Source organism: Elephas maximus, chromosome 21 (assembly GCF_024166365.1).
Source record: "Elephas maximus indicus isolate mEleMax1 chromosome 21, mEleMax1 primary haplotype, whole genome shotgun sequence".
In the NCBI taxonomy this organism is placed as follows: Eukaryota; Metazoa; Chordata; class Mammalia; order Proboscidea; family Elephantidae; genus Elephas; species Elephas maximus.
In genome coordinates, this window is record NC_064839.1 from 16634033 (window position 1) to 16922390 (window position 288358).

Below are 288358 nucleotides of genomic sequence, written 5' to 3' on the forward strand. Positions count from 1 at the left end.
TCAAGAATGGTATATCCCCCACCAGATCTGATATCCCTCTTTAGAGAAAATGTCCTCTCCTGATCCCTTGGCTAGCTCCTTTTGTCTGGGAGGGGACTTCTAACACTCATATCCTAAATGAACAGTTCTGGCTCCAGAATGCCACCATTGGATTAACCATGTTTGCCATAAAAAAAATGTGTGGACTTTCTGAAGCTGCTCCTCGAGACCGCAGAGGGCACGTCATGGTGGAGCACAGAGTGAACTGCTGCGTCTTTGCTGACCAGCCTGATGTCATTCCCCAAGTCCTCCTCCCAGAAGGAAGGTGGATGATCATTTTTGAGGTCTGGGACTATGCTGGCTGGCAAGACTCCTCTATGCTCCACCTGGAGGTGATCAACAATTTCTCTGAGCAGCACTTCCTCCAGGAGGAGGATTACCTATTGTGCGCTGATGGGAACCTGAAGTTCAATGACCACGTGGGTGTGGAGATTCTCCTTGTTCACCACCCTGCATGCTGGCTTCTACAGGCTCAGTTGACATGCTTCACCTAGCAATGATGGCCTCAGTCACAAGTCTATATTTCTGAGGATGAGGGGGACTTTTATTACACAGGGACCCTTTTGGGGGGGGTTGGTGTCAGGTTTACAGGCTCACCAAGGCCTGTCATCAGGTGATGATGGTCGACCAAGCCAATGACATCGAGGCCGTGTGGCATGAGGAGAGCCACTTAAGCAAGTACTTACTTTACCACAAACCTACCAAGAGCCTTTCCCCAGAGTACGTGTGGGATAATCAGCTGCTCGGCTGGTCCACCATGATGAAGAGAATGAGAAACGTGGATCCGTTGCCTTGTAGGAGAATCATCAGGCAATCTGTAACTGGTGAGGAAGGCTTCCAGAAAGGGCTCAAAGAGAGGTGATGGCCAGCCCCTAGCCTTCCTCCTGGTATGCTGTCATAAGTTAAAACCAGTTTTAGCAGAAAGGGAATAACTGCACTTTCTTTTCTGTCCGATTGAGAAAAAATGGTGGAGACCTAGTACCATCCTCACAGCCCAAATCTGAGCAGAGCTAGCACTTCCATATTGCCCCAAAAAACACTTTAGACAGGCCTAATCCTTTGGTTGGAAGCCCTGGTGGAGCGGTGGTTAAGAGCTTGGCTGCTAACCAAAAGGCTGGCAGTTTGAATCCACTAGCCATTCCTTGGAGACCCTATGGAGCTGTTCTACTCTGTCCTATAGGGTGGCTAAGAGTAAGAATTGACTCCACCGCAAGGGGTTTTGGTTTAATCCCTTGGTTCAGGCACAAGTGCCTTGAGTTGCCACTGCCTTTAGCTTCTCATGGTGCGGTCCTAACACACTTTCAGGATGGATGAGGCAGGTTGTCTCAGCCTATCCTGACAAATAAGGGATCAGAGATGAAATCTCTTCCAGAGCAAGAAAGGAGGATTCTGGGCACACACTCTCCTACCTTCTGTGACACACAGTTGCACTTGGCCAAGAAGATGCACACATATCTTAAGCTTTAAGTCAGATTACTTTCTTTTTTCAGATTTCCTCTAAAAGTTGGGAGGTCCCTTTAGTATGCAGTCAGGGGAAGAACTGATGCCAAATCAAGACCCTCCTTTCTGGAACTTGGCTTCTTGTTCCACACAGAGCATTTCCTGTGCCCCAAAAGCAATGACGCCCCCCTCTACCCTTCCCATTGCTGTTTGCTTCCAGTCCAATTTTCAATTTATTTGTTATTTGCCAGTTCCCTGTTATTTCTAGATGATGATAGGAAGGTCTTAATTGTCTTGAAAGCTTCTTACTTAAAAATGATTTGTGTCCTTCAGCAAGGCCGTCAGGTAGTCTGAAATCCTGCATTTTCTTGGCCAGGCTTTTTCTCCACTCTCCTAAGTGGACAAGAGAGAGGGAAGTCACGCTCTATTTCTCTTTCTGTAGTTGGTGAATTTTCATACTATCAGGGGCACTTTCCAGAAGTAAGCAAAAAGGCTCTAACTCTAACTTGCATATATTCTGAGTCAATTCTGAGCAACCATTTTCACACAAGAATAATTCAGGAAAAATGTTTTCTCCCTAATTCAAAATGAAAATAGCCTTGAGGGATCTCAGAGAGGACCAATCCCCAGCCAAGGTAGCAGAACGAGCCCTGGAGTTCAGTTCAGGTCATCCTGTCCCAATTTGGGCTCTTCCTGTGGCCATGGCTTCAGGGTTAAGGGATGTCCCAGGGTTGGCCTCCAAACCACCTGGCCTCCTGTCCTGTCAGCAGCCTCAGGGCCATGTCCTGACCCCTCAACTCAGCTGCAAAGGAATATGGATGCCATCTGTGTCATTTCTGGCCTCTCATTTATTTTTTAAAGGTGACATTTCTGCATTGTTATTGTAAGTGTGGCTCACTTAGCTTAGTCTGGGTTCCTGTCCCACTGAGAATCCTCATGCGTGCACTGATGTGTACGAACGTGTGGACTGCATCCGGAACCATTTGCCTTCGCTGCGTTTCTCATGGGTTTTTGTTTTGTTTTTTCTCATGGGGGCGTTTTTGCTTTGTTTGTTTTAATATTTTACGATGTTTTTGGTGGACGTTTACACAGCAAATTTGGCTCCCGTCTGACAATTTCTATACAAGTTGTTCAGTGACATTAGTTACATTTTTCACAATGTGTCAACATTCTCGTTAATCTTGTTCTGCTTGTTCCATTTCCAGTACTTTAGTTTCCTGGCCCTCCTTGTCGTCTCGTCTTTGTTTAGAGTAGTTGTTGACCTTTAGCTCTCGTATAGATGTTTTTTTTTTTTTTCATAATTTTTATTGTGCTTTAAGTGGAAGTTTACATATCAAGTCAGTCTCTCACACAAAAACTTATATACACCTTGCTACATACTCCCAGTTACTCTCCACCTAATGAGACAGCCCGCTCTCTCCCTCCACTCCCTCTTTTCGTGTCCATTTCGCCAGCTTCTAACCCCCTCTACCCTTTCTTCTCCCCGCCTTGCAGGAGATGCCAACATAGTCTCAAGTGTCCACCTGATCCAAGAAGCTCACTCCTCACCAGCATCCCTCTCCAACCCATTGTTAAGTCCAATCCATGTCTGAAGAGTTTGCTTCGGGAATGGTTCCTGTCCTGGCCCAACAGAAGGTCTGGGGGCCATGACCACTGGGGTCCTTCTAGTCTCAGTCAGACCATTAAGTCTGGTCTTTTTATGAGAATTTGGGGTCTGCATCCAAATGCTTTTTTGCTCCCTCAGGGGTTCTCTGTTGTGTTCCCTGTCAGGGCAGTCATAGGTTGTAGCCAGGCACCATCTAGTTCTTCTGGTCTCAGGATGATGTAGTCTCTGGTTCATGTGGCCCTTTCGTATAGATGGTTTTTTAATGGAGCCCTGTACTCACAGGTAGTATCCTTTATTTGCATGCCGATCTGTTATTTCACTAAAAGGTGACCTCACGGGATAGCTTTGGTTCAAGGTTTAGAGAATATCTCAGGGTGATGGTCTCAGGGAGTCCTCCAGTCTCACTGCTTCGGTAAGTCTGGACTTTTTAAGAACTTGAGTGCTGTTCTGCATTTTTTCCCATTCTATCTGGGTCCATCTATTGTGGCCCTGATCAGAACAGTTGGTAGTGGTAGCTGGGCACCATCTAGTTCTTCTGGTCTCAGGGTAGGGAGTGAGCAAAGTTTTGGATGTACTACTGGGGTGATAGGGAACCCTGCCTTGGGCTAAGGCAACTTCATCCCTCCTTCCCTTACTCTTTCCCAGGGCATCAACACTACCAGCAAGGATATCATCTTCCAAGCAAGGAGCATACTGAAACTGCGTGTTAAGAAAGCCCTTTTGAAGCTAAACTCTTTCGGGGGGGGGGGGGAGGTGAATCTTTGTCACCGATGCAGTTGCTCCTGATCTGAGCTCTGCCTTCCTGCTTTGTTGTCCTTCCCACCTGAAGCTGGAATCCAGACACCTGACCACATGTGATTCGGTTCGTAGCCAGCCGACTGATTCTGATAAAACAACTGCAGCTCAGATCTGCGTGCTCAGGGTCTGTGCGCTGTGCTGGGAGTGTGTGAGGAATTGGCAGGAGTTCATGAGGGATGGGAGGAGAACTGGCGTGTGTAGTCACTGGAAGCAGGAAGCATAAGGGCTCGAGTCAGGCAGAACTGGGATAAATCCGGTTCCTGCCACTAACTGGTCAAGCCACTTTATCTTGCTGAGACTGTTTTCTCTTCCATAAAATGGAAGATGCCTGAGAATTAAACTTAATAACGTATGTAATCCCAGGATTCTCCAGGCCAGGATGTTAACAATGGTGTTGACAGCTGCAGGCATTTCTATTGGTGCTGGCCTTTTTCACAGTTGCAGGGCCTGTGGCCGCTGAAAGGCCACTGCAGTGACCCTGGAGTGGCTCTGGATGACCTGGGCAGTTCCATACCAAACTTTCATGGTGTCCCAGTGGAATTCACCATTTTCTGTAATTTTCACAGGGAGGCCAACCTTTCTGTATGGAGCTGAGTATGGGTGCCCAGGCTGCTCCTATGACTGCCACTGGGACCAGGTGACACATTCTTGGTCTTGGAGGAAGAAAGATAGGAAGTGGATGGCAGAAGCTCACTGTTATGGATCGAACTGTGTCCCCACAAAATGTGTGTCAACTTGGCTAGGCCATAATTCCCAGTATTGTGTGATCGTCCACCATTTCGTCATCTGATATGATTTTCCTATGTGTTGTAAATCCTATCTCTATGATATTCACGAGGTGGGATTAGGGGTAGTTATGTTAACGAGGCAGGACTCAAGCTGTAAGACTGGATTCTGCCTTGAGCCAATCTCTTTTGAGATATAAAAGAGAGAAGCGAGCAGAGAGACAGGGGGACCTCATACCACCAAGAAAGCAGAGCCTGAAGCTCATGTCCTTTGGACCTGGGGTCCTTGCACTGAGAAGCTCCTAGACCAGGGGAAGACTGATGACAAGGACCTTCCTCCACAGCCAGCAGAGAGAGAAAGTCTTCCCTGGAAGCTAACCTGAATTTGGACTTCTAGCTTACTAGGTTGTGAGAGAATGAATTTCTCTTTGTTAAAGTCATCCATTTGTGGTATTTCTGTTACAGCAGCACTAGATGACTAAGACACTCAGGTTGAGAGGATGTTGATGTCGTGGAAACGGCTCAGACCCTGAAATCATACTGGCAGGTGTGCTATTTTACAGGCTAAATGACCTCTCTGAACCTACTTCCAAATGCATCAAATGGAATAATTGTATCTACCAGTAGGCCAGTTGTAAGGTCAAAAGGCAGGCTCTAGGTTAGGCTACTCGTGAGGCTAAAAGGCACGACTTAGATTTTATTTTTGTTTTTGTGGTTTAGGGCAACACCAGGCTTCAGTGAGCATGACCTACAAAAACATGGGAGAACCAGCAACATCTCTGTTCTTCTGGGCCAGTCTGGCACCGGGGGCTTGGGATTTGGAAATCAGAGGCCTGGGGCTTTGGTTCTGGCCCGCCTCGACATGCTAGGCAAACTCACCCATGTTCTTCACTGGTTTCTCATTGTAAACTTTCTTCTTACATCTACCAAATGCTGGAAACTCTGCTAGACTTAACCGTAAATATGTGGGTCATACGAAATTGTGTACTTCTTTTTTGATAAGTACAACATAAAATGTGAACAGGTAAAGGGCTAACTTGTGCTCATATGAGGTGAGCTGACATTGCAGAAGTATCATCTGTTCCCAAATATCTTTGTTCCAATGAAAATCAATCTAAAATTCATCTAAAAGAATAAATACTTGAAATAAGCCAAGAAAATTTAGTACCTGTTATTTACATCAGGAAGAAGTGAAGGGTTCTGTGGATCAGAAGGGGAGGTAGTCAGAAGCATGAGGAAGTCAGGAGCGGACAATATAAACACATTTTGCACTACTGCTAATAACAATTTTAATAAATAGTAAAGAAACAAGTGATATAATTTTCATACGTCAACTTGGGAAAAATATTTAAATATTATGAGTACAAAATTTTGCAAACAAGAGTACAGGTAGCCTCATACTCTTATGTTGATTGTTGCAGAGATGAAAATAGGTATAACCAGTCTTGAAAGAAACACATGTCCAAGGCTTTAAGAAAGTGTTTACTCTAGGACCAAGTAATTCTTTCATAAATACATAATTTCAAAAAGTATTTAATAAATAAATCCTAAGAAAATCATCAAATAGAAAAAAAGGAACTCACTTAAAAATGAACAAGGAGAATAGTGGAATGTATTTGTAGCGATTGAAAATAATATTTTAGAAGAGCATTTAAAGATGTTAAATTTTCTTTGGTAAAATAAAATGTAAAACAAAAAAAAGTATTAGACTTTTTCATTGTAATTTAAAAAATAGAACGCATTTGTATAGTGAAAGTAAAAGACAACATAAAGAAACAAGTTATCACTGTAATGGAATTGTGGGTAATTTTTCCCCCTCTTCACTTTTCTGTACTTTCTTAGTTTTCCAAATGAACATGTGTTACTTTTAAGTTCTAAAAAGAGCCTCTAGGCATGACAGCAGGCAGGAAAAAATTTTAGTAATCCATTCTTATTCAGATTTTGGGTATTTTCTGTTTGAGATTGTCAGGTTTACTTAACTAAGAGACTCTCATTTGAATCAAATGCTAATCTGTTTAAAAATTCCCTGGTTATATTTCCCTCTGTCTGTAAGTTTGAATTTTTTTTTTTCTGGTGCCATATCACAGTTTAACAAATAAATGGCAGGTATTGAACAAAGAAAGAACAAAAAAGACAGTCCTTAGTTTTGGGGTTTAAGTGCAAGGGACTAAGAAAGAACAAAAAAGACAGTCCTTAGTTTTGGGGTTTAAGTGCAAGGGACAGTTAATAACTGAGTTATTTTAAAATCAAGTCGCTTTAATAGACTTTTGACCTTCCTCTAGTTTCCATACAACTGTGACATAGGATCTTGAAGAATGCTACCTCATAGGCCCTGAACAATCAAGACCTTTGGAAAGACAGACAATCTGGCAAGTGTTCTAGAGAGAACATGTCTTTTTTTTTTTTCCCTCTGAGGTCTATGCAGACTTGCCAGAATATTCATGCTTTCTTTTCTCCATTTTCTAGTTAGTTTTCCTCCTAAGTAGTTGCAGGAAAAAGTTCATTTAAATTTCTGGAGACTTCTTTATCAGCAAGGTTTTCCTTTTTGCTAAGTAACAATTTGATCTTTGGGGTTCTCAGGGATTAAAGAGCATATATGTAAAAATAAAAATAAAATGCAAATTACTATTTGTTTTCACCCTTGTTAAAAACAATAGGACTTTGACAATTAAAGAGATTATTTATTGAGAGTGAGAAAGGGACGTTTGCAAACAGGCCGCTACTATCACAAAGTGGTTTTTTTGCTTATCTGCCATTTACAATCTTGTGATAAAAGAATGTATCATTGTTTCTTTGAAGATTACAGGCCAGTGGGAAAGAATGAGTCCTATGGAATACACAAAATTGTCGAGATACAGTTTCTAAGAAAAAGAAACTTTTAGGTTAAACATTACCATCTGTTACTTCAAAGTGAGCAAGGTCCTTGGGAAAACAAGGAACATTCTTGAGAGATGAATGAGGCTGGTTTGCGGGGGTATATTTAATGATAAGACACCCAGAAGTCTCAGAGCATTGTCCAGGCTTCGGGGGAGTCGTTTAACATCCTTAAAGCCAATGAAAGAGACTCAGATATTCAGATACTAATAAACGCTATTTTGTATTAATCTGAATATATATTAAGTGTTTGTGTGTGTATGCGTATATCTCAATTTACCGTAGCACTCTAGTTTTGTTTTGCTTTTTCAATTCAAACCCCCTTTCCCATGAAAACAATGTTATTTTTTGAGTTTCCATACAAGCGTATTTACAGCTGTACTGCATCTTACTGTGTAAATAATGTTCCTTTTTGGTTAAATATAGTGTATATACAAAAGTGGAAACCCTGGTGGCTTAGTGGTTAAGAGCTACGGCCGCTAACCAAAAGGTTGGCAGTTTGAATCCACCAGGTGCTGCTTGGAAACTCTATGGGACAGTTCTACCCTGTCCAATAGGGTCTCTATGAGTTAGAATTGACTCGATGGCAATGGGTTCGTTTGTTTTATATACAAAAGAAAGACAGTGTATTATAGATATAAGCAGTTTAAAGAATAAAAGATAAATGAATGCCCGCGAATCCACCAGGCAGTTTAAGGATACAGAGCTCCCTGGACCCTCTTCATTTATGTTCCCTCCTAGTCTACCCTCACGCCAGTGTCGTGCATGTTCTGTTAATCACCTTGCTTTTTAAAATGGTTTGGTCAAGACTGACTGCACGTGCAAATACTTTATTATTGAGTTTTATGTGCTTTTTCACATTTATAAAAAGAGCCATACTAAATATGTAATTACCTGCAAATTTCTTTCTTTGCTCTTACAATGCAATCAAATCAGTGTGTGAACTTGTAGTTTGTTTATTCATTTTCACTTCTGTGTAGTTTTTTTTTTTTGTATTTTACGTGAAAGTTTACAACGCAAACTAATTTCTCATTCAAAAATGTATACACAAATTTTTTGTGACATTGGCTGCAATCCCCACAACGTCTCAACACTCTCCCCCTTTCCCTTTCCACCCCAGGTTCTCCGTGTCCATTCTTTCAGCTTTCCTGTCCCTTCCTGTCTTCCCATCTTTGCTTTGGAGCAGTTTTTGCCCGTTTGGTCTCACATACTTGATTGAACTAAGAAGTACGTTCCTCACGTGAGCTGTTGTTTGTTTTATCAGGCTTTCTAATCTTTGGTTGAAAGGTAGACTTCAGGAGTGGTTTCAATTCTAAGTTAACAGGGTATCTGGGGGCCCTAGTCTCGGGGTTTCTCTAGTCTGTCCGACCAGTAAGTCTGGCCTTTTTTTTTGTGAATTTAAATTTTGTTCTAAATTTTTCTGTGCAGTATTTTGTTCATGGCAGGGTTCCCAAGTTTTTAATATTAGAAACAAAGCTGCCTGCTGGACACACTCAGTTTGTCTAGAGTATACATTTATAAGAATTAAATTGTGAGGTCATATGATATGTGCATACTCAGCTTTGTTAATTCAACGTTAAAATTTTTGGCAATCTAGTGGATATGAACCAACAGCTCATTATGGTTTTAATTTGCATGTCTGGGATTAATAATTAGGTTAGACATATTTTTATGTTTATTGGATATTTGAGTTTCCTTTTCTGTGAAATGCCTAACCTTCTGAAGTATTTCTGTTTTGTCCATATATACCTATCGGGTTATGTATCTTTTTCTTATGGATTCATTAGTGTCTTTTACATAAATACTTTGCAGTTATATATGATGCCAATATCTTCTTCTTCTAGTTGGAGGAGAGCTTTTCACTCTCTTTGCCATGTCTTTAATGAACAGAGTCCTTGAATTTATCTGTATATTCCTTTATAGTTTATGCCTCCCGTCTTTTACTTTTAAGAAATTCTTCCTTGAGTTCATACAATATTTTTTGATATTTTCTTCTAAAAGTTTTGAGGTTTTACGTTTCATAATTAAGTCCTTGGCTTATTTGAACTGACCTTTGAGTATGATCTGAAGTAGGAGCTCTTTTTTTTTTTTTTTTTTTTTTAATGTGGCAACCAATGATTCAAACATATTATTTCATCTTTTCTCAACTGCTTTGACCTGTCTGTCCCCTCATATATCAGATTTCCATACGGTCATATGTTATCACTCCCTCCTCTCTCAATTAGCTCCTTTTGGAGTATACCAGATGTATGTGGAAATTTCTCTGTTTATCCTATGTATCTCTTAATCTCTTCAATTCAAAACTCTAGTAATAGTAGAACATCTTATTTTTGTATGACATCCAATAATTCAGGTATCTTCAGTCTTAGTTTCTCAGATTGTGTGTGTGTGTTTTGTACGTGTGTGTTTTGTGTGAGTGTGTGTGTTTTGTGTATGTGTGTGTGTGTTGGCTGCATTTCAGTCATGATACACTATTTCTTCATGTGTTTAGTGGGTTTTTTTTTTATTGTGAGATCATAGTCTTTGGAACTTTATTTGTGGCAATTATTTGAGGCTTTAGTTTAAAGTGGATTCTCCCATCGAAAAATGAGTTTTGCATTTACCAGGGACCCGGTCATACTTCCTCTTAAAATCTGTAATGGCTGGGAAGAGTACAAAAGAGGGGCCACATGACGTATGTTTAAACCTTTAAAAGTAATAAGTTAACCTAAAACACTGTTAAATGCAATATGTTCTATCTTCCTACCTTGATAAACATACCTTTGTATTGACAAAATTGAAAAATATTTGAAAACCTAGGGGTTTTATTGGACTCAAAGTCATCAAATTACCAAGGATGGATAACTTTCATTATTATTTTGCGTGTCTAGGTGTTCTCTTGATGGACTGGAAAAGTTTGGATTAATTATAAAATACACATTTTATTAGTTTATATTTACTTTAAATTTTGTTTTCTTACCTTCATTTCAACAAATGCACCAATATGTTATAATCACAAATATGTTAATAGGACATACTTTGTGCTATTAACAGTAACAATCTAAAAGATTAAAATAAAATGTATTTATATTAAAAGTATCAAAGTTAATAAATTCTCATCAAAAGATTTTAAAAAATAATATTTTATTGTATTTTCCGTGAAGGTTCACACTGCAGTTTAAGTTCCCATTCAACAATTTCTACATAAGTTGTTCAGTGACATTGGTTACTATTTTCAATATGTGTGAATATTCTCATTATTTCCATTCTGGTTGTTCTGTTTCCATGAACATAGTTTCCCTGTCCCCTTACATTCTCATCTTTGTTTTGAAGTAATTATTGACTGGTCACATATAGGTGATTTTTTAAAGGAGCACAGTACTTACAGGTGATATTCATTATTTTTTGAGCCAATTTGTTATTTAGCTACAAGATGACTTCAGGGGTTACTTTTGGTTCCAGGTCTGAAGAGTATCTCAGTGCAGTAGTCTTGGGGAGTCCTCCAGTCTCAACCAGTCAAGTAGGACTTTTTTTTCTTTTTTTTTAGGATTCTGAGGTTCTGTTCCACACTTTCCCCCTATTCTATCAGGGTCCATCTATTGAGGACCTGATTAGAGTTGTTAGTAGTGGTAGCGGGGCACCATCTGCTTTTTCTGGTCTCAGGGTAGATGAGGCTGTGACTCATGTAGACTGTTTGTCCCTAGACTAGTTTCTTCTTTTAGTCTTTGGTTTACTTCCTTCTCTTTTGCTCGAGACAAGTAGAGGCCAATAGTTGTATTTTAGACAGCTGTTTGTAGGCTTTTAAAACCCCAGACACTACTCACCAAACTAGGATGCAGAACACAACTTTATAAACTGTATTATACCAACTGACTGAGATGTCCCATGAGAGTATGGTCCTAATCCTTCAAACCCAGAATTCAATCCCACGAGGTGTTTGGTTATGTCTAAGAAGTATCCATAATGGTGCCCCCTATGTGCCTTACTATATATATGAATATTTGTACATAGTCACATAGATGCATACACACACACACACACACACACACACACCTATACTTATATATGGAAACCCTAGTGGCGTACTGGCTAAGAGCTACAGCTGCTAACCAAAAGGTTGGCACTTCAAATCCACCAGCCACTCCTTGGAAACCCTATGGGGCAGTTCTACTCTGTCCTATAGGGTCGCTCTGAGTAGGAGTCAACTCAACGGCGACAGGTTTAGTCTTTTTTTTTAGTAATGTTTTTAGATGGGGGTACAGGAAACCCTGGTGGCATAGTGGTTAAGAGTTCAGCTGATAATCAAGAGGCTGGCAGTTCAAATCCACCAGGCACTCCTTGGAAACCCTATGGGGTAGCTCTACTCTGTCCTATAGGTCACTATGAGTCGGAATCAACTCGATGGGTATGGTTTTTTTTTTTTTTTTCTTTTTTGGTACAGGTATTTTTGGTTGTGAATTGGTCCTTGAGCACAATCCTCAGTGGCAGAGGCACTCATATGTTCTTTAATAATGGCTTTGTGTGTGTATCTGTGATATATGGGGACACCTCCTACCCATGACCACTCTATAAAAAATGATTGGCTTGTAGGTTTTTTTTTTTGGATAGTGTATATCCAATTTCTAATTTATGGTGATGAGGGCATTGTTTAGAAATTCTCAAGGAAGAGGTGTCTTTCCTATGTCCTTCCTACTCAGAGCCACGGCCTCCCCAGGCATGCATCTTCATATCATTCTTCTCAGGCAGTATTTTTTTTTTTAATTTCTGATTTAGTCCATAAACGTGGCATCTTTGGAAAATCTTTGCTTTGTGTAAAACTTTTCAAGCCAACTGAGCCTTGTCTTCTGCAGCACACACGACCTTTTAAAACTGAGGCTCTGAGCCAGTAGGGATGAGCAGACACTCAAGGGAAAACTACGTATTTCTGTCAGTTAGCCCAGTGGCTTTCTTACCATTTCTGGACTTTGAGGAATCCCTTTATCTTATCACCAGCTCAGTCACGCATTAAGAAGTTTTAAAAACACGTTGTCCAGCATTTTCAGGTATGTCACAATCAGAGGAGTTTCTAGCCTACCACATTGCTAGAATTCCCAGGCATCTGTCAGTGTGTCATCCTGTGGGGGCTGGCACAGAACTCCAGAAGGATGTTAGCCTGTGTTTTATGGACTACGCAAAGGCATTTGGCTGTGTGGATCATAACCAATTATGGATAACATTGAGAAAAGTGGGAATTCCAGAACACTTAATTGTACTCATGAGGAACCTGTACATAGATCAAGGGGGCAGCCGTTCGAACAGAACAAGGGGGTACTGCTTGGTTTAAAGTCAGGAAAAGTGTGCATGAGGGTTGTATCTTTTCACCGTACTCCTTCAGTCTGTATGCTGAGCAAATAATCCAAGAAGCTGGATTATATGAAGAACGGGGCATCAGGATTGGAGGAAGACTCATTAACAACCTGCGTTACGCAGATGACACAACCTTGTTTGCTGAAAGTGAAGAGGACTTGAAGCACTTACTGATGAAGATCAAAGATCACAGACTTCAATATGGATTGCACCTCAGCATAAAGAAAACAAGAATCCCAATAGCTGGACCAATAAGTAACATCATGATAGATGGAGAAAAGACTGAAATCGTCAAGGATTTCATTGTACTTGATCCACAATCAATACCCATGGAAGCAGCAGTCAAGAAATCAAAGGATGCATTGCATTAGACAAATCTGCTGCAAAAGACCTCTTTAAAGTGTTAAAAAGCAAAAATGTACGGAAATATGTACCATTCTCAAGGACTGAAGAAGTTGATAATGGCAAGTTGCCAGTTTCAGCCAGGACCCTGAAAGCAGGTCTACGGAATTATTGCAGGAGATTTTGGTGGCCTTGGGACATAGGCTTTCAAGCCAGGGTGGGTCCTGCACCCACCTACCGTGCATCTCACGTCCTTGTACCTGGGAGAAGATCATTCACAAGCAGCTGTGTGGTTTGCCGCGAGGCTCACATGATGGGGATATGTTGACAACCGGTGGCCCCTGTCTTATATCTCCTGAGGTGACTGGAAGCCCATGTGTCCAAGGGTTTACTTATGAGTTGAACCGAATTAGATCACCTAGTAGGCAGTGTGTGTGCTCATGATTGGTATGCTATAGTGCTAAGCACCCTAAAACAAACAAACAAAAAACCCAGTTGCCCTTGAGCTCATTCTGACTCACGGTGGCCCCATGCGTGTCAGAGTAAAACTATGCCCCACAGGGTTTTTGATGGCTGATTTTCACAAGTATCACCAGGCCTTATTTCCAAGTCACCTCTAGGTGAACTCCAGCTGCCAACCTTTCAGTTAGCAGCCAAGCATATAACCCTTTTGCACCACCCAGGGACGTCACTAAATGCCCTGAAAAAAAAAAAAAAAACCTGTTGCTGTCGAGTCGATTCTGACTCGTAGAGACCCTGTAGGACAGAGCAGAACTGCCCCATAGAGTTTCCAAGGAACGCCTGGTGGATTCGAACTGCCGACCTTTTGGTTAGCGGCCATAGCACTTAACCACTATGCCACCAGGGTTTCCTACTAAATGTCCTAAGGACTATAAATATGTATATTGATGAAGAGATACCACAGTCCGGTGGTTAAATGTATGATATCTGGAATCAGACAGCCTGGGTTCAAATCCTGGCTTGACCACTACCACATGGGTGACCCAAGGAAGGTTTCAAGGCTGAAATGCTGTTTTACCAAATTTGTAAAAAGAAATGGAGATAACCTGCCTGCCATGAAGGGATGCTCTGGGGTGCAGCAACTGAGCAGGCTAGGGTGCCTGGTTCCCACTTCAGAAAGCTCCACATGACACTCAGGAGGACTCGCGCCTTTCAGAGCACCCATGGGGAGGGATCACCTGGATCCAGGACTTGGAGAGATGCTAGAGAGATTCTTGGTGCAGAAGGTGTCCCCAAACTTGGCCTACCAGCATGGATGGGGGTAGGGTGTGGGGGTAAAGTGGTATGATCTGTGGTGGCTTCCTGGAAGGAAGAGAGTAGGGTAAACCTCACCCCATAGTGCTTATTCTTTCTCCACACTTTAGCACATGTCCTCCTGTAGCCACCCCTGGGCTCCTGGGTGCCCCAGTAATCCCGAGAGACGGGGCCCACTTCTGACCCCAGCCCCCGTCTTTTCTACCTTGACCACGCTCACCCTAGCAGGATCTGGCTTTGATCAGGCTCAGCTCTCAGGTGAGCCAGAATGGAAGGACTGTCTGACTTGTAGGCACTGGTTACTGAAGCTCCTGCCCACAGAACAGGTGCGGAAGAGCTGAAGAGCAGGAGCCCTGGTGGGCCGGTTCTGCTGGCACTGAGTGTCTTCAGTCCTGACCGGTCCCCACAAAGTGTGGGAGCCCAGCTGGTGCCAAATTCCTGCAACTGGTAGTGGGGAGACTAGAAGAGCTATGAAGTCCTGCTGGGGCTAGATGCTGGGTCCTGCCCTTTGCCACCTCTCTTAGATATCTAGTGCTGCTCTAACAGAAATACCACAAGTGAATGGCTTTAACAAACAGAAATGTATTCTCTCACAATTTAGAGGCTAGAACTGACATGACTTTACTCTTCAGATCTCCCCAGGCTCCCGTGTGAGCTCCCTCATGTTTGACCAGACCCAGGCCCAATGTGGAGCAGATATCCCTTGCCAAGGCCCATTCCACAACAGTCTATCTGCATTTATGGTCAGCAGCCTTGCCCCAAATTTCAATCTTTCCATCCTCAACCCACATTTGGGGCCCCTAACAGGGATCACTCTCTCAATTCCCCTTTCATCTACCTATCACTGCTTCTTCAGTTACCCCCACCCACTCCAGTAGCCGGCACCTCTTCAGATTCAGCACCCAAGCCTGCCTTTGATGAAATTGGTATGGGATCTGTACCACACCTTGTTCCCAGGCTGTCACCTTCCAGTTTCTTCCTGTATCCCTGAAAGCTTTTTCCTTTGGGAAACCTGGCAGCCCCAACACAAGCTCCAGACATAACTTACACTGCAGGCGAGGCACCCGATGGCAGAACAACTCAATCAGCTTTTGCAGGCTTGAAACCCCCATGTTCTGCCTTTGGCAACCTGTCAGCCCCTAGCCAGCCTTTGGTGGAACCTCAGGTGTTTCCAGACTTGCACAGACACTATTTCTTGGCTTGGGTGTGCCCCACAGGGGACAGTAGCTGACCTTTTGCTAACGTCACTCAAGACACTTTTGCATTTATAGGTTCTGCAGCCACTATGCATAGTGGCGACTTTGGGGTCATTGTGTCTGCTCCAGGCCCCAGCTCCCTGTCTGAAACATTTAGCTTTGTAGTAGGGCCGAGGGGGACATTCAGCACCACATCTCAGGTTAGGGGAGGTTTAGACCTGGGCACCAGTGTCCTGCCAGCCTATAGCACACCTTTTGCAACTGAAGAGGCCAGCTTACTGAGAGCAGATCCTTGGTGAGAGACACGTTCCTCCCTGAATGAAGTCAGACCACCTTGGGCCTGCCTAGCCAAAGCACAACCATCACTACTGGGGAGAAAGCATCGCTGAGAAGATATAGATACCAGAAGACAGTTTTGTTCCTGCTTGTATTCAGATGCCAGGAAGCCACCCAACCAGGGACCATCAGTTGTAGCTGAGGGTGGGGTGGGGTGGGGTGGGGTGGGGTGGGGGGGCGGGGGGGGGAGTGCTTCCTGTAGGAGTCCATAGGGAAAAATAAGTGAACTCCGGTAAAAGACTGCCTCTGATGGCACCCTCACCGGCCCGCCACGCTCTTTCGTTAGCACGTCATTCATTTATTTACTGAGCTGGTGCTGCGTTCCCAGCCCTGTGATGGGACGGTGCTGTGGGGCACAGGGGTGATTGGTCAGCCCCAACCCTCTCAGGAGGTCCGAGCCCTACAAAAGGGACAGGGGCTACAAAAGGGAAGAGGGTCTGGAGGACAGGGGGCGGGGCGTCTGAACATGTGAAAGGGCCAAGGTTGGCGGCCAGCGCTGCTGAGGGACCCTTGCGGGCCCTCTCCCTGCTTAGGGAGAGCCTGCCAGACCGGCCTCAAGGTCCCCTCGTCTGAGAAATCCCCTTCCCTGCTGGTCCATGTGTGGGAAAACAGCGCCCTCTGCTGGCCCCTCCTGATAACACGCCTAAGTACGATCCCCACCCATCCTGTGGCCAATTAAGACCTCGGTTGCCTCTCCCCACATCTCCAGATAGCCAGATAATGGAGAATAAAGTGAGAAGAAGGAACTCTGATGGTGCAGTGGTTAAGTGCTTGGCTGCTAACCAAAAGGTTAGCGGTTTGAACCCACCAGTGGCTCCTCGGGAGACAGATGTGGCAGTCTGCTTCGGTAAAGATGGATAGTCTTGGACACCCCATGGGGCAGTTCTACTCTGTCCTATAGGGTCGCTATGAGTCCGAATGGACTCACGGCAGTGAGTGGGTTACAGTGACAGGTGCTTCCTCTGCTCTCAGCTGCAGTCTCCGGATTAGTGCATCAGGCTGTTCGTAGTCTCCTTTACTCTGAGCCATAGCCCCTCCCTGCCCACTGTCCCGCGGGATAGAAGTGCGCAAGCTAGTTACTGTGCCTTATGAGGCCGTGGGTGGCCTGGCTTTACCTCGCAGGCTTTACCTCTTGTTGCTTCCCTTTAAACTTCAGATCAGTGGTTCTTTCGTTCTGGGGTATGGGAGAGGGTGTCAAATGTCGCTTTAACTAAACCAAACCCACTGCAGGGGAGTCGATTAGACTCACAGAGAGAGACCCTATAGGACAGAGTAGGGCTGCCCCAAAGAGTTTCCAGGGAGCACCTGGTGGATTCGAACTGCCAACCTTTTGGTTAGTAGCTATGGCACTTAACCACTATGCCACCAGGGTTTCCAAATATCCCTTTAGGTATCTATAAAAGCTGTCAACCTCTACCTCGGCCTCCCAGGAAAATCCTTTGGCCATAGTGAAGTCCTCGCGGCTCCCAGACTATCCATGCCTGCCATCCCCTCTAGGTCTTCGCCTGGTCCATCCACTGCCCGAGACCCTTCCTTATCTCCTGCCCTTTTACTCTAACTTCTGCTCATCCTTCAAGTCTCAGCTCCGAGGTCTCCTCCTTCAAGAAATAAGCGTTCTGACACCGCCCTCCCCCAGGCCTGGGGGACTCCTATCCAACCCGTAGGGATAATTAGGACCACGGTTGCCTTCCTCCATATCTAAAGATCTCCTCCAAGTCCTAGGACCATAAAGTGGGAAGTTCTACTTCTTACCGCACCACCCATCTCACGCCAGCGAAGGGACTGGTGTGATGACAGAAGTAGGAGTTGAGGCTTAGTAAATATTCCCTGAGGTGGTGAAGAATGAAGTGGACAGACCAGCGTCTACGCCAGAGCACAGACCCTCCGTACGGCAGCCCCAGACCCTGGAGGGCACTCGTGTAGCCGTTCATCATCCGCACCAAAATGAGGCAGGCTGGGCTATTCCGCTCCCAGGCCTCTGCTGGGCGCCACAGCACTGAGCAACATGAACAATGGTCCAGATCCCTCCTGATGTTCCAGTTTCGTAGCAGTTCGGATCGAAGAGGCTGAGGGGCCTCCCTGACTCCGGCGCCCTTTTCCTGCCTAGCTGCAGGGGTTGAGGGAGGTACGCACGTGCACAGAGAGGCCCACCTTCGACCCGGAACCTTAGTGCCCTGGCGCAGCGGACCGCACGGTCCCGGGAGCGTGCGCAGCCGGAAGTGGCTGCTGAGGGCTTGGGGCTTGGATTGGCGCGCGGAACCTGCCGCGGCGGATGAGAAATCGCAGAGAATCAGGATGGAGGCCGTGGCGACTGCGGAACCCGATGAGGGTGAGGCCCCGGCCGCGCGGAGGCGGAAGAAGGGCGTGGCTGCAGTGTCCCTGAGAAATGATTCCCCGGGAACGTAAAGGAGGACTCTTCGTAGGGGACACCTGTCCTCAGCCTTACCTGTCACCTTCCCAGTTGTCCAGGTTAACTTCTCTTGTCACAGACCGACTTCCTAGCCACCCCACCTCCAAAATTAACCTCTTCCGAGTTCCAGACCAGCCCTTTCCACGTCCCAAACAGGAAACAAACCCAAACCCGTTGCCGTCGAGTCGATTCAAAGCGACCCTATAGGGACAGAGTAGGACTGCTCCATAGGGTTTCCGAGGGGCGGCTGGTGGATTGGAATTGCCGACCTTTTGGTTAGCGGCTGTAATGTCGCAGGCTAACCTAGTTCCTTACCAGGCTAATTCTCAGGTTAACTTAAACTTTTTCCCTGTCTTGGGCTAAGTCTCCCACCTTCTCACATTACCTACATATAATCCAGGATAACTTCCTCGTATCAGGATCCTTAGTGTAATGACATCTACAAAGATCCTTTTTTTGGCTATATAAGGTAACATCCACAGGTTCTAGGGATTAGAAAGTGGATCTCTTTTGGGGGTCTTTTTTTTTTTTCTTAGCCTATCACAGCCTCCTTCACCAGTATGTCTTCTCCCCATCTGTTCAATGGGCCTTCTTCTCTTACCATCCTGCACTGCTTACACACCCTGCCCCCCTTCATTTCCTCAACAGTCTCTTGGACACCTCCCCTGGATGTCCCTGGGGTCATTACACCTTCCATACCTGAAACCGGCCTCAGCATCTTCCCCCAGGAAAAAAAAAAAATTTTTTTTCCCCTTTATTCCATGTCCCAGCCTCAGTGACACTCTGTGCCCCAGCCAGAGCCCTGGACTTTGTCCTGGATGCTTCCCTCCCCACCCAGAACTTCATTCCCATGGCTTGTCCACTCGGCCTCCTGAGTGTCTTTCTAAGCCCCACTGCTGTCCACACACACCCCCCGCCACCCTGGTCCAGCTCAGTCTTCTCTTGCCTCAGTGATTGAAACTATCCCATCACCCTTTCTCACTTCCTTTCTCCACCAAGCCACCTAAAGGAGTTGTGTATACTTTTCTGTCTTCACTTATTTCCTGGCTTGCTGCAGTCTTAATCCAGTTCCCGCCACTTTCAGAAAACAGCCATTCCCAAGAGTTGCCCGGTACTCAGCTCTCCTGTTATCTTGGCCTGTATTGTCTTTGATCTTGCTTGTCGCCCCCATCATACTGGATGCTCCCTGAGAGCAGGGCATGGATTGGATTCATCTCTTGGGTTCTCACCTCAGAGCCTTGCACAGCGTTGAGTCACAGAAGAGTGGCTGGGTCAGTGTGTGAATGAGTGAGTGAGGGAACAAGTTAATGAAGGCATTCATGAGTTTGTGAACAAGTGAAAAGGCAAACGCTGGAGTGTTCAATGAGTGAGGTGGCAAGCAACCAAGGAGACACACCAGGCACAGTCTGCCTCACGCTGCGCTTGCTGTTCCCTCTGCCTGGAACACTCTTCCCCTACAAGTCCCAAGGCTCAGTCCCTCGCCACCTTCAGTTCTCTACTCAGATACCACGTCTGGGGACGGCCTTATCTGATCATTTCATTTAGAATTGCAGCCTTTCCTCTATTCCCTTCCCCATCACTCTTTATTTCTCTACATATTTCTTGAAACGACCTTTCACACTCTAAGTTTTCAACAATTATAATTACTTATGTAATTATGTTGTTAATTGTGTGTGTGCCCCGCTAAAGGTCAGCCTTTTAAGGGCAGGAGGTTTTATCTGTCTTGTTCCCTGTGGTATCTCTAGGGCCTAAAACAGTGCCCAGAATACAGTAAATCCCCAAACCAAACCCATTGCTGTTGAGTTGATTCCAACTCATAATGATGCCATAGGGCAGAGTAGAACCGCCCCATAGGGTTTCTACGGAGCTGCTGGTGGGTTCAAACGACCGACCTTTTTGGTTAGCAGCCAAGCTCTTAACCACTATGCCACCAGGGCTCCTAGAATATAGTAGGTGCTCAATAAATGTGAAAGGAGGGAGGGATTTAGCACCAGTCTCTCCCTCTTTCCCCACTGCCACCCCTGGACTGACAAATCTCCCCCTCCAACAGGCTGCATGGAGCACAGTCCTGGCCACTGTGCTCTTGATATTAGGCAAAGTGGGTGTGTGTATTTCAGTGTTTAACAGAGACTGCAAAATTGTCCTTTAGCCAGCCTGTGATGCAGAAGGGATGGGAGGAGGGGACTGAAGAAAATTTGCTGGACTTCATTGAACTGGTAAATATTTGAGACAAGACACAAAGTAGCAGAGGGAATGTCACTTTTTGCTCTTTAATTGTCACGATGTAAGAAGTGTCTTGGGTGGGCCATACAGACCCTGCCCAATGCCAGTGTGCTGGCTGTCGACCTGGAAATATGTTTTAAAAAATTCTGAATTAGGTTAGTGATGTGAAGATGATGAACAAATAATGATAACCAGAATAATTGTATCAAAACAAGAAATGTCAAGAGAAAATTTAATTTGATACATTCTATATTTTCTTTGGTGTGGTCCTTCTGTAATGGGTGTTAGAAACTTTAGGTTGTATATTTAATGATTTTTATTGTATGTCTGGAAACCCTGGTGGTGTAGCGGCTAAGAGCTATGGCTGCTAACCAAAGGGTCGGCAGTTCGAATCTGCCAGGTGCTTCTTGGAAACTCTATGGGGTTTCTATGTCCTACAGGGTTGCTATGAGTCAGAATCGACTTGACAGCAATGGGTTTGGTTTTTGGTTTGAGTATTGTATGTTTGATCAACTTGCCTATAAAATAACACAAAAATGCCAAGAATTTCAAAGAACCCCATTTGAAGCATTCACTTTTTTTTTGGTAATTTCTATCAACATGAAAGGCGTTAATGCTTTCCATTGTTTACATTTTGCATAGTCCTTTTCATGTATTTATATAGTCTATATAAAAAAAAATTATATATATATATATATATTTTTTTTTTTTTGGTAAGTCTGTTTTCCTGTATGAAACACTAAGGTTTACTTAAGCATTCCCCCCTGCCCACCCCATTATTGGATATCTAAGTTGCTTTTTATTTTCTGTTATAAATAAAGGGCTAGAATCATAAACAAAGTGTTGTTTACTTTTCGGCTATATCTTGATCTGTGTTCTTCAAAATAAAATTGCTGGGCTTCTTATTAGGTGTCACCAGAAATGTTGTGAGTATTTGACAGGAATGCGTGAAATCGTCACTTCTTCCCTTCCCCCCCTGCCCCGTCCCCCAAGAGGATTGGGTTTTATCATTTTAGTTTTTCATCTTGGTTTAGTAGTTGTAAGATTTTTGCTTCACTGGTTTGTTGGTATGTGTGTGTGTTTTGAGCTCAAGAGGGCAATATTTGCCCAAAAGCAAAGACAAGAAACCAGGAAGGGATAGGAAATCAGGACCAAAGGAAACAGGGAACCCAGGGTGGAAGAGAGGAGAGTGGGACATGTGAGGGGGGAATCCAAGGCTGTGAAACACTGTATGTACAAACTGTTGAATAGGAATCTAATTTACTCTGTAAACTTTCTCCTAATACACAGTAGGAGAAAACAAACAAACAAAAAATCTCTTAGAGAACGATGGACCTGGAGCTGGGTCTACAGACTCGGTTTGAGACACATTCCTCAATGTTTGAAAAGCATTGCTTTATTTCATATGCTTCTCATGAATTTAATTTTTGCTGTCAAGTTTAAACAATTAAGATAGAGATGCTGACATTATAGTTCTCCCACGCGTCTGTCAGTTTATCATACTTTGGGGGCTTGCGTGCTGCTGTGATGCTGGAAGCTATGCCATCGGCATTTAAATACCAGCAGGGTCACCCATGGTGGACAGACTAAGACAGACTTGGAAGAAGGACCTGGTGGTCTACTTCTGAAGAGAATTAGCCGGTGAAAACCTTATGAATAGCAGCAGGACATTGTCTGATATAGTGCCGGAATATGAGCCTCTCAGGTTGGAAGGCACTCAAAATACTACTGGGGAAGGGCTGCCTCCACAAAGTAGAGTCAAGCTTAATGATGTGAATGGAGTCCAGCTTTCAGGACCTTCATTTGCTGATGTGGCATGACTCAAAATGAAAAGCAACAGCTGCATTCCACTAATAATGGGAACATGGAATGTATGAAGTACGAATCTAGGAAAATTGGAAATCCTCAAAAATGAAATGGAATGCATAAACATCAATATCCCAGGCATTGGTGAGCTGAAGTGGATTGGTATTGGCCATTTTGAATTGGACAATCATATGGCCTGTGCCAAGAATAAAAACTTGAAGAGGAATAGCATTGCATTCATTGTCAGAAAGAACACTGCAAGACCTATTCTGAAGTACAATGCTGTCAGTGATAAGATGATATCCATACACCTACAAGGAAGACTGGTTAATACAACTATTATTCAGATTTACCCACCAACCACTAAGGCCAAAGATGAAGAAACTGAAGATTTTTTACCAACTTCTGCAGTCTGAAATTGATCAAACATGCAATCAGGATGCATTGATAATTACTGGTGATTGGAATACAAAAGTTGGAAACAGAGAAGAAGGATTGGTGGTTGGAAAATATGGCCTTCATGATAGAAATGACACCAAAGATCCTGTGATAAAATTTTGCAAGACCAATGACTTATTCCTTGCAAATATCTTTTTTCAAGAACATAAATGGTGACTATACATGTGGATCTCGCCAGATGGAATACACAGGAATCGAGTCGACTATGTTTCTGGAAAGACATGATGAAAAAGCTCAATATCATCAATCCAAACAAGGCCAGGGGCCAACTGTGGAACAGACCATCACTGCTCATACAAAGTTCAAGTTGAAACTGAAGAAAATTAGAACAAGCCCACGAGAGCCAAAGTATGACCTTGAGTATATCCCACCTGAATTTAGACACCAACTCAAGAATAGATTTGATGTGTTGAGCACTAATGGCCAAAGACCAGATGAGTTGTAGAATGACATCATGGACATGATACATAAAGAAAGCAAGATGTCATTAAAAAGACAGGAAAGAAAGAAAAGGCCAAAACGGATGTCAGAAGAGACTCTGAAACTTGCTCTTGAACGTCAAGTAGCTAAAGCAAAAGTAAGAAATGATGAAGTAGAAGACCTGAACAGAAGATTTCAAAGGGTGGCTCGAGAAGACAAAGTAAAGTATTATAAGGACATGTGCAGAGGGAGCTAGAGCTAGAAAACCAAAAGGGAAGAACATTCTTGGCATTTCTCAAGTAGAAAGAACTGAAGAAAAAATTCAAGCCTCAAGTGTCAGTATTGAAGGATCTATGGGGAAAATATTAGATGACACAGGAAGCATCAAAAGAAGATGAAAGGAATATACAAAGTCACTATACAAAGAATTGGTCGACGTCCAACCATTTCAGGAGGTGACATATGATCAGGAACCGATGGTACTGAAGGAAGAGGCCCAAGCTGCAGTGAAGGCATGGGCGAAAATCAGGGCTCCAGGAATTGACGGAATACCAGTTTAGATGTTTCAACAAACAGATGCAGCGCTGGAAGTGCTCACTTGTCTATGCCAAGAAATTTGGAAGACAGCTACCTGGCCAGGTGACTGGAAGAGATCCATATTTATGCCTATTCCAAAGAAAGGTGATCAAACTGAATGCAGAAATTATCAAACAATATCATTAATATCACATGTAAGCAAAATTTTGCTGAAGATCATTCAAAAGTGGCAGCAGCAGCATATCCACAGGGAACTGCCAGAAATTCAAGCCGGATACAGAAGAGGACATGGAACGAGGAATATCATTGCTGATGTCAGATGGATCCTGGCTGAAAGCAGAGAATATCAGAAGGATGTTTGCCCGTGTTTTATTGACTATGCGAAGGCATTCAACTGTGTGGATCATAACGAATTATGGATAACATTGCAAAGAATGGGAATTCCAGAACACTTAATTGTGCTCCTGAAGAACCTGTTCACAGACCAAGAGGCAGTTGTTCGAACAGAACACGGGAACACTCTGTGGTTTAAAGTCAGGAAATCTGTACATCAGGGTTGTGTGCTTTCCCTATACTTATTCAATCTGTATGCTGAGCAAATAATTTGAGAAGCTGGACTATATGAAGAAGAACGGGGCATCAGGATGGGCGGAAGACTCATTAACAACCTGCTTTATACAGATGACACAACCTTGCTTGCTGAAAGTGAAGAGGACTTGAAGCCCTTACTGATGAAGATCAAAGACCACAGCCTTCAGTATGGATTACACCTCAACATAAAGAAAACAAAAACCCTCACAACTGGACCAATGAGCAACATCATGATAAATGGAGAAAAGATTGACGTTGTCAAGGATTTCATTTTACTTGGATCCACAATCAACAGCCATGGAAGAAGCAGTCAAGAAATCAAAAGATGCATTGCATTGGGGCAAATCTGCTGCAAAAGACCTCTTTGAAGTGTTGAAAAGCAAAGGTGTCACCTTGAAGACTAAGGTGCGCCTGACCCAAGCCATGGTATTTTCAATCACATCATATGCATGCGAAAGCTGGACAGTGAATAAAGAAGACCAAAGAAGAGTTGACGCCTTTCAATTATGGCGTTGGCGAAGAATATTGAATATACCATGGACTGCCAAAAGAACAAACAGATCTGTCTTAGACGAAGTACAACCAGAACGCTCCTTCGAAGCAAGGATGACGAGACTTCATCTCACATACTTCGACATGTTGTCAGGAGGGATCAGTCCCTAGAGAAGGACATTATGCTTGGTAACATAGAGGGTCAGCAAAAAAGAGGGAGACCCTCGACAAGATGAGTTAACACCGTGGCTGCAACAATGGACTCAAGCAGAACAATGATTGTGAGGATGGTACAGGACTGGGTAGTATTTGGTTCTGTTGTACACAGGGTCGCTAGGAGTTGGAACCGACTTGAGGGGACCCAATAACAATAACGACATTATAGTTTAGCAGCAAGAACTTGTTTGTGCCCTTTTTTCTTTCTCTTTTTCTGTAGTAGCCATTTAGAAAGTAGTTCACCGTTGCCTGTTTTCTATATTGCCTCTGCTTTCCTGGATGATGTTAGTTAGTATCCCATAGCTCATGGGCCGTTTCTTTTGTTTCCTCACTGCTTTTTCCATGGGATACAACCAAAATAAAAGGTTATCTTATTCATCTTGTTGCTGTTAGTTGCCGTTGAGTCGGTTCCCACTAGTGGCGAACCTGTGTGCGCAGTGTAGAACTGCACTCGATAGGGTTTTCAAGGCTGTGACCTTTCAGGAGCAGATCACCAGACCTGTTTTCTGAGGTGCCTCTGGGTGGGTTCAAACCACCAAGCTTTCCGCTAAGTAGTCCAGAGCTTAACCATTTGCACCACAAAAACTTGCATTCCATAGCTAATCCCTACTCCTAATCGTCATGGCATGTTATTTAAAAAGGATTTTACTGCCAAAAATCTGTCAAGTTGGCTTTTGCTGTGTTAGTTTTGTTTTGTGAGGTTTACATGACCCTGGTGTACTTTGTTTTCTCACTGTTAAATTCTCAACTGAGTTGTCCCTATTTAAAGTGTGAGACTATACCAATATGATTTTTTGTTTTGTTTTGTTTAATTTTATTGTGCTGTCGGTGAAAGTTTATAGGGCAGATTTGTTTCTCACTCAAAAATTTATACACAACTTGTTTTGTGACACATTGGCAGTGATCCCCACAACGTGTCAGCCCTCTTCCCCTTTCCCTTTCCACATTTCAAGGGAGGCGATCTGTTTTTCAGATTTGATTCTGCAGTTGATTTTCTTTGTGATCTTGGGGAAATCAATTATCCATTTAAGAAACTATTTTAATTAGAAAGTAACTTCTGCCTGACCTGCCTCACAGAATTGTTGTGGATGTTTGAATTAGGGAGTAGTAAGAGCTCTTTAAAAAATATGAAGTACTGTACAGAAGTTGGATGCTTTGTCAAGGTGAGGCATCGTAGAAATTGTATCAGAAAGCAGTCTCCCCCTAAAGAAGGTCCCCTTGTCACATCACTGTAATTCTCGAAGCCTAGCACCCAAACTGTGAGCTTGATTCTTTTGGAGGAACTCTTAGGCTCTCAGAGAGTTTCCTTTCCTTTAATGCTTGTGTTAAGCTGAATAGAAACTGAAAAGAAGGGGAGAAGTCAGGATGACACTAAGAACGAGCTGATAACAGACGAAAACCTAACCAAACCTGTTGCTGTTGAGACAGCAGAGCCCAAATTCAGACCCCAAGGTGGTCCGAATGATACTGGACAGTTGTAGGTGTGCATGACAATGGCCCTGAGTTATAAAAACAAAAGGAGGGCTTTAAATTATGTCTGGCTGGGACTATAGCATGCTCTTATCATTGTTAAAGGCTTAGGGTATGGAGAAGAAAGTTTGGCAGTACTTACGTATTTTATTTTCTGGTACCAAAGGCTAAATGAGCATTGTTTTAGCATCATTAAGGGACCCTCTGTAAGATCATTAAAGGGTTGACAGTGGTTTGAAAACTTTTTTTTTTTTTTAATTTGGTAGACTATCTCATAGGTGTCTGATTTTGTCCATGGGTGTTAAGGACCTTATATTATTTTCCGGGATAAGGGTAAATTTAGTGGGAGTCTTTACAAGGTTGCTAAGTAAGCATTATTTTGATTAAATGATGTTTTGCCCAATATCGACATGTTAGAAATACTCTTGAAATAGCTATTATCCCAGGCCTTACTTCAGAGAAGAAGAAATAGTATCGAAGAACTTCATACTATACCATACACAGAGGTGCTTGCTAATAACTTCTACAGAGAGCAGATTTGAAGAGAGGTCAAGTAGTGAATGAGACATATATGCTTAAAATAAATTCAATTTGAAAGATTTAACAAAATGAAACACAGTGTAGGGCCCAGAGAATGTTTTTATAATCACAGAATTATAGCATATTTTCAATACTTTAAATTTTATGCATATCCAGAAAATATCTTTTTCTGTGATCTGGGTGGCTGCTCAAAATAAGCGTCAAGTGTATCGTTTCTATTTTTGCTTTGTTTGCTGTTTATTGGGTTAAGAAAGTTACCTAGTCAGAAATACGGAAAGAAGAAAGTTGATTTATTAGGATAGTGGGTTTCTGCCTGACTTTAAACATATTTTTGTTGTTGCTACAATATTATTGGCTTGTTTGTGAAATTTGTTTGGGGGAAGCCACATACTTAGAGTTGTAGCTTTTAGTTTAATAATAATTATCATTTCATCATGTTGCTTTATTCTGACAAAAAGTATAACAGATGCTAGTAAAAAATGACTTTCTTGAGCGAAGCCTTAAATGAAATTTTTCTGTTAAAGAGAAAAGAGTACAGTTTTAGTAAACGAGGAATATTATATAGATATCGTAACCTGATAAAGAGTGGTACTTTAAAACCAAAGTACAACATCATGTGAAACAGCAAAGACAATTCCTATTAAGTTAGGAACAGACAAGGATGCCTGCCCTCACCAGTATTATTTGGCCTTATGTTAGTAATGCTAGCCAATGCTGTAGGGCAAGAAAGCTGTCTGGCTGGCTATAAAATAAGCAAACGAAAGTCAATAGCTTTTCTATACAAGTCAGAAAATGTAATTCAAAACAAAAAAAGGTTTCACTCACCAGAGCACTAAAAACCCCCAAATAATTTAGAAGCAAAGGCAGAAATGTGAAGAAAATGGAAAAACTTGGCATAAAAGACTTGAAGATGTCAATGCAACTCATTACTTTGTTAATTAATGTAATTCACATAAAAATTTCACTGAATTTTGTTTGGGGGGGAAGGTGGGAGAGTGACTTACTAAGATGTTTCTAAAGAGCACCTGGAGGAATAAATAGGCAAGTATAGCCAAGGACATTCTGGAAATGAAAGACAAGTTTGGGGGAGGATTCGTTTTATACCACTGTCATGGATTGAATTGTGTTCCCACCAAAAATATGTGTCACCATGGTTAGGCCATGATTCCCAGTATTGTGTGGTTATCCTCCATTTTGTGATTGTAATTTTATGTTAAGAGAATTAGGGTGGGATTTTAACACCAGCCTTACTCAGGTCACCTCCCTGATCCAAGGTAAAGGGAGTTTCCCTGGGGTGTGGCCTGCACCACCTTTTATCTCTCACGAGATAAAAGGGAAGCAAGCAGAGAGTTGGGGACCTTACACCACCAAGAAAGCAGCACCAGAAGCAGAGTGTGTCCTTTGGACACAAGGTCCCTGCGCCCGATAAGCTCCTTGACCAGGGGAAGATTGAAGACAAGGACCTTCCTCCAGAGGCGACGAGAGAGAAAACCTTCCCCTGGAGCTGACGCCTTGAATTTGGACTTTTAACCTACTAGGCTGTGAGAAAATAAATTTCTCTTTGTGAAAGCCATCTGCTTGTGGTATTTCTGTTACGGCAGCACTAGATGACTAAGACAACTACCAACTATTTATAGATTTACAAAAGAATTTGAAAGGTAGCTTGAGCCCAAGAATGGACAAAACTAGCAGTAGATGTGAAAAGAAAGCCAAAGACCTGACCCAACTATGCATAAGTGTTTAATTAATAGATAATCAAAGAGTTTGTGTGTACCAGGATTCTTTCAAGTAGAAATGAAAGAAAGCCATACTGGCTTAAGCAAAAAACAAAGTCCTTTTTTTTTTCCTCACGTACCTGGGGTGTCCAGGGGGTGCTACTCGCTTCAGTGGCTAGTCTAGGGAAGGCTCAAATGCCATATCTCTCCCTGACTTGATTCGTTCTTGGAGTTGGCTCCATTCTCTCTGTGCAGCCAGAGAAAAGGGAGGTGTGGTTGTCGATACTCCCAGGCTTCTGTTTTTGCAGCTTGAGGTCCAGGAAGAGAATGACCTTCCATCATGGATTGAATTGTGTGTCCCCCAAAATGTCTGTCAACTTGGCTAGGTCATGATTCCCTTGTATGATTGTCTACCATTTTATCATCTGATGTGATTTCCCTGTGTGTGGTAAATCCTATCACTACGATGTAATGAGATGGATTAGCGGCAGTTATATTGATGAGGTCTGCAAGATTAGGTAGTGTCTTAAGCCAGTCTCTTTCGAGATATAAAAGAGAGAATCGAGCAGAGAGACAGGGGGACTTCATACCTCTTAAGAAAGCAGTGCCGGGAGTAGAGCACGTCCTTTGGACCTGAGGTTCCTGTGCTGAGAAGCCCCCAGACTAAAGGAAGATTGATGACAAGGACCTTCCTCCAGAGCTGGCAGAGAGAGAAAGCCTTCCCCTGGAGCTGATGCCCTGAATTTGGACTTGTAGCCTACTAGATAGTGAGAGAATAAATTTCTCTTTGTTAAAGGCATCCACTTGTGGTATTTCTGTTATAGCAGCACTGCATGACTAAGACACCTTCTACACTGTCAGTATGTAAAGTCCTAGGGAAAGACACCATGTAGGCCATGACCATGGGACACTGCACTATCTGGGGGGCACCCATACCTGCCTTTATCTAGCCAGGACTTCTAACTGGCTGTGTTGTGCAACCTCACAGAATCACATGCAACACTGGGGGCAGGGACTGTTCCCTGAGGAAAGGGGTGGGCCGGTAGAATTACTGGGGAGAGCAGGACCAGCAAGTGTATACTCAGTGGTTGAGAAAAGGATGGCATATTCAGTAAACGGTGCTGGACATGTGATTAACTATTGGAGAAAAATAAAAGATCCCTACTTTTCACCAAAATCAGTTAAATTCCAAATGAATAAGTAATAGTTAAAATTGGAAGAAGGAAAAAAAATTAAATAACTAGAAGAAAATGTAGCCAGATATTTTTCTCGTCTCAACCTAAAAAAGCCTTTCAAAACATATAGTAAATTGTCCCTAAAAGCAGAGACTGCAGACTGACAGCCAAGTGGCTGGATCAGACCTGTGGGTCTTGCCTTGTCTTATTTATCTTTTAAAAATTGTGCTAGAATTTTAAAATCAAGATTTTCCCTACAAGTCTAGATTTCTGGCTTATCCTGGCAGATGGGAGGCACTGGCAATGCTGGGCTCACATCCCTCCATGGTAGCAGTTGGCCAGCACTAAGAGGCAGCCCCTTCCTTGAGATGGGTCATGGAGTCTCCAGGTTGTCACTTCTCCACCACTCTCTAATGACCTCAGCATTGAAGGTGCCTGTGAGTTGCCCTTTCTTGTTGTAGTTACATTCAATTACCTTAGCTCTCTGTTCCTTTTAGGCAAAGATTCATAGATGTAGCTCCATCGTCATAATAAAAGAACTTATGCTTACTGAAAAAACTTAAGACCAACTGGGGAAAGATGCTGGACGTGTGATTGACGATTGCCGCCTATGGCAAAAGGTTAATAGCCACAATATATAAAAAATGCTGATGAACCAGTAAGAAAATATGTCAAATATCACCCGTAAATACTATGCTCATTAAAAAAAATCACCTATATGAGACCAAATGATCAACAATTACTTTTAAAACAAAGATGAGAATGTAAGGAGGCAGGGAAACTAGATTAACAGAAATGGAACAACCAGAATGGAGATAATGAAAATGTTCACACGTTGTGAAGAATGTAACCAAGGCTGTAAACGTAGAATTTCTGTACACAGAGCAATCTGCGTAGAAATTGTTGAATGGGAATCTATATTGCTGTGTAAACCTTCACTGAAAACAAAATAAAATATTATTAAAAGAAAAAATACTCAAACCCAAAAATTAAGAATAAAAAGATGAAAACGGTCAATTTTCAGTAGGCTATAAACTATGTGATGTCAGAGATCATGCCTGTCTTTTCAGTCCAGTGACTTAGTGCCAGGCACTAAGTAGGATAAAAAAAAAAAAAGTAGGATAGCTGTTATTTATTAAGGATTTACTACGTGCTGAGTAAACAGCAGGGCCGTGGTGGCACAGAGGTTAAGAACTATGGTGAGCTATGGCTGCTAACCAAAAGTTGGCAGTTCAAATCCACCAGGCTCTCTTTGGAAACCCTGTGGGGCAGTTCTACTCTGTCCTATAGGGTCACTGTGAGTCGGAATCTACTTGATGGCAATGGGTTTGACTTTGGGGTTTAAGTAAACAGTAGGAGCCCTGGTGGCACAGTGGTTAAGCGTTCAGCTGCTAACCGAAAGAAAGGTCAGCCGTGCAAATCCACCAGCTGCTCCTTGGAAGCCCTATGGGGCAGTTCTGCTCTGTCCTATAGGATCATTATGAGTTGGAATCGACTTGACAGCAACAGGTCTAAGTAAACTGTATGAGCCCTGGTGATACAGTGGTTAAAGCACTCTGCTGCTAACAGAAAGGCTGGCAGTTCAAACCTACCAGTTGCTCTGCAGGAGAAAGATGCAGCAGCCTGCTTCCGTAAAGATTACAGTCTTGGAAACCCTGTGGGGCAGCTCTCCTCTGTCCTATAGGGTTGCTATGAGTCAGAATTTGACTTGAAGGCAATGAGTAAGTAAACAGTATGCCCTGTGCTGAGTCCCTTCCATGAGCTTGTTTAATCTCTGCAGAAACCCTCCGAAATGGGTACTACTGTGGTCCTCCTTCTACAGATGGTGCAGCTGAGGTTGGGGTACAGCACCTATGAAGGCACACCCCGTAAGTAAGTGGTGATTCCAGCTCATGCTGTTTAAGCTACTACCTGAGAGTCCATCATACAGTTATCAAAATGAACTGAAAAAGAAGGGGTACAAATATCCAATAAACATGGAGAAAACTCCCAGCCTTATGAGGAATCAAAGAATAAAAGCAAAGCACTCTAGTATGGAGGTCGGGGAAGGAACCTCATGCTTTTCTGTGGGAGAACCTATCAGTGCCCACTGGGGTGCAGGGCATTTTGGAAATGTTTTTCCAAAGTTTTAAATGTTCCTACCCTTTCACCCAGGGATTTCACTTCTCAGAATTTATTCTAAGAGAAAAATTAGAGTTGGTTACAGATTCGTGTGCAAAGCAGCCATTATGATGTTAACTATAATAGTGAAGAATCAGAAACAACCAAAAAGCTCAACAATAATGGATTGGTGGGAGAAATTATGGTCTATTCATATACTCGAATACTATTCAATATTAAAAATTCATTTTTATATGCCAGGCAGAGTGACCTTGATGTGGCCCCTGTGTTTCCCCTGGCTCCACAGTGGTGTATGTGGCAAGGTACTTTGCGTCAGGTATTTGCTGGGTATGTGTGTCTGGCCCATCGTCAGCACCAGCTATGTTTGCTGCTGTTAAGGGGAGTGGGGATATAGGTGATTTTTAGGGTTTTTTTTTTTCTGTGTGCTTTTCCAAACAGCTGTAAAATTATACTTTTCCTTCAGAGTTTACTTTTTGTTAACTTTGAAAACTTATGGGATCTCGTAAAATAAACCTACATACATCATGTTTTTGGTGTAGGTGTAAATGGGATCTTTCCGAGTCCATTTTTTCCCTTAAGCTTTTAAAAATTATGTAAATAATGCCAACCCTTACCCCAAAAATCTCATTAGCACAGAATAAAACTAAATTGTGAAAGCCTTTCTCCAAGTTAGCCTTGTCCCCAGTTCCATTACCCAAGGTAATCACTATTAATAGTTACATTATTTAAAATATAAATTGGAAGCTTGCCCTATTTAATGTAAGTTAGTAAGAGAATCGACTCGACAGCACTGGGCCTGGGCTGGGCAGTAAGCAAATAATCACCCCCAGTGTGTTTTGGATATCTGGATTTTTGTATGTCGATGTCCCTGAAAGTGAGCTACCCCTGGTATCTTAGTCATCTACTGCTGCTATAACAAAAATACAAGTGGATGATTTTAACAAAGAGAAATTTACTGTCCAAATTCAGGGTGCCAGCCCCTGCGGAAGGCTTTCTTTCTCTGTCAGGTCTGCAGGAAGGTCCTTGTCATCAATCTTCCCTGGTCAAGGAGCTTCTTAGCCCAGGGACTCCAGGTCCAAAGGGCACACTCTTCTCCTAGCTCTTGTTCCTTGGTGGTATGAGGTTCCCAAGTCTCCTGCTCACTTCCCTCTTTTATATCTGAAAAGAGACTGATTTAAGACACAACCTAATCTTGTAGACTGAGTCCTGCCTCATTAACATAACTGCCACTAATCCCACCTCATTAACATCATAGAGGTAGGATTTACAACACACAGGAAAATCGCATCAGATGACAAAATGGTGAACAATCACACAACACTGGGAATCATGGATTAGCCAAGTTGACACACATTTTTGGGGGACACAGTTTAATCCATAACACCTGGGTTAGTCTGTGCTGCTTTTAACAGTACTCAAACACAGGAAAAGCTGTTACAAGTGGTTGTGTATTTAAGAGCAGTGCCTCTTTGCTCTTAAACACCAGCCCTTCCACCAAAAATAAACTAATAATTAATTAATTGTTTTGGTATTAGACTTGTATGAGTTCAACACCTCCATATTCCATTTTTGTATTTGAGAATATAACAAATTTCTGTAGGAAGAACAATTCTTATTGGCATTCGGCCCTGGTAGATAAAGAAGAGAGTCACTGTGTAATGCAAACCTCAACTACCAGCCAAAACGTTGGCAGTTCAAACCCACCCAGAGGTGCCTCAGAAGACAGGCCTGGCAATCTGCTTCCAAAAGGTCACTGCCTTGGAAACCCTATGGAGCAGCTCTACTTTGCACACATGGGGTCAGTTTGGGTCAGACCCTACTCCACAGCAACCAATAACAACGACAGATATTTGGGAAGTAAATTCACTAACTAAGCTTCTGGTTTGGGCTATTTGATCCCAGTTGGGGACTACTACCAGCCATTCCTCTTTAGGCTTCCCAACTTCACCCAGATTTGGGTAGATCTACTGAGTGGTGGGGAAGTAGAGAATTTTTGGTGGATGCAGAAAGAATTAGGGACTACAGTTAGATAAAGCAGCCCTTCGGTAATAGTCTTCTTCCTTTTTTCTCTCATTTCCTTTACCTTATAATTGTTTGAACGTAGTGGCGGGGTTGGGTGGCAAAAGTTAGAGGCTTGAGGGGAGAAGTCAGGTGGTTTTCATCCTCTGTTTTCCCAGCAGTAAAAGAGGGAAGTGGCAAAGAGGAAATCAAATGAAAAACTATCCTTCTGAAACACTGGCCTGATAAAACTCTAGTCCAGAAACTGAACAGCAGCAGGTGATGGGATTTAAAAAGAATGCTCTAGTTTCTAGGAAAGCAAGTTTGAGCACGGTTTAAAAGAAGAAGAAAATGGAAATGTCGTAATCTAGGACACATACACGTTCCCACCCTCTGTACCTTCACTCCCAGTGTCTCGGCCGTGGAGGTAGCACGGCGAATAGACAGGCGTTCCTTCCTGTGAGCAGCCACCTCAAATCCTGCAACGTTTGCCAAAGTAAGCTGTGTGGGCTCTTTCTTCTTCCTTTTAAATAATTGTACATCTTGGTCTGTATTTTCTCTTGCTCTTGTTTTCTTTTTTATCTTAACTATAGTAAGAATTATTATTTGGGGTGTGAATGAGTTTCCCTGTCTATGGACAAACAGAGGTAGGAGAGGGCCTTTTCCTTTCAGCTCTGGTGCTGGGGATCTTCCTACTTTTCAAGTGATCTCACTGAACCCTTATCAGTGAGGTAGGAAGTTAGACACACGGTGCTGACTTTAAATATAAAGAAGCTGATAGGGTATTTGATTCATGAAATACTTATAAACCTTGGCCTTTAAAGAAGTTTCATATTTATTGTAGGTATTTTCTTACAGCCATGTCTTTACGCCCAGGCTGACTTGTTTCCTTAGGCTGCTATCTGAGAACTGGAATTGCCTGGTCACAGGGCATCTCCAGCCCACAGTTCTTGGGCCCGGTTGCCCTCCTTTCTGTTCTGTCAGCTCTCAGGCACCATGTGTGAGAGTCCGTTTCCTTGGATCCTGGTGCAGAGCTCAGGTTAAGGAAGGCAATCTCCTTTTATGACCCTGTGGGCTTGGAGGTGGGTAGATGTACTCCTGTGAACGGAGGGTCCCTTCCTAAAGAAGGGTTCTCTGTGCTGAGTACCGGGCCTGAGGTAGGAGTCTGGGGGTCCCAAGCTGAGTCAGACAGGCTTCTTCCTGCTGGAGAGTCCGTGCTGAGGGGGAAGGCCTGCACGCAGGTGCTTCCCTATGTCTACCTGCTCTGCAAGAGGTAGGACAGGAGTGGTCCAGGAGCACTGAGGAGGTCTGAAGTGATTCGGCTTGGGAACCTTACAGAGGAGGTGATATTGAGCTCTTGAAGCCTGAGTCAGGCTCGCATGTGCAAGGGCATGATTTCTGAAAAGGGGTGGCATGTTTGGGCAGCGGTTCTGTGGGAGAAGAGGATCAGAAGTGAGACAGGAAAGGTTGGTAGGGCTCTCATGAGGAGTTTGGAAGTGACACTAACAGGTGGAGGAAGGGGACCCTGGTGACATGTAAAATGGCCCAGGAAGGGAGAGCTGCCTGCAGCAGGCCAGTCTGGAGATAACTGCAGCGTCCTACTGAGAGGTCAAAGGCCTTGCACTATGAGGCAAGGCAGGGTGTGGTTCGGAAGACACGTACAGAAAGAGTGGACAGGATTTGGAGACCCATTAGCCAGGGGGCACTCTGAAGATTCCTTTTGGGGAAGCAGTAACTCAGGGTGGAAAATACAAGGAAGAGATTTGGGAGGAAAGTGAAGGAGTTTCATTTTGGCCTGGCTTGTTGAGTTCAAGGTGATATCTAGGTAGGGGTGTCTAGCTGGCAGTTGAACTAATACAGGAACATGGATGCGTGTGATGGTTTCTTAGTGAAACCTGAATTCTGGAGGCTCCTGAAGATGTCACTCAAATGCACTGTGACCGCCCCAGGGCTTGCTTGTACTCATGGCTCTTGTTATCTACGTGCATTTGGAAAAAAGCAAGCTGTACGAGAGGGTATAAATCCCTGCCACCCCCAGCATCAGTCTTACTCTCCAGAGTAAACCACTGCCAACAGGATCTTATGTATTCTTCCAGAAATTTGTCTGGCAAATGTACTCACATCCAAGTATATAAATTCTTAGGAAGGATGAGTCAGATGCTAACAGAAACTCACTACGCACATTGCTTCGGGCATGCACTCACTTTCCAAAACATTGTGTCGTGTGTATGGGCCTGGGTTTGGGGGCTCTCTGGTTCTCAAATGTCAATGCTGCCCACAGCTCGAGCACCAAGTTCTTTTTTTAGAATTGCCCAGGTTCTCAGCTCAGAATTGTAAGCTGTGTAACCTTTTGGTTTGCAAGACAAGACTATTAGAGTAATTTGAGTCTTTCTTCTTTTAAGTGTGAATTTTAATGAATATTTTTCCTTGTCGTAAAAATATACAATGGTAATTAACATATATATATACATGTATCTACACACACACACAAGGTAGACTACATAGATGTATTTGTTGTTGTTGTTAGGTGCCGTAGGGTTGGTTCTGACTCATAGCAACCCTAGCTACAACGGAAGGAAGCATTGCCTGGTCCTGCACCATCCTCACGATCATTGCTATGTTTGACCCCGTTGTTGCAGCCACTGTGTCAATCCATCTCATTGAGGGTCTTCCTCTTTTTCGCTGACCCTATGTACAACAGAATGAAACACTGCTCAGTCCTTAGCCATCCTCATAATCATTGCCATGTTTGAGCCCATAGTTCCAGCCACTGTGTCAGTCATTTTTGCTGAGGGGCTTCCTCTTTTTCACTGACACTCTACCAAGTGTGATGTCCTTCTCCAGGGACCGGTCCCTCCTGATAACGTGTCCAAAGTTGTGCAACCATTCTCACCCTCCTTTTCTGAGTTGTTTCTTCCTCATTAACATAAACTCACTGCCCCCTAAGGTTCCTATCTAATCTTTTGAGTTGCTGTTGTCGATTTGATCCCATATAAGACACAGCTTGTCAGGCTGTGTGGCCTAACCTGTGCATGTGTGTATGTGTGTGCGCGCATGTCATTTCTGAAGCCTGTTCCTTTCCTGCACCATCCTTGTCTAGGTCTTTATCTAGTCCCTCTATAAGGCAGTCATTATGAGCTGTTCTCCCTGCATCCAGTCTTGTCTCCTTGCCGATCCATTGTTTACACAGGTGCCAGATTAAGCTTCTAAAAATGCTGCATTTTCTAAGCCAGGCTTTCCCTAGTCCCTCTCAGAAACATTTAAACAGCTCCCTGTTTTCACAGGTGAAGTCTGAACTTCTCAGCCTGTCCTTCGAAGCCTGGCCACTGGTGCTCGCCTTCCTCTCCGATGCTTCTCCTTCCTCCTCTGCCAGAGATGTGCAAGTCGCTGGCTGTTCCTGTGTGCCTTCGACCTCATGGTCTCCTGGAAGCCTCCACCTCCTTCACGGAGCTTTGTCTGCCAGCCATTCTTTCCAAGACTGCTGATGTTCACTGGCTGACGTGTTCACTAGACACTTAATTCACGGAAGAAACATTTCGAAAGACTGTTTTGCTCACTGTAAGGAATGGATCGCAGACACTGATAAACACTGCCAAGGCTCCTAATATGCCTCCAGTAAGTCACCTTAGAATTTCTTATTTGATTTAATTATTTCTGCTTTTTGATTCATTCTGTATGTTCTCATTTTAGATTAGCATGAGTTGTGACATTAAAATTAGGGTAACAGTCTATGACTATAAAGTCATCAGCCGAGTTACAAGACAATTAAATTAGGTTATTTAAGATGGTGATTTCTCATTACATCAGTCCTGCTTATGTTAGTAACTTGTCCTCCTTTTTCTTCAGCCTGCATGAAGAATCAGTGATTTTTATGAGTACGTGTCTCCGAGACCGAGGAGGAGAAGGTGCGAATGGAGGTGATGAACAGGACGGAGAGTGTGATCAAGGAGCTCCGGCCCAGTGTTGTCGTGAGTACCTGCCTGGGAGCTGGCTGCTCAGTCACACTCTGTCCACGGGGTGGGAGAGGAGCCCCAACGTCTTGTTCAGAGTCTTCACATGCAGGTGGACGTGCATCTGGAGACTCACGGTTAGTTAACTTTCAAAGATGAACAGTTTTCTGCAGCCTTTGGAATTTGGGCTCTCTAATCATTTTCATTGACTCGAATAACAAACTTTTTTTTTTTGCAGTGCTAAAAAGCAACTCCTAAAAATGAACTATACTGAGAAAATACAGAACGGAATTTGAAATTCTCATGAACTCTGGACTTTCTGGAGCCACAAAGGGTGGATGAACCCTTGAAACTATTGCCCCGAATTAATCTTTAAACCTTAAACCAAAAAGACCCCTGAAATCTTCTTGAAACTGAACAATAATATAGCTTAACTAGTAAAAAATGTCTGCCTTGAGTACTATGCTCTTTTAAGAATTATCTAAAACCAAAATCCATCTTTTTGGGATCAAATTGACAACAGCAACTCGAAAGATTAGATAGAAACCTTAGGGGGCAGTGAGTTTATGTTGATGAGGGAGGAACAACTCAGAAGAGGAGGGTGGGAACGGTTGCACAACTTGAAGAATGTAATCAGTGTCACTAAATGGTACATGGAGAAACGTGAATTGCTGTGTGTTTTGCTGTGCATATTCTCCACAACAACAACAAAATAAATAAAATTTAGAAAAAAAATAACTGTACTTAGGAATCATTAGTATTAAAGAAGGCAAATCAAACTTCGTTGTAGTAGTTCTTTTATGAGATGTGATATATCAAAACCTCATTACAGTTTTGTTCCAATCTGTTAGTCTAAACAAATATCGATTTCTTATAGTGGAATGAAAATGCCAAGTGGGAATTTCCTTCATCCCGTGATGTTTATTTTCTTGGGTGAGTGCAGGCGTTAGTCTTTTCTGCCCCTGTCGTGAAACCACTGCTTCTCTCTCTCTGACCATTCCTTGTTGCCCAGTATAGCTCCCACCCGGTAAACAAAATGTCTGCCCCAAATTAACAACTCTTTGCTTATTTGTGGTCCTTGTTGTCGGTAGTAAGTTAATACTTCACTTTTCAGGGCTTCTTTGAGGGTATGTTCTAAAATTTAGTGCCTTCAGAGAAGTACTTATTAGAATCCTTTACTTTACGTTATGTAGCATTTCTTTAGGCTCTGTCATGGGGTGGCGAAGCGAAGCCAGGAAGTGTTTTTGTCCATTTGGTAAAACAAAGAAGTTTTAAGTAAGGTATTATACGAGGGGAGGACACTAGTGTTTTATTGAGCAGCTACCATATGTCACATTGCCTCTCTTATGTGACCCAAGTCAGTGGCTCTCAACTGGCAGTGATTTTGCCACCCAGGGCACATTTGGCCCTGGTGGCACAGTGGTTAAGTGCTGTGTTGATGGTCCGAACCCGCCAGCCGCTCTGTGGCAGAAAAGGCCTGTTGATCTGCTGCTGTAAAGGTTTATAGCCTTGGAAACCCTGTGGGGCAGTTCTACTGTGTCCTGTAGGGTTGCTATGAGTCGGAACTGACTTGACGACAGTGGGTTTGGTGTTTTGGTTTTTTTGGAGACTTTTTTGGTTGTCATGACTGGGGAGGTGCTCCTGGCATCTAGTGGATAAAGGCCAGGGATCCTGCTAAGCATGCACAGGGCAGCTGGCATAACGAAAAATTATCTGGCCCCAATGTCAGTAGTGCTGAAGTTGAGAAACCCAGATCTAAATAATCCGCATCTTTCTGACGTGGAGCATTTTATCCTCATGTTTTTAGAGATGAGGAACACGAGGCTGTGATTCAGTCCCTGGTCCATCTCGCGCCGAGGCTGAGCTTTTTCCATTGCTCCTGTTATTGCGAAATTCCCAGTCCTGGTCTGTTGTCTATCTGCACGCATGCCTGCCCAGCCTTCTCCTGTCCTCCACGGCAGAGATTGGATGTGTCCAGGTTTTATGCCACAGCATGATGGTAGAATGACAGTACCCGGTGTCCTCTGTGGACTCAGCCTATAGGCCAGCGGTTGCCCCCTAGTTGGGGTTACCATACTGGTGGTGCAGAGGTTAAAGCACTCGGATGCGAACCAAAAGGTCAGTGGTTCAAACCCACCAGCTGCTTCGCAGGAGAAAGATGTGGCAGTCTGCTTCGGTAAAGGTTACAGCCTTGGAAATCCTGTGGGGCAGTTCTGTTCTCTTCTACAGGGTTGCTGTAAGTTGGAATCGACTGGGCGGCAGTGGGTTTGGTTTGGTTTAACCTTAACTTAGTAACCTGTGAGAAGGCTCCTGCTTAGAGAACAAAGGTTAAGGATTTGTGATTGTAATGTGGCAAAAGCACAGTTTCATTTTATTTTATGAGTGAGGGTTTTAGACGGCAGATGTATGATAAAATCAGTTCCAAAGGAATGTCTCTGGATTATAAAGGAACATTAGTGAACTCGATATTACTTTTGAAAGTTTTCTATTTTAGTCTATATGTTTCATATTTGAACCTGAAAGTTTAAACTCTGTTGTGTCTGCCTATGAGACACAGAATTCCCACTCTGAAAGCATGATGTCAGACAAAAAAGGCTCTTGTGGTACTGAGAATTACCACTAAAAAAAAAAAAAAAAAAAAATTTTTTTTTTTTTTTTTACCACTAGAGGGTAGCAAAACCCATATTTCTCCCTTGTTCAGCGGCTTTCATCTGCTACCTTGATATAACTTCTTTTCTTTTTCAGGTCCAGGTATTTGGAAGTTTTAAAACCGTCCTATATCTGCCTGCCAGATTGGTACAATTGTGAAGCTTTCAAGGGATTGTATATTTTCTGTTGAATGTGTAAAAGTAGAAACAATCAGGCTTATGAAACAAAAATTCGTTCACCTGTATTTTATTTGAATTACCTTGAGGCAGACTATAGCTTCGGACCATCTTGCCAAGACTTGGATGATACAGATGGATGTAAAAGGGAGTGTGCAGCTGTGGAAACTGTTAGTCACTAATCTTAACAACTGGCTACCCTGCAGAGAACTGCTCGGCTCCATAACTTACCCCTTAGCATGGATGGTGATATAGTACCTTGGTAAGATACCTGCCTATACTGTAGACCTGGTATACTCTGTGATGTGAGGTCTCATTTTTTATAAACAACACACACTACCCTCGAAACAATGGCCCATGGACGCTCTGTTAACCCAGAACTGAGAGGCGGAGGGTGCTGTCACATTGTGGGGATTGCAACTGATGCCACAAAACCATATGTGTATGAATTTTTGTATGAGAAATTAACTTGAGCTGTAAGCTTTCACCTAAAGGACAATTAAAAAAAAAAAAAAAAGAACTCATACTACTAGATGCTATCCCATCATCCTGATCCAGAGATTCGGGTTACAAAACGCTCCTCTGAGGAAGGTCTTCATCTTTTAAGGATGGGAGCCCTGGTGGCACAATGGTTATGTGCTTGGCTGCTAACTGAAAGTTTGGCGATTTGAACCCACCAGCTGCTCTGCAGGAGAAAGATGTGGCATTCTGCCCTCATGAAGATTTACAGCCTTGGAAACCCTGTGGGCAGTTGTCCTCTGTCCTGTAGGGTCGCTATGAGTCAGAATTGACTCGAGGCAATGGATCTGAGTCTTCTCAAATGAGGGCTTCCTTGACTCATATCCTGGGAGAATCCCCTTGTAGGAATGGTGACATTTCCCTGAGAGGTGAACACCTGGTCTTTGCTTTAAGAAGGAAAAACCATTCCGTCACGTGACTTGATTTACTTTCCTTCACTCTAACCTATACTTTTTTTTTTTTTTTTAAGTGTTTCGAAGTGGCTAGATCCTTGCAATTTCCATTTTTCCCACTGCTGGCCTTGGCCCCCAAAGCCATAAAATGTTCAACTTGGATTCTGTTAGTATTTTTCTTTGTTTAGGTTCTGAGTTTCAGCAAAACCCTAAGAGTCACTCTTCTTAAAAAAATTTAATTAAATTTTATGAATAGGTAGTACATTCACATAGTTCAGGTTTATAAAAGCACAAAAATAATTACAGTGAAAAAATTTCATCATCCCACCTATGTATCCCCCTCCCCCCCCATCTTGTCATCAAGTCAATTCTGACTCATAGTGACCCTATAGGACAAAGTAGAGTTGCCCTATAGGGTTTCCAAGGAGTGGCTAGTGGATTTGAACTGCTGACCTTTTGGTTAGCAGCTGAGCTCTCAACCACTACACCACCAGGGCTCCCTCTGTCCCCCAGTTGCTCTCTTTAGAGGAAGCCACTGTTAACAGTTTTTCAAATATCCTTCCAGCGAGATTCTGTGCGTGTAAAAGGCAGTGTGTGTGTGTGTTCTTCCTTTTTTACACAAATGGTAGCATACTAGAAATGCTGCATCTTGCTTTTCAGACAACAATATTTTTAAGTCACAGTCTCACTCAGAGAGGAAGATCTTAAATTTAGTCTCAGAACCCTTGATGAAAAGGAAACATGAACTAGTACTTTCTGGAGTTTTACTCTTATTTATTCCCTGAGGCCTGAATTCTGAGAACTGCCTGGGAGAAAGAGGCAGTTACCATCGACATCTCCCACATCCCCCCTGGAAAACCAGTTATTACCAACACATGTAGTCTTCACTGGGCAGGCTGGGATATAGGTTTTAATTCACTAATTTGCAGCCTATAAGCCTGAACATAAGCTCAGACAAGTACGCGCTCTTCTTTAAACAACTTTCACGTCTTCTGCGTTCAGTGACATCGATCTTGTGGTATTTGGGACGTGGGAGAACCTGCCCCTCTGGACCTTGGAAGAAGCTCTTTGGAAACATAAAGTTGCAGATGAGGGTTCTGTGAAAGTTCTGGACAGAGCAACTGTAAATTCTGCAACGTTTCAGCTTCAAGTCGCTAGTTCTTTACCCAGGAAGCTTATAAAAAAAAATTTTGGTTTTGTGAGCAGAGTTGGATTCTGAGTGAATGATTCTTTCATTTTTGTTGATTTCACAGCACTTGTATGTAAGTTTTGTTTGCGTAACAAATTAACTTGTTCTGGTAATGCATTTCTTTAAAAACGAATATTTGATTTTATCATACACAACACTCATTGCAGAGATTTTTAAAAATGTAAAGCAGTATAAATAAAAATGTATTTCTATTAAACAGTTTATAGTAACACAGAAGATGCTGTTATTCTATTTTGTGTTGGTGAAAATTTATGTGTAATTGAGATTCTGAAAAGAAAGCCAGGTTTTAACCATACCTGGAATGACCATTGATGAACCTTCATGGAAAATCATTATAGAAATAAAATAGATCTGTTTCAGAGGTTTGGGGTTTTGCATATTAGGTTTTCTTATAGCAAAACACCAATATTGTTTATTATAAAAAAGCTGTTAATTTGGAGACTCAGTTCTTAACACAGATTTTGCTGACCTGAGTTTTCTAATGCACGTTGCAAATAGAGCATTTTTTTAAAAAAGAATTCCTACTATCTCATAGAATTCATGCTATCGTTTTTTGTTTCAAGCTAATTCTTGCACTTTATCTGCTCTTGTGAGATTGCTTTTTTTTGGCTGTTTGGAAAACTGACCAGTAATGCAGATAGATGATGGTGCGTGACTTAGATTCGGGCAGTTTGGTGACATGAACTATTTAGTGCCTTAGACTGAGTGAGAAACAGTGTTTTCCAAAGTACACAGTGTTGAGAAAGGTTTTTGTTACCTGATTTTAAAATCTTCAACTAATAGGAATGAAAGGACACTGTTGGTGAGGTTAAATGCTGACATAAATGGGTTCTGGGTGGGTAAAGTGTAAGAGGCCGGGTTTACTGGGGTGTGAAGTGTTCAGAGCGCTCAAGATTTCTCGGCCCTCAAGAGAAGGCCTAGACCTCAAGTCTAGTAACTTTTTATCCCAGTTTTTGTCATTTAATTTAGTTAAAGTGTTTCAATTTTACCATTCTTCTCTTTCTAGGTACCTATTAAGTACACAGATTCTTTTCCTGAAGTGAAAGTTGATACCAGCTTTAACGTATAGGACGGTGAAGACCTGCTGGCCTCATCAAAGGCTTTCCCAAGGACCAAGGTCTGGGAACTTGTAGCGTTTATATGGTGGAGCCATTAGAAATGTGATTTTGTTCTGACATTCTGTGGTGGTGGTGTTCTAGTACAGTTTACTAAAGGATTTTTATTTGCATACTGCCGACAAAGGCTTCTAACTTTCCCATGCAATAGTTTATTTTCCTTGAATCTGCTTGTCATAATTGGTAATTAATATATAATGTGATCTCCAGTGAGAATGAAGGGTTGATAAAGCTTTTTAAGACATCTTCTGGTCTAAATCCTTCCTCTTAAGGAGATATTGGCTGAAATCATGCCACACAGTTGGTTCCTGTCCATTTTTAATCTCCAAGAATTCAGGTTTAAGAACCTCCCTTGGGAGCCTTTTCTAGATTTTAATCCCTAAATCACCTACCTGTAAAGTGGCTCCTGCAGTCTTCCTTACTTTTATCTTGATGCAATTTAAATCTATTTATACTTGTTCTGTTTTCTTCCTAGACAGGGAAGAATTTACCAACATCATCTTAAGAACACTCCACATACTTAAAGACAGCTGTCAACCTTTTCCCTCTAAACTAAAATCGTTACCTGCTCTTGCTTGTGTATAATATCTTTTCTACCAATTCATCATCTTTTTTCTTCAGCAGTAGCTATAGTTTCTCTCTCGCTCCTCTTTTTTTTTGGTAAGAAAAAATTTTAACTGCTTTATCAAGTTGTAAACTTTATATTCTCATTGTTAAAATGAACAAAGTATAGAAAACCAGGAAAAGAAAAGAAATATTATACATAATTCCACTCTTTTGGTGGTGGTGGTGTGTGTGTATAGATTTTCTTTTTCCCAGGAAAGCAGCATTTTTTAATTGAAAATAATAGGCTTGATAAGAAACATAACAATAAAAAGGGGTATTGAAAAGCTCATCACTCCCACACTTCAGATGCTTAAATCAGCTTTCTAGAATTTACCACCATCAATTTTCTTTTTTTTTTAATTTTTGGCTTGCCTATCCATGTTTTGAAATTTTTAAGCACAAAAAGAATAGCACATTATACACGCATTGTTTTGTTGTTAGCTATGACTCATGGTAACCACAGGTGTGCAGAGCAGAACTGCGCTTCATAGGGCTTTCAAGGCTGTGACCTTTCCGAAGCAGATCACTGGGCTTGTCTTCCGACGTGCTTTTGGGTAGGTTGGTAGTTTGAACCTTTTGGCTACAGTCGAGCACTTAACTGCCTGTGCCACCCAGGGACTCCTGCACATGGTAACCCTCAGTTACGTATAGCTTACTTTTCTATAGCTTTCTCTTAAAATAGAAAATTAGATACATGGCCTATCTCCACCAAATTTATTTTGTAATGCACCTAAAACCTAGCCTAGTGCAGTCGAGTCGATTCCAACTCATAGTGACCCTATAGGACAGAGTAGAACTATGCAAGGACCAGTTTATGCCCCTGTTAATGCTGAGAGCTATTACTAATACGGGAATTCATCAAAAATACAATTTTATTTCTTTTTCAGAAATATCCTGTATTACTATACTTGGTTTTAGTATTGAAATAATTCTTATTACCAAACGAAATCCATTGCCTTTGAGTCAATTCCACCTCATAGCTACCCTAGAGGACACAGTAGAACTGCCCCATAGGATTTCCAAGGAGTGGCTGGTGGAATTGAACTGCCAACCTTTTGGTTAGTAGCCGAGCTCTTAACCATTGCACCACCAGGGCTCCAATTCTTAATACAGAGGGACCTTAATGAAGTACTTATGGGAGGAGATGGTTCTTATAGTCTCTTTTTAATGGCAGTCAATTTCCTTCGGGTAAGTCATATTAGTATACTATGCTAGGTAGACTAACAGAGAGTACACCAGAAAAAAAATTAATTGGGAAATCATTTTGGGAAAAGTTTAAATCAAGCTTTAATTGGAGTGTTTTCTTGATTACTTATGGCTTTTCCCTTTAAGTAATTTTTTTTTTTATAATTTAGCAAATAAGCATTTTAAAACTCTTAAAAATATTTTGTTTTTAATCCTATGTGTTCTAATGCTGTTGAAACTTTTCACTGCAAATTTTAACATGCCAAGACATGGCTTGCTTTCCGTAAATGTGAAGAGTGGTATATATGCCAAAAATAAGATTATCTTCTAAGCAACTAACCTTATAAGTTCAACTGGAATTGAGACTTGCCATCTGAACTGGAAGTCTTAGTGTGGTAAGCGAGTGTGGCACAGGGTTGCCAAGAACCTGATTCTACCCATGAGTCAGAATGACTTCCCTGATGTGTTGGGACAAGAGCCACATCAGCGTCCTGGGGCAGCTGTAAAATCTATCCCTAGAAACTGTCCTCACCAGTTTCACACCCATGGGGCTTTAGTGTTTTCTTCAACTGCAGAATAGCTGCTGTTACTCTGTTAACTACTCTCTGCTTAGAACATATCATTCCCTTTTGGCTGCTAGGCTATGCTAAGCTAACATGATAATAAATAATATTATTTACATGAGTTAGAATGTCATATTTCCTTCCATTCTGATAGTTTAGAGAAAATCCAATGTGATTTCTTCCTTTTTTCTATTTTTATTACATCCTAGGGAAGATGTGTACATCTCCAGCACAGACTATGGTGTTCTCTTCATAGAATTCTTTGAATTATCTGGACAACACTTCAGTCATTTAAAGACTGGCTTCCAGGTAAAGGATGGTGGTTCACATGTGGCCAAAGATGAAGGGAGAAAAATATGTGATGGCTCCAGGCCGTCAGTGCTTTATACAGAAGATCCTTTACAACCAGGTGTTGAAATTAGGCAAATTGGTGAGCATGCAGAGAGAGGGCGTGTCATTCATCTTATTGTATTTTGAACTCTTTGGATGAATAATGAAGGAATAACTTCAAGAAGTCCAAGCTGCACTGAAGACATTGGTAAAAAACAAGGCTCCAAGAATTGGTGGAATACCAGTTGAGATGTTTCAACAAACAGATGCAGCGCTGGAAGTACTCACTCATCTATGCCAAGAAATTTGGAGGACAGCTATGTGGCCAACCAACTGGAAGAGATCCATATTTATGCCTATTCCAAAAATAGATGATCCAGCCGAATGCGGAAATTATTGAACAATATCATTAATATCACATCCAAGCAAAATTTTGCTGAAGATCATTTAAAAGCAGCTATAGCAGTACATCAACAGAGAACCGCTATTAATTCAAGCTGGATTCAAAAGAGGACGTAGAATGAGGAATATCACTGCTGATGTCAGATGGATCCTGGCTGAAAGCAGAGAATACCAGAAGGATGTTTCCCTGTGTTTTATTGACTATGCAAAGGCATTCGACTGTGTGGATCATAACGAATTATGGATAACATTGTGAAGAACGGGAATTCCAGAACACTTAATTGTGCTCAGGATGAACCTGTTCATAGACCAAGAGGCAGTCATTTGAATGGAACAAGGGAATGCTGTGTGGTTTAAAGTCAGGAAATGTGTGTGTCGGGGTTGTATGCTTTCCCTATACTTATTCAATCTGTATGCTGAGCAAATAATCTGAGATGGTGGACTGTATGAAGAAGTACAGGGCATTGGGATTGGAGGAAGACTCATTAACAACCTGCGTTATGCAGATGACACAACATTGCTTGCTGAACGTGAAGAGGCCTTGAAGCACTTACTAATGAAGATCAAAGACTACAGCCTTCGGTATGGATTACATCTCAGCATAAAGAAAACAAAAATCTTCACAATTGGACCAATAAGCAACATCATGATAAACGGAGCAAAGATTGACGTTGTCAAGGATTTCAGTTTACTTGGATCCACAATCAACACCCATGAAAGCAGCAGTCAAGAAATCAAACGACACATTGCATTGGACAAATTTGCTGCAAAAGACCTCTTTAAAGTGTTAAAAAAGCAAAGATGTCACTTTAAGGACTAAGGTGCATCTGATTCAAGCCATGGTATTTTCAGTTGTTTCATATGCATGCAAAAGCTGGACAATGAATAAGGAAGATCGAAGAAGAACTGATGGCTTTAAATTGTGGTGTTGGCGAAGAATGTTGAATATACCATGAACTGCCAAAAGAACAAACAAATCTACCTTGGAAGAAGTACAGCCCGAATGCTCCTTAGAGGGCAGAGCCAAGATGGCGGAATAGACAGAATGTTCCCTAGAAGTGAGGATAATGAGACTTCATCTCACATACTTAGGACATGTTATCAGGAGGGACCAGTCCCTGGAGAAGGACTTCATGCCTGGTAGAGTAGAGGGTCAGTGAAAAAGAGGAAGACCCTCAACAAGATGAAAATGACATAGTGGCTGCAACAATGGACTCAAGAATAACAAAGATAGTGAGGATGGTGCAGGACCGGGCAGTGTTTCATTCTGTTGTACACAGGGTGGCTATTAGTCGGAACTGACTTGGCGGCACCTAACAACAACAAGTTCAAATTGTCATACTTTTTCCATCAAAATCTGTCATAAACAAACAAATACACATACCAGAAAAAACACCTTACGCACATCCCACTGGGAGTACAATCCACTTGACTTTCAAAAGCAAAGGAGACCAGGTCGTGGATAGGTTTGTGTGCCTCTCCAGTATGAGGGCTTCTTTCCTTCTTTCTGTGTTCTCATTGCCTGCTATTCACACCAGTTGTCAGCTAGGGCTTCAGTGTGATGAGTTTGAAGTCCTTGGAGGCAGTGAGCACAGTGACATATTTCTGGATTCATGAGCAAAATGGTTCAAGGAGACTATTGTTCTTTTGAACTACTTTTTGGCTCTTATTTTGCGTGGTCTCCCTGTGCCTTTCTAACTTGATGTTGGCATGAAAGTGAGCAGAGAAGGAAAAGCAGTTCCTCCCATACTTTCACGAAGCTGTTTGCTTGCTTGTATCCTAGTTTTTCTGGACATTTTTTATCCTGACATAATTGTAAACTATTTAGACTCTGCATTATCAGACTTCAATGGAAATGCTTTTAGTCACTTCCTTTAGAGCGTAAACTCTAAAAGTGAGTCAGAAAAGGGAGTTAAGAGGAATGCCAGTTGTCTGGGAGCCCTGTTCTGGCTTATTGAGCTGTCTGAGCACGTGAACAGTGCTGTGTGTTTATTCATTCAGGAAATATTCACTGGGAGCCTACTTTGTGCAGAGGCATTGTGCAAAGGACACTAGGATTTTTCAGATAGGACACGGCCTTGCTTTTTAAAAAAAGCTTTTTTTTTTTTTTTTTTTTTTTAGGAGCTCATAATTGAGCAGGGGAAATAGCTATACAGGTAACAGAAACACAAAACCCAGATAGTTCTAATTTACATTGCTTTCACTCCTTTAGGAGAGAAGAGACAGCTTTGCATAACTGTTTATTTATAGGATAGCCCTTGTTGGGCCAGAATGCATTGAGGGCAACTTATACTCCACACCAAAGTACTGACTGCAGCTAGACAGGTTCAGAGAGCAAGGAGCCCTGGGACAGCTGGCAGCTCAGCCTCTGGATGCAGCTCTCGCAGAGACCGCTATCACCCCTCTTGGAGGCTGGAATTTCGTTTTATAAATGAAGACGTCCATGCATATTTAGTTTAAATTAAGCAATGGTCAAGCTTACTATTTTTTTTTCAATTAATAGTTTTTATTTTTTAGAAAGCTAACTGTTTTATGGGTACATTTCTTTTAAGGTATTGATGCTGGAAGGGATTCCTATGGGGCCATGTCATTGAAACAGGCCTTTGATTTTGACTATGGTGTTCTGAGTCATGCTGTATGGCCAATAGCAAAGGACCATCCCAACAATGAAACGGAGAGGTAAACCTTTAAGTAAAATCAGCCCATTGTGTCAGGATTGGTTGTGGCTTCTGATCTTCAAATTAATGTGATAACCTCCCTCCCACCACCAGCCCTGTCCTTTTTTTTTTAAACACATACAGTGTACTAGGTAGAATACAGCCATGGGTGAAAATTTGCCACATGGAGAGATTGGGTATCAGACAACTGGAGCTTGCAGGATAGGCTGGAGCCTTTGTGCAATGGTAAGATTGTTTCAGTTCATCGACTGACCGAGTATTAGAGGCTTTCTATGTTGTGTTGTGTATTTAAGGGAAAGAAATGTTTTCCAATCTTTTGCCACTCTTTTGGGAAAAGGTGTTACCTTGATAGCAGACGCTCAGCAGTTCGATAAATGTAATAATATCTATCTGAAGAAAACGAAGCCCTTGGGAAATGTAGAAGTAAAACTTCGGAATTGCTCAGTGAATGCTCTTCAAACTCTTCATCAGGTCCAGCGTCTTCCTCTTCTGCCACGCAGTCCAGCTCGAGTGATGTAGTATTAAAAACACGGCTTTTCTAAGCCTGTAAGTTCAGGAGTTCTGTTGCTAGGTTACTCTGTCTAGAGGTAAAAGGAGCTCATTTTCTTTTTTGTTTCTGGGCAGTTTGAATAGTGTTCACGATTGTACTTTTTCCCAATGTTTTATTAGGAAAATTTTAAACATACAGCAAAGGCAAAAGAATTTTAGTGAACATCTATACGCCCACCGCCTAATTCCACCATTACTGTTTTACTTGCTTATCATGTACCTGTCTATCCATCTCCTTACTCATTAATTCATTTTATTCTTTGGTAGATTTTAAAGTAATTTGCACACATCAGTACACGTCCTCCAAAACACTGCAGCTTGTATATCATTAGGCATAGTTCAGTAACTGTTTATAGTTTTTTTTTTTTTATATATAAAATTGACATGTAAGGAAATGGTGGCACAGTGCAGTTCAAATCCACCAGCCGCTCCTTGAAAACTTTATGGGGCAGTTCTACTTTGTCCTATAGGGTCTTTATGAGTTAGAATCAACTTGAAGGCAATGGATTTGGTTTTTTGGTTTTGGAAATGGGCAAATCTTTACATTCACTGATTTTCATCGTGTAAATATACACGTGCAATCCAAAGCCTTAACAAGATACAGAATATGACTATCACCCCAGAGAGCTCCCTCACGATCCTTCCCAGTCACGCCCCACTCCCACCGTCAGGGACATCCACCGTTCATATTTTCTAGCACTGCAGATGAGTTTTTTCTGTTCCAGAATTTTATGTAAATGGAGCCATACAGTACGTCTGCTTTTGTGGACGGCTTCTTGCACTCAGAATAATGAGCTTCCTGATTGAACTTTTAAAAACTGAGATATAATTTACATAATATAAAATTCACTGTTTTAGTTGAAGTGTACAATTTAGTGGCTTTCGTTAGGTTCAAAATGTTGTACAACCACCACCACTATCGAATTCCAGAACATTTCCATCACTCCCCAAAAAACTCTGTACCTGCTAGCAGTCCCTTGCACACTTCCCCTCCCTCCCGTCCCCTGCTATCCACTCTTCTACTTTCTGTCTCTGTCCTGATGGAATTTTAAGTGTCAATTACATCTAAGTTACTTTCCTTTATCAAGGCCAATTTTCAGTTGACTTAACTGAGATCTAAAATGGGCTTACCCATTATTTGAATTTTGACTTCATTAAGTGTATGACAAAAAGTAATTCAAATATATAAGGGACAGAATTTTATGTTGTTAATGATGACCGTGTATCATCATGGAGTAATAAATCCTCAGATGCGGGGTCTCCCTGTGTGCCTTTTTGGTTCCCAGAGCAGTGTTGTGAAGGCTACAACACTGAGCTCGATGGCACAGACACAGTGGCAGAAGCAAAGCTGGCCTCAAGACAGGAAGGAATAGCAACTGAGCGCGTGTGACTCAGAGACGCTGGTAGAGTGTGAGGGCGAAGGGTGGGGACCTGAGAAGTAGCACAGTGACAGCCGGGAGCAGCCCAGAGCAGGTGGGGCTCAGCCTATTATCTCTGGGATGCCCATGGCCGCATGCCGTTTGGTTGGAGGGACCACTGATTTGTGAGCACAGACTCTCAGAGATCGAGCCTCTTAAACCAATCGTTTTGTGTTCAGCTGAAGGCATTGAGCCAGGGCCTGGGACCTAGGTTCCCTACCCTTTAGCATGCTCTTTCCAATATACCATGGTTCATTTTCTGGAACCCAAAATGCAAATAAACTTGGACCTCTGTGAGCTCCTTCAGGACTGATGAACAAGCTCAGACGTGGACAGTGGACTTGACGATGGACAGATGCCTCTGACAAAATAAGTCACTTTAAATGTTTGGAGGAAAATTTTTCTTAAGCAATTAATTTTGTGAATATCTCCATGTGCTTTCTTTAACTTCCAGATGTTTAAGTTGAGTCCAGAGAGTACTTAACTGAAATGGTTTTCCTTTCTTCATTGAATATCTAGAGTATTAATATGTCATTTTATAACTCATGTAACTTGTGTTAGGATTTCAATGTGACACCACGCAAAACCCTGAAACAGCTGCTCTGCCGTCAGTCCACTGGGAACCGGGTGGGCTCCCAAGATGTGGCCTCGGAGTCCTCTCAGGCTGTCGGGAAGATGCAGAGCACCCAAGCCAAGCCACTAACCCACCCAACAGCACCAACAGTGGAATTTGTGTTTTTAATTGTTAGCACGTAATATTTAGAATTCTTATATGTGACTAACATACATGATGGGTTTGAAGAAAACTCTAGGTTAAACGGCAAGCCTGTTTTGCCCTGAGAGGTTCCAAAGCATGACAGTGCTTCTGGTAAAAGGATGTCTTGAGGGTGTTTAAGGGACACTATTGTAACATAAGCCTCGGTGGGACTCTAGAGGCCAGTCCTTATGTGATGCCCCAGCCAACCCGCCTTGTTACAGATTCAGCATCAAAAATCATGTCAATGGTCTTATACACAGAAAACCCTAAGGAATCCTCAAGAACACTACTGAAACTAATAGAAGAGTTCAGCAGAGCATCAGGTTACAAGATAAACATACAGAAATCAGTTGGATTCCTCTACACCAACAAAAAGAACATCAAAGAGGAAATCACCAAATCAATACCATTTACAGTAGCCCCCAAAAAGATCAAATACTTGGGAATAAATCTTAGCAGAGATGGAAAAGACTTATACAAAGAAAACTACAAAACACTTCTGTAAGAAAGCAAAAAAGACCTACATAAGTGGAAAAACATACCTTGCTCATGGATAGGAAGACTTAACATTATAAAAATGTCTATTCTACCAAAAGCGATCTATAGATTTAATGCAATTCTGATCCAAATTCCAATGACATTTTTTAATGAGATGGAGAAACAAATCACCAACTTCATATGGAAGGGAAAGAGGCCCCAGATAAATAAAGCATTACTGAAAAAGAAGAACAAAGTGGGAGGTCTTACTCTACCTGATTTTAGAAGCCATTATACAGCCTGGTGTTGGTACAACAACAGATACATAGACCAATGGAACAGAATTGAGAATCCAGACATAAATCCAGCCACGTATGAGCAGTTGATATTTGACAAAGGTCCCAAAACAGTTAAATGGGAGAAAAGGCAGTCTTTTTAACAAATGATGCTGGCATAACTGGATATCCATCTGCAAAAAAATGAAACAAGACCCATACCTCGCACTATGCACCAAAACTAACTCAAAATGGATCAGAGACCTAAATATAAAATCTAAAACAATAAAAGTCATGGAAGAAAAAATAGAGACAATGTTAGGAGCCCTAATACATGGCATAAACAGTATACAAAACACTACTAACAATGCAGAACAAAAACTAGATAACTGGGAGCTCCTAAAAATCAAACACCTATGCTCATCCAAAGACTTCAGCAAAAGAGTAAAAAGATTACCTACAGACTGGGAAAAAGTTCTTAGCTTTGATATTTCTGATCAGCACCTGATCTCTAAAATCTACATGATGCTGCAAAAACTCAACTGTAAAAAGACAAATAACCCAATTAAAAAATGGGCAAAAGATATGAACAAACATTTTACTAAAGAAGACATTCAGGTAGCTAACAGATACATGAGGAAATGCTCATGATCATTAACCATTAGAGAAACGCAAATCGAAACTACAGTGAGATACCATCTCACTCCAACAAGGCTGGCATTAATCCAAAAACCACAAAACAATAAATGTTGAAGAGGCTGTGGAGAGATTGGAACACTCAGACACTGCTGGTGGGAATGTAAAATGGTACAACCACTTTGGAAATCGATTTGGTGCTTCCTTAAAAAGCTAGAAATAGAACTACCATATGATCCAGCAATCCCACTCCTTGGAATATATCCTAGAGAAATAAGAGCCATCACATAAACAGATGTATGCACACCCGTGTTCATTGCAGCAGTGTTTACAATAGCAAAAAGATGGAAGCAACCAAGGTGCCCATCAACGGATGAATGGATAAATAAATTACGGTATATTCACACAACGGAATACTACTCATCGATAAAGAACAATGAGGAATCTGTGCAACATTTCATAACATGGAGGAACCTAGAAGGCATTATGCTGAGTGAAATTAGTCAGTTGCAAAGGGGCAAATATTGTATAAGACCACTATTATAAGAACTCAAGAAATAGTTTAAACAGAGAAGAAAATATTCTTTGATGGTTATGAGAGGGGGGAGGGAGGAAGGGTGGCAGAGGGGTATTCACTAATTAGATAGTAGATAAGAACTACTTTAGGTGACGGGAAAAACAACACACAGTATGGGTGAGGTCAGCACAACTGGACTAAACCAAAAGCAAAGAAGTTTCCTGAATAAACTGAATGCTTCAAAGGCCAGCGTAGCAGGGGCAGGGGCTTGGGGACCATGGTTTCAGGGGACATCTAAGTCAACTGGCATAATAAAATCTATTAAGAAAACATTCTGCATCCCACTTTGGAGAGTGGCATCTGGGGTCTTAAACCCTAACAAGTGGCCATCTAAGATGCGTCAACTGGTCTCAACCCACCTGGATCAAAGGAGAATGAAGAACACCAAGGACACAAGGTAATTATGAGCCCAAGAGACAGAAAGGGCCACATGAACCAGAGACTACATCATCCTGAGACCAGAAGAACTAGATGGTGCCCGGCTACAACCTATGACTGCCCGGCAGGGAACGCAACAGAGAACCCCTGAGGGAGCAGGAGAACAGTGGGATGCAGACCCCAAATTCTCATAAAAAGACCAGACTTAATGGTCTGACTGAGACTAGAAGGACCCTGGTGGTCATGGCCTCCAGACCTTCTGTTGGCCCGGGACAGGAACCATTCCCAAACCAACTCTTCAGACAGGGTTTGGACTGGACAATGGGTTGGAGAGGGTTACTGGTGAGGAGTGAGCTTCTTGGATCAGGTGGTCACTTGAGACTATGTTGGCATCTCCTGCCTGGAGGGGAGATGAGAGGGTGGAGGGGCTTAGAAGCTGGTGAAATGGACATGGAAAGAGAGAATGGAGGGAGGGAGTGGGCTGTCTCATTAGGGGGAGAGCAATTGGGTGTATGGAGCAAGGTGTATATAAGTTTTTGTGTGAGAGACTGACTTGACTTGTAAACTTTCACTTAAAGCACAATAAAAAATAAAAAATAATCATGTCAAGGTATATAAAGGCCTCAACTGTACTTGAAATAGATGCAAATGAGGTTTTTGCATGACTTCATGGCAGCTTTGTGCATCTCTGGGGATAACTGTCCTTTTTTCTATTTTGATATTCAGTACCTAGCTGCATTGACTTGATCAATCAGCTGTCAGTCATGGTCACTTAATTAGCATTAACTTTGACTTAAAAGGCTACAGAGATCATGTATTTTAAGTTTCTTAGCTGCCCAAGATTATTATGTAACCAGGAGTAATGAGAGGAAGAAGCCAGTTGATACAGGGCTCTGCCTAAGGCCGTCTCACCTCCCTGAGTCCAGTGGGGTCTATGGGCAAAGGCCTCTGAGCAGGAGAGATAAGTCAGTCACTTCGGTTCTGACTTGACTTTCAGAAGCCACTTTATATATACAGCCTTAGTCATTTAGAAAAATAGCAATTAAAGTGACAGGGCTAACAAGAGACTGGTGTCAGAGAAAGCTCAAGGAGCCTCCAGCTGTGACGACCATGAGCTGATGGTGCACATTCATGCCCTAGCAGCACCTTCAGAAGGGCGGTTTATTGTGGGCATATTGTTTGATAGGTTCTGTCTTAGTCATCTAGTGCTGCTGTAACAGAAATACCACAAAAGGATAGCTTTAACAAAGAGAAATTTATTTTCTCGCAGTCTAGTAGGCTACAAGTTCAAATTCAGGGCATCAGCTTCAGGGGAAGGCTTTCTCTCCCTGTCAGCTCTGAAGGAAGGTCCTTCTCATCAATCTTCCCCTGGGCCTAGGAGCTTCTCTGCACAGGAACCTCAGGTCCAAAGGATAGACTCTGCTCCTGGTGCTGCTTTCTTGGTGGTATGAGGTCCACAACTCTCTGCTCACTCTCTTTCCTTTTATTTCTTTTAAGATAAAAGGTGATGCAGACCACACCCCAGGGAAACTCCCTTTACATCAGATCAGGGATGTGACCTAAGTAAGGGTGTTACATCCTGTCCTAATCCTCTTTAACATAACCCAATCTTGCCTCATTAGCCACAGGCAGAGATTAGAGTTTACAACACATAGGAAAGTTACATCAATCATGAAATGGAGGACAACCACACAATACGGGGATTCATGGCCTAGCCAAGTCGACACATATTTTTTGTGGACACAACAATCCACAACAGGTTCCTTGAGAAAAGGTTCACATAATATAGTCTGTAAGAATGCGAGATAGTGGCTTATGTTTTCAAGATTACCATGAAAAAATAATGTGAAAGTGTTAAGCTCCAAGAGGGTGAAGCTCATTTATCCCAGAAGTTGTGTTTGCGTGTAACATCGTTGTGTGCCTGCTGGTAAATCAGTGCTCAGTACAGTAGCTTCCTGCCAGCATATTCCTAGTTCTGAAAATATAAAATAAAGTTCTGAAAGCATCCCCAAATTCAGCTCTTAGAACAGTACCTGGTTTCATCTGCTGCCCTGATGTCTTTTTGGCCACTTTCCTTTTTTGCAGCATGCATCAGCAAGGCTCTTTTGTTCTTCCAGCAAAGGCTTCCAAGGTACAACTCAAACAAGCCTTGGTTCCTTGATGACAAACAAACAGCATCAAGGCAAATCAAATAACCAGTATCTCCACAGCAAAAAGAGGAAACACCGGCGGGATGCCCCTCTCAGGCCTTTGCAAATAGTAGGCGTTGTCCAGTGGACGATCTTCTGTGTGCAGTGATCTCATGCTCAGGACAGTTGGATAGGGACTCCTGGAAGACATCCAGGAGCCTTACGCTGTTCAGACATTGATTTAGCAAGTGCGTTTTTTCCCAGCTCACCACAGAATGAATCATGAAGACCCACAATTGCAAAAGCAAAAAACCAAAAACCCCACTGCCATCGAGTGGACTCCGACTCGTGGAGACCCTATAGGACAGAGTAGAACTGCTCCGTAGGGTTTCCAAGACTGTAAATCTTTATGGATGCAGACTGCGTATCTTTCTCCTGGGTAGCCACTGGTGGGTTCAAACCACCGATCTTTTGATTAGCAGCCAAGTGCTTTAGCCACTGTGCTACCAGGGCTCATTCACAAAAGCAAAAAGCAAGCAAAAAGGGGGAAAAAGGCTGCTCATTTGATAAGTCATATGAAACCCTAGTGGCGTAGTGGTTAAGTGCTATGGCTGCGCACGAAAGGTTTGGCGGTTCAAATCCTCCAGGCGCTCCTTGGAAACTCTACGGGGCAGTTCTACTCTGCCCTATAGGGTCGCTATGAGTCGGAATTGACTCGATGGCACTGGGTTTGTTTTTTTTGGTTTTTATGCTACAACAGGGTCATTTTAAGATTTAAAGCTTGAATGTAAAATAAATAAATTTCTCGTTGGCTTTATGCTGTCACCAGGAACAGTGTTCAGTGTGGGTAAAAAAAAAAAACAGAAACAGAAAACAGTTTCAGAGGACGGGGTGAGGAAGGAAAACAAAGGTCCCTTATAGGAAATCCCGAGGCCAAAGGGGCAAACGATCTGTCCGTGTTTTGGTTTTGTTTTAATTTTGCATGTATTTCCCATCTTTTTTTTTATAGAAGACCATATAGGAAACTGACATTAGTGGTAAGAGTGAATTTGTTAAGGCTTTTTACATAACATTCCTGTTTAAATTGTGAACAGGTTTTTCTGAGGATTAGTTTGAAAAATAATCTGAATTGTCATCTTCACATCCATATATAAGGAAGTGATTAGTTCTATGACTCAATTTGTTTTCCTCAGCTTTGGAATGACTTAATAGAACCTTGTGACCTGATGCAAAATTTTTTCCTCTCTAAAGAAAAGGTTTATGGTGGCAAATGATGTTTATTTTATTTTGTGAAAAAAAAAATATATCCTATGTGCTTTGTGCAAACACCGAAAACCCTCTGTCATCCCTGAGAATTAACTTGCAGCTGTGGTCTATGGTGCTGTCGTCTTGGGCAGTGGGCAGTCATGTGGCTTTCTATTTGTTTCCTTTGCAGTCTTTTTTTCTTTCTTCCTAATATGAAAAAAAAAAAAAAAAAGCTGAGTCTTGTCCCCTTCCTGTTACAGTGATAGCTCAGCGCCCCCAGACGTTCACCTGCTGGCTCCTCTGGCCTGTGTGCTGCCTCTGTGTGTTTGCCTCATTGTTCAAAACACATGGCCATTGAGTCAATTCTGACTCCAAGCGACCCTATAGGACAGAGTAGAACTGCCCAATAGGGTTTCCAAGAAGTGCCTGGGGATTCGAACTGCTGGCCTTTTGGTTTGCCTCATCTTTTGGTCTTTCTTAAATTCACGCTTAACCACTGTGGGAGAGAATAACTGCAAACAGCTTTAATTAAATCATACCCATAAAAAATGATTTTCTTATACTGTGCTTTATGTTTTTGGTATTTGTAATGGATTGAATAGTGGCCCCCAGAAATATGTGTCAGCTTGGCTCAGCCATGCTTCCCGGCATTATGTGGTGGTCCTCCATTTCGTGATCTGATGTAATTGTCCTATGTGTTGTAAATCCTAATCTCTGTCTGTGGTTAGTGAGGCAAGAATAGGTTATGTTAAAGAGGATTAGGGTGGGATGTAACATCGTTGCTCAGGTTACAGCCTTGATCTAAGGGGAGTTTTCCTGCGGAGTGGCCTGCATCATCGTTTATCTTACAAAAGATAAAAGGAGAGAGAATCAAGCAGAGAGATAAGCACTCGTTACCACCAAGCAAGAAGAGCCAGGGGTGTGTCCTTTGGATTTGGGGTCCCTGTGCTGAGGAGCTCCTAGACCAGGGGAAGATTGATGACAATGACCTTCCCCTAGAGCTGACAGAGAGAGACAGCCTTCCCCTGGAGCTGACGCCCTGAATTTGGAGTTCTAGCCTCTGAAACTGTGAGAAAATAAATTTCTGTTTGTTAAAGCCATCCATTTGTGGTACTTCTGTTATAGCAGCACTAGATAACTAGTATTGTTTATCTTTAAAAATTAAATGGTCTTTGATAATAGATCTATTTTGTATTGCCTTATTAAGACCAAATACTTCTTGTCATCCCATTCTTTATCCTCTCCTTCCATGGAATTTTTATCTTCAATTAAAACTTTTTTAAAACACTGACTTGTTTCAAGCATACTGTAAATTTTGGTCATGGCCAGCTTTGAGTGCAAATGAGATGTGTAATTCTGTTATTCATCACTTATCGAGTTTGAAACTCAGTTGGGAATCTTTTACAGAATTTAAGAGATATTTCTGAAAAATGCTTTCTTTTCAAGGTGAAAGCTCTTATGTGTGTGGCTCTGTTGAATATAGCCATTTCTGAGATGAAATTATATATTTATATACACATGCACATACATTTTTTATTATTGGTTTTTAGAAATTTCTTTCGTATACATTTATGAAATAATAAGACCAATCAGACCATTTGCAGACACTTAGTGCAACTTTTTATGAAGAAAATAATGCTAAAGTAAGACAAAAACTGATGTCATCACGGAAATGAACATTTTCAATATGTTCGTATTTTAATTCATGAAAAATGTGTTCCGAAACTGGAAACTCATAATACTCGTGTGAATTGCAGGTTTTTAAATGTGATGTTATTTTGACGGTGTTTTAAATTTCAGAGTCACATTTTATTCTGATCCGAATTTTTATCCAGATGTTGAGCTTTTTTGTTGTTTGAAGCTAGTTTGTTATAATATATTGTGCATCATCACGGTATTTATTTTCTAGGACGATTGTGAATGTGTAGACTTGTGTTAACTGCTAAGGGAACAGTTGTTTATAAAATAATATTAGATCCAGTATTAGCTGCCTATTTATTTTCAGACACTTAATACTTGCAGAGATCCATGTTACATTGACCACACTGAAGGCTTTTTGTAAGAATCCCCCTCATGGTTGAAAGTAGATGTACTCTTACGACGTGGGCATTAGTGTTTCAATAAGCATGTGATTATATTAAGGTGTTGGTAACGGGAAGATCATCTTGATTCCGTTGGGAATCTTAGGTTTTCATAAATGTATTGGGAAAACAGTTTTTCCTGTACTGTCCAAGCTTCTTTTTGGTAAACAGTGTCTTTCTGAAACAAAAAGCATGAAGGAGAAATGGAGGTGTGTACATTTCCTCAAATGACCAGCGCTGCGTTGGTGAATACTGTGTGTCTTGCGATGAACGGTGTGGACGCTGTTCACTTTTCAACCTGAAGTAAAATACTTTCAAGAACTTTTAGTTTGCCCGCTGATTTGTTTTGCACGTTCCATCTGTGTTTGACTCCTGCCTTATTTCTTTTTTGAGTTTCAGTACTTTTTATAAAGCTCTTGTGACTATACCAGAAGCGTGTCAGGTAGCTATTATAGCCCACCCACATCGATGAATCCTAGCCGTCCTTTGCTGGTACCTGTTAGACACGATTTACAAATTCTGCCTCACTGTGGTGACATTGCTTTGGTGGTCACGTATGTGTACCTGGTCAGTGTGCAAGCACTTTAAAAAGTAACTAAAAAAAAGAGTTACATCCTAGTTTTTAGAGGTGCTGATGGAGCAAAGAGGTGTCAGCACAAAACCTGAACGGTTATACTTTGATGATAAAGGTAAATAAATGCATTTTTCCGCTCCAATTTTAAGACGTTGATGAAGGTGCCCAGTTTTTAATGTCCTTGTTTTCTTGGGAGATGTAGCGTTTGGTTTTCAAATCTAGGTCTGGTCTATGGGATCTATGGTTTTTATATGTAGTTGCCCACCCCCTGTCCAACAGTTGATCATATTATATTTTTTTTGTCCTATTTTGAGTGTGTTTCCTCTTTGCTGGCATTTTGAGCCTCTCATTAATATTTGGTTATTTGCTCTGGCTCCAGGTGCTCCTGAATAAAGTCTTCACAGAGTAAAACAAGGGCACTGGGGAGAACGTTGCTTGTTTTTCCCTGTGGGATCTCATATCTCCAGGCGTTTTCTTCTTGTTCCCTCCCCCATGTACTAGTAAGTGTGAGTTGTGTTTGCCTTAACCTAGGGACCGGTGTTTGGGGTTTCCAGAAATGCAGGCGGGTCAGAAGAGAGCGTGGCTGCTGTGAACTGCAGGACCCTGTAGATATAACGTGTTCATCACAGAAACCTCCCTAGTGACTAGGATGCAGTTGTCGAGGTCGCTCTTTAGAAGTCACGTTATCAGGTATTTTGTTCTACAGGGTCGCTATGAGTCGGAATCGACTTGACAGCACTGGGTTTGGGTTTTATCAGGTATCACTGACGTTCCACTGATTTTTTTTTTTGTTCACGATATATCTCAATTTTAATATTGACCTATAATTTGAAACCGATCAGTTCCTTCAATTATAACATGCTGTTGATTTATTTTTTAGTTTCAGACACTAACTAGGAATGTGTATAGGGAATTTGTTTGCTTCTCAGTTAACTTCTCAAAATTCAGTGGTAAACTATTAAAAAAAAAAAAGACATTCCCAATTTTGCTGTGATTACAAATACTGAGATGTTAAAATTAATGATCAAAAGATTTGTTCTTATCCATCAGCTCTTACTCTCCCAGGTCATTAAGTTGTTTTAACTAGTGAAAAGCAACATCTCATAAAGTATTTTGTGAGCAGAGTATTATATAAATGGCTCTATTAAATTTGAGTAAAAAGTTATATTTAATAGTCATGTGTTATAGTAATTTTCACCAGTGACACAGTTGGTCTTCATATTAGAAAATGATACAGCATTCAAGCGGGGGCAAAGATTTGTGTCAGTCATTCCTTGGAGGTATTGTCTTCACCTTGCCTCAGCGTCTCAATCTCTAGACTTTAGCTAGCCTGCATTTTGTCAAAACATGTATGGATGGAATAAATGCTAGGAAACAAATTTTAATATGCTACCTGATATTTAACATAACTAGGAAACAAGCCAGATGTTACTGTGGAAGTTACTGTCATGACTTCAGACCTGACATAACCAAGAAGCCTTTTTCTTGACCACCTTCTTGTGAGTTATCTTGACTTCATACCTTAAGCAACAATTTTTTTTCATCAAAGAGACGGAGCTAAACATCTCTATCAATTGCTATTGATAAGATTATTTCTCAGGAAGATTGTTTATAAAGTCTGCTGATTTATTTGATATCTGGAATTAAACATTTATTTAAGGACAGCTTTTAGTTAATAAACTGGTGTTTATTTTACTCTCAGGTTTTTTTTTTTTAAGTATCTGCCTTTTATATGGCACTGGGTTTTGGGTATCTGCCTTTTATATTTTCTACTGAAGTGTGTGCTTTACTAAGTTTAATCTAGTTTATGGTCTACTAGCCTGAAGGAGATGAACCAGGGAGAGGAGACAGAACACCTCCTTGGGTTATTATTAGCTTGGGCTATTGCCTGAATTTACGGAGAGACACTTTAGCCATATCAATAAGAATAGAGGGTAGTGTAGAAATCAGGTATTCTCTTAATTTGTGTATTTCGGTGAAAGTTTTTCTTGATATTTGTACATCACCTTTACTTTTACATTTTAACTCAAGTTCTTTTAGTTCCAACGGCCTGGGTAATTTTCATTGCACCAGATGTCACAGGGCCTGATAATAGGGCAGGTCTCCAGAGAGGACACAGTTTAATTGAATTACTTAAGAGTGTTGTAAGACTGCCCTCTGATTTTATAAAAGTCTTCTGAAAGTCCTGTAATCCTTATATAAACCGAAGACTTGTTGTTACAAGTATCAGAGTCTTCACACTTTTCTGGAAAAACTGAAAAGCACTGTCTTAATGCCCCTTGTGAAAGGTGAAAAGTGAGGTGCAGAGAGTGTGGTTTCTTTCTGGATATAAAATGTGAAGGACTATTGACATTAACATTTTTAGTGGAATATACTATAGATACACATGTTTAGAAAGTTTGATGAAACAAGTGCTCGATTTTTAATGTTTTCATTTATTTTCCTCTTTGATTGGCATTGCCTTCTGTGTTAAAGAAATGCAGACTCCTGTGAGGGGCTGGAGGTTGAAGTCATCCTGAAAGCTTTCCCATGTTATCTAGTTACTGCTTCAGAGGCACTACGTAATTTATCAGAAAAAGAGATTTCATACAAACGATTTATGAGATCTCGATAGTTCCTGAAGTCCTGTAACTAGGCACCAGTTACGAATATCATGAATGAATTGCATGCCTGGAAGCTTTTTGAAGTTAACAATTTCTTTAAAGGTGTCAGTTGTTTGCCTTGAAATTTTTATAAACTGCATTTTTACGCAACCTGCCCCCAGTGCTTACCACTGGCTTTATCATTCATGACTTGCTTTTCAGGGCAGGCTTTGTGCTTTCGTTTATCTTCAAAACCCCAGTATGAGCCTTCCTGCAAGACTTGAATGGCTAGTTCCTTTTTTTTTTTTTTTAAATTTATCCTCCAATTCTAAAGACAGCTCTGGTTAGACCAGTGGGAGATTTTCTTGAGCATAGCCAACATTTCTGTGAACTGGGTCCCCCCCCCACCCCGGTTTTCATGCCAGCATGCTTTAGCATAGTGGTTTTCTCTTACTTGGGTCCTAGCCAGTGATATTGGTTTGCCTCCTCACAGCCATTCCAAGACTCATGGAAACCGACTCCTTAGAATTTGGTTATTTGCAAATGCTGGCCCAGTTGTATCCTTCACTTTAACGTGAGGGGCTCTACTCACTGCACTAAGAAGTTGAAATACTTGACCACAGGTGAGGTGGACTGACAGGTTACGCAAACCATTACAATAGAATAATGAAAGTTTGCTTCTGCAAAGAAGAGGGAAGCAGGATTAATAAGCAAAGGATGTTTTCACAACTCTGCTCCCTCCTCTGGGTGCATTGGGGCTGCCTGCGTGGACCTGAGTGGTGGACAGGAGAACGCCGCCTAGTTTGCATCTATATAATCACTGGATTTAGGGTGAAGAGTTGCTCAGCCGCGCAGACAACTGGCTAGTATAACCAGACTGCCCGCTCCAGCCTGATTTCTTTCTGAAACGTGTATTGGAAGTACAATCCTTTTAAATGGCACCCCCGAAGTTTCTCAAATGGTGAATCAGAGAATCAGCTGAGTATACAGAACAACTTTGTCCATCTACCCAGTGAATTTACTTAATTTCACAATAGACAGGTATGTTTACTGGGAGGAAATGTCAATGTAAAGTATCTAAAAGGATACCGTAGCCCTTCATACCTAATCCCACTGAGCTCCCAGAGCTACAAAGTACCCTTCTACGTTTCATTCTATGCATTTACATACATAAGTATACACACATAGGTAGTTTCAGGGGTCTTTTGCCCTTTAATATAAATGGGATCAGGCTGCAGTATTCTGCAACTCACCCACCACAGAGATCTTCCCATATCCCTACACAGAGGTCTCCTGTATTTCATTCCTTTTTATTATGCTGAGTTTTGCTTGCAAATTGCTGATAGTAAATTAACATGTCAGGTACTCCAAGGCCCTTCTAAACTAATACAAACCAAAAACAACCCAAACCGTCGCATTAATTCTGACTCATAGCAATTCTACAGGACAGAGTAGAACTGCCCCATAGGGTTTCCAAGAAGCAGCTGGTGGATTCAAACTGCTGACCTTTTGATTAGCAGCCAAGCTCTTAACCACTGCGCCACCAGGGCTCCATAAACTAACAAGCTCTTAGAAAATGCGGAGTATTTTTCCGTTTACTTTGAGCAGGGGTTCTGTGAAGTATTGCTATTTGATTGCACTTTTCTCCTGAACTGAGTTTAGTGGGAAAGTTTCCCCTAGTTTTGTACTCTTTCAGGTGGATTTTCATGAGTTGCTTTGATACATGTTTCATCTTTTGCTATTTTTGCTAGCTTACTTTAAATGTTATATTTAACAACATGGTCCTCTGAAAATTAGCGCCCCACTACTTTTCCTATATTTTACTTCCACTTATAACATGTTTTTGCCCTTAGCAAAACTGATGGAAAAAAAATCAGTTATATTGATCATTCACCACCTGCCCCCACAGCTCAGTCTTTTTAAGGCCCTTCAGTGACCACAGCGTCAGCAAGTAAAACTCCCTCTAGAAAGAAGCTGTCTTAGAGTGGAGTGAGTCATGTGGTGGGCAAAGGGTGGGTACTCTGCTGAGAAAATCCAATTATTTGGGGCAGAGAAGGCAGAGTTGCCTCAGATTTTGTTGGGGCGGGGGGGGGGAACAGAGAATGAAAGGTAGCTAGGGAGATTCCAGGTGGTGGTCCCCCTTATTCTAGGAGCCTAGCGATGTTTTTTAGGTGATATTTTCCTTGAAATATCTTAAGCTTTCTTAGGCTCTCGTTACGTGATGGTAGAATTTCTGCTGTAATTTCTAATCACTGGTGTTCAGAAAAGTCTGTTATGAGATGCCCTGTATTTACCAGTTTAGCTCAAAAATGCACCTTCTTTGATTTTTAGCTTGGGAATATTTCCACCTTCTATTATAGGAATTGTCTCGACGGCACTGGGTATGCTGCGTATTATACTTCTTACTGGTCTAAAAAAACACCATTAAATGACCCAAAGGAAGTAATACTCTGAAATAATCCATTTGGGAAATAGCATAAGAGCTTGTGTCTGAGTGTGTGTTTTAAAGCAAGTCACTAAATCTTTTTTAAGAACATGGGATTAAAATTTTTCTGTTATTATTAAAGAGGAACCTATCCAAAGCACAGATGAGAATAGATATAAAAATATGGTCAGGCTGACATTAAAAGGAAAAGTCAAAGAGAGGGTTATTAAAAGTATCAAATGGCCTGTTTAAATGGTGTATCAATTCTTAATTTCATTTGCAAACCACTTTTGTACTTAAATCATGCCAGCAGGTTACTTCAGAAATGTAGCTTTGCACGAGCAATCCTTAAAATAGTTGTAGGGTGGATGATACCATGCATCTTGGCTTTTTAAAATCCAATCAAGGTTCCACGTGTCAGGCGTGGTAAGTACTCAAGACATCTCTAACGGGGACAGAAGGTAAGCTACAAAAACAGCAGAGGAAAAGCCTGTCTGGAGAGAGGGGTGTGAGTCAGCCGGGCAGGATAGGCAGGACACAGCGGAGGCTGGAGGCAGGACACAGGGGAGGCTGGAGGGGTGCTGGAAGCGGTCCGCCAAGAAAGTGAGAAGCAGGTGGGCGGGGCAGGGCATGAGTTCTGTTATAAATTAAAGCCAAAGAGTTGTAAAAGCTTGTCCACCACCCCCTTTCTCCACGTTCCCCCTCTCCCGAGGTAGCCACTTTTGGTGGGGAGTGTTTACCTCTATGTCTCTAAATAATATGCTTCTGTTGCCACCTCTTGATTTTCAATTCTTGAAATTATCTGTTGACTTCCCACCACTCCTGAAGAATCCCTTCTCTGCCCCAGCCTCCAAACAGTTATACTGAATTCTGTTTAGCTCCAAGTCAGTGTTTATGTTGAATGAGTGTGTCCATAGTACTGTCAGGGGTGGGTAATAAAATGGTTCTTTTTCTTTTTCTGCACTTTTTGTTTTTCCTGGAGTTTTTTTGTTGGCTTGTTTTTTGTTCTTCAAATTGTCCATGTACTTCACGAATTCACTTGAAATTCTGCCAATTTTCTGAGCCTCTGCCAATGCTCAGGTGCATCAGATAGCTTCTCAGCAGCGAGTTCTGCAGTTATGACTGGCTGTGTCTGATGCACGGATGACCTCTTGGTCTCTCCCTCACCTCCACCCCACCTATGCTGCAGCTCCTGTTCTCTGTAGTGCATGTTGCCTTTTCTCTTGATAAACTCCCTCTTTTCATTGGTGCACTTCCCCTGGTAGCTTCCTGAAAGAGTGCACAGGCAGTAAATACCTAAAAATGCCTTTTCTCTTTGTGCTTAATTGACAGTTTGGCTGGATATAGAATTCTAGGCTAGAAAACATTTTTCCTTCGGAATTTGAAAGTATTGCTTCCAATGTTATAAGAAGTCTGCAGACACCGTGACTTTTTTTTTTTTTCTTTTTGAAAGTTACTTAGGATCTTCTCTTTGTTCCCAGTGTTTTTGAAATGTCACCATTTTATAGGAAATAGGTGGGTCTGTTTTTATCCATTGTACTGGGCACTTGATGGGATGGGCTCTTTCCATCTGGCACTGCCCATCCTTACAGGACTGGAAAATCTTGAATTCTTATTTTTATTTTCCTTCCTTCTGTTTTCTCTGGAACTCCACAGTTGCTCAGATATCCTGATCTTCTAATTTTCTTATCTTTTCTTCCCTATTTCCCATCTCTGGCTTTTTTGTTCAACTGTATCCTCCAGCCCTTCTGCTGATTTTTCATATCCGCTGTCATGTTTTTCATTTCTAAAGTCTTCTTTTGTCCTCAGAAGTTCCTATTTTTAAATAGTATCCTATTTTGTTTCATGGTTGCAGTATAGTTTTTTGGAATCTAAGAATATTAATAACAGTTAATTTTGTCTCTGTACTGTCTCTTAACTCTGTGTGTGGCTTTTTTTGTTTGTTTGTTTGGAGTTTTTTTTGGGGTTAGATGCTCTCTTCAGGCTTCTGGTTGCCTGCACATGTTTAAAAACCTGGTGGCAAGTGCTGTGTCAATCAGTGTGGTTTGTCAGCTCTGTGCTGCCCTGGGTGAGCAGGCTTGGTCAGGGGTGAGGAGAGGATCTTTAGGACCTGGCTGGTGGGGTTTCCCAGAGAGTTCCTCCATCTCTAGCCTGGGGGTAGGGCCTGGCTTCCTTTGTCCTGGGAGCTGAGTGGGAGAGAGGACTGGCAGGAAGGGGTGTGTGTGTTTGGTGTTCCTCAGTCTGGAGACTCTTACTTTTTTCAGAGAAAAAAACTCCAGGATCCTGTTGGTCTGGGGAGGAGTAGTTACTTGCCTGGATGGTAGTCGTGGTGGTTGGGATGGGGGAGATTGGTACTCTTTTTTTGTTTTTTGGTTTTAACAAACAGAGATTTATTTTCTCACGGTTTAGGATATAAGCACCTACTCTAGTCTGCAGAATAAGAAAGGCCCTGTCCTTAAAAAAAAAATGTATATCTATATGTATTTCTTATATCTGTTGAGCACCTATTATATTTCAGATAGTAGCACCAATTACATATCACATAGATGTACATATACAAAGTCAAATAAAGACGTTGTTGTTGTTGTTGTTAGCTGCCATCTAGTCAGCCCCTGAATCCTGGTGACCCCATGCACAAGGGATTAGACCATTGTGACCCATACAGTTTTCAATATGAGTCAAAACTGACTCCAAAGCTACGGGTTTGGTTTTTTGGTTTTAATTTTTCAGAAGTAGATCACTGGGCCTTTCTTCCTAGGCTGCCTTAGTCTGGAAGCTCTACTGAAACCTGTTCAACATCATAGCAACATGCAACCCTCCAGTGACAGACAACCAGTGGCTGCACTTGAGGTACATTGGCCAGAAATTAAAGCCAGGTCTCCCACATGGAAGGTGAGAATTCTACCACTGGACCACCACTGCCGCCAAATAAAGACATAGAATTACATTAATATGTACAGTGCAATGTCAAGGGTCCGCACAAGAGCATTTCATAAGAACTAGAAGTCAGAGAAGACTTCCTGGAAAGCACTTTAGCCACAGTTTGAAGGATGAGTAAGAATTACCAAAGAAAGGGTACATTCCAGTCAAAGGGAAGATCATATGCAAAGCTCCGAGGAGGACATATCATAACACATGTGGAGAACTGCTGCAGAGAGTTCACTATGGTAAAGCAGAGAGCTTCTGTAGAGGAAGGGATGATTTTTTTTTTTTTTTAATTAACTTTTATGGAGCTTCAAGTGAACGTTTACAAATCAAGTCAGACTGTCACATATAAATTTATATACACCTTACTCTGTACTCCCACTTGCTCTCCCCCTAATGAGTCAGCCCTTCCAGTCTCTCCTTTCGTGACAATTTTGCCAGCTTCCACCTCTCTCTATCCTCCCATCCCCCCTCCAGACAGGAGATGCTAACACAGTCTCAAGTGTCCACCTGATATAATTAGCTCACTCTTCATCAGCATCTCTCTCCTACCCACTGTCCAGGCCCTTTCATGTCTGATGAGTTGTCTTCGGGAATGGTTCCTGTCCTGTGCCAACAGGAGGTTTGGGGACCATAACCGCCGGGCTTCCTCTAGTCACAGTCAGACCATTAAGTATGGTCTTTTTGTGAGAATTTGGGGTCTGCATCCCACTGATCTCCTGCTCCCTCAGGGGTTCTCTGTTGTGCTCCCTGTCAGGGCAGTCATCGATTGTGGCCGCGCACCAACCAGTTCTTCTGATCTCAGGATGATGTAGGTCTCTGGTTCATGTGGCCCTTTCTGTCTCTTGGGCTCTTAGTTATCGTGTGACCTTGGTGTTCTTCATTCTCCTTTGATCCAGGTGGGTTGAGACCAATTGACGCATCTTAGATGGCCGCTTGTTAGCATTTAAGACCCCAGACGCCACATTTCAAAGTGGGATGCAGACTGTTTTCATAATAGAATTATTTTGCCAATTGACTTAGAAGTCCCCTTAAACCATGGTCCCCAAACCCCCGCCCTTGCTCCACTGACCTTTGAAGCATTCAGTTTATCCCGGAAACTTCTTTGCTTTTGGTCCAGTCCAGTTGAGCTGACCTTCCATGTATTGAGTATTATCCTTCCCTTCACCTAAAGCAGTTCTTATCTACTAGTTAATCAGTAAAAAACCCTCTCCCACCCTCCTTCCCTCCCCCCTCGTAACCATAAAAGTATGTGTTCTTCTCAGTTTATACTATTTCTCAAGATCTTATAATAGTGATCTTATACAATATTTGTCCTTTTGCCTCTGACTAATTTCGCTCAGCATAATGCCTTCCAGGTTCCTCCATGTTATGAAATGTTTCACAGATTCGTCACTGTTCTTTATCGATGCGTAGTATTCCATTGTGTGAATATACCACAATTTATTTACCCATTCATCCGTTGATGGACACCTTGGTTGCTTCTAGCTTTTTGCTATTGTAAACAGAGCTGCAATAAACATGGGTGTGCATATATCTGTTTGTGTGAAGGCTCTTATTTCTCTAGGGTATATTCCGAGGAGTGGGATTTCTGGGTTGTATTTTTTATGGTAGTTCTATCTCTAACTGTTCAAGATAATGCCAGATAGATTTCCAAAGTGGTTGTACCATTTTACATTCCCACCAGCAGTGTATAAGAGTTGAGACTGGTACTCTTAACTGCTTCTTAGATTTTCAACTTACCTTCTTTACTGTATTGGAGCCTTGGTGGTATAGTGGTTAAGAGCTCAGCTGCTAACCAAAAAGTCAGCAGTTCAAATCTACCAGCTGCTCCTTGGGAACCCTAGGGGGCAGTTCTACTCTGTCCTATAGGGTCACTATGAGTCAGGATCGACTCGACAGCAACAGGTTTGGTGTCTGGTTTTCTTTATTGTAGTGCCACCCTACCCCCACTTCCTGAGGCACCTGTTACTTAAAAACCTGTTGCCCGACAAATCAATACTGACTCACAGCGACCCTACAGACAGAGTAGAACTGCCTCATAGGGTTTCCAAGATGTGGCTGGTGGATTCAAACTGCCTCTTAACCACTGTGCCACCAGGGCCCCTGGCACTTCCAACTTCTGTGTTTCTGGAGCTTACCCAGAATAATTGGGATTGATTCTAGTTTTCCCAGCTGCCAGTTCAGGATTCTCTTTCTTGTGTCTGCTTTTCACTTTCCAGTATTACTCTTCTCTCATTTTCTCCATTCTCGTGGGCCTTAAATTCCTTCACTGCCCTTTTATGTGGGATTCAGAAGGCAGTAAGTGTAGATCATGAGTTTAGCTCACCATCTTTTCTGATCAGTTTTCTCCTGTAAAATCAGATTGCCAGAGAAGAAGGGTGTAAAAAGAATACACCCCAAGTTTAGACTCAGTCACCTCAGTGAGTGGCATGAAGGAGAAGGTAGGACAGTTCTAATTCTCTTCATCTTTGGGTTGTTTCATTTTCCACTGAGAGTACATATCCCTTTCTGATTAAAACTCATAAAAGCTGTACTGCCCGTCTATGGTAGTCTCTGAGCTGCTGTCCTGTGCCAGGCAGTACTGGAGGAAGTGAGGGACTGGAGGAAGTGAGGGATAGAAGGAAGCTCCTGAGGAAGGGGGGATAGCAAAGACCATCTGGTTGGACTAGCACTGCCCCACATAGTGACGAGTGAAGAAGCTGTACCAGGACTAATGACAAGTACCAAGCTCGGGACACTTGCGTGGTGCTCCGCTTGGCTATAGTTCCTGTAGCTGGTAAAGAGAAGGGCCGAGTATGTTCAAATAAGTGCGTCTTAGCTTCTCTTGTCCCTGGGTGGTGCTAACGTTTTGCACTCGACTACTACTAATCTAAAGGTTGGTGGTTCAAGCCCACCCAGCAGTACTGAGGAAGAAAGGCCTGGCAATCTGCTTCTGTAAAGATTACACCCAAGAAAGTCCTATGGAACAGCTCTACTCTGCAACACACGGGGTCACTCTGAGTCGGACTTCATGGCCATGGGCTTATTTATTATTTTTTGGCTTAGCTTCTGTTGTAGTCAGAATGGTAACTTTTATGTTATATATATATTTACCACATGCACATGGAAGATTCTCAGTACCCACCCCAGACCTGCTGAACCAGAAACTCAGAGTGGGACCCAGTATCTGGGTTTCGACCAGGCCTCTAGGTGATTCTCATGCTGACTGACGTTTGAGGACCGCTGATCTGAGGACTGAGTTGGCAATGAGGCTGAAATGCCCACAGCAGAGATAGCGATGAGGGGAGCCCTGATGGTGGTCATGAATGCTGAGCGCTGATGCAGGCATCATGTTTCACTTTCTCCATCTCTGTCAAGAGTGCTGGTCACAGGCTTATGTAAGGATGACACCCAACGACAAGGTGGGAAGCTATAGCATTGCCCCCCACCCCCACACACTGTAAAGGGCTGAGGGCTTCTAACACTCAGCTTTGACAGGCCAGAGCACTGAGGACAAGCACCAGCAGGGCCACCCCATGCCTTTAGCTCCACTCTATTCTGGCCAGGGCTGACCTTGGTGGGGAGGACACCCACCTCACGGCTGAGGCACCCGATGATCTACAGGCCTTGGGGCACGCAGGTGGGTTCCCTCACTGCCTGGGTTCTGTTGAGGGGGTAGGGCTTCAGGAGTGGGCGTGGCATGGTTCAGAAGTTGGGGTTGGATGAGGATCAAGTGTGCCCACCGGTGTGCCCACAGTTTCACTCGCTGCCGTGGTTCCTGTTTCCCCGGGCAGGGAAGTCCCTGAGGCTCAGATCTTCCCTGTGAGCCTACGGATGCAGACTGACCACACCTGGCCCTGAGCCTTGAAGGGAGGGCCAGATGTAGTGGTGGAGCAGCTCCAGCCCAGAGGGTCAAGGCCATCATGCGGGGAGCTGAGAGGCTGCGGGATTCCAGAGGAAGGCTTGCTGAGGAAAAGGATGTAGGTCTCAGCTGGGAGCGTCCCACCTGGAAAGGAAATCGGATTTTCACCAACTGAGTTCCCAACAGGTGGTCTCTGGGCCGGGGTTCCAGGCCCGCACATGAGGGCAAGGTCAGGATACCCCTAAGGTCTCTTCCCTCTAGGGTCTCTTCCCTGCAGGGTAAGCTGGGGGTGCCTGGCTCCAGGATCCCTACCATAGTGTTCCAAGTAACCAGGTGTTCCCATCCTATCTGTCATACGGATTACCTGGGTGATGGTTAAACTAAACTCCCAGGTAATGGGGGAGCCCCTGGATTCCACTACAGAAATGAGGGAGCTGTGGAGACAGGAACAGAGTCGTGAGTCGGAAGCAGAGGGTTAAAGGCGCACTGGCACTTGAGTACCTTCTCTCCAGGCGGTGACTCAGAGCAGCGCGTTCTAGCTCACCCAGCCAGGGTGCCTCGGAAACAGGACAGCTTTACTGCCGGCTCTGGGGCCCCACCCTGGGTTGCAGGCGGAGTGGGGTCACGACGAGGTTGCGACACCTACTCTATGAGGCGGGCTTTGTCTTCTGGCGCCAGCAAACCACAACGGGCAACGAAGCCCCCACGCGCAGAGTGCACGGCGCGGCTCCCACCTCTGCACCCTCCCCGGAGCTCTTGGCCTGAGTGAGAGCAGGGCGGCCGACTGAAGCTTCCCGCGTCCCGCAGCAGGGCACTAGCCGGTAGTCTGTGGATCCTTCCAGAAACGGGGCTTCAGGGGGGAGGAAGACCTGGAGCTGAAACGGCTGAGAGAGTTTGCTGGAAAGTATTTCCTTCTGGGGGTGGGGCCGGGCCTGGCGCTTCCAAACACGTGCGTGAGTTACTCGGATAAAAACTGTTTTTGAAAGGCTTTGTTTCCGGCTGGCGTTGGAAGCTGCCCGGCCCTCCCTCCCACACCGACCTGGGACGGCGGCGGCTCGGGCAGTGTGCGCTTTTCCGCAGCTCCGGCCGAGCGCCGCGCGGGGATGGGGCCGGGCGTCGGGCCCCCGCGCCCAGCTCGCCGCGCCGGGCCCGGGTCTCCCGGGCGGCCAGCGGGGGGCGCTGCGGCCGCCCCGCCACCCCCGCCCGCCGTGCCGGGCCCGCCTGCGGCCAGTCGGGCGGCGGCGGCCGGAGCGGGAGCCAGCGGCAGGTGAGCGCGGCGGCGGCGGGGCCCCGCGGGGAGCGCGCCCAGGCCGAGGCGCGGCCGCCCGGGGCCGGAGCCGGCGGTCAGGGTGTCAGCGCGCGGCGCTGCGGGCCGCGCGAGGCTCCCGCCGGCCGGGCCCTGGGCCTCCGCGTTTAGGGGCGTCCGAGCGGGGGTGTCTGTGGGGTCCTCGCCTCGCGCCCGCCCGGCCCTACCCAGACGGCGGTGTGGGTGCGGGGCCGGGCGGCTTCAGCCGCGGCCCCTCTCGGCCTGCGCTTCCCCGGCCTCAGGGTGCAGGCTCGGCCCTCACAGGGGCGGTGTTTGAGGGCGATGGCGTGCCCAGTGGTCCCCCAGACCCGCGGGATCGCGGGTGCGCCCGCCCGGCGCCGCACCCACCCCAGCCCCGGGGGCGTTCGTCCCCTTACATCTTTGCTTTTTCTCCCCGCGGAGGTTTGGGTCTGGTCTTCTCAGATGCCCCCTCCCTCGCCCTCTGCCATCCCTACCCACCCCGGTAGACACTGCGGGTACAGGCTTCCCAGACAGTTCCCAGCTGCCAGGAACTCATGACCAACCTCACTTTCCGGATGACAAGACTGAGACCTGAGAGAGGGACCCGGCTCTGCTTCCCTCCCTTGGACCCCTCCCTTGGGAAAGCCCGTTCGATGGCAGAGGCGGCTGGTTTGTCAGGTTTCCCAGTCTTGGACAAGGCAGGGCCTAGCATGAGCCCCTGGGGCCGACACAGTCTCCTGCTTAAAGTAAAAATAGCATAAGGGGAGAGGGGGCTGCGGGGCTGGGGGCTTGGGTTGAAAGCAAACACAAGAGCCAACAGTGCGTGGACCCCTCTCCAGTTAAGGGAGGAGCTAGGTGGAGGGTGAGCAAGGTGCGGGCCCCTGCCTTGGGTCCTCACTGGGGAAGACCAGAAGCCTTCGGTGGACAAAGGTGGTAAGGGACCAGATGCTGGCTGGGGGAGAGATGCTGGAGCCCTTCTCACTGTGGCTCCCGTGAAAGGCCAAGCACTCATGCTGAGTCCCACGCCCGGCTGGAGACCAGAGCTTGGGCCCCATTTATGGAAGCAGAACCTTCAGAATAAGGAAGCCTGGGCCCGGAGGGGTTAAACTGTACCTAGACCGGCCAGATTTGGGGCCTGAGTACTGCTTGCCCCTCCGCACTCCACAGTGATGCTCAACAGAGGAATGAATGAATGGATAACAGGACTGCAGTGGGCTGGTGGTTGGCTGAAGAGACTTGGTGGGTAGGGGCTTTGGGCCCTGAGACAAGGAGGCCCTGGGAATTGAGCTTGTCTGCTATGGGCCTGGTGGTGGTGGTGTGGGGAAAGGAGGGGACAGACCCCAGGTCCAGTGAAGAGGCCTCACAGGAGTGGCTCACTCAGCCTGGGGAGACCAGGTGGGCAACCCCCAAGCATGGCAGAATGTCTATTTAGATAGGGTGTCCTTCAGAGCACCCTCCTTCAGCACTGAGGGTTTGGGATCCTCTTATGAAGGATATTCGTCCCTTGGCAGCTGTCCTCAAGACTCTTGGGATCTGGAGAATGGGTGCGCTTGGCCCTTTTGAGGGAGGATAGTGGGGCAGCCCCTGTTGAGTCCTCCAGTTTCCAAGGCCCTCCACGGTTCACAAAGCTCTGACAGTTGCTTACATGATCTGATCTTTCAATTTAGGCAGGGCTGGATTATCCACCCCACTTACAGATGAGAAAACTGAGGTCATCAAAGCTTTTGTAGCAAGTTAGGCATGGAGTTGGGATTAGGCTCTGGCCACCTGGTCTTCCTACCCTGTTCTGTTGTGGTTCTGGTGGAATGGAGGTTTGAGGAGACATCATGGAGCCTGAGGACCCCCCAGGGGCCAGCATCTTAAGGGGTAAGACACTTCTTACATATGGGAGACACCCCAGAGTTGTTCTCTGGGGTTTTGGTCCCTTTACTCTGTAGCTGGACATAAAGGGGTTGCTGATGGGGGATAGTGGTTTATGAGGACCCCGGCCCCTAAATCCAGCAGGGGAGCCTCCATTGGGCCTGCCTGTGCCTGGGCAGGGGGTAGATAGACAAGGTAGGTGTGGCTCCTGTTCCTGTAAGCCCACTGGCCAAGAGGGGACATAGAGTGGCCCCAACTCAGACCCAAGCACCTCTCCTAGAGGGAGGCAGGTATGGCAGTGTGGGTCAGTCTGTATACTGTCCATTGGAGGAGGACCCCAAGGGGGACTGTCACTGAGGCGTCTTTGGGGGAGCCCGTTGACAGACCATTGTAACCTTTTTTCATACTTTCTGTATTTTCAGTGTTGTCTGCAATGAGGAGGAAAAGTAAAACTTGATTCCTTTTCGTTTTTTTTGGTCCTTTTTCAAGAGCAGATACCCAGTTCTGCTGTATCTGAGATTTGGGATTGGATTTGAGGGTGATGTCTGGAGGCTGGTGTAAGCCCCTGAGTTTAATAGGGTGTCAAACGATGAGGTCCTAGATTTTGAGATATCTAAGTACAAATTAGCTTCATAACCTAACAGAACTGCCTGGCACTCAGGCAGAAGGAGGAATCCTAACTGGTCTGTCCTGAAGTATCTTGGTGGTGGTGTCACTTTTTCCAGTGCGTGTCTGCTTTTATCTGTGGCTCATGACGGTTGGCGAGTATCTGATCATCTGGGGTGGGAGCAGCCCCTCTCGTGAGGAGCGCCAGGCCAGGGGCCATGGTGGCAAGGTGGTCAGCAGACTCCAGAGCTGCCCACTTAGGAGTCAAAGAGAGTGGTTTTCAGGCTGATGCTGACAGGCCTGGATTGGAATTGTGGAGGCTCTGGGTCCAGAAAGGAGTGGCAGCTCCATGTCCCTGTAGGCTGGACTCTGGGCAGTGGCCTTAGGACCCTCACTGAGGAGGGTGAGCTTATGGGGCCAGCCCACAAGCCCCTCCTCGTCGTCCTCCTCCTCCCAGATAATCTGCCCACTCCGCGTGACCCCTTGAGTCCTTGTTGCTCTCTGCAGTGAAAACTTGCATTGTTCCGACTTCCCAGCCTTAGGTCTTGCTTTTCTCCTGTAAGCCCTTCCCTCCTCTGTATCCATATTGTGCCCCTCTTGGACAGCTGATTGCAGGGCTGCTTTCAGCTCTGGTGGTCTGGGGGCCAGTACTGTGACCTGGGGGCTCTTATGACTTCAGGCTCTAGGACAATTACCTTCCTTACCTTTTGGACACCTGGGCATTTGGACCTGGACTGTCACTTTAAGAGGAAGAAAGGAAAGGCAGAGTTGCTGGCCCCTAGCCCTCCACAGCTTTCTGTCCCCTTGTGGAGGGGGAGACTCCTCCATACCAGAGCACATTCTTCATCTGAAACTGGCTAAATGTGGGGCCTCCGAGGGTGGGGTGGTGAGCCTCAGGCTGGGCCAATGCCAGGTGTGGTGAGCTGGCAGGAGGAGGGTCCACAGGTGTGTGCACAGGAGGCTCCCTCTTCAGCTGACGACCACCTGGCGAGTGAGCAGCTTTGTGCAGAGGGAGCCCCTGTTTTCAGTTAACAAGGTCCATTATTTGCAAGCTCATAGGCCTGAAGGACAAGAGCACTGACTCTAGAGGGAATTGCTGGGCTAGAGTCCCAGCTTCAACATGTCCTAGCTGTGTGACTTTAGGCAAGTGCTTCAACCCTCTGATCCTCAGTTTTCTTATCCATAAAATGGGGGCAATAAGAATGCTTATCTTAAAGACAAAGCAAGGCCAAGGTTCCAGATTAAAGGAGCCAGAGAGACATATCTAAATGCCATGTGTGAGCCTAGATTGAAAAAAATTTTATGAAGGACATTATTGGGACAATTGAGGAAATTGCAATATGGGCTGTAGCTTAAGTACTATATCAATATTAAATGTCCTGATAACTGTTTTTCTACACACTATTAAGGGATAAAAGGACACAGTAAGCAACCAACTCTCAAATATTATGGATAAAAACACGTAAAAGGAGAATGATAAAGAAAACTTAGCAAAATGTTAAAAATTGGCAAATCTGGATAAAGGATATCTGAGAGTTCTTTGTACTTGTCTCGCAACTTTACTGATATGAATGAAGTGACATTAATTTGCATAAAACACTTAGAACAGTGCCTGGCCCTCAGGGAACACTAGCTGTTATTGTTACTGGTGCTTTTTATTATTGTTCTATGAGCAAGGTGTTTCTTCTCATTGTCATGGTAACCCTGAGAGGCAGGTCCTGCATCTCTACTGTTCAGATGACAGAATTGAAGCCTAAAGAGAATGAATGGTTTGCCTAGGGCCACACACAGCCTGGCAGGTCGCTGATAGGGGGACTGTAGGGGTGCTTAACATCTATTTGGGATTAATCATCAACATTTGAAAACTGTGAGATTTTACAGAAAAACTCAGAAGGCAGTGTCTCGCACACAGGGCTCGGGCTTCCAGTGTGCCCTACTCCCCACCCGGCCAGGCAGCCTCACTTACTGATGTCCCCGCCCGGCCTCTGGGGAAGTGGCATTGCACATCTGATCCCAGGGTGCCAGGTCCCCAGGCTCGGGTTCCTCCCCGCCCTCACAATGCCCCCTTGTGTTTCTCCTCTCCCCCCACCAGCTCCTCCATCTAGAGGGTGCTGCTTTGCCCTTAACCTCTACTTGGAACATCTACCCTGGGTGTGGGGAGGGACCTGGGGGCTGCAGTGGAGGAGGAGACTTTGAGGCTCCCATCTGCTGTGTCCCCCAATTCCCACTCTTCCTCTATCCCTGCCTGCAGTCATGAGCAGTGCACCTGGCTCCACAGAAGGGTGCAAGGTGGTTTGCTGACCACCCCATGAGGAGAGTGCCAGAGGAACCCCAACTAGTCTTCACCTTGGCCTGGTGTGTATAGGCAGGCAGTCATTTCTCCTCTTGGGGTCTCTGACTCTCCTTCTTTAAAATGGTGATCTCTTGCCTTCCTCAGAGGCTGCTTGGAAGAATTGAAGGAGCTGAGGCAGGTCAGCCTCCAGCAGGGTCTGTGTGGCCATGGTGGTTGTTTCGTCACTGCTTGGCCTCTGATGCCCCTGGTTCCCACCAGCCAGGTGCAGGGCCCCTTGCTCAGGAGGCGCCGTGAGCCAGAGGAACAGCTGAGCAAAAGCTGGAATGGGGACGGGGGGTGGGCAGTGGCTGGGCTGGGCAGGTGTTGCTTACGTGACCCTGTAGATGTGCCTTATGGTCTCCATCTCTCTGCCTTGGTGAGGATGGCAGGAGGACCTCAGCTTGGGGAGTTTGGTGAGTGACAGATGGGGAAACTGAGGCTCAGAGAGGCGATGTGACCCCCAGAGGTCCCACAGTCAGGTAGGTAGTAGCAATGCTGGGACTGGAAGCCAGGCCTTCTGCCGCCTGGGCCAAAGCTCTCTAAGCTACGTTCCCGGGAGGAGGAGAAAGTCAGTCCATTTCGTACTTTTGTTGTTTTTTGCTGCTGCTGAGTCAACTCAGACTCATGGCGACCTTATGGTCCTGTGCCATCCTCGCAGTGATCGGCATGTTCAGGTCTATTTGTGTGGCTCTTGTGCCAGTCCATCTCACAGAGGGTCTCCCATGCCGTCATTGGCCCTCTGCTTCACCAAGCGTGATGCCCTTCTCTAGCGACTGATCCTTCCTGATGACATGTCCACAGTAAGTGAGTCAGACAGTCTTCTGCTGTGATCCATAAGGCTTTCCTTGGCCGATTTTCAGAAATAGATTGCCAGGCCTATCTCCCTAGTCTTGTCTTAGTCTGAAAGCTCTGCTGAAACCTGTCCACCACGAATGGTCCTGCTGACGGTTGAGATACTGATGGCGTAGCTTCCAGCATTGTAGCAACACACAAGCCACCATACAATACGACAGACGAGTGGTGGTGTGTACTTTTAAATGACTTTAATTTTTTGCTAATCACAGAAGTAATTCACGTTTATTATTGAAAAATTAGGAAATGTAAGCAGTAAGGTGGGGGAGAAAACCTAGAATCTGTACTCTTTGGAGTCACCGTTAACATTTTGGTATATGTCCTTGCTAACTTCTTTTAAATACATGACAAGAAAACAAAATCGAGCATTTGCAACTTTCCGTCCTGTCCTTTAAGGAGAGTTCTGTCTGTCCTGCTTGCTGTCAGGCTTCGGGTGTGGAATTGTTGGGGGCGCAACTCAAAGATATTCTCAGACAGGCGTCAGGGCCACCCAGGACTTGACCCAGTAGCGGGCCTGGTTGATTTCTCCATCCCCTATTGCTGGACATGTAGGTTATTTCCAGTAGGTTTGCAGGTAGAGCACCGCAGTAAATGCCCACATGGCTAAGTCTTTGTATCTCTGGGGGATTCCTTCTTTAGGGTCCATTACAATGGGTCCATTTGTCAATTTTGTGGGCACTGTGGATTGTATGCAGGGTTGCAGTAGAGCTGCCTGGGGTGTGGGGGGCCTAGGTGCTGAGAGTTTCTGTCTCTCTGTAAATTCCTTTGTGGTCAGAGGAGGAGACGGGGAGGGGCTCCCAGGAGAGGTGTTAGATGCCAGCACCCAGGCTGGGGCTTGAAGTCTTTAAGCCCCTGTGGGTGAGAGGGCTGATGGGGGAGGCAACTCTTCTTCTCTGTGCTATAGGTCATGGCGGAGACTTGACCCCTGAAGCCCCTGCTCCTCCTCCTGAGGGGTCCTGGAGGGCATGCAGCAAGGCCTGGGGTCCTCTTTGCTCGCTGCCTCGGAACATGCCCTGGGTGATTTGGGAGTGTGGAGTGAGGAGTCCTCTGTCTGGATCCAGAGAATCAGGTTGAGGCTGGGTTTGTGTTACAGTCTCTGAGACCCTGAATGAGTGGCCTCACCCCTCAGGGTCTCATGTTCCTCATCTGTAGGAAGGGGCCAAAGAGACCCCTCACTGTGTGAGACTCCAGTGAAGCAGCAGATGCCAGAGCTCTTAGGGTGATAATGTTTCAGCATGAAAAAATTAAACCTGTACAAGGGAAGACCTAATGACACAGCCACTCCCACCTCCCAGGCCCTCAGCGTAGGCAGTTTTTAATTCTTGGCCAATCTCCAGTCATCTCTACTCCCCCACGCTTCCCCCTCGAGCAGAATATCATTTCAGCAGTAACAACGTTAGTATATATTGCTAAAAGGTAAGGGTGCTTTAAAAAAGTTACCCTACACCTGAGTATTAGCAATAATTCTTTGACATCATTATCCATTCAGTGTTCAAATTTTCAATTGTTTCATAAACGTCAACATATTTTTTTTTTTATTGTTTTGGAAGCATGTACCACATGAGAGTCATGTAACGGGATCTGTTGACATTCATTCCTTCTTTCTCTTTTCTCTCCGTCCTCCTGCCCTTTCCCATTCTTTCTCTATACTCCACTCCTTCCTCTGTCTCTCTCTCCTCCTGCCTCTCTTTTTCTTCTTTTCCCCCCTCTCACGTCCCCCAGCTTCTCCCCCGCCAGGTCCCCACCTTCTCTGTCCCTCCTCTTCCACCTGTCCCCTCTCTCCTCCTCTTCCCCTCTCTCCCTCCCTCCTTGAATCTCCTATAATTGTATTTGTATCTAGAGGCTTGATTAAGGTGTGATTTTTTTTTTTTTTTGAGATGAAAATACTTGGGAGACAGAGGTAGACCCTGACTTAAGGGGGGGGGTTCCATTCGTAAGTTGGTTCTGACATAAGTTGCATACCTTTTTTTTTTAGTTTTCATAATTATTGCCTTTTATTATCAGTATCTTTATAAATCTGATCTTTGAACATCTGCGAGTGACCATCTGAGAATCATACCATCAGCAAATGACGCACTGCGACATTTTATGTAGTATATACTACTAACAATAAGAAGTACACACACACAAAAAAAAGACGGTCATAAGTGTGGTTTGTCCGAATTCAAATATGGCGAATACGCCGTAAGTCGGCGACGACCTGCAGCACTGCACGCTTCTGCCTGGAGGCATGTGTGTCTGGTCAGATCTCTTTTTCCTGCCAGTGTTGGCAGCCACTTGTGCTCAATGGCTTTAAGGCAGTATTTTTTTTATGAATATTTTTATGTTTTTAAATTTTGTTGGTGAGAATATAAACATAGCAGTTCAACGGTTTCTGCACGTACCGTTTAGTGGCATCGATTACATTCTCCGAGTTGTATAACCATTCTTACTGTTCTTTTCTGAGTTGTTTGCTCTCATTAACATAAATTCACTGATCCCTAAGGTTCCTTAAACGTCTGGGAGTGAACATCTGAGAAAGATAACGTCAGTAAATTACACACTGCAACGTTGTATGTGGTAAATATTACTAACAATAAGATATACCAAAAAAAAAAGGGCATAAGGGGGCTTTTTTAGGAGTTACAGTTATCAGTCTGATCCCATATAGGTAGTTCTTAAAAGAGCATAATGCTCAAGGCAGACATCCTTTACTAGTTAAGCTAAACTATTGTTTGTTTTTGGTTTTAGGAAGACTTCAGGGGACATTTTTGGTTTAAGGTTTAAAGATCTCAGGGCAATATTTTCAGGGGTTCATTCATCCAACCTTCATGGCTCCAGGAAGTCTGGAGCCCATGAGATTTTGAAACTCTGTTCTACATGTTTCCCCTTTTGATCAGGATTAATCCTGATCAAAATGTTCAGTAATGGTAGCCAGGCACTATCTGGTTCTCTTGGTCTATGGCAAAGGAGGCAATTGTTCAAGAAGGCAATTAGCCACACGGTCTGTAGCCGCCTCCTATTCCTGACTCTCTTCCTTCCTGTTGTTCCAGGCCATTGTTGTACCTCGAATGGCCACTTGCAAACTTATAAGACCCCAGGCACTACTCATCCAACTAGGAGGTAGAACAGAAGTACTAAACATGTTATTAAGCCAATTAACTGGGGTGTTCCATAAAACCATGACCCTAAACCTCCAGACGAAGAAACCAAATCCCGTAAGGTGTTTGGTTGTACTTAAGCAGCCTCAGCAGCTATTCTTTTTTTTTTTTTAAGTCGATGTAAATATATCTGTCACATAACTTTTGCCAGTTCAGCTTTTTTACAGGTTTACCACTTATTGACAGCAATTATAGTAATCGGCGGTGCGACCCTACCCTTAATCAGCGTGATGTTCCTGTCACCATGAACCTCCTTTTCCCCCTCACTCCCACCCCTGGTAGCCACTGAGCCACTAATAAACTTTGTTTTCTATACATTTGCCTTCTCTTGTCTTTTTGTGTAAGTGAGGTCATACAATATTTATCCTTTGAGATTGATTTATTTTGCTCAGCATAGTGTCTTCCAGCTTTATCCATATTGTAGAGCGTATCCAGACTTCGTTCTGCTTGCCGAGTAGTATTCCATTGTATGTCTGTACCACATTTTGTTTATCCATTCATCTGCTGACGGGCATTTAGATGGTTTCCACCTTTTGGCTGTTGTGAATAGTGTTGCAGTAAAATTGGTGTACAAGTCTCTGACACTCTCCTTTCACTTCTTTTGGGTATATACCTAGGAGTGGAAATGCTGGATCATATGGTAGTTCTATTTTTAGTTTTTTGAGGAAGCGCCATACTGTTTTCTGCAACGGCTGTACCATTTTGCATTTCCACCCGCAATGGTAAAGGTTCCAATTTCCCCACGTCCTCTCCAATACTTATTTTCTGTTTTCTTATCTTAGCCATCCTGCCAAACACCAAACCCGTTGCCATCGAGTTGATTCTGACTCATAGTGACTCTGTAGGACAGAGTAAAACTGCCTCATAGGGTTTCTAAGGAGTGGCTGGTGGATTTGAACTGCCGACCTTTTTGGTTAGCAGCCTGAGCACTTAACCACTATGCCACCAGGGTTCCTAGCCATCCTACTGGGAGTGAAATGATATCTCATTATGGTTTTGATTTACATCTCTCTCATGACTAATGATGCTGAGCACATTTTCATGTGTTTGATGGCCATTTGAATGTCCTCTTTAGTGAAATGTCTGTTCAAGGTCCTTTGCCCATTTTATGATTGGGTTATTTGTCTTTTTGTTGAGCTGTTGCAGTTTTGTATATATTTTGGTTATTAGATTCTTGTTGGATATATGGTTTCCGAAGATACTCTTCCAATCGGTACCTTGTCTTCTCACTTTTTTGGTAAAGTCTTTTAATGAATAAAGGTTTTAATTTTTGTGTGGTTCCATTTATTTATTTTGTCTTTTGCGTTTGTGCTTTTATAGTTATATTAGATAATCCATTGCCAAAAGCTAGGAGGTAGTATTTTTAATGATCATAAAAGCCTCCAATTTTTGCCTGTAACAGGTGGTGCTGAGTTTGGCCTTGAGTGGGAAAGTTCTGCTTTTGGCCTGCTGCTTTTCCTTATTGCTGTCCTCGTAGTAGCTGCTTGTCCTTCCTTTATCTTTTAATTACATGGCTAGTGTATTTTTCTTAAAGAAAATTGGAAAACAGATACACGCCAAGCCGAAAGACAAACATTAAGTTAAAAGTGTGCTAATTCCACCTAGCGATAGCCCCTAAGGTTTACAGTATATTCTTCCAGATGTTCTCCAGTGCAGAAAACCAAAGGCACATCTGCCGTATCGTTGAAGGAAAAAGGGATCACACTGCCCCATGAGCTCTTCCTCTCTGTCAACCTCTGTCCCAGGATGGGGGGTGTGGTCTTCCTCCCTGCCCCTCACGCCTGTGGGGGAAGGAGGGCCACTAGCACAGCCCAGCTGCCAGGTTTTTCAAAGGAAACAAGGACTTTTGGTTGGCAGAGCCGTTGCTTCCACATCTGTTCCTGCAGGATTTGCTGCTGTTGCTCAACACCCGTGACCCTGGCTGCCCTCTTCCCTCTCCAGAACCCTTGTTACATAGGGCTGGGCTGGCAGGGGCTGGGTCCTCGGGGGTCACGGGGCCAGCCCCCTGCCTTCATGCTGGCTTCCCACCCACAGGGTTGTTCATCATCCCTTATTCTGGCTTTATATCTGGGACAGGCAGCAGCTGTTGGGTTTGTACGTAGCAGGGGCAGTGGCTCAGGGAAGCTGTTTGGCGGCAAGGATGCTGTTTACTTAGAACGCGTATTTATTGAGAGTGGCTTTGGGGATCCCTTCAGGGCACCCTTAGGATCACCGCAGATTAGGCATCAGAAGGTCCTAGTTCTGTCTTGTGCCTTGTACCCAGTTGCATGATCCCAGTAAACCCCTTCCCTTCTGGTAACCCCAATTTCCTGCCTGTTGAATGAGGGGGTGAACCGTGGCATCTTCATATGTTCCCAGTCCGGGAAAGGATGGATCGCCAGCACATCAGCTGGGGAAAGATGAAGGCAGACAGCCGGAGGTGAGTCGGTGCATTGGAATGTCCCCTGCCCTCCCCCAGTGTGAAAAATCCATCTGGGAGGAGGATGAGTGACGGGGCCACAAGGCTGTGCCTGCTCAGTGAGGCGCTCTGCACGGGGATCATCCTAGCCCAGAGCAAGAAAGAGCTGAGGGCCTGCTCTGTCCTCCAAGAGGGGTGAGGCCACCCCTGGGGAGCTGAACTGGGAGGGGGGCTCACACTGCTGGCTGTACTGAGTGGGTTCTGTGTTTCTGCTCTGTGTTCTCCTTGGGAGAATTTGAGTTCAGATCAGTTTGGTGAAAATGTCAGGAGAGCTTCTTGAGTGCCTGGTGTCCTTGCCCTCGGTGAGGTGGATCTGATGGAGAAGATGTAAATCCTCAGTCACTCCTGGCAGGCAGGGGTGCTACGGAAGAGTTAGTCCAGACTCTCTCAGCTGTAAGTGCCAGAAACCCTACTCAGACCAAAATGTGAGGAGGGTTTAATGGTTTCTCTAAGTAAAAGTCTGGAGGGCAATTTGGTGTGGATTCAGGCGTGGCTGGATCTAGGGGCTCAGGTAGTATCAGGAAGACTCTGCTCTCTCCCTCTCTGTCTGGGCTTCATTTTCAGGCAGGTTCTCCCATGCAGTGGTTGTGTTAGTTATCTATTGCTGCGTAACAAATTACTCCAAAACTTACTGGTTTAAAACAACAGACAGTATTTCACAGTTTGGAGGCCAGGACTTCAGGAGTGGTTTAGCTGGGTGGGCCTGGCTCAGAGTTTCTCATGAGATTGAAGTCAAGCCGTCAGTCAATGCATAGTCATCTGAAGGCCTGCCTGGGGCCGGAGGATCTGTTCCCAGGATGGCTCCCATACATGGCTTTGGGCAAGAGGCCTCTTCCTCACCACATGGACTTCTCCATAGGGCTGCTTGAGTGTCTTTACAACATGACAGCTGGCTTTGCCCAGAATGAGTGGTCTGACAAAGAGCAAGGCCACAATGTCTTTCTTGGCCTCAGAAGTCATAGTAATTTCTGCCATATTTTGTTGGTCATACTGATCAGCCCTATTAAATGTGGAGGAGACTATACAAGGTGGTGAATACCAGGAGGCAAGACTCATTAGAGGCCATCTTGGAGGCCATCAAAGTGTTCAGTAGTGGTAGCCAGGCTACATCTTGAAGGCTGGCTACCACGGTGGCAAAAGGCCCTAGTGGTTCAGAGCTCCTATCTCTCCAGCCTAGTGAAATGACAACCCCTTTTTTCTATATGGCTTTAACAGAAGTCCCGGAATTGAATCTCATTGGCCCACCTTGAGTCTCATGCCTGTTCTTCAACACACACGTGTTGTGAGCCCACCTCTGGAGGGCTAGTTCCCCATAGCAACGGGGAGCTGTTACCAGAGGGGCACAGGTGCTTCAGGAGGGGGATAAGTCTACATCCTCTATGGAGAGGCCCCATGGCACTGTGGCCCAGAGGAGGTGAGTGGGACATTGGGGAAGGCTTCCTGGAAGAAGCAGTATCTGTTTTGGCTGGATGAGTAGGATTTTGAGCAGAGGGTAAGTTCCAGGTGGCAGAAAGGTCGGAGCACAAGCATGGAAGAGTGAGGCAGCTGGAAGATATGGATGGAAAGGTGAGTTGATATGAGGGAGCCTGAAGGCTAGGAGGCCGGAGGGAGGTGTGGAAGATCTTTGACTGGGGCAGGCGTGTAGTAGAGCCCGGTTCTTGGTTTGGGAAATGAGAGAGCATGTGATTGGCCTCCCTTGCCTGCTGGCTTTAATTGAGCACTTAGCTGTGTGCCTGACACACCTTTCTCACTTAAGCCTTGTGGCCACTCAGGGTGTTAGTGGAGATTGTCCTGACTTTACAGATGGGCTACCTGAGCTGTCATCACACAGACAGCCTGAGCTGTCAGCACTTCATCCTCCTGGGAGAGGGCTTGAGTAGGGGTGGGTCACCCACCTGACTGCTCGACCCCTCCCTGGACTCCTCTGGGGTGTTTTGAGCCCCGACTTTAGGGAGAAAGAGTGAGGGGAGGTGACGGTTGTGTCTCTTCTCACACCTCCAAGCTTCTCCCAAAATGTGCTGTAGAGCTGTGGGCTTTCTTCCCCTGGAGAAAGAGCTCGACATCTGGGTTTGTTGAATGGGGCCAGGCTGTTTGCTCAGTGCTCAGTGTTATTTGTCCCTTGGCCAACTGACAACCACTGGCCGCCTTGTTTTTGCTAGATTTATTCCTTTCTACCTGCTATTGCACGGCCTTGCCACTCTCTGACAACAGCTGTGCCTTGGCCTGAAACACCCCATCTTGGGGCCTCTCCTCCACGGTCCTCTCCTCCCAGCCTCCCCCAGGTGGATGTGGTCTCTCTCCCCTGGGCTCTGGACCCCACATTTTCCCTTCATGGGCACTTCTTCCCTGCATTTTGGTGCCAAGTCATTGTTGGTCACCAATGGCGTCACTAGGGTTGGTGTCACCCAGTGCAGTAACTCGTGGTGTCACCCCCCTCCCATGGACCGCCTCCTGTACCAGAGCATACAGAATCCTTGATAATAATGTTTTTTATATTGTTACTTGTAAATTGTAATTCTCATGTATCACCCCTTTTCCTTTGATTACTACTTCACTCTCACAAAGTTACTGATAATAGGTTCACAAATACTAATTACCACAATATTGTAGCTAAAACACCAGGGAATTTGACAAAATCAGTGACTATAAAAACACCGGCAGCTACGAAAACAACAGCATGTGCTTGTAACGTGTGCAGACGAAACCACGTGATTGGAAGTGTCAGTGTGATTGGGTAATAACGACAGCTCTGACCAGAGCACGTTAGAAGGTTCAAAAAGTAAATTAGTGCAGAGTTTTAGCCTGGTAGGTATATTGATATATGTAAGCTGGGCTTATGAAAATATTTTTTGGTGTAACCACAGGAATATTTTTTTGGAAAATGATAATCTGCTGAAATGCACAAAAATTTTTATAGACAGTCATTTCTGTGTCATCCCCTCTGACAGTGTCGCCCAGTGCTGTCTGCATCCCCCTAGTGACATCACTGGTGGGCACTTCTTATCCATCGAACTCTGCTCTCAACCTAGGAGTTTGCACAGCAGGGACTGTGTCCAAGTCACTTGTGTGTCCCGAGCACCAGGGAACAGTCTGGCCCGCAGGGAGGTGGGTGGGAGTTTGCTGAGTGGGACAGAGAAGTGTCGGGGCTGTGCTTTGTGCCCCAGCACCTTGAGCCAGCAGAGGCCAGGCTTCCCTGTCATGCTGCAAAAGCCTGAGGTCACCCTCTCCTTTGGGGGAGTTGAGGGAGAGAGGGGAGATTGTTCAGCAGGCTTGGAAACACTGCGTGCCAGGGCTTGAGGCTCTTGGGGCGCGGACACCCAGCCAAGGGGCGTGTAATGGGATTTGGAGCAGCTCCTTGTTCCCAGGGAGAGTCCTGGGGTGAGTGGTTAAGAACATAGGCCGTGAGCCAGCCAGACCTAAGTCTGAATTCCACTTTGCCTTTTCCTAGCTGTATATGCTTGGTAGGGGTGGATGACCCAGTAGGCAAGGTGAGCAGGGGAAGTGAGCACAAGTAAGCCCATGTTTACCTTGCCTGCTGAGTCACTCGCCCCTGTCAGGGATTATAAACTTGAAAAGAGGCCTTGATTCTCTAGGAAGGTGCTGTGGGGTCTGGGAGAGAGACAGATATCAGCCATATCTAGGAGCAGAATCTTTGACGGAGTGAAAAAATGTGCAGTTGTTCACTACAGATGATCTGGTAAGCAAAGTTAACGCCGTGCTTACCCTGCCTATTGGATAGTCCACCACTGGCGCTTGGGCAAGTGATATGGCCTCCCTGAGCCTCGGTTTCCATTTCTGTTAATAAAAAAGCCATCCAGTAGGTTCCAACTCATGGCGACCCCGTGTATGTCAGGGTAGAATTGCGCTCCACTGGGTTTTTACTGACTTGACTTTTTGGAAGTGGACCATCAGGCCTTTCTTCTGCGGCACCTTTGGGTGAAGTCGAACCACCAACCTTTCTGTTAGCAGCTTAGTGTATCTCTTAATGCCGGTGGTTGGGTCATACAGGTCCTGCCTGCAGGGACCTCGTGGTCAGCACAAGGGTAGGGGTATCAAGGTCCAGGTGGCCAGTGTTGGGGAGGGGATTACCGCTGGTGCTGGGCAGAGCTGTGGCTGTAGCAGAAGGCAGGGAGGGACCTGACCGCTGTGTCCTCTGAAGAAAGAGCTGGAAGGGAGGCCTGGGGAGGGCGGGAGGTATTAGCCAGGGAAACCAGCCGCGTGTCCCTTTGTGACCAAACAGCAGGGTTTATTGAGTCTCTGGGGGTGCAAATGGTTAAGTGCTTGCCTACTAACCAGAAAAGTAGTTGGCAGTTCAAATCTACCCTGAGGCACCTCGAAAGAAAGAATGTCCTGATGATCTGCTTTCGAAAAATCACAGCCTTTGAAAACCCTGTGGAGCTCAGTTCTATTCTAACGCACATGGGGTCAGCATGAGTTGGAATCGACTTGATGGTATCTTTTTTTTTTTTGCTATATGACCAGTTCGGGGTTGGTCCACACTTTTCACTGGCTGATCCAGGCCTCGTTAGCTCTTGTGGATAAAGGGGAGCCTCCCAACCCATCTTCTGGCTTCTACATGTGGCGTCTCCTAGCTGTCCTCCGCACTGCAGCTGAGGTTGCCTTTCAGGTCACTTCCTGCCCAGCTGCAGCGGCTTCCCAGCCCACCTGGATGGTCCCTGACCCTTGAGGCCTGCGTGACCCACCCTACAGACCTCTCAGCCCTACCTAGTGCTGCTTCCGTCTGCTCAGTGCTGACCGCCCACAGGCTCCACCTCCACCCACTTCCCTTACATACTGGGTATGGCCTGCCTCTTGCCCACTACATTAAATCAGGTCTTAATGTTTCCCAAAGTAGACCGAGCACCTAGCACCAGGCCCTTGATCAGTGTTTGTTGACTGAAAGAACAGAAGAGTAGTAGTCAACTTTTCCCCCTATTTAAATACAATGAAGTGCACAAATTTTAAGTGTACAGAGTGAATTTTACTTACGCATATACCTGTGTTGCCAGCACCCAGATCAAGTCTTTGACCTCCAGGGTCAACTTGTGCCCCTTCTCTGTCAGTAGCCCCCCAGACACAACCACTGTCTTGTTTTCTATTACTATAGATTTTTCTAGAGTTTCATATAAATGGAATCAAATGGATTGGACTCGTGTCTGGTTCTTCCGCCCAGGTTACTGTTGGTGAGAGTCATCAGTGTTGCATATTATCGTCTGTTCCTATTTATTGCTAAGTAATAGTCTGTTGTATGAATATATGAGAGCTTGTGTATCCACACACCTCTTGATGATGTTTGGGTTGTTTCCAGTTTGACTGTTAAGAATAAAGCTGCCATGAACATTTGCTGTTGTTGTTAGATGCTTTCGAGTTGGTTCCGACTTAGCAACCACATGTACAACAGAATAAAACACTGCCTGGTCCTGCACCATCCTCACAATCATTGCTATGTTTGAACCCATTGTTGTAGCCACTGTATCAGTCCATCTTGTTGAGGGCCTTCCCTTTTTCACTGACCTTCTACTTTATCAAGCATGATGTCCTTCTCCGGGCGGGCCTGGTCCTTCCTGATAACATGTCCAAAGTACATGAGATGAAGTTTTGCCATTGTCTTAGTCATCTAGTGCTGCTGTAACAAATACCGCAAAAATACCGCAAGTGGATGGCTTTAACAAAGAGAAATTTATTCTCTCACAGTAGGAGGCTAGGTCCGAATTCAGAGTGTCGGCTCCAGGGGAAGGCTTTCTCTCTGTCGGCACTGGGCTGGGTCCTTGTCATCAATCTTCCCCAGTCGAGGAGCTTCTCAGCACAGGGACCCCGGGCCCGAAAGACATGGGATTTCCCCGGCTCTTGTTTCTTGGTGGTATGAGGTCCCCATGTCTCTGCTTGCTTCTCTCTTTTATATTTCAGAAGAGATTGGCTTAAAACACAATCTAATTCTGTAGGTTGTATCTCATCAACATAACTGCCACTAATCCCATCTCATTAACATCATAGAGATAGGATTTACAACACATAGGAAAATCACATCAGATCACAAAATGGTGGACAGTCACACAGTGCTGGGAATCACGGCCTAGCAAAGTTGACAGCAATTTTTGGGGGACACAATTCAATCCATGACAGCCATCCTCGCTTCCAAGGAGCACTCTGGCTGTACTTCTTCCAAGACAGATTTGTTCATTCTTCTGGTATGGTATATTCAATATTCTTCACCAACACCATAATTCAAAGGCGTCAATCCTTCTTCCGTCTTATTCATTGTCCAGCTTTCATGTGCATATGAGGTGATTGAGAATACCATGGCTTGGGTCAGGTAGACCTTAGTCCTCAAAGTGACAGCTTTGCTTTTTAACACCTTAAAGAGGTCTTTTGCAGCATATTTGCCCAATGGAATACATAGTTTGGTTTTTTGACTGCTGCTTCCATGTGCATTGATTGTGGATCCAAGTAAAATGAAACCTTTACAACTTCAGTCTTTTCTCCATTTATCATGATGTTGCGTGTAAGTATTTTGTGAACATACAGACTTATTTCTCTTAGGTAAATAGGAAGATATTGCTGAGTCATAGGAGAGGCATATGTTTAGTTTTAACCAATATTGCCAACCAGTTTTCCAACGTGGCTACACCATTTTACATTCCCACCAGCAGTATATAAGTTGTTAGAGCTGGTCCATGTCCTTGTCAACACTTGGTATTTTCTGTCTTTTTAATTTTAGACATTCTAGTGGTGTCGTGGTTAAGAGATATGGCTGATAACCAAAAGGTTGGCAGTTCAAATCCACCAGGCGCTCCTTGGAAACCTATGGGGCAGTTCTACTCATCTTTTAGGGTTGCTATGAGTCGGAATTGACTCGACGACAATGGGTTTGGTTTTTTTTTTTTTTTGGTTAGTGGTATAGTGCTGTCTCGATGTGGTTTTAATTTGCCAATGACTAATGATGTTGAGTACCTTTTCATATGCTTTTTGGCCATTTTAGTATCCTCTTTGTTGAACTTAAAACCAAACCTGTTGCTGTCGAGTTGGTTCTGACTCACAGCGACCCTACAGGACAGAGTAGAACTGCCCCTTAGAGTTTCCAAAGAGCAGCTGGTAGATTCAAATTGTTGACCTTTTGTTAGCAGCTACGCTCTTTACCACTGCACCGCCAGGGCTCCTCTTTGTTGGAATACCTGTTTAAGTTCTTTGCCTATCTTTTAGTTGGACCGTTTCTTTTTCTTTTTGAAATTTTTATCGTGCTTTAAGTGAAAATTTACAAATCAAGTCAGTCTATCATAAAAAATTTTTATATACTCCTAGTTGCTCTCCCCCTGATGAGATAGCACACTCCTTCTCTCCACCCTGTATTTCCATGTCCATTCAGCCAGCCTCTGTCCTCCTCTGCTCTCTCATCGCCCCTCCAGATGGGAGCTGCCCAGATAATCTCATGTGTCTACTTGATCCAAGAAGCTCACTCCTCACCAGTATCATTTTCTATCCTATGGTCCAGTCCAATACCTGTCTGAAGAGTTGGTTTTGGGAATACTTCCTGTCTTGGGCTAACAAGATCTGGGGACCGTGACCTCCGGGATCCTTCTAGTCTCAGACCATTAAGTCTGGTCTTTTTATGAGAATTTGAGGTCTGTGTCCCACCGCTTTCCTGCTCTCTCTCAGGGGTTCTCTGTTGTGTTCCCTGTCAGGGCAGTCATCGGTTGTAGCTGGGCACCATCTAGTTCTTCTGGTCTCAGGCTGATGTAGTCTCTGATTTATGTGGCCCTTTCTGTCTTTGGGGCTCATAATTACCTTGTGTCTTTGGTGTTCATTCTTCTTTGCTCCAGGTGGGCTGACACCAACTGATGCACCTTAGATGGCGGCTTGCTAGCATTTAAGACCCCAGACACCACTTTCCGAAGTGGGAGGCAGAATGTTTTCTTAATAGACTTTATTATGCCAATTGACCTAGATGTCCCCTGAAACCATGGTCCCCAAACCCCTGCCCCTGCTACGCTGATCTTCAAAGCGTTCAGTTTATTCAGGAAACTGCTTTTGGTTTAGTCCAGTTGTGCTGACCTCTCCTGTATTGTGTGTTCTTTCCCTTCACCTAAAATTGTTCTTGTCTACTATCTAATTAGGCCTTTTTCTTATTGTTTTGTGCCAGATCCGTATATATCTGGAGAGGAGTCTTGTCAGTCATACGTAGTGTGAATATCTTCCCCCAGCTGGGGTCTCTGGCTGTGTGGAATGGGCCTTGGTGGCATGCCCTGACCTGGCAGCAGGTGTGAACTGTTGATGAACGGGGCTGAGCTGGAACACCTTTGATCTCCTAGGCCATCCCAAGGTTCTGCTGGGCCCCTACTCTGAGCCTCTCAGAGATAGATGAGGAAACTGAGCCCCAGGGAGGCAAAGGGGCCCGTCTGTGGCTGGCAGAGCCAGTCTGGGGCTCCTGAGCCCAGCTGTCTGCCTCTAATTGCTTATTAAGGATGCATTTACTCCCTCGCCTTGGAACAGTCATCTTGGGACTTCTAATGGAGGTTTTTGGTACTTGCGTTTTTTTTTTTTTTTTTCGAAATTGTTTCAGCTCAAAGCTTCAAGTTTCCGTGAAGTCATTGGAGCGGGAGCCTGGCCTGGCGGCTCCCCCACTCCTGTTGAGATCTCCGCTATGGCTGGGGGAGGGGGGCAGGACGCCCCGGGAGGCAGGCGCTGAACGGAGGGTTCACTGTTAGTCTTTCTGCTGCTGCCACAGTCGGGGCAGGAAGTTGTGGGTCCCTGAAGTGACTCACTCATTGGGTAGCCAGTGGAGGGAGCTTTCACATGTGTGAGCCTGGACCCTGCCTGAGGAGGACCAGGTGGAGGGCCGGGCCACCTTCCTGTGGGTGCAGATGCTGGCCCGGTTGTTGACGCACCCTGGAGGAGAGCCAGGTAAAGTAGGGTGTGGGGTTGGGGCATCGGTCTGAGGGGCTTAGGCTGGCCAGGCCCCTACCTCCAGGGGATGGACCAAGAGCTCACCCAGGTGGGCCTGGCTGTGGGCTGGACAGGGTTGGGCTGGGGCTGGGTTGGGAGAAGGCTCTCGGAGCCTCCTGGGCAGACAGCTGGATGGGGCAGCTCCTCATCTAGGGACCAGAGACAGCTTGTCACTGGTGTTCCCCAGACTGACATGAAAGTGCATGATATTACTGCTGTGGTGTTCATTTGGCTCCGTCCACCTAGAATTCAACAGACCACAACACTCTCAAACTCCACATTTCTTTCCAAGGTTGTAATTTTGCATTTGCAAGCACACCTCACTTTTCTCACTGAAAGTAAAAATTAGCGAGGGAAGAAGGGCAATTGAACCTACTAGAGTAAAAAAATCAAAAAAAGCTCCAAAAGTGATATGTGTCCAAGAGACAGAATAAAGACGCCTCAAGAAAATGGAACAATCTCCTTCCAGCCCCACCTCGTCTGTGGACCCTGGGACCGATGTGGACCGTCTGGAGTGGGTTCTTCTGGATCTTTCTGTGCATTCACCCAAACACATGTCCACGTACACAGGATAAAGCAGGTGCCTCTTTTCTGTGTCGCCATATCAGGTTCAGGGGCAGGACAGCAGGGGCTGGGGGCTTCCTTCCTGGCCATCCTTGGCGGGTGGAGGGAAGGTGAAAGGAAGCAGAGGGCCTGGATGTGGGGCCAGGCTGGGCCTCCGATAGAGAGAGCCCCTGCCTCTAGGTCTTGGATGAGCAGCTGAGTCTGGGTGTTCTACCTCAAATGTCCATGTGACTGTGGGCTGGTACCTGCTCTCCTGACAGCTGTGAACTATGCATGGGGCTGGGCTGGACTCTGTGTTTCTCAAACTGTGGTCTGGGGCCCTCAGGTGGTTTTAGCCTGTATACGGATGAACATGGAACTTGATGGGACTGCCTTGTGTTTCTGGGTCTCGCAAGTTTTCTGCCTTTGACAGGGTGCAGTCTTACCACTTTTCTCCCACTCTCTGTTAGTGGAAAATATTTGAGCCTTCCTTCTCTGGCAGTTTTCCACCTTGTACAGGTTCTGGCTTTTGCAAGTTTTACTGTATTTGTTTTAATGTGTTTTTGAGAAGACAAATCTGTGAATAGGACATTGAATCTGTGACTTGGTGGGCGTATCATTTACTGCCTCAGACAATGCCGAAGAAGACATTTAGGTGAAAAGTGAGTGGATTTAAGGGGAGGCCTAGGGTGATGGGCAGCACAGGATGCAGGGAGGCTGATGCTTGGGAAGCCTTTCTGAGCACCCTTCACCTCTGACTGGGTCGTGTCTTCCCACCTGGGCCCTGGGCTTCCTGGGTTTTTCCTGTGGCTCCCGGGTTGGGTGTGGAGGCTGGCTGTGTTCCGGGCCCTGTGGCCTTCAGAAGGAAGGTGTGAACTTTGTGGGGGAAGACTCTCCTGGTGGCACCTTATTAGAAGTGGTCATTTACTAGTGGCCAGTTTCTGGAGCTGGCGGGTATGGGATGGTCTTGCAGGACTTATTTGCCAGGAGCTGGTCTGGGGAGTGGGAATTTTTGTTGTAAGAGCTCCGGAAGTGGGGGTTGGTACTACAGGCTTTGGCAGTACGAGGTGGGACAGGACAGGAAGGACTTCTCAAGAGGAAGCAAAGGTCTGACTTGATGTCAAGGGATGTGCACCTTCCTTTACAGTTTGTAACTGCTGACTTAGCCACTGCCCTAGGTGGTAGGTGCCATTCACCCCCGGTTTACAGAGGAGAAAGCTGAGGCCCAGAGGGGCAGCGTTCTGTCCTAGGTCACACAGCAGGTTGGTCCCCAGAGTGTCTACCTCTCGTGTTGGAGGTCTGGAGTTGGGCTCAGGACAGTGGACCTTGTCTTTGGTGAGGCCCAAAGCTGAGTATAGGGGCCCTGGGTGGGGCTGGAGGGTTAATGGGGATGGGTCTCACTGGTGGGGTGAGGAACTCAGGTTCCTCTGAAGGAAGGTGGCTCCCCCTGTGCCTGGATCCTTTCTCTGTGCTCACTGCGGGGTGGGGTGGGGTGGGGATGAAGCCTTCGGCATGATTGGAACAAGTCAGGGCTTTCATGTCCCTGTGAGCTGTGTATTCTCAGAGTGTGTGGCTGAGCCCTGCCTCGGCTGGGAGGTAGATTTCCAGGCTTTGCCATTCCACCATTACCGGGAATGATGGAGCGATGCTGGGTGGCAGGTCCTTCGGCACTGCCCCTCACCACCCTCCTGTCCTGGAGGAAGGGGACATGGGCACATTCACACTGAGGTGGTGGCAGCTTCCCACATCCCATTGCCCAGGTGGAGGGCGGTACTTAACCTGGCTGGGAAATGTCTGGGGCCTCTGAGGGGGCAGGCAGAGTGGGTTATGCTAGAGACCATATCACAGCAGCCAATTCTAGCCATTCACGGGGCTGGGCTCCGGGGCAGGGAGGTGAACCTTTGGGTGTTTACTCTGCTTAAAATGGATGGTGCTAATGGTTAACGAGTTCCGCTGCTAGCTGAAGGGCTGGCGGGTTGACTCCACCCAGAGGCACCTGAGAAGAAAGCCCTGGTGATCTGCTTCTGGAAAAGCGGCCGTTGCAAACCCTGTGGAGCAGAGTTTTACTGACACACGTGGGGTTGCCATGAGTCAGAGTCAACTTGACGGCAACTGCCTTTTTTTTTTTTAACGTAGCTAAGAACTGGGGGAACTGGGGGTGAGTTTGGCCCAGTGAGCGAGACCGCCATATCTGAACACCAGCCAGAGAAGCAGGGTCTTCTGGAAGTCATCAGGTCCAGCCCCCTGTCTCAGGGCAGAGCTGGATAGCGTCCTGGTCTGGTGGCCTTTGTTCAAGCCACACTCTGCCTCCTAGCATCGTGTGAGACTGAGCCTCTGTTTCTAGATCTGTAAAATGGGGTTGCTTATGGTACCCAATGCATCAGGTAGTCGTAAGGATGACGTGATGCTCGTACTGTGCCTGGCACAGAGGAGCTGTTCCCTAAGCAGGTGCGTTTGTCATCATCGGTGTCATGTATCTGCGTTTGGGCTCCCCTCTGCCCCGTCCTGCTTTGACTGGGAGGGTGGACTACTTGGGAGGTGAGGATGGGTGGGGCTGGGCTAGGGCCCTCCCTGGTAGCCTGAATTCCTTAAGCTAATTATATTTCTGTCCTTCAGTTTTCTTACCTGCAGAATGGCACTGATGGCAGTGTCCAGGGCCTATAGGTGGCTGGGAGGGTTAAATGCATGCAAAACACTTCCTTTGGCCTCTGAGGCTAATAAGCTCAGGCCAGGAGGTTCCCCGGCAGTGTCCAGAGCCCCACCAGCCGCCGCCTCAGCCCAGTGGCCCCCCAGCTCTGCCGGCCCTTCCTGCCACTCGCCCCCTATGGGTCGTCTGTCCCTGCTCTCCCAGGAGTCTGGCATGGCCCCCACTGCCAGCCATGGGCATCCGGTTCTACTTGTCGCTGCCCATGGATTTCACAACCTGGCATGTCACGGGCGTTGCCCAACCCGAGATGCAGACCTGCTCAGCTGAAGCACCCTCCATTCCCTGCTCTCTTTCACTGTGAAAGCCTTTCTAGAAGGGTCTAGGTCTGGGGATGCAGTTGGACCAGAGGTGGGCTCATTTCCTCTTTGGTGGCCTCTTTTCCCTGTGATATCCTGGGATTGTACTTTTCTCCCCCATCTGCTGTTCTTATTAACAGAGCAGTTTCACGGGCATTTTCCCAGTGCTGACTAACAGCTGAGCTGGGGAGGTAACCTGAGTGGACCCTGTGGTCAGGATGGCTCACCTGAGGTATGGGAGAAGAGGCCTGTAGGCTGCCCTGGTTTCTCTAACACACGTCTGATCTGGTGCCATTTTGTAACCCCTGCCCCAGGTTCTGCGGCCCTCGTGGACTGGGTCTCATCCTCCCGCTCCAGTCCCATGTCTTGTCCCCCTCATCCACTCTGGGCCAGTCCCCCTGAATTGTTTATCAGGCTGGCTTTGCACTCTTTGCTCCCTCCCCACTCATCCCTCTGCCTGGAGCGTTCTCCTCACCTCTCAGCGCCCTCTTGGCTTGTAGCCCCAAGTGAAGGCTCCCCCTTCAGGGGTCCATGAGGTCACTCAGGGAGGGGAGGGGGCTTGACTTCTCTGCTGCAGAGTCAGTTCACTTGGCAGTGCCTTGACTTCCCCTTTTGCTGGTGCCTGGGGGACACCCAGAATGCCCAGCTCTCTCCACCTGCCCTCTGTGCTCCCGCTCTTCCTGTAGTTGACCACTGGAGGGAATTACCCTACAGCTGGGCCTGAGTGAAAAGGGAAGCAAATAGAGGCCCTTGTCATGGGATCCCCAGTTCTGTCGCGTTTCCTGGCCCTCAGGGCCCACCCTCTCTTGTTTTCTCCCTGGGTGCCAGGACCAGCCTGGGGGTGACAGGGGCAGAAGGGAGCAGTCATGACATCAGACACGGGCCATGGCCTGTCCTGGAGAGGAGTTCATGCCCCACGTGTGGGTTGGAGCTTGGAGCATGGCAGGCCTGGCTTTTGGGGAGCGTGAGGCCCCGGGAGGCAGGGGTGCACACAGTGGGTACTGTTGACCTCTCAGGGCTCAGAGCCCTGGATGGTCATCAGAACCCAGAGTACCCTCACGTTCCAGGGTCCAGGCCTTTCCCACCTCTCAGCTCCCCGGCTCTAGGTGGCTCAGTCTGCATTCCCAGGTGCAGTTGACTTGGGTTGGTGGTTCCTGGAGTCACTGGCTGGGCAGGGAAAAGCCCAGCATCCTGGGGCCCAGCTGCTGTCTGCACAGATGGGAAACAGGCTCAGAGCACCCCTCAGCCTCAGGGCGAGTGCGAGCATTCCTGGTCAGACAGGGGAGCCTGAGCTGTTTTGGAGGTGCCGATCCACCCACACTCATGAGCATTTGCCCTGTCCTCACTCTGTGGGAGGTGCATGAGATGTGGGGGGAGTCTTGGGAGGCTCATCCTGGCCCTGCTGCCCCTCTCTAGGGGCCACCCCTCCTTTTCCAGGCCTCAGTTTCCTCAGCTCTGTAGTAGGCAGGCTGTGTATCCCCTCTGGGGGGCCAGGACCTCCGTGATTGCCTGTCCCTGTTCCCAGCCTTCCACACCCTTCCTGGGGCCCATCTGGCTGTGGAAGGAGGAACCCTTTGAAGCCAGCTGGAGGCAGGTGCTGCTTTATTGGGGGACCTGCGCTATGAAGAAGTGCCCTCTTTTGAAACACCAGGCTCCCTGGAGCCACTGCTCGGGTCCCACTTGGCCTGGCTGAGCCCCCTGGGGAGGGGGTGTCTTAGAGCCAGGCAAGCTGGTGGCAGACCCAGCGCTTAAGCACCCCTTCGTCAGGCCCAGCTGCAGGGCAGTGGGGGCGAGGGGAGAGGTGTGTTTATTTTGGGGAGGGGCGATAGGAAGTGAGACAGAGACCCCTGGAACTTCGTGTGTGTCCCCAGCACCAGTTTATATGGCAGTTTCTCAGGCTGCCAGCTCCTCATGTTTGGAGCCAGCTGGGGTGACTGACTGTGTGCCATCCTGTGTCAGGCCCTGTGAATTAGATCCTATTTCCCTCATTCTGTGGGTGAAGAAACTGGGCCCAGAGAGGTTAATTTACATGTCTGAAGGTCACACAGCTTTTCTGAGGTGGAGTTGGGATTCAAAACCCATTCTGTTTGGGCTCAGAGCCTGTGGTCCTAACCATTAGACTTTCCTGCCTTCCTGACTGCCCATCTGAGACTGTGCCCTGGCCCCGCCCTGGCATCTCTTTTCCTTATTTAGCTGATTTATTGGGCATCTCCCCCCTCCCCACAATGTGAGCTCCACAAGGGGGACCCTGCATTTGTCTTGCACGTTGTAGTCTCTGCTCCTTGCATGTACCTGCTGTGTGGCAGTGTCCCAGTGAGCACTTGGTGAGCAGATGGCTGTGACTGGGGTTGGTACCTCCTCTCCTGGCCACGGCTGTGCAGCTGGATGACACACAGGGCTGGGCTGGATCCATGGGGAGCCTTAGGTGGTTTTAGCCTGTACGCCTCGGGTGGACTTGAACCTCCAACCTTTAGGTCAGTAGCTGAGTACATTAATTGCTTGCACTACTAGGGACTTTTTCACATTTAAAGTATTTGAATGTGTTTTGGGAAAAAGTAGTCTGTACATGGGGTGTGTGTGGAATCTGTGACTTCATGGATCTAGTATTGCCCCTGACAAGGCTAAAGAATTTTAGTGTAAAGTGAGTGGATTTAAGAGGAAACACTGGGCACCAAGCTGGGGTCTTTTTCTGCGTGGTAGAAACAGAACTTTACACCATGTATAAAGTGTCCTGGGTTATAAGGAGGTTTTATAGCCATGAGCTCATTTCACTGCCAGAACAGGACTGGGGAGGCCGGGGTGGGGGCGGGGGTTTCATTCTCGCTGCACAGGTGAGAAGGCAGCCCTGAGAGCCAGGTGAGCTGCCAAGCTTGCTTGAGCAGCACCAGGGACAGCAGGGTGGGGCCAGCCCCCGACTGCTAGTTCAGTGCTTGCCATAGCGAGGCATCTGTCGAGTAGGGGTTGAGTGTCTCCTGTGTGCCAGGCAGGGTGTCAGATCTGGAAGCTCGGTGGTGAGTGGTCAGATGCTCAGCCCTTGGGGGGAGGGGGTGGGAGGTGTCACGCAGCCGGGCAGCTAGGGGCCAGGGCGCCCTGAGGGGGATGTGCAGGCGCTGTGGAAGCCCAGGTGGGCACCGCAGCCAGAGTGGGAGGGGACCGGGCAGCTCTCCTGGGAGGCGGCAGCTGAGTTTTGGTCTGAAGGGCAGCAGGTGAGGGGTCTTGTGGGGGGGGGGCGGGCGGCATTTTTAGGCTGCGAGAGGCTGCAGATGAGAGGGTGGGGCTTGTTTGGGGAACCAAAATAAGTCAAATCACGCAGCCAGGAAGAAGCCACGGGAGCCACGGAGTTGTTCCGCCAGGGGGTGAGCAAAGACTGGTCTTGGTGTCCTCGGTGTCCTGGGCAGTTGCAGGGGCCCCTGGTGGGTGGACCATCCCAAGGGGAGGCCTGGGTTGTGGGGGCATCGGTCTGCTGTGGACCACGACTCCATCACAGCGACCTCCCGGCGACCGGCCCAGAGACTGGCCCCTGAAGACAAAGGTTTGTGGGAGGAGTGAGTGAGAAGGAGTGGGGGGCTTGGGCTCCAGGGACAGCTGTGGTGAGGGCCCCTTGAGCCCCTGTGTGGGCGCAGCTCCGGAAACCGGGACTGTGGTTTGGTTGGGGGGAGGTCGGGTGGGGCTGCCTCCCCTGCAGAGAAGGGCTCTTCCGGGCTCTCAGCCCAGCCTCGTGAGGCAGCCCCATCCTGTTCGACCCTTTGGCCTGCTCAGGTTCTCAGGCAGCCTGGGGGAGGTGGGTCTCAGTCCTTGGGATTAGGGCCGGGCACTCTGGCAGCTGGCATGGTAGGGGCTGAAATGGGGGCCTAATGGCCACGTGGTAGCTTTTGGCTGCGGTGGTGACAGGGGAACTAGTCAGGCCCAGAAAGGGTGAGGAGTTGCCCAAGTCACACGCTGGTGAGAGGCAGAGTTGGGACTGTACCTTTGGTCCCCTGACATTCAGCCCGGAGCCCTGCCCCTGTACTGCTTTGCCTGTGGTGGATGGGGAAACTAAGGCAGGGGGTCCATGTGTCTCCCTTGGCAGGAGAGGGGTGAGGATGCTGATCCCATGTGCATAGTGGAGCCCAGGTCTGTTCACTCCGGCCTCTCCTCTGCCCCTGTCGCCAGGGGAGGCCAAGCTCAAGGCTGGTCTGCTGGCCCCTGAGTAGGTAAATGAGCTGACCTCCCCCTTTTCCCCAAGTGTGTAGTGTACAACTGTCCAGCCTGATCCCGGGTCAGGTGGAGGTGGGAGAGTGGGACCCAGAGCCTGAGGGAGCTCATCAGGCAGCCTGGACTGTCAGGAAAGGAAAGAGCGGCCGCTCTGGGCCACAGCTGTGCTGGGAGTCTTCTTGGGGAGGAGTTCTGAGCTGGGTCTTGGAGACATCAAAGTCAGTATTTCCCAAAGAGGGTTCATTAGGGATTGAATGCAAAAAGAGTTCCATGAACCAGAAAGCCTGGGACATGTTTAAGTGTGTTTGATCTAGCAGGTTTCTTTTCTGCAGGACTTCTCAGAGCCTTTAATTTGCTAAGTGCTCTGGGAACCTTTAAGGGGGAGGAGGAGGACGTCAGGTGCAGCAGTGCCTGGGACCTCAGACCCGTGTGATGCTGTGTGTGTGCAGCGTTTCAAAGCCCCCTGTTGGGCAGAATGTGCCTCAGGAATACAGGTAGAGGGGTTAAGAAAGAACTTGGGCCTTGCAGTGGGGCAGGCCTGGTTGAAATCCCAGCGCTACTGCTCCCCACCTAGGCGGCTTTGGAAATGTAGATTAGGCTCCTTGGAGCTGGTTCCCCTGTCAAAAAGTGGAGTGAGAGCACCCCCACGCCTACCCCTGGGGGTGGGGGTCAGGAATGGAAGGGCCTGGTTCTCAGCAGGTGCTCACTGGGCAAGGACTGGTTCTCTCCCAATGCGCCTGTGCCTGTAGTGCCGTTGTCAGAGGAGGGAGGCCAGAAGCAGTGGTCTCAGGGACGCCGGCCCGGTGTTTTTCTGCCCTCTGTCACCCCAGCTGGGTTCAGAGGTTGAGGCCACATCTTGAGGGCTGGGCATTGTGCTTTCTCTCCTGCCATCAAGCCAGGATGGCCTGGGGTCCAACCCCACAGCCTGCAGCTCCCTCTCACGTGGGCCAACATCCCCACTTCCTCCTGACCCTGGGTCTCACTAAACTGCTGTCCCTTGAGGCCCAACTAGGTACCACTGGGCGTGTCAGCCCACATGACTGCTCAGGCTGTGGAAAGCCATCCCAAGGTGCTGACAACTGCTCTGTCCACCCCAGAGGCCAGGGAGAGTAGGAGCTGGGCTTCGGTGCTGTGGGCTCGTGACGGGGTGGCATGGAGGGGAAGGGCCAGGCTCTCACTCACTCACTTCCGCCCCTCACGGCCCTTCCTGCCAACTTGGTAGTGCATGTCATAATGCTTGCCAACTAGATGTGGTGCTTGGTGCCAGGGGCAGGAAGATGGCATTCTTGCCTGTATTACCCCTCGAAGCCCCTTAGGGCCCTGTGTGGTCGGGCTGATATTCTCCACTTTGTTCAGATCAGGAAAAGGAAGCACCAAGAGTGAAACTTGCTCAGTGTCACTCAACTTTGACACGATGGGCCCAGGCTTTGCATTTTCTATAATTTTTTAAAATACCAATTGCAGAAACTACATTGTGACAACAGAAACGAAGTGAAAAGTGAGAAGTAAGATTTGTTCACTCTCTCAAAGCAAGATTTGGTTTTTCCACGTCGTGGTTCAATCCGTATGCCTTCTCACCATGAAGATTTCTCCCAGAATCCTCCCATGATAAGCTATCCACCCTTTTTGACAGCTGCATAGTATTCCATTGTAAAAGTCTTGTTGTTGTTGGGTGTCCAGTTGATTCTGACTCATGGCAACCCCATATGACAGAGTAGAACTGCCCCACAGGGTTTTCTTGGCTGTAATCTTTACGGAAGCAGATCGCCAGGTCTTTTCTCCTGCAGAGCTGCTGGATGGGTTTGAACTGCCAGCCTCTCGCTTTGCAGCCGAGTGCTTAACCACTGCAATGCCAGGGCTCCTTTGAAAGTGTATATTGTAATTTATTTCACCATCCCCTGATAGACACATAGGTTGTTTTCAGCCTTGTGCTATTACAAACAGCGCTGTAACAAATAATCTTGTCTGCACGTCGTTTCACACAGGGGGGAGTGTCTGCGGGATGATCACGTGAAGTAGATTGGCTAGGTCAGGAGGTGTGTGCGCTCCTTAGGAACTTGGTTAGAGATTGCTAAATTGCCTTCTGCGGGGCTGTACTGAGTCAGACTCCTGCCACGCAGTGAATGGGAATGCCTATTTCCCCACAACCTGGCCAGCACAAACTTATAAGATGCTTTGGGTTTTTTTTTGCCAATCTGATAGTAAAAACGGTTGTTTGTGGTAGTTTTAATTTGCATTTCCCTTATTGTGGGTGAGGTTAGCTTTTTTCCAAATGTTTAGAGCCATTTGTAGTGCCTCTTCTGTGAACTCTTTGTTCACGTGTCTTCCATTTTTTTCTTGGGTGGTTGTTGTTGTTGTTTTTTTTTTAATTTGTAGAAGCTCTTTACATGTGAGGGAGATTAGCTTCTTGCCATATGAACTGCAAATATGTTTTTTCTTAATCTGTCACTTATCTTTTGATTTTGCTTTTGATGGTTTTTAATCATGTAGTAAATTTTCTTTTTATGTAATTCAATCGATTATTTTTTTCTTTGTGGCCATTGGGTTTTGTGTCAGGTTAGAAAGGCCTTATCACTACAAAAGTATGTGAGAATTCTCCCATGGGTTCTTCTCTCTTCAGAAATCATTGTGGTATAAGTTATGAATCCAGTTTGCTCTCTCTTCTCTTTATACAAGTAACTGATGGTTCGGGAGTTAGATTCAATGTATATCTTTCTGCCCCCCAACAGGACAGGGGCTGCTGGTGGGTCTGTGAAACAGTCTCTTCTCCCACCTCCCATCCCCATTATGCCTCATTGTCATCTTTGCACCCACTGTCTGGGTGGGGAGACTGAGGCTGTGAGGGGCAGGAGCTGTCCTGACTGGGCCCTGGGCATAGTGTGAGGTCAGTAGACACCTGTCATGCCATCCTGGGCAGAGCTAGCACCATGTGAGGTCCCAAAGGCCAGCCTGACTTCCCCTTCCTGTTCCTCCTTATTGGGGGAAAGGATCAGATATGTGTTAAGCGTGGGCGTGAAAGTATTTCCATTCTGAAGAGGGAGCCTAGTGAGGCCGTGCTTAAAGAAATGAGTCACTAATGGTGAATTTATAGGTATGAGTCAGGGAAATACTGATATTTCTTCCAACAGGGAAGCCCGGTGGTTGATTGGTGACTCATGTACCCAAGCATTGTTGCCTGAGCACCCACTGTATACAGAGCCTCTGCAGACACCCTGAGGGGCGCTGAGGGCCTGAGCTGTGGTTTCTGCCTTCCGGAAGCTTGTGCACTAAGCAGAGTTTCGTCTTGGCCCCTGGCCTGAGTCTCCAGCCTCGCTTGTGTTCCCGCCTCTTAGGCTTCCTAGCTGTGTGACCTTGGGCACAACTGCCATACTTCTCTCTCAGAGCCTCGCATCCTTGCCTGGAGGGGGGTTGTTGAGAAGGGTAAAGTGCCTGGAACAGTGTCTGGCACAGAGTTGGTGCTCCAGTGACTGAAACTCATCCGAATGTCGCCCCAGTGCTCACAGCTGGGCCAAGCTGCTGGGAAGCCTGGAGTGGGGTGGGGGGCCGGGTTGAAGTGTGCCTGGGGACTGATGCCATTGAGGAACTTTGGCTTTTGCCTTGGGAGATGGGCAGAGGAGTGGAGGATCCTGGGGGAGTCCTTCCTGCTCTGTGCCTGTTTCCCCTGTTGAGACCCCACAGTTGAGCCGTGATCTTGTGTGGCTTCCTCGTTCTGGGACTGGGCCTTCTTTCTGGGCTTGTTTGTGGGTTTTCTCTTCCACCAGCCTGGTCTGTCACAGACGATTTGGTTATCAGCACCCCAGCTTCCTGATGAAAATACCGAGAACCCGAGTGTGAGGTATGAGGTGACGCTGCCGCCCACACAGCTGGTGGGTAGCGGAACCCAGTCTCCCAGGCCCGGGTGTGAGGCCGGCAGGTGCGAGGCCAGCAGGTGTTTCCCGTGCTGAGGGAGGCTCTGCTGATCCATTTCCTCTCCTTCTGCCTGAGGCCTTGCTCCCCTTCCTCACCAAGGCTCTCCTGCTTGCTTCCCACCTTTCTGCCTGGGTCAGGGTTCCAGCTGGTTGGCTGGCTCGTTCATTCATCCACTCCATCCATCCATTCATTCATCCATTCCACAGCTGTTGGCCGGGCCCGGCCTCAGGACCAGACAGACACAGAGATCCTACATCAGTTTGGTGAGGCAGTTGCTGGATGTGTGACCCTGGAACACTGAGCAGGGGTCTGGGAAGGCCTCCTGAGTGGGTGAAATTTGAAGGGGCCTTGAAGAGTGAATCAGACTGTGCCTGGGGGAGAGTGCCTGGGGAGGAGGTCTGACAGCAGCCTGAGCAAAGGTGCAGAGGTCCCAGGCTACCGGACTCTGGGGGGCCTGGAGGCTGGTGGAGCAGATTTGGGGTGGCAGAGGTGAGGCCAGGGAGGCCTTGCCTGCCAGCCAGGCTGGAAGCCCTTTGCCCATCCCCTGGTTTCCTGGGTGCCCCTTTGTGCCAGACCTGTGCTGGGCAGAGAAGCTGCTGTGCCACCTTCATGGAGCTCAGGGCCTCCCGAGGGAGATGGCATGAACATGAGACCCTCCCCAGCAAACAAAACCTTCACCTGTGACGGAGCCTAGCGATGACGCCTGTAGCCGCTGGCCTGGGAGGCACGGTTGTATGCTTGTGGGTTTTTGGCTGCAGCAGTGCGGTTGCCCCAGCGGGCGTGGGTGCAGAGACCCGCCCAGGGGCCTGACTGGGTCTCTCTTCTCCTCAGGCCTGACTGCCCCCGCATACCCAAGGCCTCCACTTCCCCTTTCTGAGGCTACCAGGGCCCCAGGCCCTGCTCAGCTCTGGGGCCTGCCGAGGCTGGGCTGGAGGAAACCAGGCTGGGGTTCCTGCCAGCACCTGCTGGGTGAGGAAGTGGGTCCCCTGTATGTGCTGTCTGTGCTCTCTGGGAACGCTGGTGGGGGGGATCTAGAATATTCTCCCCCTAGCAGTTGTGGTAGGCCTGGGGACACTGCCAGTTCTCCAGGGAAGAGTTTCCTGAGCACCCCTGAGGGCCCAGTCCTGTAGTCACAACATGGGATCCCAACCCCCCACCTCTAGCACCTCTGCCTAACACCTCTGGCGGCACCTTTTCTGCTTGGGAACCTGGCTGCTGCCAGTCAGCGATAGGCAGAGACTACGGTCCTGCCTTTGTCGCAGGGACTGGAGAGGAAGGTGTGTGTGTTTGTGTGGGAGGGGTAGCTCAGAGGGCTTCCTGGAAGAGGAGGCCCTCCTGGATTTCACTGGCTGACAGAAGGCTCCCTGGCTTGGCTCCTGACCTTGCCCATCAAAGGCAAAAGGAGGCACCTTGATGGGGTCTACTTTGCCCCCCACCCTCTTGGCCATAGCTCTGACCTGGGGCTTGTAAGGGGGTGGGAAGGGCAAGGAGGTGTTGGCATTGAGATGTAATGGCCTCTGGATGCCAGCATTGTGAGGGCGATGGTCAGGATGAAGGGCGGAGCCTGGACAGTCTGCGTTCAAATTCCGGTTTTCTCTCTAGCAGTGTGGCCTCTCTGTGCCTCAGTTTATGCATACATACAATGGAGCAATAGTAACAGACACCTACAGGGCAGGTGTGAAGATTTAAAGAGATCATAGCACCTGGCACCAGCAAGTGCTCAACAGATTTTGTTCAAAGCCTCCCCGCCCTGCTGTCTCACAGGGCTGGAACGCAGGGAGCTCGGAGCTGGCTGAGATCTCTTGGGGAGTGGTGAGCTGGATTCCCCTGATGTCCATTTCTGTGTAAGTGTGCCTGTGAGCTCCCTAATTCTCCTGCGAGGGAGGCTGCTCTGGAGGCCACAGAAGAGGATGCTGGGTTCCCCCAGCCTCCTCCAGCCCCAGGTGGGGCGCCTCCTTCCCAGCTTCCCCAGGTCCTCTGCAGCCTGGCTGGGCCTGGGCTGTGGAGTCTGAGACACAGGTGATAGAGGTCTTAGCAGGGGGTGTTCCTTCCCTGGCCCAGTCCCCTGCCAGAGGAGATCGTAGCCAGGACTGGCAGTGTTTGCAGGGCCCCGCTTACTTCCAAGCTCATTAGGACCCTCCTCCCAGCTCTGGACCTAACGAGGGGCCCTGGGGCTTTCATGGACACAAGCTGGGGCAAGAGGCCCCACATGGAACTTGGAATTTTTGGTTGCAGGTGACGGAAACTCAAACTGGCTTAAGCTGAAAGGGGCTTTGATGACCCCATGTGATTAAAGCACCTGGGGTTGCTTGAATTTCAGGCAGAGCTGGATCCAGGGGCTCAGGGAGTCTTGTCAGGGAGGGGACATTGCCCAGTGGAAGTAGGAAACACCCTCCTCCCAACTTGAACCCTTGCCAGGACCTCAGGCACCTGTAAGATGGGGCTGCTTGGGCTGCTGGTCCTGCTTGGCTGCAAGGGTGTGAAAGACAGTGAGGGATCCCAGGGACTACAGTCCCTCCAGGGAAAGGGGCCTTGACACTACCAAGTTCACATCTCTGCTCTCGGTGGCTTTGGAGTTCAGATAGGCCCAGTAGGGGAGGCGGGGTAGAACTTTCTCACAGCCAGAGGTGCTGGCGATGGTCAAGTCTGCCCTGAGAGGTGGTGAGCTCCCCATCACGAAGATAATGTGAGCTGAGGCTGCAAGGCCATTCGCTGGAAATGGGGCAGAGGGGTTTCTTCATCTGGTGCTCTCTGAGGGGCCCTCCCAATGGCAAGCCAAATCAGCGACCATCAGAAGAACAGGCGATTAGACAGAGGGGTCTTGAAACCCTCCCTGGCTGAGGGAGGCCTCTGGATCTGGCTTTGGGGGTTGCTGCTAGAGAGGAGCTGGTCTGTGGAGATGCTCACAGGCGGTGGGTCCCCTGGCTGTCTCTCCAGGCCTGATAGGTGAAGCCTTTCCTCCCAGCCTCCGGCTCTGCCAGGCACGACCCAGCTTGTTCTAGTAGCTGAAAGGGGTCCAGAGATGGGCCAGGTGCTGCCCATTGTCCACCCGCTCTGCCTGCTGTTGCCCAGGAAGCGGCCTAATTAGATTCCTGAGATGAGTGTTTACCAGGCCTGGGTCTCCACAGGCCCTCGGAAACCTCTCAACAGCTTCCTCTCTTTCCCTGCCTGCCTCTGCAGGATCCATGTGCCTGGAAAGGCAGGTCGGGCACCTGGGGGATGGACGGTGGCATGTGGGGTAATGTGTGTGTGTACACACTTGGGCTTCTCTGAGCTCTGCCTGTTTGGGCTGCCTGGCCAGCTTTGCCCAGAGGATGGAGCAGCTGCTGGTAGCCCCCTCAGGCTCCTGGTGTTTGGCATTTCTCCCTGGCACTCAGTGCACCAGCATCTTGCATCAGACCAGAGGGACAGGCACTGTTATTCATGGCATCTGGTTCAGTCCCCCGGGAGCTGTGGCTGGAAGGGGCTCAGTGGGGCAGCCTCTTCTCTGTTCAGAGTGACAGCGAGGCCCGGCTGAGGATCACTAGTTTGGGAGCCAGGCAGACAGGGGATTGAATCCCAGTCCTTCCAGCAACCAGCCTCACCTGTGTGATTGTAGACAAGCCACTTCACCTCTCCGAGTCTCAGTTGCATATCCTGTCTAATGGTCCTAATAGCATGGCCCTGGAGGCGTTACGGAGATGGTGGGGGTTGTATGTGCGGGTGTCTGGCTCAGGCTGCTCCCCAGGAGCTGCTGCTGTGATCACTGAAAAGAGCTGCTTTAAGGGGCTTCCCAGGACAGGGAGCTTGTCTTGTTTTGTGAACCCCGCAGCATAGGGCTGGTCACATATGGTGGTTGTTGGTTGCCATTGAGTTGATTCTGACTGCTGGTGACCCCATGTACAAGAGAATGCACATTGCTCCATCCTGTGCCATCTTCACAACTCTCCATATGCTTGAGTCCGTTGTTGCAGCCACCGTGTCTTTTGACTGCCTTCCTATATCAGATAATATTCTGTTGTGATTCATAAGGTTTTCATTGGCTAATTTTCAGAAGTAGATTGTCAGGCCTTTCTTATCTTAGTCTGGAAGCTGTGTTGAAACCTGTCCACTGTGGGTGACCCTGCTGGTATTTGAAATACCAGTGGCATAGCTCGCAGCATCATAGCAACACACAAGCCACCACAATACAACGAACTGACAGGTGGGTGATGGCATATATGGTTATGCTCAGTAAATGCCTCTCGTTTCTCTGGTTAGGTTAGATTTAGAAGTTGCAAACTAGTGGGCTGTACCATTCAAAAAATTTTAAATTATCTGCCAGTGTTTGAAAGTCAGGGCATTTCATGTAGAAATCAGATTTGTAGTTTGTCTAAGCTCTTTGGACACTCTGGCAGCCCTGGTGCCAACCCCACAGAGCTGCCCATGGTTAAACAGGTTCCAAGCGTGTGGACCCCTGCCCTAGCCTGGCGGGTGGAGAGAAGCCAGAACCCTGGCAAAGGCCCCTCCTTCCACCCTGAAATGCATGGTTTTTCCATTTTGTTTTGGGGGCTGTAGCAAGGGAACGGGGTGCCCCCGGGACCTCACCGTAGCCCACATTCACTAGGTGGCTTTACTTGGGCTCAGAGACCCTGAGCATCCTTGGGCTCCCGTCCCTTTTCTGGATCCTTTGTAGCTTCTGCCAGCGGCAGTTAGTGCCCCTGGGGACTGCTCAGCCCCCACGGCTTACAGCCTCGCTGCCCTCTGCCCCTGCATTCTCTTGCTTGTCCTGATTCCAGTCCCTGAGGCAGTCCTGGAGGGTGTCAGGCGTCAAGGCTTCTGGTCCAGGGCCGTTCCCTTAGCACACGGTTCCTCCTGGGAGCACGGCAGCCTCCCCCAAGCCCCAGTGCTGTGTCTAAGGATTGCACATTTTTTGTATAACTTATGGACCTACTTCCGAGCGCCAGGGAGAGAGAGCCAGCCTGGCATACAGGAGGTATAGGGGGCCGGCATGCAGTAGGTGGTGATTAGCAAGTCTTCTTGGAATAAACAAATGAGCAAATGAGTGAATGGTGCTGGGGAAACAGGGAGCCCAACCAGGCTGAGCGTCGAAAGCCTGGGGCTGCTCCCAACTTTGTCACAAGGCGGGGCAAGGTCTCGGGTCCACCATGTTTCCTCTCCGAAGCTCAGGTTCCTCTTATGTGAAGTGGGGCTTGCAAACTTCTTAAACTTTTGTCAGTGAGCTTTTTAAGAAAAATGCAGTCTTACATGGAAGCATGACATAAAATAGATGCAAGGAGGATGCTCAGGCTGCAGTGGGTGTGGGCGCCTGAGCCTACCCCCCTTGGCCTCCCCATCCCATCTGGGCCCCAAGCATCTCCCCAAATCTCAGGGCTTCCAATATCACAGTTTCTGGACCTGGAGGCGTAAGACCAAAAAGCAACAGTAATTGAGTGAGTGTGATATTTGCACTTGGGCCAGCGGAACAGAACGTTCTAGAAACAGACTCCATGTTAACAGTGGTCTGATGTATGACAGAGGTGGGGCAACAGAAGGGTGGTCTCTGCTGGGATAATTAGATATCCATATGGAAAAAAGAAAGGAAGTTTGATCCCTCACTCACCACACATAGAAGTTAACCGAGGTGGATCAGAGGTATAAATGTGAAAGTGAAACAGCCAGACATCTACAGCGGTGCTGTCTGGTAGAGCTTTCTGCGATGAGAGAAATATTCTGCCTCTGTGTGTCTAGCCCAGATGCCACTGGCTAGCATGGCTCTTGAGCCCTTGAAATGTGACTAGTGCAGCTGAGACACTAAATTTTTTTTTCATTTTGTTTTTTTAAATTTTTATTGTGCTTTAAGTGAAAGTTTACAAGTCAAGTCAGACTCTCATACAAAAATTTATAAACACGTTGCTATATACTCCTAGTTGCTCTCCCCCTGAGACAGCACATCCCTTCCCTCCACGCTATTTTCGTGTCCATTCAGCTAGCTTCTGACCCCCTCTACCCTCTCATCTCCCCTTCAGACAGGAGATGGCAATATAGTCTCGTGTGCCTACTTGATCCAAGAAGCTCACCCTTCACCAGTATCACTGTCTGTCCCATAGTCCGGTCCAATCCCTGTCAGAAGAGTTGGCTTTGGGAATGGTTCCTGTCTTGGGCTAACAGAAGATCTGGGGACCATGACCTCCGGGGTCCTTCTAGTCTCAGTCAGATCATTAAGTCTGGTCTTTTTACTAGAATTTGGGGTCTGCATCCCACTGCTTTCCTGCTCACTCAGGAGTTCTCTGTTGTGTTCCCTATCAGGGCAGTCATCGGTTGTAACCGGGTACCATGTAGTTCTTCTGGTCTCAGGCTGATGTAGTCTCTGGTTCATGTGGCCCTTTCTGTCTCTTGGGCTCATAATTACCTTGTGTCTTTGGTGTTCTTCATTTTCCTTTGATCCAGGTGGGTTGGGACCGATTGATGCATCTTAGATGGCTGCTTGCTAGTGTTTAAGACCCCAGACGTCATTCTCCAAAGTGGGATGCAGAATGTTTTAATAAATCTTATTATGGCAATTGACTTAGATGTCCACTGAAACCATGGTCCCCAAGCCCCCGCCCCTGCTATGCTGGCCTTCAAAGCGTTCAGTTTATTCAGGAAACTTCTTTGCTTTTGGTTTAGTCCAGTTGTGCTGACCTCTCCTGTATTGTGTGTTATCTTTCCCTTCACCTATAATAGTTCTTATCTGCTACCTAATTGAGACACTGAATTTTTAACTTTATTTTTAATAATTTTAAATAACCACATATGGTTAGTGGCTACTGTATTAGAAAGGGCCATTCTAGAAGAAAACACAGAGGGCTAGCTTTGTGACCTCGGAGTGGGCAAGGCTATAAACAGGACGTGATTCTCGGCCAATGCACCTCAAGCTCTGGAGGTGAGGTGGCAGGCTGGAGATGTCTGTTGGCTCATGGGATCGCAGCGGCTGGCGAATCCAAAATCGGCTGGCCAGAGACTGACTTCTGCAGGCTTACCCGCCAGGAAGCTGTCAGCGGAGTATCGAGTGTTGGCTATGATGCTGAACAAGTTTCAGTGGAGCTTCCAGACTAAGATAGACTAGGAAGAAAGGCCTGGTGATCTGCTTCCAAAAGTCAGCCAGTGAAATCCCTGTGGATCACAACGATGCGCTCCACAGTTGGATCGGGGATGGTGCAGGACTGGGCAGTGTTCCGTTCCATGGCGCGTGGGGTTCTTACGAGTCTGGGGCTGATTCCGTAACAGCTAACAACAAAAGTTAAGTTAGGATTAAATTGATAAATTGGACCCCGTAGCCCTGTTCTCCCTTCCCCTGATGCTACCCTGTCGTGGCTTAGCCTGTTGAGGTAAAATCCTGGGTCTCCCTTGTGTCTCTGCAGATCTGAGGACCCCATGTGTCTGATCAGCCTGGCCTGGATGCAAACCAAGATTATGGCATTGTGGTGAGAAGCCCTGGCGGCTGGAGCGGCAGGCACCGTGGAGCCCTTGGTGCTGCAGACCCTGGGGGCTGCTCCCCAGCCCAACCTGTCAGGCTTGGAGAGGCCCGAGGCCTAGGCCCACAGGGGAGGGTGTCGGCAGACAGATGCCCCCTAGGCCGTGGGGTCTCCCGAGTGGGCGTGAGAAGGGTAGAGGATGCCAGCCAAGGGGCGCTATTTCCTCAACGAGGGTGAGGAGGGCCCAGACCAGGATGCGCTGTATGAGAGGTATAGCCTCACCAGCCAGCGCGGGCCGCTGCTGCTCACATTCCTGCTGGTGGCTATTGCGGCCTGCACTGCCCTCATCGTCATCGAGTTCATCAACTGGGTGAGTAAGGGTGCCGGGCGGGCAGCGGGGGCTGGGCAGGGGCCTACTTTGGGGCTCCAATCTCAGCTCTGACACTTCGTACTTGTGAGGGCTTGGGCAAGTCCTTATCCTCTCTAAGCCTCAGTTTCCTCACCTGAAAAATATTATAGAGGATATTTAGGCTGGTGGAAGGCTGGATTTTTATTTTAATTTTGAAGTCTGAGGTGGCTTTAGATATTACATTACTTTGGTCAGATAAGTTACCCTCACTTTTCCTCACAATGAAATTAGGTTTTATTGAAGACCTAGGTTAGGGTTGGCCTGGGAATGCCCGCTCCCCATTGCTGCACTATGGCAGACATCATTAATCAATCCCAGCACTTGTTCTGAGCACAGCTATCCAGGCAGCCGCCACCACCATCAGCTCTGACCTAGACTGGCCTTGCGACAGCCACTAGCTACCGGTGGCTACCGAGCACTTGAAATGTGGCTACTATGACTGAGGAACTGAATTTTAAAATTTTATTTTTAATGAATGTAAATTTAAATAGCAAAACAGTGGCATGTGGCTTGTGGCTGCTGTATCAGACAGCAGAGTTCTAGAAGAAGACACAGGAGACTGTAGGGTATTTTGAGAAAGGTGGTATTTGTGTAGTAGCTGGTATACTGTAGGCGCTCTATAAGTGCTGCCAGTTTCAAACCAGTTGCCACTGAGTCGATTCTGACTCATGGCAACCCCGTGTGTGTCAGAGTAGAGTTGTGCCCCATAGGGTTTTCAACAGCTAATTTTTTTAGAATTAGAAAGCCAGGGCTTTCTTCCAAGGCACCTCTGGGTGGACTTGAACCTCCAACCTTTTGGTTAGCAGCTGAGCATGTTACCGTTTACACCACTTGAAGACTCAAAAAACTAGTTGCTGTCAAAGTGATTGTGACCCATGGCGGCCCTGTGTGTGTCAGAGTAGAACTGTGCTCTATAGGGTTTTCGGCGGCTGATTGTTCAGAATTAGGTGGCCAGAGCTTTTTTCTGCGATGCCTCTGGATGGACTCAAACCACCAACCTTTTGGTTAGCAGCCAAGTGCATTAATGCCTGCACCACCAGGGACACCTGTGTCTGTAAACCGCATGACATTCGTTTCATCTCTCAACAAATAGCTACTGAGTATCTACTGTGTGCCAGGCCCCCAGATCAGGCTCTGCCCTCATGCAGCTGCTTGAGGAAACAGAAACTTCAGCATCCAGGACGTGCTGGGTGCTGCCCCCAACCTGTCACACCCCTGTACCTTTGCTCAAGCTCCTCCCTGTCTGGGATGCCTTTTCTCGTCATTCTCTCACAAACCGCAGTTCGTTCTTTGAGACAGGCATAATGTCCCCTCCTCCAGGCAGTTTTCCAGGGCTTCTCTGCCTGTGGATAAGCCCTTCCCTGTGCTCCTGTAGCCTTGTCAGACCTGTCACCTGTAGGTATGCATAGAGCACCGTGGGAACCCAGAGGCAGGAGGGGACTGGCTTTGCCTGAAGTGGGGAGGGCGGGTGGGGAGAGCTAGTGTCATAGTGCTGGGCCATGAAGGAGGCTTACCTGTTATTGTATATACTCTGTAGGACAGAGTAGAACTGCCCCACAGTGTTTCCAAGGCTGTAATCTTTACAAAAGCAGACTGCCACATCTTTCTCCCACAGAGAGGCTGATGGGTTCGAACTGCTGACCTTTCTGTTAGCAGCCAAGCACTTAACCACTGCACTACTAGGGCGCCTTGAAGGAGGCTTAGGTTCCCATGCAGGAGACTAGTAAGGTGGTGGCTAAGGCCGACGCTGAGCCCAAACAAAGGCCCGGAGGCCAGAAAGAACCTGGTTTTGTCAGGGGCACAACTTCTGCCACGTGGAGGGTGCCCTGCAGTGGCACTGGCCAGGGCAGCTCTCTGGCAGGAGTGATGCCCGCTGGGGAAGCTGAGGCATTCCTGTGTCTTTGTGCCCCGCCCAGGACCCCTCCAAACTCAAGACTCTCCTGGGGACGGCGGTCGTGGTGCTTGTCGTGTTTGTTGCCCTCTACCTGCTGGTGTATGTCGACTGCCTTGTGCGGCGGGGGCTCAGGGCCCTGGCGCTGCTCACCTGGGCCTGCCTCATGACGCTGGGTTACGTGCTGCTGTACGACTCACGGATGAAGGGGGCCTGCTCCTGGGAGCAGGTAACGGGGTGGGGCCCTGAGTGTCCCCTGGCCCTCTGTCTCGGGGCTGAGTGCACCAGGGCAGCTCCTGCTCTCGCTGGGTATCAGGTCCCCTCTGGAGAAGGGGCCTGCTTTGGGTGTGCTGGGCAGGGCTCTGCCCATTCCTCATTGCCATGGTTTGAGACTTAGGACAGGGCCGGGCTGATTCTGTCCACAGTGATCTGCCCTGATGGCTATGGTGTTTCTGGGTGGACCTTCATTTGGTTGGAAATGACAGAACCCCAACTCAGCCAAAAAGTCACGAATTGGCACACGTACCAGGGAAGGCCAAGGGACTCCAACTACATGGCCAGACCTGTTCTCTCGGCCCTGCTTTCCTCTGGTGTTTGATTCCCATGCATGCTGTCCCCAGGTGGGGGCGGAGATGGCAGTAAGCAGCCCCAGGCTGCCTGCCCACCAGCTTAGTCACCCCTGCTGAAAGAGAGAGCCTTCACCCAACCAGCAACAGGCCCCAGCTTGAGTTTCATGGGCCTGGCCTGGTCAAGGGCCCTGCCTGGACACTGTTGGCGAGGGGTGGTCCACTCTACCCGGTGTGCCTGGGCCATGTGACCTGCTCCTTCTCTGGGGTGGGGTCAGGCTCATTTAAACCATGCAGACTGACAGCTTAGAGGGAGAGGCCCTATTCCCAGGGGCGGGGGCAAAGCAGGCAGAGTAGCGCCTGGCTGGCCAGCTCCCAGTGTGGCCGGGTGGGTGGGGCTGCACTGCCAGAGGGGCAGGTGAGCACCCCACCCTGCAATCTTCTCTGTAATTACCGCCCTGCCAGGAGGGCTGCCTGGCGTGGGCATCAGTGGGGCTCCCTGGTTACGAGGGGCATGGAGCCTCCCTCCTGGGAGGCTCAACCTTGGCTGCAGAACCAAACCGGCGCAAAGGAAACAATGGATAATGCCGGCTGGGCCAGACCCAGAAGCACACTTTGACTTTTTCTTGATCCACTGCGTTTCCATCGCTGGTACTGGCTGGGTCTCACCCTGAGGGGGTGGGGGAGGGCTGAGGACAGAGGGCACTGGTGGGCAGGGCTCAGCATTCAGGTTTCTGGGGGCCGTCCCCACAGGACCCCGCTCTCAGCTCAGTGTTGGGGCTGTGTCCCAGGCTGTGGACAGCTTGGCCAGGTGTCCCCCTGCATAGAGGGCCGGCAGCAGGCTGAACCTGACAGTGGCCTGTCCCCAGGTGCCCTTCTTCCTGTTTGTCATCTTCGTGGTGTACACGCTGCTGCCCTTCAGCATGTGGGGGGCCGTCGCAGTGGGGGTCGTCTCCACTGTCTCCCACCTCCTCGTGCTCGGCATCCTCCTGGGGGCCCACAAGATGCCTAGTGACCACATAGTGCTGAAGGTGAGGGGCAGGGCAGGGGACTCTGGGCCAGGGGATGTGGTTTGAAGCTGAGGGCACCAAGCCTCCATGGGGTGAGTTGGGCCCCGAAGGCCTCCGAGAAGGATTTGGAGGCAGGTCACAGCACCCCAAGGTCAGGTTCCCCGAATCTGCTGCTGGAGTAGCTGGCCCCCTCCACCTTCTTTGCTGGCTGGGGCCCCCAGAAGCCCAGCCCTTGCCTGAGTCCTGACCCTACCCTGCTTCCCAGGTCAGGTGCCCTGCTGTGAGGTGAGGTCCCCGGGGTTTCACCCCTCCTGACAGGGCTGGGGTGCTCCCTGGGGCTTGCATTCTGTGAGTTATGTTAAATGCGATGAGCCTTTTGTTAGTAACTGGTGGTAACTCTTGGTCTTCCCCTGACGGGCCTGGGTGCCCATTCTGGCCCTGGGTGCTACTTCAGGCCCTGGGCCCTCTGAGGTGGGTGCCACTTCTGCCTCTCCGGTCTCTGGTGTCCCAGCCCTTCTGGGCCAGGAAGTGCCTGGTGGATTCGGAGAAGGGGCCTGCATGCCAGTCCTGTGGCTCTGGTGCCTCATGAGAAGGCAGCCTCTGCCAGGCCTCTTCCCTGCTTGCCCCATGAAGGGGTGCCAGCCCGAGTGGGCTGGGGGTCAGGAGCCTGGATGCCCACCAAGGGGGCTGGTGTGAGATGGGGTGGGGCATGGCCAGGCTGAGTGCTGAGCCCCACCCACCCACTCCAGCTGCTGGCCAATGCCATCATCTTCTTGTGCGGGAACCTGACTGGCGCCTTCCACAAGCACCGGATGCAGGATGCCTCCAGAGACCTGTTCACCTACACTGTGAAGTGCATCCAGGTCCGGAGCAAGCTGCGCATCGAGAAGCGGCAGCAGGTGGGCCCCTCCCCTGGAGCCACTGCCTGGACCCTCTTGGTCCCCCCATGGTCCTGCCCCCCTGCGCCCCTGTCCCTCTTCTTACGTCCCCCTACCCTTCAGTCCCACACCCCATTCCCTACCCTCTTCCCCTTACCTCCACCTCCCCAACCCAGCAGCCTTCCATTCCCCACGACCTCCCCTCCCCCCATGTTCTTCTGTCCCCCACCTCCACATTTCCACATATCACTCTGTCTCCCCACCCCCATGCCCCCACCCCCTACTCACACATCTGTCCCCTCTCTCCCTCCTGCCCTGGTCCTATCCCTTCCCATCCCCCTCCGTCTCCCCCTCCTGTGCTTCCTGTTCCCCCCACTCCTCTCCACCCTCTTTCTTTCTCTGTGGGACAGTCAGACCCTGTGGATCAGCCATGGGCACCGGTTGCATTGCTAGACACCCAGGGGATCCCACTCCAGGGGGCTCCTGGCGATATGGCAGGGAGCTGGTGGCAAGACATAGGCCAGCAGAGATGGCAGCGCTGTGGGTAGAGAGAATAGGGGCCTGATGCCCCCCTCACGTCCCGCCTGCCCAGGAGAACCTGCTGCTCTCGGTGCTGCCAGCCCACATCTCCATGGGCATGAAGCTGGCCATCATTGAGCGCCTCAAGGAGCACAGGGACCGCCGCTACATGCCCGACAACAACTTCCACAGCCTGTATGTCAAGCGGCACCAGAACGTCAGGTGCGTCCATGACCCCCTGCTCTGGCAGGCAGCCACGCCCATGACCCCTCCCCTCTCCCCAGTCCTGGCAGGCAGCCTCATCCGTGGCCCTCTGCCCTGGCAGGTGGCCTCCCTGATGTGTCTGGAGGCTATGACCCTAGCCCACCTAGGGATTGGGGGGTGGGCAGAGACACTGCTCACTATGGCTTCCCCCAGGCCCTTCCTGGGCCTCAGTTTCCTGTTTGTTTCCTGAGGAGGTAGGATTAGATGAGGGCTCTTACATCAGTGTGCTCAGATTGGGTTGGGGGAGATCCAAGAGCCCCCAGAAATTGTAAAGCTATGTGAGCAAGCATGACTGCCAGGAGGAAAGGGGTCTCTAGCTCTCAGATGAGTCTCAAAGGGGCACCAGTAAAAACCCATTACTGTTGACTCTGCCTCATGGCGACCTCGTGTGTCACAGTAAAACTGCCGCAGAGGGTTTTTAGTGACTGAGTTTTCAGACGTAGATCTCCAGGACTTTTTTTCTGAGGCATGTCTGGGTGGACTCAAACCTCCAACTTTTCCGTTGGCAGCTGAGTGTGTTAACGAATGACACCACCCAGGGACTTCTCATGTATCAGGCACGGAAAAGATTCTTAGCCTCAGCAAGCCTCTCGGCCAGCCCTGCCCTCGCGTCACTTTAATCTCTTTCAGTAACCAGCTTCTGTCCAGTCAGCTCCAACTCATGACCACTCCATGTGTGTCAGAGTAGAGCTGTGCTCCGTAGGGTTTTCAATAGCTGATTTTTTAGAAGTAGATTGCCAGGGCTTTCTTCCAAGCTGCCTCTAGGTGGACACTAACCTCCAATGTTTCAGTTAGCAGTTGGGTACATTAAATGTTTGCACTACCTAGTGACTCTCCAGAGGGGCACAGGCCCTCAAAAAGGAGATGAAGGCCCCCCAGTCCTGTTACCTGGTTCCGGCTGATTTGAAGGGCTGCAGATTCTTTGTTAAGTGTGGCCGTGGGTGCTGTGAGCCTGGTGGCTCAGTGTTCTACCCGAGCGCTGGCCTCGCTGCCTTCTGTCTGGGCTCTGGGCAGTCCAGGAATTCACGGCCTTTGGAGCTGGGAGAGCTGCCACAGATCGCAGCAGGTTGCTCGACCTTCCGGAGCCTGCTTGCTCATCTGTAGAAGGGGAACCCTACAAGGGGTGTGTGAGGACCAGATGTGTGTAAAGTGCTGGGATGCAGAGCTGGCTTGAGGGCGTGTGGAGTTGCATCTTACAGGGGGGTGGTTCTGAAGTCTGTGCCGAAAGCGAAAACGCAGGTCTAGGAAATGGAGAAAAGAATTTCTGTGGGCCAAAACTCTCTGCCTGTAAGAGCGCCTTTCAATTGTCTGCTGTGGCTGAGGGCCTGATGGGGCGGGGTCTCTAAAGGGCCCCTGCAGTCTCTGGGGTTTGCGCCATTTTGCTTTAACCTTAAACCTCTGGAACTTTGATTCAGCTCCATGGCCGGGAGCTTCCATCCCTTCACTGTGGAAGCTGACGAGGCTGGGGCTAGTTGGGGCCCCAGTGGTGAGGGAGCCCTTGCCTCAGGGTTGGCGGGTACTCCCCAGATTGCCCATCTTCCAAGGATCTGCTCTGACCTTCTTTGCCGCCCACCCCTCAGCATCCTCTACGCAGACATTGTGGGCTTCACGCAGCTGGCCAGTGACTGCTCCCCCAAGGAGCTGGTGGTGATGCTTAACGAGCTCTTTGGAAAGTTCGACCAGATTGCCAAGGTGAGTCCGCTGGCCAGTGCTGCCCCTTGTGGCTGCCACGCGGCCCCTGGAAGGCCGCACCTTTCCCTCTGCTGACCGTAAAGTCAGGATCGCCTCTCACTACATCCATGGGTGCTGGGGAGTGCCCAGCACTGTGCAGGGATCCAGACAGGGAAGCCTCTGCTGAATTCTAGCATTCAGTCAGCAAACGCTTCCCAGTGTCTGCTGTGTGCCAGCCTGAGATAGAGAGGAAGGTAGAGGCTGGCAAGGCAACCAGAGCCCTCCCCAGGAATGCGAGGTTGGTGGGGAGACTAATGGTGCCCACTGGGGAATGCACGGGGGCTGTGGAGGCTCAGAGGAAGCCTGGGAAGGCTGCCTGGAGGAGGAGACAGCTCATCCGCACTATGCAAGGCCAGAGCCTCGGCCTCTCCTGGGAGCCTGGGGGGACCACGGAAGGCCAGGCTGCGCACAGGTCAAATGTGTGCACGTTGAAGTTCGAGAAAGCCAAAAAGAGACACAAAGGATCCAGAAGAAAGGGAACAGTGTTTGGGCAGGGGGAACAGTATGTGTAAAAGCCCAGAGTAGAGAGAAATGAACAAGGCTCAGTGTAAGTGGGACACAGAGCGAGGGGACAGGGTGGCCAGGGCCAGATGTGCAGGGGCTTGAGGGCTGAGGTGAGGAGTGGGATTTGACTTAAGGACACTGGGGAGCAAGAAAGGTTCCAAGCAGGGGAGGGGTACTGGGCAGGGAGGGCTCCAGGGTGCAGCCAACTGGGAGGGTTGGGAGAGCAGCCAGGGCTTGGCTGAGGTCTCACTCAACTGTCGTCGTGAACAACACCCAGCCAGGGAGTGTGTGCACATGTGCAAGTGTGTGGATGTTCATGCATGTGTGTGAGCGTGTGCACGTGTGCACATGTGGCTGGAAGGAATATTCAGGTATTCATTAATTCACCCAGTGGTCCTGAGACCTGCTGAGTCCCAGGCCCCGAGGTAGTGTGGGCTGTTGGGCCAGCCCTCAAGTTGCTCATGGTGTACATGCTTTGTGCTTTGAAGAGGGGTGCCGGGGCTGAAGGAACCTGGGGAAAACCTAGCCTGGCATGAGGTGGTCAAGATAGGCTTCTTGGAAGAGGTGGCAGCCAAGTAGAGACTGAAGCATAGATCTGAGGAGTGCCCCCCTGCCTTGGTTGCACAATTCGAGTCATGTGGGAAGCTCAAGTAGAATACCACCCCCATCAGCGTTTTTAAAGAGCCCCCAGGTGATTCTGTGCGTGGAGGGCCAGTGGTCTAGAGCTTGATGAGAGGTAGGTTCTGGTCCCACTGGAGAGCTTTTCATGGTCAGAGCTCCTCAATCCTAGGAGGGGCTGCTGCATCAGGGGGTGGGCTCCCCATCACTGGGAGTAACCAAATCTCCGTTAGCCAGAGTAGAGAGAAAGCTTCATGTCCACGGAGTGCACGTGGCTCAGTGTGAATGGACAGAGAGTGAGAGGGGCATGAGGTGGTTGGGGCCTTTGCCAGGAATGTGTGGGGAAGTGTCCCACCCTGAGCACCGGAGGCTTAGTGTCCCAGTGGTCCTGTCTAGCCGAGAGCCGTGTTTTAGGAGCTCTGACTTCACCGGGACCAGCAGGTGGGGCCCTGCCAAAAGCCCCAGGGCCTCCCCCTTCCCATAGGCCCAGGAGGACAGGTCCCAGTGTGCAGATGCAAGGGTCCAGCCTCTTCTCCCACCAGCAGTCAGATTCCAGAACTGTAATCTCCCCTGAAAGCCAGGGCCTGCTCTCTGAGGGTCCCCATTGTGTCTGGACTCAGGGACCCCCCAGCTTCCCCAGTTTGTAACTGTCAGACACAGTGGACCTGTCAACTGTGTTGGGGAGCAACCTGGGGAATGTGGCCTCGGCGCCAGGCTCCCACCGGTCTGCCAATCCCTCAAAGGTAACATCAGCTGGGGCTGGTCCAGAGGACGGCCCCCTGCGCCGGCCTAAACGGGAATAAGGGCAGGTGGAGCCTGTGCCCAGATGTCTGGGCCTCTCCCAGCTTCCTGCTGCTTTCTAGGATATCCCTGTCCTTGTGCCCTTCTGGCCACTTAGCCCAGACTGTGCCAGAATGGCCTACTGGGAAACACCCAGCACATGCTCAGGTGGGGTGATTGGAGGAGGGCGTAGTAAGGGCACTGTTCACGAAGGTGTGCCCGGGCACAGGGAACCTCCAGGGAGGGTCAGTGCTGTGCTGGGTCAGTGGCAGCCCGATGGCCATGGGGGAGCAGGTGCTAGACCTGGAGATGAGGGTGCCTCCGTTCTAGGGACCAGGCAGCTTTTAGGGACCCTGCGGGAGGGAGCTGGGCTTCAGCGTACCAGCCCCTTCACCTCTCTCCCTCTGGTCCCCCTTGGCTGAACCTTCTGGAAGCCACAGGGTAAGACCGTCTGCCGACGCGCCCACGAGGGTCAGCCGGAGTGGGAATGGGTTGGAGGGCAAAGATAGATGTCTGGCATGTAGCTCCCTCTTCAGAGTTCCTGAAACCCACCCACAAGGCCTTGGTATGTGCGGCCTTTGCCCAGTCCCCATGGCCATGGCACAACTTCAGATGCACCTTGGATGCGCCCCCTCCTGTTCCCCCTTGCTTCTGTGGGCGTGTCTCCACGGCAGCCTTGTTCTGCGTGACCCCAGCCTCACCCCTCTCAGCTCCTTTCTCCCCGTGCTCATCTTTCCTGTCTGCTCTCCTTCCACCCCCAAGCTCTGCTCGTTTTGCATGCCTAGCCTCATAGCCAGCTCTTAGGGGGCACCTTGGCACCTGATGGCCCTGCCCTTGGGTCTCACCTCTGCCCCAAGGTAGAGGGTATTTTGCCAAGGTGCCTTGACTTATTTGCTACCTCTCTGTCCTCATGTCTCCCCACTTGCCCCACTCTAGCCACACGTGCTGCCTTTCTCAAACAGCACTCCAGCCTCAGGGCCTTTGCACATGCTGCTGCTTCTGCCTGGGGTGCTCTTCCTGCAGATAGTGGTGTGGCTCATTCCCTTGGTTACTTTGGATTTTTTCCTCAGATGTCACCGTCTTCCAGAGGCCTTCTCTGGCCTCCTGGGAACGTCCCTCTCATGCCTCATTTTTCTCCTTAGCACTTAACACCGTAGGGTGTGCTATAGATTTATCTTGCTTAGTGTCCAACGCTCCCGCCAGCACGCGAGCTCCATGGTGGCAGGGACTTTTGTCTGTTCACTGCTGTGTCCCGAGGCTAAGCACTCAGTAGGTGCTCAAACATTGCATGGACAAATGAAACAAAGGCAGCGGCTCTCTGAGAGGCATTTGGGTGGCTGCCCTCAGGGACACTTGGTTTCACCCCTGAAGCTTGGTTGGGGGGTTCCTCCTGGTGACCCACCCTGTCCCCAGGCCCAGCAGAAGCTCCTCATGGTTGATACCCTATGAGGCAGCTCCTCGCTGGGAAAGAGTCTGGCTCACCCTGCTGGCAGGGAGGGCCATGTGCGTGACCCCCTGGCCCCCCAGCCCCTCACTGACCTGGCTCCTTCATGATTCCACAGGCCAACGAGTGCATGCGGATCAAGATCCTGGGTGACTGCTATTACTGCGTGTCGGGCCTGCCTGTGTCCCTGCCCACTCATGCCCGGAACTGCGTGAAGATGGGGCTGGACATGTGTGAGGCCATCAAGTGGGTACCAGGGCAGGCCTGGGGTGGTGGGTACTGTCCCCATGGTGGACCCGTTCTGCATCACCTCCATTTGACAGATGAGGAAACTGAGGCTCAGGGGGGCGAAGTGTTTTGCCTGGAGCCTGCAACAAGCCGGAGGGCCCAAACCTGGCCTGCTTGCATCCTCCATCTGTGCCCACCTGTGCCAGGGCTCCAGGTCCCAGAAAAGAGTCTTAAGCTCAGAGCTGGGTAGTGTGACAATGGGACCGCTGAGCTCCATTTCCACCCAGGACCGAGTCTTAGCAACAGCAGGAGGGCTTCAGGGCAGACAGCAGGAGGAACTTTCAGACCCGGGCTCAGTCCAAGGCTCCATCTGCTCCCTGCTCCCCCTCTGAAGTGGACTTGGGAGACTGGCCCTTGGGGCTGCAGGGAGACGACCTTCTGTTTCCTGGGGCTCCTGCCCACTGATAATCCTGCAAGGCTTTCCGTGGCCCCTTGCTGTGGTGGCAAAGCTGGTGGTAGAGAGCCAGGCAGGCTCGGCCAAGCTGACCGGTGTTTGGGCCAGGTGCGCTACTGGTCCAGGTGTGGGCCCAGCGCCATCTTCAGCTCTGCCTCCAGACGTCTTCCCAGAAGTGGCTGGTGCTGCCAGGAAAACCCTGGACAGGTTGCTGAGTGGTCCCCGTCCTAGCCTGGCTCTGCATCCCAGAAGGTGTCTGCCCTCTCTGGGTCTCTTTCTTCCCCTCTAGATTGTGGAGGGTATACCGAACCCCCTTGAGCCCCCTCTGATTTTGTCCCTGGCAGACTCTGTCCCAGCCCTGTTTGTGGACATGTGGTACAGGCAGCTCCCCGCCCCTCTTCCACTTGTCAAAGGGACTCAGGTGCTGCTTATGTTTGGGGGCGCCTTGGGCCCTGGTAAAGCTCTTGCCTGGTGATCCTGGTGTGGAGCGGTGCTCTAGGGCTGGTGGTTCCCAGGGCTCCCATTTTCCAGAAATGGGATATCAGAGGCCCCCAGGGCTGGCTCATGCTCTTGTCTTTTCAGGGGTTAGGGTGGTGCCTAGCCCCTTTGTAGACCCCAGCAGTCTCTCCAAGTCCAGGCCGCTGCCAGGCAGGCAAATGGCAGGGCCAGTGCTCGAGGCCCATCACCCTGAGCCTTCCTAGTCAGGGACAGGCGGCCTTCCTCCTCTTGCCTACCCAGCCTTGGAGCTCAGGGGCTGGCCACGTCCCTTGCTCCCTCCCAGGGCCGGGGTGCTCAGCCCTTCCCGAGGAGGTATCCCCCTCAGCATGGGAACATTCTCTCTGGAGAGCTGGGCCTGCCGTGCTCTGCACCTGCCACGTTACCCGCTCCTGCCCGGCGTTTAGGGCGTGGGGTGACCTGGCTGCTCTGCCCAGGCAGGTGCGGGAGGCCACGGGTGTGGACATCAACATGCGCGTGGGCATCCACTCCGGGAACGTGCTGTGCGGTGTCATCGGGCTGCTCAAGTGGCAGTATGACGTATGGTCCCACGACGTGTCCCTGGCCAACAGGATGGAGGCATCTGGAGTCCCCGGGTGAGGCTTGGGGGGCAGTCAGAGGCTGCGGGGCAGGGGGTGCTCAATCGGTGACCTGCAGTGGGGCCGTGGCTGGGGGTCTGGTGCAGGTCCCGGGGCTCTGCCTGACTTGGCTGTCCCCCAGCCGGGTGCACATCACGGAGGCGACGCTGAACCACCTGGACAAGGCGTACGAAGTGGAGGATGGGCACGGGCAGCAGAGGGACCCCTACCTGAAGGAGATGAATATCCGCACCTACCTGGTCATCGACCCCCGGGTACGTGGGTGATGGGGCGGGGCTGGCCGAGGAGGCCCTGGGGGCAGGGCTGTCCTGGGCACTGGGGTCTGGACCTCTGGGGGAGACCCCCATGAAGGCAGTGTCTTGTCTCCAAGGCTGTGGAAGGGTTGGGGGAGAAGCCTGCTGGGGCAGGAGTGAACTCCCCGCCGCTGGGTATATTCTAGGCACCAAGTAACAACTTTCTGGTCTCCAAGTGCTTCTCTCTGAAGCGGGGTTGACAGCCGTGCCCAGCGCCGGGGGGCGAGGGGTGAGAGAACTAATCCAGGGGAGTGCTCACCCGTGCTGCCGCGTCATAAGCTCTCTGTAAATACCTGTCACTGTTAGTTTATTTTCCACAAGGTTGTCACTAATCTCCCAGATTTCCAAGACACATTTTCAAAACACACTTTGGATAAGAACCAGAAAAGGAGGGAATGGCTGGGGGCCACTGGGCAGGAACCTGTGGGCACCCTGGGGTGTGACAGTGGTACCAGCTGCCTTCCCCCTTCCTTCAAGACTGCTCCCCTGTGCCCAAGTCAGGGCGCCAGGTGGGCTCAGGCTGGTGGGTCCTGCCCTCACCCTGCTCATCCCCCATTCCCCCCCGCCCCCAGGCCATTCTTTTCCTCCCAGGGAGGGAGGGAGCCCAGTGTCTGGCAGCCACTTAGTGAATCATCCTTTGGTGCGCAATCACGAATGTTGGTGGCTGGCGGCAGGATCTTTCCAGCTTCCTCTCGCTGCTTGCCCGAGCCTCAGGGGCAGCAAGCGCCAGCCTGGGAGGGCCTCACGGGACCTCTGCTTGCCCTTCTCTGCCCCCAGCCCCATCCTCCTGCAGGTTCATCCCTAGGGGTCAGGTCTCTCCCGTGCCAGTGTCCTGTCTAATGCTGAGTCGTCACCCAGGAAAGCCGTTTTTGGTACCTCGGTCCTGCTCAGACTCCACTGTTCTTAGAGTAAAACCCAAATGCCTGACCCTGTACTCCCCTCTTCCCATCTCCCCTCCTCTCATCCCCCCTTCTCTCCCCAGTGCAGTTGCCCCGGCGCCCCCATCTCCCTGGCCTCCACCACCAGGCTCTTTTCTGCCTCTAAGCCTTTCCCAAGGCTGGCCCCTCTGCCTAGAGCCCTCTTTCCTCTGTCCTGACGTTTTTGTTTGTTCTTTTTACTTGTTTGTTGTCAATGGGAGCCTCATGCTGCAGGCTGGAGGGCCCCTCTTCCTCGCCAGGCTGCACCCCCCGCCCCCACCATGCTGACAACAGTGCCAGTGGGGAGTCAGGGGCTCAGCTCATTTGTGAATGAACGAAGCAGAACCCTTAACCCAAAAGTCAGTGGGAGGCGTGGTGGTAAAACCCACTCCCAGCAGGGCTGTTAGCAAATGAAAATATAGAACACCCAGTTAACACCCAGTTTCAGACAAATGAGAAATTCTCGTCTTAAGTGTGTCTCATTCTGTATTTAACTGGGCATCCTGTATTTTATCTGGCAATCCTGCCCCTCCCCTTGTGTAATTGTTTATTCTCTAGCAGGTAATTCATTCCCATAGTTGAAAATCCAAAAGGTAAAGAAGGCACGTAATAAAAACATTTCCCTCCGACCCTTGTCCCCCAGCCAGCACTGTAATTGGTGGCTGCCATTGAGCTGGCGACCCCGTGCACGATGGGACCGAGCTCTGCCCCGTCCTGTGCCATCCCCGTGATCAGTTGTCATTGGACATTGTGATCCCTCAGGTTTTCATGGGCTGATCTTTGGAAGTAGCTCACCAAGCCTTTCCTCCTAGTCCATCTTAGTCTGGAAACTCGGCTGAAATCTGTTCAGCATCATAGCAGCACACCAGCGTCCACTGACAGATAGGTGGTGGCTGTGCATGAGGGGCACTGGCTGGGCATGGCACCCAAGTCTCCCTCATGGAAGGCGAGAAGTCTACCGCTGAACCAGAAATGCCCCCATCCAAACACCACGTTGTTATTAGCTGCTGTCTAGGCCATTCCATGGGGACCTCAGGTGTGCAGAGGAGAACTGTGCTCCAGAGGGTGTTCAAGGCTGTGACCTTGTGGAAGCAGATTACCAGGCCTGTCTTCTGAGGTGCCTCTGAGTGGGTTCAAACCGCCAACCTTTCAGCTCGTGACTGAGTGCTTAGTGCCACCCAGGGACTGCTACCAACCAGCATATCTCTCCCTAAAGGGGCCAGTGTTGTGAGGTTCTTGTGATTCCTTCCGCGGAGATCTTTGTGCACACACGAGGAAACAGCCTCATTTCCCTTCCTTGTTAAGCCAGGGGTGGCTGGCCACTTCTGCGGTTCGTACCTCACTTTCTTCTTTGTTCCAGAAGCATCTCACCGCCTCCTGTCAGTGGACACTGCGGTTATTTCCCAACTCTGGTTCCTTTGCCCTCTGACTCACGCATTTCTAGAAGTCTGAGGGCCCGTGGGGGTAACTGTCCAGAGGTGTCTGGCTGGCTCAAGGTGGGACAACTGTTGTATGGAGGGCGGCTGCCAGGTGCCCTCCGTGCGGCTCACGCCTGTCACGTGCCCACTCTGAACAGGACCCAGTGGCTCTTATTTGGAACACGTTTACCTCCTGGGAGCTGGGTATCTGGCTTCTCTGCCCTAACAGAGCAGTGCCAGTGACTGTGAATTTGAGCTCTGTGCTGTGTGGTGCAGCGGTTGAGAGCTCGGCTGCTAAGCAAAAGGTCGGCAGTTCGAGTCTATCAGCTGCTCCTTGGAAACCCTGTGGGGCAGTTCTACTCTGTCGTATAGGGTTGCCATGAGTCGGAATTGACTCAACAGCAGTGGGTTTGGGTTTTTGGTTTATGTGCTTTGGAAGCGGAATTGCCAACAGCAGAGGGGAGAGAGATTACAGGTTCTTACCTACTACTCCCATGTCCCCACTAGGCTGCCTGTGGCAGGGCTGTTCCCAGGACCCCGGGGACTGACTCCACGCTGTTTCCTTTGGCTAGGGAGACAGGCTTAGCTAAGGGTTAAAAACGTTTCCATCCCAAAAGGAGAAGTTTCCAGGAAAGCTGCTGCTTGTGGCTTAGCGAGTGCTGTGGCTGTAGGTGCTTGTCCACGTGGGTGCTTGGGGAGCCCCAAGGAGACAGGGAATGTTTGGGGGGCAAAGAGGAGCTTGCCAACCGCAAGGTGGCCCAAGTTTGTCTCTGGTAGCCTCAGGGCCCGTTGTCGTCCCCGCCCCCCCCAGGCCTGCCAGCTGCTGTCCGGCTAGTAAAGGCCCAGCGTGCTGTTCTTAGGGGGTTTGGGCTCTGTGACACTCATGGGAGTGGCAGAGCTGGGCCTGCAGGTCTTCCCCGGGTGTGCACTTTGGCCCCCGTGTCCCTAGCCGTGGCAGGTGGGTGTGGGCCAGCCAATGGCCCTAATGGGTCCATGCCGTGGTTTGGTGGCCTCATGAATGGAACCCCCTGGAAGGCTGCCAGGGGTGGGGCTGGTGGCTGGCCAGGATTCTCCTCCTGGGTGCTACCCAGGGGGAGGAGAGGACTTGGGTGATGTGCCGGCCACATGTGGAGGGGGGCGTGGCATGCCTGTGGCTTTCCTTGGCGCTCTCTCCTCCCCAGGATCGAGTCTGGTTCTGAGGTGCCTTCAAGAGGCAAGAGGGATCTGAATCCGATTGGTCCAAGTGGGCCGTGCACGGCTGTGTGTCCCTTCTTGGGGCAGGGACAGGCACTGAGCAGAGGCTCCCAGCAGCGCAGCTGAAGATGCACCGGGTCTCGGTGTCACCCAAAGGGCAGCCCCTCAAGGGGACCTGGGATGCCCTGTGCCTTTTTCCCTTTCTGCTTGATTGCTGCTCCCAGAGGTGTTGTGCTTTGGGAGGGCAGGATGGGGTGGTGGCCCCTTCCTGCAGTGGAGGGAGTGGGACAGGCTGAGTCTGTGTCCACCCACAGAGCCAGCAGCCACCTCCGCCCTGCCAGCACCTCCCCAGGCCCAAGGGGGACGCAGCTCTGAAGATGCGGGCGTCAGTGCGGATGACCCGCTACCTGGAGTCCTGGGGTGCCGCGCGGCCCTTCGCGCACCTCAACCATCGCGAGAGCGTGAGCGTCAGTGAGACCCCTGACCCCAACAGCCGGAGGCCCAGGGTAAGCTTCCCCGCCCCCTTGCTGAGATCTGGGGAGCAGGTGGCGGGGGTGGGGGTGGTGCAGGGGGGAGGGGCAGGAGAACTTGTGCTCTTGGCATCCTTTTGAGCCTCACTTTCTCCACCTGTGAAATGGTCGCAGTCACTGCCCAGCCTCCCCCCAGGGCTGCTGGAAAGTGAGGCATTTGGAGAATATTTTAGAATGCCAGGACCATCCTCCTGGCTCCCTGGACAGAGTCCAGATTGAGTTCAGGATGCCTGCAGCTTGGGCAAGCCCGACACTCTGGCCATGTATCCGAGTGTGCCTGGGATGACACACCCAGTCAGGCTGCAGGCTTCGGGCCCAGCTTTCTGGGGAGTAAGGTCTTCTCCTACCTCCCCTTCCAGGCCATTCCTCTGCGGCGCCACCGGACCCCAGACAAGTACGTGTGCTGCCCCCTCCTCTGCCAAGTCTGCCCTGCCTTCCTGGCCAAATCCTGCCCTGTCACCTCCTCCAGGCGGGCTGCCCTGGCCAGCCTCTGCCAGGACGCAGCTCCACTGGGGCCAGCCTGGTACCTCTGGCGAGTTGGCTGTGGCCTGGGCCAGAGCATTTGTAGGAGCCAGAGCTCCCTGGCCCATGGCTCTTCTGCGTGGTCTTGAGCACTGATTGAGCACCTGTTGTGTACCCACCCTGTGGGTGGAGTAGAAGAGGGCCTGGGGCGGGGGGGCCTGCCCTCCGCGCCCTCCCAGACCACTGGCCAGTAGGGTGGGACTGGGCCTGCTTGCTACCTGTCCTATCTGGGCTTTACCGGGAACCCCCTTCAGCTGTCCTGTGTGAGGCTCTGTGGCCTCCACAGGCCCTTGGGCCCCACTCGAGTGGTCCTCTCCCCCACACCTGTCTTTGGGTGGTGGACGTGGGGTCCTGGGGTGATACAGGTGGGGGATCTGATTCCAGAAGTGCGTCTCTCAAGGGGCGGTCGGAGGATGACTCCTACAACGATGAGATGTGGTCGGCCATCGAGGGGCTCACTTCCACAAGGTGAAGCTCCTAGCCCCACCCCCCAAGTGGGGTCCTTAATATGCCAAGCCCAGCACCTGCTGGCAAGTGTGGCCCAGCTCCAGCTGTGGCCCCAGGTAGCTCATCCCCTTCCCTTGATGCTCCACCCAGGTGTGGCCCCCCTCACTCCTGTGCTGCCGCCCCCAGGTTCTGCTGCTCCAGGTCAGATGACTTCCACACCTGCACCTGGGTGTCCATCTTCCAGGAGAAGGGCCTTGAGCGAGAGGTGAGGACCCTGGGGAAGCCCCCGCCCCAGAGGAGTGGGGGTGTACGCTGTGGGACAGCCAACACCCAACACTCCCCACAGCTCCTTAAAGGGAGGGGTGGGGTTCTCTGCAGCTGTCGGGGGTCGGTACACCTCCAACTTAGATTCTCTTCTTGTGGCCCCTTCCTCTCCTGAGGCCCCCCCACCCCCTGTTGGTAAGTCACCATGAGGGGTCTGGAGGTTTTTGCTCTCATCAAATGCCAGAACATCAGCTGGTCAAGGCCGTGAATGGCTTAGGCCATCTGCACTGGCCCTGTAGTTGGAAAAAAAAACAAAACCTGAAATGTGGTATCCAGGTTGGAAGGGACCTGATTGGATGGCAGGGTTTTGTATCATCGATGACCATTCATCTATTCAGCTGGGTCTGGCAGCGTCCTAGGCACACGTATTATGTAATCTAACCCTCACAACAACTGGGTTAAGTGGGTGCTGGTACCCCCGTTTCTCAGACAGGAAGCTACTTGTGGATCTGAGGGTGTAAACGCCTGGCCTAGAGCAGACTCCATCTTTACCTCAGGTGTGCCCATCCATGGGGCCGTAGCAGGCCTGCAGCGCTCTAGTGCTGGGGCCTGGCTCCCTCCTGCTAGCCTGGGGCATGGTAGTCACGTCTCCAGCATCTGAGGGCTGGGCCTTGCCCTTGCTGGGGCTCCCTGGGGAGGAGCTTGGGATCTGGAAGCAGGTGTGTTGTATGCCGTTGAGCTGATTCTGACTTATAGCGACCCTATAGGACAGAGCAGAACTGGCTCATAGGGTTTCCAAGGAGCAGCTGGTGGATTCAAACTGCCCACCTTTTGGTTAGTAGCCAAGCTCTTAACCACTGCGCCACCAGTGTTCCAAATACAAAAAAGGGACTGCAAAATGGAAAGAATGAAAGTTACTGAATGTAATGCCATCACTTAGAACCCCAGGAGCGTGTGAGGTTATTTTTAAGGGGATTGACTTGCGATGGGACGGGGCCTGGGAAGGAGGCAGAGCAAGTGGCCCTGCAGGTGGGGTCCACACTGCCTGGTGGGCGCCCCTCATCCCCTCTGTTGATCCCAGTACCGCCTGGCACCCATCCCCCGGGCCCGCCACTACTTCGCCTGTGCCGGCCTCGTCTTCCTCTGCATCCTGCTCATCCATGTCCTGCTGATGCCCAGGTCAGTCGGGGTGGGGAGGACGATCTAGGCCGGAGGGTGGGTGACCTTAGCCGAGCGCATCATCAGGCCGGAAGGGACAGCTGTTGGGATTCAGTAACTGTAGCTCCTTGGGATCCTAGAAACTGGACCAGGGGTGGTAACTCCAGCACCTGGAATTACCAACTTATATTTGTTTGTTTTAATTGAATGTGCTTGCTCTGTTGAGTCGCAGGCCTCACCATTCCCTAATGTCTCTTGCCTTCCGAAGTCTCCTGTTTTCTGCCTGGGTCCTGCAGGCATTTTAGTTTGGGACCCTGGCCTTAGGTCCTTGGAGTCTAGAATTGTAGAGTCCTCAAATTACAGCTACCGTCACCTCCCTCTTACGTGTGGGCAAGTTGAGGCTCAGAGGGGTTAATAACTTACCCAGTGTGGCACAGTGAATACCTCAGGAGTCACTTAGATCCATAGTTGTGGCTGAAAGGCCCTGTTGGTGGGGGCCAGGGCTGAGAGTGAGGTCAGAGGGCAGGGAGAGTAATGCCAGCTACTTGGAGATTTCTGGAATTGCCACTGAGCCGAGGGATGGAGCAGCGTTGTGATTTAGAATGTGCTTAATAAAGACGAAGTAAGGAACACTTTCACATGGCACCTACCACGTCAGACAGAGGTGTGAAGGCTACATGGCCATTACTCATTTCTTACATACTTAGCCCTAAAAGGGGGATATGATGCAGCCGTGGTCTGTGTGTTTTGGCCGGGCGTCACATATTACTGGTGGGGTAGTTGGACCCTAGTTTTCAAGGCCCCCCTTTTCTGTCTAGAATGGCAGTTGGGGGAGGGGCAGAAGGTGCTCGTGAGCCGGAGAGCTGGGGTGGCTGAAGGGGTGGGCAGCCTTCCTGTGGCTCAGTCGCAGGCAGCGGGCCCCCCAAGACTTGGTATTTTTCTTTCGCTCCAGGATGGCGGCTCTGGGTGTGTCCTTTGGGCTGGTGGCCTGTGTGCTGGGGCTAGTGCTGGGCCTGTCCTTTGCTGATCAGTTCTTGGTGAGTGGAGAGGCTGTAGGGTGGAAGGCTGATGGGCTCAGAGGTCCTGGCCCACCAGGTGGGCAGGGCTGTGGTGGTGTGAGCTCCCTGTCCCCATGGCCCCCTCCTCCCTGCCTTGGCGCTCTTCTACCTCTGCTCCGGCCAGGGGGGCTGGGTGCCTTGTCCTGGCTCCTCCTGCCTCGAGGACAATTTGCTGAGTGTTCTGGAAGCTTCTACCGAGAGGTCTCCTTCCCGTGCCTGCCAGAGTCCGAGTGGCTGTCTGTGGCTCCTGGGGGTGGGGACATCTTTTCTGTCTGCACGTTTCCTGAGTGCTTACTCTGTGCCAAGCATGGAGGGCATGCCCACCAACCCTCCACCACCTGAATAGACATCACTCTCTGCTCTCGGAAGCTCTTATGGGCTCCTGGGCCAAGGCCCGCCACGGCCGCACACTGCTGCCTTCAGCCAGCCTTGGGTGACTTGCCGCATTCTTTCACAGAGGTGCTGCCCAGCCTGGGGGATGCTCCGGGCCATCTCTGAGAGGGTGGAGACACAGTCCCTGCTGAGGGTGTCCCTGGCCATCGTGACCATCAGCAGCCTGCTCACCATTGCCATCATCAGCCTGGTAGGTCCTGGGTGCCTCGTGCCATTGCAGCATGCCTCCTGAGTAGGGGAGCCACTGTGGGAACCTCACGGTTCTGGAATCCCGTGATCTTGTCTTTACCAGCTGTGTCTCATGTCACCTCTCCAGAGCTTGGTGGGTGGGTGATGTGTCTCTGCATTTCAGGCTTAGGGAGCCTCACCCTTCATTTTTCAAATGGAGACTTTGGGCCCCCGGAGAGCTTAAGTGGCCAATTCCATGGGACTGTGCACTTGACCTCCCAGGCCTTGGGTTCCTCACTGTCCTGTTTCACCCTCCCTGAGACTCAGACTCCCTAGGGGTGTCCCTAGGTTCAGCCCTGGCTTCGCCAGGCTCCATCTCACTACTGCAGAAAGTGGCCTGTGTTACACTCGTCCTGTCTCCTTCCTCCTGGGTCCTGCGGGCCAAGCTCTTTCCCCTGTCCCACCCCTAGATGCTCTAGAGCATCGAGTTTTGGAATGTGCTTCTATGACCCCCTCCCTCCAGGTCACCTAGGGAGAAAAAAAAGGGGGCACCAAATGTGCTGTGTCTGCAGCTGAGCCAGCCTCTGATGCTCTGGGGCTGGTGTCTCCCGTATCTTCAGTTCGTTTTGCACCCTCCTTCTCCCCCCTTGTCCATGAGTCTGCTGGCTACTGTGGAGAGCGTGCAAGCTGCTCTGGGCAGTGCTTAGAGCCGGGCCTGGCAGCGCCCTGGTGCTCACCATGGCCTTGGGGCCCAGTCCTCTGTCCCACCTGACTCTCCCTCTCTACCCTGCTGGGCCCTGGTGGGTGCCGAGTCACAGTTGCCTAGACTGACCCTAGCTGGGCCTCGTCTCCTGTAGCCGCTGCTCCCTGTCCCAGCACTGGGACCACCTGGTGGGAACGAGACGAGCCGGAACACTGTGAGCAGCCAGACCTCATGTGAGCTGCTGCTGGTGAGTGCCCTGGTCCCAGGCTTCACGTGCTGCTGCCTGCCCTCACTGGCTCGCTTGGACCACACAGTAGAGTAGGCCACGGGGTGTAGAAGGGCCGAGCCCAGCCTCTCCCGGGCAGGGCTGAGGGGTCTCTGGGCCTGGAGAACCTGTACAGAGGTGTCTTGTCTTGTGTGCTTGGTCTTACGTGGATTGGATGGGCAGTGGGCGGTGAGAGCGCCTGCCTACAAGGGGCTCTTCCTCTGTATCAGGCGCTGTCTTACACCATTTTACAGGTGGGAAATGAGGCTGAGGTTAACTGACTTACCTAGTAGATGGTGGCACCTGGACGGGGACCCCCGGCAGGCTGACCCCAGCTCCCCAGGCCTTCCTCTGCCTGGAATGTCATAATGGTAGACAGCATGAGGGCTGTGGGGACTCGGGGGACAGTGGCTTCATCTGAAGGGCAGAGAGGAGCCAGGGTGAGAAAACGCCTCAGTGGGTAGTGGGAGGATTTTCACATGGTTTGTCCGATGGGGAGGGGGTGGGAGAGGGTAGTGGCAGAGAACCAGGAGATACAACCAGGAAAGTAGGTTTGATCCAGATCAGGGCAGTGCGTGAATGCCAGGGTGGAGTTTGTCTTTATTCTGAGGGCAGTGGGGAGCCACAGCATGACCTTGAGCAGGGGAGTAATGTGGGCACAACCGGAGGCGGCAGGAAGGCCGTTCAGGCTTGTGGTGTGCATACCGCCGTGGCCCTGACTTCTGCTTGCCGTGTCCATGCACCATCTCCATTTGTATTTACTACACTTTTTTCCTTTAAACAAGCTCCTTTGCTATAAATAGAATACAGTGAAAACAAAACAACACCGTACACTAGTTCTAGATCTCCTTGTCTGCTCTCTGTTAACAGGGGCTATCAACAAGTGGGGTTAGAGACACACTGCTCCCAACTGGCCCCGAACCCCCAGCAGGGGAAGGGACTGGGAGCCAGGGTCAGTTAATGCTGAAGCACTTCTCCCTGGGGGTAGTGGCTGGCCCGGGAGGGGTGCTTCTTGGTGGTGGGATGGTGGGGTGACCTTGGCCCCCTGGTTAACGCCCCCTCCCTGCCCTCCAGCATTACACCAGCAGCTGCATCCTGGGCTTCATTGCTTGCTCCGTCTTCCTGTGGATGAGCCTGGAGCTGAAGTTCGTGCTGCTGACCGTGGCCTTGGTGGCCTACCTGGTGCTCTTTAACATCTCTCCGTGCTGGCAGTGGGCCTGCTGCAGCCACAGCCTGGGCAACCTCACGGAGACCAACGGCACCCTCAGGTAGGCCCCCAAAGCTGCTCACTGCTGGGGTCCCAGCTCCCTTGCACATCTCCACAGGACCCAGGAGCGTGGCACCCTTTCTGTCTCAGTGCCATTTCCAACTCTGGTGCGTTTGCATTCACAGTGCTGTTTGCACTGCAGCTTGTAGGGTAGGGCAGGTAGGGGGCAGGGTGTCCATTTTACAGACAGGGAGGTGGAGGCCCAGGGAAGGTGGCTTGCCTAGTTGTCTGCACCCCCAGCTGGGGACTGTGGCTCATTGGCAGGTTGTGGGGGCAGGAGACCTTGGCTCTAGCTCAGTCCCTCTGTGGGCTGGGTCTTGGATCCTGAGTCTTGGAGAGGGCAGCTCCCTCTGGTTCCTTCCTGGACAGGGGTGACTCCTGTGTCATGGGAGGGGCTGGTGTGCATGTGTGGTTCTAGTGGCCTTGGGTCCGAATTGGCATGAGGAGAGGGGTCTGGCGCTCTTGAAACTGTAAGTGTGGGGACCCAGAACAATGTCTGCTCTTGTGGGTCTGGCCTGCCTGTGAGTGCCTGGAGGTTAAGGACAGCCTTCATCCTTCTGCCAGTCTCCAAGTCCCTGCTGGCCTGGCTCCCGGCCCCAGCTCTCCATGAGTCTGGGCTGCCTTCTGGCTACTGCCTCACCTGGCACGAGGGCTTTTCCTTCAGACCTTGCCGTGGCTGATGCCCTGTCACCCAGGTGTGACCTCAGCAAGGCCTCCCTCACTGCAGTCAATTGCCCTGCTACACCGTCCTTACAGTCGGACATGGTCTTGTTTCCTGTCTGCCCACAGAATGTGAGCACTCAGAGGGCAGCAATCTGTTCGCTGTCTTCCCCTTGGGGGCGTAGAGCCTTAGAGCACTCCGCTGAGTGCCAGGGAGCCACACGTGGCCTCCTGCATGTGGGGGCTGGGTGTACCTACTTTGAGGTTTCTCATTGTAACGGGAAACGAATCCTGCCTTTTCCCTTCATATCCTGCAGCTCCTCTTGTCCATGGAGTGATCTGAAGACAATGATTAATTTCTACCTGGTTCTGTTCTATGTCACCCTCGTCATGCTCTCCATGCAGGTAAGCTGGGAAATGCCCCAGGGTGACCATGGCTCAAGCTGGCCTTTCTCTCCTCCGTGTGGAGAGGTGATGGGGAGGGGGACTCCTCGGATTTGGAAATGCATGGGAGACAAGCAGCAGGCCTGAAGAGGGCAGGCTCTGGTCCCTGGTCAGGGGTTCCCAGTGAGTGTCTTTCCCTCCCTGTCACCCCCACCAGGACGTAAGTGACAGACTCAATCTCATGGCTCATGGGGAAACCCTGTTCAGTTAGAGGTTTGCTGCCAGCATGGGTGGGCAGAACGGAGCTGCTTGCTCAGTACCCCCAAGGGTGACCACTGTGCCCTGGTAGCCGCTGCCTGGGCCTTTCTGCCCTTGCTGGCCTACCGACGGGATGCTGTTCCCTGCTGCCCGTAGACTGACTACTACTGCCGTCTGGACTGTTTGTGGAAGAAGAAGTTCAAGAAGGAGCAGGAGGAGTTTGAGACCATGGAGAATGTGAACCGCCTTCTTCTGGAGAACGTCCTGCCAGCCCATGTGGCCGCCCACTTCATTGGCGACAAATTAAATGAGGTGTGGTGGGACAAGGGGCCGGGCACTCGGGCAGGAAGTCTGCAGATGGCCCAAGTGCAGAGTCCAGCCGAGGGAGTGCTTAAGCAGAAGGTGCTTCCCCAGCTTGGCTTCTTCAGCCTTGGTCAGTTTGTGGAAGAGCTGTAAGAATGCAGGCTTTGGAGTCAGAGACCTGGTTCAAGTGTGATTGTGGATGAGGTACTTCACCTCTCTGGGCCTTGACTGTAAAATGGGGCTGACAGGAATTACCTTGCAGGGTTGTCATGAGGATCACATGTATCCAGGATTTGTAATCTGGACATTGTGGACTGATGAAAGTAACTACATTTCCACTAGTTGTTTGTAAAAAAGGGGGTAGGCTGTAGGTAAGGAAACAGGGTTGCTTAGGGGCCCTGGGTGCAAGGCCCAGGTCCTGACTGCTGCCTTCTACCCTACAATACACAGAATCACTGGGGGTGCTTAAAGCAGAGACCTGAACCCGGCCCCACCCCGACCCATGGACAGGAATCTCCCTGTTGATTCCCACGGGCAGCCAGGGCTGAGAACCACTTAGCTCATCTCCACCTCAGCCTGCTTCTCCCCTCTCCGAACCCAGGACTGGTACCACCAGTCGTATGACTGCGTCTGTGTCATGTTTGCGTCCGTGCCGGATTTCAAAGTGTTCTATACCGAGTGCGACATCAACAAGGAAGGGCTGGAGTGCCTGCGCCTGCTGAACGAGATCATTGCGGACTTTGACGAGGTAAGGCCTCAGGACCCGCCCTGCAGGGGGCAGCGCGGGGCACCCTGAACTGCAGACACCAGAAAGGGGGGACACAGCTCCTGTAGGGGAAAACACCTCACACCAGTGATAAAAAGGCACATGTCTGCCTTCTCCGTTCTATCATTAAATGCTTGGTTAGCACCTTCTTGGTGCCAGGCCTCCTGTGAGGCTGGACTTGGGCCTGAAGCCTGTATAACAGCTTTGAGCTCCAGCTCAGCCCATGCTCTTGGCTCATTTCAGAGGCAGTCAGTTTGGCTTAACTCTTTGCTGGAAACAGCCTGCCCGTGTGACCGTGTAGATTATGCTGAGCTGTGTGTTTGCTCCTTAAAGAGAAGGTGAGAGCAGCTGAGAATGGAAGGGATGAAGAAGAGACAGAAAAGGCCAGGGAGGAGTGGGACGAACCCAGAGGCCGTGTCCCCACTTGTCGTTGGTTAGGAGCTCAGACAGAAAGGGCCAATTATGAGAACATGTCTGCATCTGAGAAGTGGCAGTGGGAAGGAATCTTGGAAAATGGAGGCCGAGCTGCTGCCGCAGGATCTGGGACAGGTCTGGGCTGCGGCTGGGGAGTCCTGGGCCCTGCCCCATGCCTCCCTGTCCCGCAGCTGCTGTTAAAGCCCAAGTTCAGTGGGGTGGAGAAGATCAAGACCATCGGCAGCACATACATGGCAGCAGCGGGGCTCAGCGTCACCTCAGGGCATGAGAACCAGGTACCTGGGGCAGCAGGGTCTCAACCTCACCTGAGAGCCCCCCCGACCTGTCCCCGTCTTTAAAGGGAGCACCTCCCGATCTCCCATCCTATGTGGGGGGCACAGGAACTTGGATGGCTCAGCTGGGAGAGTTTTGGTGGTGGTGGCGGCAGGCGAGACCCCCGAGAGCTGCCTTCTGGGGTCACAGGTGCTCTTGAGGGGACACCCAGAGGGGAGGAGGTCCTGGTCCCTTGCAATGGCTTTCATGCTGGTGGTGGTGCGGCAACGTTCCAGGTCAGGGCTCTGGGCTGCGACCTCACACACAGCCAGCCCGGGCAGGAAGATGGGGTGATGTCCCACGGCCCCAAGTGCACAGACTGTGTCCCGCAGGACCTGGAGCGGCAGCACGCCCAGATCGGCATCATGGTGGAGTTCAGCCTCGCCCTGATGAGCAAGCTGGACGGCATCAACAGGCACTCCTTCAACTCCTTCCGCCTCCGTGTCGGTGAGGCTCTGGGGGGAGGCCGCGCAGCCCTGGCCGCTGCTTCCAGGCAAGCCTGTGCCCGGGTCTGGCTGCCGAACCTGTGCTTTGTCATTGATTTCGGACATTTTCAGACACCCCTCACCTCATCTTAAAACCCCGGCAGCTGGATGGTTCTTCCGGTTTTCTCTGCATAGCACTTAGAAAGCTACCTTTGAAATTTTTAAGTAAGATAGCACTACAGAAAGTGGAGAACCAAAACCGCCGCTATGAACAGGTGACCTTAGAACACACTGAGAACGAGACGAAGTTATTAAATCTGACTAGCAGTGCCTGTTGGCTGAAAGGCCTGGCGCTCACAGCCCATTTATTCTTTAAGAGGGAGATAAGCAGATACTAGAAGTGTTAACACCAAACCCAGACTTCCTTCACACCTGGAAGATCTTAGAGCTGCCCAGGGAATGAATGCCTTGCTCACTTCTCAGGTAACACCTCAGGCCACACACTTGGGCAGCACTACCCAGCCGGCCCTGCATTCCATGCCTGGTAGTTAGCGCTTTCTGTGGTGGGCATGGATTCTGGGGCCTCTCTAAGGGGCAAAGCCCATGGCTCTGCCTGTGTGCCAGGCTAACCGTCAACCTCCTCCTTAGGCATAAACCACGGGCCCGTGATTGCTGGGGTGATCGGGGCGCGGAAACCTCAGTATGACATCTGGGGAAACACGGTCAATGTTGCCAGCCGAATGGAGAGCACTGGGGAACTTGGGAAAATCCAGGTAACCAAGGGGGAGAGAGAACTTGCCGGAGGTGAGGGGATGGGGCTGACAGCCTAGCTCTGCCACCGGTCAGCTGGTGACTGTAGCTGCACAGTTGCTGGGGAAAGCTGAGCTGGCCAGTTTCTATCAGTCCTCCCCTGCCCCCATGCTTCCTTCTGGCCTCTTTCCTTTTCAGGTTACTGAGGAGACATGCACCATCCTGCAGGGACTGGGCTACTCCTGTGAGTGCCGCGGACTGATTAATGTCAAAGGCAAGGGCGAACTGACGACTTACTTCGTCTGCACAGACACTGCCAAGTTCCAAGGGCTGGGGCTGAACTGAGAGCTTTCGGTGGGGTTCAGCATCTGCTGGGAAGTGCTTTCCTTCCCTGAAGCAAGCCAAGGAGAAGCCAGCACCATGCCAGGCACATAGGCCTACCAAGGGTTCGGCCACTGACTGGGTCTCTCAGACGTGTGCACCAACCAGATCCTGGCTCGAAGCACCCGCAGCCAAAAACTGCCAGGTCGTCGGTGCCTGTACCGCAGTCTCTAGGAAGGACAGCAGGAAGAGGCTCACTGGTACTGCTGGCCCTACGTTGTGTGGTTTACCCCCTCACTCCCCAGGTACTGTGCAGGTAACCTCAGAGCACAGCTGGAGAAGATGTCCCCCCTTAGCAGCTTGTGAACACGCCCAAGTTGAGAACTGGCTTTTCTAGGTACAAAGGAGGACTGGGGCAAGCTGTCTGGGATGGGCTTGGAACGCCACCCTGCCCAGCTGGATAAGCTGTTGGATTCTGTATTCTGCACATAAGCACTCTGTGAGTGAGTTGAAAAAGTGGTTTTCATCTATACATGGTTTCAGACAACAGGGAGAAAAGACCGTAATTGACACTTGTTCCTTCCTGCCATCTCTGGAATGCTTATTTTAAACAGATCCATTATTAATTTGGGCTTTATCCTTTTTAATGACTTCTTAGATGCCGGAGAAAAATCTTTCTTTTGGTGGATCCTTTGCCTTTTTACCACTGACACATAAAGGGGACTACTGTCCAGTGTCGGCTTAGGGCACTAGCTTGTGAACTGTGTGAAGTCAGCCTGGCTGCGGGGACAAAGCTCCAGGGAATGTGGCTCACAGCAAGAAGGCACAGGAGCCTGGCATGTGGCTCAGAGAACTCAGAGGCAAGCACTCGGGTCAGCTTCAAGCAGCTGAAAGCCTAGAAGATAAGGCAGAGCCTTTAGCCTTTCCCTGACTACTCCTGCATTTCTGAGCTCTCCCCTGCAATCTTTAACTTAGCTTTTGTATCAGAAAAGAATGGAGCCTGCAGAGAGAAGCTGGACAGCCTGTAGGACTTCTTTCCTTTTCTTAATCCTAACTTTTAAGAGGTTCAAAACTACAAAGATCTACCTAGCATGTGCAGGGTGCCTGTATCTGGGCAGACAGTCCTCTCACAACGTCCAGATGTTCTTGTTCTGAACCCGACTGAGTCACGGCAAGCGCAAAAGGCCAGATCTGTGGAGGGGCGTCTGGCTGTGCTCCCGCTCCACAGGTAACAAAGGAAGTCACCTGTTTGAAGGTGAGCAATAACCAAACTGCCCGTTCCTTTTCCTGAACCGCTTCACTGCCTCAGAACCAGAGCGTAAGAATGACATAGCGCACCCTCAGGATTTCTAGGGCAACCGAACCTCACTGTCCAGCAGGAATTCTTGACGAGGCGTCATCTGGGAGCTCCCTGAAGCAATACAGAAAACCCTGTACACAGGAGACTTCAAATGATGACACAGGGTTGCAGACAGGTGGACTAGCCATCCTGGTTTCCCTGGGACCGAGGGTGAGTTGTCACTGGAATCGAACCTACTGCCTGCTTGCCCTGTGTCCTGTGATGGGCTTTTACAGCCAGAGAAGGGGGGCTGTTTCCAATGCAAAAGGTGCTGGGTAGGCTAGTGGCAGTTGTGTGTTGCCGGTAATTGTATCAGAAGAAGTTGCTGTTTAAAGGAATTTTATGGGGAAAACTCTGGGAAGGGAAATAAAATTAGACTTCTTACACTGCCTTTTTCACATGCCAACTTTTCATGTAAAGGGCTGGTTTCAGGCAAGTATTGTACTGAAATCTTTGCTCTTAAAACCCAGGGGGACCAGGGCTGCCCTCCTGGGAAGTCAAGTCTCTCCTGCTGACATGATGGAGACACATGGCAGTTGGCTGGGCCTCTTTCTGCTCCTGCAACATTCAGGTCACTTTGTTCCTCCACCAACAGGAGCCCCCAACTGGTTACCTGTCATGTATTTATTTCTCCTTCCAGTTAAACCACTGGGCTCACGTAAGAATATTTGGTAAGCTTTACTTTTCAGTGTTTAGGTCACAGCGTATAACTGACACAAGTCACATGCAGTTATTTTTATAAATCTGTTTTCTCATCTTCCTAGGCCTCATTTTGTTTATGACAGAAACAAATGCCTTCCTAACACTGACTTCTCTATGGGCCAAGGGCTCGCTTAAAGCATCTACTAAGGTGGCCTCACCGACTCCAGGGAAAATAAGGCCTGGATCCCTGGTATTAACTGCCGGACACATCGTGTCTGTAGTCAGTCAGCACACACAGATGTGCTTTGAGAAGGTAGATGCAAATAACGAGGGCTTGCTGTCGTAAATCCTTATTTGTAACATTTGTTTCAAAAGGTTTTTTCATTTTTATGAAAAGCACTAGTATTTCTAAGCTGAACCGACAGCTCTGGTTAGCTGCTTTTCCTCAATCAGCAACGCTGAAAACCTGAGTGCCCTGAAGTGCTGGAATGGTCACGTTTTTCCTGGTGTATTGTACTGAAATCTCTGCTCTGAAAACCCAGGGGGACCAGGGCTGCCCTCCTGGGAAGTCAAGTCTCTCCTGCTGACATAATGGAGACACATGGCAGTTGGCTGGGCCTCTTTTTCAGGAAATTTTAAGTAACTAAGTAGATCTAAAGAGTCAATTACTGCATGAATTATATGTTAGATTAAAACTAGACTATTTGAGCTTATTTTTAAAATTCTTTTGGCACAGGCTTTTAAAAAGATTATTAGGTCATCTTTAACTCTCTTGAGAGAATCAATTTTCCTTCACTCTGTTTGTTCTTGCTAAATGTTAATTTTCAAATCCAAAACAGTCACATTGAGAGACAATGACAATGAAAGAGGTTCCTGCTGTTTTCCAGACAGGCTCTGCACAATCCTGGCAGGATCTGCACTTAACATGCTTACTGTTCTGGGCTGCATACATCCTTTTATCCTCGCTTTTTATCTTAGACTAAACAGGTTATATACTGAACCAGACTCAGAAAAATCACCATTCAGTTCACGGTCCTGTTATAGAAGGGGACCACATGTCTCCTGCTTAAATAAATTGCTGGGCAGGGCTCAGACACAGGTGACCTTTGAGAAACAGTATACTGAAACATAAGCGCTCCTTTAAGCTCAGTAATTGTCCTGCTCAAGGATGTTTTACTTCATCCCTTTGCTATAGTTCCAACAACCCTCTCAAGAAAGGGGGAGAGAAAAACCCTCAAAAAACCAACAACAGACAGACAAGTTAAAGCCATGAAACTGGGTCTGAGCACCTACACAAGCACACCGTTCCCGTCAGGTACTTGCTGGGGGCGGGGGGCGGGGTGCTGAACCACGGTAGTAAATTCTAAAACTATGTTACGTATGTTACTCTGTTCTTCAAGGTATGACAACGGAAAAATCTCACTGGATAGGGACATTAAAAAGTTCCTTAGTTACGATCCAGTGAAACAAAAGGCTTGTCACTCCTCTGAAAGCACTTGGCCCAGGCCGACTCTCACTTTCTGCTGGGTATGGCAACAGCCCAAGGCCACATTCTTTCCTCACGAGGCCACTACTGAATCATCAAGATGAGCTCTGATACGTTCAGCTACATTCTTTGTTTCTTAATTGATGGTTACGAAAAAGGCGATTTTATTTTTTGAGCTGCTCTCACTCTTTATCATGACAGTCACAGGGTTAACTTCGCTGACATGCTTGCTGTAACTCAAAGTCCTGGGCTCAGCTTTATTAACAGAAGTCCAATCTCTGGAACATCAGAATGAATTGTTCCAAAGTTTAATTAAAAACACAATTTACAAATATTTAACATCCTTGAAAAGCATTTCCAAAGTTAAGAACAAAAAAAATATGTACATTATATATAATCAAATACCAGCCAGCTTCAAATCTCATCAGGTCCGCATTCAGCAGGATCAGCCTTGCTGGGGTCTTCAAAATCTGAAAGAAAAAGACACACTGACTGACTTCCCACTTTATTCTTTTAGTTAAAAAGGGAAGTGAAGGTAGCACCCAGAAGAACTGTGTGTGAACCACAGACCGTGAGAATCACTGTAGCCGCTATCGCAAAGGTGGTAAACCGATTCTTCAGCAGGATGGAAGGAAAAGGCGAAGCAGCTTACACATAGAAAGCACACAAGGATAAACCTTCCCACTGTCATCTGAGGGGAGAGGACTCATGTTCCTTCTGCTCACGACCGTGTTCCACTTCCCGAGAAACGGGACACCTACCTTCTGTCAGATCTACAGAGCTGTTTTCTAAGCTGGGAGAAGGCATGGAAATCCCCAGTGCTTTTCGAACTCCGTATGTGCTGACAACGTCACCGGGAGTAACTTGCTGTGCAAGTTCTTTAAGATTATTGGTCACTTGTTCAGCTAAAAAACAATAAAAATGGTCTAGGTAACTGAAATGATTCTTTTAATTTAAAAAACAACCCAAAGAATGGTCAGTGTACAAATGCAAAGCACCACTCTCCCTGTTATTCCGTGTGGCCTTCACAGTGGTATCACTACCCAGGGTTTCCTTTAAGCAGCCCCCCCACTCTCCTCGTACCCAAGGTGCCACATACCGAGAAGCATTTCTCTGTACGAGGGACCCAAGAGGCAGATGGTGTTGGGAGGGGGTCTGGTGCTCAGACGTTCGTTCTGGGCTTCCTGGAGCTCCCTAAGCAATTTGGTGGTCTCGTCAAGTTTCCTCTGGAACACCTCGGCTTCTGTGTGGTAAGAGAAAGAATGCACTGAAGAAGGCACACACACGTTTGTGTCTGAGCCTGTGCTGTACACGGAGTCCCAGTCTCTGGGGCTTTGCTATTTACCGATAGGTCTTCTCTCCTAAAAGGAGCTGTTGTCAGCTGCTGTCGATTCTGACCCACAGAGACCTCACGCAACAGAGCAGAACTGCCCCATAGGGTTTTCTAGGCTGCAATCAATTTAGAGAAGTAAAGGTCTTTCTCCTGCGGAGCAGCTGGTGGGTTCGACCTCTTGGTTAGCTGCAGAGTGCTTCAACCACTGCACCACCAGGGCTCCTCCTTAAGGGAGTAATCCTCCTCCAGTGAAGTAACCACCATGGGCATGCTTTACTATTCATCTAAGCACAACCAAGATTCTGCTGTAGTGAATGGCTACGTTACTCTGTACTCATGTGACATTAAGTCAGACCCTCTGGGGCATCTCACCTTCGGAGTCAAAAACTTCAAGTGGAGCACCAAAGTTTGTGACCGCCTTCAGTGCTGTGAGCCTGTCCTGGCTGCTGCAGTCCACAGGCCCAGCAGGCTCTATTTCTGTAACCTGCTTAAACAAAATTTGCAAAACCATGACACTATTAACTGGAAATTAGTAAGATGGCTTGTTTTTATAGGCAGTTATTCCACTTATTTACTTTGGAGTTAGAATTTTGACGCCTAAAAAAGATGTCCACCCAGAATACCCTTTTAAAATGCTATTTCAAATCCTGGCAAAAAAGTGTCCCTCCATTAATCCGTACTTCTGTGATGTAGTGTCGTGTTGTATATAATCTGCATCATTTGTTTTATACGGCAACCATTCTGAGACAAAGACCGATGACAGCCTTGTTGCTGCCTGAACTGTGAAGAGCTTTCGGTGATCCTGACAAGGCCTCCTGTTTGAGGCCGCACATCTGTGCTGCTATAGAGCTTTACCGTAAGATGCCTCCTGGACGGCCAGGCCCCGAAACTAGGCTGTCAGTGTTGTGTGGGAGAAACAATATCCTAAAAAGGGTAGAGTTTTATTTTTGGAATCACAGGACTCAGAGTTTCCATAACTGCCAATACTGCCTTTTAGGAACAGATGAACCCAGAAAATTAACACAAAATTAATGGTTCCAATGTATATACTACGGTACTGTTCTCCAAGTGGGATCGATCTGAACCCCTGATTCCTCACCTACCTATGGGCTAGGAGTGTGTGGGGAGGAAAAGCTGTGTAACTGTACAACTTGGCACCAGCGTGCACTTACGGTTTGCCATTTCAGCTGGGCCCCCAACCCTACTCTAGTCTTTACTTCTTACCCAGCTTCCTTCCTATTCTCAGATGTTCTTTCACTCTTGCCCCCTCACTAAGCACATGACCTTGCCTGCCTCCTCCTCCTTTGAAAACAACACAATCGTGTGAATTCCTTTACCATCTCCATCTACCTTTACTTGATCTCCTATCTCCAATTCCTCTTTCCCCTCGGTTAAAGTGCTTGTCTTTCCAACCTTAAAGGTCTCTTAATAGCCCAGTTTTCCTGCATTCACTGCGTTCCCTGAAAGGACACTCACTGGTCATCTTCTAACTGGGTTTCTATGAGCATCTGACATTGCTGAACCGTCTCTCCTCCTGGCTTATCATGCTTTCATGGTTTTCCCACCTAAACTGTTGGTCTCTCAAGTCTGTCTCTTCGATCTATTTCCAGTCTGTGTCCTCCCTGACAGTCTCCATGCTAATAACTGACATAAAATTTCACCTTTTAAGTCCACAACTTCCAGGTCCACATCCATAGCCCAGATCTTGGAGATACTTCTCAAATGACACTTACTACCTCTGAAGCGGAATGTGCTTTATTTCCTTACTGAGCTGTGCTCTTTCTTGCACTTCCTGCAGAAGCTAATGATACTATTATTTACCCCCACATACCGGGTCATGTCAATTTCAGTTCTACTGTAGCTCCCAAATCCTCATTCTCTCCTTTTACATTGTCATGCTACTCATTTCTCTGCTTAGGCAACTCCCACAGTTTCTCACTAGTCCTCCTTCCTCCAGTGTCTCCCCTCCAGTTTATCATGGCACCCTATCTTCTAAGATAAAATCCCAACTTCTCAGCACTGCAAACAAGACTCATTTGTTCCTCATCACCTTTCCTTCCTCCTCTCCCAAGGCAGTCCTTGGCCACCCACTTCTTGAGCTCTCTGCACACACACCCTGCTTTCTCAGATGGACTATGTCATGACAGACGCAGTTCTGCCACCTGAGATGCCTGGCCCTACCTGCCTGGACCCCGGTCCACGGGGCCTGTCCTCTGAAGACTTTGTGGAACTTCAGGCATTCCTCCAGCCTGTGTTTCCAGCGCATGGATGTTACACTGCATAGTGCCCTCGTTTCCAGGTTTGTCTCCTGCACTAGCTGCCGCTGAGCTTCACAGGAGCAAGGACAAGTTCCTTTTCTCTCAGGATATTTTTCTTTTACAGCTTATTCTCCATTTACATTTCTTGTGAAGAATAAAATATAATCACCTCCATGTCTTTTGTTGTGTCAAGTGTCCTAGTCTGGCTTTCATCTTCAGGCTAGAAGGATAAAGAAAAGCAACTCTTTATTAAAACATATGAGAAGGAAACAGGAAAACACCTAATTTCGTGGTAAAAGAAAAGGAATAAGAATATAAATTACTGGAAAATGAAATACAGTTATTGGCATTTTGAGTATTTTGAGCCAGGCGTACCTGGAGACTTCAAAATTGGTATTTCTATGCCTGATCAAAAAGTCACACACATTTTTAAGAAGGTATCTGATAAAAACCTGAATAAATAGAGTCTGTTTTCAATACCAAGTGAATCTGGTAAGACAGGAAGGAAGGAACCCCAGGGACTGTTTTGCATTAACAGAGGCAATATTCTCTGATAACAGGATTATTCAAATACTGCAGACAATGTGAAAGTTTCCCACAATCCCATTCTTCAGAGCTAATGGAGATAACAGACAAATGTATCATGGACATCAGTCAATAATGATCCATTGTCTTTTCTTGAAAGGTGTACTGTGATTTATTTCACCAATTCCCAATTTTTAAAAATTAGGAACAATGTTACAATGGTATCTTAATATAAGCTCCTTATTCTCTAGGATAAATTCTAAGAGGAGGAACTGTTTGATCAAAGTGCAGAGAAGCTTTAAATTCTGACACATTCTGCCATATTAACCAAATGAAGGCTACTCGGTTTTGGTGAAAGACAACTCAGATTGGTGGGAAGGATGTATTTTTGAACTGAGGTACAGTTTAACATACTTGAGGTCATGTGAAGAAAGTAGTGGACGTGCCAAGATTTCACAGCAGTTATCACTAAACCTGGGTGCTGACTTGAGCTTCGCCGACAGGTCACCCAACGAACAGCAACCCTATGTGCAGCGGGCAGGGGACATGCCCACTACAGCCACCATGAGGAGTTAGGACCTCCAAGAGACAAGGGCACTTTGCCTGTCAACTCTCCTTGACCTCAGTAGGAACATTTTCCGGTTCTAATCTTTGCGCCAAGACTCTCAATTCTTCCAGATTATAAACTGTTTTCAACTGAACTAGGAGAGTTTATAAGTGTTAATGGAAGACAGCAAAGAAGGGAAGCTTTTTGTTTTTTCCTTGAAGCTCCTATCACTGTGCTACTGCTGCATAATTTAAAAAAAAAAGGACATTCCATATCATCTTAGCTAACTTAGTTTCAAGCCAGGGAGCAAGACTTTTACCTTTTTGGTTAGGGTACATGGCACTTGCTAACTGCTGAGTTGTAAACCTCATTTTTGAATCCTACTATATTTCCAAGACGAGGGAGTAATGATAATCCTCTGGGCCTCACAGATCCTGGTAGCTGAGTTACTTGTTTCCGTTCATTGTCCTCCACCCATGGCCTCCACCCAGGCTGGGCTGTCTTTTCAGGGGAATGGAGTTCAGCTGTCATATGGTTAATCCCATGGTTTCATAACACTGAGTGACTAATGTCTGAAAGCCAATAATAAATTAGCCTGTTTCTTTAGCAGGGCTCTTACCGTCTCCAACTCTTGTAGGGCTCTAGAATGCCCTCCTTTTGTTAAAGCATCCAAAAAACTATCTGCCATAACATATGGATAATCTTGACATGTGGCCAAAAACTCATGGATGCTGAAAGAGAATGATGGCAAAGTCACTTTCATATAAATCCTCTCCATTGGCTTAATCTTTCTACATAGCCAAATATTTCTATTAGATGCTCTTAGTTTTTACACCATAATATAAAACATTCTTTCTAGGCGTGACACTTTACATACTTACCAGTGATAAATCTATCATTATGAGAGAATTAAACAATATCAGGAATATGGTGAAAATGAAATGTTCCTGGGGATTCTCCAAAGCAAACTAATGACGGAAGGGCCCAGGACTCAGTCCTTGGAGCTCCTCACTCCTCTCCTTCACACTTCCTACCCACGGTGATCTCATTTCCCTCAGGACGTTCAGTATGTACTAAAAGACTCTCCAAGGTACACCTCCAGTTTGGACCACACACCTTGGACGGCTCTATTTGCATGTCTAGTAGGCACCTCAAACTTAAAATGTTCTAAATTGACTTACTATATCTTCTTCCCAAAACAGCTCCTTCTAAAATCCTCCCATTCTAATAGCAGCTTCATCTTTCTAAGCTCAGGCTGAAATTCCTGGAGTCATCCTTGACCTCTCTCTTTTGTACCTGCTTCAATCAATGACGAAATCCTACTGGCTCTATTGACTTCTCAGCACCTCGAGGAGTACTCCTGTGATCCCCGCCACCATCATCTCTCATCTACATGATGACAGCAGTCTCCTTGCTTCAGTCCTCATCCCCCTACAGTCTCTTCTCCACATAGCAGTCAAAATGATTCTTGTAAAATTATAAGCCAGATTGGCGTACTACTCTGTTCAAAATCTACCAGTAGCTTCCCGTCTCAGAATAAAATGCCAAGTCCTCACAACCATCTACCTCACCTATTACTTCTCTGTGATTTTCACCTTCACTTGCTGTGTTCCTCACAGATGCAACTCTTTGCTGTTCCTGGAAAGTGTCAGGCAGGCTCCCACCTCAGGGCTTTTGCACTGTTTCCTCAGCTTCAGTTTTGCTCAATTTCGTTTTCTTGGCAAGCCTTCCCTGACTACTCTGCTTAACCATGACTGCCCTATTTAACATCGCACCCCACTCCCAATCATGGCGCTCCCTGCCTTCCTCTGCTGCTTACCTTTCTCCAAAGCACTTACTACCATCTGACAGGAGGACATGGGGTCCTTGTCAGCGCTGCTCCCTTGTGGAGCCTCAGCATCTAGAATGCCTAGCGATGTGAGCATGCAACGCCTATTTGTGGAACTCATGGATCAAAGTCTGGAAAGAATTTGTTCACACTGCTGAGAAGAGGTCTAAAGGCTTATAAACCGCTTGACGTTCAACCACACTCACTCAGTCTCTGACTTAGGGACCCATGCTTAGTTTTAAACTAATCAAAACACTACACATACATAAAAGTAACCAAATTCCTCCTTTATCAGAAAACCAGGGAATAATTAATCTATAGGGTAAAATCCTCTCTTGCACGTAATGAAAGCTGACAAGCTACCAGTGAGCGCCAAGAAGGAACAACCCAAGCTCAGTGTCCCACTCTGAGCCAGGAGCCGAAGCAAACCAGGCCGACATCTCGTTTTGTTGATGAGATGCAAAGTGTCATCCAGCGTTCTAAGCTGGAACACAGAATCTCCCCCAGAAACATGTAATAAGTGAGGGTGTGACTGCAATGGTCTACCTGGTACGTGATGGGCCAAATGGGCTCATACCTGGGTTGCCTTAGGAACCGAGTCAATATGTCCTATCTCAAACCCTGGGCAGAAAGCTCTGTGAGTTCCAAAAACTGGCCAAGTTTGGGAACACAGCTCAGTGATAGAGACGTTACAGCAGATGACCAGATGACGCAGGGACATTTTGTAATAACAAGCTCCTGAACATTCGTATCAGTTATAGTATGCAGCATCTTTAAAAAAGTACTGTTTGAAGAATTAAAACACTACAGGTGCCAACATCAGAAAATACTGGGAAGATATGTTCTGTCTTTAAAATATTCAATTTCCACTAAAGGATAATGATAACTAAGGATCTATTTAATGCCTGCCAATTTCAGGGGTAAACAACTGAACACATCTTCCACCACTTGGATAGCTAAGTCTATACACAGATCCCATGCGCACACTGTTACTTTAGAAGAACGTGGTACTCAGAATACTGATTAACCAGGGCTCACCTGAAATCGCTTGGAAGATCAGGGTCTTCCCCATAGGCTGAGTAGATTAAATCAGAGTCATCCTTGCTGATATTTGCAAATGTGGAATCATAATGTGGGGCGTATGAACTGTAGGGTCCATAATTCAAGTATAACACTGTTGGTAAAAAATGAAACGCTACAACACTATTCGTCAACTTACATATCAATGTTTTTTTTTTTTTTAATAATTTAAAAGATTACTGTCTTCCAGCTTCACTACTTCAATGACTGGTACACACAACTAAGACATTTCCCCGGATACTTACGAAGTCACAACTCAAGTGAATTTTTCCCCACAAAGGGGAAAGGGGGAAAGAAAAAAGACCAATGTTGACTCATTTTGAAAACTCATACCTGATTTTCAGTTTCTTAAAAAAAAAAAAAAAAAGAAAATGCTAATTGATGTTGTGAAAACACCACCCAGGGAGTTAGTGAATAATACAATGAATGGTTAACCATGCTTCCTTTCCCCATCTCCCTGAAAGAGTGAAAAGAGACACACTGTGACCTACTAGGCCAGAGCCTTACCTGGAGTCACTCTGTTCCTTTTATCCTCTTTGAACCCCTGCAAAGTATTCACTCCAGACTGAAGTCGTCCAGTGGTCATTCCCAGTTTCACAGGGCTGTAGCCTGGATCTGAAGCATAACACCAGGCACAGTGAGGAGGCATGAGCAGAGTGCCCACGAGGTACTGTGCAGAGTGCTCTCACCTACATTGCTGCCTGTCACCCACGTGACCCAGGAAAGCGGCTGGCAGCCATTACTATATCCATTTTTAAGATAAGAAAATCTGAGCTCAGAAAAGCAAGAATGTAGCCAAGACCAAAATCTGGATCTTGTCATTATACTCTACCAGTTCCTGGAATCCCTAAAAACCATGTGGCACTTAAGGCTTTAGTGGAATGAAGATGAATTTCCAAGAATAGATTTTCTCTTACCTTTGGCAACAATTAACCTTGATTTAAAAATTAAACTCGATTGAGGACAGTCTCTAAAATTATTAAAATACACATTCATGATACTTTTCCTTCATCAAGAATTGGTTGCAAAAAGAGACTTCACTTAAAAAAAAAAAGTTTTCCAGAAAAAAGGATTTAAAAGCCAGGCTTTCAAATGTTAAGATGATGGAAGTAAATCAGTACAAAAGGTTAGTAAAAGCCTGAAAAAGAGAAAACACCTGGATTAAAAGTAACAAGAATTCAAAATATGTTAAGGATAAATTAATATCCACTAGGAGGCACACATCCCAATGTGTCTGTAGTCTGTCACACTATGGTGGCTTGTATGTTGCTGTGATGCTGGAGCTGGGCCACCGGCATTTCAAATACCAGTAGGGTTACCCATGGTGGACAGGTTTCAGCGGAGCTTCCAGACTAAGATAAGGAAGAAGGACTTGGCAGTCTAATTCTGAAAAAACTGACCAATGAAAACCTTATGAATAGCAGTGGAATATTTGTTTGGTACAGTGCCAGAAGATGAGCCCCTCAGGCTGGAAGGCACTCAAAATACTACTGGGGAAGAGCTGTCTCCTTAAAGTAGAGTCAACCTTAATGATGCGGATGGAGTCAAACTCTCGGGACCTTCATCTGAGGATGTGGCATGACTCAAAATGAGAAAAAAATACCTGCAAACATCCACTAGTAATTGGGACGTGGAATGAACGAAGCATGAATCAAGAAAAATCAGAAGTTGTCAAAAATGAGATAGACTGCATAAAAATTGATATCCTAGGCATTAGTGAGCTGAAATGTACTGGTATTGGCTGTTCTGAATTAGATAATCATGTGGTCTACTACGCTGGCAACGACAAGTTGAAAAGGAATGGTGTCACATTCATCGTCAAAAAGAACATTTCAAGGTCTATCCTGAAGTGCACTGTCAGTGAAAGGATAATATCCACACCCTTACAAGGAAGACCAGTTAATACAGCTAGTATTCAAATTTATGCACCAATCACTAAGGCCAAAGATGAAGAAACTGAAGATTTTTACCAACTTCTGCAGTCTGAAATTGATCAAACATGCAATCAAGACGCAATTATAATAACTGGTCACTGGAATGTGAAAGCTGGAAACAAAGTAGGATCAGTAGTTGGAAAATATGGCTTTGGTGATAGAAATGACGTCGGATACCACATGATAGAATTTTGTAAGATTAACGACTTTTTTATTGCAAATACCTTTTTTCAACAACATAAACAGCGACTATATATGTGGACCCTGCTGGATGGAACACAAAGTTATCAAATTGACTAGATCTGTGGAAAAAGTTGATGGAGAAGCTCAATATCATCAGCTAGAACAAGACCAGGGGCAGACTGTGGAGTAGACCATCAATTGCTCATATGCAAGTTCGAGATGAAGCTGAAGGAAATTAGTAACAAGTCCACGACACCCAAAGTACAACCTTGAGTATATCACACCTGAATTGAGAGACCATCTCAAGAATAGATTTGACATGTTAAAGACTGAAGCCTGAAGACAAGCTGTGGAATGACATCAAGGATATCAAGAATGAAGAAAGCAAAAGTTCATTAAAAAGGAAAGAAAGGAAAGACCAAAATGGGTGTCAGAACAGACTCTGAAACTTGCTCTTGAACATAGCATAGCTAAAGCAAATGAAGAAGTGATGAAGTAAAAGAGCTGAACGGAAGATTTTGAAGGGTGGCTCGAGAAAACTAAGTATTATAATGACGTGTGCAAAGATCTGGAGACAGAAAATCAAAAGGGAAGAACATGCTCAGCATTTCTCAAGCTGAAAGAACTGAAGAAAAATTCAAGCCTGAGTTGCAATACTGAAGGATCCTACAGGGAAAATACTGAACGACACAGGAAGCATTAAAAGAAAATGGAAGGAATACACAGGGTCACTGTATCAAAAGAATTGATCCATGTTCAACCATTTCAGGAGGTAGCATATGACCAAGAACTGATGGTACTGAAGGAATCAGTCCAAGGTGCGCTGAAGGAAATGATGAAAAACAAGGCTCCAGAAATTGACAGAATACCAACCGAGATGTTTGAACAAATGGATGTAGCGCTAGAGGTGCTTACTCGTCTATATCAAGAAATTTGGAGGACAGCTTCCTGGCTAACCAAGTAGAAGAGATCCATATTTGTACCCATTCCAAAGAAAGGTGATCCAAAAGAATGTGGAAATTATCAGATAATATTGATGTCAAAAGCAAGTAAAATTTTGCTAAAGATCATTCCAAAGTGGCTATAGCAGTGTATCAATAGGGAATTGCCTGAAGTTCAAGCCAGATTCAGAAAAGGACATGGAACAAGGGATATCATTGCTGATGTCAGATGGATCTCGGCTGAAAGCAGAGAATACCAGAAAGATGTGTACCTGTGTTTTACCGACTATGCAAAGGCATTCAGCTATGTGGATTGTAACAAATCATGGATAACACTGCTGTCATGGATTGAACTATGTCCCCCCCAAAATATCTGTCAACTTGGCTAGGCCGCGATTCCCAGCACTGTTATCGTCTACCATTTTGTCATCTGATGTGATTATCCTATATGTTGTAAATCCTATCTCTACGATGTTAATGAGGCAGAATTAGAGGCAGTTATGTTAATGAGGTAAGACTCAATCTACAAGATTAGGTCGTGTCTTAAGCCAATCTCTTCTGAGATGTAAGCCAGAAGCAAGCAGAGCGACGGGGGACCATATACCACCAAGAAAACTGCGCCAGGAGCAGACACTTCCTTTGGACCCAGGGTTCCTGTGCAGAGAAGCTCCTAGTCCAGCGGAAGATTGATGAGAAGGACCTTCCTCTGCAGGCGACACAGAGAGAAAGGCTCCCCCTAGAGCTGATGCCCTGAATTTGGACATCTAGCCTACTAGCCTGTGAGAGAATAAATTTGTTGGTTGAAGCCATCCACTTGTGGTGTTTCTGTTACAGCAGCACCAGGCAGCTAGGAAGGGTGGGAACTTCAGAACACTTAACTGTCCTCATGAGAAACCTGTACATAGACCAAGAGGCAATCATTTGAATAGAACTGGAGATACTGCTTGGTTTAAAGTCAGGAAAAGTGTGTGTCAGGGCTGTATCCTTTCACCACACTTATTCAATCTGTATGCTGAGCAAATAATCCGAGAAGCTAGAATATGTGAAGAATGCTCCATCAGGATTGGAGGAAGACTCATTAACAACCTGTATTATGCAGATGACACGACCTTGCTTGCTGAAATTTAAGAGGACAGGGAGCACTTACTGATGAAGATCAAAGACTACTGTACTTAGTGAAGATCAAAGATTATACCTCAACATAAAGGAAACAAAAATCTTTACAACTGAACAATAAGCAATATCATGATAAATGGGAAAAATACTGAAGTTGTCAAAGACTTTATTTTACTTGGATCCACAATCAATGCACATGGAAGCAGCAGTCAAGAAATCAAACGATGCACTGAATTGGGCAAATCTGCTGCAAAAGATCTCCTTAAAGTATTAAAAAGCAAAGATGTCACTTTGAGGACTAAGGTGAACCTGGCCCAAGCCATGGTATTTTCAATCGCCTCATATGTATGTGAAAGCTGGACAATGAATAAGGAAGACTGAAGAACAATTGATGCCTTTGAATTACGGTGTTGGTGAAGAATACTGAATATACCATGGACTGCCGAAACAATGAACAAATCTGTCTTGGACAAAGTACAATCAGAATGCTCCTCAGAAGTGACGATGGCAAGACTTTATCTTATGTACTTTGGAAGAACCAGTGCCTGGAGAAGGACATCATGCTTTGTAGACTAGAGGGTCAGTGGAAAAAAAGGAGCATCCTCAATGAGACACTGACACAGTGGCTACCACAATGGGCTCGAACACAGCAATGACTGTGTGAGGGTGGCTCAGGATCAGGGTGCATCTTGTTCTGCTGAACATAGGGTCAAATGAGTCATAGCACCTAAGAACAAGACTATAAAATAATCTACTATAAAAAGTTCACATAAAAATAAAAAATGTGTTTTATTTTGAAAACATATCACTGGTTTTATTCTAAGTTCATTTGGCTTCTAATATTCTCCTCCTTTAGCATTCCAAGAGTTGAATGAAAAAGGTCTATTTAGGTCCCAGCCCCATTTTAGTGGACAGCCTTGCAGGGCTTCCTTCACAGCTGCTTATTTAACCCCGAGATGGCCAGGGTCCACAGATTTCAAGACTTGTCCTCCTTTAAGCAGCCCCAGACACTATTCTGTAAGCCTATCTTGGAGAAAGGAAACCCTGGTGGTGTAGTGGTTAAGTGCTACGGCTGCTAACCAAAGGGTTGGCAGTTTGAATCCACCAGGCGCTCCTTGGAAACTCTATGGGGGCAGTTCTACTCTGTCCTACAGGGTCGCTATGAGTCGGAATTGACTCGACACACTGGGTTTGGTTTTGGATCTTGGAGAAAATCAAAACAAAACCCACTGTTGTCAAGTTGACTCTGACGCTTGCATAAAAAAAAAAAACTTGCATAGGGGGCCAATAATACCCATACTTTGGTATTAAGATTTATTTGAACATCTGTCTTATTCCCCCACCCTACTTTTGGAGGCATCATACCTGGAGGCTTTTAAGTCAGGTAGAACTGCATTCAAACCCTGGTTTTATCACTGATTAGCTATAACCTTTGGGCAAGTCAGTTAACCTCTCTGAACTTTAGCAGTAAAACAAAATAAAGGTAATATTACAGGGCTACTGAAATGATTAAACAAGATAATGTATAAAAATTATAGTGCCTAGAAGTTTTTCAGTGTCCAATAAATGGTAGTTAAATTACCTCTTTTTCTCTCCGTAATCCATTGCTGTTGAGTCAATTCAGACTCATAGTGACCCTATAGCACAGGGTAGAAGTGTCCCATAGGGTTTCCAAGGAGCAGCTGGTGGATTCAAACTACTGACTTTCCGGTTAGCAGCCAAACTCTTAACCACTTTGCCACCAGCACCCCGTATTACTCAGAATAAAGTCTAACATCCTTAAAGTGATCTGACCTCCCTCTTCGCCACAGTCTCCTCCAGGTGATTTAAGTTCCTGCTTAGGGTCCCTTTTCAAGTCTCTCAAATCCAACAAGCTCTTTCCTGCTTCAAGGTTTTTCACTCAATGCTCCCCACTCACCCACCCCCAATTCACCTTTCTGGGATCAACCAAACATCTTCTCAAGGAAGTCTTCCCTGACTCCCAAATTGTTATTCACGATCACAGCTGTTCTCTTCCTTTGTAGCACTTACCACGATAGGTAAGTTCATATTTCTTTCCTTGATCATCTTCTGTTTGTGCTCATTCCCCCACAGAATGTAAAGGCAAGGGACCCGTCTCTCCCAGTTTTGTTCCCCACAACATACCCGACTCCACTTCCTGCTCCCAAAGCAGTGCCTCGACCATGGCATACAAGAAATGTTGGAAACTTTGAGTGTAAATTTTGTCGTAACTCACTTTTGTGTTCCCAATTACCTCTCTCATAATGGTAGTATTAAAATCAGTATTTATAAAGTAAATTAACATTCTCACTTTTGCATATCAGAAAGCATGATTTTTTTCTCAAATGGATCTGCTTGATAAAAAGTTTGCAGTTTTACATCAAATTTCAAACACTGCCTATGTTGTCTCCATTAAAACATTATCTAAGTATGACAAAGGCTCTAAAACATTGATTCTGAACATTCATAAACTTTCTACCAACCATGGTGCAAGATTTAATGCCCGAGTGCACATAACTTCGTTACAGTAAAGTACTATGTGACATATGCATCAATTTTATTCACTGAAATTTAAAGTTGGTTAAATTATTGTGTCATAATCTGAGGGTTTTGAGAAACCTCTAGAAATATCTGAGAACATCAGTCTCTGAAAACCGTGGCTGTAAATTACTGCTTAAATTTTCTAGCTTCATTAATCATGGGTATGAAATATTTCAAGGGCCTCGCATTTTAAGGGAAACTACATCTATAGTACCTACTTTGGGCTGAAGGGAAAGGCTAGCTGTTAGCATGAGATACACGCTGTCTGGTCAAGTTCTTTATGGATGACAGCTGGATTTACCAATATTCAGGCTGCTGCTTTAAAATGCTAGTCCAGGTTACAGCTCTTTGTCTAACAGCATCAGATTCGTGTACAGTCTTGCTCCGTGAACCTACCTCCTACAACAGGATCCACAGGATGGAGAAGCCCCAATGTTGTTGTCCCATCTGACTTTCTTCTTTCAAATTCACACTGCAATGACCCAAAGTATTCAAATGGACTAAACTGTTTTATAAATACCATATATATCTGTAGCACACTAGAACGTCTTAGTTTAATTAAGCTAATATTATATCACCATCATCATTAAACTCAAACATTAACTTTCACACCTGTCTCCATGTATACAGGTGCTGACAACAGGCAAAAGAAATGAAGGTTAAGAAAATCTCAGAACTTTAAAAGAGCTACATGGGTCCTTAAGAGATCTAGTTCTGCCCACTCTATCAATAAAGGAGGACACTGCAGACCCAGAAAGAGGAGTGACTTGCCCAAAGTCAAATACCAATCCAACCAAAACTAAACCCACTGCCGCTGAGTTGATTCTGACTCATAGCGACCCCGTAGGGTTTCTGAGGCCATAAATCTCTACGGAAGCAGACTGCCACATCTTCCTTCCACAGAGCCGCTGGTGGTTTGAACTGCCAACCTCTTGGTTACCAGTCGACAGCTTTAACCACTGGGCAACAAGGGCTCCTTAATACTAATCCACTTGGCTTTAAAACCAATGACCTAAACAATGTGATTTCGAAAACCAGGGTATAAATGTTATAAGTTTAAAGTATATGGTTCATTTTCCAAGTCAGAACATATTAACGTCACTAAAAAAAAAAAAAAATCAATAATAGAGATAAGATTAATCATGTATTTTACAAATAAATGTATTATTAATCTTTCTTTGTGAGTTTATTATACTGATGAAAAGTGCCATGGCAGAGGAGGATTAAAAAAACAAATGGATGAATGTGCACAAGCGAATTAAAAACTAAGAGTTCCACATCACCTAAATAAGAGCTGACAGCAGTGAAGGTCAGTAGGTAGTAGAAGAAAAGGAAAAGTTGAATCACCTGACTATTAACAAGCCGCCTGGTCAGCTTTCCTCCAGATTCCTTAACGATGCGGTCAATCTGCTCCTGCTCTCTTTCTAAATTATTGCTTTTGAATTTATCTTCACTCGTATCTTTGTCTTTCCTGGAAACATACAAGAGTATCAAGTAGAGAAAGAAAAATAAGATCAAAATGTTCAAATGAATTCCAAATATGTATACAGCTAAAGTGGAGACGCCTGTACTACCATCACCAACCAAAACTGTTTCCTAATGGTCTGGCAAGGGACATGTGACAATGTACGAACAGAAAGACAAACCCAATACATTTACTTAGTCTCTCCCCTCTTATCTGCAGTTTTATTTGCCTTAGTATGTTTTCTGGGTACATTCATAAAAATGAATTCTACTCCTAACATATTTTGAAGGAGGAGGGGGCACACACACTTTTTTTTTTTTTTTTACAGCTGCTAACCAAAAGGTTGGCAGCTAGAATCCACCAGCCACTACTTGGAAACCCTATGGGGCAGTTCTATTCTGTCCTATAGGGTCGCTATGAGTCGGAAACAAACTGACATCAATGGGTTTGTTTTTCTGGTTTAGAAACAGAAGAAACTTGCTATCACAAAAAAAGATTTATGGGGGTTTTGTTACTTTGCAAAAGTAAATTATGGCAGCAGAAATCTCAAACTGCTAACTAATCCCCTTCTCCAGAATTGACAGTGCGGTGCTCAGCAGTAAGGGCTGGTGGCCAGCGGTGTGCAGCAGGAGGCCCTCTACTGCCGTCCACTCACACTGGCTGCTGCCTGGTTCATCGCTGTCCCTACCAGTGGGCGTTAGTGGAAAACAAGCTCACATGGCAGGGGCAGCCCATCTATTCAGGAAGAGCTTTATCTGCACTTATGTTATCTACTATCTCAACTCCGTTTATGGGATGAGGTAAAGAACAACCACACATTTTAAAACAATTACGTCTATTTAATTAACTCACTGACAGTGAGTCCTTAAAGTTAGGTTATTGGTCTTAAAACCAGTAAGAATATGTATCCAGAACCATTTCCTGAACTGAGTTGGACAACTTCATAAAGTGCTTGTCTGACGCGAGGAGTACCACACACCAATGTGGACTTTCATGATAGCTATCATTGTGCCAAAAACCCAGCACTGACAGACTAGGACGTGGGCTTCCCCACTCAGGCCTGAATCAGTGGAGTCAGTATTTTTTCCCCCTTACTAGCTTGAAAAAGATAGCTTAACCAAGTAGTCAGAAGATTTTTACTTTCTGTTTTCCTTGTTGGGGCTTTTGAAGGCCTGGGCTTCAGCCTCTCCGGAGTCTTCCTTCTCCCGTGGCCAGCAGCTGCTGTCCTCTCCACTCTGCGAGGTATCTGTCTGATCTTTCTGCTTTTGAGTTTTCTGCAAGTCTGTCATGAATTCTATGCTCTGCTTCAGGCTCTGAATTCTTTCCTAAGAATATTCAAGAATATTCACATTGTATGTTTGTTGTCAACTTTTAAAGTAATGCATTTTTTTTCCTGGGAGTTTGTACTTATTGTCATTAACTAGGGAACAAATATAATCATATCAAGAGGGTATGACATTTAGAAACAGAACAATAAAATTTACTACTTCAATTCAGATAATTTCCAATTTCAGAGAATGTCTAAAAACTTGATCACATCATCAGAAAGCTTATAGAAGAGAATGTATGAATTAAGATGTATTCTTTGAAGTTCTGAATTAAAAAAATAAAATTTCGCTTAATATATGTTAAAAATTTTATATATAACAGAATGGCTCTTTTGAAAGTTAACAATCACCGGGTATATTAAAACCTAGAGCCTGTGAACCGATGACGTGTCCTTATATTCTGGTATCCTAGGGTAATCACTGAAGACTTTGCCATTTTTCTCTTCCATGTGAAAATATGCCTTGATGAGAATACTAAGTTGCCAGCATAGTTCCCTCCTTGCCGTGCATAATGCTCTAGTAACCAGAGAACTCTTGTTTCTATTTTGTGAAACATGTGCTCAATTTTCCACTGCGGTGATAACCTGTGAGATTTCCATCCTGGTTAAGGGCTTGAGGTTTCTGGACCAATTTTAAAGAGGCAGATTTGTTCCTACTGACTACTCTGCCTTTTACCTCTGAGAGTTGTCACTGGGTAAAATTTGGAGTGCAGTGCAGCCTCCTCAGCAAGGGTGGATTATCCAGTAGGCAAGGTAAACACTGTGCTTACCTTGCTTACCAGATCATCGGTAGTGAACAAATTCATATCTTTTCACCACATCAAAGATTCTGCTTCTAGGTATGGCTGGCACCTGTCTTTCCCCCAACCCCACAGCACGCTGCTACAGAATCAAAGCCTCTTTTCAAATTTACAATCCCTGACGGACTGATTACGTGGTAAGCAAGGTAAGCACGGGCTGGCTTACTAATGTGAAACCCAAATAAAAAACTCGTTGCTGACGAGTCGACTCCAACTCATAGCGACCCTATAGGACACAGTAGAGCTGCCCCATACGGTTTCCAAGGAGTGGCTCGTAGAAACCCAATGAAACCATGTGAAATTTGCCACTACAGATTAGTAAGTAAGCACAAGTAAGCCCATGCTTACCTTGCTTACTGGGTAATCCGCCTCTTCTCCTTAGGCTGCATAGCAACAGCAGGGAACAAAGACTTCTGCTGCATAGAAGCTAAGAACTGGAAAGGGCCAGAGGTCATTCAAATAAGAACAACATCGCCCAGAAATGCTAGCTCACTCACCTGAGGCCACAGAATTGCTGGCCAAGACTAGGCCTCTCCTCACCACACTAAGCTGCATCAACAGCACACCCTTAGCCTGTGGGAGCCTCCAGAGAGGCTGGGCCTGCTACCTGGCTGTGAAGTCATGTTAAAACTGTTCAAGTAATACATTTTATTTAGACAAAGATATGGGCAGCAAAGAAAATAAAAACATTGTTAATTTATCTAGACAGAAACGGAGTTAAGACGTTTAACATTTTAGTATTTTTCTAAACAGTAAACATGTTAGCAAACTGGAATGATACTAATATTTGGTAACAAGCATATTTTTCAGTTAACAAATTATAAGCATTTTCCTTCCATACTGTTCAATACTCTTTAAAGCCCTTTGAATAACTGTATATATTTTTTTTACTCCATTCTATGTATGTGCCATGATTTAATTCACACTCTAAGAGCTATGCCTGCTAACCAAAAGGTCTGCAGTACAAATCCACTAGACAGATGCTCTCTGCAAGTCCTATGGGCCAGTCTATTCTGTCCTATAGTGTCACTATGAGTTGGAAGTGACTTAACAACGTTTTGCGTTTGTTGGACATTTAGATTATTTCCTAGTTTCTGCTATTACAAATAAAAGCCTCATGACCATTACTATAAATAAACCACTCTAGGAATCTCTGATTATCTTTTTAGGATGAAGTTCTAGAAGGGGATACACTAGGTTAAAGGGAATGAGTATTTAAAGGCTTTTGAAACTTATTCCCAAACTGCCTTCCAGAAAGCGTTATATCAATTTGTATCAGTATCTGAAAGTTTCATCAGTGTTTGAAAATTTCTCTAAATGCTGGCCAAACTGAATAGTATCACTAAAAACAATGCCAATTTGATTTTTAAAAACATCTTATTTTAATACATACTTAAAAAATATTAATGAGTTAGAGATTTCTGTGACTATCTATTGGCCATTTGTGCCCCCCCCCCCATGTCATCTGAGCTGCGTCTCACTCATCTCTGTAGCCCTGGAACTAGGCTGGCACATCGTTGTGTGCCGTCAAGTCGATTCCAACTCATAGCGCCCCTACAGGACAGAGCTGAACTGCCCCACAAGGCTTCCTAGACTGTAATCTTTCTAGAAGCAGATCACCAAGTCTTTTCTCCATGGAGCTGCTGGTGGGTTCAAATCACTGACCTTTTGGTTTGTAGTCGAGTGCTTAACCACTGTACCACCAGGGTTCCTTGGCACATTGTAGGTGCTCAATAAATGCTGGCGAAACGAATGGGCTTAGATCACAAGGGTCTCAGTAACCTTTTTATTCCCACTCTAGAATTTATAAAGCAAAATCTACATTAAGAGCATTTTGGGATTTTTTTTAACATAACATGCACAAAATTTAAATAATTCAATTAAAGAAACGTTCTAAATTTAGAAACAAGGGAAAAAAACTGAGTTTAATTAATTTTTACTCTCAATGCTTTTTTCGTTTTTGGTAATTAAAACTTCTCCGCATCAGCGTACTGTTCATTGAGGGTTAATTTTACAGTATTAAATGGCTAAAAGTGCTTGGTTTGTTGCCATTAATAGCTAACGCTTAATGAGTGATTACTCTCGCACCAGGCAGACTTTATGAGGTAAACAGTATTACCATCCCCATCTTATGGGCCAGGAAAGAGGCTGCGCAGTTGCCTGGCCTGCCTGAGGTCACCAGGATTAGTCTGATCCTGAAGCTACTAGGCTATGCACTGCAGTTTGTTAAATGCAGCATTCTACTCACGCACACGTCCGCTGTTTATAAAGATACTACTTCCGATAGTCACTATTTGGGTGTAACTAAGAAAATGATGAATGACTACTCTAAAAAAAACACTTTACATTGAACATTCAAAACCAGTTATCACTTAAAAGATGCCATTCGTGGAAGGGTGTGCTGGGCTCTCTTGGGAGCTTTGCTATTAGAAGAGTTAACATCTACATTTAAACATTTTAGAATCACTGTTGTGACCTCCCATCTAGGGTGGAGAGAACAGTCAACAGGAAGCTGTTAACACAGGATGGGTAGGGCTCCTCAACAGGAAGACCTCTGAAAAAAAGGAAAACAACGGAGAGAGAGAGAGAAAAGGGAAAGTGGAGAAGGGAGTTTATTTTCTGGGTCACCCCCAGTAAAAATCAAGACACTGGAGTCTTCTGCACATTAGCTAAAGAAGAGAACATACTGGTGAATTAAAGTTGGCAAGCTGACTTTGGATACGTTAAAAATCAAGACACTGGAGTCTTCTGCACATTAGCTAAAGAAGAGAACATACTGGTGAATCAAAGTTGGTAAGCTGACTTTGGATATGTTAGATCTATGTAAATTGACCTCTTTCCCCAAAATACAATGTGTGTCTTCTGGAGTGCCAACAGGCTGCACTTACTGGATGCGCTTTTCCTTCACGTACAATCACAACAAACACCTGCAGGTTTTTAAACCTGGAATGTGGCTTGGTTCTGGATTCTGAGACTTCCTGCAAAGTGGGATAAACATTTTACACTCCCTTTCCCTCTGCAAATTTTGCCAAAAGATGGGTGACTGGATTACATTATAGTTTCCCAAGTCTTGAGGAAAGGGTGGGAAATGATGTTGTTTAAATATTAAGAGTGTAAGAAAAATCATCAATCCAAATATTTTTCCCCAGTTAAGTAGATCCAAGAATCTTGCAGAGCCAAGCACAGATACGGAGACATCCGCACGCCAAGGCATTTCTTTAAACATAGAGCTGTAATACAATCACCAAAAAAAAAAAAAAAAAAAAACAGAAAACAAAAAACACTAAATTGGAAAACCAAAAACATGACTCATTTTTACTATCCTTTAGCTCTTCTGGGTCTGAGCTCAAGCCCTGAATTTTCATTCCTTTCTGCTTCTCCCGTGTCTGACACCCACTCATTTATTTGCCTTTGCAAGTCCTTCTATCTTGCTGTCTTTTTTAAAAGTCTCCTCCCTAGTCTAGCTCTTATTTGGAATCACAACACTGCTGCCAGAAATTCTCTTGGAGATCATAGGTTAAACGCTTCTTTACAGATGAGAACCCTGAGGCCTAGGGTAGCCAAGGTCTTGCCCACAGCCCACAGATTAGTGGCAGGGAGTTAAAACTAGCACCCAGTCTTCTGACTTTCTGCCACGGCACCAGGACTACCCTCAATGTTTTCCTACACGTAGCCCCCCATTAATGTGGTTCATCCTACTCAGAGCTGTGACAAACACCTCAAAAAAAGCTACTTATCTTCTTAGTTTTTTTTTTTTCTTTTTCCAGCAGATTCAGTGATTACCTCAGTTTATCCTTCAAGATCTCTCATCAACTGTCACTCTGATATGACACTCGTAATTTTGCGCGACACTGTCTACAGTCCAGTTTTGGATAAGTCATCATGTTTAAACTCTCTCACCCCACTTGATGACGTTGTGTCTGGGGCTCTGTATGCATTTCTCCCTTTACAATGCCATGCACCAATTCTTGACCTTTAAGGAAGATTCTGCTGTCGTGAAGAGGGGGCCTAGAGATAGTCCCATGCGATTTCTCATTTGTGTATTTTGTCTTTTTGCTTCATTCACCAAGAAGCACAGGATTGCCCAGAACACTGGATTCTACCACAAGGGGAAACCGAGTGCTTTCATCCTCAAAGGGCTCGTAATTCATCCAACCTTCATGGAATTCAGGCTGCTGTTTCTTCCACAGTCAAATTTTGCTGCCCACAGCAGAAATAAGTCTATCTCACGAACATCAATTCAAGAGCCTCTAAAGAACTAATTACAAGTGAATATTTAATTGTATCAATGCCAAGTGAGACTCTTCCTGCCTTAATCTTCTGTTTACTAAAATTTTTCCTTAGTATTTCCTACTATAATATGATCTATTAATAACATAAAATCAGTATTGTATTGGATCTGTACCCCTATGATCAAATAATTATTGTTTAGAACAAAGAGTTTTCTTTACCTGGCTAAGAATTTTCATCCCTGAGTGTAATAGCTTCTTTGCAGCTTTATAATAAATGGTCTCTGGCTTGTTGTAAATCATGGCATTAGTACACATTAGTTTGAAATTATCCTGTAGAGAGAATATTAAGAATAAAAATGCATTAAAATAGAGTAACTCTCTCAGCAAGTTTTAAAACATACAGATGCTCTAAAACTTAAAAAGACCTTTTCTTCTACTGTTCACTAAGCAACATTAAGTAATAGCAATTTATAATAAAAAAAATTTAGGACTCATCAATGAAACAAATATTGCTAAATTAATTTAAATATGTTACAACATTCTGTTCCAAAAAACATTTCATAGTAACTGTATATAAAGTTTAGATCCCACAAGGAAATTTTTAAGTGAGTTTCTTCAATATAACCTTATTGCACAAGGACTGAGAAGAAAATCCTTCTACTTCATATTTATTAGAATAATCCTGGCTGAAGAGCCAATGTAATTTCAAAAATTATTTCTAGTTTAAACCAAACATTTTAAATTTCCATTTTGGAATTAAATATTTCAGATCTTGACTGAAGACTGGAAACAGTGCTAAATTATCACAATATTTCCTGCCAAATTCAAATTAAGTGAACAAAAATGTTAAAACATTTAGTCATTTTAAGTGTCTGAGTACTCTCATAAGCTAAATACAACTGGCAGAATGTTGTAAAATCATGCCGAACAACCTCAAGGAGTCACAACATGTAAATGGAGTAGCCAAATCATCAGAACGGTATTTTTGGTTTAAATTTCAAAGTATGCACACGTGCTGGAGAACTCAGTTCCACTGCATTTTTTTCATGGCTGAGTCACTTCTACATTATAGAAATATGAGAGTGATTATGCCAAAGTCTCACTAATTCAATTGATAAAAATCCAACAAAAAAGGACCCCCTTCCCCAACAATCCAAAACAGACACATTCAAAATCCACTGCTTAGTAGTTAGTGACGACAACTCCCAACACTTAAACGGAAGGAAAGAGGTAAAATGAATTCTACTTCAAAGTATCTAAAGAGATGGATTCAAAGGTCACAATGAATCTGGTATTAAATTTATTGTGGTTGGAAGTATACTGGATTCTCAGCTTCTGGCCGTCTCTAATCAGTTATGCTCAGGTGCTGGATTTCGAAGAATCTGAAGAAAGTTTTGGATCTACTCCTCAAACATACACACACAATGTTGAACACATTTTTCATGCAATTTTAGCAGGTTCACGGACCCCTAAAAGCCCTTCTGTGGCTTCCCAAGGAAACTCGTGTTAAGAACTTCTGCTACAGATATTGTGAAACATTTCCATTCCATTAAGAATTATTAAATATATACTTCGGGGAGAGGGGGCAGATGACCTGGACAGATGACTAAATAACCACTGAGCAAGAAGACTACTGGGTGAGCATCGCCACAGACCTGATCCTTGAAGGCCATTTACAGACACCTTCAATCTTAACTGCAATGTATTAGGCGTCACTGGACTTTGGTAATGGTACTTGGTCATTCAAAAAGATGAATGCCTGTTCTGCACACATTTCACACAATTTTTTTGCTTTAGTAACCTAATGAGCTGAATAAATACATATTACTTCAGGCTGTGAAACTTTCCCCAGACAAAAGACACATTAACGCTGACAACTTCAAAGAGTTAAGAATACTTGTTCATTTCAATTATGATAAACCTTAACCCATTTTCCTCAAAAACACTTAGGGGACACACTCTCTTGTCATCGATAAGAAAAAGATCGTAGAGAAACGCTTCACAGAAGAAAAAAGGAAATATTTTCCATTAAGCAAAAATAAGGTCAGAAATATGCTGGGAAAACCAAGGAAAATAGTCCTAGCCAAATTCTCACCAGAGATACAATTTGGAAAAGTTTCCACATCTCTGAATATAAGAGAATAAAACCCAGGTTTTTCAGGGCAAGAGGGACATTATCTACACACTTAAAACTGACAGTGACAGAATTAAATACCGGTGTTCTTCATGAAGAGCCCTGGTGGCACAGTGGTTAAGAGCTTGGCTGCTAACCAAAAGTTCAGCAGTTTGAATCCACCAGCCACTCCTTGGAAACCCTATGGGGCAGTTCTACTCTGTCCTCTAAGGTCACTATGAGTCAGAATCGACTTGATAGCAAAGGGTTTGGTTCTTCATAAATCTCAGCTGATCTACATGTGGATGAAAAAGAAGAGACAAAGTAAAGATAATGTTTACAGTCTTATTTTCCTTTCGTAATTAATTAGGGCCTAGCCTTTAGGTCAAGTGAACACTACGATGCTCCTGTGGAAAAAATAAATGTAAAATAGATACTACCTAAACCAGCTAAGTTTGTAGCGGTTTGATACGAAGCAAACTGAAAAAAACAGATGGTATCTTCTCTTTGGAAGAATAAAGAGAAGAAAACTGTACCTGTGATATCAATATATACCAATACTCTTCAAAGATGGAAAAAACTTTAACATTACATTTTCTTGCGGATTGTATATGTTTTATTAATTTTATTTTTTTTTAATTTCTTTTCTTCTCCTTCTTCTTAAAGCTGAAGAAAATATGCTCAACAAATGTAGCCTAAGTAAACTCAGGGAGCAATGACTTACAACAAACTGGTGTTGGTAGGCGGCGTCGCATTGTTTCCGACTCATGGCAACTCTATGTACAACAGAATGAAATACTGCCCAGTCCTGCACCATCCTCACAATCACTGTCATGTCTGAGCCCACTGTTGTAACCACCATGTCAAATCCATCTTGTTGAGGGTCTTCCTTTTTTTCACTGACCATCTATTTCAGCAAGCATGATGCCCTTCTCCAGGCACTGGTCCCTCCTGATAACATGTCCAAAGTACATGAGACAAAGTATTGCCATCCTTGCTTCTAAGGAGCATTCTGGCTGTACTTCTTTTAAGACAGATTTGATCATTCTTCTGGCAGTCCATGGTATATTCAATATTTTTCACCAACACCATAATTCAAAGGCATCAATTCTTCTTTGGTCTTCCTTATTCATCGTCCAGCTTTTCCACGCATATGAGACAATCGAAAATATCATGACTTCAATATTTTCTCTATTTATCATGTTGTTGTTTATTGGTTAAGTTGTTGTGATTTTTGATTTCTTTATGTTGAGATGTAATCCATACTGAAGGCTGCAGTCTTTGATCTTCATCAGTAAGTGCTTCAAGTCCTCTTCGCTTTCAGCAAGTAAGGTGTATTATCTGTGTAACGCAGGCTGTTAATGAGTCTTCCTCCAGTGCTGATGCTGTGTTCTTTCTCATATAGTCCAGTCTCTTGGACTACGTGCTCAGCATACAGTTTAAACAAGTACAGTGAAAAGACCCAAACCTGACACATTTCCCTTCTGATTTTAAACCATGCAATAATCCCTTGTTCTGTTAGAATGGCTCCTTCTTAGTCCATGTACAGGCTCCTCACAAGCACAATTAAGTGTCTGGAATTCCCATTCTTCACAATGTTATCCATAATTTGTTATAACCCACACAGCAGAATGCCTTTGCATAGTCACTAAAACACATTAAACATCTTTCTGGTATTCTCTGCTTTCAGCCAAGATCCATCTGAGATCAGCAATGACATTCCTCATTCCACGTCCTCTTCTGAATCTGGCTTGAATTTCTGGCAGTTTCTTGTCAATGTACTGCTACAACCACTTTTGAATTACCTTCAGCAAAATTTTACTTGCCTGTAGTATTAATGACACCGTTTGATAATTTCCACATTTCTGTTGGATCACCTTTCTGTGGAATGGGCAAAAATATGGACCTCTTTCCAGTCAGTTGGCCAGGTAGCTGTCTTCCAAATTTCTTGGCACAGAAACTATCCATTAAAGTAGAAAATGTAATTAAACTGTCACTTAGTATTTTTGGACAAGCCAATTTCTTCTCTATTTTAGAAGATACACACTTTATATGTCTAGAAAAAGAAATCCTACTCAAATTATGCTTTCATTAAAGCATCAATTTTACCTGTGTTGATGAAAAGACAAGAATCTTATACTATCTTTTTATTTTAAAGGCTGTGAAAATATACTTTGGAATACATATGAAACTCAAAATTTCACTAAAAACAAAAAACAAAACAATATACCAGATGGCTTATTTCACCTGGTTTTCTATTACTGAGCTCAAAAAAAGCTAAGACAAAAACACAAAGATATTGGATACTAAAATCAACTTAATTCTTTGCAAAATAAAAGGTCAATCCAAAATATTCTGAACACCAGACCTCCAGATTTTTACCAAGTTTTTGTGTATGTGGATCCAAGAGTTTGACCCTCAAGTGAATAAAGATGTCTCTGAGAGTTTTATTTTGTACAAGAGCTCAGTCTATTTCTCCAACCAAAATATAAATAATTATAATTACCTTTAGTTCTTCTATGGACTGGTAGTCATTGTTCTTGATCTTTTCTTTCATGGTACTAAAATCCATTGGGTGTTTAATGATCATGGAGTAGCCAGGAGCAATAAAATCAGTCACAGGAAATGAAAAGAAAGCACTTGGGTCTTTTCTGTGAAGATATTAAAAAAAAAAAAAAAAACTTATATTTCTATGACAAACAAATCTACTGGTCTAGAAGCAGATGTCAGAGAAAAACTCTAGATGGAGCAAGAATCTGTAGTATGCTACCAAGTTTTTCGCTGAAAATTGAAGGAAAAATTTTAATGACAAGGCTTTATATACTAGTTGTACTCTTAAGACAGATAATATTTCTTTTTAAATATGTAGTCCAATTAATTAGTAGCACCTTCTACAAACGGGAAAATGAAGCAAAATAACCTAGGCTAACAACCAATGTCTCGGCCTTTGGGAGCTTAGTACTGTCTATCGTTACTAACCGTGGGAGAAAAGACAAAAATGTTAACTATGAATGCATACCTGCAATTTCCATATTGATTTCTAACAGGTTTGGGTTCCTTGTGGACCACAGAATTATTGCATCCATGTGTATATGTGTATTTTCTCAATCAACAGAAAAAACTTCTGTTGCATGCCTGCACACGTGTGTGCTCAAAAAACTGACATTAAGAAAGGTCTTCATGACACCCCTAAACCTGAGAAAAAGCGCTTTCTATTACAGGTTCTCAACTCTGGCTGCACATCAGAATCATCGGGGGAGCTTTAAAAATACTCCAATGTGTGTGTGTGCTGGGGGGAGGCTCACCTAGACCCATTAAGTCAGAATACAAGGTCCTGAAGGTTTACCCGTTTTCTCCTAAGAGTTTTATCTTTAGGTCATTGATCCATTTTGAGTCAATTTTCATATATGGTGTGAGGTAGGGGCCCAACTTCTTTCTTCTGCATGTGGAAATTTAGTTGTCCTGGCACCATTTGTTAGAGACTATTCTTTCCTCATCGAATGGACTTGGCACCCACGTTGAAAATCAACTGACTAAAGATGTATGGGTATACTTCTAGACTGTTAATTTTACTTCACTGGTCTGTATGTCTATCATTGTATCAGTACCACACTGTCCTGATTACTGTAGCTTTGTAGTATGTTTTGAAATAGGGGAGTGTGAGTCATCCTACTTTGTTCTTTTTCAAGACTGTTTTGGCTATCTGGGGTCGTTTGTAATTTCTTATGAATTTAAGGATTTGCTTTACCATTTCTGCAAAAAAGGCTATTGGAATTTTGATAGGGATTGCATTAAATCTGTAGACGGAAGTACTGACATATTTTCAAGTCCATGGACATAAGATGTCTTTCCATTTATTTGCTGTTAGTGCTGTTGAGTTGGCTCTGACTCATGGCAACCCTATGTATAACAGAATGAAATGTTGCCCAGTGCTGTGCCATTGGTAATCACTGGTATGTTTTGAGTTCATTGTTGTGACTACTGAGTCAATCCATCTCATTCAGGGTTACCCTCATTTTCAATGACCCTCTAATTTACCAAACATTCTTTTCTAGCAATTGTTCTGATGTGTCTAAAGTAAGTAAGCTGAAGTGTCGCCACCCTTGCTTCTAAGGAGCATTCCGGTTGTATTTCTTCTAAGGCTGATTTGTTCATTCTTTTGGCAGTCCACAGTATATTCAATATTCTTTACCAATACCACATTTCGAATGCATCAATTCTTCTCTCTTCCTCTTTCACTGCCCAGCTTTTACACATGTATGAGGTGACTGAAAAGACCATGGCTTGGGTCAGACATACCTTAGTCATCAAAGTGACATCTTTGCTTTTTAAAATTTTAAAGAGATCTTTTGCCGCTGATCTTCCCATTGCAATATGTCATTTGCTTTCTTGACTACTGCTTCCACAGGCACTGATTGCTAATCCAAGTAGAATGAAAATGTCAACAACTTAAATTTTTCTCCATTTATCGTGAAGTTGTTTATCAGTCCAGTTGTGAGGATTTTTGCTTTCTTCATCTTCAGGCACAATCCACACTGAATGCTGTAGTCTTTGACTTTCATCCGTTAAGTGCTTCAAGCAGTCTTCATTTTCAGCAAGCAAGGCTGTGTCATCTGCATACTGTATGTTGTTAATGAGTCTTCCTCTAATCCTGATGCTGCATTCTTTCATCTAGTCCAGCCTTGAGGATTACTTGTTCAGTATACACACTGAATAGAGTGAAAGGATACAACACTGCTGCACACCTTTCCCATCTTAAACCATGCAGTATCCCCTGTTCTGTTTGAACAACTGCCTCTTGATCCATGTACAAGTTCCACAAGAGCACAACAAAGTGCTCTGGAATTCCTGTTCTTCATCACATCCATAATTTGTTATGATCCACACAATCAGATGCATTCATGTAGTCAATAAAACACAGCTAAACATCCTTTGGGTGTTCAGCCAAGGTCACCTGACATCAAGCAAGCAGAGTGGGGACCTCATACCACCAAGAAAGCACTGCTGGAAGCAGAGCATGTCCTTTGGACCCAGGGTCCCTGCACGGAGAAGCTCCTAGTCGAGGGGACGATTGATAACAAGGACCGTTCTCCAGCGCTGACAGAGAGAGAAAGCCTTCCCCTGGAGCTGACACCCTGATTTTGGACCTGTAGCTTACTAGACCGTGAGAGAATAAATTTCTCTTTGTTAAAGCCATCCACTTGTGGTATTTCTGTTATAACAGCACTAGAAGACAGACTATGGTACCAGGAATGGGGTGCTGCTCTAACAGATACCTAAAATGTGGAAGTGGTTTTGAAACTATGAATGGATAGAGGACTCAGAAGGAAGTGAAGAAAACTGTTAACACTGAAGACAGTGCAAATGATGAGAAGCGGCAGCAGCAGAACCCGGAGTCCAGCGTGAGACAGTGCTGGAACCGACCCATGGAGCGAAAGAGCTGATTGCCAAAGGCACTTACTGATGGAGCTAGACTTGCCAACCCATGGGGCAAGAGAGCTCAATGCTTTCTGTTCGAAGGTTACTGGCGGAGTGAGGTGCCTCCAGGCACTTATTGGTGGAGCTACATAGCTTTGGAACACTTGCCCCAGCAGGGCAGATGTGTGTGGTGAGGCCGGAGGGGCCAAGGAACCAGGAAGCATAAGCTGAAGAGACAAGGAACATAGGAAGCAGAACTGCCTCAGTCTCTAAGGGTATGGCCATGACTTCTGGGGTCTCAAAGGGTGGAGTCATGGCCTCTGGTGTTTCTAAGGGTGGAGTTGCCACTCAGACGGACTAGGAGAATGATGCGCCTAACGCCAAGAGAGTAAAACTGCCATTCCAGTGGGCCTGGAAAGTGTGACCAGTATCGAGTCTGGAGGGCAGGACTACTGTGTGAATGGTCTCAGAGAACAAAGGATTATTTGCAAAGCCTTAAGGACTAATGTAATGTGTTCTGCTGACTTGCTTGGTGCCTGTTATGCCTTCTTTCCCTCCAATCTCTCCTATTTGTAATGGAAATGTCTAGCTTGTGCCTGCCTGTTGTACCACTGTACCCTGGAAGCAGATAGCTTGTATTCTAGATTTCACAGATTAAGAGGAACTTCTGAATTTTGGACCTGGAGTTGATTTAAGACTTCTGCTATGATATGATGGGATGGATATGTTTTACATGTGGCAAGGACATGAATTTTGGGGGGCCAAAGGGTGGGATGTTATGCATCAAATTGTGTCCTCCAAAAATGTATGTCAACGTGATTAGAACATGATTCCCAGTATTGTGTGACTGTCCTCCATTTTGTAATTGTAATTTTTCTATGTGTTGTAAATCCTAATCTCTGCTTGTGGTTAATGAAGCAAGATGAGATTATGTTAAAGAAGATTAGTGTGGGATTGTAACATCCTTCCTAAGGCCATTTCCCTGATCCAGTATAAAGGGAGTTTTCCTGGGACGTGGCCTGTTCCACCTTTTATCTTATAAGAAAATAAAAGGTAAGAGAGGTGAGTAGAGAGTTGGGGACCTGGTATCACCAAGAAAGCAGCACTGGGAGCAAAGCATGTCCTTTGGGCGCAGGGTTCCTGCGTGGAGAAGATTGAAGACAAGGACCTTCCCCCAGAGCCAACAGAGAAAGCCCTCCCCTGGAGCTGATGCCCTCAATTTGGACTTCTAGCCTACTAGGCTGTGAAAATAAATAAACTTCTCTTTGTTAAAGCCATCCACTTGTGTTATTTCTGTTATGGTGGCACTACATGACTAAGACAGTCATAAAGCAAATCAGGGATGGAGATAGAATCTGAACTCCAGCGTGCCTGAATCTACCTTTATTCTTCCCAGCAGGATGCCTAAGCAGTGAAACTAAAAAATATTGAAAATGAGCAAAAATACCCAGTCCAGAACTAACATACCCAGATTCATTCTGTTCATCGTAGTTACCATGGTCAACAACACTAATCATCTCTCGAAGTCTTCTTTTGCAACTATCTTTCAGAGAAAATTATCAACTATATCCCATAAAATGAGTCATTTTACTATAGAACCCCATCTAGTTTTTTTGACCCAAAATGGTTTTGGCAAACTTGATTAATTATATTCTTTACCAGTCTTAGCTCTCTGAGCCTCACAAATAAAAACTCACCCAATCACTAAAGCTACTTAAAATCTAATTTCAGGTTCTAATTCCCAAAATGTTCTCAGCAATGTTAAGATTCTTGGACTAAAAAATACCTTTTAAAGTAGGCTTTTCTTAAGGTGACATCATTAACCTACATTCCAATTTTATGTTACAAGAAAAAAACTAAAAGGCAGACAAAGCACTTTACAGTCATAACTTTTAATTGAGATGGAATGCTGAATACTCACACATTCACTCCTTTGAGACAAGTAATGAATAATTTATTCAAGGGTAAAGACTAGAAATTCAATGTTCTCAACTACTCTGTAACACCAAAAAAGAGGAGAGCCTGGTAGCGTCTTAACTGTAAAGCTGAACAGATGTTATATACAGACAGCTTTAGCGACTTTATCTTGAACACTTATTTATGATGTGCTCTGGGGCTGATACGTAAGTACAACACAGTGAAAACCAAGATCCCTAGTAGAATGTATGCCTTAGAACCATCAATCCCCTGCAAATACACTGTAAGTGTCTCTGAATTGGAAATTCAGATTCTGAGTGAAGGGAGTATCAAAATAAACATTTCAATAACGATTGGGTTATTCTTTTCTCTTTTAAGAGGTTTACTTAACATTTGTTTAATCCGGACATTATTCAGAATAAATTCCCACATTTAAAAGAGGGTCACAATTCTGATTTATGGTGCTATGTTTCTTCTCCTAGTCTCAGTAATTGCTGAACACTCACAGCATGACATGCACTGCACAAATACACAGAACATACTTCAATCTATTAGCAAAACCGGAAATATCTGTACTGTTTATGCCATGTTTAAAGCTTTAACATCAGAAAGTACTTAAGATAAAAAAGAAAGTTGCCATTAAGAGTATTATGTAATAGCATTCAAGTTGCCAGTTAAAACAAGGCAAATAAGAACATCCAAAAGTCAGCCTCTTGAAGTACTTCTACTGCCAGACAAAATATTTATCATCCATTTTAAAATGAAGTACATTTGGATCTAGGCCACAAAATGTGGCTTTAAGTAGTCAAAAAAGGGGAAGTGGGTTTGGATCCTATACATTTTACCATTTCAATTTCCATGTTACGAAAAAGTTGGAAAAAACATTTACCTCTGCAATTGTCTCATCAGTTGATTCAAAGCTTCTTGAAGGGGTGTCTGTTCTACTTCTAAAGAAAAACAGAAACAAAAAGAGTGTTTTTAAAAGGAAGATTCTAGAGAGTTTTACATTTAGCTTGTTTTCTTTCTATATGGTTTCTCTAATATTCATTATTAAACATCTTGTACAGAACTGCCAAGAGGACTTGAACCATGTACTGATGAAGATCAAAGACTACAGCCTTCAGTATGGATTACACCTCAACACAAAGAAAACAAAAATCCTCACAAGTGGACCAATAAGCAACCTCATGACAAACGGAAAATACCGAAGTTGTCAAGGACTTCATTCTACTTGGATTCACAATCAAGCCCATGGAAGCAGCAGTCAAAAAATCAAATGACATACTGCATTGGGCAAATCTGCTGCAAAAAACCTCTTTAAAGCATTGAAAAGCAAAGATGTCACTTTGAGGACTAAGGTGCACCCGACTGAAGCCATGGTATCTTCAACTGCCTCATATGCATTTAAAAGCTGGACAATGAATAAGGAAGACAGAAGAAGATTTGATGCCTCTGAATAATAGTGTTGGTGAAGAATACTGAATATACGATGGACTGCCAGGAGAACAAACAAATCTATCTTGGAAGAAGTACTGCTAGGATGCTCCTTAGAAATCAGGATAGCAAGACTTCGTCTCACGTACTTTGGACACATTATCAGGAAGGACCAGTCCCCAGAGAAGGACATCCTGCTTGGTAAAGGAGAGGGTCAGCGAAAAAGAGGGAGACCCTCAACGAGATGAATTAACACAGTGGCTGCAACAATGGGCTCAAACAGCAATGACTCTGAGGATGGTACAGGATTGGGCAGTGTTTCATTCTGTTGTACAGAGGGTTGCTATGACTCAGAACCGACTCGAAAGCACCTGACAGGTAGAAAAGGAAATTTCATTTATTTTCGCTATGCTGAAGTTTGAGGAGATCAATTCAAAATTGAAGCTAATTGCTATTTCTTACGCAGTGAGATAAGAAAAAAAAAGAAAAAACTAAGCAAAATAAAAAAACACCAGTTAAAAGCTTCTACACTGTAACTTCCACCACTTGTCTGTCAGTTTGCTATACTGTTGTGGCTTGTGTGCTGCTGTGAAGATGGAAGCTATGCCGGGGTATTTGAAATAGCAGCAGGGTCACCCATGATGGACAAGTTTAAGCAGCGTTTTCAGACCAAGAGAGACTAGAAAGAAGGACCTGGTGGACTACTTCTAAGAAAACTGGCCAGTGAAAATCTTATGAATAGCAGCAGGACAGTGTCTGATACAGTACTGGAAGATGAGCCCCTCAGTTTGGAAGGCACATAAAATACAACTGGGGAAGAGCTGCCTCCTCAAAGTACAGTCCAGGGATAGAGTAAAGCTTCTGGGGCCTTCATTTGCTTATGTGACACGACTCAAAATGAGACCAAACAGCTGCAACTATCATTAATAAATCAGAACGTGAAATGAAGCATAAATCTAAGAAAATTGGAAGTAGTCAAAAATGAAATGAAATGCATAAAGATCAATATCCTACGCTTTAAACCCACTGCTGTCAAGTCGATTCTGACTCATAGTGACTATACAGGACAGAGTAGAACTGCCCTGTATGGTATCAGAGGAACAGCTGGTAGATTCGAACTGCCGGCCTCTTGGTTAACAACGCACCACCATCACACCACCAGGGCTCCATCCTAGTGAGCTGAGATGGACTGGTACTGGCCATTTTGAATCTGACCATCATATGGTCTACTATGCCAGAAATAACAAATTGAAGAGGAATATGTCACATTCAGCATCAGAAAGAAGATTTCAAGGTCCGTCCTGAGGTACAGTACTCTCAGTGACAGGATAATATCCGTACATCTACAAAGACGACCAGTTAATTTGCCTATTATTCAAATTTATGCACCAACCACTAATGTCAAAGATAAAGGAATAGAAGATTTTTACCAACTTCTGCAGTCTGAAACTAATCAAACACACCATCAAGGTGCACTGATAAATTACTGGGGATTGGAATGCAAAAGCTGGAAACGAAGGATCAGTAGTTGGAAAATAAGGCCTTGGTGATAGAAATGACACTGAAGATCACATGATAGAATTTTGCAAGACCAACGACTTATTCATTGCAAGTACCTTTTTCAACAACATAAATGGTGACTGTATATGTGGACCTCGGCAGATGGAATACACAGGAATCAAATCAACTACATCTGCGTAAAGACACGCCGGCGGAGCTCAATATCATCACTCAGAACAAGGCCAGGGGCTGACTGCGGAACAGACCATCAACTGCTCACACACAAGTTCAAGCTGAAGCCAGAGAACATTAAAACAAGTCCATGAGGGCCAGTGTGACCTTGCCATATATCCCACCTGAATTTAGAGACCATCTCAGGAACAGATTTGATGCGCTGAACCCTAATGACTGAAGACCAGACGAGTGGTGAAATGACATAAAAAATATCGCTGTATGAAAGAAGCAAAAGTTCATTAAAAAGACAAGAAAGAAGGAAAAGACCAAAATGGATGTCCGACGAGACTCTGATGCTTATTCTCGAACACAGTGTAGCCAAACCTAATGGAAGAAAGGATGAGGGAAAAGAGCTGAACAAAAGATTTCAAAGGGCAGCTTGAGAACACAAAGTAAAGTATTATAATGGAAAGTGCAATGACCTGGAGTTAAGGGAAGAACACACTCGGCATATGCTGAAAGAACTGAAGGAAAAATTCCAGCCTTGAGCTGCAATACTGAAGGAGTCTATGGGCAAAATACTGAACACAGGAAGGATCAAAACGAGATGCAGCAAATACACAGTCACTATACCAGAAAGAACTGGTCGACGTTCAACCATTTCACGAGGTAGCACATGATCAAGAACCAATGGTAATGAAGGAAGAAGTCCAAGCTACACTGAAGGCATCAGCGAAAAACAAGACTGCAGGAATTGATGGAAAACCAACACAGATGTTTCAGCAGATGGATGCGGTGCTGGAGGTGTTGTCTATGCTAAGAAATGTGGAAGACAGCTACCTGGCCGACTGTAAGAGATCCGTATTTGTGCTCATTCCAAAGAAAAGTGATCCAACAGAATGTGGACATTATCAAACAATATCATTAATATCATAAATAAAATTTTGCTGAAGATAATGCGAGAATAGTTGCAGCAGTACATCAACACGTAACTGTACAAAATTCAAGCTGGATTCAGAACGAGGAATATCACTGCTGGTGTTAGATGGATCTTGGCTGAAAGCAGAGAATACCAGAAAGATGTTTACCTGTATTTTACTGGCTGTACAAAGCCATTCAACTGTGTGGATCCTAACAAATTACGGACAACACTGAGAAGAATGAGAATTTCAGAACATTTAATTGTGCTCACGTGAAACCTGTACATGGACCAATAGGCAGTTGTTTGAACAGAACAAGGGGATATTGTGTGGTTCAAAATCAGGAAAGGGGTACACCTTTACTATACTTATTCAATCTATATGCTGAGCAAATAATCTGAGGCTGGGCTATATGAGGAAGAACTTGGCATCAGGAAAGAAGACTCATTAACAACCTGTGTTATGCAGATGACACAGCCTTGCTTGCTGAAACAGAAGAGGACTTGAAGCACTTACTGATGAAGATCAAAACCACAGCCTTCAGTATGGGTTATACCTCAACATATTTAGAAAACAAAAATCCTCACTGGACCAATAAGCAACATCAGGATAAATGGAGAAAATACTCAAGTTGTCAAGGATTTCATTTTACTTAGATCCACAATCAATGCTCACGGAAGCAGCAGCCAAGAAATCAAATGACATATTGCATTGGGCAAATCTGCTGCAAAAGACCTCTTTAAAGTGTTAAAGAGCAAAGATGCCACTTTGAGGACTAAGGTACACCTGACGCAAGGCATGGTATTTTCAACTGCCTCATATGCACGTGAAAGCTAGACAACGAATACGGAAGACCAAAGGAGTGCTGATGCTATACATTATAGTGTTCACGAAGAAAAATGACTACACCAAGGACCACCAGAGGAACAAACAAATCTGTCCTAGAAAAAGTACAGCCAGAACGTTCCTTAGAAGCAAGGATGGCATGATTTTGTCTCATGGACTTTGGACATGTTATCAGGAAGGACCAGTCCCTGGAGAAGGACATCATGCCTGGTAAAGGAGAGGGTCAGTGAAGAAAAGGAAGATCAACAGATGGAGTGACAAAGTGGTTGCAACAATGGGCTTAAGAATGGCAATGACTGTTAGGATGGTTCGGGACTGGGCAGTGTTTCGTTCTGCTGTACACAGGCTCGCTATAAGTCACAACTGACTTGATGGCACCTAAGAACAACAAACAACACTCTTTAACTTAGAAGCTAAAACTCAGTCACTTTTCCTGGATATGACCCTTAAAACATTTTCAGCTTCCTCATTTAGTGCAGTTAATTCAAAGTTATTCCAACCTTCTTGTTTGGCTAAAGAACTTGTGAGAGGCTTCTCAGGAGGCAAGTCTAGTCTTACAGGGTCCTGATGTTGGAGGTCGTTTTCTGCGTCATTCTCTACACGGTCTCGATCTCGCTTCCTTTTATCCTCCTAAATGGAACAAAGAGAGATAACTTAGAAATATTTCAGAACCGATATCTATAAATGTGCAAATCATTTTAATTTCAGAAGAAAAAATAAGATACCACTGAGGGGGGGGAGGAATCTTAATAATGAAATCTTAGTATATTTTACTGCCATCTACTGGAAAAGGAGAGAATAACATGTTCATAAAAAAAATAAATTCCTATATGCCAGAAATAACTAGTTACTATTCACAAGTATTTTGTATATTTATACACATACACACATTATTAGAATGCACATATTAGCTATATACAATATAATATACCCAGGAATAAACCTAACAAAAGATGTCTAAGACCTTTATGGGAAAAATTATAAAGCATTATTGAAGGTCCTACTAGAAGACCTGACTGAAGAATAGATACACCATGTTTATGAACTGAAAGACAGTCAATTCTCTCCAAATTAACCTATAAACTTAATATAATACTAATCAAAACTGTAAAACAGGATTTTTCATGGACTTTGACAAGGTGATTGTATACTTTATCTTGAAGGGAACAGTTAGAACAGTTTTAAAAAGGTCTTACTAGGATAATTTGTCTTACCAGGTATTAAGCATCTGTATAAAGGAATAATAATAAAGACAATGTGGATCAGACAAAAGGACAGATAAACAGACCAAAAGAACAAAGTAGAGAACTCAGAAACAAACCAGTACACATAAAAGTCTCAGAATATCACAAAGAAGCCATTAGAAATCAACGAAAAAAGGGTGATGCTGGGGCAAAAATGGCTAACTACATCCAAACCCAAAAAACCAAACCCAGTGCCGTCGAGTCGATTCCGACTCACAGCGACCCTACAGGACAGAACAGAACTGCCCCACAGAGTTTCCAAGGAGCACCTGGCGGATCTGAACTGCCAACCCTTTGGTTAGCAGCCATAGCACTTAACCACTATGCCACCAGGGTTTCCACTAACTACATGGAAAAAGAAAACAGAATTGTATCTGCACATAATATCATATAGAAAAATAAATTCCAGAGCTATATCAAAGACTTCTACGCACAAAGCGGAGCTTTATACTTCAACAAAAGTGGAGAATCTTCATGATCTAAGAGTAGGGGTTTTCTTAAATAAGGTACAAAAAGAATAAATCATAAAGAAACAATCTGATAAATCCACCATTAAAATTATAAACTTTGGTACCTCAAAGAAAAAACCCCAAAACAACAAAACACAAAGCTAAAATGCTAGTTATACCTGAGATAAAGTACTTGAAACACAAATGCTTCATAAAGTGTTAGCAGAGATTACAAAAGAGCATCGATAAAAACATGTCAAGACAGATTACCCAACATAAAATAGGGTAAAGGCTATCACAGGTGGCTCACAGAAAAAGAACCTGAATGCTAAGAAACACAAAAAGTTGCTCAAGCTCCCTAAAGCCCTGGGAATTATAAAATTCAAAAATTATAAGGCATTTCACATCTAATTGGCAAAAATTCAAATGTCTACAGATCCCAAGTTTTGATAAAAATTTGGAGAGCTAGGACTCTCATACTTTGCAGACAGGAGAGAATTAGCAATTGTGCTCATGCGGAATGTGTACATGGATCAAGAAGCAGCTATTCCAACAGAACAAGGGGATACTACAGTGTTTAAGATTGGAAAAAGTAAAATTGGCCAAAAATGTCTGTTTTAAGCTTTTGAGAGTCAAACTACCTGAGTTTTAAGAGCCTCAATAGGATCTTACCAACTCAAAAAATGATTTTCTTGGCCTACGTCCTAGTTTCTTGTTCTAGTACATAAAGCAGTAGTTCTGAAAGTGTTGTCCCCAGTCCAGCATTCTCTTAGAATTTGTTAGAAGTGCAATTTCTCAGGTCCCATCATGGTTCTCAAGCTGTAGAGTGTGTCAGAATCACCTGAAGGCCTTGTAAACCACTGACGGCTGGGCCCCGCCCCCAGAATTAACGATGGGGTGGAGCCTGAGAATTAGCATTTCTAACAAGTTTGCAAGTCATGTTGGTGCTGCTGCTTGGTCCAGGGATCACGCTTTGAGAGTGACTGATATGGACCTTCATGCACTTTATTCTCAGAGTCCAAAGCACCTATTAAAAACATATATGATTGGTTTAAAAGCTCCAGAAAACAATGTTATGAACTGTACTCAGTGTGCACTTGGCTCTGTACTGTTACTGTAGGTTGGCTGGAGTCTATTTTTCACTCCTCACGACACACTCTGTAGCAGTAATTCTAACTTTGGAAAATTTTGTATCTTTTGCCCAGGAAAACTGACATGAATCTTGTAGGCTGGCGGGCTTAGAACATCTGTTCTATGGGAAAAGACCCCAGAGATATAGATCTCTTCCTATGAAATGTGAAACGTGAAGACAGGACAGCTTGAAAAGGCAGTAAGGACTTCTCCCAAGTGGAAAGAATTAGGGCCCCAGTGCCAGTGCCAGAACCCCCGGAGCAGGGGTTAGCAATCTTCATTTGTAAAAGGCCAGAAAGTAAGTATTTTAGGTTTTGCAGCCCACATCACAGCTACTAACCCTTCTGCTGTAGTGTGAAAGCAGCTACAGACAATACGTAAATGAATGAACGGGTGTGGCTGTGTTCCAATGAACTCTATTTACAAAAACAGATGGTGCTGGCCATAGTTTGCCAACCCTTGGTCTAGAGCCTCAAATTCTAGCTCCAGCCTCTCCCTTAACACATTCTGTAACCTCAGGCAACTTGTTTACTCTCACCAGGGTTCTTTAAAAAAAAAAAAAAAAACTGCAAAATGGGGATTTAACTGTTGATTTTAGACAGTCACTGAAAAGGTCAAATGAGGTCATAAAATAGAAAAGGTCAAAAGTATCAACGGAAGGTAGTGTGTCTCTCAACTACCATGTTATGGATTGAACCCTAACCCCCGTATCTGTGGTTAACTGAAAATGGGTTTTCCTTGTTAGGTTAATCAGACAGTGTTAGTGCAGGGTGTGCCTTAAGTCAACATTTTGAGATATAAAAGCTGATAAAGCAAACAGCAAAAAGAGCAGAGCTGGAGGAAGACAGATACCATGCCACATGATCGCCAAGGAACAGAAGCTGAAAAGAGACAAGGACCTTCCCATAGAGCTGGAGAAAGAAAACCTTCCCCTAGAGCTGGCCCCCTCAATTCAGACTTCTAGCCTCCTGAACTATGAGAAAATATATTTCTGTTTGTTAAAGCCACCCACTTGTGGTATTTCTGTTATAGCAACACTAGACAACTAAGACATACCCCTACCTAGTTAACCTTCCCTAGTTAGCTTGGTCTAGAGTAGCCACTTTATTATTTAATACGGCAAAAGAAGACAGGTTTTTCCCGCTATCCAAAAGAAGAGCATTCCTATGAAACCTTTCGTCAGCTGAAATGGTGTAAAGTGAGTAAGCAATTACCATCACGTCTTTTGGGAAAAAATTTTGAGCGTTCCCAAACCCAAAAAAATCACCTACCAAATCATACCAAATAACACCTAAAACCTAAAACAACATAAACACATATTAAAAGCAGGAATGATATAATACACAGCCTGTATAAAGTAGAAATAATGTATGTACAGTATAGTTTCACTCTTGCTGCTCGAGGTGCACACTAACAGCCTGCTGCAAAACTAAGGCTGAACACAAAAATCCTCTTTGGATTTCTTTTGGTTAGCAAAAACAGGTACCAATGTAGGTCTTTTATAAAAACAAAAGTAACATAAAACAAACTTCCGAAAAGCGGGGGATACCTGCATAGTCTTCTGGTCTACGGAGTCCGAGAGAGAAAGGGAATATACAAACATAATTAGAAACTGCCCTAGACTGAACAGAGATGTTCTAACATGTTACTGCCAGGCCGGGAAGCAGGAGCCCTGGGTTGTTGTTCACAAGCTATGCCATGGTTTCAGTCTTGGTTTCTCATCTAGAAAACAACAGGCTTTGATATCGGGTTCTCTCTCCACCTAAAATTCTGATTCCATCCTTTTTCTTTTTTATGATTTAGAATATACTATAGAATTCTACTGTAAATGTCATTTACTAATACACATATGCAAAACCACAAGTTAACTGAGTTCTGGCTAATACTGTACTTTGCTAGTTCCATACAGAAAACCAAACAAAAATACTAGTGCCACTTAACTCCAGGCAGCCGAGAAGGGCTGAAAGTCAGTTTGTAAAATGAGTTCCAATTCTGGTTCTGCCACTTACTAGCTATGAGACTGTGGATCGTGGATAAGTTATATAATTCTGTGGAGTCTAAAAGAGACCATAATACATACGTCAGATGATTATCTTGAGGATTAAATAAGCCAGTGCATGCGAAATTTCAGCGCAGTATCTAGCACACAGTAGGCACTCACCAATTCAGGCAATTAATGAATAAATAAGGCTCACTGTGTGGATGCATACCAAAACCAAATCAAACTCAAAGCCGTCGAGTTGATTCTGACTCACAGCGACCCTACAGGACAGAGTAGAACTGCCCCACAGGGTTTCCATGGAGCAGCTGGTAGATTCAAACTGCTCGGTTAGCAGCCGAGCTCTTAAGCACTGCACCACCAGGGCCCCATGCAGATGTACAGTGCTGAATAAAACATGAAGGGCCCTGCCCTTATGAAGCTCATAGTGCAGCGTAACAGCAGAGACAGATGTTAAACAAAAAAACAAAACAGTTTTTGAGGACGGAGTAACTGTTGGGGGAATCTAACTTAGGCTGGAGAAGTGAGGGAGGACTTCTGTGGGGAAAGAACATCTAGGCTGAGATCTGAAGGCTAGAGCATTTAGCCAGGTTGGGAGTGTGGGTGGGAACAGCACTCCAGGTAGAGAAGTATCCCGTGTGCATGACGGTCTGAGGCAGGACGAAGGAACAGTGGCTACTTCCGTAACTTCAGATGCACTGTACTTTTTCAGACCAGATTCTAGTTTGCTGAAATTTATCTATGACTTGATGGCAAGTTACTTTATTAACTTATGAATAATACTTTTGAAGCAAGTCCTTGCTCACCCTATTAATATTAAAACACTCATTGCACTGTATTACAGACACAGTTGTCTCTTTCGCTGGAATTCCTTATAGGCAGGGGCCCATGTCTTACTCACTTCTGTACCCCCAGCTCAACAATGCCTAGCATATTATGGCTGCTGAGAATTAAGGAATTACACGACACAGCACGAGAGCATATGGATTAACAGCTGAAGTTCTGTGTTGTTGCTGTTAGTAGTTAAGTACTGTCCTTTAGACTGGCTACTTTTGGAGGCTAGGTATGTATAATCATGCTTTCGACATGTAAACAATTTCAGAAGTTCCTATTAACAGCTGACTTAATTCACCTAAAAAAATCAGTTTTATTACTTTGAAGTTAACACTTCATTTTAGCCCTAGGTTGAATCACATGGCTTTATTCGCAACTGGCTTGGTGCTATATAACTTTTGGCTATTTCCAAAATCAAATATACTGCCAAAGACATACCTCTTCGATACACTTCTTGATTTCAAGTGTGTACAAAGAATCTTCAAAAATATTAAAAAATCTTTGAATAAGTGTACATACTCTCCAAAGGAGACTACTTTGAAAAGTGTGTAACTAGTATGTTTTTTTTGTTTTAAATTTGTTTTATATACCTTACTGATATGTTCCTTATGTATAAAGGGACAGCCTGGAGGAGCAGAAGGTATCCAAGTAATTGTGAGAGGATTTACTGTAAATCAAAAGCCATGCAGAAAAACCATTATACAAAAACAGACAAACAAAAAACCCAAAACAATTCCCCCAAAGTTCTAACTTTTTAAAAGGTTGTCTTCATTAAATGATTATCTTCTTTTGCGTAGGAAGGCCCGGACCATACTAGTCAAAAACGCCCCAGCAGGTACATCAACGGTGTTCTTCTCTGTAGAGCAATGGTATATAATACCAACAGAGCATCAAGGTACGAAGTGCCTTGGCTTCAACCAGACCACAATCTGGAGACCACTCCTATGAAAGTGCGTTGGTTTAGTTATTTTTTCTTAAACATTCGGATGCAAACCAGCTGGCAAGAAATTTGGGTGCTGGCCTAACTCTTGTTATGTGATACTGCCCTTTTCTAAAGATTGAGCCTTATGTTTTCAAGTTATCCATTCCCACATAAAACAAAAGATAACAGAGCTCATAAAAAAACGCTCATACTATTTGATCTAGTAATATGCACAAGAGGACAATTAAGTAAAACTATGGTGCAACAGGTGAAATTCTGTATAGGCCATTAAGTTGATAAAATGATGGTCTGTAAGAATTAGAGAAGTGTTCATAAAATAATTTTAAGTGAAATAACACAAACATATACCTCCATTACGATCATTACAAAACTACATATATATTTTACAAATAATAATTGCTACTTATCAAGCACATTATTACATGCTAGGTTCTGTGCTAAGTGCTTCATATATGTTAGCTCACTTCTTACCATGATCCTATGAAACCGGTATTACCATCTCCACTTTCTAGATGAGAAAACTAAGGTTAAGTAACTTGCCTGAGGTCACAGAGTTCCAGAACAGGAACTCAAATCCTGCCCTTAAGGAGTCTGTAGTCTAACAGAGATGTTAAAATGGATACCAAATCTCCACTCTCTGCATAGTGTATAGAAGAATAAAGTTAAGAGGCAAAGTTCTAGCTCTGAGGGTCCTGAGATTTCTTGGAGCTGGGGAGAATCACAGGAGACTTTGCTTGGAAAGTAGCATTTGAACTGGACTTTAGAAATCAGACTGCAGTGATGTTACACTGTGTTCAATTAAGATGGGGTCAACTATATGCTCTGAGGGAAACAACCCCATTATAGTTGTTGTTAGGTGCTGTCGAGTCAGTTCTGACTCATAGCAATCCTACAGGACAGAGCAGAACTGCCCCATAGGGTTTCCAAGGAGCAGCTGGTGGATTCGAACTGCAACCTTTCTGGTAAGCAGCCGTAGCTCACCACAGCTCTTAACCACTGCACCCCCAGGGCTCGTTATAGTAGTATGGTAAAAAATACTCTTCATAATTGTACAATTATATGTTAGTGTAAAAGACCATATGTATACCAAACCAAAACCAAACCCACTGCCGTCGAGTCAATTCTGACTCATAGCGACCCGACAGGACAGAGCAGAACTGCCCCATAGAGTTTCCAAGGACTGCCTGGTAGATTCGAACTGCTGAACTTTTGGTTAGCAGGCATAGCACTTACCCACTACACCACCAGGGTTTCCAAAAAATAACTCTTCATATTGTACAATTTTATTTCCGCGTAAAGGACCATATGTATACAGACCCTAAATATTCTATTTTATGGGCTACTTCACGTATTTTCAAAGGTGATGTGACAACCTGATTTTTACTTACGTGCTGACTTTAGGAGCTGACCCCTGCACAGAATGCTATGGCACAGCCACTGCACAGGTTTGAGGGGAGGAAGTTTATATACCAAGTAGAGGGTTAAGGATAAGGGCAGGGAGTTGAGTAAGCGTGAGGGCGTGCACAGGTGACATTAAGTTGTTCTCATTTTAAGCACAGGAGACACGAAGGGGAATGTCAAGGATTGAACTGTATGCCCCCAAAATGTGTCAACCTGACTAGGCCATGATTCCCAGGACTGTGTGGTTGTCCTCCATTTTGTGATCTGATGTTAATTATCCTCCATTTTGTGCTCACAGCCTTATTCAAGTCACTACCCTTGCTGACTTTTTATCTCACGAGAAATAAAAGGAGAAGCAGCAGAGAGGTGAGAGAACTCACTACAACCAAGAAAGAAGAGCTGGGAGCAAAGTGCATCCTCTGGACCTGGGGTCCCTGTGCTGACAACCTCCTAAACCCAGGGACGACAGATGCCAAGACACGTGGAGACCTCCAAAGAACCAGAAGCTGAAGAGACAAGGACCTTCCTCCAGAGCTGATGGAGAGAGAAAGCTTTCCCCTGGAGCCAGCGGTCTGAATTCGGACTTCTAGTCTCCTAAGCTGTGAGAAAATTTGTTTATTAAAGCCATCCGCTTGTGGTATTTCTGTTACAGCAGCACTAGATAGCTACAACAGGGAGTACAGGATAGGATTTGAAAGGCAGTTGAGCTGGCAGACTAGGGAGTGAGAACTTGAATATTCAGGTGGTGGGGAGTCAAAGTTTCTGAGTGGAAGAATGATAAGCCTTGAGCCTTAGTAATATTAATCAGATGACAGTATCTAAAAATACTGAAGAAGGTAGAGACTGTGTTAAGAAGACCTACTGAGAAGGCTTTTCATTGAAATAGCTCACGTGAGAAATCTAAATTCCTTTACTGAAATTCAAACCTGTTCTTCTGAAAAGCACAGTCCTAACCCAAATTATGTCTTCACAGCTTTGTAAGTCACCTCCAGGTTTAGATGCTCAAAGAAGTTAGGCCAGTCCCACTGCCAGGGATGCTACCAGAGTAAAATGACAAAGACAGTAGTCATTTTTAAAAAACCAAAAGCATTACTATTATTTATAAAATGGAGGTCAAGTAACCTTTTAATGAAATTAAAAACTATCATTCATGCATAATAGATTCCAATCAACATCTACGTTATGAAAGCACTATACTAGGTCCCAAGGAGGATTTAAAAAAACAAAACTTGTTACTGTTAAGTTGACTCCAACTCACTGGGACCCTTGTAGGGTTTCCAACGCTGTAGCCTTTAGGGAAGCAGACTGCCACATCTTTGTTCCACAGAGTGGCTTGTGAATTCGAACTGCTAACCTTTCAGTCAGCAGCTGAGCACTTAACCATTGTGGTTCCAGGGCTCCTTTCCAAGGAGGATACATACTCATAAGAACTAACAGTTGAACGTCTACTATATGCTAGACACTGTTCAAAGTTATTTAGGCATATTTACTCTTTTAATTCTTAAAAAAAACTCTATGAGGCAGGTACTGTTCATATCTCATTTAATTGCTGAGTTAACTGAGGCAAAGAGCAGCTAAGAAAGCTACGGAATATGAGGTAGTTTATGACAAGAAAGGAGACATGAATGGCTATAATCCTGTTAAGCAAAAGGAGGATTCTGTCAAAACACAATCCATTGACTGGTATGGTACAACATCTGCCACACCTGGGATCTCAGGGCTGCCAGGGTTTACTATCTGGCTTGGCAAAACGCCCCGCCACTTCTTTCCCACTCTGCTGTTCCACGTATGTACCTCCTGGAGGGGTCCTCTTAATTAGAGATGATCTTCCCAGAGAAGGACTTTGACTAAGGGTATATAAGTAGTGTTCCTCCCCTCACAGGAGGGCTATTTATTCAACAAATATTTACAGGACTCCTATTAAATATGCCAGACTCTGTATTAGGCTCGGATGTTAAAGGTATACTTCCTGCCCTGCACGAGCTTGGAGCTGGGCCGGGGAATCAGATGCAAAGGGATAAACAAGCTTCACGGCCTGGTACATTCTACCAGAGGTCTGAGTTAAGTGTTCTGGGAGTCCGGGGAAAAGTGTTTCTCATTCTGCCTTGGAGAGCTGGCGAAAGTATCATAGAGGTAACAGCTAAAGTGTGCCAGATACTGCTGAGTACTTCCCCAAAACTTTATCTTCTTATCTAAGTAAAAGATTTCTGATTTTAGCAGGGTTCACTGTGTCCCTGATCCCAACTAAAAGAGGGTCATCTCTCAGCCTTCCTAGCTGCCAGGGTGGCCATGTGATTAACTTCTGGCTAATTAAGTACAAGCAGAAGCAACCAATGCCTTTTAGGAAACATTTAAAAAGGGAAAGGGCATTCTTTCCTTATGCCCCTCCTCCTTACTGCTGCACAGAACTGAGAGATGACAGTCACCAGCCCTCAGAACCAGACATAACCCAGACCTTCCCAGGCCAACAGATGTCACACAGCTGACCCTCCCCCCAAGAAGAGACCAGAGGCAGCTGCTGTTCTAAAAGTCCCTGGAGATCCAGAACACAGCTCAGAGAGGAGTCTCTTTCTGAACTCTCCCTCTCTAGACAGCACTAGCAAAAACAAGCCCCTCTCTCTATCCCAGGTCTGGCCTGGAAAAAGGGGACGGCCAAAACATCCTCTACAGAACCAGTGATACCCCAAGAATCTGGAAATAGCCCATGGTCCCTAGCCCTGAGTCCTGGAGGAGAAGAATCCTGGGAAAATTCATTTTTACCTGTTTCTACTTCAGCTTTGGTAAAACGAAAACCATCTACCTATTTGGCATTCTCTGCTGGGTTTTATGTCCAAATGAGACCGAGGATGAAAAAGCATCTTATTTTGCAAGAGCATCAAAATATAACAGTGGTTAATGATGATGAGAGTCACAGTGAAGAGATGGCAGAATGGCTGGAACACAGAGGAGACTTCTAGGAACCTCTCCTGAAGATACCCTTTTAAAGTGTACAAAGATTAGCATACAATGAAGCATGCTGCAGCATTATTTGTAAAAAAACAAACAAAATCTGCTGCCGTTGTAGTGACCCTATTGGACAGCCCCATAGGGTTTCCAATGAGCAGCTGGTAGATTCAAACTGCCAACCTTTTGGTCAGTAGTTATGTTCTTAACCACTGTACCACCAGGCTTTTATTTCATATTAAATAAAATGAAGTTTGGGGGCCAACTCAACAGTAGTTTACAGTAACAATAGTACATTCATATAACCAAATACTACGCAGTCATTAAAAAGACTGAGATAATTGACAAAACAAGAAATGAACATGAGTATATCATTTGGTGGTATGGTGGTAAACACCAGAAATAAAGCTAAAAGCGGTTAAAAGTGATTACTTCACCTTTTAGTTAAACAAGACGATGGCAGGAGCAGAGTACACAAGAGACAAGAGTGGATGAAAGAAATCAACAAACCTGGGAGGCAGAAGGCAGATGGAGGAGTTTGCAGAACAGAGGAGACAAAGTATCTTCTGCCTAAAAAGAGGGATACCTATGAGGTGAGTCAAATCCTAGAAGCCTGGAAAAGCTCAGAACACGAGGACATAAGGAACCAGAGAGGCTCCAGACCCAAAGACCAGTCAAAAGGGACCGAGAAGCTGGAATGACAGCAGAGAATTGGATGGTAAGACCTTTAGCTCCCCTCCCTCATCCCCACTAGTCTCCAGAAATACTTGCAGCTAGGTAAAAATCTTCTCCCAGGAGGGAAGGGTTTTTCTCTGGAGGAACTAAAGAGCCTAGGGGAAACATCTGTGAGGTGCAGACATCTGAGGGTTCCCCACCAAAATTATCAGGGTCCTATTCAGTCACCCTACAGCAAAGTCCATCAGCAGACAAAGTTTGTCCAGGCACAAAACATTTACTCAGCTTTTTTGTGCCGCATGTTTAAATACAGACTACAAAGGATGAAGAGACAACCAAAGAATGCTTTTAACATAAACGAGACCAAACAAATAAATTGAAGAACTTGGGAGAAATGTATACAGCAAAATAAACAAAACTTCAATCAATACAAGAATAGGATGTTATCAAAAAAAGACCACTAAAAAACAAGAAAGAGGTCCCGGATATTAAAATGATGAGATCTGAAATAAAACTTAACAGAAGAGTCCACCCAGTAAGAAGACAAAATTCAGAAATTCTCTTTGAAGGCAGAACATAAAAAACAAAGAGAGGGAAAACAGGAAAGAAAATGCTATCAGGCCAGGAGCCCAACATCTAAATGGCAGGGGGTTCCAGAAAGAGAAAAAAGAAAAAACAGAGGGAAGGAATTTATCACAGACATTTATCAAGCAGCCATCTCAAAACTGAAGGCACACATATTCATTGTGAAATGTTAAAAGCACTGATACCGACTGAATTAAAAGCCCGTTGCGGTGAAGTCGATTCCAACTCACAGAGACCCTACAGGACACAGTAGAACTACCCCCATAGGGTTTCCAAGGAGCGGCCGGTGGATTAGAGCCACAACCTTTCGGGTTAGCAGCCTGAACTCCTAACCACTGCCCCCCAGGGTTCCACTGAATTGTGTCCCCCAAAATATGTGTTACAAACTCTAGCCTCCATGCCTGTGGTTAAAACCCCATTTGGGAATGGGTTTTTGTTATGTGAATGACACAGGATTAGCGTAAGGTATATTTTCAGTCAATCTCTTTTGAGATATAAGAGATTAAACAAGTAAGCAAGAGAAGGAGAGATGGGAGAAGACTGATGCTAAGCCACATAGAGATCTCCAAGGAACCAGGAAAAAGGCTGAACAGACAAGGATCTTCCCCCAGAGCTGACAGACAGAAAGCCTTTGCCTAGGGCTGCTGCCCTAAATTCAGATTTTTAGCCTCCTAAACTGGGAGAAAATAAATTTCTATTTGTTAAAGCCATCCACTTGTAGTATTTCTGTTAAAGCAGCACTAGATAACTAAGACAACTGAAGATCCTACAAACTTCAAGAGAGCAAGTACTGGTCATATACAAAGGTCTGAGAATAGCAACAGACTTCTGAACAGCAAATCTGGAAGCCAAAAGACAACAGAGCAACACCTTCAAAATTCTGAGAGAAAATGGTTTTCAATATACAATTCCATTTTGAATCAAACTATCAATGAGGTACAAGGGTAGAATAAAGATTTTCAAGCATGTTGGAACTTACAAAAACCTACCTCTGATGCATGCTTTTCTAGGAAGCTCCTAGAGTTTAGACCCCACGTAAACAAGGGAGTAAATAACGAACAAGCGAGTAAATTAAAAAAAGGGAAGACATAAGATCCAGGAAGTAGGCAAAGGAGAGTCCCGGGAGACCTAGAGAATTAGTCCAGAAGAGAGGCGGAGGAGACAGAGAGCCACAAGATGGCTGTCTTAAAAAAAAAAAGTGTTCGATCTTGTGCAAAACAGAACTCAGCTGGGCTTTATAAATCTGTGTGAGAACAGATAACCAAACAAATGAAAACAATTAACTTTAACTCACTGGCCAAGATCAGATCTGTATTTGTTCACTGTACTTGTCTCCACTGTGAACAGTAATTACAACACTGCCTACTGATTTAAGCAACAACTGTGATTTATCTACAGTGGGACAATGGAGGTAGGGAAACTGGGGGTGTGTAGCAGTGTAAATATATACAGTAAGGCTATATATGAATATACGGATGTGGTGTGTAAGTGTAGGTGTGGGCATATGTATACGCATGTTTACGTGTGCTGCATATACTTTCAAATATTAAATAAAGCAAGTGGGGTGGCTATATATATAAACAGCAACTATACACTTGGACCTCCCCGGATAGAATACACAGGAATCAAACTGACTACATCTGTGCAGAGACAATGGAGAAGCTCAATATCATCACTCAGAGCAAGGCCAGAGGCTGACTGTGGAAGAGACCATCAACTGCTCACATGCAAGACCAAGTGGAAGCTGAAGGAAAATTAAAACAGGTCCACAAGAGCCAAAGTATGACCCTGAGTATATCCCACCTGAATTTAGACACCATCGCAACAGATTTGATGCATTTAACACTAATGACTAAAGACCAGATGAGTTGTGTGGGATGATATCAAGGACATCATACATGAAGAAAGCAAAAGGTCATTAAAAAGACAGAAAAGACCAAAATGAATGTCAGAAGAGATTCTGAAACTTACTTTTAAACATAGAGTAACTAAACCAACAGAAAAATGATTAACTAAAAGGACTAAACAGAAGATTTCAAGGATGGCTTGAGAAGACAAAGTATCATAATGAAATGTGCAAAGACGTGGAGTTAGAAAACCAAAAGGAAAGGACAAGCTCGCATTTCTCAAGCTGAAAGAAATGAAGGAAAAAATTTTAAGCCTCAAGTTGCAATACTTAAGATTCTACAGTCAAAATACTGAACAAGGTAGGAGGCACCAAATGAAGATGGGAAGGAATACAGAGTCACTGTACCAAAAAGAAACGATCAACGTTCAACTGTTACAGGAGGTAGCATATAATCAAGAATCGATGATACTGAAGGAAGTAGTTGTCTCAGTCACCTAGTGCTGCTATAACAGAAATACCACAAGTGGATGGCTTTAACAAAGAGAAATTTATTCTCTCACAGTCTAGTAGGTTACAAGTCCAAATTCAGGGCGCTGGCTCCAGGGGAAGGCTTTCTCTGTCCGCTCTGGAGGAAGATTCCTTGTCATCAATCTTCCCCTGGTCAAGGAGCTTCTCAAGCACACGGACACCAGGTCCAAAGGACGTGCTCTGCCCCTGGTGCTGCTTTCTTGGTGGTATGAGCTCATCGCTCTCTGCTTGCTTCTGTTTCCTTTTACCTCTCAAGAGCTAAAAAGTGGTGCAGGCCACACTCCACGGAAACTCCCTTTACATTGGATCAGGGAGGTAACCTGAGGAAGGGTGGTGTTACAACCCTACCCTAACCCTCTTTACCATAAAATTACAATCACAAAATGGAGAACCACCACACAATACTGGGAATCATGGCCTAACCAAGTTGAAACACACATTTTTGGGGGGACATAATTCACTCCATGACAGAAGTCCAAGCTGCACTGAAGGCACTGGCAAAAAACAAGGATCCAGGAATTGACAGAATAAATTGAGACGTTTTAACAAACAGATGCAATGCTGGAAGCACTCACTTGTCTATGCCAAGAAATTTGGAAGATAGCTACGTGGCTAACCAACAGGAAGAGATCAATATTTGTGCCCATTCCAAAGGAAGGTGATCCAAGAGAATGCGGAAATTATCAAATAATATCGTTAAGATCACAGGCAAGTAAAAATTTGCTGAAGATAATTAAAAAACAGTTGTAGCAGTACACTGATAGGGAACTGCCAGGAATTCAAGTTGGATTCAGAAGAGGACGAGGGACAAGGGATATGCACGGTTCTTGGCTGAAAGCAGAGAATACCAGAAAGTTGTTACCTGTGTTTTACTGACTATGCAAAGGCATTTGACTGTGTGGATCATAACAAATTACGGGTAACATTGAGAAGAATGGGCATTCCAGAACACTTCATTGTGCTCATGTGGAACCTGTACATAGACCAAGAGGCAGTCATTCAAAGAGTGCAAGGAGATACTGCATGGTTTAAAATCAGGAAAAGTGTGAGTCAGGGTTGTATCCTTTCACCATACGTGTTCAATCTGTATGCTGAGCAAGTAATCCGAGAAACTGGACTATATGAAGAAGGCAGCCTGAGGACTGGAGGAAGACTCATTAACAACCTGTCATATGCAGATGACACAACCTTGTTTGCTAAAAGCAAAGAGAACTTGAAGCACTTACTGATGAAGATCAAATACTACAAAAATTCGAACAATCGAACCAATAAGCAATATGATAAATGAAGAAAAGATTGAAATTGTAAAGGATTTCGTTTTACTTGGGTCCACAATCAATGCCCATGGAAGCAGCAGTCAAGAAATCAAACTAAGCATTGCACTGGGCAAATCTGCTGCAAAAAACCTCTTCAAGGTGTTAAAAAGCAAAGATGTCACTTTGAGGACTACGGTGCACCTGACTCAAGCCATCATATGTTCAAATGACTCATATATATGAGAAAGCTGGACAATGAATAAGGAAGACCAAAGAAGAACTGACATCTTTGAATTATGGTGTTGGTGGAGAATATGGACTATACCACGGACTTTCAGAAGAATGAACAAATCTGTGTTGGAAGTCCAGCCAGAATGCTCCTCAGAAGTGAGGATGGTGAGACTTCATCTCATGTACTTTGGACATGACACCAGGAAGGGCCAGTCCCTGGAGAAAGACATCATGCTTGGTAGGTCAGCAAAAAGAGGAAGACCCTCAATAAGATGGATTGACGGTGGCTGCAACAACGGGCTCAAGCATGGCAACAATTTTAATGATGGGGCAGGACCAGGCAGTGTTTTGTTCTGTTGTATACAGGGTGGCTATGAGTCAGAGCCGACTTGACGGCAGCTAACAAGAAGAAGCAGTGTAAAAATGCTAATTTAAATTCTAGTCTTCTGTATGTCAGTAGAAGATAAATAAAACTGATTAATCACAAAATAGCAATATAAACCTCTATTTAGAAATGGAGATAGGTATCAGAAGAAAAAGCCAAAAGGTTTGTAGTGGAACTCCAGGGTGGAACAGGAGACAGCTTTTGTATTAAAAGCCTTGTACTGCTCTGTGACTTAAAATGATGTTTGTGAATTAGTTTACAACTAACAAAAATTAACTAATTGAAAACTAGTTACCTCTGGAGAGGGAGACTGACTATGTGAAGGACTGGTGAGAAAAATGCTTTTTTCATTTTGTTCACTTCTCTATGGCCTTTACCATTTAGGAAAGAAAGGGAAACGTGTATTGTCTAGCCAAACGCAAAAAAGCTGGGGAAGAAAGGAAGAATAACTTAAATTCTAAAGAGAGAATTCCTAAGACTCGGTGACTTACCAATGTGTTTAACCACGTAAAACTCACTTCTGTTGTATATATTAACATAAGAAAAACTATAAGACTAACTGTGGAAAATCTACCTTCAAGATAAAACAACTGATCTAATAAGTCACTTAGTGAGAGGTTAAATTTAGGAATACAGAAGTCTAGGATGAGTCCAGGTATGTATGTACCATCCTTGGAAAGAAAGTTTATTTATATTATTTTGCCCAGTCTGTGAACCAAAATGGCACCTACCTATTTTTTTTTATTAAATGCAAATGGTTAAGAAAATTTTCATTGTTGGTGTTATGTCCCTGAAAGGTCTCTGATCAAATTTTCTCTTCCTTAGACTAAAACTTTATTTTAAAAGATGAAAATTGTTCACTATATATTTAGCTTTATAGTATTTACTTCAGAACAAAACTTAAACTCTGATAGATCCCATTCAGTTTTGAAATTACTATTTTTGACAAACCTGGGAACACTGAAATCTTCCTGAGCATGACCTCTACGCTTTTTAAGCAGAAAAAGCATTCTTGGAAGCAGCTCCTGAAAATCAGGACTTAGCCACTTATTCACCTGGTGTGTGTTCATATTGCCTAAAAGTGTAATTAAATAAAGATGTGCTGAAACTCACAGATGAGTCACGTTTCTACCCTGCCTTGTTCCTCCTCAAACGGGGCAGATTTTACAGGTGTTTCAGTGTCTCACTGCGCACAAAGAAAATAAAGCCACGTTGGGGGCTGCAGGATGGACCCTTCAGAAAGTGGCGCCACCAGCCAAGCTGAAGTAACGCAACATCCTTTACCTTGACTCTTCTCCGTTTTCTCCCTTTTTCTTCCCCTGGAACCTGTTTCTCTCCTTTCTTTCTCTTTTTGCGCTTTCTGTCCTTGTGTTTGTCATGATCGTTCTTGTCTTCGAAGAGGCTTGAGTCGTGCCCCGAGCTGCCCGTGGAGAGTTCGGTGACCTCGCTGCCTCCCACTTTGAGGACCAGCTTCAGGGGCTTCTCTACGTACTCTGAAGGGAAAGGAACGGCCTCGATTAGAGGGGCTGGCCGGGGGATCCACAACGCACGGCGACCCGAGAGCAGGGAGGGAGGTGGCGCAAAGGACGCAGCGGGCGCCTTACAAGGCACCTGCTGAAAGACGCACACCTGCCAAGTGACCGCGGGCGCCGCCCGCCCCGAACCTCCCCCGGCAGTCCCACATCTCCCAACGAGAGACTCCCCCGGGACCGGGCGGACCCCAGTTCGAACCCCGCCCCGTCTGGGGTCTGCGCGGCCTCGGGCCGGCCGCACCCCCTTCGCAGACCAGGCCCGTCCGTGCGAGGAGCGGCCCCGGTCCACCTCGGGTGCCCAGGGGTAATTCGGAAAGAAGGGAAACCCCGCCGAGCCGGCCGACGGCCCGCCGCCCCGCCGGCCCGCCCACCCCTCACCTTCGTAGAGGTGTTTGTCCGACTTGTGCTTCTTGTGCTTCTTGCCCATGTCCGCCCGGGCCCCGGTACCCGCCCCCCGCGCCAGGCCCAGGCCGTGCGGCGCCGCTTCCGGTCCGGACCAGGCGAGCGGAGGGCGGGAGCGGGGCCCACGAGACCCTGCGCCGCGAGGCAGGGGGACGGCGTGCGCCGGGCGGCGCGAGGCTACACAGGAGGACGGCGCGCGAGACCCACAGGGACCTGAGAGCAGCTGCGGGTCGGCGAGCGGCCGGCGCAGAGGCGGAAGAGACGGCCTGCCGCGCGCGCAAAGTGCGGCCGGCTGCGCGTGGCGGCCCCTGGAGGCCGGAGGTGGCGCTGCAGCCTGTGGGTCTGGGGCGGAGTCTGGGCTGGGGGCGGAGTCCTGACAGGGGGCGGGGCTGGAGCCGGCCTCCGGTTCACCGCCCTAAATGAAGAGTATTGGTGCCGGGCACCACCGTCTTCCTTCTCTCCTCCTATCACCGTTTCACTCCCTCGTCCTGTTTCCTACCTTTTTTTTTCCTGCTGTCTTTTCCTTTCTTTTTTTAAAAAATTACCCTCCCTCCTTCCTTGATTCCTGCCTTTCTTTCACTTTCCTTTACTTCTATTTCTTCCTTTTAATACTCTTGCATCCCGTACGGGGGGGCCTGAACTGGCAAACCCAACATATTGGGAACTGAAGGATTTTAACCTTAAAAAAATTTCTTATGTGCAGATATGTAAAGGCCTTATTAAACAACAACAACAATAATAAAGTATGGAGCGGGTATATTTAGTAAGAATAGGGTCAGCGGAAAAGAGGAAGACCCTCAACGAGGTGTATTGACACAGTGGCTTCAACAATGGGCTCAAGCATAACAAGGATTGTGAGGATGGCAGAAGGACCAGCCAGTGTTTCCTTCCGACATACGTAGGGTCGCTATGAGTCAGAACCGACTGGAACGCACATAACAACAACAACATTTGTGGAAGTAAATGTTGATGTTAGGTTAAAAGGCTGTGGATGGACGTCCAAGAACTGATTAACAGTGGTTATCTCGGGTGACTAGGATTGAAGGTGGAGTGGATTATTTTACTTTTATACTTCTCTCCATTTGGGTTCTTTCATGTGCATGTTAAATTGGAAAAAAAGAATATTCTCAACAACAAAATAAATTATTGAAAAAAAGAAAAGAAAGATGAAATTTAGAAATTCCCTGGTGGTGTGGTAGTTAAAGCAATGGTTGCTAACCAAAAGATCTGCCCTTCAAAACCACCAGTAGCTCAGAGGAGAAAGTCAGCTTCCATAGAGATTTACAGCCTTGGAAACCCTATGGGGTTGCTCCAAGTCAGAATTGACTCAGTGACAGTGGGTTCGGGGATAATTACATTACAGAATTCAGAAAAAAAACAAAAGAAAATATATCTATTGCGTGGGATCTACGCCCAACAAGGGTCTGGACAATGTTGCTTTGTAGATGGACATCTGCTCCTCACCCTGTTTTTAGCCCTTTCATTCACTCACATCATTAGATGCTGAGCCCTACTGGGGTGATGAGTTATTCACGTTACTGCTCATCAGCATTTACTCAGATACACTGATAAGATGTATTTAACATAGGGATGGTCAGTGTTGACTACAGGGAAATGAAATCATGTCCATACTTTCTCTACTACAACCTTCTAAGATAGGAAGAGCAGATAACATTCTTATTCCCATTTTAAAGATGAGGAAATGGATGCCCAGAGAAGTGAAGTGTGTTGCCAGTTAGTGATAGAGTTCAAGTCCAGGTTTTCTGAATCTGAATCACAAGACTTTTTAACTTCAAAACAGGGTAAAAGACGTCTCAATAAACTCTACTTTTAGCCATTTAGTGCCCTGTATATTTTCAGATAACCTCATAGTCACAGCCTACTCTCAAGAAATGATCTGATATCAGTCATTCATGCTTTAGTAAGAATTTTGATCCCTAGATCACCTCTCCCAGGAGGAGTTGGTACTTTAGCTTGAACTCCAATGGTGATACGGATCCTGTTGTCACTATGAGTTGGAATCGACTCAACAGCAATTTTTTAAATTGTTGCCAAGTGGCAGAAACATAATTTGGATTATTTAAAGTAAATAAAAAGGTTCACATACCCAGTAACGGCAGGAATAAAGCTTGCCTGAGAGAAAAGGGGAACCAGGAATTTGATGCTATTGAGATCCCCTCTTTCTCTGTATTTGTCTTGTCTCTCTCTGTAAGTTGGACTCCATCTTTTTTAATTCTATTTTTTTTAATGTGGCTGGAAACATGCGAACTGGCATGTGCTTCTAGGGTCTCTTCTTTGTTGTTTCCTGATCAACTGGGAAAAGGGACTCTTCTCTCTTAGCTTCACCCAGAAAAATCCCAGGGAAGGATTCTGACTGCCTTGGCTTGGTTTAGCTTGGGTCACATGTTTTGTGGACAAAGCAGTGGGATAGTATCATTGATTTAGTGTGGGTGCCAAGTCCACCCCGTGGCCAAAAAGAGTGGAATCTGTGATTGGCAGCCCCCACCAGACCCCCATGCTTAGCCAGGGAAGATCAGGTTGCTGTAATGAAGGGAGTTGCTTTTTCCTGGAGATTAAACTTTTGTGTCTATTACCTCCCCGTAACAAGCCTCTCGGGTATCTGTGAGGCAGAAGTGGCAGTGAGGGCAGAGGAGCTATGCTGGGGAAGGGCAACCTCCATTGCTGTGAAATCAAGCCACCAACACTCCTAAGTATAGGACAAAGCTTAGTTTCAGCTTTTCAGTCGTTGACTAATTCTTTTTGCTTTAAGGAGAACTCCTCTGCCAAGTCCCTCTGTGGATCTGACCTCCATTTTGGCATGCCTTTCTCCAGGGTAAAGCTGTGTGTTTACCTGTCCGCTTCCCGTCCCCTGAGTGCTTCCCGAGGGCAGAGTCTCATCTCATTCCCCTTGGGACCTACAGTACATAGCACAGGGCCTGGCTATGTACTTCTATCCTTCGGTGACAGCTACTGTCCAAATGCTCCGCACAGCTCTCTCTGTCTCTTCCTCTGACCACCTGTGGTGGAGGAAAGGGGTCTAACTGACCCATTCACACTATCTGCTGTTGTCGTTAGGTGCTGTCGAGTTGGTTCTGACTCATAGCGACCCTATGTACTGCAGAACAAAACACTGCCCGGCCCTGTGCCATGATCACAATCGTTATGCTTGAGTCTATTGTTGTAGCCACTGTGTCAATCCATCTCATTGAGGGTCTTCCTCTTTTCCGCTGACCCTGTACTCTGCCAAGCATGATGTCCTTCTCCAGGGACTGATCCTTCCTGATAACATGTCCACAGTATGTAAGACGTAGTCTTGCCATCCTTGCTTCCAAGGAGTATTCTGGTTGTACTTCTTCCAAGACAGATTTGTTTGTTCTTTTGGCAGTTCACAGTATATTCAATAGTCTGCACCAACACCACAATTACAAAGGTGTCAATTCTACTTTGGTCTTCCTTATTCACTGTCCAGCTTTCACATGCATATGATGTGGTTGAAAATACCGTGGCTTGGGTCAGGTGCACCTTAGTCTTCAAGGTGACACCTTTGTTTTTCAACACTTTAAAGAGGCCTTTCACAGCAGATTTGCCTAATGGAATGCATGTTTTGATTTCTTAATTACTGCTTCCGTGGGCATTGATTGTGGATCCAAGTAAAATGAAATCCTTGACAACCATTTCAAGAGGTAGCATATGATCAGGGTCCGATGGTACTGAAGTAACAAGTCCAAGCTGAAGGCACTGGCAAAAAATAAAACTCCAGGAATTGACGGAATATCAATTGAGATTCACCCATGGAGTTAGTTATTTGCCTCCACACTTAAGAGAGTCCCTACATGGGTCCCAAGGTGTTCACAGCAGTGAAAATGAGTGAGAACATGAAGCAGAAAAATACCTTACAGAAAAAGTTCCTGGAAAGCAGGAACCCCAACTCATCCGCTTGTGTAATCCCAGCACCAGTAGTGTGCCTGGTATAGGAGGCACCAGAAAATACTGGTTGAATTGAACTGTATTGTGGCAGGCAGACTCCAAAGCGACACCCAAAGATCCTTACCACTTGTATTCATGTCCTACCCTTGAGTGTGGAGTGGCCTAGCAACTTGCTTCTAACCAATAGAAGATGGCAAAGGTGATAGAATTTCACTTCTGTGATTAGGTTCCATAAGACTGCAATTTCCATCTTGGTAGCAGACTCTCTCTACTACCTTCTTGGTTTGCATGCTTCGATAATGCAAGATACCATGTTCGAGAGGCCCATGTGGCAAGGAACTGTGGGTGGCCTCCAAATAGCACCCACCTAAGAACTGAGGCTCTCAGCTCAACAGCCATTGAGGAACTGACTTCTGCCAACAACCACCTGAGCTTCAAAGCAGACCCTTCCTCAGTAGAGCCTTCAGATGGGACCACAGCCCTGGTTGACACCTTGACTATAGCCTTGTGAGAGACTCTGAACCAGAGGCCCTAGCTAAGCCACACCTAGACACTTGATACACAGAAAGTGTGTGCTGTTTTTATTTACTGAATTTTGGGGTAATTTGCTGCACAATAGTGGATAGCTAGTACACATATCAAACAGAGGAACTTTCTGAGCCTAATATGTATTGCAATAAGGACTAAAATGACAGCAACACAGCTACTGTCTACTGAGCAATTGCCTGTGCAGGGTACTGGGCTAAAGCATGGCCCACATTATCCTCTTTCAACCTTACTCTAGCCTGGTGAGACTAGTCCTGTTATCCTCGTTCCACAGATGAGGAAACTGAGGCTTGGAGAAGTCAGTGGTTTATCTAAGGCCACATAGCTTGCCAACCTGGAATTTGAAACCATGTCTGTCTGACTCCAAAACCTACACTTTAACCACTCTGTTATACTGCTCTTTGAAACAAAGGCCAGATAATTTCCAATGTGCTTTCGTGTATGTATGGAATAGTGCTAGATTAAAACAAAGAAGAAGATGCATAAATGCATGCTTGTGCACTGAAAGGGATCATGGTGCAATGGGTCTGTCTTATAAACAGACTTTCTGGCCTTGGGTTTATAAAGATTGGCTGGGCCACAATCTGGCAAGAGATTAGTCAGTATGCTATGCAAATAAAAGGGTGCATAAAACCACCTAAAAGGATTATGTGACCTTGCAGGAATTGGTGAATTAATATGCAAATTGAATGGTTGTGGTGTACCAAGGGAATTGGTTAGTTTGTGGTCTGGCTGGAAAGGCCACGCCTGAAATTGAATATAGGGGCCAATCCCATAGAGGTTGAAGGGGGACTTTACTACCATTCAGAAGAGCTAGGAGTGGAGTGTGTCCTTTGGACACAGGATCCCTGTGCTGAGAACCTCCTAGACCTAGGAGAGAGAGAGAGAGCTGAAGACAGCACGAGATGGAGAGAAACGGTGGCAACCACAGCAGAGCCTAGAGGCAGAGAAATGGTAGCAGCACTTTGAATGGCAAGAACCATGGGGTGAGCAGACATTGCGGTGGTGACTGTCGGCCCACAGAGTCGGGGTGGTGGTGGAGAGAACTGTCTTTGGGCGGGGGCTTGCTGGCAGAGTGGGATGCCTCTGGGCACTTGTCAGCAGAGGTAAAGAATTATAGCACTTTCCCAGTTCAGGAAGATGCCTAGAGAAAGGCCGCTGGCTGGCATGGCAGAGAGAAGGGCCTGCTTATTGGCATGGCAGAGAAGGAGCTGAGAGTCATCCTGGTTGAAAGCAGTCCTGATTGATGAACTGTATCCTGTCTCCTGAGTTGTATCCTGTTACTTCCAAGTTGATCCTGAGTTGTTCCTGTCACTTCCCTAATACACCACATAACCATGAGTATGGTCTTTTAGTTCTCTGTTGCCATTGCAATGAATTATTGAACTCAGCAGAGAAGTAGAGTGCTGTGCCGGGGTGGTGGTGGTGGTGGTGGTGGCTGGCGTCAGAGATGGTGAAAAGGTCGGAGAATGAAGATATGTCTGACCTCTACCTCATAGGACTCAGCTTTGGGCTGACCCTGAGTCTCATCCCTCCTTCTGAGTGTAGACAGGCTCACATGCTAGATTTCAGGGATTGTAAGAGAATTTAAGGAGCCCTGGTAGCACAGTGGTTAAGTGTTTGGATGCTAACCAAAAGGTTGGCAGTTCAAATCTACCAGCTGCTCCTTGGAAACCCTATGGAGCACTCCTACTCTGTTGTATAGGGTCACTGTGAGTTGGAATTGACTTGGTGGCCACAGGTTTGGTTTTTTTGGAGGAGAATTTAAAGAGCTGGAATTATTATTTGCTGTTTGTGAGTTTTTTGGGGTTCTGTGACGCTAAATGAACAAGGAGAGCTTGTCCAATAAAAGATGGCGGCTTGACGTGATGGGAGGATAGTTCTTTAACGGTGAAATTTTAGGTTTGGTGATACCTGGTGAGGGGGAGACTTCTGGGCAAATTGCTCTCCAAAAGAAGATGGAGCCTTCTCTGCTTGTGCTTGGGGAGAGGACAAGGCTGCCTGTCCTTTGGTTAGTCCTGCCCAGCCTTCCTGCATCTGCAGGCCTCTGTCACTTCCCTTGCAGCAGGTTTACTCTTGAGTACTACGAGGAGCAGAATGGTTGCCTTCTCTTCCCAAGGGGGACTGGGCTGATACATGTCTTGCCAGATCCCTAGAACATGCCCCAGAGCTCTGAGGGCAAATAACTGATGTAACCTCTGTTGGGCAGCTGCTCGGGACCCATTCTCATGCCTGCACCCTGTGCTTGGCATCTTCCCTGCAACTCTGAGAGAAGGATCAATTATGTCCATCTTCCAGAGGGTAAAGCTGGGGTTCAGTAAGGGTGGTGACCTACCATCATCCCTGGGCTCTCCCTGAGTCCCACCACCTGGGTTGACCCCCTACTCCGCAGTGTCAGGAGCAGACAGAAGTCATCTATGTTACACGGCTAGTTGGTGGGAGTCAGGATTAGAACCCAGGACTCCCAGCTGCCAGAACAAGGAAACCCCAGAGCTCTGGAATCAAACAATTGGGTTCAAGTCCTGGCTTCCCACTTACCAGCTCTGTGACCTTGGACACATCACTTCATCCCTCTGAACTTCAGTCTTTTCATCTGTAAAAGGGGCAAGGTAATAGGACCTACTGTTTCCTAGGGCTGTTGTGAAGATTAAAGAAGATGATGTGGTCAAAGCACTGAGTAAAACAAACAAACAAACCCATTGTCGTTGAGTCAATTCCGACTCATAGTGACCCTACAGGACAGAGTAGAGCTCCCCCTAGGTTTCCGAGGCTATAAATCTTTATGGAAGCAGACTGTCACATCTTTCTCCCACAGAGCAGCTGGTGGGTTCGAAAAGCTGACCTTTAGGTTAGCAACCCAGTGCTTAATCACTGCAGTACCAGGGCTCCTTCTCACTAAGTAAAACACCCGGTATAGAGTTGTTTTTAGTTGCTGTCGAGTTGGCTCCCCGACTCATGGTGACTTGACCCATAGCAGAATGGAACGTTGCTCGATCCTGCACCATCTTCATCATCACTGTTAAGTTTGAGCCCGTTTTTGTGGCTATTGAGTCAATCCATCTCATTGAGCATTTCCCTTGTTTTCGCTGACCCTCTACTTTACCAACCATGATGTCCTTTTCCAGCAAGGTCTTTCCTGATGCTGTGTCCAAAGCAAGTGAGTCAAAATCTTGCCATTCTTGCTTCTAAGGAACATTCTGTATATAGTAAAAAAAAAAAAAAAAAAATATAGTAAGTGCTCCATAAATGTCAGTTGCTATTAATGTTTGAAATTTTGTGACCGTTTTAGAATGTAACTCAAATCATGTCACTTCCCTGCTCAAAACTGTCTTGCTCAGAGTCAAAGCCAAACCCTTACCTTGCTTTCAGGGCCCTGACCTGACCCGCATTTCTCTCTAGCCCCACTGTCTCCTCCCCACCCTGGCCTCCTAACTTTCTTCTAACACAGCAAGCCCGCTTCTGCCTCAGGCCCTCGCCTCTGCTCTCCCTGTGCCTGGAACATGGTTCCCTCAGATCCTGGCGTGGCTCATGCCCTTGTACCATGCTGGTCTCCAGTGTGACCCCCTCAGAGATGCTCCCGACGTCAGCGCTTCTGTCGCTTCTTCCTGCAGTCTGCCGTTCTCACCACCTGACATCATGTCACATGTCTGTCCTATTCTGTGTGCTCATCAGCTGTCTCCTTGCTGGGCTCTTGGCTCCCTGAGGGCAGGGACTCGGTCCGTCCTGCTTACTGCCATGTCCCCAGCACCTGGCACAGAGCCTGGCTCAGAGCAAGCCCTCAAGGAATACTTGTTGAATGAGTGAGTGAATGGTTACTACTGTTCTGTGGTTTTTAGTTTCCGGTTTTAGACAGGAGGTGACTGGTGGCCTCAGGGAGAGTCTGTGGAGGACGAGGAGAGAGACACTGAGGAAGGCTGGCCACTGGGGGGTGTGACATTCCCAGGAAATCACTCTGCCCAGCTCAGCTTGGAGATAGCCCCTCTCCCAGCCCCGCCAGCCTCAGCAGAGGAGTCACCTGTCCAAGGGCTTCAGGCCAGGACAGACTCATCGCTCTGAGGCATGTCAGGCTTTGGTGGGTCAGAAGGGAGGACACAGCTGATGTCCTGGCCACCTGACCTTGGGGTAGAATGTGGCCTCCTTTGGTTGGAGACCAAAAACATGCAAACCAGATACTGTCCAGTTGACTCTGACTCGTTGCAACCCCACATGTGTCAGAGTAAAACTGTTGATTTTTCAGAAGCAGATTGCCAGGCCTTTCTTCCAAGGTACCTCTGAGTGGGCTTGAACCACCAGCCTTTTGGTTAGCAGCCAACTGTGTTAACTGTTTGCAAGACCCAGGGATCCCTTGGTTGGGGATGGGAGCACAATTCAGTGCAGTGGGCATGTCGACCTCATGGAGAGAACCAGCTGTGTGCCTTAGCACAAGAGGCTTGCTGGCAGAGCGGGTGCCTCCAGGCACTTATCAGAAGAGCTAAATAGCTTTGAAACACTTGCCAGAGCAAGGGCCCAGGCTGAGGAAGGGGCAGACCAAGAGTGGGGGGCCCATGCCTAGAGTGAGAGCCTGGCAGCAGCAGCTGAGAAGTTGTCCTGTTTGAAGAACTGTATCTTGAGTGGTTCCTGTTACCTCCAAGTTGATCCTGTTCCTGAATTGTAACCTGTTACTTCCCTAGTAAACCTCATCATCCTGAGTATGGTCTGTGAGTTCCCTGTGACCATTGCAACAAATTATCCAACCCAGCAAAGAAGGAGAGAGTGCTGTGGGAGGGACAGCTGGTGTCAGCATTGGTAAAAAGTCTGCAGAGTGGAGTTACTCTGACTTCCACTCAGGCTGGTGAGGACCTTGATTCTCTCTCCTTCTGAAGTTAGACAGGGAGGTGTGAAACTACGCCCACTTTACAAAACCTCAGTTTTCTTCTCGAGCAATAGGCGAGACTGACTGTCCAGCCATATGGGTTGTCCTGAGGGTGAGGCAAAGAGGGGTGAATGGGCTTTGTGCACAGTGAAGGCCTTTCTGAGTGTAAGAAACATAACCAAACCAAATCCATTGTCGTGGAGTCAATTCCGACTCATGGCAACCCCATGTATTTCAGAGTAGAACTGCCCCATAGGGTTTTCAATGGTTGTTATCTTATGGAAGTAGATTGCCAGGCCTTTATTCTGTGGTGCCACTGGGTGGTTCCAACTGCCAACCTTTCAGTTAGTAGCCAAGCACAAACCATTTGCGCCATTCAGGGACTAAAGGAACATAAAGGGCATGGGAAAGGGCCTCATTCTCATAGATACTGTGGGATAAGCCCCGCCCTGTGGACCTGGGGGAATGGGGGAGGGGGGTGGGGAGGTGGCATTTCCTGAGCCAGGCCCCCCACAGCTGCAGCAGGTGCTTCGTTTGGCAGCCTACATGGGTCTGGACATTTCTGGTGCCAGCCTGTTAGGGCTGCTGTCCGAGGCCCCAAGGTGGCCAGGCTGGCTCAGCAGGCAGCTCTGTGGTGACACAGTGGTCTTAGGTGTCCATCTGACAGGCTGTCGACAGCATGGCTTCAAGTGTTGCTTGCGGTCACTGGCGTAGCTGTCCCAGCTGCCTGTCCCTGAATGAACAGGAGAGAGGTGGCTGATGGCAGCTCACCACGCGGGGATGCTGTGTTGCCCCTGGCCTCCTGGCCTCAGGGCTGCTTGCTGGATGGCTGAGAGTCAGGCCCTGGTGCTCACTCCTTCCAATCCCAAAAGTCATTTGGACTCAGATCCTGGCCATGGCAAGGACAAACCTGGAGCCCTCAGTCAGATAAGATGGAGGCGACAAAAGTTCCTTCCTCCCTTTCTTTCTCCTTTTTTTTCTTCCTCCCTCCCTCCTTCCCTCCCTTTCTTCCTTCCATCCTTTCTCCCTCCCTCCCTCCTTCCATCCTTCCTTTCTTTCTCCCTCCCTCCCTCCCCTCCTTTCCTTCCATGCTTCCTCCCTCTCTCCCTCCCTTCTTCCCTTCCTTCCTTCCTCCCTCCCTCTCTCCATCCCTCCCTTTCTTCCTCTCTGCCTCTCTCCCTCCCTCCTTTCCTTCTTTCATTCAACATTTGTTGAGTGTCCACTATGTGTCAGGCACCGTGCTGGGTGCTAGGAACACAATGGGAGCCAAATAGACATGAGCCTGCCCTTACTGAGTTTACAGTTTCATAAGGGAGGCACACATTAAATATGTAATTGCAGAGATACTTATTTACTTACAATTGTGCTGTTAGGAAGGCCAATAGCAGGGTCCTGCTATAATAGGGGCTCTGACCCAACCGGGGGGGTTTAGGCAAGGCCCCCCTGAGAAAGTTGTACTTGACCTGGAGGATAAGTCTTAGGTTGGGTGCTCTAGAATTTGAGACACTGGTTGGGGTTTTACTGGGCAACGGTTAGGGAAAGCCTGTCAGGAGTGAGACAGCAGGCTAGGGCAGGGAGAAGCCAAGGAAGGATGAGAACTCAGTGTTGGCCTGACCCCATGTGGGGGAGGTAAGAGGGCATCAGGAACATAGGTGGCACCACAGAAGGGTCTCATGCAGTAGAAGAGGGGGTAGCCCTCTCGTACCCCTGTGTTGGGTAGGTAGAGCCCCTGGTGGTCTCCCCATGGGGTGACCATGGTTTCTTTCAAAGCAATTCTCCCAAGAAGGTGGCAGCTATGGGCCCTTATCAGCCAACACTCATAGCTGCTGGCATGGGGTGCCCCAGCCAGGGATGGGGAGCTGATTGAGACATCTACTGCACCCACTAACCAGGCAGAGGGAGCAGCATGCACAAAGGCGAGAGAAAGTTCTGTGTGTTCAAGGAAGAGAGAAGGCCAAGACTGGGAGCCCAAGAGATGAGGGGGCAGTGCCTGGAGATGAAGCTGGGGAGGAAGGCAGGGCTGGGCTGCAGACGGCCTCGTGAGGCGGGACAAATGTTTGACTGTATTGGGAGGCCTCAGAGGGCCAGGATGTGGGCACCTGTCCAGATTTGTATTTTAGAAAGCACTCTGTAAGGAAGAACTGGAGGGGGTTTAGGAGACAAAGAAGATCCCTGGACGGTGCAGTGGTTTGCACTCGACCACTAACCTAAATGTTGATGGTTCAAATCCACCGGGTGGAACTGTGAAAGAAAGGCCTGGGGATCTGGTTCTATAAAGATCACAGCCAAGAAAATGCTAGGGAGCAGTTCTACTCTGTGACACGTGGGGTCACCACGAGTCAGAATCGACTCCACAGGCAACAAAATTTTTTGTTTTTTGTTTAGGACACAAGGTAGGGAGACCAGCTAGGAGCTGATATGGTGTTCCAGGGGGAAATGGAGCTGGCGTGGACTAGTGTGGGGGCCACAGGAGTGGTGCAATGGGACAATTTGTAGGCTATTTAGGAGGAAGAATTTAGGAAGGATTAGAGATGCCCTGAACAACCCAGAAGAAGATGCTGAGTAGGACATTGGATGTAGGGGTCTGGGCCCCACTGGAGGAGGAGAGGTTAGGTCTGAAAAGAGATTTTTAGCATTCTCTTAGCCCAGATTCTCTAGAGAAGCAAAACCAGTGAAGGATATATATATTCACACAGAGCCGTGGTGACACAGTGGTTAGGAGCTCAGTGGCTAACCAAAAGGTTGGCATTTTGAATCTACCAGTTACTCCTTGGAAATCCTATGTGACAGTTCTACTCTGTCCTATAGGATCACTATCCCAGAGACAGAGAGACGGATTTATCTCAAGGAAATGGCTCACGCGTTTAAAGAGGCTGGAAAGTCTGAAGTCTCTGGGTCAGGGGTCAGGCTGGAGGCTTCCCCTGACTCACACAGCTGCAGGGGCTGACAAACCCAAGATTGGCAAGTCAGATGGCAGGCCACTGGCTCACAGGCTGTGGAGGCTGACAAATCCCAGTATAAAACGGCAGGCTGTTGGCTCACAGGCTGTGGAAGCTGACAAATCCAAGGCAAGACGGTAGGCTGCTGGCTCAAGCCCCGAGAACTGTAGGTTAGAGGATGATGAGCTGAATTCAGGATCCAGAGCAGAGCAAAAGTGTGGAGAGCAGGCTAGCTGAAAGCAAATGAAGAAGTAAACAACACGTGAAGAAAGGAGATAAAGAAGATGATGTAACCTAGAGGAGAAAAACAACTTTATCAACAGAAGAACCAGGAACGACTAAGTCACAGACAAGGACTTGTCAATATCAACCAAATGGGCTTGAAGAGCTACAGCTAAGTCATAAATAAGTACTTATCCACACCAACGAAAAGAGCTCAGAGAGCCCCAACGTGTATAAAAGAAGAGACACTAAGACTCAACTTTGCTCAGAGCATATCAGAGCCACCCTCTTTCGGACAGTGGAGAAGCGGTATGAGACCCCTCACCTGTCAGAGGACTCCCTGTGTGAGAGGTTGATCGACCGGGATCCCAGAGCCAGCTGAGTTTGGAAGTAAGGGCGATTGGCCTTCGAGCCACCCCAGTCTCCACTCAGTCTGAAGGGAAGTCCATCCCTCCGTGACCCTAGCTTGATGACAGTCTTGCTGAGGCAGAAGCCTGATATAGTGCTCCTGAGCCCAATGAGACAACGTGGTTAAGAGTGACAGAGGCTTCTGGACTTTGGACTTTGCTTGCTGTAAGCTTGCTTGCTCTCTCTCTCTCTCACCCTTTTGGTGACTGAGTCCTCTGGCGTCCGGGGTAGCCAAGAACCTGCGTGCTTGATAATTAATAAAGACATTTTGGAAAGACACAAATCATTTGGAGTAGTCAATAGTGACCCCCTCCTCACTATAAAAAGCCAGCGAGCTTTGCCAGAAAACCCATATATGTTGGATAGAGACCATACCACCAAGGAAAGTCCCTTTCAACTGATTGGCTGCTCATAGTGGATCTCATCATGGAGGTGATTACATTATATCAGTCTCATCATAGAGATGATTACATCATTACATGACTGCCAAACTACATAACTGCCAAACCACTGAGAATCATGGCTCAGCCAAGTTGACACAACCTTAACCAGCACAGGCATAGAGATGTCTTTGCAGCTCCAGGAGTGAAGGAGATCACCAGGAAGAGGGAGTAGAGTGACCAGATGGAGCCTTGAGGAGCATCAACATCTACTAAGTCAGTGAAGGACAAGCAAGTGTCAAAGGAGGCTGAGGCAGTCAGAGGCAGGAGGAGAACAAGGAGAGCAGGGTGTCCTGGGAAGGAGGATGGAGTGGTGGCCACTGGGTGAGGGCATCAGAGGAGAAAGGGCTGGGCCAGTCTACAGGGTGACTCCAAGTCTTGGAAGGATCTGGTCTGGAGGACAGGGCTGGGAAAGGGTGGGCCAAGTGCATAGCATTGTGCGTGCAAGGACATGGAGGTGGGGAAGCCGAGGAGGTGGGGAACTGTGCCGTGGGACTGGGACACTGGGGGAGGCAGGAGATTATGACGAGATAGAGAAGCAGAGGCAAGAACGCCGAGGTGTTGACTGCCAGGCTGTGGAGTGTGGACTGCATTCTATAAAGCGGGACAAAAAAGAAAACCAAGCTCATTGATGTTGAGTCAGTTCCAACTCATGGCAACCCTGTGTTATAGAGTAGAACTTCTTCCTAGGGTTTTCTTGGTTGTAATCTTTACAGAAAGAGATCTCCAGGACTTTCTCTAATGGCACTGCTTGGTGGGTTCAAACCCCCAACCTTTAGGTTAGTTGATGAGGGACCTGAAAGTGGGATTAGCCAGATAAAATGACCTCCTCAGAGACAGCTGGGCATTTTCCAGGAGCCCAGGGTACGAAGGACAGTCAGCAGCTCTGAAATGGTCCTGCGGGCTCAGGCATACACTCCACCCTTGCTCCTTAGAGCCCTGCTTTGGGGGTGGGACCCAGGAGCAAATTTCCTTCATAGAAAGTTGCTGTGTACTTGGTAAGCCCTTATCAGACTGTGGCAGTGGGCTTGTACTGTGTCCTCCAGATCTCTAATGTCTGTGGTCCTGGCTTCGCCCAAACCCGCTGTGAGACCTCTGCCCCTCGCTGAGCCCCACCTTCTCTGCATACAAAGGGCTGCAAAGGACTAGGCAGGTCACGTTTGAACTCTGTTCTGGGAAAGAAGTGCTTCCAGTGTTCTGTCTATGTCTGATTAAAGCTTTATTTAAAATATGTGTGTATATTTTAGATTTTTCTTGATTCAGTTATTTAGTTTTTTATTACCTAAGTGCTTAGTTATCTGGTGCTGCTGTAACAGAAATAAATGGCTTTAGCAAACAGAAATTTATTTTCTTAGTTTGGGAGGCTAGAAGCCTGAGTTCAGGGCACCGGCCCCAGGGGAAGGCTTTCTTTCTCTGTTGGCCCTGGGGGAAGGTCCTTGTCTCTTCAGCTTCTGGTTCCTTGGACATCTCCATGTGTCTTGGCATCTGTCTTACACCATTTCTGCTTCCTAGCTTGCTTGTTTAATCTCCTTTATATCTCAAAAGAGTGACTCAAGACACAGCCTACACTAATGCTGCCTCATTAACATAAACACAGCCCATTCCGAAACAGCGTTATAGCCTCAGGCATGGAGGTTAGGATTTACAACACATATTTTTGGGGGACACCATTCAATCCATAACACTAAGTAATATATGTTCATTATAGACAAATTTGAAAATACAGATCGGCATAGGAAGGTATTTAAAATTGCTCAAATCCTACCACTTTCTGTTGATATTTTGATGTATGTCATTCCAGGTATTTTCCAACTTGTTTTCAAATCAGAGTTTGGTAGTGATGCTTAAGAGTCCCTGGGTGGTACAAATGGTTAGTGTGCTTGTCTGCTGACCAAAAGCTTGGAGGTTTGAGTTCACTCAAAGGTGCCTTGGAAGAAAGGCCTGGCAATCTACTTCCAAAAAGTCAGCCACTGAAAACCTTACGGAGCACAGTTCTACTCTGACACACATGGGGTTGCCATGAGTTGGAATTCACCCAATAGCAACTGCATTTTTTTTTTTTTAGACAGGAAAATATCTTGTTGAATAGAAACACACTATATTTAATAAACACAACATGCTTCCCAAAATGTTTACCAAGAGAGCTGGCAGAGTGGCTCTTTCCTACTAATTAAATTGATTGGCCTGATCGACGCCTGCCCAGCTCGTCCAGAGGCAATGTTCCTGCTTGCTTGGGACTTACAACCGGGGAGGCACTTTTCTCTCTCTCTCTCACCTGTGATCTTGTCAGTCCGAGGCTGGTGGGGGTCAGACTTGGAATCACAGACACCTTCAGCCTCAGGAGGTAATTTAGGAGGTTCGTCCAAATCTATTTAGAGTATTTACTGAGTTTAGAGATCTGTTTTGTTTTTGGCTCTGCTTTGTTGTTTTGCTGAAATTTTATAACATTATCAAGTTATTTGGACTTAGAACTGCTGATGGTTTGCTGTTATTGGAGGGGGGAGGTTTGGAAGACTCTGACACATATGAGGTGGCCATGAGTTGGAACTGACTTGACTCATAAGCCTGGTACCATTCTATAGGAGATGCTGCCTGAGAAGGCAGAGCCATGAGCCAGTGTCCTGGTGAAAATGCTTGAGTCCCTGGATCCAGCTGAGCCTGAACTTCATCGATTTCTTATGCTTTTCAATCCAGTGAGTCAATAAAAATTCCCCTTTTTAGTTTTGTCCGGTTTGAGTTGGATTTCCATCATTTGCAACTGAAAGAACAAAGACATGGACTTGACCAGCTGGAATAACAGCTCGTACACACAGACGTGCACTTCTTTTCTCATTTAATACTTGCTAAACAGTCCCTCTGTTCAGGGGACTGAGTACCACCTGCTCTCAGAGCATACAGGGATGATCTGAACTCAGCCCCTGACCCCAGAAATATCAAGAGTGGAGGCAACAAGGCCAACTCCTTGCCCAGATGCCTTTAAGAACAGTGGGGACTGTTCTCATTGAAGCCATCTATGTACAGTGCAGAATGAAAATGTGAGCTGTTTTTAAAAAGTTATTAAGAATTTCAAGACAGCAATAGCAGGGCATTAAACCAAACCCGGAGCCCCATGTATTGGCACAGATTGCACACCTGTGCAGCCTGTGTAGGTTGAAGCTAATCCTGGTTCTCAGCCTGGGGTCATTTCGGCATATATATGAGGAAATCATCATATAAACGAGTCCCAGTTGACTCTAACATAAGGTGTTCTGGTTCTTTACAAACAGAATCTTTGATGGGGACCCAGGTTTGGGAAGTACTCACCATGTCAGGAACCTTGAGAGGAATTGGGAGGGAGGGGGCAATCATACCATGAACCCATGGTCAAAGGAGGCTTGCTTTGCCTTGAAGGGAAAAGAGGTCCCAGGAAGGGAAAAGTCTTAAGCCTGGGCATGGGTGTATGTGCGGGCAGAGGGAAGAAGGCAGCGGAAGGGGTGCTGGTGCTTGGGCTTCCTGTCAGTTTTGAGCCCTAAGAGAATCCATATTTGGTAAAAAGAGAAGCAGGGGTCAGAGAAGTTGGCCAAGGAGACTCAGTGGTGTTGTGGCTCTGCAACTAGACAGACCTGGGGTTGAGTCCCTCTTTGACCATTTAGTAGCTTTAGTGACCTTGGACAAGTCACTTAAGCTGAGTGCAGTTTCACGGAAAGGAAGATGGCATTACTTTCCCTTTTACTCCCACAGGTTAGCAGGTTTTCATGAGTTAGAACGTTACCATAGTCCATCAGCTCTAAGATGCACTTTTTAAAAGATATATATGTATTTCAAGTCTCTGGCATTGAGATGAATCTTATAATCAACAGTGTAACATGATTTAATCGGCACATTTTATTTTTCTTGGTGGCTCGTAAAATGATGGTATGTCCCATAATCGGTGGCATCTCATTAATAGCTTTGATGAAATAGTTGTAAGTTTTTACTTTTTCTTTTTTCCAGTTGTGGTTGAATCGATTCTGACTCATGGCGGCTCTGTGTGTCAGAGCAGAACAAAATAGGGTTTTCAGCATTGATTTTTTTGGAAGTAGATTGTCAGGTCTTTCTCCTGAAGCTCCTCTGGGTGGACTCGAACCTCCAACCTTTTGGTTAGCAGCTGAGCATGTTAACCATTTGTACCACTCAGGGACTCCAAGCCGAAACAGAGTTCTTTCCACCTCACTACTGCCCTTGTCGGGAGCCCTGGTGGTGTGATGGTTAGTGCTTGGCTACTAACCTAACGGTTGGGGGTTTGAAGCCACCATCTACTCCAGGGGAGAAAAGACCTGGTGATCTGCTACTGTAAAGATTAAAACCAAAACCAAACCCACTGCCGTCAAGTTGATTCCAACTTATAGCGACCTTGTAGAAGAGAGTAGAACTGCCCCATAGGATTTCCAGAGGAAACCCTGGTGGTGCAGTGATTAAGTGCTACAGTTGCTAACCAAAGGGTCAGCAGTTCGAATCTACTCGGCGCTCCTTGGAAATTCTATGGGGCGGTTCTACTCTGTCCACAGGGTCGCTGTGAGTCAGAATCGACTCGACGGCACTGGGTTTGGGTTTGGTTTTGGTGATCTTTACAGAAGCATACTGCCACATCTTTCTCCTGCGGAGCAGCTGGTGGGTTCTAATGGCTGACCTTTCTGTTAGCAGCCGAGTGCTTTAACCGCTGTGCAACCAGGGCACCTTCTGTAAAGATTACAGCCTAGGAAACGCTATGGGCAGTTCTACTGTGTCCTATAGGGTCACTACGAGTCAGAATCGACTCTGTGGCATACACCACCTTCCCTGTGAGCTCCTAGGGAGCTGCTGTTCTTTCTGCTCTGTCTCCCTCTTCTCCCTTCTGCCTCCTTCTTCTGCTGCTACGCCACCAAGGCGGTCGTTAGTCCACATGACCTGACAGATTCCAGTTCAAATTCTCCCCAGAGACTCTGATAGGCTCTGTTCGACTGCCAATAGATGAACTGCCCTTAGATCAGGTGACACTCCTCATCCAATCAGCTGTGGCCATGGGAAGTGTGGCCTTAGTTAGGGTCAGGGGAGGGAAGTCTCTGAAGGTGTGTCTTTGGCCTGCGGCCAACGGAACATCCTTAACAGCTCCTCCGATCAAGCCTGCTCCAAGAAGGTCCGGGAAGGATGATAATAATGGTAACAACCTGAGCCAGTAATGACTGAGTGCGTACTGTAAGTCAGGTACGGGACATTACCACTTTCGTAATGAAAATTTTATTGAAGTATAACAAGTGCACACATCTTAAGTGTACACGTATTGCTTCTTTTAATTCTCACAACCACCCTGTGCAGTGGGTGTGATTATTATCATCTCCAATTTGCAGATATGCAAACTGAGGCTCAGTGAAGTCAATTGACTCATCTAAGCAGTGGAGCTGGGATTTGAACCCAGGCAGTATAACTCCACACTCTGAGTGCATACCCACCACTGTATAGTACCCTGTGTCACCAAGTCACCTGCAGGGTTAGGCGTAACCCAGTGTGGTCGAGAGGTGACAGGGAGACCAACCCAGTGACATTTATTTATAACATGCATAGGTGCCAGGCGGGGAAACTCCAGTCCAGCTGTCCGCCCTTGGCTGTTGCTCTTCCAGCCCTGCCTCCCCCACCTGGCCACTTGGTACTGTCCTTGGCTCTCCCCTGGCAGCCCAGCCGCAGCTGGAGGCAGCCTCTGGGAACCACTGAGTGGCTTTATGATGTGCAGATGGTGTTTCCGCCAAGCCCCTGGCTTTTCATGTCGGTGGCTTCTGGGAGCTGGGCCAGCCCAGATGTCCCTGATCGTGAGAAAGCCTCCCCTGGCAAGGCTGGCACGAGATGCCAGCAACGGGGCCGCATGCCCACTCTGGCGTGGATTCTCTGGTGAGGGGGCTTGGCTGGGCTTGGGTGCTTGCGGGGTGGGTGATCCTGTGTCATTTGTATGCAGCCCTGTGGATTAGGATGGTGCGTCTATGGGGCCAGGAATATCACTTCTGAGCTTTTCAAAGGGAGTCTATGCCAGCTCATTTTTTTTTTCCATGTGTTTTGTTTTATCTGACTCTCCTGCTATCTATAAGCACAGACTGCCTCTCTCATCGAGGAGACAGACTCACCCCATCCGTGTTAGAATGGGCCAAGATTGGGAACCATGGGTCTCCTCCATCAGACTGGAAATTCCAAGATCAGGGATAATTGTGTCTCCCCCATCAGACTAAAAGTTAGCAGGGCAAATGTGACTCCACTATCTGCTATTGGACTAGGAGTCCCCAACGTCAGGAAAATGTGACCCCCCCCCGACCAGATTGGGAGCTTCCCCAGGCTGGAACTATGGCTCCCGGGTGCTAAGGTGAGAGTTTCCCCCATTAGGCTGGGAGCTCCTTGAGAGTGGGGGTGATGGTGCATCTTCATCTCTGTCTTTCCAGTGTTCAGTCAGGGCCCCCAGAGGACACACTAGTTCAGGAGAGAGACCTGCTCACCATCCTGGGTGCAGACAACTTTCAGTCTGGACTCTGCAGACCTGCCCTTGGCCAAACCACCTGGGAAGGCTTGTTTTCACCCTGTGGTGAGGAAAGTGCCAGCCAAAGCAGGTACTGGAGTTAGATGGGTGAGGAAGACCAACTGTGAGATCTGGTGAACTGATGTGTAACCAGCTTCTGGCTCAGTGTGTGGTGCTTGACAGGAGCCCAGGGATGATGAGCGAACGAATGAATAAATGAATGAATGAGAGACCTGGCTCCTGCCTTTAAGAAGCTCACCATCTGATAGGGAAGATAAGAAGTTCTCTTCTCCCGAGTGCCTCTACGTGTTGGACAGAGTTTTCATTTCTTTTGCTTACATTATTTTAGGGGATAAGGAATGAGGACGAGGAAACTGGGGCTCAGAGAGTCAACATGACCTGCCGTATGTCTCACAGCTGGAGAACAAGGGAGCTGATTTGACTGAGGTCCTTTGACTTCTAGATGTGTACTTCTTCCTGGAAAAATTATTGTTATTCAATCCCAGAACTACCCAAGAGAGATGTGGATGAAGTGACGTGAGAGCCGAGGCAGCCGGAAGCTCAGAAAGGCTCCACAGGGGGAACGACAGTGAAGATGGGTTTTGAAGGAAGAGTAGGAGTTCACCAGACAGAAAAGACAGGGAGACGTGGTTAGAAAAGGACAAATTGTTGTCCACCTGGAAGGATCCGCCCCCTTCCATGTGCCCTGTTCTGTGGCCCTCCTCACCAGGGAGGATACACAGATGGAAGCCTAATCTTATGCTGGCACGTCACTGCCAAGATGCTTGGGAGTCTCTGCTGTGAGCCTCCCATCCTGGCGCCAGGGCCAGCTGTACTTCTGGGGGGAAGGAAGGGCAGTTGGGGGCCAGCTGTGATGTGAAGCTTCCCTTCGGGGTCCTCTAAGTGTAGCAGGGGAGTAATTGGAGGAGCTGGGATTCTGGTCCTACATCTGTCCAAAAGAAGGAGGCAAGGGTGGATGAACTGTCCCCTGGTCTGTGACCAGAGGCCCTCTTTTCTTGCGGCAGGATCTCTGTGGGTTTAGCAAGCAGATGGCAATGTATCCAGTCCTGTGTGTGTGGATATCCCCCAGAAATCTTTTCTGTGCCTGGTGTTTGAGGGGTCCCTGGGCAAATGGTTAATGTGCTCGGTTGCTGACTAAAAGGTGGGAGGTTTGAGTTCACCCAGAGGTGCCTTGGAAGAAAGGCCTGGTGATCTACATCTGCAAAATCAGCCATTGAAAACTCTGTGAAGCACAGTTCTACTCTGACACACATGGGGTTGCCACGAGTTGGAATCAACTTACAACTAGTTATGTATTATACTCTCTTGATAGGAACTCAGAAGCCCTGGTGATGTAGAGGTTAAGAGCTACATCTACTAACCAAAAGGTCGGCAGTTTGAATCCACCAGGTGTTCCTTGGAAGCTCTATGGGGCAGTTCTTCTCTGTCTTACAGGGTCACTATGAGTCAGAATCGACTTGATGGTAGGTTTGGGTTTGTTTTTTTTTTGGATAGGAACTGAGAGCAGGTCTTCAATAGACTCTTACTTGTTGATTCGTGGTCAGATTTTGTGAACTACTATTTTGCTAAAACTGGGCTGAATGAAGTTTAGTTCTTAGTTTAGCTCATCAGGGTCTGATCAGAATCACGTATTTAAGGAGGTCAAAAGGAAGGAGCAGAGAGCCTCTAGACCTGTGGCTTTTTAGTTGTATGTGTGTTTTAATCAGTGGGGACTTAGAAAAAAGCATGGGGATCTTACCCTGAAGCTCAATGTGTCTAACAGATAAAAGCAGAGAAGCCGTTTGAAGTAGAGAGGGGGCCCAGAGGACTACTTGCTCAGCAACCTCTTGCACCCACTTCGACCCTGTTAGGGATGTTCACTGAACCTCAATTCTCCCCAGCACTTGCATATCTCTGGTGCATTCCAATCCTTAAATTTTACAACGAGGGCAATCGAGGCACAGAGAAGGGAATGATTTGTCTGAGGTCGTGTCAGCAGTGAGAGGCAATGTATGAGGTAGGTTTATTTGTAGGGTGGTGTCTCCCAAATTCCTGACTGAAACTGTGTGTTCAGTTGTAGTACTGGCCCCATCTCCTCCAGCCTTTCCTCCAGGTCAGTGGAGCATCCAGGATCTAAGGCTTTGGGCTCTGGGCATTGGTACCCAACAGGGCAAAAGGAACTCTGCCCATGTTAGGGTAGGCCCTGTCTCTTCTTCAGGAAGGCAAGCTGAGGCCCAGAGAGGGCCAGACTTCCAGATTAGGTGGGTGTCAGGTGGAGCATTAATGCAGGACTGGGTCGGACCAGCCCTTGGTTCTGTGCCTCCAGGGTCTTCCTAGTCCGGGGCTCCAGGCCTTCCCATGGGCCCTGGCAGACATCTGCCAGGCCTTGCTCAGCCAGGAGCCCCGAGAAGCAGGTTCTGATACGGAAGCTGCCAGGGCGTTACTAACGGGCTGTCCGTTGCAATTAGGGCAGCGGCCTTTCATCTCCGGCGCTCCCCTCCTGCTCAGGACAGCCTCCTGTCAGCTTCAGTCTGGCCGGTGTCGGGTGCCCCTCCCCAGGTGGGACGCCAGGCGGGGGCTGGGCCTCGCAGGCTTGCCTTGCACCGTGGCCGCGCCCCCAGCTCTGGATCCAATTGTTGCGTTCCCGGGGTCCACCTCCAGCGGCCTCAGTCCCTCCCTCTGCCCCCGCCAGGCGCGGCCTGGCAGGCTCCATCCACTCCAGTCAGGCCCGCCCGAGATTACCTAGGTGTTCTGGTGACTTCTGAGGGCGTCACATGAAAGATAATGCCCGAATCAACAAATCTGCCGTTGTGGCTTTGAAGAGACTGTTTCAATCACTTTATTTTGTCTTTATGTCAGGTTTGCCAGATGGCTTGGGTCTTTCTGAGGTCCTGTACCGAGGGGGCAGAGAGAGAACTGGTGCGGCTTCAAAGCTCCTTTTTAATCTTTAGCAACATCACAGCGGCTGGGAAACTGCCTCGGCTCCCTCAAGTCTCTCCCACAAAAGAGGCGCGGCCAAGGCTCTAATGAAAGCCAGATAAAGGGACGGCTGGAATCAGAAACACAGGGAAAAGAGCAGTCGTTAGTCTTTCTTGTAGCTGTTTCAAAAGAAATTCTAAGACAAATTATGGCTTTGGGTGTTTTTCTAAAAGGACTGAAGCAGGGAGAGGAGCTGGGGGAGGAGGCTTTGACCCCTTGGTACCCTTCCCCTTGCATAAAAGGCAGAGGAGACTGAAAAAAGGCCGGAATACAACAATAAACTTTCCGCGTGCGCGCGTGGGGATGAAAGCCTCGCTGGCATAATTATGGGCGCGGGGGCGCCAGAGCGGGCGGGCAGCTTTACCTTGCCGCCAGCGCTATTAATGACGAGGCTCCCTTCTTTTTCTTCTCTGGAAGGGGCGCCTTTGGTTTTCAAGAATGGGGGGGGGGGGGGTTTGGTGCTGCACAACACGGTTGACATTTGGCGTGGGCGGTGGTTATGCGATGAGTTACTCCGTCAAAGAAGGGCCTGGGCGCCCTCACCAGCTGCCAATGGCAGCTATCCATGAGGAGGAGAATGTGCCCTGAGGCCACCCCCCTACCCACTTGCCTCCTTTAAGGTGTCAAGGCCTGTCTCTTGGGGCCTTTTCCCATTACCACCCACCTGTTGTTGTCAGGTGCTGTCTAGGCGATTCTGACTCATAGCAACCCTATCTGCGTACAACAGAACCAAACACTGCCCTGTCCTGCTTCATCATTTTTTCTTCGTTGCTGTTTGAGCCCTTTGCTGCAGCCACTGTGTCAGTCCATCTCACTGAGGATCTTCCTCTTTTTCAGTGACCCTCTACTTTACCAAGCACGATGTCCTTTCCCAGGGACTGGTCCCTCCTGATAACAGGTCCAAAGTACATGAGATGAAGCCTTGCCATCCTTGCTTCCAAGGAGCATTCTGGCTGTACTTCTTCCAAGACAGATTTGTTCGTTCTTCTGGCAGTCTGTGGTATATTCAATATTCTCCACCAGCACCACAATTCAAAGGTGTCAGTTTGGCCTTCCTTAATTCATTGCCCAGGTTTTGCATGCATATGAAAAAAAAGGTGAGTGAAAATACCATGGCTTGGGTCAGGCACACCTTAGTCCTCGAAGTGGCATCTTTGCTTTTTAACACTTTAAAGAAGTCATTTGCAGCAGATTTGCCCAATGCAATGAATCGTTTTATTTCTTGACTGCTGCATCCACGGGTGTTGATTATGGATCCAAGTAAAATGAAATCCTTGACAACTTCAATATTTTCTCTGCTTGTCTTGATGTGGCTATTAGTTCAGTTGTGAGGATTTTTGCTTTCTTTATGTTGAGGTGTAATCCATACTGAAGTCTGTAGTCTTTGATCTTCATCAGTTAAGTGCTTCAAGCCTTCTTCATTTTCAGCAAGCAAGGCTGTGTCCTGTGCTTATCACAGGTTATTAATAAGCCTTCCTCCAATCCTCATGCTGCCTTCTTCATATAGTCCAGCTTCTGGGATTATTTGCTTAGTATACAGACTGAATAGGTATGATGAAAGGATACAACCCTGACACATACCTTTCCTAACTTTAAACCACAAAGTGTCCCCTTGTTCTGTTCAAATTGCCTCTTGGTCTATGTACAGGTTCTGCATGTGCACAGTTGTTCTGGAATTCCCATTCTTTGTAATGTTATTCATAATTGGTTATGATCCACACAGTTGAATGCCTTGCATAGTCGGTAAAACCCAGGTACACATCTTTTTGGTATTCTCTGCTTTCAGCCAAGACCCATCTGAAATCAGCAATGATACCCCTCTTTCTACATCCTCTTCTGAACCCAGCTTGAATTTCTGGCAGTTCCCTGTTGATGTACTGCTGCAACTGTTTTGGGGGAGAGGTTTTCTAACCTGCAATGCCAGTCCCACACATTCTTTTTTAGGGCTTAGCCCTATTCTTGGGGGAGCTAGAGGTGTGGGGGAATCCTGCCAATTCTCTTTCTGTCGCACAACCCCCAAAACCCCAATTCTTTGCTGTCAAGTGGATTCTGTCTCATGTCGACCACATGTATGCACAGTAGAACAGCTCCATAGGGTTCTTAAGGCTATGACCTCTTGGAAGCAGATTGCCAGGCATTTCTTCTGAGGCACCTCTAAGTAGGTTTTAACCGCCAACCTTTCAGTTAGTGGTTGTGCCATCCAGGGACTCCTGTTGTCACACACTGTCTGAAATCTCCATCCTCAGCCAAATGCTGGGTGCTTCTGGTGCCCCAGTGATCTCTAGCAGGGTGGCATGTAGACCTCCCCTCCTGCCTTACCTCCTGGGTCATCTTAGTTTACAGTGATGGTTGTCAGCTACTCAGCAAGGCCCTGAGGGGATGGGACATGAGGCAGCTAAGCCTTGATAGGCAGGCAGGGAGGAGGTGGGAAACTGGACTGTTTAGGGGAGGGGCAGGTGGACAGTGCTGGGGGCCTGAGTAGCATCTGTTTGAGAACACCATTGGCTATATATATACACACATACCAAAAAAACAAAAAACAAAAAACCAAACCCATTGCCATCGATTTGGTTCCTACTCATAGCGACCCTATAGGACAGAGTAGAACTGTCCCATAGCGTTTCCAAGGAGCGCCTGGCAGATTTGAACTGCTGACCTCTTGGTTAGCAGCCGTAGCACTTAACCACTATGCCACCAGGGTTTCCATATATATATATATAAATTTATATGTATATAAATTTTAGGAGCCCCAATGGCGCAACAGTTAAGTGCTCAGCTGCTAACTGCAAGGTTATCAGTTTGAACCCATCCAGCAGCTGTGTGGGAGAAAGACATGGCGATCTGCTCTCGTAAAGATTACAGCCTAGAAAACCCTATGAGGCAGTTGGACTCTGTCACATGGGGTCACTATGAGTTCACATTGACTCGACAGCACCTAACAACAACCGCATTTAACTTTGGTGAATATATACACAGCAGACCATATACCCATTCAACAATGTCTACATGTACAGTTCAGTGAAATGGGTTATGTTCTTCATGTTGTGCCATCGCACCCTCTCCCTCTCCCCATATTATCTCAACCTCCATTGACTTAGACTCACTGTCCCTAAAACTAGCTTTAGAGTTGCTGTTGTCAATTTGATCTGATGTATATAGTTCTTTAAAAGAGCTCAATGTTCATAGTGAACATTTGTCTTTTAAAATTAAAACAAATTTTATTGTTGTTGAGAATATACACAGCCAAACGTACAACAATTCAACAGTTTATACATGTACCATTTAGTGACATTGACATTCTTCCAGTTGTGCGACCATTCTCACCTTCCTTTTCTGAGTTGTTCCTCCCCCGTTAACATAAACTCACTGCCCTCTAAGGTTCCTATCCAATCTTTTCAATTGCAGTTATTAATTTGATCCCATGTAGATAGCTCTTAAAAGTGCGTAGTGCTCAAGGCAGACATTTTTTGCTAGTTAAGCTGAGCTATTGTTTTTTTTTTGTTTGTTTTTGTTTGGCTTTAAGAAGACTTCAGGGAATCTTTTTGGTTTAAGGTTTAAAGATTTTCTCAGGGCAATACTGTCAGGGGTTCACTCAGCCTTCACAACTCTAGGAAGTCTGGAGTCTATGAGAATTTGAAATTCTGTTCTGCATATTCCCTCTTTTGATCAGGATTCTTCTATAGAATCTTTATCCAAATATTCAGTAATGGTAGCCGGACACCATCCCGATCTGGTCTCATGGCAAAGGAGGCAGTTGTTTGTGGAGGCAATTAGCCACACATTCCATATCCTCCTCCTGTTCCTGACTCTCCTTCTTGCTCTGTTGCTTCAGGTGAAGAGAGACCAATTGATGTGCCTTGGATGTCCACTTGCTAGCTTTTAAGACCCCAGGCATTACGCAATGAACTAGGAGGTAGAACAGAAACGCTAAACACATTATTAGGCAAATAAACTGGGAGGTTCTATGAAACCATGACCCTAAACCTCCATACCAAGAAACCAAATCCCATGAGGTGTTTGCTTGCATAAAAGCAGCCTCAGCAGTTACTCTTTTTTGTCATTGTTGTAAATGTATCTATCGCACAACTTTTGCCAATTCAACTTTTTACAGTATACAACTTCTTGACAGCAATTACAATAATTGACTGTGCAGCCCTACCCTTCCAGTTAAACTGTTGTTTAGGTTGATGATGACTTCAGGGGATACTTTTAGTTCAAAGTTCAAAAATTTTCTCAGGGCAACAGATTCGTGGGTTCCTCCAGCCTCAGTGGGTCCAGTAAGTTTGGATTCTATAAAAATCTGAAATTCTGTTCCACACTTTCCCCCTTTTGATCAAGGATTCAGTATATGAGTCCTTGAACAAAATGTTCAGTAATGGTAGCTGAACACCATCCAGTTCTGGTCTCATGGCAAAGGAGGCTGTAGTTCATGGAGGCAAGTAAATCTGGAGTCCAGTTCTTTCTCTAATTCCTGGGTCTCCTTCTTCCTGTGCTGCCCCAGGCAAATAGAGACCAGTTGTTGAATCTTGAATGGCTGCTAGCAAACTTTTAAGGCCCCAGGCACTACTCACTAAACAGGAGGGTAGAACAGAAATTCTAAAAACAGTGTTAGGCCGATTAGCTGGACAGTCCTACAAAGCCATGACCCTAAGCCTTTGAACTAAAATAACTAAGCCCATGAAGTCTTGGTTGTACCTAAGTAGTTTCAGCAACTGCATTCCTTTTTTTTTTTTTGGTTGTTGCTATAAAATTGTGTATAACACAACATTTGCCATTTCGCCATTTTTCTGGTGTAGAACTCAGTGATATCATTGTATTAGTCAAGTTGTATAACCATTACACTTAGTCAATGCCAGTTTTCCCATCCTTATAACATTTTCCCTTAGAATGATTCCCTCTCTCCCTTCCCCCTCCTGCTCCAGGTAACCACTACTAACCATCGGTCTCTATATATTTACCTATTTTTCTCATTTCACTTAAGTGAGGTCGTATAGCATTTGTTCTTTTGTGATTGACTTATTTCACTTGGCGTAATGTCTCTGAGGTTCATCCAAGTTGTAGCATTCATCGGGACTTGTTTCTCTTTATGGCCGAGTAGCATTCCACGGTATGTGTGTACCACTTTTTTTTTTTTTAATCCCTTCGTCATCTGTGGATGAGCACTTAGTTTTTTTCCACCTTTTTGCTATAGTGACTAGTACTGCTATGATCTTATGAACTGTGTCTGTTCGTGTTGCTACTTTTAGGTCCCCAGGGTATACACCTAGGAGTGGAATTGCTGGGTCTATCACAGTTTTGGCACACTGGTGGCACAGTAGTTAAGTATTTAGCTGCTAACCAAAAGGCTGACAGTTCTAATCCACCAGCCACTACTTGGAAACCCTATGGGACAGTTCTACTCTGTCCTATAGGGTTGCTGTAAGTTGGATTCAACTCAATGGCTACGAATTTGACATGGGAGTTCTATTTTTTTAATTTCTGAATGAATCGCCATACTGTTTTCCACAACGGTTGTACCATTTTACGTTCCCACCAGCAATGAATAAAGGCTCTGATCTCCCCACATCCTCACTAACATTTGTTATTATCTTTTTTTTTTTTTATAAATCATTGCCATTCTAATAGGCTAAGGTAGTATCTCATTGTAGTTTTGATTTGCATCTCTCTGATGGTGGATGACGCTGAACATCTTCTCTTGTGTTTGTTGGTCACCTGCATATCCTTTTTGGTGAATGTCTGTTCATGTCTTTTGCCCATTTTGAGTGGGTTATTTGTATTTTTGTTGTTATGTTATAGCAGCTTTAATATATTCTGGATATTAGATTCTTATTGGATATTTGGTTCCCAAAGATTTTTTCCAGTCTATAAGTTGTCTTTTTACTCTTTTTATAATTTTTTTTGATGGAAATAGATATTTAATTTTTATGAGGTCTCAAACCAAGCAAAAAAAAAAAAACCAAACCCAGTGCCGTCGAGTTGATTCTGACTCATAGCGACCCTATAGGACAGAGTAGAGCTTGCCCCACAGAGTTTCCAAGGAGCACCTGGCAGATTCGAACTGCTGATCCTTTGGTTAGCAGCCGTAGCACTTAACCACTACACCATCAGGGTTTCCATATGAGGTCCCAGTTATCTATTTTGTCTTCTGTTGCTTGTAGATTTGTTGTTGTATTTGATAACCTATCATTAAAAAATTCTAGGTCCCATAGCTCAACCCCAATATTTTCTTCTAAGAACTTTATGGTTTTAGATTTAACATTTAAGGTCTTTATCCACTTTGAGTTAGTTTTTGTGTAAGGTGTGATGTATGCATCTTGTTTCATTTTTTTTTGCACGTGAAAATTCAATTTTACCAGCACCATTTGTTGAAGAGACTATTCCTTCCCCATTGAGTCGACTTAGCATCCTTGTCGAAAACCAGTTCACCATAGATGGATGGATTTATTTCTGGGTTCTCAATTCTATCCCATTGGTCTATGTGTCTATTGTTGAACTAGTACCAGGCTGATTACCATCAAAATGATTACTGCAGCTGTATGGTATGTTTTGAAATTGGGAAGTGTGAGGCTTCCTACTTTATTCTTCAAAATTCCTTTGGCTATTTGGGGCCACTGACCATTCCATATAAAGCTGAGAATCAGTTTTTCTGTTTCTGTAAAAAATGTTGTTGGAATTTTCATCAGGATTACATTGAATCTATAGATCACTTTGGGTAGTATTAACATTTTCATAATATTAAGTCTTCCAGTCCATGAGCATGGAATGTCTGTCCATTTGTTTAGGTCTGTTTTAGTCTTTTGCAGCAGTGTTTTATAGTTTTCGTGGTATAAGTCCTTTATATCCTTAGTTAGGTTTATTCCTAGGTATTTTATTCTTTTAGATGCTGTTGTAAATGGAATTGTTTTCTTGATTTCCTTTTCAGATTTCTCCTTGGTGGTGTGTTGTGTGTTTTTGTGTGTGTTGATCTTGTACCCGGCAACTTTGCTGAATTCTTCTATTAGTTCTAGAGGCTTTCTTGTGTATTCTTTGGACTTTTCTGTATATTGGATCATGTCATCTGCAAATAGAGATAGTTTTACTTCTTACTTTTCAATTTGGATACTTTTTATTTCTTTTTCTTGTCTTATTGCTCTGGCTAGGGCTTCCAGTACTATAGTGAGTAGAAGTGGTGGAAGCAGGCTTGTCTTTTTCCTTTTCTCAAGGGGAAGACTCAGTCTTTCTCCATTGAGTATATAACGTTGGCTGTTGGGTTTTCAAAGATGCCCTTAATCATGCTGAGGAACTTCCCTTCTATTCCCAACTTATTGAGAGTTTTTTTTTTTTTTTAAATCAGGAAAGGTATTGGATTTTTATCAAATGCCCTTTCTGAATTGATTGAGATGTTTATGTGGTTCTTTTATTTTGTTCTATTAATGTCATATATTACATCGATAGATTTTTTAATGTCGAGCCATCCTTGCATTCCTGGAACAAATCCCATCCATGATCATGGTGTGTAATTCTTTTAATATGTTGTTGGATTCTGTTTGCTAGTATTTTTTTTTTTTTTGAGAATTTTTGCATCTATACTTATGAAGGAATTAGGCTTATAGTTTATTTTCTCGTGATGTCTCTGTCTGGCTTTGGTATCAAGGTAATGCTGGCTTTATAGAATGGGTTAGGGAATGCTCCTTCCTTACCTATATTTTGGAAGAGTATGAGCAGGATTGGTGTCGATTCTTCTCTAAATGTTTCGTAAAGTTGCCCAGTGAAGCCATTTGGTCTAGGGCTTTTTTTTTGGTGGTGATGGGGGAAGGTGGTTTGATTACTGATTTAATCTCTTCTCTTATTTTGAGTTATAGGTCTATTGAGTTTTTTTGTGTCTTTTTATGTTAGTTTATGTGTTTTATGTAGGTTATTGTTTATAAAAATTTGTCCATTTCATCTAATTTTTCAAATTGTTGGAGTACAACTTTTGCACTACTGGCTTTGAAGGTTAGTGAGGATGAACAGAGTTATAGGACTCCAGAAGGACAGCCCTGAAAGGGTTCCTAGCTGTAGAGATGGTAGAATAAGGCCCCAGGCGGGGAAGGGGTTAACCAAGGTCACACATCTGGTTAGGGACAAAGCAAGATCCCAAGTCCATGTTCCACTGGAGGAATCAGATATTCTGAGAGGAGGAAGTATTATGTGATTTGGGGTCAGAAGACAGTTCAGACCCCATGGGGAGAGACAGACAGGGTCTGGCACACCATCCCTGAATTCTCTCCACCTGGCCCTGTCTTACCACTTAGCAGGGTCCAATTGCCATGGACTTTGGCCTGTGGAGCCTTGGTCAAGGGACCATGGTAATCCTGAGGTCTCCTGAACATTAGGCCCATTGCCCAGGGAGGGGTCAGATGGCGGCAACCCCCATGGGCATCTGTCCTCACTAACTTCAACTCTGGAGGCTCTTGCCCTGCTTATGAGACCTGAGGAGACTCTGAACTAAAGCAATGTAGCTGCTCAAATTTACCTGCCTGTCTTAAAAGGTCTTCTCATCTCCCCTTCTGGTCCTCAGCCCCAGGGAGCAGAAAGAGCTAGATGTGTTGTGGGGGAGATGTGACGTGCCAGGAAGGGGAAAGGGAGAAGGATGCCCTATCTCTTTGCCTTTATCTCTTTCTTTTATTTCCTGTCTTTGTTCTTTGTTTTTCTCTCTTTCCCTCTGTGTATCTCACTTTCTCTGTCTGTCCGTCTCCTTCCTGCCCACTCCAGTGCTGTCCTGGCTGGGGCTCTGGTTTCTGTTCTTGGCACTGGGGCCTCTGTGGCCTCTGTGGCCTCCTGTCTCTCACATCTTCCCAGCTGCTCGTGGTACCTTGTCTTCCTGCTGCACCTGTTGCTGAGGGAAGGGCTGGATTGGTGGGAGGTGGTGAGCCCCAGGGTGCCTGAGGGGGTGTAAGGAGATCCCAGTCTCCTCTCTCCATGTACCTGTCTGAGCTTGGAGGACCTGCTGCCCCAGCCCAGCCAGCTTCTGCAGTCCCTTGGAGGTGCCCAAGCTAGCAAGTGAGGCTTAGCTAGCTTGGGGGGTGTGTGGGGTGGTAGGGGGTGAGGAGTGGAGTGGCACATTGAGTTTCTTCCATCAGGGCAGAGGGTAGTACCAGGAGAATTTAGGCTGATTAGAGGTTGTAACTATGTGGGGGCAAGCAAGGGTGTAAAGTGATTTTCCCACGAGAATGTGTGAAAGAGACTCCGTTTCACAATGAGTCCCTACCTAGGCATTCACCCCAGGTCCTTCAACGGCAGCTCCACTTTTGAGTCTGAAAATTTGAATTTCACTTAGACCCAGGTTTTTAATTTATCCCCTCAGTTTCTCAGAAACAGAACGACTGGGCAGGAAGAGGCCCGTCTGTGGGCACAGGGCTATCTCGGTGGGTATGTGTATGCGTAGCTGCAGAAGACCATGGTGTTCCACCTCTGGAAGGGAGAAGTGGGTGGTGACTTAGAAGCCGTTCATATTTGCCTTAGAATTCAGCCTTTGTCACTTACTGCTTTCCTAGCACATGGTGAAGCACGCACACACTCAGACGCCTACTCATCCACTCCTGGTGGCTTCTCCACCACCACCCCCAAGCTCTCCTTGTAGACAGTACTGGACAGTGTCTGGAGCACAGCTCTGGGGCCAGCCTCCTGGGGTTGGATCCTGGGCTTCTGAACTTCTCAGTCGGGGCACCCTGGGCAAGCGACTTACTCTTTTTGTGCCTCACTTTTCTCATCTTAAAATGAGGCTAATAAATGTACTTACTTCATAACATTGTCATGAGGAATAAATGAGTTAATACATGTAAAGTGCTTAGAATAATGCCTGCCTGACACGTAAAATCAAAAACCAAACCCGTTGCCATCAAGTCCATTCCAACCCATGGCGACCCCATGTGTTGCAGAGTAGAACTGAGCTCCACAGAGTTTTCTTGGCTGCAATCTTTACAGAAGAGGATCACCAGGCCTTTCTTCCACAGTGGTGCTGGGTGGGTTCTAACTGCCAACCTTTCAGTTAGTAGCTGAGAACAAACTGTTTGTGCCATCCAGAGATCTTGTCTGGCACACACCCATTGCCATTGAGTCATTTCTGACTCATAACGGCCCCATGTGACAGAGTAGAGCTGCCCCATAGGGTTTCCTAGGCTGTGATCTTTATGGGAGCAGATCAGCAGGTCTTTTCTCCTTTGGAGCAGCTGGTGGGTTCAAACCACCAACCTTTCGGTTAGCAGCTGAGCTCTTAACCATCAGGGCTCCTCGTCTGGCACATAGATACCCCAGAAATGCTAGCCATTATTGTTACTGCTGTAGTCAATTCCATCTATATCTCTTCAGCTATCATTGTCAACAACAACGAAGATAGTTATCCACCGTGTAAACCCATTCTCATGCTGGATGTTGTGGGGGCACTGGGATAAGTAACTGTATTTTTCTCTCTTCCTGTCTTCTGGCAACTGGCCCCTCTTTCTGGGGAGACCCATTCCGTGTAGTTCCAAAGGTAGGCTGAGCCTGACATGGACATGTGACACAGGCTTGGCCAATCAGAAAGCCCTGTTCCTTAGTTCACAGTTGATTGGCTCACGGAAGAGCATATGACCAAGCCAGGCCAGCATCCTTCTCAAGACTTTTCTGCCAGACCTGTCAGGAAAGAGTCTTCCATCCTCTGTGATCCTAAACTGAAAGGATGATGTCAGCTGGGATCACTAGCAGCCACCTTGTCCAGCTGCATGAAGAAAGCTTTTTTTTAAAATTTATTACCAGTTCTTGTTGTTAGCTGCTGTTTAGTTGGCCCCTGACTCATGGTAACCCCTTGCACAAGGGAATAAACGCTGCCCGGTCCTGTGTCATCCCCATGATCAGTTGCAGGTCTGACTATTGTGATCCACAGAGTTTTCACTGGTTGATTTTTTTGGAGGTAGATAGCCAGGCCTTTCTTCCTAATGCATCGTAGTCTGGAAGCTCTGCCGAAACCTGTTCAGCATCTTAGCAACAGCCAGTCTCCACTGACAGGTGGGTGGTGGCCACACATGAGGTGCGTTAGCCGAAGGATCAGGTATATAAATTCCTTGCTAATCCCACATTGTTTAGGAGCAGTTCATGCCTCAGATCTAGGTGAGAGGTGATACTCGAAGCAGCCGGCTCATCCCTGAGGCTCAAGGCGACAAGACCACGAGGTGACAGAACTTGCAAACGTTATTAGAAGCAATATATAAATACATATCACATAAAAATATATCATATATATAAATATAGTTATATAAAGCATGAAACATTTGCATTCCAATTCTCATTGCAGCATTATTCTCAATAGCCCAAAGGCGGAAACAACCCAAGTGTCCAGCAGCAGGAGAATGGATAAACGAATTGTGGTACATACATGCAATGGAATGTTATTCAACCATAAAAAGAAATGAGGCTCTGAAACATGACGCCGCATGGATGAGCATTGAAGACACTGTGTTAAATAAAACCATTCACAAAAGGACAAATACTGTATGATCCCACTCATATGAAATATCTTTAAAAAACACCAAAAACAAAACCAGTTGGTATTGAGTAGACTCCGACCCATGGTGACCCCATGTGTGTCAGAGTAGAACTGGGCTCCTAGGATTATCAGTGGCTGATTTTTTGGAAGTAGATTGCCAGGCTTTTCTTCCAAGGTACACCTGAGTAGACTTGAACCTCCAAATTTTCTGCAGCCGAGCAAGCATTTTAACGGTTTGTACCATCTAGGAACTCCATGAAATATCTATACTAGGTAAATTCACTGAGACAAAGGATTAGTGGTTATGGGTGTGGAATGGAGAGTAAATGCCCTATTCATTAATATATAATGTGTTATATAAATGTGCTATACTTATTTAATTTATTTTAAATTTTTTATCGTTCTCGTTGTTCAGTGCCATTGAGTTGGTTCCGACTCACGGTGACCCTACGTACAACAGAAAGAAACACTGTCCCATCCTGCATCATCCTCACAATCTTTATGCTTGAGCCCGTTGTTGCAACCACTGTGTCAACCATCTCTTTGAGGGTCTTCCTCTTTTTCACTGATCCTCTAATTTTACCAATCATGATGTCCTTCTCCAGGGACTGATCCCTCCTGATAACATGTCCAAAGGATGTGAGGCTTAGCCTTGCCATCCTTGCTTCTAAGGAGCATTCTGGCTGGATGTCTTCTAAGACAGATTTGTTCATTAGTTTGGCAGTCCATGGTATATTCAATATCCTTGGCCAGCACTACAATTCAAAGGCATCAATTCTTTATTGGTCTTCCTTATTCATTGTCCTGCTTTCATATGTGGTGATTGAAAACACCATAGCTTGGGTCAGGCGCATCTTAGTCTTCAAGGTGAAATCTTTGCTCTTTAACACTGTAGAGAAATCTTTTGCAGTAGTTTTGCCAAATGCAGTGCATCTCTAATTTCCTGCATGCTGCTTCCATTGGTGTTCGTCGTGCATCCAGGTAAAACGAAATCCTTGACAACTGCAATCTTTTCTCCATTTATCATGATGCTGCTTATTGGTCCAGTTGTGAGGATTTTTTAATTTTACTTTTGTTGTTGTTGTTGTTGTTAGGTGCCGTCGAGTCAGTTCCGACTCATAGCGACCCTGTGCACAACAGAACGAAACACTGCCCGGTCCTGCGCCATCCTTACAATCCTTGTTATGCTTGAGCTCACTGTTGTAGCCACTGTGTCAATCCACCTCGTTGAGGGTCTTCCTCTTTTCCACTGACCCTGTACTCTGCCAAGCATGATGTCCTTCTCCAGGGACTGATCCCTCCTGACAACCTGTCCAAAGCATGTAAGACGCAGTCTCGCCATCCTTGCCTCTAAGGAGCATTCTGGCTGCACTTCTTCCAAGACAGATTTGTTTCTTTTGGCAGTCCATGGTATATTCAATATTCTTCACCAACACCACAATTCAAAGGCATCAACTCTTCTTTGGTCTTCCTTATTCATTGTCCAGCTTTCACATGCGTATGATGTGACTGAAAGTACCATGGCTTGGGTCAGGCACACCTTAGTCTTCAGGGTGACATCTTTGCTCTTCAACACTTTGAAGAGGTCCTTTGCAACAGATTTACCCAATGCAATGCATCTTTAGATTTCTTGACTGCTGCTTCCATGGCTGTTGACTATGGATCCAAGTAAAATGAAATCCTTAACAACTTCAATCTTTTCTCCATTTATCATGATATTGCTCACTGGTCCAGTTGTGAGGATTTTTGTTTTCTTTATGTTGAGGTGCAATCCATACTGAAGGCTGTGGTCTTTGATCTTCATTAGTAAGTGCTTCAAGTCCTCTTCACTTTCAGCAAGCAAGTTTGTGTCATCTGGATAACTCAGGTTGTTCATGAGTCGTCCTCCAATCCTGATGCCCCATTCTTCTTCACATAGTCCAGCTCCTCAGATTATTTGTTCAGCATACAGATTAAATAGGTATGCTGAAAGAATACAACCCTGACGCACACGTTTCCTGACTTTAAACCAATCAGTATCCCCTTGTTCTGTCCGAACAACTGCCTCTTGATCTATGTAAAGGTTCCTCATGCGCACAATTAAGTGTTCTGGAATTCCCATTCTTCGCAGTGTTATCCATAGTTTGTTCTGATCCACACAGTTGAATGCCTTTGCATAGTCAATAAAACACAGGTAAACATCCTTCTGGTATTCTCTGCTTTCAGCCAGGATCCATCTGACATCAGCAATGATTTCCCAGGTTCCACGTCCTCTTCTGAAACCGGCCTGAATTTCTGGCAGTTCCCTGTCGTTATACTGCTGCAGCCGTTTTTGAAGGATCTTCAGCAAAATTTTGCTTGCATGTGATATTAATGATATTGTTCTATAATTTCCACGTTTGGTTGGATCACCTTTCTTGGGAATAGGCATAAATATGGATCTCTTCCAGTCAGTTGGCCAGGAAGCTGTCTTCCGTATTTCTTGGTATAGATGAGTGAGCACCTCCAGCGCTGCATCTGTTTGTTGAAACATCTCAATTGATATTCCATCAGTTCCTGGAGCCTTATTTTTCGCCAATGCCTTCAGAGCAGCTTGGACTTCTTCCTTCAGTACCATCAGTTCCTGAGCATATGCCACCTCTTTAAATGGTTGAATACTGACTAATTCTTTTTGGTATAATGACTCTGTGTATTCCTTCTATCTTCTTTTGATGCTTCCTGCTTGGTTTAATATTTTCCCCGTGGAATCCTTCACTATTGCAACTCGAGGCTTGAATTTTTTCTTCAGTTCTTTCAGCTTGCGAAACGCCTAGCGTGTTCTTCCCTTTTGGTTTTCCATCTCCAGCTCTTTGCACATGTCATTATAATACTTTACTTTGTTTTCTTGAGAGGCCCTTTGAAATCTTCTGTTCAGTTCTTTTACTTCATCAATTCTTCCTTTTGCTTTAGCTGCTTGATGCTCAAGAGCAAGTTTCAGAGTCTCCTCTGACATCCATCTTGGTCTTTTCTTTCTTTCCTGTCTTTTCAGTGACCTCTTGCTTTCTTCATGGATGATGTCCTTGATGTCATTCCACAACTTGTCTGGTCTTCAGTCACTAGTGTTCAATGCGTCAAATCTATTCTTGAGATGGTCTCTAAATTCAGGTGGGATATACTCAAGGTCATATTTTGGCTCTCGTGGACTTGCTCTGATTTTCTTCAGTTTCAGCATGAACTTGCATATGAGCGATTGATGGTCTGTTCCACAGTCGGCCCCTGGCCTTGTTCTGACTGATGATATTGAGCTTTTTCACTGTCTCTTTCTGCAGATGTACTCAATTTGATTTCTGTGTGTTCCGTCTGGTGAGGTCCATGTGTATAGTCACTGTTTATGTTGGCGAGAGAAGGTATTTGCAATGAAGAAGTTGTTGGTCTTGCAAAATTCTGTCGTTGGATTTCCAGCATTGTTTCTATCACCAAGGCCATATTTTCCAACTTCTGATCCTTCTTCTCTGTTTCCAACTTTCGCATTCCAATCGCCAGTGTTTATCAATGCATCTTGATTGCGTGTTTGATCAATTTCAGACTGCAGCAGCTGATAAAAGTCTTCTATTTCTTCATCTTTGGCCTTAGTGGCTGGTGCGTAAATTTGAATAATAGTGGTATTAACTGGTCTTCCTTGTAGGCGAATAAATATTATCCTGTCACTAACAGTGTTGTACTTTAGGATAGATCTTGAAAAGTTCTTTCTGATGATGAATGCAACACCATTCGTCTTCGAGTTGTCATTCCCAGCAGAGTAGACTATATGATTATCTGATTCAAAATGGCCAATACCAGTCCATTTCAGCTCACTAATGCCTAGGATATCAATGTTTATGCATTCCATTTCTTTTTTGACGATTTTCAATTTTCTTAGATTCATACTTCGTACATTCCAGGTTCTGATTATTAACGGATGTTTGAAGCTGTTTCTTCTCATTTTGAGTTGTGCCACATCAGCAAATGAAGGTCCCGAAAGCTTTACTCCATCCACGTCATTAAGGTCGACTCTACGTTGAGGAGGCAGCTCTTCCCCAGTCATTTTTTTAGTGCCTTCCAACCTGGGGGGCTCTTCTTCCAGAACTATATCAGACAATGTTCCGCTGCTATTCGTAAGGTTTTCACTGGCTAACGCTTTTCAGAAATGGACTGCTGGGTCCTTCTTCCTAGCCTGTCTTAGTCTGGAAGCTCAGCTGAAACCTGTCCTCCATGGGTGACCCTGCTGGTATCTGAATACCGGTGGCATAGCTTCCAGCATCACAGCAACACACAAGCCCCCCAGTATGACAAACTGAGAGATACTTTATTGTGCTTTAAATGAAAGCTTACAAATCAAGTCAGTCTCTCATATAAAAACTTATATACACCTTGCTATGTACTCCGGGCTGCTCTCCCCTTAATGAGAAAGCACACTCATCCTCTCCACCCTGTATTCCCCATGTCCATTCAGCCAGCTCCCGTTCCCCTGTGCCTTCTCATGTTGCCTCCAGACAGGAGCTGCCCACATAGTTTCATGTGTCTTCTTGAGTCAAGAAGCTCACTCCTCAGCAGTATCATTTTCTGTTTTATAGTCCAGTCCAATCCCTGTTTGAAGAGTTGGCTTTGGGAATGGTTCCTGTCTTGGGCTAAAAGAAGGTCTGGGGACCATGACCTCCAGGGTCCCTCTAGTCTCAGTCAGAGCTTCAAGTCAGGTCTTTTTACGAGAATTTGAGGTCTGTATCCTACTGTTCTCCTGCTCCATCAGGGATTCTCTGTCGTGGGTAGTCATTGGTTATAGCTGGGCGCTGTCTGTTTCTTCCGGTCTCAGGCTGGTGTAGTCTCCAGTTTATGTGGCCCTTTTTGTCTCTTGGGCTCATATTTACCACGTGTCTTTGGTATTCTTCATTCTCCTTTGCTCCAGGTGGGTTGAGACCAACTGATGCATCTTAGATGGCCACCTGCTAGAATATAAGACCCCAGATGCCCCTCACCAAAGTGGGATGCAGAATGTTTTCTTAATACAGTTTTGAGGTTTTTTGTATTCTTTATGTTGAGGTGTAATCCATACTGAAGGATGTGGAGTTTGATCTTCATCTGTAAGTGCTTCAAGTCCTCTTCACTTTCAGCAAGGTTGTGTCATCTGCATAACACAGGTTATGAAGGAGTCTTCCTCCAATCCTGATGCCCATTCTTCTTCATACAGTCCAGCCTTCTCAGATTATTTTGCTCGACATACAAATTGAATAGGTAAGGTGAAAGGATACAACACCGATGCACACCTTTCCTGACTTTAAATCACACAGCATCCCCTTGTTCTGTTTGAAAGACTGCGTCTTGATCTATGTACAGGTTCCTCATGAACACAATTAAGTGTTCTGGAATTCCCGTTCTTCACAACGTTATCCATAATTCGTTATGATGCACATAGTTGAATGCCTTTGCATAGTCAATAAAACCCAGGTAAACATATTTCTGGTAGTCTCTGCTTTCAGCCGGGATCCATCTGACATCAGCTATGATATATATCTCTGGTTCCATATCCTTTTCTAAATCTGGCTTGAATTTCTGGCAGTTCCCTGTTGATATACTGCCATAGCTGCTTTTGAATGATCTTGAGCAAAATTTTACTTGCATGTGGTATTAATGATATTGTCCAATAATTTCCCCATTCCGTTGGATCACCTTTCTTTGGAATAGGCATAAATATGGATCTCTTCCAGTCAGTTGGCCAGGTAGCTGTCCTCCAAATTTCTCGGCATAGACGTGTGAGCATTTCCAGTGCTGCATCTATTTGTTGAAACATCTCAATTGGTATTCCGTCAATTCCTGGAACCTTGTTTTTGCCAATGCCTTCAGTGCAGCTTGGACTTCTCCTTTCAGTACCCTTGGTTCCTGATCATATGCTACCTCCTGAAATGGTTGAACATCGACCAATTCTTTTTGGTGTAGTGACTCTGTGTATTCCTTCCATCTTCTTTTGATGCTTCCTGTGTCGTTTAATATTTTCCCCATAGAATCCTTCAATATTGCAACCCAAGGCTTGAATTTTTTCTTCAGTTCTGTCAGCTTGAGAAACGCTGAGCATGTCCTTCCCTATTGGTTTTCCATCTCCAGCTCTTTGCACATGTCATTATAATACTTTATTTTGTCTTCTTGAGCTGCCCTTTGAAATCTTCTGTTCAGCTCTTTTACTGCATCATTTCTTCCATTCACTTTAGCTACTTGACATTCAAGAGCAAGTTTAGAATCTCTTCTGACATCCATTTTGATCTTTTCTTTCTTTCCTGTCTTTTTAATGTTCATGTATAATGTCCTTGATGTCATTCTACAACTCATCTGGTCTTCAGTCATTAGTGTTCAATCTGTTCTTGAGATGGTCTCTAAATTTAGGTGGAATATACTCAAGGTTGTACTTTAGCTGTTGTGGACTTATTCTAATTTTCTTGAGTTTCAACTTGAACTTACATATGAGCAACTGATGGTCTGTTCCGCAGTTGGCCCCTGGTCTTGTTCTGACTGATGATAGATGTATTCAATTTAATTTCTCTGTGTTCCATTTGGTGAGGTCCTTATATAGAGTCACTGTTTATGTTGTTGTAAAAAGGTATTTGCAATGAAGAAGTTGTTGGTCTTGCAAAATTCTAGCATGTGATCATCTGGCATTGTTTCTATCTCCAAGGCCATATTTTCTGACTACTGATCTTTTTTTTCCAACTTTTGCATTCCAATCACCAGTAATTATCAATGCATCCTGATTGCATGCTCAATCAGGCTGCAGAAGCTGATAAAAATCTTCAATTTCTTCATCTTTGGCCTTAGTAGTTGGTGCATAAATTTGAATAATAGTGGTATTAAATGGTCTTTCTTGTAGGTGTATGGGTAGCCTATCACCCTTGGTGTTGTACTTCAGGAGAGATCTTGAAATGTCCTTTTAGTGTTATTATAATTTAGGCGAAAGTTTACAGCTCAAATTAGTTTCTCATACAAAAATTTATACACACATTGTTATGTGACTCTAGTTGCAATCGCTATGATATGACCACACATTCCTCCTTTCCACCCTGGGTTTCCCGTGTCCATTCAACCAGCTCCTGTTTCTTTCTGCCTTCTCATCTCACCTCCAGACAGGAGCTGCCTATTTAGTCTCGTGTTTTTTATCTACTTAAGCTACGAGGCACACTCTTCAAGAGTATGATTTTATGTCTTGTAGTCCAGTCTATTCTTTGTCTGAAGAGTTGGCTTTGGGAATATTTTTATTTCTGGGTTAACAGAGAGCCCGGGGGCTGAAACGTTCTTTTTGACTATGAACGCAATGCCATTCCTCTTGAATTTGTCGTTTCTGGCTTAGTAGACCATGTGATTGTGTGAGTCCAAATGGCCAATACCAGTCCATTTCAGCTCACCAATGCCTAAGATATCGATGTTTATGTGTTCCGTTTCATTTTTGACAATTTCCAATTTTCCTAGATTCATACTTTGTACATCCCACATTGTGATTATTAATGGATGTTTGCAGCTGTTTCTTCTCATTTTGAGTAGTGCCATATCAGCAAATGTAGGTCCCGAAAGCTTGACTCCATCCACGTCATTAAGGTCAACTCTACTTTGAGGAGGCAGTTCTTCCCCAGTCGTCTTTTGAGCAGTGCCTTCCAACCTGAGGGGCTTATCTTCTGGCACTCTATCAGACAATGTTCTGCTGCTATTCATAAGGTTTTAACTGGCTAATTCTTTTCAGAAGTAGAACGCTGGGTCCTTCTTCCTAGTTCGTCTTAGCCTAACAGCTCAGCTGAAACCTGTCTGCCCTGGATGACCCTGCTGGTATTTGAAATACCGGTGCCATAGCTTCCAGCAGCATAGCAACAGGCAAGCCCCCACAGTAGAACAAACTGACAGATGCGTGGGGGAAATTTTTTACTGAGGCATATAGAAAGCAAGCAAAAAAGATGCAAGGCAAAGATCTTCACATTTGCTTATCTTAATTTTACAAAAGCATGGGTTTTCTTTTTATTTAACAGACGAGTTATTAGAGGCTGGGACTTTGTAATAATGTTCATGGTGCCCTGCACAGCAGCGTGGATTCATATCAAATGTAGTTATTACTATTAGGTATAATACATGATTTCCAATAAGAAACAGTCTCACAGCATCTGGAAAAAGGCAGCACATTTACAAATGCTAACTAATCTCATTTTTTTAGCCAGGAGGATCCAGGTGCTTAAGATGTTAAAAAAGAGGTAGCATATATTTACATAAATATACTTTTATATATATAATTATATAAACATACACACACTCATATATTTTCCAGAAACTGAAGTTCTCTCTCCCTCTTTGGGCCCATTTGTCCATTCTGGGGATGCCCTTTCAGAGGGAGGGATTGGACTGATGGGGGAAGCCGAGGCACAATGAGGGTGTCAGGTGCTGTCTAGTCTAGAAACTCCACTGAAACCTGTCCACCATGAGTGACCCTGCTGGTATGTGAACTACCAGTGGCATAGCTTCCAGCATCACAGCAACATGCAAGCTGCCACAGTACGACAAACTGACAGGCAGACAGGTGGTGGAAAAACTCACTAGTTCTGGTCTTTGCTGTAAGTAGCAGACACTGTGGGTTCCCCGCTCAGATGCCCTTGACACTCAGAGGTCCCACTGAGGGCTTATTACTGCAAAGACTGGAAACTCTACCTGACATCATTTTTGGGAGCTAGGAGGGTGACCAACCCCATGTAGGGGAGGCCCGATGTACCGGGGAGTTAATATTCCCAGGAGTAGCCCTCAACCAATGACCAGTAGGAAATGGTGAATAAACACCTCACCTTTATTACCTGTTGGAGCCCTGGTGGCTCAGTAGTTAAGAGCTTGGCTGCTAACCAAAAGGTCAGCAGTTTGAATCCACCAGCCTCTCCGTGGAAACCCTATGGGGCTGTTCTACCCTGTCCTGTAGGGAAGCTGTAAGTCAGAATCGACTCAACGGCATTGGGTTTGGTTTGGTTTGGTTATTACCTGTTGAGTTTCCTGGGTGGTGCAAATGGTTTGTGGTCATCTAATAACTGAAAAGTTGGCGGTTTGAATCCACCCAGCAGTGCCACGAAAGAAAGACCTGGCAATCTGCTTCTATGAAGATTACAACCAAGAAAACTCCATGGAGCTCAGTCCTATTCTGTAACACATGGAGTTGCCATGAGTCGGAATCAGCTTCACAGCAATGGGTACACATTACCCTTTGGGTGAGACAACTGTCAGGCGTGTCCCAAGGGTCCAGCTGAGATTGAACTTTTTGTTTTCAGTTTTATTGTGCTAAAATATATATAAAAAATATTTACCTCTTTAACCATTTTAAGTGTAAATTCAGTGACATTAATTATACTCACCATATTGTATATCATCACCATTACCTGTTTCCAAGTTTCTCATCATCCCAAACAGAACCTCGGTGCCCCTTAAGCCATAACTCCTCATCTTCCCCCTCCCAACCCTCAGCCCCTGCTAACCTTTGAGACATTTTGGTCTCTATGCATTTACTTATTCTAGGGATTTCACACAAGTGGGATCATAAACCATTTGTTCTTTGAGTCTGATTTATCTCACTCAGCATAATATTTTCAGGTTTGGGCTTTAACCCCTTTAATTGGGTTACCGCTGATTAACACGCCCTGTGTTGGCTGCCTTGCCCCCTGCCTCCCTTGCCCACTCCCCTAATCAGCTGCCCGAACTCACATCCTGGTCCCAGGGGCTGCTTGGGGGAACCCAGCCTAGGACACAGTGCGGCAGTCCTTCTTGTCCTTTGAACTAGACTAATCCGATAGGCTTGAAGCCACATCTGTTGGTGCTCCTGGTGTTCCCCCAGGGCTTGGCATAGTGTGCGGGGCTCACCAGGTTTCCAGTATCAGCTTGCTGAATCCCAGGAGCGTCTTCAAGCACAAGGAAACACGAGGTGGAGGCTGGCAGGGAGGTACGAATGGCGGGGCCTGCAGGTACCCAGGCCCCCTAACTCTGGGTTTGCAGACCCCTGTGTCTTGAGCCCCAGCCCCACACCTCCAACCGGATGTCTCCATCTGCATCCCAAAGCTCAAAATGTAATTTATCACCCCCTCCCGCCCCTGTAACCAAACCAGCTTTCTCTCCTGTACTGCTGGTCTCGGGAGCAGAGGTGGGCCCTGGCCCCCATCCCTTCCTTTCCCCGCCCTGCAGGGGCTTGCTTCGCCACTGCGTGCCTCTTTCTCAAAGCTCTTAACTGTCTTGAGTTCCCTTGGCACCTCTCAGGCCCAGCCAGCCTCATCTCTCCCCTCCAGTCTCACCTCCCTGTAACCCACCCTGTGCCTGGGTGAACTTTCTGTAACAAACTTGGCTGCGTTGCCTCCCCGCTGCAAAGCCTTTGCTGTGACTACCCATTGCTTTGAAGAGGAACGCCAAACTCCTTGCACCCCCTAACAAAGCCCGGCAGGAGTCAGTTCCTGCTGAACCTCCAGCCTGAACGCTCCCTGCTCTCCTCCACACCCTCCCCACGCCTGCAGAGCAGAAGGGCTTTTCATTCCTTGAACCTGCGTTCTCTCACCTCCAGCCTCCAGGCCTTAACACACGCTGTTCTCTCTGCACCAAGCACTCTTCCCTCCCTTCTCCCCTGGATGACTCCTACTCATCCTCCAAACTTAGCTTAAATGCCACTTCCATCGAGAGGTTGTCCTTAAATCCCCTGACTGGGCTAGAAGAGCCTGTCTTCTCATGAATCCTTTAACTTTCCTTTTGGTTGCATGGATCTCCCAGAATTGTAATAGGTTATTTAATTGCAATAGGGGTTTCTGGGTGGCGCAAATGGTTAACTGCTAGGCTACTAGCTGAAAGGCTGGCGCTTCGAACCCACCCAGAGGCACCTTGGAAGACAGGCCTGGCTATCTGCTTCCCAAAGATCACAGCCTTGAAAACCCTATGGAGCAGTTCTACTCCGCACACACAGGGCCGTCGTGTGTTGGAATGGACTCCGCAACTAACAACTAAAAAATATAATTGCATTAGGTGAAAGGGTACAGCCCTGCCACTAAACCCTTTTCAACTTTGAACCACACAGTATCTTCTTGTTCTGTTGAAATGGCTGCCTCCTGAGCCATGTAAAAGTTCCACATGAGCACAATTAGGTGTTTTGGAATCCCCATTCTGTGTAAGACTGTCCACCATTTGATATGATCCACAGAGTCAGATACCTTCACGTAATCGATAAAATTTGGGTAAGCATCCTTCTGGTCTCCTCTGCTTTCAGGCAAGGTCCACCTGACATCAGCAATGACATCGCTCATTCCACGTCCTCTTCTGAATCCAGCTTGAACTTCTGGCAGTTCCCTGTCGACGTATGGCTATAGTGGCTTTTGAATTATCTTCAGGAAGATTTGTTGGCATGTATAGTAAGGACACTGTTTGATAATTTCTGTAGTTCCTCCAGTTGCCTTTGGATTGACACAATAGCCGCAACAATGGACTCATACCAGCGATCGAGAAGATGGTGCACGTGCGGGCGACATTTTGTTCTGTTGTACATAGGGCTCCATGAGTTGGAGCTGACTTGACGGCAACTAATAACAACCACATTTAATTGCACAACTTCCGGTGAAAGGAAAGCTCTCTGAGAGCAAGGACGGTGCCTGACTTGTTTGTGGGCGTAGCCCTGGCATGTAGTGCTATGCCTACGTTGTAGAAGGAGCCCTGCTGACATAACAGTTAAGGGTTCAGCTGCAAACCAAAGGGTTGGTGGTTTGAACCCACCCAGGGGCTCCGTGGAAAAGACCTGGCAATCTACTTCCATAAAGATGACAGCATAGAAAATCCTATGGGGGCAGTTCTACTGTGTCACAAGGGGTCGCTATGAGTCAGAATTGACTCCACGGCACCCCACATCAACAGCAACTACGTCACAGCAGTCGCATGGTGAGTGTCTGCTGGGTGAACTAGTGAATGAAAGGCCAGCTTTTCCCCAGCCACTCTGGAGGACTGAATCTAGAGACCTTGGCTCCTACCGCTCGCTCCCAGAGGAGACACGATTTTGCTTGGTGGCCTTTATGTTCCCCATGACGTCTCATTCAGCCCCTTAACAGGAAGAGGGAGGAGAGAGAAGTGAAGAGGAGAAGGGTGGGAGAAGAAAGGAAGCCCTAATCCGTGGCCCAGAAGAAATGAACGTCTCCAAGTTTCCCACGTCTCTCTTTCTAAGTAGGTCACACGGAAGAACTCGGAGTCCCTGTCAAAGTTTCAGGCAAAAACAATAACTTGGCTTTGACCTTGCTCTCTTCAAAAAGCAAGTTGCTGCTGAGCTGCAACTTCAAAAAGAATAAATAATTGTTTTTCTTTTTTGTTGTTATGATATGGATCATCTGAGCGGTTAGTGGTAAGCAAGCAGCTTTGATTCGACTCTGGCTCCCCAGCGCTCCAGCCTCTCTTTATGTCAGCAGGCTCCTGTTTCCACCCCAGGATAGCAGAATCCCTTGATTAAATTCATATTTGTTTTAATCTTTCCCTGCGTCTGATCTCGAGCTCAAAGATGGTCAGGAAAAAAAGCCGGCTGCCCCGCTGTGGCCACGGGAGGGCCCGTGTCAGGCCCCACGCTGTTTGTTCTGTCCGGCGCGATAAGGCAGCCAGCCTGCGGTGCCCCGCCATACCCACCATGCCAACCCCTGGGCTGGCACTGCCGACAGCAGCTGGGACAGCCCACAGAGCTGTTGGGGCTGCAGGAGAGTGAGGAGGGTGGGGGACGGGGGCAGCTGGCGGCGCTGGCCACAAACTCGCATTGGCCCCCAGTGCTGGACTTGGATACTGGGATTTTCTTTAACATTTCAAAAGTTGAAAAAAAATTACAGATCTTCAGTGCATCAAATGGAGTTCATCACCCTGCTTAGTTTATAGTAGTTATTATCGTTCGTCCGTGTTTTATATTCACCCCCTTTCATCTCCACCCTCCTCCTATCCCCCCAGCACGGAGGCAGCCCTACAATGTGTTTGGTTGTCACTAGCTGCTGTCAAGTCGGCCCCTGACTCGTGGTGACCCCATGCACAACGGATATGCTGCCTGTTCCTGCGCTGTCCCCATGATCAGTTGCAGATCAGATCATTGTGATCCACTGGCTGATTTTTAGAAGCAGATTGCCAGGACTTTCTTCCTAGTCTGTCTTAGCTTGGAAGCTCTGCTGAAACCTATTCAGCATCAAAGCAACAGGCAAGCCTCTGCTGACAGATGGGTGGTGGCTGCTCATGAGGTGCTTTGTCTGGAAACCAAACCCGGGTCTCCCTCACCAAAGGAGAGCCTACTCTCTCTGACTCAACAATTTCCTCATTAATGTGTTTGGTACGGTTGTCGTCGAGTTGACTCTGACTCATGGCTATCATGTGTGTCAGAGTAGAACTGTGCTCCGTAGGGTTTTTGATGGCTATTTTTTTCACAGATAGATCACCAGGCCTTTCTTCTGAAGTGCCTCTGGGTGGACTCAAACCTCCAACCTTTCAGTTAGAAGCTGGGCATGTTAACCATTTGCACTACCCAGGGACTTCATGTTTGGTATAAGTCCTTAAGTACGTAATGTTGCTTTGTGTGTGGGCGTGTTTTCACTGTATTGAAAAGTACTGCTCTACAGTGTAGCAGCTAAGGCTTAAACAGCCTGACTTCAAAATCCCAGCTCTTCCTCTTGCTAGCTTAGCTTCGTGGTACCTCAGTCTCTCCGTCTGTAAAATGGGCTGGTAATAGTTGTTCCTACTTCGTAGGCTTGTCTGGAGGATTAGATGCGTTAATGCTTAAAAGCATTCAGAACACTGGCTGGCATATGCTAAATGCTCAAAAAGTGTTAGCTATTTTATTTCTCAGTTATTTCCTACGTCTTACCAACCCAGTGCTTATGAGAACCACTCGTGCTGCTGTGGGTGCGTCTGGTTCCTTACTTTCAACTGCTGCGTTGTATTCCGTAGCATGTGTTACGGACCGAACCATGTACCCTCCCGCCGATGTGTGTCAACTTGGCTAGTTTGCGATTCCTAGTATTATGTGATTGTCCACCATTTTGTCATCTGATGTGATTTTCCTAGGTGTTGTAAATCTTATCCCTATGATGTTAATGAGGCAGGATTTGAGGCAGTTATGTTAATGAGGCAGGACTCAAACTACAAGATTATGTCTTAAGTCAACCCCCTTTGAGATACAAAAGAGAGAATCAAACAGAGAGACATGGGGACCTCATCATCACTGAGCAAGAAGAGCTAGGAGCACACGTCCTTTGGACCCGTGGTCTCTGTGCTGAGAGGCTCCCTGTGCTGACAAGGACCTTTCCCCAGAGCTGACAGAGAGAAAGCCTTCCCCTGGAGCTGGTACCCTGAATTCGGACTTCTAACCTCCTAGACCGTGAGAGAATAAATTTCTCTTTGTTAAAGCCATCCACATGTGGTATTTCTGTTATAGCAGCACTAGATGACTAAGACAGTGTGCTTTCCCTACATGTTACTTATCGATCTCCCAGTGATGGACACCTAACATGCAATGCAGCAATGAGCAATCCCTGCAGATGAATGGGAAAATTTCTCTGAGATACAGTACCAGGAGTAGGGTTACTGTCTCATACAAAGGTGGGGCCGTGCAGTCTCTGTCACAACTATTCAACTATGGTGTTGTTGCACAAAATCAGCCATAAATTGTATATAAACGAGTAGGCATGGCTGTGTTCCAATAAAACTTTATTTACAAAAACAAGGTCTGGCTGAATTTGGTCCACAGGTTACAGACCTGTGTAGTAGGTAGCAGGTCATAGAGTACTTGACGCTACTGAATGCTGCCAGTTGCTGTCAGACTGGGTGCACAGTCTATTCCCCTGCCAGCAATACCCATGAGTTCCTGTCTCCCTGTGTCCTTCCTAACAGAAGTTTTCAAGTCACCGACTCAGAGGGCAAAGAGGAGCCAAGAAGGCTCCTCCTTCTGCCCTTACCCTCTGGGTGCCCCTCTTACCCTCACTCTCTGGCTGTGACTTTCTTTCACTGTGAGGTTTGGGTTGTTTTATGTCTCTTGGTTGAGACCTTTTCCAACCCTGCCATTTACTGTGGGCCAGGCACTGTGCTAAGTACTTTATATGTACTAGGTTTACATGTTCCTCCCAACAACTCTGTGTAGTAGGTGCTAGTGAAATTTCCTTTTCTAGATGAGGCTACTGAGGCACAGGCAGGTGTGGTGACTTGCCCAAGGTCACTCGGCTAAGACAAGGTGGAGCCAACACAGAAAACCCCATCGGTTTAATGCCAAGTTGAATTCTATTTTCGATCCCTCTTACTGGGGTTCTGCAATGTGGCCTGGGCCTGACAGAGAAAGATCCAGAAAGTTTTAGTAGGGGTTGGGGGGTGTAGAGAAAGAAGGGGAAGGAGCTGATAACACACCTCGTTTGAATGTACCTGCTGGAGATGGGGGTGTCTGGCTAAGGAGCCTGCTCTGGCAGGTCTGATACACAGGCTCATGGTGGAAAATCTCTCTGGGGAATCAGCAACGTGAGACCCAGGCCCGTGGTGGGGAAAGGACTTGGACCAGAAAGGGCACAGAGGTTTAATCACATGTGCCAAGTGTTGAGGCTTTATCTGAGCTCAGCAGGAGTGAGGGCTCTGTCTGAACCACCTTGGGGACCTCCCCGCTCAGTCCTATATTTAATGCTGTGCCTGGCATTTAATGAGGTGAAACAAACAGTTCGGATAAAAATGAACTAATTAAAAGTGATAGTTTCCAGACATTAAAAAACCTTTATTGGAATATAACATACATATAGAAAAGTACACGAAACATGAGTATGGTTGGATGAATTTTTGCAAAGCGAACGTACTCATAAAATCAGCACCCAGATCAGGGAATAGAACATCACTAGCACCGTAGAAATCCCTCCTATGTCCTCTCCCAGACAACTCAGCTGACACCAGCAGGAAGAGGTTTGCTGCAGATCTCCCCTTGGTCTGGCAGGGAACCATTAGTAAATTTGTGTCTTGAGTTCTTTCTTTCATGCCTCTACCTCCCAAGGGAAGTGTCACAATGGTGTTACAATGGTTAAGTGTTCGGCTGCTGATTGAAAGGCTGGAGGTTTACACCCACCCAGTGGTTTCACGAGAGAAAGACTTAGCCTAGGAAACCCTATGGGCAGTTCTACTCAGTCACATGAGGTCACGTGGTGTGATTAGTTTGCTTTTATATGGCCTTTCTAGCCATGATCTTGTAACTCCCACCAAACGATTGGGTGGGACTAGGCAAATAAGGCCCTTGTGGCCCATCAAGGGGATTGATCAGCTACAGCCAGTGTCAGAATTGGTAAAAAGGTTGGAGAGAGGAGGGATGTCTGACATCCACTTCATAGAATCAGCCTTGGGCTGTTGATTCTTTTCCCCCTGAATCCTTAAGTTAGAGGAGGTCAGACACCCTCTCCCCACCATGCCTATTTTATAGTCGGTGTCGGGAGAGGGATTTGTTGCAATAGCTCCAGATTCATGGAAACATGGGACTTTGTAAGAGAATGAAGGGGCTTGGGAAGTGAAACTTTGGATTCTTAGATGGTTACTTTGGTTGTTATTACCTGTAATGGTTGAAAAGAAAGTAAGAGATATTATGTTGCAGTTGAGGGGAGAAAAGCCACATCTGGAGTGGTTTGGGGCAAAAGCTGGGCCAGTTAAACAAGATAATTGATAGGGGGCGGGGTCTTCTCATCCCGCCTACCAGAGGCCCAAGGCCATAGGCAAGGCGTGGAAAATAGAAGATGAAACTGGAACGTTTTAAAAAGTGTTATGTGTATCCAAATGTACTATGGGTATTAAATGTTTCTCCTACCTAGTGTTGTGAAACAGGCCTACATGTATGATGGAAATGAATATTGGGTATTATCAGCGGTGTATCTAGCACCTGTGGCAAGCACTGAAATGGTGCCACTGTCCAAATATTCGGTCACAAAAATTTAGGTACCAAATTCAGTTGTCAGACCGCTGTTTTGGCTTTTATGTATGCATTGATGTCTACCATGCTTAAGGAGGGTCACTGGGCTGTACTGAGTTAATGGGAACTCTACACCCCTACCTTCAAGTGGTGCTTAGGGCACGTGTCATACCTGCCATACCGTAGATACACCTCTGGGTATTATGAATAACAGGGAGCATGTAACTCTGCCTTCAGCCAATACTTAATTGAATATGCTAAAAGGGGAAGTAGGGTTTTCCCAAAAGAAATGCAGACTGTTGGTTTGAATGCAATAGCCTTATGCATAGAGTATTGGGGACTTAGGTAAAAAACCTGAACCCCACTCAGGACCTTAGAAGTCAGGAAATTTTCGTTTGAAGGAAAGACCTTCAGAACAACAACAAAAAAAGACTTGCTTTTTGAACTGAGAACAAGTGGTTTGCCTTAGGATGCAGCAAGGCAGCAAAAGTCTGTGCCTATCAGAAGAATCCCCTTCCAGAACTGGAAGTTAAAGGGAACTGGCGAGTAGACAGCCTGGTATGCTCAATTCCAGTGACCACCTGGGTCTGCTCAATGAGTGAAAGTGGGGGAAGGGCAGCATTGAAGAGATCGGCTGAGTTTGGACATGCTGCATTGGTACCCATTGACCTAGCCCGTGGGGTCTAGGGATAAAAGAGGGAAGGGACTGGCTGGTCTGAAGTGCAGGGAGTTGTGTGGTCTTCGGAGCCTATGGGTGGTGCCTGTTGACCTGGCCTATGGGCGTTAGGGATGAGCGGGAGAAAAAGAGAGAGAGAGAAAAAAAAGAGAGAGAGAGAGAAGGGGCTGGCTACACTGAAGTGCATGAAAGTGTGCGGACTCCTGAGCCTATTGACCTAGCCCACAGAGTCTAGGATGAGCTGACCAGAACCCAACTGAATGAAGAGAAAGATATTTGACACTGTGAGCTGGTATAGATTGCAGCAATTTGATGGCTTGCGCTGGACTGGACTTGGCTTATGGATGCAGATGCTCAAAGTTCCAACTAGAACAGAAGAACAGAAGATTCCTCAGATCAAGGGACAGGCTTGTCTCCTCAGTGTACTGGTTTGATAGGGATGGGTGATTTAGAAATCGGCTGTGTGAAATGGAGGGAGATAAAGGCATGAAGTACCTGGCTTACATGCTTTCATGGGTGTGCTTACACTCAAAATGAGGGAGACAAGGGAGGATCCCCACTGAATACCTTCCTCTTTTCCTGATGGGTCTGGGAAAGAGAGGGTGGGGGAAGAGGTTGATATGGTTATATGATTCAGTTGTGAGCACTGACTGTTAACGGAGTTAATTGTGATTATAGAAGCTGTAAATATGAAAGAGTGGACTAAGGAAGAAGCACTGCTGGAGTAGAGTACAGTGGCCAAACCTAAAGTCCCTTAAAAGTTTTGCTGTGCTGATACTTCGTGACGCTCAGAGCAAGGGAATAATCTTCTCCAAGTTAAATTTTATCAAAGGCCAGAAAGGGTGAAGACAAGATGACTTTTGGGGAACCTGACCGGATCAGATGGATACTTGCAGCAGACCTGAATGGCTGGTACTTGAGTAATCTTACCCTGAAGACTCTTTGCCCTGCTGAAGGACTAATTGTTAATGACTGTTTTGGACTGGTAAAATGCTTGGGAGGGGGAAGTTATCCTCAAAGCATGAAAGAACCGTGGCTAGAAAAGCCAGGAGGTGGCCTGCAGTGTGATGGATCGCTTTCATATGGCCTTTCTTGTCCTGGTCTTGTAACTCCCACCAAATGATTGTGTGGGACTATGCAAATAAGGTACTTGTGGCCCACCAAGGGAATTGGACAGCTTGCTAATAATTCAAATAAAGTGCATGGCTTCCTTGCGGAGGTGGGACCATATGAATAAGGTATGTGGAACACTAATGAGGGTATTGGTCAGTTTTGCCAACTGCTAGGCTTAAGAGAGAGAGCCAATTCCAGAGCAGAAGCGGGGGCTCACTACCACCAAGAAGAAGAGATGGGAGCAGAGCATGTCCTTTGGACCTGGGTCCCTGTGCTGAGAACCTCCTAAACCCAGAAGACAGAGAGCTGTAACACTGGAGATGGTGAGATGTGGCAGCATGTGCAGCAGAGAAGCAGCAGCAGCAGAACCAGGAGACTGGTCGGTAGCACCATGGTCTTCCCAGCTCACAGAGTGAGAAAGCTGAATGCCTTCAAGCAGGAGCCTTGCTGGTGGAGTAGGGTGCCTCTGGGCACTTGTCGAAGGAGCTAGGCTTGCTGACTCACACAGAGCTAGAGAGCTGAGCGCCTTTCGGCAGAGGCTTACTGGTGGAGTGGGGTGCCATGGGCAACTTATTTGTGGAGCTAAAGAGCTTTGTAGCACTTGTCCGAGCAAGACAGAGCCCAGCCCAAGAGGCCTGAGGGGCTGAGGACCAAGAGGTCCAGGGACAGTGAAAGGCCTGCCTGTAGGCATGGCTGAGAAGCTGCCCTGACTGAAGAACTCTATCCTGAGTTGTTCCTGATTCTGCATTGTAAACTGTTACTTCCCTAATAAACCCCATAATCTTAAGTGTAGTCTGTGAGTTCTGTGTGGCCACTGCAACAAATTATCAAATCCAGCAGAGAAATAGAGTGCAGTGGGAGGGATGGCTGGTGTCAATACTGGGAAAAAGGTTGCATAGAGAAGGTATGTTTGGCCTCCGCCTCATAGAAATCAGCCTTGGGCTGTTGATCTTGATTGTCTCTCTTCCCTCCCCCTCCTAAATTTAGAGGAGTTCAGACACCCTGCCACGCCACCATTTTTTATAGGTCATTTATGAGTTGAAATCCACAGCACCTAACAGCAACACCTCCCAAGGGCAGCCAACTCTCCTGGCTTCTAACAGCATGGATTAGTTTTGCCAGGTTTTGAACTTTATATAAATGGGATCATCAGTGTTTACTCTCTTGTGTTTGGCTTCTTTTGCTCAACATTGTGTTTGTGAGATTCATCTATGGGGTATAGTTTTAGTTTGCTTATTCCCATGGCTGAAGAAGTATTTCACGATTTAAATACATCAAAGTTTATTTACCCATTCTGTTGTTGCCGGGCATTTGGGTAGTTTCCATTTTTTTGGCTATTATGCATTGTGCCACTATGAACATTCTCCTCTGTGTCTTTTGGTGACCACATGCATGAATTTCTGTTGGGTATGTACGTAGGAGTGGAATAATTGGGTCATTGAGGAGCAAATGTTAAACTCTGATTAGATACTGCTAAACCATTTACGTTTCTACTACAGTGTATGAGGGTTTGGTTGCCCTAGATCCATCATGAAGTTAGGGCTTTCGACCAGCCATGAATTTTTTTTTTCAGGTGTTCTGAATGTCCTCATGTTTCACCGTCCCGTTAAAATGGGCTCATCTTAATGTGCCTAGTGGCTTTTTCTAATTGGACAGCTCCCTTCTCCCCTACCTTCCTCCCTGGAGCTATAGATTCTAAATCAGTGTATTCCTCAATCGCTGATAATGACAACATTTCGTGAACACTTGCAATTTGCTTGGCACAAGTACTGTGCAAGATTTAGCTGATTTCGTAGCCACAACAGCCCTCTGAGGCAGGGACAATGAATGGCGTCCCATTTTACAGATGAGGAAACTGAGGCACAGACAGGAGAATTTTCCTGTCCAAGGACACCCAACTGTCAAGTGGTGGTGCTCATAGTAAAACCCAGGAAGTCTGTCTTCAGAGACCCTTGTTTTAGCAACTATCTCACACTGCCTTGTAGCTCTGTCTTCTCCTGCGACAGTCCACAATGGTTTGGCTCTGGGCCACCAGCTCCTCCTCCCTGAGCTCCCCACTCAAGCCACCCTCTCAGCGTTCTGCTCAGGCTGCTGACCTCTGTATATCCTTTGCCTCCAGGCCACTATCTGGTTGAGTCTGAACCATCCTCCTGTGGTTTCCCTCAGGCTCCCCTCCAGTGAGCGGCTGCTCCTTATTCCACAGGACGTGGGCAGGGAACTGGCCCTCCCCCTCCTATGTCAGAGGGATCTTGCTGCAGGTTGCTTAGATCCCAGGTGTCTCAGCTCTGGTTGCCATGGTGACTGGTTTGGGATGGGCTTGAATAACAGCTACCAGGGCAAGAACTATTAATCCTCTCCCACCCTCAGGCCGAGCTGCCAGTTGCCAAGTCTGGCTCATAACATCAAACTTTTCTTTTTTTCAGGAAGATTTTTACTTTAGGGGTCCCAGTTCAGTCCAGGTTCTGGTTTATACAAGAGAAATGGGGGACAGCAAACTTAAGCTCAATGGGAAGGGAACAGAAGAATATTGGCAGCTCACAGAATCAACAGAAGGTTGGGGTCCTCTGAAGAGGGGGTGGAGCCCAGCCTCTTCCAAGATTCCACGAGGGGTATTCCTTCAAAATAGGAAGGGCAGTTGGATTCTGGGTAGCAGATACAGATGGATGGATGGACGGATGGACAGACGGATGGACGGACAGACGGATGGACAGTTACATATACAGGCAGATAGATAGAGATATACAGTAGCAACAACAATGGGCTCAAACATCAAAGGTTATGAAATTGATGCAGGATGGGGTACTGTTTTGTTCTGTTGTTCATAAGGTTGCCGTGAGTCGGAGCTGACTCAATAGCAGCTAACAACTATAGATAGAGAGATAGACAGATAGATAGACAGATAGAGAGAGAGAGAGAGAGATCCGTTACAGCCTCTATAGCCCCTGAGCCTCCTTCTTAGGGCTTGGCATCTGGTGCGACACCGTCAGCCTTTTAAACACCCCTCATTGGCTAACCAAAAGGTTGGCAGTTCACCAGCCACTCTTTGGAAGCCCTCTGGGGCAGTTCTACTCTGTCCTGTAGGGTCACTATGAGTTAGACTTGACAGCAACTGGTTAATATGATTGAGGAGCACTGGTGGTGCAGTAGTTGAGAGCTCAGCTGCTAATCAAAAGGTCAGTAGTTCAAATCCACTAGCCACTCCTTGGAAACCCTATGCGGCGGTTCTACTCTGCCCCATAGGGTCGCTATAAGTCAGAATTGGCTAGATGGCAAGGGCTTTTTTTTTTTTTTAAATATGACTGAGGGGACATTGGCAGTTCAGTGGTAGAATTGTCACCTTACATGCAGGAGAACAGGGTTCGATTCCTGGCCAATGTACCTCATGTGCAGCCACTGCCCATCTGTCAGTGGAGGCTTGAGGGTTTCAGTGGAGCTTCCAGAGTAAGACAGGCGAGGAAGAAAAGCCTGGTGATCTACTTCCGAAAGTCAGTCAGGGAAAACGTTCTCAGCACAACTGTCAGATCTTCAGCTGATGATGGGGATCCTGTAGGACCAAGCCGCGTTTTGTTCCTTTGTGCACGGGGTCGCACGAGTCGGGGGCTGGCTCGATGGCAGCTAACAACAACAATATGCCCGACCCCAGATCCTGACCCTCTTCTCCTAGAAAGCCTTCAGTACTGCGCTCTCCGCGCCCACCCCGCATAAATCAGCTGACACAGTAGGAGGGTGAAGGCTGCTGTAGGTCTACCCTAGGTCTGGCAGGGGACCCTTAGGAAATGTGAGCCTTTTGTTCTTTTTTTCATGATAGTGTCTTTGCTACCTGAAACAAACAACAGATAGAGGGCCCAGCACGTTCCTGACAATATGTCCAGCTGAAGTCACAGCCCCAGCCAACAGTGAGAGCTACAGCCATGTCTCTGGTGCCTGGAATCTTAAACTTGAGAAATGATTTATGCAAACATTTCTCACATCTTTAGTTCACATTCCAACCTTGAAATAACATTTAAAATCTTAATGCTGTTTTCAGGAATACCAAAAAAAGAAGTTGGCTATGCCTTTGTCAGTGTTGGAAGCTTTGTTTTCCTTTATGAGAATGACTTAAATATATTGTAAATGTGCAATAAAAATGTTAGAAACATAGCTAAATATATAAAGCAAGCAGTATTGGATTTAAAGGCATTTAAAATTTAAAAATTCAAAAAGAATTTAGAAAGCAGATAACAGTCCTTGAAATAAGTTTTAGAAAGCTGTAAAGAGAAATCACTATTGGATGCAACTAGAGTTGTCGGTGAAAATGCCTGTTTTTGAACAAATTAATTTTGGGCATTTCACTTGTTGAATGCCGTCAAATTGATTCCGACTCATAGCGACTCTACGTGACAGAGTAGAACACATCTGTCTTGGAAGAAGTACAGCCAGAACAGCGAGAGCTAGAGCACCAGAGACATGGCTGTAGCTCTCACTGTTGGCTGGAGCCGTGACTTCAGCTGGATATATTGTCAGGAACGTGCTGGGCCCTCTGTCTGGCTGCTCTTTCTTTCAGGTGGCAAAGTCTCTATCATGAAAAAAACAACTAAAGACTCAATTTCCTAAGGGTTCCCTGCCAGAATGGTTGTACTTAGTACCAGAGACAAAATTCAAAATGGTTTACTTGGTACCAGAGACAAAATTTAAAAGTTCTTGACAACATTGTGAAGCCACCAGGATAGCCACAAATGCCTGAACATGATTTTGGAATTAAATTTTTTTTTTTAAATGAACAGAAAGGCCAAGTGCATTTTAAAATAATTGTTGTCTGAGAGCAGAGTTTGAAGAAAACAAAAGTCCCCCCAGATCCTGAAAACTGACTACCCGAGCTCAAACGATGGCCAAGCTATCCATCAGTGAAGAATGATCAATGAGATATTAAAAAAAAAAAAAAAAAAAAGACAGACTGGCAGTGACTATTTTTGACACTGAATGAGGAAGACTGAAGAACTGATGCCTTTGAATTGCGGTGTTGGTGAAGATTACTGAATATACCATGGACTGACAAAAGAACGAACAAATCTGTTTTGGAAGAAGTACAACCAGAATGCTCCTTAAAAGCAAGGGTGGCGAAACTATGTCTCACATACTTTGGGCATCTTATCAGGAGGGATCAGTCGCTGGAGAAGGACATCATGCTTGGTAAAGTAGAGGGTCAGTGAAAAAGAGGAAGACCCTGAACGAGATGGACTGACACAGCGGTGGCAACAATGGGCTCAAGCATAACAACGTTTGTGAGGATGGTGTGGGACTGGGCAGTGTTTCATTCTGTTGTGCATGGGGTCACTATGAGTTGGCAATGACTTCACGCCACCTAACAACAACAACAATGTATGCACCACATTTTGTTTATCCATTCATCTGGTGATAGACATTTAGGTTGCTTCCATATTTTGACTGGTATGAATAGTGCTGCAATGAACACTGGTGTTTCGTTCATATTTTTTATTTTTCCTGAACCATTTCAAAGCACATTACAAGCTTCATGATAGTAATAGTTCAGCCTACATTGCCAAAAAAATAAGGATATTTTTCCCCAATACCATTATCATCTCTAACAAAATCAACACTAATTTCCTAATATCATCTAATAATCAATCCAATATTCAAATCCCTATTTGTCTAAAAAATGTCTTTTATAGTTGTTAAAACTGAGATCTAATCGGAAGCCCACACATTGCATTTGGTTGTTAGGTCTCTTTTAGTCTAGAATGATCTCCTCAATCTTGTCTTATTTCTTTTCCCCATGGCATTAACTTTATTGAAGACACCAGACCTTCTATTTTAGGAGATTTTCAACTTTCTGTATTTGTCTGATTGTTTCCTTGTGACATCATTTAATTTGTCTCTCTGGCCTATGTATTTTCTGTAAAGTGGAGTTAGGGCTAAAGGCTGGCTAGAGACAGGTTCAGCATCACTGGTAAGAATACCTCAAAGGTGAAGCTGTGTGCTTCGTATGGCCACCAGGAGGCTGGGAACAACATAGTTCCTGCTATTAATGAGGCTAAACTTGATTCCTGGGTAAGGAAGTGACAGTCACATCGTCCCAATACACAATTACATAACTCCCTTTGCCAGTTGACTCTAGGATGGTACCGTGACATGGTGCAAACATCCACTTCCTCACCAAGTTTTCACTCAATGCTTTCAACATTCATTGGTGATCCCTGCCCGAATTCCTTCACTGTTAGTTGCAAAATAGCCATTTTCTAATTCTCTTGCTGCTTCACTTATTAGCTGGCATTTTTTTGTAAAGAGGTCATTATTTACTGATAAAAGTATAATGATAAAGTAGATACTTAAATTTTATATATGCTTTATACTCCAGGGCACCAATAAAACATATGTTAATAAAATATAAAGATTTACTTCTGCCATTTTGCTATTTGTTTTCTAATAGCTCCTCAACTATAGCTATTGAAATGAAGTTCCTAAGGAAAAAGCACGATAAATATTCAAGCACAGTAATCTTGACAGAAAACCCAAAACCGGAAATTGGACACCAGCAGCAGCTTGGTAGGCAGAGCCAAGTCGACAGTGTTGAGGGATGGGGCAATGTGTGTGGGCGCTGGGCTCACCCAATGACCCACCAGCATCCTTCCTGTGTTTGATAAATGTGTACTGCTCCAGGTGAATTGGCAGAAAGAATAACGGTCAAAACGACTTATTGGTCAAAAATTGTTGCTGTTAGGTGTTGTCAAATCGGTTCCGGCATCCATGCTTCTAAAGAGCATTCTGGTTGCACTTCTCGGTGTGTACAGACAATGGGGTATTACTCAGCCATAAAGACAAACAAAGGCCTGATAACATGCTATAGCATGGATGCACCTTGAAAATACTTTGCTGAGTAAAACAAATCAGTTATAAAAGGACAAATATTGTATAATTCCACTGATACGAAACAGGTGATTATATAGAGACCAAAGCTTATTAGTGGTTACTGGGGGTGGGGAGAGGGCGAAAGGGCAGTCATTGCTCAGGGGCTCTGAGCTTCTGTTAATGGTGGTGGCCTCATCTGGAAAAGGATAGCGGTGAGGGTTGTACCACAGGATGAACGCGATCAGTGGCAGTGAACAGTATGTGTAAAAATTGTCAACGTGGCAAAAGTTTCATTATATACATATATTTACCACAATTTAAAAAATTTCAAAAAATGGATGAGGCAAATATGTTAAACTAGAGGGTCATTTAGATGCCCATTTTCCTATTTCATTTTCAGCATGTTTCAAACACATCTTCAAAAGCCTTAAAAAATGAAAGGTACTCCAGGGTGCAGGAAAACCTTTAAACTTCTTAATCGTCTAGTCACGAACAGTACAAATGTAGGGGCAGTGAGTTTTGAAAAAGATCGGGCTGTGCTGTAAAATGCCGATTTTACGGCCCCCACGGCAACAGTAACAAGCGGGGGCTGGGGGGTGCGGGTGGCGGGGACTGGGTGTGACGGGCTGTGGCTTTGCCGCAGTGCACGGAGACCCCCCATCCTGGTGGCCCACCAGCTCCTATGGGAGCCATTGCTGGGGTTATGGTTGGATTTACAAAATTCATTCAATACTTTGGCACCTGTACAAGAAATACATGTATAAAGGTGAGTGCACCCTTGGAAAATCTTTTATAAAAAAATCACCAGGCCTATAAAATCCATGTGGAGTCTACAAATTATATTTCCCTACTCCCTCCAATTTTCCTGTCACCTTTCCTAAGGATGAAGCTGACCGCGGCTTGCCTTTAGATTCAGAAGCTGTAATTCTTGACCTTGACTGCTAGGAAAGGTCAATGTGACCTCCAACAAGTTTCTGACCTCCTGGGGCCTTACTTTTCTCTTCAGTAAATAGAGATGACAAAATCTGTCTCCCAGGGTTTTCTTTCTTTTTCTTTTTTTTAGGTGAAATTCACATAACACAAAATAAACTTTTTAAAAAGAAAAAAAATAAACTTTATTTTTAAGAGAAGTTATAGGTTTACAGAAAAATTGTGCACCAGGTACAGGGAGTTCCCATATACCCCCTCTCGCCCCCCAAAACCGTTTTAAAGCTAACAGTCCAGTGGCGTTCACATTCACAAATGTTGTGCAATCATCGCTTCTACATACTTTCAAAAAATTTTCATCACCCCAGATTAAAACTCAGTGCACATCAAGCAGTTACTACCCATTGCCCCCATACTTCCAGTGTCTGGCAATCACCAATCTGCTTTCTGTCTCTGGGGATTTACCTATTCTGGGTATAAGTGCAATCATACAATACGCGACCTCTTGTGTCTGGCTTCTTTCACTTAAACAAACAAAAAAAAACTCAAACTCGTTGACGTCAAGTTGATTCCGACTCATAGCAACCCTATAGGACAGAATAGAACTGCCCCATAGGGTTTCCAAGGAGTGCCTGGTGGATTCGAACTGCCGACCTTTTGGTTAGCAGCCGTAGCTCTTAACTACTACACCACCAGGGTTTCTTTGATTCACTTAGCATAATGTTTTTGAGGTTCTTGCATGCTGTAGATTGTATCGATATTTCATTCCTTTTTATGGCCGAATAATATTTCATTGTGTGTATATACCACAATTTGTCTATCCATTCATCCACTAATGGGCATTTGGGCTGTTTCCACCTTTTGGCTATTGTAAATAGTGCTGCTGTGAACAGTTGTGTACATGAATTGGTTTGAGTGCCTGCTTTCAGTTATTTTGGGTATATAACTTGGAGTGGAATTGCTAGATCATATGGCCATATGCTAATTCTATGTTTAACTTTTTGAGGAACCTCCATAGAAGCTGAACCATTTTACGTTCCTGCCAGTAATACACGAGAGTTCCAGTTTCTCCACATCCTTGCCAATACTTGTTATTTTCCTTTTTTTTTAATTTAGCCATCCCAGTGGGTTTAAACTGGTACTTCACGGTGGTGTGGACTTGCACTTCCCAGGTGACTCATGATGTTGAGCTTCTTTTCATGCGCATGTTGGCTATTGGTATATCTTCTTTGGAGAAATGTCTATTCAAATCCTTTGCCCATTTGTAAAATTGGTTTTGGTTGTGTTTTTGTTGTTGAAATGTAAGAGTTCTTTATACATTCTGGATACTAGACCCTTATCAGACAGGTGATTTGCAAATATTTTCTTCTGTTCTGTAGGTTGTCTTTTTTAGTTTCTTGAGTGTGTTAATTTCTTGATATTTGTGAATTTTCCAATTTTCCTTCTGTTATTGATTTCTAGCTTTTTTCGTTGTGGTCAGGGAAGATATTTGGTAAGATTTCAATATCTTAAAGTTTGTTGAGATTTGTTTTGTGGCTTAACTTATGATCTGTTCTGGAGAATATTTTATGCACAATTGAGAAGAGTGTTTACTCTGTTGCTGTTGGGTGGAGTGTTCTACGAATGTCTGTTAGGTCTAGTTGGTTTATAATACTGTTCAAGCCTTCTATTTCTTTGTTGATATTCTATTTAGATGTTCTACCCGTTATTGAAAGTGGTGCATTAAGGTCTCCAAATAGGACTGTAGAATGGTCTATTTCTTATTTCTGTTCTGTCAGCTTGCTTAGTATTTTTTTGGTTCTGTTGTCTGGTGCATATATGCTTCTAATTGCTATGTATTTTTGATGATTTGACCTTTTATCACCATATAATGACCTTCTGTGTCTCTTGTAACAATTTTTGACTTAGAGTCTATTTTGTCTATTAGTATAGCCTCCTCAGCTCTCTTTTGGTTACTATTTGCACGGAATATCTTCTTCCATCCTTTCCCTTTCAACCTGTTTGTGTCTTTTGATCAAGTGAAATCATATAAAGCACTTGGCACATGACTGAAATGTAGTAAGCCACAATAAATAATAGTTACTATTATTAGTGAAAGAGTGTGGAAGTTTAAATACCATGGTTTTTGTCCAGTAGGTGAGGAGGAGGCTTAAGAGGACGAAGATGTTTAAGATGATCAAACTGATTGCCTTGTACAGGGTGAATTGGGAAGGCAGGCAGAGGAAGGCAGGAAAGCAGTTGCAGATTATGAATTGGTGCAGGTCCAGACCAGGGCAAGGACAATGGGGGTGAGAGGGAGGGACAGTCGTAAGAGGCCCCGTGGAAGAAGGACTGGGCAGTGGTGTTGGGTGCAAGCTTCAAGAGGAGGCCAGAGTTCTCTCAGCACTCGAGTCACCTTGTGTTGACTGAATGTGACTTCATCCTTCTGGTCCAGCCAGCCCAGACCCTGCCCAAGCTCTGCATGATAGCCGTGCCCTGCAGAGGAGAATCACCCACTAGGACTGGCTTTTAGCTGGTAGGCTGGGATGGTGGGGCACGTTATTTGCGGCTGGCTGAATGCTGATATTCACAACTTACCGGCTGTTAAATACTTTGCTTATCAACCCTGCCTGTAACCGTCTCCTGTCCTTGAGGGGAAAGCTGCTCCGGGACCATCCCGGATGCCAAGGGTGGGGGCCAGCAGCTGGGGCCATGCCAGTAACTGGCTCTTCACTCTTCAAGTGATGCCACTGACTCAGACTCACTGATCTAGGGCACTGCTGGGGTCACCCTCCTGCTTCCAAGGGAATCAAACATGCCTGGTCCCTTTTTCCAAGTCAGCAGAAAAGTTTCTAATCTCTTTGCAAAGTGTAAAGTCTCTTCCAGCACCTTGAAAGGTGATTTTTCTAAAAGCAGATCAAACAGTTTTGACATTTGCTGCTGAGCCATTTAAAGTCATACTATAGGCTTGCCATTGGCCTCAGTGGCTCAACCGGCTACAGATAAAGGTTGAAGCGACATCTCTCCTCACAGACACGAGGAACATATTCCGTAAAAGTTAATCTGCTGCTTTGTCTTGGCCGACAGTTTATTCTTTCATGAAAGCCAGGCCCTGGCCCTCAACTGAATTCCTGAATTCCACACGCACATTTTTTTAATTTGCTGGAATTTGCAAAAACACATCAGTGGCTCTGCTGCTTTTGGGTTTTTGTGTTTAGCAAAATAATCCCACGGCATTGCCTTCAAAGGGCTCTCGGCATCCAGCGTTCCCCAGCTCCATTCTAGCCTTCCAAAGAGGGAGCTGAACGGTGCTCCTGAGCGTGTGAGGAGCATGAGGGCTGGCGTCACTCAGGGCTGCCATCCAGGACCATCCGGGTTGGGAGTGACCAATTCAGATGCCTGTAAGGATCAGGCAGGCAAAGTAAGTGGGTAAAGTGAGTGGAGCGGAGACAATAAGGAGTGGTGGGGACTGAGGCAAACAAGAGACTGCACGCCCTATCTAAATGGGGCCACCAACCTCAGCGCCAAACAATTGTCGCCATGTGGGAATGTGGGCCCAGGGCCCTCAGAGCTTCCTTCTTTCTCAAAGAAGCAAGACATTTGGCATTTATAAAATGTGAAATGTCTCCATTTTTAAATGTTGGCTCAAACTCTCTTAAAATACTCTGCAGGCCAAACCAAACATGTCTGCTGGAAGAGTCTGGCTTGCGGGCCGCCAGTTTGCAATCTCTGATTTTGAGGGGCAAAGATAAGGAGTAGAGAGGGCAGACTCACCTTTTCTCTTTATTCTCAGAGGCCATCCAGTTCAATGGCCTCATTTTACTGATGGGGAAACTGAGGTACAGAGAGAGACAACAATTGGAGACCTCAATGAGTTTTCTCTTTCACCTACTGCCTCTCTCCCCAAGATGTAAGACTTATGTGTGACCTGCCCCAAAATGTCAGACTTAAGATGTCATCCCCCAAGAGGGAAGGCCTAAGGTGTGACATCCCCTCATGACTTTCATTTTAATAAAAAACCAAAAAATCCAAACTCATTGCCATGGAGTTGATTTTGACTCACAGCAACCCCGTGTGTTACAGCCTAGAGCTGCTTCGTAGGACGTTCTTGGCCAGGCCTTTCTTCTGCAGCACCTTTGGGTGGGTTCAAACTACCAATCTTTAGGTTAGTAGTTGAGCGCAAATCATTTGCCCCAACCAGCGACCTTCATTTTAATAAGGGAGACCTAAAACCTTTACAACTCAATGAAATGCCTCTCCCCACTGGTGGAATTTCAGACATGGTCACAAGGCAGTGGGGCGAGGGCTTTTCAAAAGACCCTCAGTGTAGGTGAATGTCCATTCTGCCAAGCCCCAGGTAGTTCCTAGAGCAGGACTCCACTTGGCCATATTTAGGATAGGTTCTGTCCTCCCAGAAACCTGCTGGGAGCACCAACTGGTCCTCTTGAGAGACTGGACCCTGGGAGTCTGGAGCTTATGTTTGGTGTTTCCACACCTGCGATCTAGCATGAAATTCCGAAGATGGCCCTGGCTTTGGCTACTCATGACCACACCTGGCTGGCATGGAAGGTGGTTCTGCTGTGGAAGTTCAGCAAGGCAAGTCCAAGCTGAAGATATTCACCCAGGACTTGCTCCAGGCTTGGCTTGGTAGTGAGGAGAGAATGCCATTCTCACCTTCTCACCTGGGGGCATGGAGGCTGGTGGGCAGAGAGCCCCTTCTCTCCCGCCCCTGCCGCTGCCCCTGCCATGTCCCCATCCTGCCCCCACACCTCACATGCAGCCTATCAGAGCCCTGACCACCAAATTAGCCCTTGGTGATTTTATTTGTCTTTTATTGGCTCAAGATGGATGTTGGAGATGGAGCCAGATGTGAGGCCGGAGACCACTTGAAAGGCCAGGTAATTAGCAGCATCTGCCTCTGCCTTCTTATCTTGACAGGCGGACATACGGAGCAGTGACCTAGGAGCTGGGAGGCAGCTGCCTCCTGCACATAAAACAGAGAGACCAAAGGGGAGCTGCACTTGGCCTGGAATGCCACTATCTGTGTGTGTGTGTGTGAGAGTGTGGGTGTACCTGTGTGTGTGCACATGCAGATGTGAGTGCGTTGAAGAATCGTCCCCTCCACCCATTGTTCTCTTACCCTCAGACTCGGGAAGAGTTGTCTGCCAACCTCTCAACACCTGGCGTGGAATTACCATTATTTTTTCATGGAGGAATAATTTACATACGGTGAAATGTACAGATCTTAAGAGAAATGTGATGAGTTTTGACAAATGAGTACGTTCATATAACCCACACCCCAATCAAGATATAGAATATTTTTGTCGCCCTAGGAAGTTCTGTGTGCTCGTTTCCAAAAGGCAACCACATGTCTGATTTCTGTCTCTATGGATTAGTTTTTGCCTATTCTTAAATATCATGTCCTCTACTCGCCTGTCAATTTGTCATACTGTGGTGGCGTGTGTTGCTGTAATGCTGGAAGCTCTGCCACCAGAATTTCAAATATGACAGGGTCATCCATGGTGGACAGGTTTCAGTGGAGCTTCCTGATTAAAACAGACTAGGGAGAAAGGCCTAGTGAGAGCCTTCCAAATATTAGCCAATGAAAACCCTATGAATCACAATAGAATGTTATCCGATGTAGTGCTGGGAGATGAGCCCTCTAGGTTGCAAGGCATTCAAAATACGGAGCGGCCGCAAAAATAGACCCAAGCATTCCAACACTTGTGAAGGTGGCACAGGCCCGGGAAATGTTTTGTTCTTTGTACGTGGAGTTGCCATGAGTTGAAGTTGACTTGATGGCAGCTAACAGCAAACAAATATCATATAAATGGAATCATAGAAGACAATTGTAGACTCACAATCTTTTTGTGTCTGGCTCCTTTCACTCAATATAATGTTTCTGAGATTCATCCAAGTTGTGACACGCATCACCACTTCATTCCTATTTACTGCTTCGTAGTATTCCAGTGTGTGAATATACCATAATTTATTTATACACTCTCTGGTTGATGGATATGTGTGTTGTTTTCAGTTTTTGGCTACAGTGAATAAAGCAGTGTCTTAGTCATCTAGTGCTGCTATAAGAGAAATACCACAAGTGGCTGGCTTTAACAAAGAGAAATTTATTCTTTCATACTCTAGTAGGTTACAAGTCCAAATTCAGGGAGTCAGCTCCAGGGGAAGGCTTTTTTTCTCTGTCGGCTCTGGAGGAAAATTCCTTGTCATCATTCTTCCCCTGGTCGAGGAGCTTCTCAGGTGCAGGGACCCCAGGTCCAAAGGACATGCTCTGCTCCTGGTGTTGCTTTCTTGGTGGTATAAGGTCCCCAACTCTCTGTTTGCTCCCCTTTCCTTTTATCTCTTGAGAGATAAAAGGTGGTACAGGCCACACGCCAGGGAAACTCCCTTTACCTTGGATCAGGGAGATGACCTGAGTGAGGGTGGTGTTAAAATCCCACCCTAATCCTCTCTACATAAAATTGCAATCACAAAATGGAGGACAGCCTACAACACTGTTGATATACATATTTTTGGGGGGACGTAATTCAACCCATGATAAGCAGTATATTAATTTTCTAGTGCTGCATAACAAATTCCCATAAATTTAGTGGCTTCAAACAAAACAAGTGTATTATCTCACGATTTCTATGGGTCTGGTGCTCAGGCACAAGTTAGCTGGGTCCTCTGCTCAGGATCTCACCAGGCTGAAATCTAGGCTGTGATCTCATTTGATGCTCAGGGTCCTTTGTTAAGTTCACAGACTTGTTGGTGAAATTCAGTTCTTTGCAGTTGTAGGACTGAGACCCTTAGCCCCTGGAAGTCACCTTTCATTCCCTGCCACATGGCCCTCTCCACGACTTGGCAGTTTGTATCTTCAAGGTCAACAGCAGTATATCTTGCTGCTGTTTCAGATCCCTCTGACTTCTGTCTCTGACCTCTAGACCCACTTTTTAAAGGGCTCGCCTAATTAAGTCAGGCCCACCCAGAATAATTTCTCTTTTGATTAACTCAAAGTCAACAGATTAGGGACCTTAAGTACGTCTGCAGAATTCCTTCACCTTTGTTTCATAATGTAACCTACCCATAGGAGTGATAGCTATCATATTCACAGCCAAGGGAAGGAGATTACACAGGGAGTGTACAACAGAAACGAGGTCCCTGGGCAGTGCAAATGGTTAAGCGCCCAGCTACTAAGTGAAAGGTCGGCAGTTCGAATCCACCCAGAGGCACTTTGGAAGAAAGGCCTGCAGATCTACTTCTGAAAGGTCACAGCCATTGAAAGCCCTATGGAGCACAGTTCTGCTCTGACACACATGGGGTTACCGTGAGTCAGAACTGACTCGATGGCAACTGATTTTTTGTACACCAGATGGGACTCTTGGGGTCCATCTTAGAATTCTGTCTACCACAAGTAACTAGGAACATTTTGGAGTTAATTAAAAATTTTTTTTCTTCCAATATGCAACTTTAAAAAAATACATTTTCCTATAGACTCAAAATAACGTACTCTCACTTAACAAAATTACTAATTATCTCCAAATATTGTCTATACCCATATTTAAACTCATCTCATGGAGCCCTGGGGCTCAGTAGTTAAGAGCTCTACTGCGAACCAAAAGGTCGGCAGTTCCAATCCACCAGCCGCTCCTTGGAAACCCTATGGGGCAGTTCTACTCTGTCCTATAGGGCAGCTATGAGTCAGAATCAACTCAATGGCAATGGGTTTAGTCATTTCATAGAGCTGGTTTTTATAGCTGGCTTGTCCAAGCTTGGATATCCACTGGATTTGGGCACTGTGTCCATCCAGCATAGTCCCCTTTACCGTGGCTGGTTGAAAGGGTGGGTCTGCCGTCCTCCAAGAGATCCCACCTCTGGATTAACATTGTTGCTTCCTTTTGTCACCATTTAGCTTGTTCGTTGATCACCTTTACATTCTGTGAACTGAAAGTCAAATCTAAAACTTGATGGACTCAATGTAGTAATGTTTTGGCTAGAACGCGTCATGGGAAATGCTGAGTGATTCACACCCCGTGGCGCAAATGGTTTGCATTTGGTTGCTAACTTGAGAATTGGCGGTTTGAACCCACCCAGTGATACCACGGAAGAAAAGTCCTGGCAATCTGCTTCCATTACGATTATAGCCAAGAAAACCCTATGGAGCAGTCCTACTCTGTAACACATGAGGTCACCATGAGTCGGAATTGACTTGATGGCAACCAACAGCAATAACAACATGCTATTATCTGGTTGGTTCATCTTTGGTTGTGCTAAGATTGACTCGCAGCCTAGGGTGGGGACAGCCTGACCCTTCCGTGCTTCAGTCTGTTTTCTTCCTGTTGGGTCAGAAGGAAATACATGGGGTCTTACTTGGGCACCATTTATTTATCCATATATGGCATCCAATTATTCATCAACCATCCACCTGATGGTTTTAACACGTCAGTTGATAAACCTTGCCGGAACTGATGATTTTATTAGGGGCTAGTGTGGAATTTTGACCAACCCTCTCCACTCTGTGAGGCTAGGGTTTGGATTGAACTCTTCATTGACCCCTGGGCACCTGGCCTCCCCTTAGCTGGGACCATCTGGCTTAGACCCTCACCAGGCTCAGGGGCAGAGATGGCCTGAGATGAAAGGGGGTCAAGAGGTCCCCAAACCTCAGGCTGCATGAATTCAAGTCAGGCTTCATGCATTACTTGACTGGGGCCTCCAGGAGGCCAGCCCGTGTTTAGTACTGAGTCTCCAGGGCCCGTGGCACAAGTGCTCTTACTAGTGAACAAATGAATAAATGAATGCTTATCTAGCCCTAAGCTGGGCTCCTGGACTCTGTCTGGGGTGGCGGACCCTCTCAGGGCCAGCTTGTTCCCGGGCCCCACACAATGAACAAGCCATGGCAAACTGCATCTGCAGACTTGGTCATGCAACGCTGGCACTGCCACTCATCCAGGAGGTGCCCACAGGTAACACATGAGGACATTTAGGTGAGTTTGGGTGGGGTGTGCACACTCCCAGCTGCGACACTCCCCACCCCGGCCTCCCTCCTACAAAGTGGCTCAGCTGCTGGGTTCTGACTCCAGGCCAGCTGCCCCTCCTGCAGAGAAATCTGCCTTTAATTTAGGAGTTCTATTTCTTTCTCTGCAGAAAAGTCTTTGTGGTACCAATTAAGGAACGCTTTTATCCCCTCCTGTTTGAGGAGTGAGGAATGCTGGGACTGCCTGGGAAGGCTGCCTTTCTTTGCTAAATCCCAAGGCAGAGCAGCCCTTTCTTGGGAAGGGCACCTGGCGGGAAGCTGAGTGGGCCCTCCCAGGGATTTGGAGGTTGGCCTCTCTGGAAGGCTTGCTCTATGGCAGGCATCACGCTCAGGGACGGATTATCCAATAGGCAAAGTAAGCACGGTGTTTACCTTGCTCACCAGATCATCCGTAGTGAACAATTTCACATTTTTTCCACCATATCAAAGATTCCGCTTCTCAGTATGGCTGACATCTGTCTCTCTCCCAACCCCGCAGCACCCTCCTATGAAATAAAAGCCTTTTTCCAAATTTACAATCCCTGACAGGGACGAATCACCTAGTAAGCAAGGTAAACATCGACTCGCTTACCTTGCTTACTGGGCAATCCGCTCTGGCCATGCTGCATGGGCACCCTCACTGCATCTCCACAAACATCCACGTCCATCATTCAGAGATGAGGAAACTGAGGGTCAGAGAGGCCACTGCCTTGCTCAAGGCCATTCAGGTAGTTGTTGGTAGAGCCTGAATATGAACCCAGCTTGGCCTGACTCCAGGGCCATGGCGAAAACTGGCTCAATATGTTGACAAAGTGTGTTATTAGTGTTTTTATTATAAGACTTCAGATCCAGAAAAACGTAAAACCTGGGACAGACATGGCCACATTTTGCATAATTTACAATTTACCCTTCTCCCGTGGAGTCTCCAGGGTATCTCTACAAAGTTCCCAGATCAGGGATGGCAGCTCCTGCACAGAACCAAGGATGGCTTGGACCTAGAACTCCTTAGTGTGTGTTTCAGTCTCCGCCTGGTCCACCCCTTTCTAGCCCTCCAGCCTTCACTGCCACTGTTCCCCCCATGACTTCTGGGTACACCAGATGACCCTGCTGTCTTGGACTTGGAGCATTTGCTTGACCTGGATGTTCTCTGGATCTGGAACGCTGTCCCTAGGTTTTCCATCTGGTGGACTCCTATCTTGTTTGTATTCAGCTTCTCTTGATCCCCCAGGGTTAAGGTCCACTTGTTTGGTTGTGTGAACACTGCATGCCTGCATACCTCTTTCAGAATGCTCATCATACTGTATTGCAATTTTTTTAGCTTGGAAAAAAATTTTATATGGGAAGTTATTGTGAATCAATATAATAAATACCTGAGAGCTTACTACTCAAAGTTTTGTTGTTGTTAGGTGCCATCAGGTCAATTCCGACTCACAGCAACCCTATATGACAGAGTAGAACTGTCCCCTAGGGTTTTCTAGGCTATAACCTTTAATGTGCACCTGACCGAAGCCATGGTGTTTTCAATTGCCTCGTATGCATATGAAAGCTGACAATGAATAAGGAAGACCAAAGACGAATTGACACCTTTGAGTTATGGTGTTGGCGAAGAATACTGAATATATCATGGACTTCCAGAAGAATGAACATGTCTGTCTCAGAAGAAGTACAGCCAGAATATTCCTTAGAAGCGAGGATGGTAAGACTTTGTCTCATACTGTGGACATGTTATCAGGAGGGACCAGTTCCCTGGAAAAGACATCATGCTTGATAAAGTAGAAGGTCAGAGAAGAAGAGGAAGACCCTCAATGAGATGGATTGACACAGTGGCTACAGCAATGGGCTCAAACATAGCAATGATTGTGGGGATGGCACAGGACCACTCCTACTTCCATCCTTGTCTCCTGGACCCATCTACTTTACCAATTGGGAACACCACGTTTGTGCATCATGTGGGCGTTTAACTAATGCAAATTCTCTCCTCTCTGAACTGTGTGTTTGCAGGGTGCAGGGGGCAAAGATTAACAATTTGTCTGGTATAGTTGGGTTTGCCAAACCAACGAGTGTACAATTACCTAGGAGTGAATGAGAGGAAATTGGGATTTGTTTTTTCTGTCTCTTCAGTTGAGCTCAGTCCCTCCTCTACTGCCCTGAGTGATTCCAGCTTTTAAAGGTGCATTTTTCAAATACTCTAGCCTCTCAGCAGTGGTGAAGCCCATCATTTGGTGCTCAGCCAAGGATGCAGTGATCTGTGGCAAGGCTGGAGGAAAAACCACCTGAGTTGCATGTATTGTCTAAGCTATACAATACTTTGAGATTTAAGGAATTTTCAAGGATGATTTTTGATTTTATGCAGTTTTCCTTTCATGTGAGAACTTTAGAATCTACCTCCTGTGGAAGAGGCACCTCCTGAAAGAAAGCAGATTTCTCATCTCAAGTGCTGTGTGTGACTGATTGATTACGAAGGCCTGGAGGGCTGCAGGAGATTGAATAGCAATGTCTGCCCGGAGAACAGGAATGAGAGATTGTGGCGCTTAGGTAAGTGGAATCTCTGAGCCATTGTCTCCCCATTGGGAGAAGTCCTGAAGCTCCCTTCCTCGCATTTCTTCTTCTCCTGTTCCCTTAGCAGCACCTTTTTCTGCCCCTCAGGGCAGCGACATTTGAGGCGCAGAGTTAACACTCGTGGGTATTCCGAAAGATAGATGTGTCCTGTCTCCTGTGAGTTTAAGCAGTATGGGAATTCCAGAGCCTCAGTTACTCAGGGGTAACTGGGTGGTGCAAATGGTTAAGCGCTCGGCTGCTAACTGAAATGTTGGTGATTTGAGTTCACCCAGAGGTACCTCAAAAGAAAGGTCTGGCAAACTATTTCTGAAAAATCAGCCACTGAAAAGCCTGTGGGAGCACAGTTCTACTCTAACACACACGGTGTTGCCCTGAGTTGGAGTCAACTTGATGGCAACTGGTTTGCTTTTTAACCGATACAGTTGGGGTCAATCCTCCAGCTGAGAGGAGAGCTCACTGCAGCCGGCATACACTGACTCCTCCCGACTGGCCCTTGCCAGGTACCTCCCTGACGATCTCACCTGGAATCCTAGGGCAGCTCTGCTGCAAAGGCCTGTGGACAGCACCAGGTTCTCATTGTTCATATGGCAGAAACCAAGGCCTAGTGAGGGAAAGGGGACACTGAGGAAGATTTGAACCCAGATCTCCTGACCCCGTGCAGCTTCTCAGCAGCATGTGGGTCCCCCCTGCCCCTGGCTTCAGTCAGCTTCTGGGAGGACTTTCCCCAACAGGGTCAGGGCAGACTGCCCTGGGTTGGAGCAGGGGCAGCGCCTAGAGGCCTTGCGATATCTGTAGGGTTCTCCACTGCCTGCTGGTGGGCTTGACTCCTGGATACCCTGGATGTTGCCTGTGGTCTTGTTTGAAGAGCACTTCAGGGCCACAGAACGAGGGGACGTGTGAATTGCACATGCTGGATTGTGTGGACATGGGTTTTCAGTTCTCTTGGGTTTATGCCTAGGAGTGGAATTGCTGGTAACTCTGTGTTTAGCCTTTTGAGGACCTGCCAAACTGTTTTCCAAAGTGACTGCACCATTTTACATTCCCACTAGCAGAGTATAAGAATTCTGATTTCTCCACGTCCTTGCTAACACTTGTGCCTTTGATGCTAGCTCTCCTAGTGGATGGGAAGTGACATCTGCTTGTGGTTTCCGTCTGCATTTCCCAGATGGCTAATGATGTTGAGTATCTTCTTATGTCTTGTTGCTGTTGTGTGCCTTCGAGTCGATTCCGACTTATAGCAACCCTATAGGACAGAGTAGAATAGCTCCGTAGGGTTTCCAAGGAGAGGCTGGTGAATCTGAACGACCGACCTTTTGGTTAGCAGCCTGAGCTCTTAACCACTGTGCCACCAGGGCTCCGCTTATGTGCTTTTTGGCCCTAATAAAGCTTTGCATTTCTAACTTCGTCTTAACATCTGCTTCTCAGGGAATCCAACTCCTGAGAGGAAGGAGAACGTATTGGGAGGGGGGTTGTGGGGGACAGCGGATGTTACTCTTTCATTCTCTCTTTCCCTTCTTCCCTGCCCCCCCGTCACACACACACACACACAAACACACACACACACACGTTCTCTCTCTCCTTTTTGCCCACAGTTTCTGGGAACACACTGATTACGCCCACAGTGTTTGCAATCCTTTCTTTTCAATAAAAGCACAAAAATGTCAGCTTGACACCACACCATGGCAACCACCCCCATAACAAGATGCGTTTATTTTCCATGGGTTTTCTGGAGTCCGACTGGCACCGTTGGCCCCAGCAGGCCTGTTCCCGGGCTGAAACGCCGTTAATGAGTGGCAGAGCTGGTGTTGACTCGCTCATCTTCTGGCTTCTGGGGAGATTTTGTATCGCCGTGGTCCATGCTCTTCCTTTTCTGTCTTCTTCTTCCCTTTCCTAAGGACTTGCTCTATGTCAGCCGTTTCTCTCCAGCTAGGGACCGAAAGATCATCGAGGCCAGGGACCAGGCCTCTTCCTCTTGTCTTCCGTCAGCACCAGCCCTGGGCTGATACGCAGCAGGGCCTCGCAGAGGCTTGCTGGTTGACGGAAGCTTCACATTCAGGTGGGAGTTGGGGATTTGGTGCCAGAATAACACACTTGCTGGCCTGTGAGCTATATGAGGCTTGGTTCCTGTCTAGCTTATTCACCACAGAGTCCTCAGTACCCAGGATGGTGACATGGGTATAACAGGCTGTCTTAGTTACCTAGTGCTGCTGTAACACAAGTACCACTAGTGGGTGGCTTTAAAAAGCAGCTATTTATTTTCACACACTTCTGGATGCTAAGCATCTAAAGCAGGGTTTCGGCCATGTCGATTCCTTCCTTGTTGGTAGTCCTGGGCATTCCTTGGTTGTTTGGGGTAAGTTGGCTTGTAAATGGTACTCATATGGCATCTGTCCTCCTCTCTGTGTGTCTCTTTGTCTATTCTGTTCTTTTTATAACTCAGAAGTGATTAGGTTTAGGATCGACTCTACTCTGATAGGATCTCACGAAGATAGCAAAAGAAAAATCCTATTTTCAAAGGGAATAATGACCACAGTTACAGGGGTTAGGATTTCAACACATATTTTGGGGGGACACAGTTCAATCCATAACACAAGCCTTCAAGGAATATTTATTGAATAAATGAGGAACAATAAAAAATTTTTTTTTTTTAATAGCTAACATAAATTAAACAGTATATTCTGTGTCTTATGCCAAATACATCTACTTATTTAAAATGGAGCCCTTGTGGTCCAAGTTAAGCGCTCAGCTGCTAACTGAAAGTTCGAACCCACCCAGCTGCTCCATGAGAGAAAGACCTGGCAATCTGCTTCCATAAAGATTACAGCCTAGAAAACTCTACGGGGCATTCTCTGTTACATGGGGTCGCTATGGGTTGAGTATCACTTAATGGCACCTAACAACAACAACAACAACTCACTACAAAAAAACACATCTTGTGTACCCACTACATGACCTGTGCTCGGCTAGGTCTTGGGTACAGCTGGGAACAAAGAAACTGATTCAACAAATATGTTTCTAGCACCTACTATGTGTCATACCCTGTTCTAGGTATTGGGCATACAGCTGTGAGCAATTCAAGTTTATTCAACAAATATTGATTAAGGCCCTACTCGGCATCAGGCACTGCTTCTGGTATGGAGTACACAGCTGTGACTGGTCAAAATCCCTGCCCTGCGTGTATCTCACATGGCCCTGTGAGTTAAGTCTTCTTATTTTGTTCCGTTTACACTTAAGGAAATTGAGGCTTAGGAAGGTTGTCTTGTACAAGGTCATACAGCTAGAGTAGTGAAGCTAGACCTAACCCCTGGCTCTTCTGATACAACAGCTTATATTCTCACCCTCTGGGCTGGGTCGCATCTTAACGTTGAGGTGTTTCCTCTGGCCCATCTTGCTGAGCACTTCGTTGTTGTTGTTAGTTGTCATAGAGTCAGCTCTGGCTATGGTGACCCCATGTATAACAGAACGAAATGTTGCCTGGTCCTGCACCATCTTCATGAACTTGGGTATGTTTGAGTCCATTGCTGGTCCTGCGCTTTACCAAACATGATATCTTTCTCCAGCGACTAGTCCCTCCTGATGACACGTCCAAAGTAAGCGAGTCGAAGTCTCAGATAATATTCTGTGATCTACAGGTCTTTTGTTGGTTAATTTTCGGAAGCAGATTGCCAGGACTTTCTTCCTAGTTTGTCTTAATCTTGGAGGTGCACTGAAACCTGTCCACCATGGGTAACCGTGGTGGTATTTGAAATATTGGTGGCCTAGCTTCTAAACCACCCACTTGAGCCTCCCTCTTCTGGGCCCCCCGCCCTGCTTCCTCTTTTCTGACACAGAAAACTCTGACCAGGGCTGGCAGTGCTCCTGCGTGACACCCCCAAGTGCCGTAATGTGTTTTTGTGCGAAAAACCCCATGTTCAGCAAATTGCTACGACCAAGACCCTATCCAGTTACCTGCAGCATCAGAGGTATGTTCTGTGGTGCTGCCAAGCCAAGCAGAGAATAATGCTTCTAAGAATTTTAACCATTGGATAGAAAAAGCATGGCCCTGGCAGGCCCTGTCAGGCGCTGCCGAGAGAAAACCAGATACAAAGCAAACAAGAAGGGCTTGTTCCACATGTGGGCTGTTGTCTTTCCTGGCGGGCTGGCTGCCCTGGCCCCACAATCACATTGTCAAGGGCATTGGTCACCTGACTCGGGTTGCTGGCTGGCTGTAGGGGGGTGGCTCTGGGGTTTCCGTGCACTGACTTGGAACCCTAAGCTGAGACCTGCCTCCTAGGGGTGGGCTCAGCGTGGGTGACAACAGGCACAGTAGTGACGCACATGGTTGCAAAGCCACACGTGTGAGTCCATCCGGCTGCTGTCCCTCACCTCAGTTACTTGGGGACTTCGGACAGGGACTCAGCCTCACAGAGCCTCAATGGGGCTGGTAAGAGTAATAATGCCATCATTACTGAATGAGTTAATATAAGCAAAGAGAAGACAGTATGGCACATACTTGGGGCTCGGAAGCTGTTAGTTCTTATTTGAAAGCCGGACATTCATGTAATAGACATCCGTTGAGTACACCCACGTGTACAGTGATGAGAAGGACAAATGCGGTCCCTGCCCTCATGGAGCTTACGGTCCAGTGGGAGAGATGGGTGACTAAATAACTACACATACAAATATGATGTTGGCACTGTGGCCAGCGTTGGGGTGAGAGGTCCGGGGTGCTAAGGGCGTTTGGGATAGGAGGCTGGGTACAGAAGTCAGAGCAAGTCACTCTGGGGGAGGGGTGAGCTGAGACCTGAAAAAGGGGGAAGTGATGAGGGTGGAGAAGGGAGGGACAAGTTTCTAGGTAGAAGGAACAGCTTATGCAAAGGTCCAGTGGCAGGAGGGAGACTGATGATTCCAAGAGCTGAGATGAAGCCAATGAGGAATGACAGGGAACTTGACAGAGATGGTGCTGCAGAGAGAGCTGGGCAGGGGCCAGGGCTTGCCTTCGTTTGTAGGTCAAGTTCAGGAGTTTTGCCTTTAACCAAAGAGCAACACCCCTTGCTGTCAAGCTGACTGCGACTCATAGTGACCTTATAGGATAGAGTAGAACTGCCTTATAGAGGTTTCGAGGAGCCGCTTGTAGATCTGAACTGCTGACCTTTTGGCTAATAGCTGAGCTCTTAACCACTGTGCCACCAGGGCTCCCAAAGAGCAATGGGAAATGTTAAAGTATTTTAATCAGGTGGCAATTTGATTAGGTGGCCATTTTAATAAAGAGCTCTCCAGCTGTATGTGGAAAATAGAGCAGAGAGGACTAGGAGGGAAAGCTGGGAGATCAAAATTTGCTGTTTATTCACCAAATTTTATCGATTAAAATACAATTTACCATTTTAACCATTTTAAAGTATAGAATTCAACGGCCTTCAGTGCTCACAATGCTGTGTCATCAGCTCTATTGTCTTCTTCCAGAACATTTTCATCCCCTTAAAAGGAAATCCCATGTCATTAGCTGTTCTTCCCCACGGTCCCTACCCTAACCCCTGGAAACCACTGATCTGCTTTTTCTCTCTATGGATTTGCCTGTTAAGGACTTTTCATACAAATGGAATCATACAGTATGTGGTCTTTTGTGCCTGGCTTCTTTTTTTAATTTATTTTTTAGACTTCTCTTAATTAAAAACTATTTCAACCATGACCATGTATTTCTTTTAGAATCTGAAGGGCCATTATAACAGGATGTTTATAAAGAGTTGTAATGAAAATGGAAAATGGTCACCACCCAATGTTAAATAGAAAAAATTAGACGACAAAATCATTTGTAGTGTTACCTCACACAAAAAAATTCCCAGAAGGAAGTAAGCATACCATCACATCAGCGTTTGGTGTCTTAAAGTGAGGATATGGGGGTTTTAAAGCCTGGCCTCAAATCCTTTGACATTCCCCTCATTGAGAAGCAGCATCTATGTCCTTTCCCCTTGAATCTGGGTGGGCTTGTGGCTTCTTTGACCAATAAACCCATTGCCATAGAGTTGATTCTGATTCATAGCGATCGCATAGGACAGAGTAGAACTGCCCCATAGAGTTTCCAAGGAGCACCTGGTAGATTTGAACTGCTGACTTTTTGGTTAGCAGCTGTAGCTCTTAACCACTATGCCACCAGGGTTTCCTCGTTCACCAACAGAGTAAGGCAAAAAAGACACTATGTAACTTGCCAGGCTGGTCATAGAAGGACATGGAGCTTCCCCTTGACTTCCTAGAATCCTTGCTCTTGGAGCCCTGAGCCTCTAGGTAAGAAGTATTATTGTCTTAGTCATATAGTGCTGCTGAAATACCACAAGCGGATGGCTCTAATAAACAGAAATTTATTTTCTCACAGTTTAGGAGCCTAGAAGTCTGAATTGAGGGCGCCAGCTCTAGAAGAAGGCTTTTTCTCTCTGTTGGCTCTGGGGGAAGGTTCTTGTTTCTCAAGCTTCTGTTTCCTGGTTCGTTGGAGATCTCTGTGTGTCTTGGCATCTATCTTTCCCCATCTCTGCTAGCTTAATCTGATCCTTTTATGCTTTGCTTGAGATTGACTCAAGACACACCCTACACAAATCCTGTCTCTTTAACATAACAAAGAAAACGCATTCCCAAATGAGATTATAACCACAGGCGTGTTGTCATTGTTATCAGGTGCCATCAAGTCGGTTCTGACTCATAGCGGCCCTATGCACAACAGAACCAAACACTGCCTGGTCCTGTGCCATCCTCACATGGGTGCCATGCCCGGTCCTATCGTTGCAGCAACTGTGTCAGTCCATCTCATTGAGGGCCTTCCTCTCTTCCGCTGACCCTCAGCTCTACCAAGCATGGTGTCCCTCTCCAGGGACTGGTCCCTCTTGATAACATGTCCAAAGTACATGAGATGAAGTCTCTTCATCCTTGCTTCCAAGTACAGTTTTGTTTGTTCTTCTGGCAGTCCATTTTCTTCACCAACACCGTAATTCATAGTCATTAATTCTTCTTCAGCCTTCCTTATTCATTGTCCAGCTTTCATATGCATATGAGGTGATTGAAAATACGGCTTGGGTCAGGGGCACCCTAGTCCTCAAAGCGACACTTTTTTTTTTTTTTAAACACTTTAAAGAGATTTCTTGCAGCTGATTTGCCCAGTGTGATGCGTCTTTTGACTTCTTGACTGCTGCTTCCATGGGTGTTGATTATGGATCCAAGTAAAATGAAATCCTTGACAATGTCAATATTTTGTCTGTTTATCATGATGTTGCTTATTGGTCCAGCTGTGAGGATTTTTGTTTTCTTTATGCTGAGGTGTAATCCACACTGAAGGCTGTGGACTTTGATCTTCATCAATAAGTGCCTCTCTTTTTCATCAATAAGGACTCTCGTTGCTTTCAGCAAGCTAGGTTGTGTCATCTGCGTATATTCCAGTTTCTCGGATTATTTGCTCAGCATACAGATTGAATAAATATGGTGAAAGGATACAACCCTGATGCACACTTTTCCTGATTTAAAACCACACAATATCCCCTTGTTCTGTTTGAATGACTGCCTCTTGGTCTATGTATAGCTTCCTCATGAGCACAATTAAGAGCTCTGGAATACCCATCCTTTGCGATGTTATCCATAATTTGTTGTGGTTCACACAGTTGAACGCCTTTGCACAGTCAATAAAACACAGGTAAACATCTTTCTGGTATTCTCTGTGTTCAGCCAAGATCCATCTGACATCAACAACGATATCCCACATCCTCTTCTGAATTCAGCTTGAATTTCCGGCAGTTCTCCACCAGGGTACTGCTGCAACCTCTTTTGAATTACCTTCAGCAAAATTTTACTTGTGTGTCATGTTAACAATATTGTTCAATAATTTCTGCATTCTGTTGGATCACCTTTCTTTGGAATAGGCACAAATATGAATCTCTTCTGGTCAGTTGGCCAGGTAGCTGTCTTCCAAATTTCTTGGCATAGGTGAGTGAGCACTTCCAGGACTGCATCCGTTTGTTGAAACATTTCAATTGGTGTTCCATCAATTCCTGGAGCCTTGCTTTTCACCAGTGCCTTCAGTACAGCTTGGGCTTCTTCCTTCAATGTCACTGGTTCTTGATCACATGTTACCTCCTGAAATGGTTGAATGTCGATCATTTCTTTTGTTTACAGTGACTCTGTGTATTTTCTCCATCTTCTTTTGATGCTTGCTACATCATTCAATATTTTGCCCAAAGAATTCTTCAATATTGCTACTCAAGTTTCTCGATTTTTTTCTTCAGTTCTTTCAGTTTGAGAAATGTTCAGTTTGAGTGTGTTCTTCCCTTTTAGTTTTCCATCTCCAGCTCTTTGCACATGTCATTATAATACTTTACTTTGTCTTCCTGAGCTGCCCTTTGAAATCTTCTGTTCAGCTCTTTTACTTCATTTCTTCCATTCTCTTTAGCTACTCTACCTTCAAGAGCAAGTTTCCAAGTCTCTTCTGACATCATTTTTGTCTTTTTTTCTTTCCTGTCTTTTAAACGAACTTTTGCTTTCTTCATATATGATGTCCTTCCACAATTCGTCCGCACTTTGGTTATTAGTGTTCAGCGTGTCAAATCTATTCTTAAGATGGTCTCCAAATTCAGGTGGGATATACTCAAGGTCGTGTTTTGGCTCTTGTGGACTTGTTTTAATTTTCTTCAGCTTCAAGTTGAACTTGCATAGGAGCAATTGATGGTCTGTTCCACAATGGATCCCTGGTTTTGTTCTGACTGATGATATTGAGTTTCTCCATTGCCTCTTTCCACAGATGTTGTCAATTTGATTCCTGTGTATTCCTTCGGGTGAGGTCCATGTGTATTGTCACCGTTTATGTTGGTGAAAAAGGTATTTGCAATGAATAAGTCATTGGTCTTGCAAAATTCATCTGATCTGTGGCATCATTTCTGTCACAAAGGCTGTATTTTCCAACTAGTGACACTTCTTTATTTTCAACTTTTGCATTCTAATCACCAGTAATTTTCAATGCATCTTGATTATATGTTTGATCAATTTCAGACTGCACAAGTTAGTAAAAAGCTTCAATTTCTTTGTCTTTGGCATTAGTGGTTGGTGCATAAATTTGAGTAATAGTCCTATTACCTAGTGTTACTTGTAGGTGTATGGATATTATCCTATTACTGACAGCGTTGTACTTCAGGATAGATCTTGAAATGTTCTTTTTGATGATGAATATGACACCATTCCTTTTCAATTTGTCGTTCCCAGCATAGTAGACTGTATCATTGTCTGATTTAAAATGGTCAGTACCAGTGCGTTTCAGCTCACTAATGCCTAGGATATCGATCTTTATGTGTTCCATTTCATTTTTGGTGACTTCCAATTTTCCTATTTTCATACTTTGTACATTCCACGTTCCGATTATTAATGGATGTTTGCAGCTGTTTCTTCTTCTTCTCCACCACTTGTCAGTTTGTCATACTGTGGTGGTTTGCGTATTGCTGTGATGCTGGAAGCTATGCCACTGGTATTTCAAATACCAGTAGGGTTACCCAAGGTGGACAGGTTTAGCAGAGCTTCCAGACTAAGACAGACTAGGAAGACCCGTCAATCTACTTCTGAAAAAACTGACTAGTGAAAACCTTATGAATAGCAGCGGCACATTGTCTGATACAGTATGGAAGGTGAGCTCCTCAGGTTGGAAGTCACTCAAAATATGACCAGGAAAGAGCTGCCTCCTCAAAGTAGAGATGACCTTAATGACACGGATGGAGTCAAGCTTTCAGGACCTTTCTTTTCTGATGTGTCACCACTCAAAATGAGAAGAAATAGCTGTAAACCACAGGCATAGAGGTTAGGATTTACAGCACATATTTTGGGGGGACACAATTCAATCCATAACAATTACCCTGAGGCCGCCATATTGTGAGGAAGGCTAAGACACACAGTGAGGCCATGAGCAGGCACCTGGGTCAACAGTCCCAGCACAGGAGCCAGACATGTGATTGAAGAAGCCTCCAGATGATTCCAGTCCTCAGCTGTCTTAGTCTTCCCAGCTGAGGCCTCGGACATCAAGGAGTAGAGACAAACCATTCCTGCTGTACCCTGCCCAAATTCATGACACATGGAGTTAACTGGTTGCTCTCTGCCAGAAATCTTGGGGTGGTTTGTTATATAGTGATAGATAACCTGGATAGCAGTATTATGGGAGATTTTTATTTTTTTTAATTCTGCTTTCCTGGAAAGTAGTTTTTAAAAATTATTATTATTATGAACATATGTTTCTATGATTAAGAAGATATTTATAAGAAAATATTTGTTGAATGAATAAAGAGAGAAAGTAAGGAATGAAAAAAAAAAAAAAGAAAAAGGGTGGGAGTCCTGTCCCTGGGTGGCACAAACGGTTAAATACTTGACTACTAACCAGAAGATTGGTGGTTCAAAACACCCGGAAGCACCTCTGAAAAAAGGCCAGGAAATCTGCTCCTGAAAGGCATAGTCTGGAAAACCCTATGGAGCACAGTTCTAATCTGCAATCAAACCAAACCAAACCAAAATAAAGAAAAGGGGCGAGAGACAGATGAAGGAAGGAGGAAGGGAGCTGGTTTTGTGGGAAGACCTGGCTCCGTCCCTCTCAGGGCCCACTGAGTACAAATAAGTGTTCCCTGGACCCTTCCTTCCCCCACGGCCCATTCCCTTAACTCACTCTGCCCTTGGACTATGACTGAAGCTAAATGGCTCCAGCTCAGGCAGAACTGGGTCTGAATCTAATAGCTCCATCTTACAGTGGCTGTGTGTCCTTGTGCAACTCAACCTCTGACAGCTTCTTTCCTCACCTGGTTGATGGGGTGCACACACGTAACTAACTCACTTCAGAGGAATCGATCACATCATCGCCATCATTACACCTGCCATTTTGGAGCACCAGCTGAGACCCCAGTGCTTTATTATCTTATCTCATTTAATCCTCATAAAAAGGTCCCTGGGTGGTGCAAACTATTTTAAGCCCTTGACTACTGGCTGGAAGGTTGGTGGTTTTAACCAACCCAGGGGAGCATTGGAAGACAGCCCTGGCAATCTGCTTCTGAAAGGTTACAGTCTCTACAACCCCATGGAGCAGTTCCACTGTGCATGCACGGGGTCGCCATGAGTCTGAATCAACTCAATATCAACTAACAACAACACTCCTCATAACAACCCTGTGAGGCAGGTATTGTTATTTCTGTTTTCCACATGAGTTAAAAGAGTCACAGAGCAGTTGGTCAGTGACTCAGCGCTGTCTGACTCCTGTCAGGGCAGCTCCTCTTTATCAATGAAGTGGGCCCAGAACAAGGCTGGGACCCCTGCTCCTGCTCTTGAGGGGCATTGGGAGACGGGAGCTGTTCCCAGCCAGCCTCGGCCTGGGTGCCGTCTGTGTAGGCTGCCATCGGGGCTGAGGTGCCAGGCACAGAGGGGCAAGACTTAGGGGCCAGGAAGAGGCTGGGGCTGTTCCAGTCACTCCAGGAAGCCAAGCAATCCCTCCCATAAACCTTTCACCTCTGCATGCTTTGAATGAAGCCATTCAGAGAAGGAAACCTGACCGGCTGATGTTTTATGCATGGTCCAGCCACGCCAGCGGCCTGTGTCTCTCGGGAAGGTATTATTTTTAGCCGGAGCGTGTGGTGGTGGTGGTGGGGTGGGGGGCTGCAGGCTTGAAAGAAGCAGGCTGGTCACCCACCTGTCCACCCCCTCACCCAAGGGCCCCCTCTGTTGCTGGGTGGCCATAGGCTGGCAGTGTTAGCTGGTCTGTGCCCAGCACTGGAGGCACTGCCCCGAGCCCAGCCTCTGCTGGGGGTGAGGGCTCTCGTGGCTCCATGCCTGTCTGTTGTGCAGCCAACTAAAGCAGCTGCTGGTCTCTGACACCTGCGTGGCTGGCCACCTCCCACAGGGCGCTCACTCCCTCACTTTCGCAGGTGTTGGCCTTGGGTAAGGTAAACCCAGGGGACAGGACTATGTATGTTTCTGAGACTCTGTGCGAGGATGTAGCCTTTGTCAGCTTTTCAAAATTCCTTGGCTGCTGCAAATTGTAATCTGGCTGCTAGGGGTGTGCAGCTTTCATCGCCCCACACTTCCTCCTTGGCAACATCCCCTGCTGATCCACTGTTCATTTCAGGGTGGATTGTCAGTAAATTCTAGGTCATTCACATCTTTTTCTGTCAAGTTACCACCTCTTTCCTCCACCCCTCCTGCTCTGCTTTGTAGTTGTGACTAGGATTTATTGTGGTTCAGAGCTTGGCTGCTAAGCGAAAGTCTAGAAGTTCAAATTCACCAGCTGCTCCTTGGAAACCCTATGGGGCAGTTCTACTTTGTCCTATTGGGTCACTATGAGTCGGAATCGACTTGACAAAGATGGGTTTGGTTTTTGGACTGCGTGTCTGATACTTTTCTATGCGCCATCTCTTTAATTCTCACAGCCCTTGTGGGGAGGTCCTGGTCTGGGCCACCACCCACCTGTCAGTCTGTCCGTCATACTGCAGTGGATTGCACGTTGCTGTGATGCTGCAAGTTATCCCACAGGTATTTCACATACCAGGAGGGTCACACATGGTGAACAGGTGTCAGCAGATCTTCTAGACTAAGACAAGCTAAGAGCAAAGGCCTGGTGATCTACTTCTAAAAATTAGCCAGTGAAGACCCTCTGGATGTCAACAAAACATTGTTCTTATAGAGTTCTGGAAGATAAGCCCCTAGACTGGAAGATGCTCAAAATACACAGTGGCCACACCAATGGACTCGAGCATACCAGTGATCATGAAGATGGCGCAGGATGGGGCAACACTGTGTTCTGTTGTACATGGGGTCACCATGAGTCAGAGCTGACTTAACAGCAACTAAGAACAACTGCTATTGGCCTCGTTTTTATTAGGGGGAGAATGAGCTCGGAGAGGGACAGGGCCTTGCTTGAGGTCACGCAGAGACTTATGGCAGAGCTGGGACTCCAGCCCAAGCCCGCTTGACCAGAAAGTGGTGATCCCTGTAGATTTTGAGACCTCTGAGCCGATAACAACTTTAGGCTAAGGGCCCAAACGCACAACTTTTCCATGTTCTCTCCTTTTGATGGATAACCAGAAGCTATAAAATGTGGAAATGGAAGAAACTGAGGAGATCATCTCTCTCACTCTGTTTATTTCCCAGGTGCAGAAACTGCCCAGGAAAGGGAGGACAGTTACCCAAGGTCATTTGTTGTTTCAAGGGCGGTCCCCAGTGTGCTGATCTTAAAGCAAAGCTGCTTCATCTCCCTGGGCCCCCATCTGCCTATCTGTCAATGGGACCAGTCCTTCCAGCAGGACTCGCAGGGCATTGTGAACGCAACGGTGCTTGATGAGCAGATAGGCTGAGTCTCCTGCTCTGTGAACCTCCTGCCCTACTTGGCCCATGCATATGATATGCTCAGAGCTTGGTTAGGCCAGCTTGTAAGCTCTCCTATCTTCATGCCTCTCTCTCAGCATCAACCTGAGTGCAAGGCAGGGCTTCATTTGAAATGTCTCTGTTGCGTAGGGCCTGGCCAAGGGTGTTACTGAGTGATCACCGCATGGGTGAAAGGTAAATGCTATGGATGACTGAGGTCTGTACCAGTCAGGATAGGTCTTTCCAATAGAGAGAATTCAATAGAGGGAATTGGTTACACAAGAGATATGAAAGCACAGAAGCCAAACACAGAAAGGTAAGACAAACCAGAGATTAATAACAGTGGGAAGCGGCTACAACCCTCATGACTGTATAGGGCAGAGAAAGGAGGTGGTGTTACCAGAGTTTAGAACCTGGGGCTGTCCAGCAAGAACTAGAATCTTGGCAGGGGCTTTCTGGTGAAAGTTGGACCATAGATCCAACCCAGGCTCTGTTAGATACCACAGGAAACAGAGATGAGGGGTGAGTGGAGAAATACCTTGGCTGTTGCCTCCTCTCACTCTCCAGTCTTCTGCAGTGCCTCCCATTGGTCAAACCAACTCAGAGACCAGTTGGCAAAGAAGTCTGGGAAGTGTTGTTCCTGCAATACAGAGCACAGTAGAAGGACAGGGATCAGATCTAAGAGCAAACAGGCAGGTGACTGGCTCAAGGTCACTAGTGTCGTTAAGAAGGACAACAGCATCAAGGATGATAATAGTAACCACTGATTAAGTGCTAGGGTAGTGGTGGTTCAGTGGTAGAATTCTCGCCTTCCATGCAGGAGACCCAGGTTTGATTCCTAGCCAACGCACTTCGTACACAGCCACCACCTGTGCCTCGGTGGAGGCTTGTGTGTTGCTATGATGCTGAACAGGTTTCCACAGAGCTCCCAAACGAAGATGGACTAAGAAGAAAGACCTGGCGATCTACTTCCAATGAAACCCCCCTGGATCACAATGATCCGATCTGCAACTGATCACGGGCATGGGGCAGGACTGGGGCAGCTTTCTGTGGTGCATGGGGTCGCCATGAGTTAGGAGCTGACTCCATGGTGGCTAACGACAGCAATGAGTTGTCAGGCGCTCTCAGGGGTCTTTACATGTAGTTACTCCTTTCCACCCCATGATAACCCTTTTACAGATGAGGAAGCTAAGGCATGGAGGAAAAAAGAAGTGTCTGCTCACGGTCACTGAGCCAGGGAGTGGGGGAATGCTAGCACCCTGCTCCAGACTCTGCTCCCACCCTTTCTGCTGCAGACGCCCTTCAAGGCTGGTGTCTAGCATGGGTTCTGGGTCAGTGGTGCACAATGCCTGATTGTTTCTCCATCTAGCAGATAAGGAAGTGGAGGCGCAGATGGGTTATGGGCTCCCTCTGGTTCACCTCACTTGTTGGTGGCAGTGCTGACATTTTGAACCCATCTCTTCTGGCTCCAGAGTTCATGTTCTTAACTCCTGGGCTTGTTGAGGAGGGCAGTCCCCTGTCCAGGGTGCCCCCTGGAGCCCCTTATTGTGAGCACAGTTGAGATCCCCCCAGGTCCCTCTCTGGGTCATTAACTCTGCCTGGACAGCTGGGCTGCTGCAGTTCAGGTGTGACCCACATGCCCAATTAGATCAATTCAAAATGCTGTTTATTTATCAATAACCTAAGCGCATTTGATCATGGAGGACAGAGCCCAAACTGTTCTCTAAAGCCCCTGTTGTTCCTCAGCTGTGCCAAATCTGCCTTTGATCTGCTAATCCTGAGTTTATAAGGTTAGGAGATAAGCGGGCGGAACGAAATTCTTTCTCTTTTGGTCCATCTAAGCGGCCATGAAACCCTCAAACATCACAGACCTCCCCAGGCTCCTGCGGCCTCCTCACCTGAATAATTCAGACAGTAAGGGGGGGATCCCGCCTCCTGGTACATGCAGCCGTCTAGGGTGGCAGGTCCGCTCCCCACAGATCTGGCTGGCTCCTCCTCTCCCTTTTTCTCTTCCTCCTCGCTCCCTTGTACCAGCCTCTTCATGCTGACCTCAGGCTTGCGAAAACCAGAAAGCCAGCCCAGCTGCTCCCCTCACCACTTCCCCTTGCTCCTCCTTTCATTCCTTCCAGAAATCTGCCCTAGCACTTGGAGTTCACCCTGGGCAGGACACACAGTGCCCTCCTCTGAGGCCCTGAGATTTTAGTAGGGGAGAGAAGATGGTTCAGGGCAACTGAACCCAACTCACATTTTTTAAAATTGTTGTAAAAATATGGATAACCCAACACTTGCCAATTCAACGTTTTTCGTGTGTACAATTCAATGACACCAGTTACATCAACCATGTTGTGTGACCATCACCAGTATATGTCGCCAAATTTTCCATCATTACAAATAGAAACTCAATGCTTCCTAAGCAATGATCTCCCCTTTCCCCTTACCTCCCACCCGTGGTAACTACTATTAAACTTTGATGTCTATACATTTGCCTATTCTAGGTATATATATATTTTTTTAGGTATATAAGTGAGATCATCCAATATTTGTCGTTTTGGGATTGACTCACTTCACTCAGCATAATGTTTTCAAGGTTCATCCACGTGGTAGCATGTATCAGGACTTCATTTCTTTTTATGGCTGAGTCATATTCCATTGTATGTATGAACTACCTTTTGTTCTATCCATTCATCTGTCGGTGGACACTCAGGCTGTTGCCAGCTTTTGGCTATTGTGAACGGCGCTGCAGTGAACTCTGATATACGTATGCCTGTTTGCATGGCACAGCCCTGATGGCACAGTGGTTAAGAGCTTGGTTGCCAACCTTAAGGCTGTTCAAATCCACCATTTGCTCCTTGGAAACCCAATGGAGCAGTTCTACTCTGTCCTGTAGGGTCACTATGGCCCGAAGGCAGTGGGTTTGGTTTTGGGTTGGTTGGCATTGCTGCTTTCAAGTCTCTTTGCCAACCCATGTTTTTTGCCCTCTTGCAGGAGAAAGCCCCAGGGAATCTTCATAATTCAATGCCTTGTAGACAATGAACTCTGAAGCCAGACAGTTGTGTGAATCCCAGCTCTCACTAGCCATGTGACCTTGGGTAACAGGTCAACCTCTCTGAGCCTCCATTTCTTCATACATAAAATGGGGATAATGACAGTATCCAACCTGATTCATTTAATTCTCACTGCGACTGTAGCTATGACTCAAGCCACCTACTGACAGATGCCGCAGGAGAGAAGTCAGCAGGTCAGAGAGGCAGGACCACTCCGAGGTGTGGTAGGGGCAGGGATGTCATTGTTTATCCTGAGGTTGGCTGGTTGAAGAGCTGGGCCTGGAATGTGGATGTGGCAACCTATTTCAGGTGGAATTAACATTTTAGATGCAGAAAGTTTTCAAAGGCAAAGACTGGACCCAGGAGACAGGGGAAGCAGGAAGCTGGGGATGAATGGCCTCCTACCCTCCATTGAAGGCAAGGAAAAGGGCGAGGGCAGGAGCCCTGCTTTGGGAGTCTGGTTGTGTTGTTAGCTGCTGTCAAGTTGGCTCCCGACTCATAGTAACCCCATGTG

At 46.1% G+C, this 288358-nt stretch overlaps 3 protein-coding genes across 19 annotated transcripts; 2 read left to right on the forward strand and 1 right to left on the reverse strand.

Annotated features, from left to right (window-relative positions):
• The first annotated feature begins 224 nt into the window (after positions 1–224).
• On the forward strand, positions 225–72775 carry LOC126065078 (terminal nucleotidyltransferase 4B-like). The gene is given in 18 exon segments (XM_049864743.1): positions 225–458; positions 623–833; positions 18064–18358; positions 37987–38021; positions 38024–38097; positions 40825–40883; positions 42818–42938; positions 44032–44142; positions 45634–45672; positions 45845–45933; positions 46692–46903; positions 49779–49905; positions 50028–50054; positions 50056–50129; positions 50376–50422; positions 52433–52623; positions 72481–72554; positions 72672–72775. Coding segments are annotated over 18 exon segments (2124 nt in total).
• A 739-nt stretch (positions 72776–73514) lies between these two features.
• On the forward strand, positions 73515–148125 carry ADCY7 (adenylate cyclase 7). 16 transcript variants are annotated; one of them, XR_007514562.1, is made up of 28 exons: positions 100770–100788; positions 101091–101309; positions 113242–113665; positions 115621–115824; positions 117031–117192; positions 117921–118070; positions 118642–118790; positions 120413–120524; positions 124028–124155; positions 125524–125682; positions 125807–125939; positions 129822–130013; positions 130397–130431; positions 130944–131027; positions 131157–131271; positions 132352–132449; positions 133381–133465; positions 133944–134069; positions 134905–134997; positions 136090–136283; positions 137260–137347; positions 137741–137896; positions 138489–138635; positions 139259–139363; positions 139733–139847; positions 140474–140598; positions 140774–144192; positions 144881–148125. XR_007514562.1 is itself a non-coding variant. In XM_049863697.1 (27 exons), exons 3-27 carry the CDS (start codon positions 113495–113497, stop codon positions 140918–140920), a joined length of 3273 nt encoding a protein of 1090 aa, XP_049719654.1. In that variant the 5' UTR covers positions 93980–94189; positions 94701–94811; positions 113242–113494; the 3' UTR covers positions 140921–148125. The 16 variants fall into 16 exon arrangements, 12 of the variants coding, with proteins under 12 accessions (XP_049719655.1, XP_049719651.1, XP_049719653.1 ...); XR_007514563.1 differs by having other exon boundaries at positions 140774–142906; positions 143000–148125; XR_007514565.1 differs by having other exon boundaries at positions 140774–142406; positions 144073–148125.
• LOC126064525 (bromodomain-containing protein 7) lies at positions 144656–199466 on the reverse strand. Of its 2 annotated transcripts, XM_049863706.1 has the most exons (17): positions 199159–199466; positions 198533–198741; positions 181296–181425; positions 176811–176868; positions 171093–171237; positions 166693–166803; positions 161255–161439; positions 159997–160120; positions 159046–159121; positions 152442–152549; positions 151893–152028; positions 149646–149757; positions 148124–148174; positions 146069–146180; positions 145463–145606; positions 145125–145268; positions 144656–144833 (listed from the first exon to the last, which is right to left on the reverse strand). In XM_049863706.1, exons 1-17 carry the CDS (start codon positions 199205–199207, stop codon positions 144778–144780), a joined length of 1950 nt encoding a protein of 649 aa, XP_049719663.1. In that variant the 5' UTR covers positions 199208–199466; the 3' UTR covers positions 144656–144777. The 2 variants fall into 2 exon arrangements, with proteins under 2 accessions (XP_049719663.1, XP_049719662.1); XM_049863705.1 differs by having other exon boundaries at positions 144656–145268.
• Positions 199467–288358: the final 88892 nt, after the last annotated feature.

Coding starts and splice junctions, on each gene's coding strand:
- LOC126064525 (XM_049863705.1), bottom strand. CDS start 199,207: ATGGGCAAGAAGCACAAGAAGCACAAGTCGGACAAACACCTCTACGAA. Junction 181,426..198,532: donor GAAAACGGAGAAGAGTCAAG/GTAAAGGATGTT, acceptor TGTTCCATTTAG/GAGGATAAAAGGAAGCGAGA. Junction 160,121..161,254: donor CCCAACAAGGAAAACAGAAA/GTAAAAATCTTC, acceptor GTATGTTTCCAG/GAAAGACAAAGATACGAGTG.
- ADCY7 (XM_049863698.1), top strand. CDS start 113,495: ATGCCAGCCAAGGGGCGCTATTTCCTCAACGAGGGTGAGGAGGGCCCA. Junction 134,998..136,089: donor CCTCATGTGAGCTGCTGCTG/GTGAGTGCCCTG, acceptor CCTGCCCTCCAG/CATTACACCAGCAGCTGCAT. Junction 136,284..137,259: donor GAGACCAACGGCACCCTCAG/GTAGGCCCCCAA, acceptor CATATCCTGCAG/CTCCTCTTGTCCATGGAGTG.